Here is a 288,358-nt window from a genome sequence, read left to right as displayed (position 1 = left end):
TCTATAATTCCATCTAAGACAAAGTCTATATTATTACTCAGGAATCCTCCAAGTAGTGAGAACTTTGATTCTCAAGGCCCTTGCTTAAAAAAAAAAAGTTCTTATTTGTGCAACTGTGATTTGTACTTCTTATATAGAGAGAGCCACAGGGCAATAGGTAGAATGTGGATTAGAGCCAAGAAGGCCTGGGATCATCCAGTTTCAAATCTGGTTCTTGGTTTAAAACCCATCACATCATAGCCATTTGACCATAGGTAAGTCACTTAAGCTCTCTAAACCTCAGAGTACCCACTTGTAAAATGGGGAATAATAATACTCGTACTATCCTATTTATATGATTATCCTTAACAAACTGCTATGTAAACAATAAAATGCTATAGAAATACGAGAAGCTATTAATAATTGTAATAATAATGTTTCTATCTCAACTCCATTAAACAGATGAGAAGATAATAATAACTATGTTATTTCTCTCATACTCATCCAAAGAGAAGTCAATAGCATTTCTGCATCACATGGGTGAGAACAGAGTACCCACTCTCTGTGGAGCATAGAAAAGTATAAATCCCTCTATTCCTTACTAACCAGGCCAGTGGACATTAGCTCCAAGAAGATGATCTGGGGTTTTTTGTTTGTTTTGTTTTGTTTTCCCAGACAGACACAAGAGCATCCTTATCCAAAGGTCTGAGAGATAAAATTAAGATCTAATGATACCAGGGAAAGGATAAAACATCCTCACTTGGGAATTGTTCCTAGAACAGGGCAGGCCATGATAGAAGTACCTTAAAGCTGAGAACAATGGGATAGGAATAAGAATGATTGGGAACTCAGGTGCTACAATTCTTAAATTTCACATTATCTGTTTATTTACCAACCAAAAGCAAACATCATGCCTATAGCCTGTTATGAGAGATCTGCAGCCATAAATAAAAAGTTGGGTTTGGCTTTTTAACTTGATTTTCATTTTTTAATAAACAATGGTATGCCATATTAGCATAGTAATATTGTACTCTTTCTCACAAAGGTTAGGACCCATCCATCTCTTCTCAGAATGATTTTTTCTTAATCTATCTTTATTGTCAAAAATCCCCTTAGTCACAAATATTTTGATGGCCTTGTACCATGTCACTTCCCTGATACTAGAAGCCTCTACTCTTAATCTTTATAATAGAGAAAGGGGGGAATAAAGTATTTTCAAACATGTAGCCATGGGTATCTTAAAGAATAACTAGGTAAACCCATAAGTATCAACACTCTAAGGAAAATTTAATATGATGTTCACATACTCCCATGGGGGAGAATGGTAAGAACACATTTTGATTATTATGTTTGTTAAAAAGTTATAATAGATTCCCTGTGATGAGATGGGATGTGTCAAAGAAGCAGTCAGTCACTGCATAGGCACACCTCCATAAATCTGCACAGGCAGCTCTGTTCTCTGCGAAGAACACTAAAGGGAGTTCAGTGGGTATGTTTATTGGGGGCAACTCTCTGCCTTTCTAAGAAAATTAACAGAGACTGAAGAACGTTATTAATTCCCAACAATTATTGCACTAGATTCTCATAGTGACAATTTTTAATTTACAAAAAGAAAAGATACGTGAAAGAAATACAGGTGGCTGAAAAATTAAATATACAAACAGACCAACGTAAGCAGAGATGAGAGGTTGGGACATATTTTTTAATTCTGATTTTATAGTTGTATCAAGGAGCCTTCTTTGGGACCGAACAAGAAATAAAGGTCCTAATTCAAGGAGGAGCACGGCGGTTCCCCCCCCTTCAATCTTAAAAGCACCCGTGATTTTTCTCTAAGATTGAAATTCCAGATTGCTTTTGAAAACCTGAGCCAATGGTCCTCAACAGTGATGGGGGGGAAAAGAAAGAAAGGCAGACAAGTATGAAGAAAAAATTACCAAACAAATATTTTTAGATCTCAAAAATGTATAGGTGGTTCAAAATTTTCTAATATTGCCAAGAGAGAAAACACCTACATTACAAGAACTGAGCTCTAATACAGACCACTAGAGCTGACAAATGATCTAGGGCTGAAATAAAATATTAATTATATCATTGTTATTTACATGAGGCCTATTCCTCAGGAGTTCCAAGTACATGGAAGACGTTCAGGGTGGTGGTGGGAACCAATCTCTGATACTAATACTTTTGAAATTAGGACGCTTTCATAGATAACCAAAGCTACCCCCATGGTTGGTAGGCGGTGTGTCATATGCCTACTGTTTTCAGCTCACCTGATACAGGGTAGAGGTCAAGAGTATCATCACGATGAAAAAATAAAATTTTGAAACACATACCAGCTCTAAGAAACCAACAATATGGCCACACTCCCCAGCTCTCTTTTCATTTTCATTCACATAATAAAGGGGGAAGGATTAGCATTGATTCCAAATTTTCTTAAAACTGATCGCTACTACAAACGCATATTTTTTATTTTAAAATCCATCATTATTTAGAACAAAATAAATTGAACGTCCTCTCAAAAGATTATAATCCCTGCAGAAATTAAAGGTCTGGGGTATCACAAGAAAATGTCATTACCTGAAAAGGTGTTAACTTCGTGCGAATTCCATTTTAAACCCCCGCTGCCATCTGCTAGGCCAAGATCTTCAAAATCGCCCAGAGCTAGGAAACAAAACATTTTTTTAAAAACTTTAAAAAATAAATCAAGAGTCTTTTTATTTCTTTTGGAGACCTAATTTTTATAAGACTCAAACAGAAGCAAAGCCAAAACTCAGTGTGAGGTCGAAGAAAGAATGCCAAAGGGTGAAATGGGAATTTTATTTACCAAAAGAAAAAAAAAATTGTGAACATGCATTATATTATCCGCATGACAGAAAAATAATAGACTCTCCTGAAAATCAACGACTTTCCTTTCTTTTTTTTTTTTCCTGGAATTTCTCCGGCTACCGATGGTCCTTGTAAGCCATCTTGCCAAAGAAAAGATCAATAAGAATTGTGAGGAGCCCAGACTACTCCCAAATCCCAGTGTCTGGATCAAGTCACTTATCGATAGTTACATAAGCAAAATCGTTAAGGCATAATAAATTGGGGAGTCATTACCTGGACGCCGGCGTAGCACCATCCAGCCCCCGCTTTAACTTTTTGACTCTGAAATGATTCAGGAGTCATTATTTCTCTCTGCAGATGGGATTGTTAAAAAGAAGCGAAATCCCGGATGTGTGGATTCATGGAGTCTATACTCCTTCCACCACAGCAGGATTCTTGGCTCCCATTCCAACTTCCTTTCATTGGCCATGTTTTAGACGCCGGTTTTGCCTTTCACTTTATTGTTCCTTTAGTAATGTAAAGGCAAACTAACTGTGCAGCTGCTAGCAAGGGAAAAAAAAAATTATTTGAGTTTTGCCCGACCGTGGACTTGAACGCCAAACACGTTGTGATGTCAGCAGAAAGAGATACCAACAGAAAGATTTCCATTCCCCCCCCCCTTTTTTTTAAGGTGCCGAATCTTGGCATACCTCTTTTATGATAAGGGGAAGGGGACAATTAAACTGGACTTTTTTTTTTTTTTGAGAAAAAGGAACAGAACAACTCAAATTTACATTTGACATCTTCCCTAGTATCACCAAGTAGAGGGAACTACTACTATTTAGTCTCCTTATGACTTTCCAGTTTTCCTGATAGCTATATTCTCTTGCCTTCCACCACCCTCATTTTTTTTTTTTTTTTTTGCGGAAAGATCCAGTCACCTAAACAAAAGAGGTACATCTAAGCATTGCCGCTCCCCAAGAGCAATTCGTCTGTGCCATGTATCACACCGAGCCTATTTTGACGCAATATTGCCGCAAGGAGACCAGACCACAGTGTGGAAGCGTCTATCAAACATGCAACGCAGGGATTGCAGCCACTGGAGTCAGCTAACTTATCGGGAATTAATTCTCCTTTAGGAAGAGAAGACTGACCAGAGAAGAGAGAGGGTGGTAGTGGAGGGGGTGGGGTGGGGAGAGAAGCAATACCATGTCATTCATGTTCCTTTCAGGCAAGAAGAAAATTAGAAATTGGCATTTATGATCTCTCCCTGCTGCCTTCTCTTTTCCTCTCCTCCAAAATAAATATTTTCACATGAAATGAAAAATGCAAGTGTTTGTAGGGCTTTTGGACAATAGTAACATGAAAAACAGCAAAACAGAATAAGAGATGGTCAGAATAAAACATAAGAAAACAGAAAGGGATATCCCTAGATTATTTGGGCATTTTTTACTGGATTGTGTGTTTTTTTAAGCCACTGCTTTGGTTCTTTATGCATATATATATATGTATGTATGTATGCATATATATATATGTATGTATGTATGTATACACACACACACAGATTTGGAGCTAGCACTCACATTAAAAACTGAAGAGTGTAAATTAGAGGCAAATTTATTCAGGCACCAATGATGAAACAAAGGAGAAAATGACTTTACCAGTAGACAAGTTGTTTGTGTGTAGCTGTTAAGGAACCCTACTTTCAGTATTAAAAAGAGCAGATTTGTACAAAATGGACATTTTTCTTCTCTTTTAAATGATAGATAATGATTCTACTCACAGGAGACCCTCTCTAGGATAAGTGTTAATGAAGGAAGAATTTTCTTTTAAAACATACACATAAAAACGAAAAATGGAAAAATGAACTCCTGATCTTAAAATGGAAGCACGAGACGCAAAATTTCAAAATTCAGACGGCTGTGGATTTCTTACATTTAAATGAACCGATAGGGCTGCTAAAATGCTGCTTGGTTGCCAACTCACTTTAACTCTTTCAGTTCAAAGGTCATGTTTGCTCCAAGCATGCCACAATTAAATTTAGAAAGCAAAGGAAGGGGGGGGGGGGAAGAATCAGGGATTGAATCAGCTTGCATGCAGCAAAACAAAAGATCAACAATATGGAAAGAATCGTGTTTTCATTAAAAGATTTACTGTATAACAATGTGATTATTGTTCTTGGAGAGACAACAAAGGCCTGTAACCTCCACAATGATACTTACAGAGAGAATCTACGGACAAATCCACCAGAACTAGTTACAGCAGAGACAGAAGGATCCCTGCCTTATTCCAGGGTAAACATTCACTTACCGAAAATGCCTTAAAATTTCCAACAGGAAACTCTCTATCTGGCATTTCACCCATATGAGAACAGCTTTTCTAAGCTGGGGGGCCCTCAGTAGCTAGTTTCTACCTCCTCTTTAAAAAAAAAGAAAAAAAAGAAAAATGAAAATGACTGCCACCATTAAAATGGAATCCCAGAAAGAAAGAAAAAACAACCTTCCTATTCAGTAACCCCCATTTTTGACCCTCCCCAACAACTTTTTCAAACTCTACTGTTGTTCCCTCTAAGCTTCTGCTTGCTCCAATCTGATGCCTGCTTAACAACAGAATGACAAGCAACATCTGTTTGTAAAAAAGCCAAGATCAAGCCTTCACATTTTTTTTTGGCTTGGTTTCTTTTTTCTCTATGGAAAGCTGAGAGAGAACGAGAGAGAGGGGGAGAGAGATAGAGAGAGAGAGAGAGAGAGAGAGAGAGAGAGAGGGGGGGGGGGGGGAGAGAGAGAAGACTGAGCATGCAGAGCAAGATTTCAAAAGAGCTTAAGCAAGGCAGCAACTATGTTCCCTGGAGTTATTTCAAGGTATAGCATTTGGAGGTAAACCCACTGGAGTGTCTATTCCTTGCTCCTATGGAGTCAGCCCAGTAACACACAAAATCCAACATACCTGATCACTACAAGCCAGTTTCTCCTAAGGGTTTTAGAATCATATTCCAATCACAATGATAGAGCACGTGTGGTTTTTAATGGGGTGGGGGGCAGGGAAGGAGAAAATCGAGGCTCTGCAACTCCCCCCCCCAGCCCCATTTTATAATGCAGAAGCATGCACGTATATGTGCACACACACATACACACACATATATGCTGGAAGGAGTTAGGCAGTGCCAAAGAATTGCACAGCTGTGGCCATCAGAAGCAGGCACTATCATTCCCCATGGTGAGATGTGAGTTTCTGGAAAGCTACCAACTGTCCACAGTCACAATGCAAACGATGGAGACCTAAAAGGGGGCGGGGGTGTTTGGAGGAGGCTGTGTTGGTGAAGAGAAAAGGCGGGGGGGGGGGGGGGGGGGGGCACTCGGGTAGAAAGACAAGCTAAACTAATTGAAACTACAAATTTCTCCCAAGTGAAGGGGAAAGAAGGGACTCTTAGAAACTCAACTCCCATTTTACTCATTCAGGATTTGGAATATACACAGGCACACATACACACACACACACATACACACATACATATATACATACACACACACACACACACACACACACACACACACACAACATTGACAGAAAAAAAGAGACAAGTTGCTAAGGAGACTTGTGTAAACTCCAAGCACAGACATATTTCTTGGCCTTTTCCCCCTACGTTCCATCTCGTATTCTGATCACGCTTCTCTGCGGCATCCTTGCACCAACCTTCCACATTAATCTTGGCCTTAACCGTGCTGACTGGCAAGGCAAACTGTGTGTATATATCATCTTTCAAACTTAACAAGTGAAAGTGTGTGTATGTATGTAGGTGGGGGAAGGTGGGGACCTTAATTCTAAATTTTAAAATGTGGGTGCTGAGCACATTAAGGAGAATTTACAGATCGAGTGTTTGTGGGAGGTGGGGGTAGGGAAGGGAGGGAAATGGTTACAGCTGCAAATCTCCTTCCATCTGGGTACCTCACCCTCTCCCAGTCCCTATCCTGGACTGGTTCCTCTCTCCCACTTCTCCAAACCGAATCCCACGTCCCCTGGCAGATGTTGGAGGTATCTGAATTCCTGCCAACTTTGACAATGTGGGGACCCTGCTGCTGCCAGCAGACACCATGTACCACAAAGTAACTTGTTCCCCTGCCGGGCAGGGTGACACTAGGAGATTAAAACTGCTGGGTTCTCCTTTAAAAAGAATAATATGCCAATTCATAAACTGTAAATTTAGAAGAGGAAGAAAAAAAAAACCTCAAGTGAAAGCAGTTCAGTTTCTAAATCAGCCAGTATTCGGACTGAGAGAATACAGTGCAATGTGCCTTCTCATGAGCCTGAGATCTCTGCTTTTCCATATGACACACCTTCCTCAGCCTCTGTGTGTCAACATTTGATTTTAGGTGAAATTAACATTTTCTTTCAGGATGGAGATGTTTATACTGTAATAGCCAATATTTTCTTTTCTAGATCTCCTGCATCAGAATTTCTAAAATCCTCCTTAGTTGTACGGCAAAAGAGACAACAGCTTTGCTCCTTTCTCAGGGAGCTGGGGAAACCTGTCTATCCCAGAATTGGAATCTCATGGCTAGGTGTGTCCTAGACAAACTGGGATACTTTTGCCTCACTAGTCCCTAGATGGAGGGGGTTGATACTAGACGAGTCTCATGCAGTTACCCTGAGGTCACAAGAAAACCTCCCTAAAGGGTCTGTCTAGCTTGGTTATTCTAGAGTTGCAGTTCACACTGGAGAGTGGGTATAGAGAGGAAAGTTGATAGGAAATGAAGGGAATTTTTCCACTGAAGTCCTAAGGTAAGGGCCAGGTGAGCTAACACCCCTTTCCCCTTACATTTCTTTCTTTTACTGACATTGTACCCCCTGATTTATACGTAATGAGGTTGAAGCAAGCAGTGAAGTATCAAATGAATGACCAGAGTTCTACCCAGGTAGTAAAAAAATCTTCTAGTTAGAAAGATGGAGGATACATTGGTCCCATCCACAGAGAAAGGACCGTTCTGTAGAAATTAACCCTGCCTGACCACGTTTTAGAATGACTCTATGAGTCTGAGTCTTCAGTGGCAACGGAGGGCTGCCTCCCCCCCTCATTCTCTCATATATATGTTTGTGTGTGTATGTATATATACACACACACACTATACAAACATGTTATACACACACAATGAATGTATACATGTATGTGTAAGTGTACATGTATGTGCATACACACGTGCATATGCCTATATGTGTACTTGCATGCTTATGTGTATATATAGTATATGTATATAAACACATATATAATAACCTTTTTTTCTACAAAGTAGGCACCGAGAATATTTCACAAAACTGAGCTGTCACTATTCAAACTATAGAGGAACGTAGGTACCCAAGCAAAGGGAGAATGCCAGATGAGATTGTTCCAAGTAGGCAGTAAAGAAACTGTCCTCTTGAGAGTGGGGGTACCTATATTTTTTGCATATCTCCCAAGATCAGTAATAGCTTGAAACCCTGGGATCGCTATCTCAAGGTTTGGCATTCCTGGGCATTTGTCCAGCTTGCTTCAAAGAAGCTGTCCTGTCCTAGGACAAAAAGATATTTACAGGGGACTTTGAAGAAAAAAAAAAGTGGTATTCTTAAAGATTTGGAAGAATTAGCAAAGGGGAAGGTTCTCAGGCCACCAGAAATAGTAGTGGAAAACATTTGAGGATAAGCAAAATAATTGGGTCAACTCATATGGCATTCCTGAAATGGTGGGAGTTTCTTGATCAAACTGCAAACGGACTTCTTTTAAGGTCTGGGTTTTCTGTTTCCTTAGAATTCCCATCACTGAGGGAGACCAAAAAGCAAATTGGAGACCTTTTAACATATCCCAGAACAAGCAAAGACTCAATTCCTATTGTGTTAGGCTGACTCAAGGGTCAGATTACATCAGATGAGTAGAGATTGAATTTAGATGATTTGGGGATAAAAAATATGGTTGTTAATAGGCTTGGGCAGCAGAGTTGATAAAGGTGTTAGATAAGGAATCTGCAGGTTCAATTCAAATCAGCAAGAACTTATTAAGTGCCTACTATATTAAACATACTGCGCTGGGTGCCTATTGACTGTTCTGCTATTAACCATCTATGTGATCTTAGGTAATTCACTTAACCTCTCTGGGCCTCAGTTGCTTCATCTGTAAAATGAGAGAGTAGGCCTAGATAAACTCAAGGATTCCTTTGAACTAGAATGGCTACATATCAGCAAATATTACATCCTTTTATGAGACAGAAGAGAAAATAGCCATACAAAGTATTTCCTAGCCAAAAAAAATATATATGTATATATATTTAGGCAGATCACAAATCAAACCAATACACTTCCCCATCATGACAAAGGCAAAATATGAAAAACAACACAGGTTCCATTCTCAAAGAGCTTGAAATTGAGGAACTTCCATATACCATTTCTAGTTCTACGTTCCAGGGTCAAATAAAATAGGTAACTCCATGAGCATCCTTCAGAAATTTGACAGTAATCATAATACCCCTGCTACTCATAGTCTTCTTTTCTCCCAGCTAAACATTTCTAGTTCTTTCAACAGATCCCCATAGACATTGGCTCTAAGTCCCCCTTGCCATCCTGGTTCTCCTCTTCTGGTTTGTTAATGTCTTTCCTCAAATATCATACTCCAAACTAACCACAATCCTGTAGCTGTGGCTTGAAAAAAGCAGAATACGGGCAACTAGGTGTCACAGTAGATAGAGCACAGTCCCTGGAGTCAGGAGTACCTGAGTTCAAATCTGGCCGCAGACACTTAACACTTACTAGCTGTGTGATCCTGGGCAAGTCACTTAACCCCAATTGCCTCACCAAAAAAAAAAAAAAATCAGAATACAGTGGGATAATCACCTCCCTTCCTCTGAACACTACAGCTCAGTACATGCAGCCTAAAATCACATTTGACTTTCTCACCACATTTCTGATGTGTAGAGTAATTACTTAATAAAAGATATTTGCTAAATTGAATTGGGCACCTGGGTGTATATATGCTTTTGTATATGCATTTATTTGACATCGTAGAGTAAATTAAAATAATACTTAGTCAAATCAGAGGACCTGACTTCTAGCCCTGGCTCTGCCACAGATTCATTAGATGACTTTGAACAAGTTGCTTACCTTTTCTGGGCCTTCATTCCTCCTCTGCAAATGATTACTAGGGTCCTTGCTATCTCTCACATTTGATCATTCTAAATATGCTGACAGGTATGGTCATTTGACCTTTCTCTGTCAAATTAAACTTCTCTTCAGGTGAAGGACCATTTCTATCTCCCCAAACCTAGAATCAGGTCCTAATATCTGAATGGAGAAAGAGGACTTAGTCAATTTTGTTTGATGGTGCCACTTACAAATCAAATAGATCACTTCCCATTTTTAATTAGCACCTCAGATTTTAATCAATTCTATAATTCTCTCTCCTAGATATAACACTGAGCCAATTGATATTATTCTCCCTAGATACAGGTTCAAATTTTGCCTCAGGTACTTATCAGCTATGTGACTCTGGGCAAGTCATTTAGTATTTGTGATTTTAAAAGATTCGCTTTTATCAGGTATAAAAATAGGTATTATATTAATAGCACCTACCTCATAGAACTGTTGTGAGGATTAAATAAGATTTATAAGCACTTCACAAACCTTAAAATTATAAGTATGTGCTATGCTGTTGGTGATGATAATGGCAATAGTAATCAGCAAATATTTGTTGAATTGGATCCAACTATGAAACTATCAGCAGTTGACTCAGCAAAGTTAGTGAAGTCAGTTGTTTATCTTTCTTCAAGGCTCCCCCCGAAAAAAACAATTAACCCACCTTCCTTAGTTATAACCTTGTGCCTGATAAAGAAATTCAAGCCACTTACTTAGGACTATAAGAAAAAGGAGGTTGAGATGGAAGTTGACTTCTTAGACCCTGCTTTATCAGTCTGTTCCAGAATCTACTGGGCCATGTTTTCTCTTCATTTTAACCTGGTAGTTGCATAAGAGATACGAAGGATCTTGGGCTAAGGAAAACTGTAGGACCTCAATTTCAAAGACCTCTTGGTGGTATATTGAAAGGCAACCCTTAAAATGATTTTGAAGGGGTGCAGGTTGGCAAATAGGAGTTGATAGGTATAAAGAGACTTAGTTCTAACACTATGTGAGATAGAAGCTTTGGATAGAGACTTTTCTTTTGGTGAGTTGGAAGTAAGTTTGTTTTGTTTTGGGTTTTTTTTGTTTGTTTGTTTTTTGGCCAGGCAGTGAGAGTTAAGTGACTTGCCCAGGGTCACACAGTTAGTAAGTGTCAAGTGTCTGAGGCCGGATTTGAACTCAGGTCCTCCTGAATCCAGGGCTGGTGCTTTATCCACTGTACCACCCAGCTGCCCTCTAGTTGGCAGTAAGTTAAAGACAGATTAAATGTTTGCAGGCTTCAGAACTGTTTTCCAAAGAGCTTGGACCCAGGGAGCTTTGACTTTCATTTACTTTCCTATGTGAGTTCACTCTTCCCAGTAATGATATGTGTATTTATAGGCGAGTATGCCCCAAATTTATGGGAGGGGTGCTCTACTGCTATTTTTCTATGTTATTTCATTATATGTTTTTACTTTGAACTAATTACATACTTTGGGCAATTAGGTGGCATAGTGCATAGAGTGCTGGGCCTTGAGTCAGGAAGAACTGAGTTCAAATTTTGCCTCAGACACTTACTAGATGTGTGACCCTGGGCAAGTCACTTAACCCTTTTTGCCTTAGTTTCCTCATATATAAAATGAACTGGAGAAGGAAATGGCAAATCACTCCAGTATCTCTGCCAAGAAAACCCCAAATGGGATCACAAAGCATCGAATAAGTCTGAGATGAGAGTGATAACAACAAAATTATATATTTTGGCTGAATGTTGAAAATAAACACATTAGGGCAGAGGGAGGGAGGAATGAGCTATGGTTTTTGACTGATGAATTAAAAGAATACCTTGAACCCAGGGTACCTTTTTCAGCATGGGTATACTTGTTTGTTGGGAATTCTGTGAGCTACATTTTAAAACTGTACATGCTAGATAAAAAATGCACCCCTGTTTTTCAAGGAGAAATCTCCATTTCTGTGATTTATTGGGTACAACCTGCCAAGATGCTCTCTTGCCAATAGTCAAAAGAGCCCTGAGTTTACCAGCCTAATTCTGCTGAAGAATATGAGGGCGGTATTGTTCTGAAAGGGTTTGTGGACACCCCTGGCAGAACACAATCAGTTTTGTCAACAAGAAGATAAAAAAAAATCCAAGATAGAAAATCAAACTCTTTTAAACAGCTTAGGTACATCACACTCATCAAAAATTTCCTCCGTTCCTTTATAAAAATGGAAGGAGGGTGGAGGATGATTCCTCTTCCTTCATAAATGTCACTTCCTTTTTAATCTAACAAAACATCCAAAACTCCAGAAAGGACTAGACAAATCCAAAGAAAGACACACAAAAAGCTTGCCTGCCCTCACCCCAGTTCTGTCTCAATGTTTCACCTGCTTCCGGGGCAACTGCCTGTGGCTACTTGGTGCCAAACTTGTTCTTACATGGTGGGAAAAAATCCCCAAAGGGATTTTCCTGCCAATGTCTCTCCCATTGCTGACATAAGCCATATATGCTCTAGATGCTTTTATCTTGGTCTCCCTCATGGAAGAAGAGGAAAATCCTAAAGCTGCTTGCATGGAGCTGCTCCCAAAGATTTGTTTCAGTCTCGGTAAAAAAGACATTGAACCTCTCTCTCCTTTGCCCATTGACCAAGGAAGATAAGAAGGTACTGACGCAGTATACCATGATCAGCCCCCTCAAGCCCTACAGATGACTATGACCTGACATGTGCATCATCCATAGTCAGAATCCATAGGCTCCTTTGGCTTATCCTACCTATACCCAGAGTAAGACACAGATCTGACCTTGCCCTAGATTGACTTAATGATAAAAAGGGAGTCCTGTTGGTGTTTTGGGAATACCATTTCCTATAATTTGGGTATTATATACTCTGGACATTCTTAAAGAATAGTCTTGTAGACTATGGATGTTCCATTGAGATAGTCTACATACTGTGCTTTGGTTTAAAAAAACCATTGTTATGATTAATTAATTTATTAAGATTATTAATGACAGACTATTTTTGTTTCTATCATAAATTAATAATTTACTTCTAATATTTAACAAAATAATGAGTAACATAGTACAGTGGATAGAGAGTTGATCTCAGAATCAGGAAGATGTGGGTTTAAGTCCTTCCTCTGACACACACTAACTATGTGTCCCTGGGCAAGTCACTTGTAGAAGCACCTCTCAATGGTACAAAGCAGGTGACAACCTGTATTGGCTGAAGAAGTTTCCTCCCTAGGATTTTCCTATGCCAGTGAAATCATATGTCCAGTTCATTTAATTAAAAACAAGGTATCTACTCTCAAAAAGAACAACATTCTTCCATTTTTTTTGGACAGTATCTTTGGTAGTAGCAGACATGATGAATGCCAAAGGTGAGGGGAAGAGACAGCCTTCAAGTGGGACCACATTTAAGTTATCCCAAGGAGAAAAGAATCCTTCCTCTTTTAAAATTATGATAATAGGAGATGGATTTAACACTTCATTCATTATCTAGCCCCTTTTCTGCAATTAGGTTTGTGAAAGAATAACTCCCTAACATGGGTATATCATAATGTACTTGATTAAATCATTCCATTATTGAGTTCTTTGCCCCTTTTGTAAATTTCTTTTGTTAAATTATAAGCCCATTTCCTCTTTCAAAAAATAAATTGTATTGATAGATTTTATATGTGTGTGTGTGTGTGTATATATATATATATATATATGTATATATATACACACATATATCGCATCTGTATGGGCCAGTGTATATCTTTCCCCCCTTACAGAGCTATACCTTGTAATGAATAAAAAAGGGGTGGGGGAAATAGTTCAGCAAAACTAAACAACACATCAGAGATTAGTAATATTAGTGCATTAATATTAATGTTCCACACCCATAGTCCCCCTCCTCTGCAAGGATGGGAAGTGGGTGCCTTTTCATATCTTTCCTTGAGAGCCAAGCTTAATCATTGTCGTATTGGGTTTCAATTGTTATGTTGTCATTTACATTGTTGTAGTCATAATGAACATGTTGTCCTGGTTCTGCTTACTTCACTTTATATTCGTTCACATTCAGTCTTCCCATGCTTCTCTATATTCATCGAATTCTCCATTTCTTATAATAGTAATATGTTATTATATTCATAGACTATAACTTAATTTAGGCATTCCCCAATCAGTGAACATCTATTTTGTTTCCTGTTCTTAGCCACTACAAAAAGTGCTACTATCCATGTTTGGGGGTATAGAGTACCTTGCTCTTTTTTCCCATCATTGACCTCCTTGAGGGATATGCCTAACGATGGAGTGTCTGGGTCAAAGTGACATTTTGGTCACTTCCTTTGCAAAATTCCACATTGCAGCACTGGACTATCCCTAACTCATGCGTTTCCACAACCTATCCAACATCAACGATTTCCTTCAGAGTTTTGATTTGTATTTTTCTTATTATAAGTGACTTGAAGCATTCTTTTATATGGTTGTTAATAGTCTGTACTCTTGTGAGAAACATTTTTCCATATCTTTTAACTACTTATCTACTGAGGCATGGATTTTGTTCTCTTAAGTTTTTATTTCTGTTAATTGCCTATATAGCCTAGCTTTCATACTCTTAGAAATATTTGATACAAGGACAATATTTTTCTCAGTTGACCACTTCTTTCCTTATCCTAATTTTGTTCATGCAAAAGAGCCCCCTTTTTTTCTTCTTCTGGCCTTTATATACATGAAATGCAGCTAGTATATATCCTTTGTGAGAAAATCTTTCAAAATAAAGTAGTATTATCAACCCACCCTATCTCTGGTCATCTCAGACACTGATGAAGGGAACTGGAGTCAGAGCACCAACATTACTAGTAACAATTCAAAAAAGCCACAATACTATTCCCTGTCCACACTTTCCCAGTCCCTAATCAGTAGAAAAAGCAATACTCTAATACCTTAGTCAGTTATTAAAGTAACAAGTTCAAGGAGGGAAGCAAAAAGGGAGGAGGAGACTCTATAAATCCTGATCCTTCCAATCAAATAGTCCTGAGTCTAGTCTCCTTATGTTATATGTGTTTTATTACAGTCTTTCTTTGGGCACAGGTACTAGCCTGTCTTGATCCCATGGTCCCTCTCAGGGAGACATTCCCCTGGTGAAAGAATAGATGGTTTCTGGTGAAGGGTGAAGGGTAAGAGGAGGGGTTAGGGGCCGTGGTGAGGGCAATGTAATGAGATATGGATTATTTCGTTTTTAGATCTCTTACTTTATCAGTTCACCTTCTGTTTGAAGGTTAGAGAGGACATAAAATCAAGAATCTTGCCCTTCACCCAGGAAATCAGACCACAGAGAGAGGCACCCAGAGCCTCATGGCCCGAGCTGTGAGGAAGCTTCGTCACTGTAAATGATGTCTCACTGTCTCATTGTAAATTCAGCGGCTCACTAATGGATTGCTGCCCCTGCAAGAAGGTAACGGTTCATTCTGTGGGTCCAAGTAATTAAAGTAAAAGCCCCATCACTCTCTCCTTCCAGAAACAGAGGCCTGAGGGAACTACATCAAAGTCTAACTCATTTCTATCGACCTGAATTTTTCTGTTGATATCCATGCTGCATGCTCTCCCCAGAGATAGGGTGGGTTGCCCCACCACCACCCAAGGCGGTAGAGCCTTTTGTTCTGCAATCTTCAGGGTAACCTGCACTTTTTGTACTTTCCTAGGATGAGGTGGTGGGAACAGCAATGGCTTGAGCCCTTGGAAACTCTGCGTAATGTCCTGGCATCATGGGGATTTTCTCAGCTTGTTTAGTTGAGGTCATCAATCCTGCCTTTGTTAATAGAATGCTAGAATTGTGAGGCTGGCAGGGACCCCTGGAGTTCATCTAGTCCATCCCTTTGTAACCAAGGGGGGCTGTATTTCAAACCTCCAACTCCCAAAACTATTTTCAATATATTTTGTAAATGAACCTGAAGTAGCAGAACTGCCAGATGTTTTTCAAGTTACCTGTATGCACATAGTGAGAAACAGCCTCAGCTCAATGATGAGTTTTCCATGTGGGACCAGGACCACTAGCAGAAGTGAAGGACAATAGGATAGCTTAGTGGCAACAATTTTCCAGGAGACTCGGGGGCTGAGTATTTTTAAAAAGTAAGCCTACTTGAGGCTTAGAAATAAAATAAAATACAAATTCCATCCAGAGTAGGTTTATATAGGATCCCTTGTGCAACAGATAATTACAAAAAATTCCATTAGGGAGTTCAGCATCATATTCTCAGCTTGCAGCACATCTGTAAGTCCTATTAGTGCTTATGAGAATGACTTGCCTGTGGATTGAGTGGAAACTGCATTTGTACTGCAGCATTCATGAGCATAGAAGAGTTAAACATCTGGTCTCCTCCACCTCCTACCTAGAAGATGCCCCAGGGGGAACAGGAGCCAGTGGAGAACACGTACAAGGGTAGTCCCACACTTGAAATTGCTAATGCTACAGCAGTACAGGGGTGTGATCATGAGCATTCCTCAAAGCTGCTTCCTTTGCATAGCAAAGGCCTAGGTAGGGAGACAATGGGTGCCCTCTAGAAGCATGCTCAGCTGCTTTTCTCTAGGGACATTACAGCAAAAGCTTCTACTGATCCAAGAACCAAGAAGAGACAGAAAACAGAAAAAGCCCTATGTCTAACCACAGGTCTGTAAGACATTTGGCACAGTGCATTCGGTCACATTGCAACACTATCCTGGTCCGGACCTCCTAGAGGGGTACCCCAAGTTGGCATCACCCCCTCTCTGAAGCCTTCCCTCTAAGAGGGTTTCCTTTCCTGGATTTCCACTCCCCTGCAAACAAAACATTCTGGCATGGCCCTTGCCAGATGTGCTTTTAATCCTACCAATTAGATGGGAAATTAAAAGTTCAAAACAAATCAAATCGTCGTCTGGGTCTTTTTTCACTTTTGTCCCGAAGCTGAGCCGTAGGTTTGTACTACCAGAGACGAAGGTTGCCTTTTTTTAAAAAAGGGTCAATAAGATGGATCACATATGAGCTTCGTGTTTTACGGTTGTTTGTGTTTCTTTCCCGGAACACGACTGCAGTTCAATTCAGTTTTGTTTCATTGCTGACTGTGGCTATTAATACCTCATATTTACAGAACACACACCTCAGAGGAGCTAAAAACATTTACAGACATTAACCAAGGCTTGCAACAGCTCTGTCAAGTGGGCAGAAGTCCGGAATTCATCCTTTCACTCAGCATATGAAGAAACTGAGTCATTAAGAGGGCAAATGTGATGAAATAAAACTATTCCAGTGAATTCATAACAGAGATGGTCATTTTAAGGCTAGAATCAAGGTCATTTTAAGGCTAGAGCCCACCCTGTTCTTCCTTCTATTTTCTGAAAAATCCACACCTTGATCACTCAGATGGACCCTGTTCTTAAAATTATCCAGAGAAGAGATCCCAAGCACTCTCAAGATTTTAATGAACCTCGGGGCAGCTAGGTGGCACAGTGGATAAAGCACTGGCCCTGGATTCAGGAGGACCTGAGTTCAAATTCAGCCTCAGACACTTGACACTAGCTGTGTGACCCTGGGCAAGTCACTTAACCCTCATTGCCCTACCAAAAAAAAAATCTTAATGGACCTCAGGAGAGGGAGTTCTTCCTCTAGTCTAGCCTAAAGGGAGGAAGCAGAGTATTGTAAAAATGACACTGAAATGGAAATAAGGAAATGTGAGCTTTAGTATTCACTCTACTTTATTGTTATCGCTATTGTTGTTCAGTTGGGTCTGACTCTTTGTGATCCTATTTGGGGTTTTCTTGGCAAAGTTCCTGGAGTGGTTTGTCATTTCTCTCTCCAGGTCATTTTACAGATGAGGAAACTGAAGCAGAGTTAAGTGACTTGCCCAGGGTCACACAGCTAGTAACAGTCTGAGGCTGAATTTGAACTCAGGTCTTCCTGACTCCAGGCCAGCCACTGTGTCACCTACGTATCCAACAAGAATAACTTTTCACTATGCTACTAACCAGTTATAGGATCTAGAACAAGTTGTTTCAATTATTTTGGGTTTTAATTTTTTACTTGTCAAAAGGACTAGATAGATCATTCCTAAGGCCCTTTCCAGCTATATATTCCACTTCTATATCCCCTCTGAGACAGCCTAGTGATTAGATCCTCTTCTCTGAGAATATGTGGGACTCAGGTAAAATTGAGGTCTTTTTTTTTTTACCCTCTGCTCTCCATCTAGACCACGTCTTGTTTAGATAGGTCCCTGGTCAATTCATATAAGCATTTACTGGAAGTCTTCAAGTGGTATTCATTCACAAACTGCTCTGCTATTTTCTTCTTCCCCTCCCTCAGATATATTCAAAGTTACTCAATGAGAAAATTCCCTAAATATTATGTTTGAGGGATAAAATAGAGAAAACAGAAAGGACAGAGACTGAGGACATTACTGGAGGGACTTTGGAAGAGATCTTAGGAAAAGTTTATGAAAAAAATGTACCCAAACCTTTACCCTCTCCCCCTGAAGCAATGGTAAAATTTTAAAATATATAGTTAATTTTATCTATGGAAATTAAAACCAAACAAACAAGCAAACAGATTCCTGCGAGGAAGAGGGACATTTTGTCCTGAATGAGGCAGCTAGGTGGCTCAGTGGATAGAGCACTGGGCCAGGAGTCAAGAAGACTTGAATTTAAACAACCCTGTCAAATAGGCAGAAGTTGAGAATTCATCCATTCACCAAGCAGAGGAAGAAACAGTCATTAAAAGGGAAAGTATCAAATCTGGTCTCAGACATCTACTAGTTGTGTGACTCTGGACAAGTCACTTAAACTCAGTTTCCCCAAATGTAAAATGGAAATAATAACAACACCTACCCCACAGTGTCGTTGTGAGTATCAAATGAGATAATATTTGTAAAGTGCTTAGCACAATGCCTTGGCCCACACTAGGCACTATATAAATGCTTATCCTCACCCCATCCCACCTCCTCCACAGATACATCCAACGTAAAATGGTCCAGGAACCAGTAAATCATAGCACTGTCCTACAAATTCCCAAAGACTTTGCAGGAGATAACATAGGAAAGGCACAATAACTCACCCTCTTTGTCTTCAGATAAAAGACATTTACTGAGGGTCATGAGATCATAGCTTTGGAACTGGAAGACCTTAGGGAACACAGAATCTGTTCCCTCCTTTCACAGATGAGGACACTGAGGCACAGAGATGTTAAGTGGCTTTGCTCAGAGACACAGAACAAGGAGCACTTGAGTCAGGATTCAAACGCAAGTCTTCCTGACTCCAACTCCACAGCTCTGTCTACTTTACCATGCTGTGTCTCAAAATCAACTTGGGGACACATTCCCTAAGGCTTGAGAAGGCAGCTCTTTATGAACAATACTAATTCTTTTTCATCTATCACTATAGCAAGTCAGTCTCAGAGGGGTTCAGCTCCTCCTTTCCCCTTCTTATGATCTTCACAGGGTGGAGGTTGAATAATTCAGGACATATGTTATTTCAAAGGCTCACTCCTTGGCAAGTCTTCATGATATCAACTCAGGAGTTACTCTGTTATTGGCTTCTGTATGGTCCCTTTGGACTTACTATCATTTGGTGGTACTATCTGGACATTTAGCCCATATTTTACTGACTTCTGCATTTTTAATATTTATTGTACCCTCCCAAAAGCCTCCCTTCCCTTATCTGCATTCCATCAAAGCCACCATTCTAAGGGCATCCTTATGATTACTCATTTGGTCTGTTAAATAGTCTTCTGACTGGCATCCTTAACCAGCAGTTTCTTGCCCATACAATCTATCCTGCACGCCTAGTACAATAAGGAAAGTGGAGCAACTGGGTTATGGGAACAGGAAGGGAACAGCAGCTCCGGGAAATCCCAATGCTTCCTGCCCATAGTGACCCTGTCATCCGCCAAGACATTCAAATAAGGAGAGGTAGGTCTTTCATTGTCAACATTCAGAAACCAGTCCTCACAGCACTCCCAGAACTAGGAGTGCAAGGGGGACAGGTTAGATCACATCAGATCAAAGCATCATAGTTGTAGGGGTCAGGATTCCTTCCCCATTGTGTCTATTAGATTGTTTCTCTTTTTCTGTGAATGTTTCCACCACCACCAGTAACTCAAACTTCTTACTCTGGGGGATGGGGAGGTGAAGGTCATGGGAGAGAAAGGGTCATGTGCCTGGATATGTTGTTGCAAAGTAGCCTGAGGTCTCTGTGTGCATTGTACTACTGGGGAGTGACCAGTGATGAGTTCATGCTATAGAGTCAGCAAAGTCTTTGTCTCTGATTCATACTTTCTGATATAATTTCCCATTCCAATCCTATACTCTCACTCTACAAAACCCACAGGAGGACTGGAACTTGGATAGGTAGAGCAGTAGTTTCAAACTCAAATAAAAACAGGGTCCAGTAAATCCCATATAAGGATCCCTGATGGCAGCATATTGACAGCGTTTTAAAACATAATGTTGTCTGTGTTTTCATTTATTTTGTTAAATACTTCCCAATCAGATTTTTTTTTGCACAGGGCAATGAGGGTTAAGTAACTTTCCCAAGGTCACATAGCCAGTACATGTCAAGTGTCTGAGGTCAGATTTGAACTCAGGTCCTCCTGAATCCAGGGCTGGTGCTTTATCCACTCCAATTACATCTTAATCCAGTTCAGGCTTTATTTGGGAGTATTATACACAGCCCTGAACCTTGTGTTTGACACCTCTGAGGTAGAGAATAAGCTATTCCACATGCTTCTGTTCAAGTCAATGTTTGCCTGAAGTTGAGGTGAAGGGCAGATAGGATTCAGGGCCTAATAATTTGCTGACATCAGAGAGCATTATATTGCCTGGAATTGAGTAGTAAGAAAGGAATCAACAGTCCAATGGAAGCCTATGACAGAGAAGGTGATGAACAGAATCTGGGAAGTGAGGAGGAAGGTGCTATGTGCCAGAACAGGGCAATGACTGTTTTCTAAGGAATCTATGGAATATGTAATCTAGTCCATCAGTTGTGGAGAAGCAGAAATTTGCCAGTGTGAAATAGACTTTCGCCACATGGGATAGACCCTTGCTAATTCTAAAACTTAAGCAGTAGCTTCGGCTCTGTTTTGTTGGTGGAAATGGAGAGAGAACTTCCTGAACCTTGAATTTGATGAACCAGATCTCTCTCTCAGGGCAACTGGGGAGGAGTGGGGCAAATTACCCACCATGGGAAAAACATTGTGGAAGGTATAAGGAAGGCATAGAAAAAAAGATTTAAAGTTCACTAGGCAACCTACTACATTGGCTGGTTGTGAAAGCACTTTGCAAATATTTTAAGTGCTGCAAGAGAATTATCACTGGGCATAGCAACTAGTTTGGGATTACTTAAGGCTTTTAAACTGGGGACCATGTTTTAGGGCAGCTAGGTAGCACAATGGAGAGTGCTGGGCCTGGAGTCAGGAATATCTAAGTTCAAATCGGGCCTCAGACACTTATTAGTGGTGTGACTTTAGGCAAGTCATTTAACCCTGTTTGCCTCAGTTTCCTCATCTGTAAAATGAGCTGGAGAAGGAAATGGCAAACCACTCTAGTATCTTGGCCAAGAAAACCCCACATGGGGTCACAAAGAGTCAGAAATGATCAAACAACAACATGTTTTAAAGAGAGATGTTGAAGAGTTAGAGAGGGTTGAGAAAACAACTACGTTACAAGAATAATATCTGAAAGAAATCTAAAGGTTTATTTTGTTTTTGGTTTTTTGTGTTATGGTTTTGTGGTGTTTTTTTTTTTGTGTGTGTGTGTGTGTGTTTGTAATCTGAAGGTTTAGACTGGAGAAGAGAAGACTTGGAGGGATATGAATAGTGTCCTCAAATATTTTAAGGGCTATTATATGGAAGAGGGATCAAGTATATTTTACTGGGGCCATGGGACAGAACAAGGCTCAGTGGGTCGAGGTTAGATGGTAGAAGTCTTCTGCTCAATGTAAGGAAGGTCTTCCTAATAATTTTTGCAATCTGAAAGTAGAATGTGCTGCCACATGACAGCCTGAGTTTAGTGTTCCTGAGTGTTCAAACTGAGGCTAGATGATTCCACATCAAGGGGTTTGTTTGGAAAGGGGAGGTACAAAAGTAGAGATCAAGAAAAGTGTAAACCCTTTTCGTGGCTTCCCCTATGCCAAATGAATGCAGGTGAGCCAAGGTTCCAATGATGCATTTTTTTTTTGCAGGGCAATGAGAGTTAAGTGACTTGCCCAGGGTCACACAGCTAATACATGTCAAGTGTCTGAGGCCGGATTTGAACTCAGGTCCTCCTGAATCCAGGACTGGTGCTTTATCCACTGTGCCACCTAGCTGCCCCACCAATGGTGCATTTTTGTCAGTAGAAGATGAGGTGATCTCTGAGGTCATTTTTCAATTCTAGGATTCCATGATCTAATGAAAGCAATGAATATTAAAGATACAGCGGTATTAATTATGACAATATAATTGTCATCACCATCACCACCACCATCACTGCCATCATCTTGATGTGGTCTTTCATCCTCTGGGAGAAAAGCTGGTTTGGCCTCTATATTATCCATAAATGAGAACAGAGGTTGTTTATTCTTTAAAGACCTATAAAGTCTCACCAAGGCTTAACCTGAAATAGGTAACTATTGATAGGGAGGCATGGAAGTGTTGAAATGTAAGATTTTCTCCTCTTCAACATGTCCCTAAAAAGAGTGGGGAGGGGGGTAGTAAGGGGGGGTGAGGGAGAGGGTGTGGGTGTGGGTGTGAGTGCAGGTATTCATGTTTGAAAGAGGGAAGAAGGGAATCCTCATAAGTTGGTTAGGTTTTTTAATTTTTATTTTTAATTGCTCCATAGGAAGCATTAGATAAGGACAAAAAAAAATTTTTAATCCAGAGTAGGTTTATAGAGTATCTTTCTACTGAAGTTCATGCTCATCTGTGCTTAAAAACAAAACAAAACAAAAAACTATAAACTTACACCACGATAAAGCTAAAATCTAAGGATAAAGGTATTATGTAGGTGTGGGGGGCAGAAGGTATAAGAGAAAAGGTAAAGAGTGGCATGATTGAATAGGAAGAACATTTTCTACTCCTCAGTTTCCATTTCCTTTTGTGTGCAGGCCTCCAGTTTATCCTGTGTTCATATGAACTGTATCTTCCTCCACAAGTTAGTTCCCTCCCCCTGTAAAAGTTAATGCCAAACCTCAGGAGAAGGGGACAATGCAGACAATGGCCTGAGGGCTGTGAGATAAGACTGCCACCTGCCTACATTTCAAGGATGTCCCAGTTGGAATCTGGCAGCCGGTGTCCTGCAAAAGTGACCACTCTTCCTCCCCACTTGGTGTGTTGCTCCCTCCCCCTAGGAATAGAGACCTTCGAGGTTCCCTGACACTTCCAGCTACTGGTCCTTATTTTGTTTCAGCCCCTATGACACATGTCACACTGACTTAGCTGGGGATTTCTCTGAAAAAAAGGCAGAATTGGGAGTTGGGATGGCTACAGGGCAAGAACTAAAATGCTGAGAAAGAACATTTGGGCCTCCAAAACAATGCCAACCCCTTTATTTCCCAGGTTCTTTCCAACTTTCCAAATTGTGAAACTCAAGTGACATCTAAGGAAAAGGCAATGTATAGATGCATAAACACATATTTCTTCAAATTAACATATTTTCTAAAATTTCAATTTTTTTCAGAGAAAACAGACTCCAAAGGAACTTTCCAATAAATTTTCAATCACCTTAAAAATTAGACTCAGAAAGACACAGAATGGAGCCTCTTCTCATTTTCCCTATCTAATATAACATAAACATGTACACAGAAATGAACACAAAGAGGCAGCTTTTACATACACTCAAATGATTTACATCAATATAATGCCAAGAGATGCAGAGGATAAGTACACAGATCACCGGGAAATCTGCTTACACCATTTTCCACTGTATCATAGTCATCTTTTATAAAGACCTTGATGAATGTGACATTTCCCACTTCTAGCACGTTCCTCCCTTGGACATTTTCTGCCATCCTTACAAAACTGTCACTGTATGAATATAAAAGATAGATGTGTATGTATATGAGCATATATGGACATATATGTGTGTATATATACATGCATATGAATATGTAAACCTCCTTTCCTTGAAGGGTAATTTTATACTTGCTAAGGAAATAGGGGTTCTAAAAATGGAGTCACAGGACATGTACTGCTAGCTTCTAACACAATGGGGTAAAAAAAGCCCAAAGAATCAAATATACATATAAGGAGAAAGCACGCACAAGCCATATCTCTCTGAATCTCACCTTCCAAGGAAAGTAATTTTTAGCAGTGTTCATTGGAGGCAGAAAGGGGGTTAAGGGTCATTGGTATAAAAATACTGAATACCTCTAGTGTGTAACATCACCTCCCAACTGCTGGCTTAGGTTGGGTTATCATTCTTGTCCTAAGTAGGGTAAGACAGAGGGACAAACAGACCCTGAGTGAAATTTAATGTCTCCTGTCCAAACAAATTAGAAGGCTCCAAAGAGATAGTGCTCATTTTATTTTCTAAGTGAGAAATCAGAAGCTCATCTAAAGGGAGGTTTTTAGGCTTTAAGCTCTGTTCTTTTAAAGGTAAGGTGGGCTACAGAGTAAAAATGTGCTGATTCAAAATAATGATGGGTAAGAGAGTGGGCCTATGACTCATGAATGTGCTGACTCTCAATGGGGAGGGAAGGAGGGGTGTAGAAATGATGGCAGGAAGCACTTGACAATAAGGTAGTGTCGAAATGGCAATCCATCCTTAGGCCTATGAAAATCAGTCTGTATGATGCTGGCCTAGATAAGAGGTAAGGTAGATTCCCACCTTTAAATCTCATGATCTGGGGTAGACATGCCAAAGGTTTCAAACTTCCGTATTCTAAATTCCACCTGAAACTCAGGATGAAATATAGTCTACAAAGAGAGCAAGCTCTATGTCCTTAGAAGCTGTTTGTATCCTCATTACCTACCATGGCACCTGGCACACAGTAGGCAATTAATAAATGCTAGTTGATCGACTGTTTTACTGATTGATTTTTTTTTCATTCTTCCTTAAAAAGACATCTATAGAAGGGAATCCAACATGATAAACAAGATCTTACCCTGGCTGAAGAGGGAGGAAAGAACTTGGCTAAACCCACACTGCATGGACCCAAATGTCTTGCACATATGCACCATGTTAAATAATTCACCCTATCAGAGGTCACTGAAAATCGTACAGAGCCCAAAATGTGGGCAGTCACAGAAAACATAGGTTGAGACAAAGTTCTTATCAGATCCTTCAGTGGGACTGAGTTAGCCAGCTTCCCGGAGAGTAGAAAAGGATAATTCTGAAATGAATGTCAACCCTGTGGGCTGCCCCTGCCCCTTGCATTTGACCTTGGTGCCACCACCCATGGACTTGGCAGCCCCGAGCTGAACAGGCACTTTGCAGACAGCCCACAACCCTGCAGGACCCCTCGCCCTTTCTTCCCCATCCTGACACCACCATCTGCAGCAACACAGCTGAGATTTCTTGAGCCCAAATTTATCACACCAGAGACAATGTTCTTACATAAGAATCACCTGTCGCTGGTACATGACTATAAGCACCAAAAGGGAGGCAAGCAATTGAGATTTCAAAATAAAGGAGACAGCCGAAAAGTCAAACAACTTGGTGGGGCTGTGGTTTGAAATCCTTCCATGTGTCCATATGCACCTGAAAGGAAAGTTTGTCTTTACTCAGCTTCCTGGCCACATCACTCTTCCTTGGAAAAGATGATGTTTTAAGTTCCATAACTGTGAGCAGTCCCTCTCCACTATGCCTGGGTGGCACTCTTAACTGACCTAAGCTTGCTCCGCTTTCTTCCCTTCCTTGTGTGATTTAGCATCACCAGCTGAATAAGTCATAAAGATAAGCACTGGTCCATAGGTCCAGGGCCTAAAAGAAATCACAAGAGGTCAAGTGGAAAACAGAGTGAACAGGAAAAGAAACCAGAAGGACTTGGCCTGGATTTTCCTTTTTAATAATTCCTTCTACTCCATATTTATCTACTCATTTGCCCATTCATCTACCCATTCTTCAACCATATTAGGAAACGTTTACCGCATTAATTAAAAAAATAAGGGGCAGCTAGGTGGCGCAGTGGATAGAGCACCGGCCCTGGAGTCAGGAGTACCTGAGTTCAAATCCGGGCTCAGACACTTAATACTTACTAGCTGTGTGACCCTGGGCAAGTCACTTAACCCCAATTGCCTCACTAAAAAAATAAATAAATAAGCTATACTGTTCTCTCAAACCTGGCTTACATAAAAACTTAGTATAACCTGTGACATATTTTACTTTTCATAACATATATACATATAAATATACATGTATATAGACATTATCTATGTATATGCATATTTATAGCAGCTAGGTTTCTCAATACATAGAAGGCTGGACCTGGAGGCAGGGAGACCTGAGTTCAAATCAGACCTCAGACATTAACTAGATATATGACCCTGGACAAGTTGTTTAACCTCTGTTTGCTTTAATCCATAGGAGAAGGAAATGACAAACCACTCCATTGTTTTTGCCAAGAAAACCCCATATAGGGTCATGAAGAGTTGGACATGACTAAACAATTGAACAAATGTTTACATCCTATGCTTTTAAAGAGATCTTATTATAGTGGTGTAGCCTATAATTATACCAGTGTAGCATTGGGATTCCTATTAAATTGAATTGAATTAATATCTCAGAACTCAGAGCTAGCCATATGAAACCATCCAATCTAACTCTTTTTCACAAATAAGAAAACTGAGGTCTAAAGACCTATAACTTGCCCAAGGTCATACAAATAGTCAATAGCAGAGCTGGATTCAAACTTAGGGCATAGGCTTTAAAATCAGAGGGCCTGAGTTCAAACACAATCTCTGATGTCCATCATCTGTATGACCTTGGACAAATCACTTAGATGTCTCCAACTCATCTGTTCTGGGCACTCTTCTCTTCTCCCTCTATACCACCTTGCTTGGCTATTTCATCAGTTCCTATACGTCTAATGACCATCTCTAAGCAAATGATTCCCAAATTTATATATCCAGCCCTAACCTCTCTCCTGAGCTGCGATCTCTTAACACCAGCTATTTCTTAGACATCTCAAACTAGATATTCTGTAAGCATCTTAAACTCAAGTTATCTGAAATGGAATTCATTACCGAATCCTCTAAACCTTTCCCTCCCACCAACTTCCAAATACTCTAGCGGGGTATTAGGATCCTCCTAATCACCCAGGTTCACAACCCCAGTGTTTTCTTCAACTCCCCACTAGGCACTGACCCTACATATCTAATCGGTCCTCAAGTCTGTTTCTACCTTCACATTTCTAGTGCTCACACTGCCACCACCCTGGTACAAACCCTCTTCACCTCCCACTTGGACTACTGAAGTAGCCTGCGGTGGGTCTGCCTGCCTTAAGTCTCTCCCTACTCCAATCCACCCTCCATTCAGTCCCCAAAGTGATTTTCCTCATGTGTGAATCTGATCCCTCCCTAGTCAATAAATCCCAGTGACTCTCTATGAACTCCAGAATCAAATATGAAATACTCTGTAGCATTTAAGGCCTTTCACAACCTAAACTCTTCCTGCCTTTCCAGTCTTCTTGCACCTTCCTCCCATCCCTGTACTCTACAATCCAGTTCCTTAGTCTTTCTTGCCTGGGACACTCTATTTCTCAATTCCACAAGCCTGGAATACTCTCCCTCCTCACCTCCATTTCTTTGTTTCCTGGGCTTCCTTTAAAACAAAGCTCACATCCAGCCTTCTTCAAGAGGCCACTGTTTATTCCCCCCTCCTTCTCTAAGGTTACCTTTCCATCTACAGTATTTATATCTTGTAAATACCCTGTTATTAGTGTGTTGTCTTCACCATTGGAATGGGAGCTCCTTGAGGGAAGGACTATGCTTTTGCCTTTCATTGTATCCCCCACAATTTTTGCACAGTCCCTGGCCCATGGGAGGTACTTAATAATGCTTATTGACTAAATGAAGTGATATGAAAGATCCCTCCTTTCTAAAGGTTTATTATCTATGGTATAGAAATCTTCCATTTTCTGGGATTCTCCTAGTCTTGTTATAAATGCTGCCTATCATCCCCAACCCCCATCCCTCTCTCTCTGAAATAGGTACTTTACTAACACTTGATAAAAATAGAACAAACCTACAGAGGGGCTAGCGTCACTAGGTACCTTTTCTGGCATGGGGATCTCATTCTTAAGAATGTTCTTAAATCGGTCATGGGGGCCCACATAATTGTCCAACAAAACTGTCCCCTCTCACACTGAACTAGTATCTACACTAGACTCAAGGTGTGACCCTTGACATCTCAACATTCGAGAAACTCAGGAGCTTGTTCTCTCTCTGAGTAGACCCTAAACTCAAATTTTCTTTCCCCTTCTGAAATTGAGATCTCTTCCATTCCGTACTCACTAATTTAAGGGGCCACCTAGAGTCTTATATGTTAGCATAGATTAACCAGTTATTCAGGCTGAATATCGTAGAAGTCTCTTAGTGACTATCTCCTATGGAGAAGCAGAGTGATGTGAGGAGAGCATGCTGGGCCAGGTCAGAAGTTCTGAGTTTGAATTCTCAGTACTTACTAGCTGTGTGACCCAGGGTAAGGCACTTTATCCCTGAGCCACCAGTGTCCTCATCTATAAAACTGGTATAAAAACTATTGCTCCTGCCCTATTTCATGAGGCTCGTTGTGAGAAAGTAAACCTTAAAGAACTATAGAAATGAATGGAAGGCAGTGGGGTGGAGGGGGGCGGTACAGGAATAGGGTCAGGAGAACCTTTCTCTGACACTCACTATCTATGTTACTCAGAGCAAGTCGCTATACTTTTTCCTACAAGTTCATTTTTTTTTATCTATGGTTGCAGTTTATAGAGCGCTACACTTAGAGTCAGGAAGGCCTGAGTTCAAATCCTGACTTAGTCTATGTGACCCTAGGTAAATCCTTACCCTCTCTCAGTCTTAGTTCCCTCATTTGGAAAACAGGAATAATAATATTACCTAGCTCGCAGAGTTTGGGGGAGGCTCAAATGAGGTAACATATGTAAAATGCTTCACAAACCTTAAAGTCTTATGTAAATGCTAGCTTTTAAATAGATGCTTATACCTTTTTCCAGGATTGTTGTGAGAAGAGAGCTTTGTAAACTATAAAACATTGCTAAGATGTAAGTTGCTATTTCCCCCCCACACAAGGAAACATTTACTTAATATTAATAACTGACACAAACTTTACAGTTTCCAAAATACGTGAAACAAATTTCATCTGCTCCTCTCCATGACCCTTTGAGACATTTGCCACGAGGATTATTAACCCATTGGACAGAAGATGAAACTTAAGTTCAGGGAATATGAGTAGCTTAGGATCCCAGGGTCACCGATTCAGAGGTAAAAGGGACATCAGAGGCTACTGAGTCAAAACCCTCTCATTTTAGAAGTGGAGAAATTGAGTCTCAAATAAAGGAAATCACTTGTCAAAGGTTATACAAGTAGAAAAGGGCAAAGCTGGCATTCAAACCCAAGTCCAGCTGATTAAAAAACTTGGACTTTCCACTACACTATAGATTTGCCCATGATCACATAGTAAGTGTCCAAAGGAGGGTTCATATTTAAGTCTCTTCAAATCCAGCCCTTCCTTCCATGACACTACACTGCCTCTCAATTGAAATCTTCTCATAGATCTGAAACATATAACACACTTCACCCAGCAGACAAGCAGTTCTTTCCCCCACCTAGTAAGGAAAGGCCATATATTGAAAATACCTTTAAATTTTGTTTAGCACTTTTAGTTTTCAAAGTATTTTATTCTGTGGAAAAGGTTTGCCTGATACTGTTCTAGGATGAAAATTCAGCATATTGGCTACAGGCAAGGAGATGGACAAAAGGCTGCATAGGGTACAGGGAGAGAGGGTGGCACATATAGCCAAGGGATAATGTAAACATGCAGATCTCCTAGAGTCCTTTGACCTCCTGTATTAAAAAAAGCAATATTTATCCCAACACTGAAAATTTGGGAAGTATAACTAAACTAAACCTGCTCAGGAGATCATAACTTAGCCTATCTCTATAGTAGCATGTATAAAGTATCTATAGTTGATCGGAATTCATCAGATATCTTGTTTCTACAACTCTAGATTATCCAAGGATAATTTCTCTGACTCTTGGATTCTTATGGTATTCCCATTTATGTCTCCCATATTAGGAACATATTTAATGCACGATGAAACCAGAAGACACTACCATCCTCATCTCCCTAAACCCCAAGTTCCTAGTCTTTAAAAGGGTATGAGTATTTTTGTGATGGCAAGGATTGGAAGTTGAGGGGATGCCCCTCAATTGGGGGATGGCTGGACAAATTGTGGTATATGAATACAATGGAATACTATTGTGCTGTAAGAAACGATGAGCAGGAGGAGTTCAGAGAAACCTGGAGGGTCTTGCGTGAGCTGATGATGAGTGAGATGAGCAGAACCAGAAGAACATTGTACACAGTATCATCAACATTGTGTGTTGATCTACTGTGATGGACTATATTCTTCTCACCAATGCAATGGTACAGAAGAGTTCCAGGGGATTTCATGATGGAAGAGGATCTCCAAATCCAGGGAAAAAAAAGAACTGTGGAGTATAGATGCTGATTGAACCATACTATTTCTTTTGTTTTGGTGCTGTTGTTTTTCTATTTTTGAGGTTTTTCCTCATTGCTCTGATTTTTCTCTTATAACATGACTAATGCAGAAATATGTTACTGTGTGTATATATATATACATACATATATATATATATAAAACCTATATCATATTACCTGCTGTCTAGGGAGGGGGGGAGGGAGGGAGGGAGTGGGGAGGGAGGGAGAAAAATCTGAAATTGGAAAGCTCTGTATAAACATGTAACTGGAAAAAATAAAATACTTTATTAAAAAAAAAAGGGCAGGGGGGTATGAGTAGGGGCAGCTAGGTGGCACAGTGGATAGAGCACTGGCCCTGGATTCAGGAGTACCTGAGTTCAAATCCAGCCTCAGACACTTGACACTTACTAGCTGTGTGTACCCTGGGCAACGTCACTTAACCCCAATTTGCCTCACAAAAACAACAACAACAACAACAACAAGGGTATGAGCAACAATACTGTTCTATCATCCATCTAGTTTGGTCTCCTTGTCTGTGCCTCAAATCTTTGTTTTAATTTATTCATTCAATAAGCATTTGAATCACTTATAGTGCTAGATGCTAGTGATATGAAGACTAAAATGAAACTGTCCTTGCCTTCAAGGACCTTGCATCCTATTGGAAACAATATGTACGAAAGCAAATAAACACAAATTAAATAAAAAGCAATGAAAGGGGATGCTGAGTGCATAAGGAGCACTCGTAACAGAAGGAACAGGAAAGGTTTCCCTTAGTTGTGGCATTTGTCTGAGAGGTACTGAATGTGCAAGCAATTACAGGCTTCAATTATTTAAAATGATCACATAGCCAGCAAACATTGACAGGGTATGGGACGTGGTACTCAAGGAGATAACGTATGAAGCTAGAGCTTTATCATTTGGTCCCACTACTTTGTATTGGGGTTTTTTAAAGTATTAATTTCAAGGAAATTCAAGTTTAACAAATATTTACTGAGTTTCTAGTATGTGCATAAGCATGGGGGAATTCATAACAATCTACAGGAACTTGTAAAAGTCAAGTTTTGTAAAGAAATCACTTCTTTCCCCTGGTTATGCAAGAAGGAAAACAAAGACATAGTTAACAAAAATCCAATCAAAATATAAAAGAAGGCAGATGTTCCCAAAGCCAAAGCAAATTATATTGGTTTTAATTACCAACTCTCTTGAATTATCTGTCCTCATGCTACTTCTTCATAAAGTACAAAAAAAAAAAAACAAACCTCCAACAACCAGGGTTAACTGAGCTTGCTTATTCTTACTGTTTCTTCTGCATCATATTATCCTAGGCCACAGAGCTACTTATTTGAAGAGGAAGCCATCTTCACTCAACAGACATTTATTAAACACACATTCTGGAATAGGCATCCATGCTAGGCAATGGGGATTTTTATTTTTATTTTTGCATTTGGTCTGGATCTATAATTGCATCTCCTGGGTGATCTTACAATGTGGAAAATCTCTCTACCAATGAAGATCAGCAATGGATATGTAACTCTGGAGCACTCAAAAGCTAAATCACTTGCCCAGCACCACATAGCTCATTTTGTATCCCTGACTCTAATGCTGGCCTTCCAGCCTGGAGGCCATGCTGCCTCTCTACTGCTAAATATAGGAATGGAAATTAGATGTGTAATTTCACTAGGACAGGGAACTCCTGGCTGGGAAAATTTCCTTGATCGATTCAGCTTGACCTTCTTCTGGTCTCTATTTATCATAGAGGGGCCTAAGCTGACTGTACAAGTGACTGAGACAGGGGCCCCAAAGACAGTATATGTCAGACATGGCTGCTGAACCAAGGATTTTTGGTTTTAAGACCAGTGTTCCACCCACTAAGTGGCACTGCCTCTCAGTGCCTGTGCTTCTTGAAATACAAACACTAAAAGGGGATAGCCCCTGCCCTCCAGTAACTTCTACTCTAAGAGGGGAAGGGAAAGTCCTACCCAAAAGCCCTTGGCATTTACTATATGAGTTTAAAATTTGGCCAATATCACCTCTGTGCTTTTCAATATGGCTTACTATATCTCCAAGATCAGTTTATATTTTGTATATGGGCAAAAAACAAACAAACCCCAAATCCAGATCCTTTTTGGAAAGTTTTCAGAAAGTTCCCAGACAGGATAGTCTACAAGATGAAAAAAAAATCTATTTTTAGCAAGCAGGACTAAGTTTGTAACACTGATTTTAATTATTGATAGAGGACACAACATTCAGTGACATAAGAGCAGGGGTGCCACATTCAATGCAGTTCACAGCTTTCATAATGTATTTCTGAGTTGTTCTTTTTTCCAACTTTGTCAACTCCCCAGCCTCAACTTATTTTTTCTTTTTTAATTCCCCTCAGACCACACCATTCATCCATTACTATAGTGAATATTCTAAAAGTGAAGCCTTTGAGTAAAAGTAGATTATTTGTTTGCACAGTAAAGGTGAAGAGAAATTAACCTTTATTCATTATCTTTGAACATGAGAGGGTAACTCTTCTATGCCAATAGAAGGAGTCCTCACAAGAATCCCAAAGGAGAGCGTGGGAATAGGAATAGATTCACTTATGAGTTTTTCCCCATTCCACACCTTCAGTAGGATGTAAACTCCCTGAGGGCAATGACCATATCATTTTTTGTTTTAGCACACTGCCTGGTACATAGTAGAACCAATACTTCTCAATTTGGCATGTCTTTATATTCCTAGCACCTAGCACAGTGCTTTGCTGAATGTACTGGACACTGGATGCACACATGCATCCAGTCATATAGGTGCATAATACTAAATATAGTACTCTTCAAATTACAACAGAGATTTCAGTAATCCTTAATGAAATAACAACACAAAAATCAATTAAGGCACGGTATTTCCTACCCTAGAAATAGTCCTTTTTGTTTTCCATTGGCTCAAAGTGCTTTTATATTTATTATCTCATTACCCTCACATATCTCTATGAAGATAGAAGCAGAGGATATTATTATTATTATTATTCCCATCCTGTTGATGGGGATCCTGAGTTCTACAGTAATTTTTGTGCTTTGCTCTTGAAGGGTTAGCAACATACAATCATATGGTAGAAAGAGGGATGAATTTCAGATCATGAACCCTGGATTCAAATCTTACTTTCAACACTTACTAGTTAACTGTGGGTAAATAACTGTGGTAAGCAAGGAGAGTTGGGGCATCACTCATGAAATCAGACCCTTTACTTTATGGCCCCAAGCCCATGCTTTATCCACTGTACCCACCTAGCTGCCCCCAAGTTCATCAAATATTTTATTGAATTTCTGGTACCTAAGCAAAAGAGATTCAAAATAATCTACAGGGACTTATAAAAGTCATGTTTTATAAAGAAATATACCCTTCCCCTTACTTATGGGAAAATGAAGACATATTTAACATGAAATATGGAGTCAACATATGTTTAACCTTTAATCACCTCACTGGGCCTCAATTTCATTGTCTGTAAGTTGGGGGAAATAATACTTGCACTACCTCCCGAATTAGGTCCTTGTGAGAAAGAAGGTATTTTGTAAACCTTAAAACACTATGTACATATTAGTTGCTGTTGTTACTGTTATTACTGCCTATTGTCATATGGATAACAAAAGTTCAATTGCCCCAACCACTATGCTCCTTCCAGGTAGGCCATGTGGTTTCCTCTAGATCTCTTTCCCTTTTGGCCAAGGGAAAACTCCCCATGTCTGTTCCTCTCCATGCTCATCTTATTCTTTGGGAAAAAAAACCTTTGGAACTATCTGCCTCTGCTGTATGTGACCTCAAAGAACTACTGCTCTTGCAAAAGTCCAAAGTAGTTACTAGTCCTGACATTCTTTACCTACATCACCCACATGCTGGTTTATCAGGAACCACACCTCTACATTTCAGTTTCAATGCAGTGGAGTGATGTGGGCAGCCAACAGCTTTGACTGACTACCCATTGGACCTCTTGTGTACAAGAGGATGTGCTGAGCTAACATGCCCCTCGCTCCCTGCCACATACACGCTTGTCAAATCATGTCTGAGCTATATGGATACAAACAAGATCATGGTTCCGTTTGATTAAAAAAAATGTCAGGAAAATGACCCAAAGGCCTGCTTTTGAAGAACACATGTTGAAACCCACTAAAATAGCCAGAGTACCCAGAATCAAATCACCCTGAGGTATCAGAAGGGAGGGGGACCCCAGGGGAAGAGTTCAACAAAGAATTACACTATCTTTCCAGGGACTGGCCCAGGGGATGATACATTTCTGTGTCAAATTGTAGTGGATGAAAAGGTATAAAGGAAAATCCTTTGGAGAGAGCCCTTGTTCTAGCTATATCCCACTTAAGTCACAGCATGGTATGGTGGCAAGGACCCTGGAGTAGGAATCCACAGCTTCAGAACTGTGGCTCTGCCACTTGTTATCTCTTTGACTATGACTAAACCACTTCCCTCTCTGGGCCCCATTGTCCTCCTCCATAAAATGAGGGGGTTGGATGAGATGACCTCCAAGGACCCTTCCAGCTCTAACAGTTTAAGAATCAACAAAGTCTCTTGTCTCTTCTTATGCCTCTATTTCTCCTCATGAAAAAGGGAGATCACGAGTTACCAGGGCACTCTGCTATCTGTAAAGTACTACAGAACAATAACTCCATAAGCTAAGCAGACACCAAAATATCAACTTATTCAAATGCCCAAGAAGAGCAAATACCACACAGCTGCTAGAATCCTCAGCACAGAGGGGAATTCGTCTACTTAGAAACTTTGCCATTGAGGGGGAAGGAATAGAGAAAATACCCTAAAATAACCCCAAAGATGAATTTCACAAGTATTGGGAGTATCTCCAGTCTGGCAGACTCTTAGAGAGTGAACGGGTTATAATGTAAAGGTCAAACTAAGCAGTTTTCTCCTTTAAACCTGGGGGAGGTACTCTTGAGTGACACCAGACAGCATAGTAGAAATCAGGATTGTACTCACACGTGAAGAGCAGAAGCCAAGAAGCCCAATTCACCAGTTCTTCTCATTCAGTTCCAAAGATAGATCTGCAGGGAAAAAGAATCACACAGGACGAAAAAAAAAGGAAAAGGAGAGGGAGAGAGAGAGAGAGGAGAGAGAAAGACGAGGTGTTAGCTGAGTTCTGTGAAGCTTTAAGAATGACTCAGAGCTCTCCTAGGAGTGGCTACCATTAAATTAGGTTGTTGAAAGGAACACTAATAAAACTCTGTACTCCCCCAAATTCTCAGAAGATTGCACCACTAGGAAAAAACAGTGAGGCAATGTATTTGGGGCTGTGGTTTGCTAAAGATTGCATTTAGGGCTAAAAATCAACAGTATGAGTCACAGCCCACTTGGATGGTGTGGAGTGAGCCTAGGGAATGCTGGCCTTGAGCCTCTGCCCTAATCCCTCCTCCAACCCCCTTTCTTTCCCTTTCTCATGGGATTTCAGCATTTCCAACCTTAGCCAAAAGCAGCAAGTGAGCCTGCCACCAGGGCAGGAAGAAAATTAGGGAAACAAGTGAACTGAATGAACTTTCTCAAAACTCTGTGCAGTTCAACTCCTCAGCATAAAGTTAAAGAAGGAGGTGACTCATTGAGTCCTAGAGGGTCCTAAGAAGTGACTTGCCCCAGTCTCTTGTTCGAGGCAGGGAGGTCATAGAATTATAGATTTAGGGCTATAAAGGGCCAGCTCCAAGAAGAGGGTGTCCATGCCATTTCTTAAATCTGTTCCTTAAAAATTTCCAGGGCAGCTAGGTGGCGCAGTGGATAAAGCACCGGCCTTGGAGTCAGGAGTAACCTGAGTTCAAATCTAGTCTCAGACACTTGACACTTACTAGCTGTGTGACCCTGGGCAAGTCACTTAGCCCCATCCAGAAGAGGATGTACTATTGCCTCTCAGGAAGAAATGCCTCTCTCTAGTATTAAGATCATAGATTTAGAGGGAGGAGATCTCAGAGGCCATATAATCTAACCCCTTAATTTTTCAAATGAGGAAACTCCAGCCTGGAGGGTAGAAATGATTTGCCCAGGGTCACAGAGGTAGTAAGCATTAGAAGTAGGTTCTGAACTCACTCATGACACCAGTCAATGTTCTCTCCACCATACAATAATCCTTCCTAATTATCCTTTTTGCCAGGAAGTTCTATGCTACATTTGACATCAATTCCTCTTGTTACAACTGGTCTTTTTCAGAGATGGAGAACAAGGGGTGCCACCTTCCCCGGCAGAACAACTAAGCAAAGCTATGCTTGGCAGACTTCCTGCCAGGAAGTGGATTTTTCTCTAAGCTACAAGATCCGAAAATGGGGCAAGGTCTTTATTTGTCTCAGATTTTTTTTTTTCAGCTCTGGCAACAATCATGAATCAGGTATCTACATAGAGGAAAGGAAAATTTGTTTTTCTGTTTGGGGAAGAGAACCAAGATTGGGACTGGGACCTGGATATTTGAATGTAATATTCTTTCATTTGGTTTATAAAAAGACACTTAGCTTGATGGATTTCCCATTCTAGAATTAATCCAGGTTTACAGCATTTTATTTATAAGTTACTCTACGAGCCAAAACATGTTCCCTTTCATTCATAACACGGAGTTCCTCTGTGTTAAACAGCCGATTATCATGAATGAAGTGGGTGTAACTTCCTTAGAATTCTCCAAAAAGCTGTCAAAGCAGACCTACTACAGTTTGGTGTTCCCTTAGAAGCAGACATTTCTAATTGTTTTCCCTTTGTTCTTAAGCAGGTTTTTTTGTTTTGTTTTATTTTGTTGTGTTGTATGTGTATGTGTGTGTGCTCACGATATGTGTGCCTGTTGGTGTATGCGTGTATTTAACAATGAGGTTGCTCAGATTTCCCCCACCCACCCTCTCCTATAAGGAGAGCGGAAAGGGGAATAATTTAGCTTCTCAACAAATGGAAAGATTCTAAAAGTGAAACACAAAACCAAACTTCAAAGCAACAGAAACAGACTCTTTGGGGCTAGAATGGAAACTTTACCTTGGCAAAGGAGGCAGTTGAGGATGGGGAGGACAGAAAGGATGACCCCGTCCTTTGTGTCTGAAAGGGGAGGAGCCTAGGGACCTAGTTATTGTCTGACAAGGAAAAAGCTTTGAGATACTTCTTCAGGAGAGGAAACCAAATACCATGACCAAGTGTATATTAAGTCGGACTCCAGGTAGGCCAGGAACATGCACTTGTTGGGGTTGGGATTAGGTGACAATATCCAGCACAGCACCCTTTCCTTGGATCTACTTACAATACAGAGTGGCTATACCAGGAATGCCAGGTTTGGAATCAGGAGACTTCCTGCTCAAAACATTTACTGATTATACAACCTTGACCAAATCAATTAATCTTTCTGAGCCTCAGTTTCCTGAAAATAGAAATATGACTTTTACAACTTGTCTCAAAATAGCATAAAAAACTCCCTATGTAAACTATAAGGCCTTGAAATAAAATGTGAGGAATGATGTCTGGGGTGTCAGGAGCCCAACAGAGGCCAAGGTTTCTGGCTTGCTTCAAAACACAGTTCAGGGCCACCACCTACACGTCTTTTTCTGGATCCCTCCAATGTTCTCCAATGAAATTACTTTGGTTTTGTTTTTTATGCTTTGTATAAACTTAACTATACATGTGTTACTTCCCCATGCCTTCCCTAACTCTCCAAAAAATGTGAGCACCTCAACGACAGGGACTGTTTTCCAGACACTTTCTAGCTGAATGACCTTAGGCAAGTCACTTAACCTTTGCTTCAATTTCTTCAACCGTAAGGTGAAGTTAAAGAGAAAAAGCATTTCTATAGCACCTACTATGCACCAGCCACTGTGCTAAGTGCTTTATAAATATCTTATTTGATCCTCAAAACAAGCCTGTGAAGTAGGTTCTGTTATTATCCCCATTTCACAGATGAAGACATACCAATTTATTGATTTGCTCAGGGTCACACAATGAGTAAATGTCTGAGGCCATATTTGAACTTGAGTGTTCCTGACTCCAGGCCCAGTGTTCTATCTACTATACCACCTGCTTAATAACAGCACCTACCTCCCCAGGGTAGTTGTAAGGATCAAATGAGATCACATTTGTAAAATGCTTTGTAAACCTTAAAAGATTATATTAATGCAATCTATCATCATCATCATCATTGTGTTTGTCTCCTCAGTGCCCAGCACAGTGCCTGAAACATAGTAGGTATTCAACAATGCTTGTTGAATTATTGGAAGAAATCTAGGCACAGCCCTGACAGATCTGCCCCCCCCCTTCAGGTAATAGGCCACATTGAAGAAGATGAGCCTGGCACATTTAGTCTTTATTTTCAGAACTCCACCAGAGTCCTCCTAAAGGCACTTGCTTACTGCCTTGACATTCCAGTGGCTGATTCACCTTGGATGGCTATGAGAGACATCTCACCAGTTACTATCAAACCACAAGGTCAAAACACTTTTAAGAATATTTAGTCATCGTGATCAAAACCCTTTTTACTTTGTTAAATAGTTTGCCCACCAGGTTTCTATGCCAGTGCTATACAAAATGAATCAAGAGGAGACAGGCCTGCCTTCTAGGGATTTCCAATTTATTTTTGTCTGGCAGCTGGTAAGTATAAATAGGTTTTAAATGAAAAGGAATATGATATGATTCTAGGTCTATTAACTCCTTCTTAATCATAAGACATAAGAACATAGGGGAGAAGGGCTAGGATTGAGATTTCACTGATATTAGAGAACTCCCACATGTGGAAATTCCCTGTACTGATACAAGCTGACCCCTTCCTTGCCACTTCCAATCTTGGCATCCTGAACCATCACCAGTCATCTCGACTTTTGTTTTGCCACTGGACTTCCATGATTCAGGAAGAGAAAGAGTAAGGCTGATGACTTTGTGCAGCTCTGCCTCATTTAAATCCAATTCCCGCATCAGTCAAGCCATCACCCCATGATGTCACTGGTTCTCTTCAAGAACAAAGGATGAACAACAACTTCCAATCTGAGAGTTGCCTCAAGCACTTGACCTTATGCAAGGTCAAAGATCTGTTATACGTCAGAGGGAGGACTTCATTACTGAGGCCAGAACTCTATGCCCTGAGCCACACTGCATATGTGTTTGTGTATGTGTGTATTCTTCTATACTTTGGCAGATCTGTACTGGATGAGGGTGTTACCAGATGGACAGACACATCCAACACCATACAGCATTACAAAAAGAATATGCTTGTTAAAAAAATAAGAGGCTTTTGTCATTGTTTTGTATGACAGGATATAGTCTGAAATTGTCAAAAGTGTCATATGATCCCCTATGTATTATCTGGCCCACTCTTCTCCTCCTTTTCAGTTCTGGACCCAGATCATTGTTGACCTATAGTTCCAGGTCAAGACATACATACTGATAGACCAATTTCATAGGTTTGTCCACTCAGCTGTATCTCATAACCTGGGCAACGGGCATTCTTTATCCACTTGGGTTTCTCTATGTGAGTTGTTAAGTAGCTTTCCTTATTCTACAGAAGACTTTATAGTAAGGCTTCTTAACCCTGGGTCCATGAACTTGTTTGTTTATATATATATATATATATATATATATATATATATATATATATATATATATATATATATATATATATATATATATAATAACTATTTTTCAATAAGTTGAATTCCTTTGTAATTCTATGAAATGTTTTATTTGTATATTTAATATATTAATTCTATTTTAATATTAAATGTTAATATATTTAATTTAATATTTAAATATTAAATATGTTTTATTCATGAGAAGAGATTCTATAGGTTCCACCAGATAGCCAAAGGCATCTGTAATGCAAAAAAAGTTTAAGAACCCCTGCCTTGTATTTTTTGTTTTAATGCAATCAGCATAATGTCATCCACAATAAGAAACGTTTGGAAAACCTCATTTTCTGTAGGAAAGCCTGATTTCATCAATTCAATGCAATTTAGGCCCTTCTATGTGCCAGGTCCTATGACAGATAATGGGTATTTTTTTTCCCTCTACAGGTCTATGATTTCATCAGTGAGAAGGACTCTTGAGATGGAAACTCCTCCTCCTGATACATATCGTCAACTATAACTTCTATTTTTAGAGATTTGCCAGAAAGCAATAAGAAGTTGAGTATCATACCAGGGGTCATATGGCCAGGATGTGTGAGAAGTAGAACATGAACCTAGGTTTTCTTGACTCCAAGGCCATATCACTATCCACTATACTTCCTTTCAGGTACTAAAGAAATCGAGACAAAAAGAAAATAAGTTTACAGTCTTCTCAAGAAGCTTACAATCTAGTGGAAGAGCAAGAAAATTTTGATGTAGGTATAAACCATTGTCATAAAGATTTTCATAAACAGAAGAAAAATGACATATAGCTCAGCTGTTTTTTGGTTTTTGTTTTTTTTTTGTTTTTTTTTGTGGGGCAATGGTGGTTAAGTGACTTGCCTAGGGTCACACAGCTGGTAAGTGTCAAGTGTCTGAGGCCGGATTTAAACTCAGGTACTCCTGAATCCAGGGCCGGTGCTTTATCCACTGCGCCACCTAGCCGCCCCCCCCCCCCAGCTCGGCTGTTTTTGATGTATTCTCAGTTGCTTTTTTTGTTAATGATAATTACATTATTTCCCCCACCCTCATTCTTTTAGTATACTTGATTCTTTGAAACTGATCCCTCAAGGCTTTTAAAATCATGCTACCTCCAGCAAGGATTTCTTCTATATGTTCCTGGTTTGGCTCCAGCCATGCTTCACTTCTCCTCTCATGTCATTTACACTTTTTCATTTAGCCCATACTGAGGTATTTAAGTATAAGCTGCCACTGATGTTGATTTGACAACCACAGAGTGGAAATGTTGGCAAATCGGTTCCATTTGGCTTGTGTAACACAAGATCCCTTCATTGTTCACCTCGTGTTTTTATTCACAAATGCTTCTTGGGATATTCTATTTTAATTGAGTTAATTTTAACAGAAACAGGGTTTCTGTTAGCTCATTTTTTCCCTCTGTTGGCTTTTGTTGTTTTGTGAGGCAATACTACTTATTATCTTCCAACAAGTCTCCTATGATTTTTTGCAAAAGAACTTATACTCTCAAGCAATGCCGCCTTTGGCTATTGTATTTCTTTGCTTGCAAAAGAGATTAAGTATTTATTTGCTGAGGTATTTTCTAGGTTCTTTGGGCATTGCCATGGTGGCAATTATTTTATATGTTAAACTTCTCTATGAAATAGGGATAATCAGAGCCAATGTCTTTACCTTTATCAATTTCCCATTTGTCAGAACCAACAACTTGTTTGAATAGGACAAACTGGAACTGTTGTAATAGCAAATAGAAGGTTTTTTTGCCCTCATATTCAATCATTCTTCAATGTTTTAATTGTATATAAAAGCTGCCACACACATTGGTAAAAATTCATTTACTATAGGCAATTTTGTTTAGTGTGTTAATGCCTGCCTTACACTCACCATATCTAGTGCCTTCTAAATCACCTCCTAAAAGAAGTATTCTTGCTATACAGGTGTGAGGCTTTCATGTGTTTTTACACAGCTTTGGCCTCTTTTCTTAATCTTGAAGCATATCTTCCACCTTTTTTCTCCTGTTTTCATTGAAGTAACCAATATCAAGGGATATGCTAATTAGGGATGAAGAAATGTATCAAGATCTTCATAGAATTCCTCAATTTTTTTCCGGAACATAATGCTATACAAACTACAATTGTCCTCCTAGTAGTCTTTTTTTTTCCTCATCCAGGGGTTGTTAACCTGATATCCACAAACTTTTTCTTAAATTTTTTTTTTGATAATTGGATTTCAATATAATTAGTTTTTAATGTATTTTTATAGATTTAAAATAATTATTCTAGATGGGGACCATAGGTTCCACCAGACTTCCAAAGGAGTCCAGGACCAAAAAGGTTAAGCACCCCTCACTTAAGCTTATCATGAATACTACAAAGTGCAGGATTAATAAATATCTCAGGAAATAATATTTCCTATTGTCATTGGGCACACAACAAAGCCTCCTGTGCCAACTTCTTTATTTTCTTCTCAGGGAGATCCTGTAAGTCATACTTCCATTTACCTACAACTTCATTATACTTCCTGACTTCATTTCTATAAAAACATCTCATTTTTAATGTGGTTCAGGTCTTCTAGTAGCAAATCAGCTCACTGGTCTTTGTACAAAGACCTCACATTTAGAATTCCAAAAATTAGACTGATGTGTACAGATAGTTTTTTAAAAGTGATTCTTGTAACCCTGTTTTTCTTTATTCCACACTAGCCAACTTTTATGAGGAACATTATATGCATATATATACCTATATACATGTATATTTGTAAATATATTTATATTATATATTTGTATTTTATATGTACTATATATTGTATTTATATGTTTGAGTATATTTATATTATATGTATATTTATGAATATATTCATGTCTATATGTGGTATTTATTGGGAAAGAGGGAAAGGAATAAGGATGCCAAACTTGGCATGAAGAAAGAATACTAATTCTTTCTAATTCCTACTTACTATTAGGGAAATTCATTATCAAAAAGCTACAGATGAAGAATTTCAAGTATTTTTTCATGAAAAAGTATCTGTTTCCCACCGTCTAGCCCCATAAGGTCTAAACATGTGGCCCACACAGTCAGTAAGGGAAACATTTTTTTTCTCCTTTACGCAATACTCAAATTTTTCTCTAGAGCTGAGCTGCTATTCTCCAGGAAGAGAATCCTTGACCTGCAAATGAATAGACTATGGTGTTTTCATATCTGAATTTATGTGAGCTGATTATTCATTAAGGCAGTCTTACAAATAACCACCAATTCAGGATTTTTTTTTTACCCAGTTTATGCAATCCCAAGAAGACAAAAGTTAGTGAAGTGAATGAAATAAATGTTATTGCTCATTATTGTGGTAAGGAAAGCACTATATAAACATGAGTTGTTGTTTATAATAATAATATTATCATAATCATCTACTTGCTACCTGTATGAGACCTCTGACAAATCATTTAATCTTTATAAATCTTCCCATCTTTGAAAGGGGAACACTGAACTAGACGACATGTTTAGTCTCTTCAAGTTAACTCTTAATCAATGATTTTATAATCTCATAATCATCATCATGCAATTAAAATAATAATTCAAAGCTGGTGTGTTAAGAACTCTTAAAGCAGGCAGCATTGGAACCCACTATATCACTGGTCCCATTTCATAGCTGAGTATAGTAATTTCCCTTTCTTTCAAGCATCCAACAATGACTTAGCAATCTCCTACCACCTCCCCTCTTGCTCTATCTCTTTGGAAATACTCTTTCTGGGCCTTCTGCCTCAGATTAAAGAGCAAGTAACAGATTGCTCACATATTCCAGTAGCCTAGTTTAGCTGATTTTATAACTCTCAGAGTTTTAGATTCTTCCGGTTAGATTTATGGGCCCGGCTTTAAACAAAGCATTGTCCATTAGAACATCTTCAAATTGACAATTCCATTTAGGCACTAAAAGTGACCACAATGGAAAGTTCATTTAGGGCATGGGAAAAATAGAATTTAAGAGTTACTGGAATTTTTCAGAAAAAAAATAACAACTTCTTTTTTACTGGTACAAAATATTAAGCTGCAAAATGGGGTCACCCAGAGTCACCCCTTCTTGGATTGTCCGTGCAAAAATTATGCATCTAAAACTGTTGCCTTTGTTGAATCCAGTCCTATTTTGCTTCTAAAGGCTAGATACACATACCACCTAATAGCTCTGATGTTCTAGACTTCTCATCCTGTTGTTTTATCTACTTCATTTTAGATAGGCAGGAAATGAATATTATTTTAACCCCATTTTAGAGATGATAAAACAACCTTGGAGAGCTTAGGGGGCTTGCCACAGGCCACAAAGAAAGTTACTGGCAGGGTTAAGAATGGATCTCTGTGTTCCTGGACCTTAAGGAGGGTGGGGGAAGGAGGGAGAAGGGTCAGATCAGGAGTTCATGCTCCTCTGTTTATTTAGGGCCCTACCTTAGCCAAGCTGAGTGGGGAAAGAAATCCAAGACCTAGAGTGGAACAGGGTCCTATTACTGTGGTACTGCTATGTTGGAGTCAGTCAAGTACCAGGCAGAATGAGATTCTTATACTGATCATGAAGCCATGTAAGCTTTTCTTAGCAAGTGATAGCTAATTAATAAGTAATTCACAGTGCCCCATTAACACCCAACAGCCCTCAAAAACAAACTAGAAGGGGCAGCTAAGTGGCACAGTAGATAAAGCACCGGCCCTGGATTCAGGAGGACCTGAGTTCAAATCCGGACTCAGACACTTGACACTTACTAGCTGTGTGACCCTGGGCAAGTCACTTAACCCTCATTGCCCTGCAAAAAAACAAACAAACAAAAAACCAAAAAACTAGAGATATAAGGTAGAACACAAAGGTAATAAAAAGGTAGAGGTGGCAGATTAAAGATATATGGGAAAAAAGAGCAATAAAATAAAGGGGCAGAACCAGATGAGCTCTGCTCCTATGAATGTACCATGTTTTCTGATGATTTTAAAACCTAAACTGATACGGAGACATTTCTAGAAGCATGACATCCAAGAGGCAAAAATGGATCCTCATCTTATTATGGGGGAGGTATGTCCTACCCCACATATTATTAGACTCTGGTTTTATATTTAAGGTTCCACATTCTACAGGGCAGAAGGAAAGTAGATGAAGAAGACTCAGAGGATATTAATGCAAATGATCAAAAGGATGGCATTATAAAGGGGTTGGGACTATTTAAAGAGGAGAACCTAACAACTCTTGTCAAATACTTAAAAAGGTTGTTTTAGGGAAAACTCAGGACAGCTCCCAAGAGGCAGGATGGTACAGTAGAAGAAATAGCACTGTGCTTGAAACGGTAAACTTGTAGTCACAAGACCTAAGTTTAAATCTGGTTCTGCTACTAAACTGTCTGTGTGACCTTGGGCAAGTCACTTCTTTGGGCCTCAGTAATCTTATCTATAAAAAAGGATGAGGTGTTATTAGATGACCTCTGAAGGCCTTTTCTGATCTGGAACTACGATCCAAAGAGGTGAAAGGGAAAAGGAATAGTGGGGCAGCTAGGTGGAGCAGTGGATAGAGCACCAACCCTGGAGTCAGGAGTACCTGAGTTCAAATCCAGCCTCAGAAACTTAATACTTACTAGCTGTGTGACCCTGGGCAAGTCACTTAACCCCAACTGCCTCACTAAAAAAAAAAACAAAAAAACAAGAATAAATGAGAAGGGGCAGCTAGGTGGCGCAGTGGATAGAGCACCAGCCCTGGAGTCAGGAGTACCTGAGTTCAAATCAGGCCTCAGACACTTAACACTTACTAGCTGTGTAACCCTGGGCAAGTCACTTAACCCTCATTGACCCACAAAACAAACAAAAAGAATAAATGAGAGAGGGACAGCTAGGTGGCACAGTGGATAAAGCACCAGCCCTGGATTCAGGAGGACCTGAGTTCAAATCCAGTCTCAGACACTTGACAATTACTAGCTGTGTGACCCTGGGCAAGTCACTTAACCCTCACTATCTTGCAAAAATAAATAAATATATAAATAAAAATAAATGAGAGATGAAGAAACTTCACAGTCAAGGTGATTCAACACCAGAATAGGCTGTTGGGGGAGAATGCAGAATGTCTATACCTGGTGGGTAGATAACTCTTTATCTTTTAAGGTTTTAGATAAGGTCCTGCCTTTAGGCAAGAGAATGAATGGAGTAGATTTTCTCAAGGTCCCTTCTATGAATGGTAACTAGGTGGAATAAGAGCAATCCCTTTCTTTCCTCTCCCTTATTTGGCTGACACTTCAAATGTCAGACTGGGAAACACATAGACATTGCTGTGAAATGTATCAGAGTCAATGACTCACTATGAAAAGGACAAGTGTGTAAATTGACTTCCTTACCAGTGAAGAATCCTTTCCCTTTCTTCTCTACTCTCTCCAGGACAAGGCTCCAGTTCTTCTCTGATTCATATCCTGAGGAAATCAACATGATACAGAATAGCTGAGTAGTCAATAAAAAATGTCTGTGACCCACACTTCAAGAATCTTCGATCTCCTTTTACCATAGAAGTTCAATTTATTATTTCTTCAAGAAACCCCTCCTTTCCGAAAGAGTCAGTGTAATATGATATGATATAGATGAAATGGGATGAATGTGATTCCTGAAATGCTACTTTATATACAGGTATCACTGTAGAGGCAGCTGAGGTGATACAATGGATAGAGCGCCAGCCTGGAGTCAGGAAGACTCATCTTTCTGAGTTCAAATCTGTCCTCAGATACTTAGTAGCTGTGTGACCCTTGGGCAAGTCACTTAACCTTTTTGCCTCAGTTTCCTCATCTGTAAAATGGGCTGGAGAAGGAAATAAATGGCAAACCACTATAGAATCTTTGCCAAGAAAACCCAAATGGGGTCACAAAGAGTCAGACACAACTGAAACAAGTGAACAACAAACTACAGGTATCACTGAAGCCATTTTCAATGTGAGTAAAGGGCAGAATAAAAAAAAAACCAAACAACTAAGCTAGCCTTAGAAGCAAGAGTTTGCCTATCCAATGAATATAAATAATTAGAGTGAGCAAATATTATTGACTATCTGTGAGGCACTGAGTACTATGTGAGATACTATTTGGGAGATATAAAATTCACTCAGTTCAATTAAAAAAATACACAACACAGTTCCCTGTCTTCAGTGAATTCCCAACTTATTTCAAGCAGATAAAATATGCAGTGATTAAATGATCTGAGAATGATTACCAAGCTACATATCAACAGGTGTAAAATACTATAAATTAAATGCCACAATGAAGAAGGGATTGGGGATGGGGGCAGAGAAGAATAATCAGAGTATGGTGGGGTTCATTCAAGAAAGATTCTGGGAGGAGCTAAGTGTATAGCTTATACCAGGAGCATGGTTACAAATATTTTCATTTTATTCCTTTCTTACCTGTGTGTGCAGGGGGGGAAAGGCTGTGATGGGAACTGGGATTTAGGCTTGTAGAGGAAAGATATAATTTTTTTTGCACTCATTTGTACAACTGTATTGAAGAAATGGTCAAAGCTCACTGAGCAAAGGAAGAGATGGAGGAGAAAAGTGATTTTTTCCCCATAACTATAGCTCTATCTACTATTACTCCTTCCTGTCAATTACCATAGGGTCCCATCTAACATGAACTATAATCCTTATAAGCGAAACTAGAGGGCACTTTTAAATAAGAGAGGTAGTGTAGGGAGTGGAGAGAAGAAGCATCAATCTCTACATTTCTCCAGTGTTTTTCAATGAGTTCCATTTTGTCCTATAAAAAAAGGAATATTATCCCTAAATCAGTCTTAGAAATAGCCCTTTGCTAGATGAATAGAACAGAACACTGATTGCTGATTTCCTTCATTTTATTCCCAGTATACTTCCAGGGTATGACAGAGTGGGCTATTTAAGACATCCCATGGGATGGGAAATATGCAGTACTTACTTAAAAGGTTGTACCTAAAATGTATTTGACCTTCTTTCAGACTAGCACATGATCATCAAGAGGATCCTTAGTCAAGGGGCTTTGGAATAAAGAAGTCTATCTAGCAGGACTCATTTAAGCTTTTTAACAGGTAGATGTTCAGGTAAGGAAAGCATCATCAAATCTTCCATAACAAATTCTTTTCTCAATCAAAATGGACCTACAACATCCATACTGTAACATCACAGTCTGATAATATATATATATATATATATGTGTGTGTGTGTGTGTGTGTGTGTGTGTGTGTATGTATATGTGTGTGTGTGTGTGTATATTGGAAGAGCAAGTGGGAAGAAGCGGATGACACCCAGCAAACAGAAAGGAGGTCACCATTCACATCAATACATTTCTTAGGGCTTAAGGATCCAATTCTCAAGATATAGGAAAGTGATGAGGTTAACAAACACCTTGGGGGAAAAAAATCACACACCTTATCATTATCAATAGCAACTGATAGATGATACTTTCATTTCTTGACAAAAAAAATTTAAAAGAATATTCTACACATATCCATCACACCCCTACATAATTGATGAAGGTATAAAAAGGAGATGGGCAGGATTCTATAAATGATATTCTACAGCAGACCTCATCTTTACAGTCATACAGCTGTCTGGAAGGTGTAAAGAATACAAAATCACATGGTGTTTATAATTTGCTAAGTATAAAAAAAATCTTGAATAAGGAGAGCAAATCTCTACCTTAAAGACCCTCTCCTTCAAAGAGTTATCTCCATACAGTTGTTAAAACCATATAATATTGCTTGACAGATACACCTAAAGAGATGTTTGTACAATAACTTTTTCATATCAAATGAAGTGCAAAATTAAGAGATGTCTGATCATGAAAGGTGTTTGCCACTGTCAAAGAGGGTGTCCAGTACAGGGTCCAAATTAAAGATTCTCAGTAGACCAATAGCTGCTCAGGCAGCTGAGTGGATAGAGTGGTAGCCCTGGAGTCAGGTGGACCTGAGTTCAGATGCAGCCTCAGACACCAGCTATGGGACTCTGGGCAAGTTGCTTAACCTTATTTGCCTTAATTCCTGATCTGTAAAATGAACTTTGCTAAGAAAACCCCAAATGGGGTCCGACAAAGAGTCGCACACAACTGAAACAACTGAATAACAAAATAAAGGTATCACTGAAGCCATTTTCATATATATAAATATATACGTGAGTGTATACACACACACACACACACACACACACACGACAGCAGACACTTAAAATGGAAAATGCATCCATCTTTGAATAAGAGGCGATGAGTGAGCCAGATAGCATTTGAGAAATTTTAAATTTACTTTTAATGACCCCAAGTTTCTTCCTGAAACAAACACTATCTTTTAAGAATAACATTCTTCCAACAATGCTGAATGGCTGTGAGAAATAAAATACCACAGACTGTGAAGAATTAAAGTTGATGGTCACCCAAAGGGCAGTGGTAAGGCATATTTGCAAAAGAATTACACAGAAGAAATGACATGAAGGATGACATCAGAAATCTAATACTTGGTATCCACATAATTTTATGAGATCTGGAAAACAGCCACCAACATGTTGGATTGACTGACTCCTGCTATCTATATGGGAGAAAAGGGACAAGAACCAAATGGAATAAAAAGGGGTGACTGAGTTTCAATCAATACTGTTGAAAGCTGATAAGATCATTGATCCAGCTAAAAATTAAAACTTATATGGCTTAAATTCAAGAAGTTAGAGAGGGTACAATGAGGAGGCCATAAACTATCAACATTCTAGTTGAAGTGTTATTGTTTAGTTGTTTTCTGTCATGTCCAATTCTTTGTGACCCCTTTTGGGGTTTTCTTGGCTGAGATACTGGACTGGTTTGCCATTTCCTTCTCTAGATCATTTTACAGATGAAGAAACTGAGGCAAACAGAGTGAAGTGACTTGCCCAGGGTCACACAGCTAAGTGTCTATCTGAGGCCACATTTGAAGTCAGGTCTTGCTGATTACAGGCCTTGCACTCTATCCCCTGTGCTATCCAGCTGCCCCCTCCAGTCACATTCTCACCCTAAACTATTGGGAATTTTTTAAATGCCAAATGGCAACTCTGCTACTAAGTTCCACAAATTTGTGGTTATTCTAAGAACAGAGTGATGGTTCCCTAATGTGTGGTGCAAGTGTGTGTGTGTGTGTGTGTGTGTGTGTGTGTGTGTGTGTGTGTGTGTGTGTGTGTGTGAGAGAGAGAGAGAGAGAGAGAGAGAGAGAGAGAGAGAGAGAGAGAGAGAGAGAGAGAGAGAGAAATATCAGAAACAACATGGAAGAAGTCTGGAGCTGATAGACACATAGGCTACTTGATCTGAAAGAGTGATTCTTCCCTAGAGAAGAATATGGACTTGCATCCAGTGGAGTCAGAGTCAAAATCATAGTCAATAAACATTTATTAAGCCCCTATCATGTTTCAGGAAGAGATCAGAGGTGAGGATACAAAAAAAAAGATAAAAGACTGTCCCTGTCCTCAAGGAGTTCACGATATAATGGGAGAAAGCACACATAAAAAGCTGAAAAGGGACAACATCAAGGGCTATCTGCACCCAGAGTGGGAAGTGATCTGAGGAGGTGTGAGTTACAGAGTTGAATTCATCTCACAGAATCATGAGTTTCTGGAGATCACAAAAATCTATGTGGTCAATGGGGATGGGAAATGCTGAAGTGAATTTCCTAAATGGCAGAGGATAAGGAAGGAGTTTCTCAGTAACCAACCTCCACTCTCTCCAATCAGAGGGATGGAGGGACCCCAGGTCAGAGGGTACTGAGGACCTGTGAGTTTCATAATTGAGTTTATTCCTTCACTGATTTCATCAAGGGCGGAATATGAGAGGGACAAAGGAGTTTCCTTTCCTATATGTGTTCCTTAGAGCTGAGGTGGAAAATCGAACTCCAAAAAAATATAATATATAGACCCCTGGGTATCTAAAGACATAGATTAACTGTAGTATTTTATCCAGAACCCTCTGGTCAGAAGAAGCCATAATCTTTTAGAATGAGATAGCTACTGGATTGACTTCCCCAGCCCTTCTCATACCTGAACACATTCTTAGTCCATTTTAAATGCAAATATGGTACATCGCATTTTCCTTCATATTATGTTAGGAATGTGATTTCAGTACCATGGGGGTCCCCTCCACTGATGCGAATTGCATCCCATGGGCACGTTTTTCATCCTGAGTGATTCTTGCCCATTTCTTTCCATAATTCTTCCACTGAGGTTTGTCCCAATTCTTCTAAGACTTCAGGAATACCAGCATGGCACTCATGTGGTACATCTGTAATCCCGGCCTTTCACTGTGTATCTGGCCCATGCTCTTTTCTAATTGCGAGTGTCTCTGATTATATCTGTTAGTAGCATTCTATAACCTGGCTATGCCTACCATGTATCCTTTTATTGCCTTCTGGAGCACCTGCAAATGGGATTCTGTCCAGAATTGAAATAGGGGACAAAGGTCATGCTGAATCCCATTTGGGGAACAGCATACTGGAAGACCATTGGTTCTAGAGTCAGAGAACATGGGTTCAAATCCTACTTCTGATACTACTGGTGTGACCTTGGGTAAATCACTTATCCTTGCAGAACCTCATTGGTAAATTAAGGTGTTGGACTATATGACGTCTGAGGTCCTGTCAGCTCTAGATCTGTGGCCCTATAGCAAATCCAAGGATGTCAAACTTCTCCCATTGTAGGAGGAATGCAATCTTTTATTTAATATCAGTATTCTCCCAGGAAGAAAAGAAACAAGCATTAATTAAGAACTTAACACATGCCAGACCCTGTGTTAAGAACTACAAATAATGGGGGCAGCTAGGTGGTGCAGTGGGTAAAGTACCAGCCCTGGATTCAGGAGAATTTGAGTTCAAATCCGGCCTCAGACACTTGACACTTACTAGCTGTGTGACCCTGGGCAAGTCATTTAACCCTCATTGCCCTGCAAAAAAACAAACAAAAAAAAAACCCACCACCACCACAACAAAAAGAACTACAAATAATACCTTATTTGATCCTCACAACAACCGGAGGAGGTAGGTCTTTAATTATTCCCATTTTACAGTTGAGAGAACTGAGGCAGACAAAAGCTAAATGACTTACCCAGGGTCACATGGCTAATAAGTGTCTGTGACTAGGTTTGAATTCAAATCTTCCTGACTCTAGGCTCTATACTCTGTACCACTCAGATGCCTCTGTATAATGAAGAATTAAGCCAGTCTCTTGCCTACCTAACTGCTTGTCATAATCTAGTCTATATGCATTCTATATCCACTTTGATTTTTCCTATAAGAATGGCTAGATCATTTTCTCTAGCAGAACCACAATTCTCATTAAGTAGTAAATCCATGGAACCTCTCGGTTGAGAAGGAATCCCTCTTTCCTATTAATAATCCCTTTTAGTCACCAAGTTCTTCACAACACGATACTTTAGCAACACGACCTCAATTTGCAGGTGAGGAAACAGAAGCACTGAGGGAGTTTTTCACTCCACAGAATCCCAAGGGCAGAAGAAATTCCCTGCCTTAATCTCCTCCTCCCTCCTAGATACCCCAAACTACTAATTGTTCTGTTTTTCTCCATGAGTCACTGGATCATCCAAGTGATTTGCCCAGAAGTATGCACCCAATAAGTATTTAAGGCAGGATTCAAACCCAGGTCTTCCTGACTACAAGTCCAGCTGTCTAACCACCACACTTCATTGCCTTGCAGAATTCCCATGCTCCAGGTGGTGGCCCATTTATTTTAAGCAAAATCTGATACCCTGACATTCCAGGACAACAAAGTAATGTGGACATTCCCACCTTGCACTTTGCCATTAATGTCGGTATGGTCTTTAAGTACAGAGGCAGCTGGTGTCTAGAATTTATCATTAGAGGACTGGGACAATGCAAAAGGAAAGGGGAGCAGTGAGCCCAAAGGTTATGGATCAGTAGGTGTAGAAAGATTAGTTGCCTGTCAAAACCACAAAGTACTCAAGTTTCTGAGTTAGCAGGATGCCTTCCTTTGCCTGGCAGTGAGTGTAAAATCGGAACATCTGGCGACCCAATGCCGTCAGTCTCCATGCTAGAATGATATCCATCTACCAGCTGTCAACTCCAGCCAATGAGAGCCAGCGCCATTTGCCCACCCTACTCCCTGACTGTAATACTAAGAAGCACCTCTTTAGCAAAGGGTGCCCCACCTAGTCCAAACACCCTCTTCTGTGCTGTCCCCAGGGGCAAGGTTAACAAAAGATGCTCTGTGATCCCTGGATGGTGAAAAGAGGTAGTAACCTGATATTGAACCCCCAAAGTTTGCCTGGACCCTGGGGCTTTCCACGGATCACACTGAAAAACTCATGAGTCACAAGGCCAGAGAGGAAGGGTGTTTTTTGTGGGTGGCTTATTTCCCCTCCTTGATGAATCACAAGAATAATCACCAGGACCGTATCCTGTCTGTGGAAGCAACCAAAACCCCTATTTCTGGCTCCATTGGCCTTTCTGGTTTCATGAGTAAATGTCACAGGCATGCCATTACACCCTTCTGAGAACCAGCTTTGAGCTCCTTTAGCACCTGGGGTCACAAGAGAGGTGAGATCTTGTGGTCTGAACACCAGACCAAGCATGGGGAGTCTCTCAAATCTCTACTTTGGTTCTGACATGAGAACAAAGAGACAATCAATGCCCCTTGTGTGAGTATTCCTTTGGCCTTCCTTTCTTTCCAAAGGAGTATGGGATTATGAGGATCTCCTGTTTTTTTTTTGTTGTTGTTGTTTTTTGGCAAACGACTCTATTATCAATAGGTGGATTATTTCCCTCTAATCCATCAAAATGTCTCCCTCCCCTGATATATTTTATCCCCAAACACCACCCAGTATCTTTGTTGCCAAACTCCGACTTGCTTGGCATGTGCTCTGGGAACACAAGCTCATTTTAACATTAACCTGAGCCAAACATAATTAGAAAAGGTAAATCTCTTGCTTCTAAGAATAAACTAAAGAAAGAAAAGAGTTCATGTATTTCAAAGACCAGTATACATTCATTTGCTCAATAGCCACTGTTTTGTATTATCACTTTAGTACTGAAAGTTGAAGACTGCCTAACAATCAATAAGCATACATGAAGTATCTATGGCAGGTGTGTCAGGTCCTGCAGTAGCTAGGTGGAGCAGTGGATAGAGTCAGGGAAGTCCTGGGTGCAAATTAACCATGCTGGCTATGTGACTGACTCCTTGCCTCAGTTTCCTCCTCTCTAAAATGGAGATGATAATAGGACCTGCCTCTCAAGCTTGTTATGGGGATCAAATAAAGTAATATTTGTGAAGGTGCTTTGCAAACCTTAACTCACTCTATAAATGTTAGCAATCCTCATTATTTTGTTAGGTGCCTGACATAAAAGATAAGAACGTAATAGTCTCTGTTGTTAGGGAGTTTACATTCTATCTGGGCAGAAATGACGTGCGTGTATAGGAATATATGGACTAAATGCAAAAACATAAGTATAAGGGAGTTAAATGTAGAAGAGTTCACTAAAAGAGGGATTGAGGGGTTTGGGAGGCGTCAAAAAGGACATCCAATCACAGGTGCTGCTTGAGATCTATGAAAAGGAGGCATGAGAGATGGCTAATGAAAAGGCTGGCCTACCACAGTTTACTTTCCTAGCATTGGTACTATCTTGTCATAAAAAATGGAAATGATGCGATCACCTGGGTCAAGGTCAAACAGTAAGTCGGTGGTAAAACAGAAATCAAAATGCAGGCCTTCTGGCTCCCAACATTGAAGTCTCTCCACCACATGACTTCTCTCTGGAGAGTCTGCCAAGAGCTACTTCCAGATCTAAGAGTCAGAGGTCCACAGGTATAGTTTGATAAATAATTTTCATGGTGAAATTCCAATAGGGAGTTAGTGTGGTACAGTTGTTAGAGTGCTAGCCTTACAATTAGGAAGATCTGAGTTTAAAGGCCCCTTCTGACATGTATTTGCTGTGTGACTATATACAAGCTGCTTAACCTCTCTGAGCGTTGGGCAACATCTGCTAAATTGTAGCTGGTTTGAGACTTGTTTCAGCAGATAGAATTCCCACCCACCCAAATCATGTGTTTCTTTATTGGACCTCAAAATATCATTTCTGCATCATTTTCTTCTCTGTTTCTCATCTTCCCTTCACTGATAGAGAGGAATAATAGAGTCAGGTGGGGGAACAGTAAGGATCATCAGAAATCTCCACCAGGCTGGGTGACTGAATGGTTAAAATGGGCTCCCTTAAAATGGGCATTTGAATTCATGACACTTTAAAGGCATTTGGAGAAATCCAAAGTAGTTTTAAAATTACAACATAAAAGTTGTGGATGTGTGTATGGGGCAGGGGCTATTTTTTGTTTTACCAACCAATCAAAGCAAGAATTGCTGGCAAGGAGGGGAAAAGAGACCCCAGTGTCTCCTGTTCCTACACCAACCACTTGACCACACTCCCTTCTGAGAAAAGATGTCTCTGATTATTGTTGGAGAATAGATCAATCATACTTGTGGTAAAAGGTCGCCACATTTTTTAACAAATTGGTCCTTTGAGCAAGATGAATTTTAATGGGTTGGTTTATTAACCTAAAGGTTGAACCAGACTGGGAGTAACTGAATGATTTGTTCATAATTAGTATTATTTATAATTATTTTACTTAGGAAAAAATATCACCTTAAATGTCAGGATGTTTTTAATTGCTTCAGATGAGATTCAAAATAAATGACTTTGTAAATGTATTTTTTAAAAACTCATTTTAAATATATAAGTTGCTGACAGCCTATCTAGAAGATACAAGATATTGATGTTCATTACAAGGAACAGAATAGAAATTGATCTGTGATTTTTTTTTAACCACATGAATTCTATTTGGTGGTCACTTCTGTATAGTTATCCAAAAGAGCTGAAATACTGACACAGAAGCTTCTTCTTTCTTTCTCCCCATTGAATGAACTCTAAATTAACTCTTTTCGGACCTTCTTCTCTTCTACCTCTCACTCTCCCTTTTCAGTTCCCTTTCTCTTTCAGAATGTAGGCTCCTTTGCTTTTATTTGTATTCCCAGTGCTTAGCACATGTTGTTGTTCAGTCGTTTTTCAGTAACGACTGACTCTTTATGTCCCCGTTGAGAAAAACAGAGTTAAGTGATTTGCCCAGAGTCACACAATCAGTAAGTGTCTGAGGCCGGATTTGAATTCAGGTCTTTCTGACTCCAGGCCTGGTGCTCTATCCACTGAGTCACCTAGCCGCCTCTGGTACATAATGTGTGCTTAATAAATCGTCTACCTATCTACCCATCTAGTTACATATTGTGTCATACTGAAACATATTTGTATGAAAGAAGTAGTACATGCTTCAATCAGAGAGACATATGGGCATATAAATGAGAATTACATAAAAGAATTAAGGGACCATGGAAATATGAGCTACTAGGTATTGATGTTTATAAGGAAACTGCCTCTGCAGTTTAAACAAGATATATGTCCAAGACACAGGGTGGTTTAGCATAGTGGATAGAGGAGAGGAAGGGGATAAGCATTTATTAAGTGACAACTGTAAGCCAAACACTTTACAAATACCATCTCATTTGATCTTCACAACACACTGCTGTTATCTCATTTTACATTTGAGAAAACTGAGAGAGATAGAAGCTAAGTGACAGGCCCAAAGTCACACAGCCAATAAGCATCAGAGGCCACATCTGAACTCAGATTTTTATAGACTTCAGGCCCAGTGTTCTATCCACCACACCACCTAGATGCCTCAGTGACAGGTATCTGACACCTGGATCTGGCATAACAGGACTTAGGGGTCAATCTCAGCTCTGACACATTGACGCATAGATCTAGAGGCGTACAGGATTTCAGAGGCCACCTAGTCCAACTTTCCCATTTTATAGATGAGAAAACCGAGTTGAAGGGACTTGCTAGCGTTATAAAGGTCATAAGGACCAGAAAAGACACTTGAAAGTAAGTCTTCTGACCAAGAGAACCCTCACTTGTCCCACTGTGTCATGTGACTAGCTGTGTAACCCCAAACAATAAAAATAATAACAAAACTTTACATTGACATTTACGTGAACTTGGCAGACAGTATCTTCTTCGATTCCCATACCACACCCTTTTGAGCTAAGTGTTAACAGTCCTCCTGTCCAGAAGTCATTCTCTGGGTCTCCGCATCCTCTCAAAAGAGGAGGTTGAAATCAGTGATCTCTTAGGCCCTTTCCGGCCTTAAGTCCTATTAGAGAAGGGCGAGTAGTTGGGTTTATGGTTAAAAATGTGCATTTTCCAGGAATTTCAATTCAGTAGCTTTTGGGGAGAGGGGAGAGAGGGAGGAGGGACAAACAAATTGGGAAATTTTTCCACCACGGACCAAAGGGCGGGTTTGTGTAAATTTGGAATAAAGGTGGATCACAGTATGAAGCACACAAGGGAAGGTGGTATACCTGGAGTCATCGACAAATACAAATATGTCCGTGTATATCCCATTTACTTTCAATCTCATTGAAGGAAACGGAAACGGCCAGTGTTGCATTATCCAACATTCCAGTTGAGACATTTTTTATTTTTTTATTTTTATTTTTTGCGGGGCAATGGGGGTTAAGTGACTTGCCCAGGGTCACACAGCTAGTAAGTGTCAAGTGTCTGAGGCCGGATTTGAACTCAGGAACTCCTGAATTCAGGGCCGGTGCTTTATCCACTGCGCCACCTAGCTGCCCCTTAGTTGAGACATTTTAATAAATAAAATGTGACCCTTGAAAAAGCCATCCCAGGCAAGAACACTAAAGAAATGGCAAACCCTCCCTCATGACTTGTTATTCCAAACATAACCAGGCTTGCCCTATCCTTTGGCTGGGATGTGACGGTTACTTGGACAGTAGAGTCTAGGACAGTCAAATCACCCCCCCTCTCAGGTAGCCAAGCAGACACTATGAGTCATCTGACATGTTTGGGAACTATGAAAACCCAACCAAGACCTGAAAGGTGAATATCTGGAGGTAGCTGAAAGGCCTCTACAAAATCCTAACTTCCCCATCAAACATGAGACCTACCTACACTAAAGCTTCCATAAACAGAAGAGAAGAGACGCCTTTCCTTTAAACAGGAGCTGATCCCAAAGACTATCTACCCAAAGTGGGCCTGATAAACCCTTATTGTGCCAGCTACTAGAGCAGGGATGCTTAACCCTGAGGTCCCTGGACATGTATTTCAAAAATGTTGATAACTGTATTCCTGTAGAATCCTATGCATTTAAGAACATTACAGTGGCAAGAGGTTCGTAGGCTTCACCAAACCTCCCAAAGGGTCCGAGACACAGACAAAGGTTAAGAACCTTTGCACTACAATATAGAGGGGCTTAGTCACTGCTTCTCCAATTTCCCCTGATAAGAAAAAAAAATGAAAACAATACAGACGCCACCCCCTCCACCTCTGAGTCCCCCTAGACTAGAATCACAGTCTATTTTGATTCTCTTTTGTCTGTTGCTATTTACCTAGCTCTGTAGCAAGTGCCCTTATCCCTCAAGGGAGGCTGCCCTTGGATGTCACCAAGTTGAAGAGCATTAGAGATGGCATGAGAGCTCACTGAGACACAAAAAGAACCAGAGAAGAAAGAGGTGGAAGCCGCCAACCCCACCGAACATCTAGAAAAGCTGACTGGTTTCAAGTCAAAAGCCAAGGAGCAGAGCTAAGTGTCCCTAAAAGATTCATGCAACATTCATGGAAAACCTGGTCCATTCTGAACTGTCTGCTTTCTATCGCTCCTTCTCGACTGCTCTGATGTCTTGAGAAGTTTTCCGGGGCAGCTGGAGTTGAAATTGACTCAAGCCAGCTGAAGTCTCTGAGAGGGATTCAGCTCCCCTCCCCCATGCACTGCAGCAAATTTCATTTCTTTCCCTGTGTGCCCCTACCCTGCGCCCACATTTATCTCCCTGCCCTACCTCTTCCCCACCCTTTGATCTGGTTGCTTCTCTACTGACCAATCCCTTTGTCCTCAGAATCTAGTTGTTACTTTGACAAATAGTCAAACCCCTAGGGGTTCAGGGGCTACTTCTTCTTCTCTCCTGGGAACCTACCTGTGCTCTGGAGTCCCCAGTCCCTCTGGGCTTCCCCCTAGGCTGCTGGGTGCAGTCTGGCTCAGGTCGTCCAGCCTCTGACCAGGGACTGCAGCCTGTGGGTGTCTTGCAGACTGAACCCCTTTTTCTCTTTTCCATTCTACTTTACAGGGCTAAGCAAATACAGACAATGGAGTCTAAGACAAGGCTGAGTTTACAGCCTGTAAACCCTCCAAAAGTGTGCCCTCAGCCCCCAACATTGGAGCAAAGAAATCTTACTGTTGGGTCTGCAAAAGCCACTTTAGGGGAAGGGAGAAAAAAAAAAAAAAAACAAAACTTCAATGCTACCAAAATTACTGAGCCCCAGCTGCCCTCCAGGGGCTCCCCCTTGTGGGGGACAGGGGGCATGACAGGGCACAGCCCCAGGTTTGGAGGAATGGGACGGGCATGACTTGGTAGGCGAGTTCCCATGAGAAGACGGCAAAGGAAGGCACAGGCAGGGAGATACAACACACACACACACACACACACACACACACACACACACACACACACGTGTGCCCCTGGGAGGCTGGGGTGCGACTCTAGCAATGAATAACTGCCTGTGTGTGAAGTGGGCTGTCTAGGTGATTAATCAGTGAAAACGATTTTTTGGGGGGAAACAGGAGCTGTGGGCCCGGCAGTCTCTGGTACCCGTGTGAGCACTGCATGAGTAATGAAGTTTGCACAGATTATACTGTGTATGGGAACTGGTGATTGGCATCCATTTGCCCAGGGTTTGGAGTCCAATTCCTTAGTCGACACAAAGTCATCATAATGTCGGGCATTCACATAGTGCAGCTCTGGGGAGACGGGCGTGGCCTCTGCAGTCTGAGAACAGAGCAATGCTTCAAAGGCTCTCTGCAGCACGGATGGACGCTGAGGCCCCTCGATATCACAGGCACCCCCGGTTCCCCTTTGCTCCCCAAACCTCCATAAAGAAGGGGCTGAATCTAAATGTACTGTCTTCTGGTAGCATCTTTCTCCTGGGATATGGCAAAGGATCTCCACATCAGCCTTCCTTAACCAACCATCCTAACAGGTAAACAAGAGGCCAAGCTTATTAGTCCCATTCCACAGACAGATAAATGGGCCTGCAGGAATGGGGTGAATTGGCTGACACTTTGTGTTAAGAAACAGGATTCATGTCTACTGGTTCCCAGTCCAGGGTGGCTAGGATTTGCTGAATGTTTATAGAAAAAAAAAAAAGGGTACTCACTATTTTCCCCTAGGATGCAATAAAGAGACGCACCTTTACACAACTGATTAATTCACCTTTAAATAATATGAATCCCCCAACTGTGATGACAGAGTTGGATGCTATGCAAGTATTCAAAAAGACACAGGTTAAGTCATCGGGTCATTAATTTAGAGCTGAAAGGGACCTTAAAAGTCATCTAGCCCAGCCCACTCATTTTACAGATGAGAAAACTGAGGCCCAAAAATGTGAGGTGACTTCCTTAAGATGACTCTGGTAGTGAGTGAGTCAGTGGCAAAGCTGGGGTTTGAATCAAGGCTTTCTGACTCCAGATCCAGCTTGGTTTTTCCCTGGACCACAGGACTCACCAGTACAGACTAATCATCATGTCCAAAAAACTCTCCAAAGCACATCAACAGGATCAAATAGGAGATTCATTTGTATGCAGACTTAGCAAAATGATTTGCCAGCCCTCAGAAGAGGCTTCAGTATGATTCTCTACAAATCGAGTCCCAGACCAGTTAGTGCCAGCATACAAACTCACTGCAAAGGTTGTGTCCATCTCCATATTCTCTCTGCTACGGAAAATGTCAATATGGACAGTGAAAGAAATGTAAGCATGTAGGTATAGCTCTGCTCTGCTCTGCTCTGGACCCGATAGAGAACATGAGCCAGAAGGTGAGATCTACCATAAGAGGAGCATCTGTTAAAAATCAAGGGTTTGCTATGTTTCCGAGGTGGTGAGGTTATTGTCTAAGTCGAGCGGGATAGTCACAAGGACAAAACAAAAACAAGCAAAAACTACCAAAAGGGAAGGGAGATGGGGAAAGGGGGAGGTAGGACTGGGACAGTTGTAACCAAGTGCCTACCTGTGGTCAGCCTACCTCTTCTTGGAGCTGTGAGGAATACAGAAGAAGCATGCTGCCTTCGAGATACTTACAGTCTTATTAGCAGCTGTCCTGGCTGAAACAAAATACATCCACTCGCCAAACTTTGAAGGGAAATATGAAAAGGCAGGGGGTTTCCTGTTCATGCTGATCAGTTGACTAGTCAACATCTAGTTCAGGCACTTGCAAAATCATAGAATCTCAAGGATTTCAGATGTCTTCGAGCTCTAAGCTTCAAGCTAGGTGAGGCAGTGGATAGGGTGCCAGACCTAGAGTCAGGAAGATCCTGAGTTCAAATCCGACCTCAGAACCTTACTAGCTGTGTGACCCTGGGCAAGTCACTTCAACCTGTTTGCCTCAGTTTCCTCATCTGTAAAGTGAGCTGGAGAAGGAAATGGCAAACCCTCCAGTATTTTTGCCAAGAAAACCCTAAACAGGGTCGCAAAGAATCACATACAACTAAACGGGCTAAACAGCAACAACAACCACCTCTAAAGCTATGATCCTATGACCATACTCGGTGCCCTCCCCCTGGATGTTATACAGCTTGCCAATGTCCGTCCTAAAACGTGGTACCAAAAAGTGAACCCAGCTGACAAAGGCAGAGTATAGAGGGAGTACAGGCAGAGCATCACCTCTGCCTCTCTTAGGATAGAGAAGTAGCTCAGACAGTATTCCTCCAAAACAGATTCCTACTCTTGCGATGGAAAACAGGGCTAAATTCAGGATGGGAAGCTACAGAGGAAGAATAAGCTCCCTGTAGGGGTAAGGAGGAAGGATCAGGGGGCTAAAGGACACCTACTTTTTTTAACAGAAGGAAATACAGTTCTCTGACCCATCTGCACATGACTGCGCCAAGGGATATTTAAAAAAAAAAAAAGTGCTAAAGGGTTGAGGGAAGACTTTGGGTTGGAGAACTTAAAAACGATCTCACCTGGTTTTCCCACCCTGAAAAAAAAAAGAGAGAGAGGATTTTCGAGGACTGCTTAAAGAGAAAGTGAAACTTTTGAATGATTGCAGCTCACGATTTCAAACCTGCCCTTAACTCCCCTGGCTCCCTGCAGGAAACATTTCATCATTCTAGGAAGTAAGAAAAAGGGTCCCTTCACTCCCTTAGTGAAAGCATTAGATGGAAAGGAAACTATATTCCGGATCATCCACCATTTAGAAGGAGATAATAATAATAACAACCACCACCACAACCAATAGTATTTCTATATTTTGAGGTTTGCAAAGAGCTTAACGGATAATTCATTTTATCCTCACAACTCTGCAGGGTAGATGCTGTTATTATCCCTGTTCTACAGATGAAGAAACTGAGGCAGACAAAGGTTAAGTGACTTGCCCAGCTAATCAGTGTTTGAAGCTGGATTTGAACTCAAATTATCCTGACTCCAAATCCAATGGTCTGGCCACTGAACCAGCCAGATCCCTCCAAATCAGGGGGGTATTATCTGGTAAACCACACCATGAGTCCAGGAAAAGCCCAAATCCTCATTGCTATGACTGAAAGTTCTCTCTATCCTTCACACATAGGAAGAAGAGCCTATATAGAGTTTTGGCCCCATGAAGAGCTTCTAACCTCATAAAAAAGGTCTCATGGTCTAACCCCTAAGCTGACCACACTCAGATTCCCATAGCTCCATTTTCTTCTCTTACTTTCCTAGAGAACTATTCATTTTAGGCTTTCCCTTAGGATGAAGCATTAAACACCCACAAAATGGAAAATAGAAAGGAAGGAGATGACAAAATCTTAATCTCTATGAAGGATATCTCTAAGGAAGATGAGGGTGAGGGATGGACAGAACACATGCACAAAGGAGCGTGTCTAAAGAATGATAAACCAGGAAAAGTGAACATGGTATCAACTACAAACACTGTGCTCAGAGATCATGGGCTGGGTTTGAAATAAAGCAGACTGAACGAAAATAAAAAGTTTGCCAAATTTTTAAAATATTTCATTCTTGTGGCCTGTATTTTAGGCCACTATTTCTTACCAGACTTAGGATGACTTTAGTAAATGGGTGAGATTGTTATAGGCTGAGAGACCTTTTTCATCTTGCTCTGAAACTAGGCTCAAGAATATGTGACAATGTGGGAGAAGACAGGGGCAGTGGACAAGAAAGAAGGTGAAGAATTGTCAATAAGAAGAGAATAATAATATGTTGGGGGGCAATGGGGATAACCATGTGGGGTTGCCTGCATGACGTGAGTTTGGGGCAGTGTTATGAAAAGGAATTCAAAGTCAGTGAGGCGGGCAGACCCATTCCAGACAGCTGGGGCAGAGGCAACAAAGAACCCACCTCCAACAGAGGAGGAGAGGAAACAGGGGGCCTGAGACAAGGGCAGAGTTGGCAGTGCAGGGAGATGGAATGGGGCCTGGGGAGGGGGAAGAAGGGGGAGAAATGAGATCAGAGAGAGACAGATGGCCAAAACTGGCAGAGCAAAGGGAAAGGGTGGGGGTAGGGAGAAGAGAGCAGGGCAAGGGGGTATCCCAGGACATCGAGGGCACTGAGGAAGCCAAGAGGGCTGCTCCAGGTTTGTTTAGGAGCCTTTGGGGTGAATATGGGCAAAACACCAACGGGACAAGAAGAAATAGAATATTCAAGATACCGTGGATGCAGAAAAACAGAAACCTGACCTGAACACGGAAGCTACAGCAGTCCCCATGGATGGACATTCAAGCTTCCTACCTCAGTTTACTCATTAGTCTCGTTAACTCACCTGCTTCCCAGGGAAGGACTTTATGAGTCCCTTCATGCTGTATGAGATCCTTGGTTCTCAGGAAAGTCTTAGGCGGCCAAGTCTTGACTTCAGATTTCCCTATGTGCCGTGCTCTGTGCTAGTCCCAGCTAAGAACTAAGATAAGGCCCTGAATGAAAATAGTGCTGGGAATCCTCTGCTAGGAAAGCTAGATGGCTCCTGTCTCCCCAATATAGTATCACCCTAGTGCTATCCACATTTAACAGCAAGGGATGACGAGGGGCCAGCAAGGTGGGAGGCAGCCACTGCATTGAGAAGCTTTCTACTTGTCCAGAGAGGGCTAGGGAAACATCTCCTCTGTTTCTGGAACATTTGGAGAGAGGCTGGGGCCGGGGGGGGGGGGGGGGGGGGGGGGGGAGCCCTGTAGAAACTAGCCTTTCTCTACCCGGAGAAACAATGAGTTTGCCTTAGAGGAGGGAAGTAACCTCCCAAAGAGGCTGGTCGCCCCGTCCCTGCTGTTCGGGAGGCAGCTCAGTCAGAATACCAAGTCTCCTGCTCTGCAATAAGGGTCTCAGTCAGGGGTGCCCTATGCCCATTTCTGAGGCCAAGAGGCAGTCTTTCAGAGCCCCCTCTGCTTCTTTGCTCAAGTCTTCAGGCTCCGACAGGGCCCAGGCTCCGGCTCGTCCACCCCAAGTGCCTCTGTCTCAGGGAAACATTTGCATTTTTCTTGGGGCACAGGTACAGCTGCTGAATTCTTTCAGGCCAGGCCAATTACAACAAGCCCCCAAACTGCTGAGCCAAGTGGGTTTCTTCTGAGATCTGCTTACATTCCCTCTTTGAAAAGAGCAGGGGGGCCCACTCTGTACAGTCTTCTCTGCCACACGGTACGGATTTTTTTTTCTTTTAAGGTGGAAATACACACAGGCTGACTGACAAAGGCGTAGGACGGGGAATGGCCCCTTGTTATTTTACGTTGCTCAACTGGGTTTTCATTCTTCTGGGGGGAGACAAACAAGGGGCTGAGGGTTTGTGTGCCTGCCTGCCTGCTTCTCCTTGGGAGCTCGGCCTGGAGAAAAGACTGCTCAAGCTTTTTTTCTTTTCTTTTCTTTTTTTCTTTTCCTGGAGGTCCTTGGGGACCTGAATTTGGGCAAGAGACTTCATATATGTCGGGGTTGACTTGTCATGTTGAGCTTCCCTGGGTTTCAGAGTTCAGCACTGGGTCTTGCCTTTGCAGCCTTGGTCTGAGCCGTAGGAAAGGATTAGAAGAGAATGCAGATTGGAGCAGAGAGGAGGGAGGGAGTCTCAGGAATATGGTTTAAATTTTGATTAGCCATTCCCTCTTTTGAAGGGAGTTCGGGCATAGATATACAAAACAATAGATAATCCCAAAGCCACTTCTATTTAGCTTTTAAAAAAAAAGAAAGAAAGAAAGAAAAGGAAAGAAAAAAAAACAAAGGCAAATTTGCCCTCTTGATAATGTTTTCTTTATGCTAATTAGAAAATCTAAGTACATGCTAGTTGAGGCAAAAGTGTCAGAAACATGCCGAGGGATGGAGGTGAAACCAGCCTATAACCAAAAATTTAGCCCTAGAGGAATCACAAAGCATATAATCCATGTGCAGACAATCGAGAGTTGACTGCTTCTGACATATGTCTTCAGTGGTACCCAAACACTGGTTTACTTCGTGCACTGCATCCCTGTAACAAGAGAGAATCCTTCAAGTGTCTTGTCTGCATTAGCTTCTTGGCATTTCATTCAGCCCTAATCATCCAGACAGATTCTATCCTTTACATCTGAGCTGCAGTCTCTAAAATTAGGTGGTAGGAACCTTTGAAATGGAAAACTTGAATTTAGCCTTCCAGCCTCACATGACCCATTTGCTTCATTTTGGATGGCAGGTATGGACACCCCTAGAACAAGAGTTCAAAGGAGGCCTTTTCACCATCAGCCAGGGACATCCACATGGACACAATAGTCACAATTTTAAAGGTGAATGTTGCTTTGAACTCAGAGCTCAGGGAGTCAGGCTGGAATCCTGTTTGCAGAGACATATATAAATTCTTTTTAACATGCACAAACTCTCAGGGCAAAGGATTTTGGTCTAGGATCCTTAAGTGTTCCTTATATCTAAGGATCATTTACTTCATGAAAACCATCTTCCACAATGGCAGGCAAAGAGAACTGGAATTCAATAAATCCTTGTGAATTGGTTCAAGTCTAAAGCCTTCAAGACTCTGACCTTGATTTCCCATCTACCTGTGTACCCTAAGAACAGAAAACTCCTCATTACCTATCTACCTCTTCTTTTGTTCCCCCTTTGTTCTTCAAGAGCTTGGATGAGAAGTTCAGATGAATTTTAACTTGTAAATCTCCAATGTTAGATTGTCTAGTTTGCTTGACCATTCCCACACATATGCATCCTATTTCTCTGATTATATGGTAAGCTTCCTGAAGATAAAATCCTCATCTCACCATCCTTTCATATCTCACCTTTGTTTATAGCAGATGACTCTTCAGCCAGTGTAGACAACTTACCTGAACTATGGTATGGAATTGACTTTCTGATCTGACTTCTGGAACTATTTAGTGGATCTGGTTTTTGAGAGTATGTTCCTTAGAGAATATGTATTATCTATATGACCCTGGATGAGTCACTTAAACCTCTGTCTGCCTCAGTTTCCTCATCTGTAAAATGGGGACAATAATAGCATCTACCCCACAGGGCTGTTCTGAAGATCAAATAAGATAGTATTTGGAGACTATAAGAACATGCTTATGTTTCCTTATCATAAAGTTAATTTCTACATGGTTTTTCCAGGTAACACTACCCAATATTGACCTCTCCCCTTATTAAACAAATTTCTTGCACTTGCTGAAGTAATACCCTGTTATTTTGGTATATGTCATCTATTCTACCCCTACAACATCTCTCCCATTTATCCCTTTCTCTGTACCTACACAGCCACAATGAGTGTTCTCGGAGCCTCTCAAACTGGCTGGCCTGCAACTTGCCTCTGTCTTCCCTAATCTGTCTTTCTCATAGCTGCCAAACTGACATTCCTAAAGCACAGCTCTCCCCTATTCAAAAACCTTCAGTGGCTCCCTATTACCTCTAGGATAAAATACAAAATCTGGTTCCAATCTCTCTTCCAATATTTCTTCCAATTTCATTATACACTATCCTTCCTCACACACCAAACTTGCAGCCCCTTGTGTATAACGTTCCATTGCCAGTCCACATGCCTTCTCCCACCCCAATACCTGGAACTCTGTCTTTCCTCACCTCCCCTTTTAGAATCCCTGTCTTACTTAAAGGCTCAGATCCATTGTCATTTCCATCCATATGAGAGATTCTTCCTGATTCCTTCAGTTGTTAGTACCCACCCCCTCCCCAGCATTATCTTGTATTTCTTTTCCATATATTTTGCATTTCCTTCTCTGAGTACACATTTCCACCCAGTACAATGTAAGCATCCTGAAGACAAGAACATTGGTTTTGTCTTTTGCATAGAAAGAGTGCTTAATTGTAATTAACTTAGTATTTTATATCCTATTAACTTGTATTCATCTTATAAAAAGAAGTAATACCTTATAGCTTTACAGAGCTTTGCAGGGCACAAAGCACATTCACATTTCATCTCTTCTGATGAGGCAGGGAGGATAAATATTATTAACCCCACTAAATAAATAAGGAAACAAAGGTTCTGAAAAGTTCTACGGAAGGCAGCATTTTGCAGCAGAAAAAGGCAACAGTCCAGGGACCCAAGAGACCTGAATTCTAAACACAGCCTTGCCACAAAGTACCTGTGAGACCCTGGGGAGGTCATTTTACCACTAGGCACCTCATTTCTCTTACCTGACAAATGAGGGGATTGGATGATATGATCACTAATATCACTTTCAGTTCTAACATGGCAGCCAGTTGGCACACTTGTTAGGGCACAGAGTCTGGAGTCAGGAAGACCTGAATTTGACTTTTCAAACTGTTAACTTTTTTTCTCATGACATTCCTGCATCACTCTCATTTCTCTTTCCATTCTTTCCTCCCTCTCTCTACATCTTCCTTCTATCTCTCCTACTTTCTCTTCAAAGTCCCTTTTGAGAGCGTCCATGGCCTGAGACCAGTTAATATTTTTCTTGGAAGCTTTGGATGTAGGGGCCCTAAGGTTGTTGTCCTCTTCTGAGGGTGGACCTTGATCTTCCTTGTTGCTGAAGAAACTTTCTATAGTTCTGAACTTTCTTTGCTTGCTCATCTTTTACTTGACTTTTAACTCCCCACTGGGGGGACTCTGCTTCTAGGCTACACTACTGTCCCCAGCTTCAGAGGGTCCCAGGTGTTTTGGTTTGAGGGAGGGCAGGTTTTTCTCTTGTCTAGCCTATCCTCTGGTCTGAAGATAACCTCAAGCCTACTTACTAAACAACTAACCAGCAAAGCTTTCTGTGGTGTGGTTCTTAGCTTCAATGAGCCTACACCCCTCCCCCACCTGGGCCTCCTGCCACTCAGGATTTCTTCCTGGTTCCCTGCTGAAGAGGGACAGCCGAATTCCTCCCTAGGTCCACCTGACACCCCTGCACTTTCTCCCCTGGTCAGCCGTTCAGCCCTCTCACATGACCGCAAGCTCAGTTCCAGAAGATGCTGGTGCTGCAGCTGATTCGGAGGCCTGGGGGCTAAGTTCCTCTGATGCAGTGTGCCCAGGGTCTCTGTCGGCACAATCACGGGGTTGGACTTTACCAGTAGCTCAGCACGGCCCCCTTTAATCTGTCTATGGCTGGAAAATAATCTCAGCCCGTATTTTTGTGGGGTTTTCTGCTCCAATGGTTCTTTTATTGCTATTTTTGGAGTAATTGTATCAGGAGCTCTGTGTGTTTAATGTCTTTCCTCTGCCATCTTGGCTCTGCCCTCAATTTCTTTTTCTAGGATTATTTATTATTAAGGTTATTTATTTATTATTAGGGTTATTTAAGTATTTTATTTCCTCTTATGTTAATCTGAGCAGTTTATATTTTTGTAAATATTCATCCACTTTACTTAAATTATCAGTTTTACCAGCATATAACTGGGTGAAATAATGCCTAACAATTGCTTTAATTTAATCTTCATTGGTGTTGGGGGAAAAAAAAACATCCCCCAGACCAGATGGATTCACAAGTGAATTCTACCAAATATTTAAGGAACAATTAATCCCAATAGTATGTAAACTATTTGAAAAATAGGTAAGAAGGAGTCTTACCAAATTCCTTTTATAATACAAATATGGCTTTGATTATGAAACCAAGGAGAGCAAAAACAGAGAAAGAAAACTATAGAACAATTTCCTTAATGAATATCAATGCAAAAATGTTTAATAAAATACTAGCAAGGATATTACGGCAATATAGCACAAAGATCATACACTATGAACGGGTGGGATTTCTATAAGGAATGTAGAACTATCTCAATATTAGGAAAACTATCAACATAATTGACCATATCAAAAATGATAACAAAAATCATAAGATATCAATAGATGCAGAAAAAGCCTTTGATAAAATACAACACCTATTCCTATGAAAAATTCTAGAAAAGGGGCAACTAGGTTGCACAGTGGATAAAGCACCGGCCCTGGAGTCAGGAGTACCTGAGTTCAAATCTGGCCTCAGATACTTCACACTTACTAGCTGTATGACCCTGGGCAAGTCACTTAACCCCAATTGCCTCATCAGAAAAACAAAAACCAAAAAAGAAAATAAAAAGAAAAATTCTAGAAAACTTAGGAATCACTGGACCCTTTCTTAAAATCATAAATAGTATCTATCTGAAACCAAGAGCAAGCATTATCTGTAATGGGAATAAACTTGAAGTCTTCCCAATAAAATCAGGAGTGAAGCAAGAATGTCTATTATCACCACTATTATTCAAAATTGTACTAGCAATGCTAACTATAGTAATAAAACAAGAAAAAGAAACTGAAGAAATAAAAATGGGTAATGAAGAAATGAAAGTATTATTCTTTGCAGATGATATGATGGTATACTTAGAAAATCCTAGAAAATCAACTAAAAACTAGTTGAAACAATTAACAACTTTATCAAAATTGCAGGATATAAAATAAACCTACATCAATCATCAGCAATTCTATATACCACCAACAAAACTCAGTGGGAAGAGATAGAAAGAGAAATTCCATTTAAAACAACTGCAGATGATATAAAATACTTGGGATTTTACCTGCCAAGACAAACCCAGGGATTATATGAATGCAATTACAAAACACTTTTCACACAAATATAGATATAAACAATTGGAGAAATATTCATTGCTCATGGGTAGGCCAAGCCAATACAATAAAAATGACAATTCTACCTAAATTTACTTATTCAGTGCCATACACTGAATTATTTTATAGAGCTAGAAAAAATAGCAATAAAATTCATCTGAAGGAACAAAAGGGAAAGAATATTAAAGGAATCAATAAAAAATATAAAAGAAGGCAACCTAGCAATTCCAGATTTCAAACTATATTACAAAGTGGCAATTATCAAAACAATCTGGTACTGCCTAAGAAATAGAGTAGTGGATCAGTGGAATAGATTAGGTACAAAATACAAGGTAGTAAATGACTGTAGTCATCTAGTATTTGATAAACCCAAAGATCCAAGCTTTTGGGGCAAGAACTCAACATTTGGCAAAAATTACTGGGAAAAACTGGAAAGCAGTTTGGCAGAAACAAGGTATAGACCGACATCTCACAATGTATACCAAGAAAGGTCAAAATGGATAAATGAATTTGACATAAAAGGTAATAGCATAAGTAAAATAAAGGAGCATAGAAAAACATACCCTGTCAGTTCTATGGATTAGGGAGGAGTTTATGACCAAAAAGATAAGATTACAGGAAGTAAAATAGGTGATTTCGATCTGATGAAATTAAAAAGCTTTTGCACAAACAAAGCTAATGGAGCCAAAATTAGAAGGAAAACAGGAAACTGGGGGGAATTTTTACAGCAAGTTTCTCTGATAAAGCCCTCATTGCTCAAATATAAAAATATAAGTAACAATTCTCAAATGTATAAAAATAAGAGCCATTCCCCAGTTGATAAATGGTCAAACGATATAAACAGGCAGTTTTCAGAAGAAATCAAAACTATCAGTAATCATATGAAAAAAATTCTTTAAATCAGTACTAATTAGAGAAATACAAATTAAAACAATTCTGAAATACTACCTCACATCTATCAGACTGGCTAACATGCCAGAAAAAGAAAATAACAAAAGCTGAAGGAAATGTGGAAAAATCAGGACACCATGGACTGCGCTGCTAGGTTTATATTACAAAGATATCCCAAAAAAGGGAAAAGGACCTATTTAAACGAAAATATTTATAGCAGTTCCCTTTTTTGGCAGCAAAGAGTTGGAAATTAAGGGGATGTCCATGAACTGGGGAATGACTGAACAAGTTGTGGCATAAGATTGTAATTGAATACTGTTGTGCTATAAGAAATGATGAGCATGACGGTTTCAGAGAAGCTTGGAGAGACTTGTACAAACTCATACAAAGTGAAGTGAGGAGAACATTGCATACAGTAACAGCAATGTTGTAAGGATGATCAACTGTGAAAGACTTAGCTACTTTGATCAAGACAATGACCCAAGATAATTCCAAAGGACTCATGATGAAAAATGCTACTTACCTCCAGGGAGAGAACTGATGAACTCTGAATTCAGAGTAAAGAATACATTTTTTAAAAAAAACTTTATTTTTATTGTTTCATTTTGTTTGTGTTTTGCAATATAGCTAACATGGAAATGTGTTTGGTACGACATCACATGTATAATTGAAATCAAAGTGCTTGCCCACTCAAAGAATGGGGAAGAATGAGAAGGAGGGAGAAAATCTGGAACTCAAAATTTTTAAAAAGATTGTTAAAAATGTTTTTACATGTAATTTGGAAATAGTTAATGATCCATGAAAGAAAGAAATTTTTTTAAAGTACATAGCTTTCAGCACTATAGAGATGCAAATTCTTATCCTTGTAATTACTTTGTATAGGCTTTATATTTGATCATAATAAATCTAATAAAATTAATTCTTAAAATGCCATATAAATGTTTGCTATTTGACTTTTTCATGTGATATTATATAAGCTTCTTAAGGGCAAGAACTAAAAGTCTTTGTAGGCATTTAATATTTGTTTAATTAATTAATAATATCATTATGAGGATTATCATTGGATCATAAGATCATAGACTGAGATCTGAAAATGAGCCTATATGCCACCTAACCCAACCCTTTCATTTTACAAAGGAAGAAACTGAGGCCCACAGAGGTTAGGTAATTTAAAGAAAATCACAAAAATGAAGTTACAAGCCCGGAGATTGAGCCCAGATCCTCTGATTTCAAATCCATCACTCTTTCCACTGAATCATTCTTGCCTCTGAAAGCATAGACTCTCATACAATAATGAGAAGGAATCTCAGAGAGAGAAACAAAAACACTTCAGAGTAAGGAATAGAAAGGGGGGCTAGTTCAAGAAGGAGTCAAATATCTTGTCTTTAATTAGTGGTACAGCTGGAAATGCCCCAGAATCTACTCATCCCGAGAGGGGTTTTAAAGATCCTCCTCTTGCCCTTGGCCAGGGACCAAGCTAGGTCATGGAAAGAGGAAGCTCCCTATGCCCAGGTATATCTCTAAAGGAAAAGGCTTTGGTTTGCCAGGCTTTGTCTTTAGGGGTGTGTGTGTGTGTGTGTGTGTGTGTGTGTGTGTGTGTGTGTGTGTGTGTGTGTGTGTGTGTTTCCTTATCTTAGCGTCAGCCTAAAGGAATGTGCTGGTTGGTTATCTGAGAAGGCCTGTGGGAGATACTGATGAGGGGGCAGTCCATGGTCCCTTACTGAGAGCTCTGATTTCAAAAGCCATTTTAAGATGCCATCTTCTCTGACCCCCTCCTATTGCAGTGGTCTTCCGCCCCAAGAGCATCTGGGTGGGCATGACAATATGGTACACAGAGCATGCTCCATGCCAAGTCATTAACAGAGGAAATCTGCCACTACAGCCTTGGAGTCAGAGATCGGTTAGAGCTGATTTATTCAAGCTAATGGAGATAGATGCCTGGCATTGATGATAGGTATAACATTATTCACTCTTCTCCCCTGTTCTGAGGATATAATCCAGTAGAAATCCATTTGCCCAATGCAAAGTCATTGCCATGAGTGCCCAGACCATTTGCACCTCTTCATCACCCAAGAGGAAAAAAGTGCAAAATACCCTATTGCCCTCTGGGGCCTCAGTGCCCACATCTGTTTAATGGGAATTAATGCTATTAATCACTCAATGCTGTCAGTCACACTGCTATTTGCCAGGCATTGTTCTGGGTGCTAGAGAGGCAAGATTCAAATAAAATAGTCCCTGCCTTCAAGGAGTTCATATTCTATGGAGGGAGACAATCACATGTACACATTAAAGTGTATAGAAGGCAAATGCATATAAAACACACCCAGGGTAATGATGAGGGGGAAGGCACAAGTAGCTAGAGGGATAAGAAAAGGCCTCAAATAGGGCGTGGCATTTGAACCTGGCTTGGAAGCAATCTAACCATTCAAAGAAGCAACACAGCACCATCTATATAAATGCTCATATCAGAGATGGCAGGTAGTATGTGAGAGGGAGAAAAAGGCAAGTTTGAGTGTGAGGAGGAGAGTAGGATGGAGGCTGGTTGCCAAAAGCATTAAATGACAAACTTAGGAGTTTATATCTGATCTTAGAAGTAATAGGGAGTCACAGATGTTTATTAAACCAGAGAGTGACACAGAGAGAACTGTACTTTAAGAATATCCCTTTGGGGGCAGCTAGGCGGTTCAGTGGATAGAGCACTGGCCCTGGAGTCAGGAGTACCTGAGTTCAAATCCGACCTCAGACACTTAACACTTACCAGCTGTGTGACCCTGGGCAACTCACTTAACCCCAATTGCCTCACTAAAAAAAAAAAAAAAAAAAAAAAAAAAAGAATATCCCTTTGGCAGCTGTGGGGAAGATGGACCTGAAGCAGAGAGATCATTAGGATGCTACTGCCAAAGTCTAAGGAAAAAGGTCCAGCCCATATTCCATCTGTGCCTATATTATCTATCTATCTCCCAAACCGAGAAGAACCGAGATAGGGAAGTAATTAGGAAGAGGCAGAAAAGAATGGTGGATCTGATTCACACAAAAAATCATTCTGTGTTTTCTAGAATATCGGGAAGAATGAGTAAGACAATGAATTTTGAAGCAATGAGATCTCTTTGGAAAAGCCCGTGGAAAGAACTAAATAAGTGAAAAGTCTTATTAACATGGGAGAAACCACTGCGTACTAGGAAGTCTGGAAGGGTACCCAGGGTCCATGAGTCCCTTGGTCCCATGTGACTGAATGTCACCCTCCCATTCAAAGGGACCATTCTAAGGTTAGGGAAGGAGCCCTAGCTAGTATCCTCCCTCCTCTTCCCGCACCCCCTCCACCCCCCCAGCCTCTCCTAGCACAGCCATGACAGCCAGCCATACCTGAGCATCTCTGTTGGTGCAGGGCACAGCTCAGGAAGCTGCATATGGGCACTTGGCAGGTTGCTGTCATTGGGTTGTTTTTAGTGCCACCCACTTTGTGGGCTTCCCCCGTGATGCCATAACCAAGACAGAGAAAGTAGTAAATAATTATAATCTAATTTAGAAGAAAAATAATACTGCAGTTTGTAATGTGCTTTAACTTCAGGAGAGCAAAAAGTTCCTCCTGGTATCTGATCTCATTTCTTCCTGATGTCCCTGAAAATCACTCACCTTCTCTTGCCCCAGTAGAATGAAGAACCACTAAACTCTCCAGTGAAAATCCACTGATAGGCAGAAATTTTGACTTCAATAGTGAACCCCCTTCTCCTAGATCAGGCTAGGGAAATAAGTTCCTCCCAAGAAAGGCACAAAGAAAGATAATATACTGAGTGAAAAGGCCTGAAACTGAAAGCTAAACTAATGGATGTTTATGACTAGTGTTTGCTCAACACCCTGCATCTCAGGACCTTAATCATTTACAAACGGTGATCTTGGTAGCGATGGGCTCAGCTCTGCCTGCAGTACTTATGCTCCCGTTGTTCAATACATATTTATTATTGCATGTCACCGCAATTAGACTAGAATAATCCTATATGAAGAGGAAAATGGAGATGCAGGCATGATCTAGAGGGAGGCATTCAGGCGTTACAGGAAGAGAGAATAACCTATAGAGGGATTCATTGTCTGTTTATTATGTCACTTTAATTGTCTCTGCAATGCAGTTGTTTCTGGGGTAGAATGTAGCAGAGGGAGGGTGGTCACATAGTAACCCTTCACAACAAGAAGCAGAACACAATGTCTCTTGTTGGAACGTGGGCTGTTAGCCCTGAGAAACTATATTGAAGTGGGGGCCTGGAATCAGGAAGACCTGGGTTCAAATCCATCCTCAGACTCTGTGTGACCCTGGGCAAGTCACTTAATCTATGTTTGCCTCAGTTTCCTCATCTGTAAAGTGCAGAAAATAACAGCAACCTACTTCCACTGGTTATCATGAGGATTAAAGAAGATAATAATTATAAAGCACACAGCACTGTCTGGCACATATCAAAACTGTATTTCATTGTTGTTCAGTCATTTTGAGTTGTATCTGACTGTCACTCTACTTAGGATTTTCTTGGCAAAGATAATGGAGTGGTTTCCCATTTCCTTTTCCAACAATACCACATAGATAATGTTAATTTGTGGGTTTCTAAATTAATATGCAGGTCTGCTTCTATTTGAGTTTGACACCAATGGAATAGAAGACCTATCCTGAAGATATCACTGCCTGTCCCTTTCTTTAAAAACAAACAAAAAACCTAGAGGAAGTCACTCCACAATTCAGCTATGTATAGCTAATTGAACTGAGCACATTTCGAGTGTCTCATGGCATCTTGTAGTCAGAGCAACCCCCCTTTTTGTCTACTCTCAATCTTTCCCACTACTATTCAACCGCAGCCTCTACTGGTCCCCGCCTCCATGTACACGGAGCACAGCTACTGAGAGTCAGTTTGCTCATCTAGCTGAAGCGTGATTTAAATGAGGTCAGTGGCTGCCATTTCTGACTCCACATGGCCAACTGGCATCTTTCTGTACCAGTCATTAAGTATACCACCTAAGCTGACTATTAAACCAGTCAAAGTGTGGTTGATTCCCAGGGAGATCAGACCAAGGAACATGGATGGATCAAGAAAAATCCATCATGGCTACCACATCTACTTGAAAAATCCATAGCCCAACACTAGTGCGAATGACAGGGCATTTTAGGGAGTTTACTGAAAAGCTTGAACATTCACAGGAGGTTTACCAGGCTAGTGAGGGACCTCAAGAACATTCAAAGGCCCTGGGAATGTTGAGCCTGGAAGAAAGAAGACTTAAAGGCAACATAATAGCTGCCATGTGGGAGAAAAATTAGATTTGTTCTGCTTGGACCCAGAGGATAGAACTTTAAGAAATGGGTAGATGTTTCCAAGAGGCAGATGCAGGTTTGATATGGGGAAACACTTCCTAACAGTGAGAGTTAGCTCCAAGTAGAATGACCCACTTGGGGAAGTAGCAGGCATTCTCCCTCACCAGGGGCCTTCAAGCAGAGGCTTTAAGGTGACCACTTTCTATGGATGTTACAAAGGATAATTCTGCGTGACAAAAAGCCAAACTCAGTCACTTCTAAGGCCCCTTTCACAGCTGAGATTCAGTGATTCTGAAAAGGCAATTATTAAAGCCCCCTCATTTAGTTTAAATAAAATCTCAGGATCATACAACTGCAAGGGTCCTTAGAGATTATTTGGTCCAAACCCCTCATTTTACAGACAAGGAAATCAAGACCCAGAGAGATTAAATGCCTTGCCCGGGGTCACACACTGGGAGGATGAGGCTAGAATCTAGGTCTCCTGACTCTCATTCCCAGGGCCCTTTCCACATATCAAACTGCCTCATAAACCCTCCTCATTTCCTCCTAGGAACAATTTTCCAAAACTTGGATTATTAAGTTGCTCTCTCAGTTCTTCATTTCTCATGTATGACCTATTCTGCCTTGGAAAATGAAAATGTTTTTCTAGATTTTAAAAAAAATGGAGTGACACAGGGCAGAAGGGCAAAGCAGAGGCTTGGGAAATCTAAATAGGACATGGGGAGCTCCTCATCATTCCAGAATACTGGCCACTGGTCTCCCTCTGGTACCTGGAACTCTGCAAATGCCTTTGGGCATGGGGACTTCTCTGCTTGGGAAAGAGCCAAGCAAACACCATTTGTACTGCTACTCGAGACCAAGAAGGGGGTTTTCCCCTTGTTTTTTTCTTGCTGGAAGGACATGAAATGTGATAAGCCCAAACAATAAAGCAGAGGGTGGACTGGGGTGGTGGGGAAGGAATCCAGGGGAGTCACCAAGGACCTGCTGTCTCCATGGCCCTGCCAATGACCCTGCTGTGCAGGGGTGCAGAAAATATCTCCCAATTCATTTAGCTCCCTAGCTTGTTCCCAGATATGGAATAATGTGGCGGCACAATAAAGGCGTGACTCAGACACAGCAGGCACTGAGCCGAGCTGTGCCTGGTATCCAGAGGAGACGTCTCTGTCGGGCATTTTGCTTAGGGTTCCTTCGAGCCTGTTCTCGGGGAGTGCACAAAGAGCCATTCAGGACAGTTGGCATTCTGAAAGGAAGCAGATGAGCTGGGGAGGAGGGTGGGGGTGGGAAGGGGCACACTGCCTGGCACTGACCCTGCCTAACCCCTCCCAGGCATGTGGGCGTATCAGGTTCAGGTCTGTTAAGACCTCTGGGCTCTATCATTTTTCTAGGAGTCTCTTTCTGATGGTGGTCCATGCCTTCAAAGAAGCCAGCTGGGAAAGGCCTGGATTGGATAACTTCCATACAGTAGGTTGGTAAATTTCCCACAGTCGTCAGCCTAACTCATCCACAGTACACAGGCTCCAACTGATTGGTCATCCCACATCTAAAAAGGCAAGCCGCTGGCCTTTGTAAGAACCCACCCTGGGAGATTCTCTGGCTATAAACCTAAGGTCAATTAGTTTAGCAGGGGTACTAAGCTTGCCTAGTAGATAAGCAAGGTTCTGTACTTCTATCAGCCTCAGTTTCCCCATCTGCACAATGGACCAGTTGGGAGTAATTTAATGATGCATAGACCAGAAGAGCAAGCCCCCCAAAGAGTGTCAGATCAGGTGTGTATGGGAGCAAATACGTACAACTCCATCATCCTCTGAAGATGGGAGCAAGGTGGCTTTACGTGAAGCTAGGAAGTTAGTCAAGATTTATTCAACCTTTCTTACATGCTAAATTTTAGCAATGTGCTAAACCACCACATTCAGCCACAGAGGGAATGTTCATTTAGCCCCTCTATTCTTCCCACATAAACCTACATCAGGTTGCCCTGACCAGGCTTACCCATCTGTACTCTGATAAGCAAGTTAGAGAAATTAAACCTATATCAAGACTCTTTGGGGGGGGGGGGGGGAAGGGAGAGGTCATGTGATCCTTCTCCCTAGAGAAAAGAAGGCTCTACTTAAACTGAACTGAAGAATCACCATCCCCAAAGAACAGAAGCCAGAAGAGCCCAAAGCGTGGTGGCTTGAAACCTTTGCCTTGGCAATCTATCTTCCCAACCTTCAGTCAGGAAGTTCTTCCTTACATCTAATCCAAAGCTCTCCTCTGGCATATAATATTTCCAGCCTTCTGAGAAGTTTAGGAGTAGTGTTTCAGCATCGCCTGAATAACAGCAGGCACAGTGATAATCACTCTCAACTTTTTCTGCTAGCTCTGTGAAGGCTTTAGTATTAACTAGCTTAAACCAGGCAGGACCTGACAGGCTCAGACTGGTACTTACAACCCACTGAGGATCCACATAAGACAGTGCAGAATAAAAGGATGAAGACTGCATTTAGACCTGGGTTCAAAAATCTGTCTATGGTATTTAGTCCATACGTGACCTTCACCCTTGGCCCTCATATTACTTCACCTTGGCCTCAGTTTCCATATTTGCAAAACAAGAGTTATCAGCTACATAATCTCTAAGGTCTCTCCTAGCTCTATACCTGCTTTCACTGATTCCCTTTCAGCCTTTTTGTTCTTCTAAATTAATTCTAATCACTATATCCTTGTCAAAAACTGACATGAGTGAGAAAAAGGTAGATGTGTCCACCCTTAGAGACAAGTCGCAGAAATTCAGTAGACCGGTAGGATGTATGAATTGTTGGAAAACAGTTCAAGGGTTCTGCATTGACAGGCAAGTGTGTATTTACTAAACTTTTAAAATCAAATCTATTTGCATTCCTAATTATGGAAAGAGTCAAGGACGTTAGCCACAACTTTATTGACTGTAAATGCATAGAGCTGACCAGAATATCAAGTCAGAAGGCTCCAGGATCAGCAGATGTGCTGATTTCTAGTCAGGGAGGCCTATGTCTGTGTGACTTCAGGCAAGTCATTTGGGGACATCTGGTCTTCTGGTCTAGAAAGCCAGTGAAGGAAGAACAGATAAGGCTGGGACAGAAATCTGGCAGCCTCCCCAGCATCTGTGCTTGGTTTCAAGGTTCTGGGTGGCAAGGAGAGAAATGGATTGGAGCATGTCTACTCAATGACTGGAGACTGTTCCAGCAGGTGGCGCCAGAGAGCAAAAACCAACCCTCTAAGAGTCCTCAAAGCAGTAAACAGATTTGTTCCCTCGATTCTTGATCCCAGGGCCAAAGGCAGCAGTGGAGACCATGTCCCTGCCTAGGCCCTATGACTCAGGAAAGGCCAGTTGCAAAAAGTCAAATTTAGCTGGTTGAGTTGAATAAGAAAAAGAAGATCATCCTGTGTCTGATGCTGTGTGACCATGGAGCAAGGCACTTAACTCAGCACCCCAGTTAGTTTAGTGAGCCAACTCTCTATAGAAAGACTATAAACAAGTGAATTCCCAATCTGCACTGGTAGAAGAGGCTATTATACAGGAAGTTTCCCACACTGATGAAATCACAGGTCCAGACTCCCCAAAAAAGTTGCAAAGAGAAAAATTTAAATTTCATATAAGGTAATATTTCTGGGCTGTATTAGGAGATAGTGCACTTCTGTCCATGGAAAATCTCCAAAGGAAGGCTGAATGATCATGTGTCAAGTGCCCAGTGCTTAGCATAGTGCCTGGCACATAGTAGGTAATTAATAAATGTTTATGGATTTATTGAAAAGGGGCATTTCTGTTCAAGAATGAATTAAATCATATGGCCTCTGAGTTTTCTTCCAACTCTGAGATTTAGTGGTTTGGTGATCCTGTTTCTGAAAGGAGGACAAAATATAGCCAATCTAGAGGTCAAGGGGAAAGCAAGTTCCCTGGACATATGAAGAACTTGGAATCATCAGAATCAAGAAGCAGACAAATGAGCTTGTCTCTTGTCACTTTTGGAGCAGATGAGTAAAGGAAAAAACTTTTAAAAATTAATTCTAGTATAAGGAGAAACGTTCCCAAACTCGAATGATATAAGATACTCTGAACTGAAAATCAGGAGAAGAAAAGAAAATTGAATCTATCATGTTCTTCCAAGGTATTGACTCAGAAGGCCTGCTGAAGTTGGGAAAGGACAAATAAACAATGGTCCATATGTCTTGACTAAAGCTCAGTCTCTGACCCTCAAGAGGGAAAATGAGAATAATTATGAGAGAAGTAGTATTCAGAAAACACCAGAATTTGAACAATAACTTTAAAACACAGAACACATTATTATTCCATTTCTAGAAACTGTCTAAGACCCAAATGGAGAAGGATGCTTTTTCCGTAATCAAGAAAGAATGTTCTGGGTTAGAGAGGGTTGGAAGATATTTACTTATTTTGCTACCTTGGATTCATTTCATGATATTATTTCTCTCATGGGGAGCTATCACCAAGAACCAATACTCTGATGTCACATAAATCATTTCTTCGCATCCTACTTTAATCTAGCAGAACCTTGCATCATTTGAAAAATTGCAATTGGAGTATGTAGTCTCAGTCATCAACAAATAGTACTTTGTCCACCCCAGAGCACAGCAATTCAGACCAGGACAGAGCATATAATCTATACCTCACTGCCTTGATGTGTCTCCACCATAGATAGTTAGGGGAAAACAGAACTGGTCCTAGGGTTAGACTAGGGTAATGAGGGTAATGAGACCTGTGGGAGAAACCTGCATTTTTTGGACAGGGAGCAAAAGTCAGTGGCCCTGAGTCTCTGGAAATTCTGCCTAGTAGCCTGGCATTATGAGAATTTGCCAGGCTTGCTATGGTGAGGCAGTCTGACCCTGGTGGCTATTCACCTCAAACCACAAACTCACTATCACCCTGCATTCAGTTTGGCTGTCATCATTATAGAGAAAGGATATATTTGACTTATGGGCCCCCATTGGAGGTAGTTAAAGGGGTTCTCTCTGAATGAGGGAGGAAATATGTGGTCTGATGGGGAAGAGCACTGGGCCAGAAATCAGAAGAGCTTCTTTTGCCAGTGACTATGTGGTATCAGGAAAAAAGCCAAATCACATAAACTAGCTATGGAAATAGTTCCCCCCAAAGAGACATTCACCAAACTTTCCACTAGCCCACAATTTACAACAGCTCTTCACATCCTTCTACCACCAAGCCTAGTCAATTACGATGATAATTATAATAATAATAGGTGGTTTACCTCCAGATGTAGCCCATGAAATGGCTAAAATCCAAGAATGGAATCAAAAGGCCCTCCATGGGTAACATCCACATGAACTCAACCAATAACACATTGACAAGGAAATAATGAACAAATGGCTGAGTCATATGGGTTTGTTTTTAGAAATGGAGAGCTTGTGATTACAATTTAGCACTAAGACAATGCTGAAATTACAGATGGGTCACCCTTAAGGAGAACAGTCTTATAGATCAAGGCAGCCTATGTATGGAAATGGGAGAAACTATGTACATACATCACTATATTCTGCAAAAATTTAGTACTTCCTGAATACCTAATAATATACAAAATGATGGCTAGAATTATACACCAAAAGCTTACTATCTTTCATAATCTAACATATGACAAGTCCCTAAACTACAAATGAAGATCTTAGATATTCTTGCAAATTCAACAACAACCAACCAACCACAAAACTATACTGCAACCTGACCAATTATTATCACTCACAATAATATGGTCCACAACCACTCAGACATGACATTGGTCCATAAAAATTTAAGAACATTTAAATAGATTGTTGCCATACCAAATATCCATAATGTTAAAGTGATACAGAAGGAAAAGCTTTCAAAATACAGAACTCTAGAGACTTCTTTCTCCCAGTGTGACTATACCTGTCAACAAATTATTCTCTGAATTGCAACTGAGTTTTCTCTGTATCTTCACACAACTGTTTTTACCCCAGCTGAAAAAAAAATGTCCAGTTATCCTACTATTTTAAGTCCAATGCTCTTTACTCAAACTATAACCACACTTACTCAAAATAGCAAGGTCACTCCCAGAGATTTTACAGAGGAATAATACAACAATCATTGTGATATTTCCTTCTCTAGTCTTCCAAAATATTTTTATTGAACCCCATGAGCTTTAAAATATTTGGGAAGAAAATTGATTGGTTAATTATTTTATTCATTCCACTATCATTATTAGAGCCTATATGATGATATTAGGCATTATAGGTAATACAAGATATGGTCCCTAGTCTCTAAAAAAACCCTTATTATCTAGTAGAAGAAATAAGACATAATAATAATATTTCTGAGTACTTTCAAAGTTGATAATACACCTTCCTCACAACAACCCTTTAAGATAGGTTTATTTTAAATATGAGGAAATTGAGGCTTAAAGAGGCTAACTGCCTTGTTTAGGTTGTCCTTCTGAGGTGTTGTGTATATAAATAATTGAAATAGGTGAGATTGTGACATCTGCCATAGGAAAAGTAAGAACTAAGATCTCTGAAAAAATGGTTCAGAGAAGGTTTCATTTATGGATATTATAGAATTTTAACTGAATTTTGCCAGGTGGATAGGGTTTTTTAAGAAGATAGGAAGACTAGGATACAAGATGTATAGGATAATATGGGCAAAGACTTGGAGATGGAAATAGATGATGTGTTCTGGAAGTAACTCATTATCTTCTATGACCAATGTCACATAAACATACACACACACACACACACACACACACACCTGTGAGACCACTGATTAGAGTTATGGGTGCAGTTTCTTGCTATGGAAAATGTATAGAATTAAAGATTTATAGATTTGAAGCTGGAGAGATTATTTTGTACACACCTCTCCATAATCTGTCAACATATGAACACATTTTGCAGACAAGGAAAGGAAAACCCAAAAGGGCAAAGTATCCTGTCCAAAGTCATCAAGATTCCTTGTAGCAGAGCTAAGTAAGACTAGAACTCAGCTCTCCTGACTCCTGATGCCTTTTCCCACTATACCACATACAACTCCCCTTGTTTTTAATTTTCTAAGTGGGCTAACAACTGAGAATAGTTTGTGGGCAGTAACATTCCTTCTTATGTAAATATCAGCAAATGTAGAACAATCTCACAATGGAAAGTACATTATTAGCATAGCTAAAGAACCAAATCCCTCTGCAATAGGACTACCATTCCAAAAGTCCACAATGTCCCCCTTGGCCAAGAAAAACAAAAGGGAGGGATGGACATGCTCTTGGGCATCCTAAAGGGGTTGAACAATGGAAGCAAAGTTGAAATCCATGCCAAGGCTGCCCTATATTGCTAGTCTTATAGCTGCCCTATATTGCTAGTCTTATAAAACATTCTTCCATATGCCTTAATCTCCAGCCAAACTGGTCGACCTTGTTGTCCTCTGTATGTTTCCTCCTTCCCTTTTTTGTATCTTAGCTCAGGCTATTATTTATGCCTGAAATTCCTTCCCCTTCATAGGCCTATTCCCCCACTCCACAAAATTTCTAATCACTACTTGACACTTATTAGCTATGTGACCCTGTCCAAGTCACTTAACCCTCATTGCCCTGACCCCCCTCCCAAAAGAAAGAAAGAAAGAAAGAAAGGAAGGAAGGAAGGAAGGAAGGAAGGAAGGAAGGAAGGAAGGAAGGAAGGAAGGAAGGAAGGAAGGAAGGAAGGAAGGAAGGAAGAAAGAAAGAAAGAAAGAAAGAAAGAAAGAAAGAAAGAAAGAAAGAAAGAAAGAAAGAAAGAAAGAAAGAAAGAAAGAAAGAAAGAAAGAAAGAAAGAAAGAAAGAAAGAAAGGAAGAAAAGACCTTTGTGGATACAGCACCAGCCCTGGATTAAGGAGGACCTGAGTTCAAATCCAGTCTCAGACACTTGACACTTATTAGCTATGTGACCCTAGGCAAGTCACTTAACCCCACTTAACCTATAATTGCCTCACAAAAAAAAAAAAAAAAAAAAGAATATTTAATTCCAAAGTCACTTCCTTTGGGAAACCTCCTGGATCCCACCAAATTAGTAATGACCTTTATCCCCATCAGAACTCACATAGAGTTTTGTGTCCCCTCTGGTTCATTTATTTTATATTATTTTGTATTGTACTTATTTGTGTATGCATCAGATCCCCCTTATAAGATCATAAATTACATGAAACAGGCCTTATCTAAGATTTGCATCATCCCTGCTCTATGGTACTCAACAAACTATAGGAATGTAATAAACGTTTGCTGACTTGAACGTAAATGAATTGAACTAAGTCTCAACCACTAACCAACTGTTCCTTTTTCTACTTATGTAATGGGGCGCAGAGCACCCCAGAAGTTCTCTGGGGCACATCAAGGAACCTTCTCCTTGAGAAACTAAACCAGAGGACAGATAAGCTGAACCAAATCGGACTGAGCTACCTTCATTCTGGTCTCCCTTACCCTGGGGAGGTAAATTTGGGTGTGGCTTCGGCCTTTGTGTTCTGAAGAGGGATCCAGTAGCCACCCCTCACCCAATTCCTCTAGTCACTACCAGTGGGGATGGTCCTCCACTCCTCACCCAATTCCCCCAGCTACCACCAGTGGGGGATGGTCCTCTCTCACTAAAGGAACTTTTCACAGGCAGATGGTCCACCCCCATCAGGCCTCTATAAAAGTACTTTCCAGTCTCCTGTTCCAGGAGATTTGGTACCTCGGAGACATGTGCTTTATGCCAATCTCCCCATGAAAAGTCCAAGAATTTCTTTCATGGTTTCCCTCCCCCCACCCTTCCCTTCCCTTGCTCCTAAATAAACTACCACCTTATTCTAACTACTTTTGTGTGCAAGAGGGTGTAATTCTTTAAAGAGGAATTCCCAAGAACCCCAACCCGGACCCCACTTCCCCCATATCATTTATCAGTCAGCTATTAGTGCCCCCATTTTTGCTTGATCTCCAAAACTTATAGTTTGGCTCTTGAAAATACCATGGGACTTAGAGCTAAAGAAAACTAGGTACTACAGTCAATAGAACCCTAGACATGGAGTCAGAGAGTCAGAAAGACCTGAGTGCAAATTTAGCTTCAAACATTTACTAGCTATGTGACCCTAGTCAAGCCATTTAATCTCTGCCTCAGTTTCTTCATCTGTAAAATGGGGATAATTATAGCACCTACCATCCAGGGTTATTGTGAGAATGAAACAAGATAATATTAGTTCTATATAAATATTAGCTATTATTATTATCATTGTCATCAGCACCAATAGCAGCATAACTATTAATTACAGGTTTTCTAGTCTAACCCCTCATTTTATAGGTAAGGAAAATGAGGCCCATTCATATCCAAGGAATTACAAATCTGGTATTCTTTACCCTACATCACACTATTTCTATTACTTGCTGTGTAACAATTTAGGCTCCTCCCATCTTCCTTTCTTTCCTTCTTTCTTTAACTAGGGCCAGAAGAAAAGGGATGGTGGCCTTTGAGATACTTAGTAGACATCCTTGATCTTCTATTGAGGTTCTTGTTATATTTGTCATTTCCCTTTTTAAAATTTTTTTTCCAATTACACATACATTTTTTAACATTCATTTTTTAAAAAATTTTGAGTTCCAAGGCATTTCCCTTTTAGACTGTAAGCTCCACAAGAGCAGGAAATGCACCCCACTGAAGCCACAACTGCCCCTTCCCTAATGTCCTGCACTTAGCAGATGGTCAGTAAATGTTTGTTGGAACTGGAGAGTCTGCTGACCCCTGTGCTAGAAGAAGCTGCTAAACATTTAATAAGATGTCATTTGTGCTTCATCTCTCTTCTGCTGTGTATTTATTTACTCCATAGAAATAGTTAAGTATTTAATTTAGTGTATTCACATTTGTTGTCATTTTAAAATACGAGGGATATGATTTACTTTTCATTTAAATGTTGCTTAATTGCCTTGACTACCTTGCTTTGCAATCTGCTAAATCCATATTTAATTTCAGTGTGGTGAGTGGGGATGTGGTGACATTTACCTGTGTTGGTTTCACTTCGGCTCTAGCTTTCCATTCCTTCTCTCCTGGAGGAAACTTAGAATATTCATCTGGTCTGATGGGGACCTGCCAGAAACAAAATTGGTTCCCATTAGCTATTTCAGAAGGGTCACCAAGACAACATACCTTCTTCTTAAAAGTCTGGCAAATGCAACAGGCATTTATGAAGGGCCTACCCGGTGCCCAGCACCATGTTCTGTTTATATCAATATCTTGACAACTTTAACTTTAAAAACAATGAAAACATTATTCTCCCCACTGAGCTTAGAGTCACTCCTAGTTTTCCAAAGGGCAAAGGTGTTAGTGAGTGATTTGTCCTTCAACAATTAAGTGTCTGCAATGCACCAAACAGGATCTTAGATGCAAATGAGCCCTTACACTGAGGGAGCTTGCATTCTAGTGAGGAAATGACAGAGATAACTCTAATGGACAATATTACATGAAGTTACATTAGAGAAGTGCAAAACAAAGTACTCTGTGAGGGATGATGGACAGAGGCATACCTAGGGTTGGGTAATGAGGCTTTGCCACAGGATGCTAATATTTATGGGATGCAAATTTTAAACCAAGTGACCTGTTTTTACTCATTCTACCTTGGTCCTCCTTTCTCCCCACCTGGCCACAGTCTGAAAAGTCCTAGAGTCTATACCTGTGGAGTGACGTCTGGGAACTTCCTCTATACTCACACATTGATTTGAAGGGACATTTAATACTATCATAGGCAATGATTAGTACTTAAAGGCTTAGGTGCCAAAATTGTTAGCTATTGCTCTGCAAAGAGGAAAGTTGTTATCAACTAGGGGGTTGTAAAGGCCTCATCCTATATCAGAGTTGGAAGGAATTTCACCAGCCATCTAATCTTATTGTGCCTCAAAAACCTCTAGACCATCTCCCAGATGTGGGCATCCAGTCTTTACTTATAGTCCTTCAGTGAGGGACTTTAAAAGCAGGCTATTATACTTTTAGCTCTAATGACTAGCAAGCTTTCCCTTACACCCATCCTGAATGTCTTTTTCCAACATTCATCTACTGTTCTTTGTAGTTCTTGGAAGAGGTATTCCTGGGCTTTAAAGGCTGGCTAGGAGGTGAGCAGACAAAAAAGGAGAGAGAGGATATACTAGGCATAGGGAAGGGTATGAGGAAAAGCATGAAGGGAGAAAAGAAAACACAGGGTAAGATCAGGGGACAGAAAGTGACCCACTTTAACTGAAGTGTGAGGTGCATAGAAGGGAGTACTGTGAAATAAAATTTGAAAGACAGCATGATCAGATGGTGGAAAGTCTTAAATGCCAGGCAAAGAAATTGAAGTTCTACTTAATAGACAATAGGGAGCTACTGGAGATTTTTGAGAAGAGGAGCAACATGAAAAAAATCTATGAATAGGGAAGATCGATTTAATAGTGGTATGAAGATGGATCTGAGGACAGAGAATGAAGGCAGGAAGGCTGTTTAGGAGGCTGCTGCAGGAGTTCAGATAGGCAAGAATAAAGGTCTATGGAGCAGCTAGGTGGCACAGTGGATAGAACATTGACCCTGGATTCAGGAGGACCTGAGTTCAAATCCGGCCTCAGACACTTGACACTTACTAGCTGTGTAACCCTGTGCAAGTCACTTAACCCTCATTGCCCTGCCAAAAAAAAAAAAGAATAAAGGTCTATATTTAATTATCACATCTAATTTTGTATTCTGAGCCATGCTTATTGATAGAAACCATAGAATGTTTTTCTTTCCCAGGGGGCTCTTAACAAAAAGATAGATATAATCTTTTTTTTTTGAGGGGGTAAGGGAGTGGGGGTCAAGATTGACTTTGCAAAGGATATCTGGGAGGCAAGAGATTGACTAAGTGACCTTTTTCAGGAACCATTTCTATTTACTGACTATGACTACATGATTCCAAGATTCCATGATTCTCTCCTCCCAAAATGATGTGATGTAAACATTGTCTATTAAATGCTAATTTATAGATTATTCTGCAGACCTTCTCAGAATGATCCTCTTTACCACAAACCTGCCTTAAATTGGCCTCTTGAGGGTATTTGCTCTCCAATTGAAAGTGCTTCTATTTTTAATCTTCCCAATTCTCATCTAGTACAGATGGTTATAGAGCTTGGGGAGAGGAGTATAACGCCACCAATTACCATTGGTGGGGGTGGGGGGGAGATATTCCTACATGCCTAGAATGTAAAACTGGGTAGCCTGATGGAAAATGAACCCAACAGTTTTCATGGGAAAAGTGGTCTCTTTGCTCATCACACTTCCTGAGCCTCAGCAGGGATTCTGCGAACAGATGAGTTTGAAATTACAAGCCAAGCCTGCGCCTCACACAAGCCTCTGGTTCCAACCTCAGAAGGATCATATTCTTGAGCCACAGTTGCTTTCTTGATTTCGTCATGGATAGCACACCCACTAGGAGGTCCCCATCTGAGCCCCGGCAAAAAAAAATTTTCCAATGTGCATAAATTAGCACCAAATGTCTGTGTGATGGAAAAATGCCAGAACTACTCCACCACACCCCGCCCCCCCCCCTTGAAGGCATAGGGATGGTAACTGACCACTCCCCAGTACTGCATACACCCCTGACAAAATACTAAGGTAGTAATAAAATAGACTTGTAGGCAGTACCGGGGAGGGATGGGAGACCAGTGTTGAAACTCATGTTCCACTTCTCTCTTTCTCTTTACTCACTACTCTCTGCCTTCCACAATCCACGCCCAACACACACCATCCAAATAAAATAGGTTTTGTACTTTTAGGAAAACCTCTGACCTTCAGTTAACTCTCTCTTTAGGGTATGATTAATAGGGACAACTAAGGGGCACAGTGGATAGTGTTCCGGGCCTGGAGTCAGGAAGACTCATCTTCCGGAGTTCAAAATGTGGCCCTGGACAAGTTACTTAACCCTGTTTGCCTCAGTTTCCTCATCTGTAAAATGAGTTGGAGAAGGAAATGGCAAACCACTCTGGTATCTTTGCCAAGAAAACCCCAAATGCGGTCACAAAGAGTCGGACACAACTGAAAAACAACTGAACAAATAACAATTTCTCAAATCTAAACTTGGCCTAACTTTCTAAATGTTTTAGCACATCTCCCCTCACTCCCACTTCTGTCACTTTTCAGCATCACTCCACTTTTCACAAAATTACAAGGCTGGAAGGCATACTGGGAAATGGGCTGCACTGGAAGCCCTTCAAAGAATCAGAGTGGTGGAACTAAGTGGGAACTTAGAGATTCTCTGCTGAGGTGCTGGTTGGGTAAAATAACCTCTGAGGTCCCATCTAACTCCAAAAGTCTGTGAAAATATTCCCTGTGAAAATGAGGCAGGGTAGTTTCCTCTCCTTTTTAATGATAATAAAAACCTAATAGTAGAAGTGTTTATTGTTCAAGCATATTTCAGATTTGATGACCTTCCTTCTAACTCAAATTCTCTATTGGTAAAGCTCTATCATTTTGTAATTTTTTTTTGGGGGGGGGGCAGGGCAATGAGGGTTAAGTGACTTGCCCAGCTAGTAAGTGTCAAGTGTCTGAGGCCGAATTTGAACTCAGGTCCTCCTGAATCCAGGGCCGATGTTTTATCCACTGCACTACCCAGCTGCCCCCCAAGCTCTATTATTTTGTAAATGAGAAACCTGAGGCTTACTTCAGCTGGATTCACTTGGAGGGCCTTGAGTCCATACTATATAAGAATCCACTAAAAGAACTGTGGGTACTTAGACTGGAGAAGAGGAAGTTCAGTGAAGATGCTCGCTGTCACCAAATACTTGAAAGGCTGTCCTGTGGGAGAGGGGTTATTAGGCTTTTTTCTACATGGCTCTGCTTGGCAGCACTTGGAACAGTAGATAGAAGTGGCAAACAGTCAAATTTAGGCTTGATTTCAGAAATTTCTTCCTAACAATTAGAGCTACTCCTAAAGTAGAATCGATTGCTTTGAAAGACAGTGGTTTCATCCTTTTGGAGGGATAGGTGAGGGATAGGTAGATAGGTAGGTAAAAAGAGATGATAGAAATGATAGGCAGATACATACATTCAGATAAATAGATATAAAAAGAAAGCTAAGTAGATAGATAAATAGGTACAGAAAGAAAATGATAGACAAGGAAGGAGGGAGATAGATGGATGGATAGATAGAAACACACATACATACATACATGCATATGATGAAGATTATGATAGGTAGATATATGCATTCATATAAGTAGATTTGAAAAGAAAGATAAGTAGATAAATAGATATAGAAAGAAAATGGTAAGTAGATAGATAGGTAGATAGATAAAGATATAGAAAGAAAAACAAGTGGGTGGGTAGATACAGATAAATGATAGAGCATTTATTAAACACTTACTACATGCAAGGTAGTGTTCTGAGCACTGGGGATACAAAAAAAAAAAAAAGGCAAACAAACTAGTCCTTAACCTCACAGAGCCTGCATTCTAATACGGGAGATAAAACAGAAAGGGGAGCTAGAAGAGAAGAACAGGTGCCCACCAAAGAGAAAGGATGCTCATAGGGAAACAGACAGGTTGCTTCCCCTTAGAACTGGAGGTTTCTTCCAGCTATCAAATGATGTGCTTCTATGATCCATCAAGCATTTACTAAGCTTGCATTATGAGCAAAGCATGGTGCTAATTGCTGGAAGACCATGATCTGTTTGCACACCTGGTTTCTTCACTCAGACCAGTCTGATTTCTGAGCCATCTCTTGAAAACAACCATCTTTTCCTGGACAGCACTGGAAGGTAAAAAACGTCTTAATCACCTAAATGGGCCAGTACCAGGCAATAAGGAAACAGTCATCCTCACCTTTCACCAGCAGTGACTAATGCTCCACCTCTTGCAATGTGAAGTGAATGAAGTCCCCTTTTATCCCCTCAAGCTTCATAACCTTGGCTCAGTTGTCAAATGCAAAGGTGACAGATGTTTGAGGAAGATGGTACTTATGTGAACAAAGTCACCATCAAAGTTAAGTAGATAAGACTTGGCCTCTAATAGGCAATATTATTTCTGCCCAAGATGCAGGTGAAAATGGAGAGCTTCCCTCCTCCTGAGACACTTTTACCTATACCCTCCACTGTCCCAGAGCTAGCAGACACAGGCCTTTGGTTGAACCCAAGGCTGCCAATTTGCATTTCTAATCATTCAAGAGTTTAATTAGTATCATGGCCTTAATCAGGTGCATTGCAAATAAAGCTGATGTCATCAGAGCTTAATTAGTTTGAAGGAGCAAAAAAGTTTTGCACAATCTGAAAATGTCTCCACTGGTGTAAAGGTGAAGGGCCTTGAGGGTTTGTGGATAAGGACTGATGCCAAGCTGAGATTTTGGATTCTGTGATTAAAGATTTTTTTTTTCCCATTGCCTGGGAAAGATTGACAAAGTCATGGCAGGCTGTAGTGGAAAGTTATTTCAACTTGCAGTCAGGAAAAAAAACTGCTTTTCTTCCCAGCTGTTCCATCACTTAGGAGTTGTACGGATTTGGGCAAACCATTTTTAACCTCTCTGAGCCTCAGTTTGCTTATTTGTAAAAAGGCCATAACAATTATTTTCAGTCACTTCCTTAGAGGACTGTGTTGAGGTTTAGAAGAGATAATGTCTGAATTTATAAAGCCCTGCTGGAAAGTCAGGGAGCAGTGCTAAAATAAAAACATGGATAGGCAGCCAACAATGTTGGACAGAATTTGCTTTGACCACTTTAGGTGTTAGGCATGTGACATGAACCTCTTCAGCTTTGGCTCTCTGACTTTTGAACTCTGGCACTGTGTTATGAAGGAGAACTAGTTATTGCTTAGTTTGTTAATGTTCCTTCAACCAAAGCATATTTTTTTTAAAAAAAGGGGAAATTAAAAGGAATTAAAGAGAATAGATGCACCAAGGAAATAATAGGATTTAGAATTAGAAGAGGCCACATCACCCTCTCATTTTACATTGGTGAAAACTGAAGCCCAGACAGGGGAAGTCACTTGGGACAAGGTTAGTGGCAGTAATGTTGTTCAGTCGTGTCCAACTCTCCATGACCCCATTTGGGATTTACTTGGCAAAGATATTGGAGTGGTTTTCCATTTCCTTCTCCAGCTCATTTTATAGATGAAGAAACTGAGGAAAACAGGGTTAAGTAATTTGCCTAGTCACATAGCTAGTAAATGTCTGAGGTCAGATTTGAACTCAAGAAAAGTAATCTTCCCAACTCCAGGCCAGGGCTAAGATTACCAACAAGTATAAGAGTTAGGGCTCAAATCTAATTCCTCTGATTCCAAATTTACCAATCTTTCTACTTGCATATACCAAAATGGCTTTTCAAATAAATGAGGTTGAAATCAGATCAGTGAGTTGGAGAAGGTATCACCTTCACAGTGCAATATCTCATACCTTGACTTTTCAGGAAATCCAATAACTACCAAGACTACTTCCTTAAACCTTACCAAAAATAAATAGCCATTTTCCCACAGTCACACCCCCCCAAATTACCATAAAATGACAAAGAAAGACAGCGATTTATCTTGTTCTACTTGTTACCTAACCTGTTGGGGTAAGCTGGAAAAAAATTTATGGGCTTGGGCAGTTTTCTGTTTCTGTTATCAAAGTTGAATTGAGCCTGTGTTCAAATGGTAAGAGTTCATATAACCAGAGATTTTGAAAATTAGAAGGGACTCCAATTTGTCTGGTTCAACCTATATACAAAAATTGTCTTTATTATAACTTCCTTTAAGTGGTCACCCAACCTCTGCTTGAAGACCTCCAAAGACAGGAGATCTGCCTGGTTCACATTTGTTTTGTTTTGGCCAGGAAATGAGGGTTAAGTGACTTGCCCAGGGTCACAAAGCTAGTAAAAGCAAGGGTCTGAGGCCGGATTTGAACTCAGGTCCTCCTGAATCCAGGGCCAGTGCTTTATCCACTATACCACCTAGCTGCCCCTATCATATTTCTTTTAAAGAAAATATACCCACCTAGAGCCATGTCACAGATTTCTTCCTGTCAAGTCTCAGTGATACCAATAACATCAAATCCCAATGATTTCATTTCGATGTGTAATCTTCAGGAGTCACTAAGCAATCATTAGCATAGCTAGACACATACTAAAGACATGACCAGATGATTCCTGCTTCACTAAGTAGCATGTCTGGTTTGAGAGGTAAATTCTGGCTACACCCAAAGCACACTCAACTTGATGAATCTATCCTGGAGATCTTTTCTGCATCATTTGTTTGTTAAGATAAACTTGAATGAAGGAAGGACTCCATAGTCCAGGTCCAAGGGAGTCCAAAGGGAAACTAGATGCCAGGACCATTCCAGAGAATCAAGAAGATTCAAAGATGACTGTATAATCAATGAACAAACATTGTAATTTAACAGTCATGAAGGTATCTTTTACTCTGCTCCTTCAAAGTCTTTAAAAATAATCCAGGGCAGCTAGGTAGAGCAGTGGATAAAGCACTGGCCCTGGATTCAGGAGTACCTGAGTTCAAATGCAGTCTCAGACACTTGACACTTACTAGCTGTGTGGCCCTGGGCAAGTCACTTAACCCTCATTGCCCCACAAAAAAAAAAATTAAAAATTAAAAAAAAAATCCAAGAATATCAGAAATAATAAACTTCACTGTAACAGAAGCCTATTTAACTTTGAGATTAGAATTATGACATCTCCACCTTCCTTATCCCACCCCCACCTAAAATGCTCTTACCCTTGTTATGTGTGGAAAAGTTTCATCCTGCATAGTTATTTATTTGTCCAATATTTTAATTGTATGTTTGGTATATTCTTTTAAAAAATATTCAGCCAAAACAGTATGGCAGAAACTAGGTATAGACCAACATCTAACACCATATACTAAAATAAGGTCAAAATAAGTACATGATTTACACATAAAGGATGATACCATAAGCAAATTAAGAGAGCATGGAATCGTTTATATGTCAGATTTATGGGCAGAGGAAGAATTTTGGACCAACAAAGATATAGAGAGTAAAATAAAATATAAAATAGATCATTTTGATTTTATGAAATTAAAAAGCTTTTGCACAAACAAAACTAAGGTAATCAAGATTACAAGGGAAGTAGAAAACTGGGAAAGAATTTTTGAAACAAATATCTCTGATAAAGGTCTCATTTCTCAAATATATAGAGAACTGAGTCAAATTTATAAAAATACAAGTCATTCCCCAATTGATAAATGGTCAAAGAATATGAACAGGCAGTTTTCAGACAAAAAAATCACAGATTATATAGATATAGATATAGATAGATATATAATCATATGAAAAATGATCACTATTAATCAGAAAAATGCAAATTAAAAGAACTCTGAGGTATCACCTTCACACCTATCAGAGTGACAAATATAACAAAAATGGAAAATATTGGATGTTGGAGGGGATGTGGAAAGGCTGGGATGCTTTGATGGAGTACTGTGAAAAGATCTGACCATTCTAGAGAACAATATGGAACCATATTGCGCAAAGGGCAATAGAACTGTGCATACCTTTTGATTCAGCAATACCACTGCTAGGTTTATATCCCAAAGACATTCCCCAAGAGAGAAAATGACCTATTTATGCAAAAATATTTATAGCAGCTCTTTTTGTGGAGGCTAAGAAGTGGAAATCATAGGAATGCCCACCAATTGGGGAATGGCTAAACAATCTGTGGTATATGATGGTGATGGACTATTATTGTGCTATAAGAAATGACAAGCAGGATGACTTCAGAAAGGCCTGAAAAGACACATATGAAATAATGTATAGTGAAGTGAGCAGAACCAAGGGAACATTGTGCATAGAGACAGCAATATTGTGTGATGAAGAACTGTGAATGACTTGACTATTCTCAAAAATACAATGATCCAAGGCAATCCCAAAGGACTATGGATGAAATATACTATCCACCTCCAAAGAAAGAACTGATATTGATGAAACACAAGCTGAAACATTCTATTTTCCACTTTCTTTAATTTTTTTCTTTTAATCAAGTTTTCTTGTACAAAATGACAAATATGGTCATGCTTTACATAACCATACATGTATAACCCTATCTGATTGCTGCCTCAGAGAGTCAGGAGGGGAGAGAGGGAAAGAGGGATAAAAATGGGAAACCAAAACTTTAAATAAAAATGTTTATTACAAAAAAATATTCAGCCACCTCTCTGTTGTCTTTTTATCTTTATCTCTGAGGTTACCTTGGGTGTCATGGACCCTGCATTCTAATCCTGGATCTGCCCCTCAGTACCTGTGGACCCACTCACTTTACTTTTCTGGGCCTTGGTGTCTTTATAAAATTAGAGGGTTAGACAAGATGGCCTCTGAGGTTCCTCCCAACTCTAGATTTATGATCCTAATTTAGACTGTAATAACTATAGAGCAGAGATCAAGTCTGTCTAAATGACTCCATAGAAAGGTCTAGGCTACCTTGTTTGTTGTTGTTGTTTGTCCTTCATTCTCAAAGAGGACCATGACACCAGGGTGATGTCATAATTTGCAGTGAATTGGATTTAAGAGAGGGCTGTGCAAGGTCACCAGCCTCACTCCTCCAGAGTCCTCTGGGTCCACTGGCAAGACATACATCAGAATGACTGGAGATGGCCTCAGATGTTTTATGGCAATTGGGGTTAAGTGACTTGCCCAAGGTCAAACAGCTAGTAAGTGTCAGGTGAGATATGAATTCAGGTCCTTCCAACCAGTGCTCTATCCATTGCACTACCTACCTGCCCCATAGGCTACATAGGTGTTCAATGAATGTTCAGGGATGACATTGTTGTTGTTGTTGATGATGATGATAGCTAATATTTATTTAGCTCTTACCATGTGCCAGGCATTGTGCTGACTCCTTTAAAACTATTGTCTCTGATGCTGAGTGAAGTGAGCAGAACTAGAACATTGTACACAGTAACAGCAATATTGTGTGATGATCAACTGGGATAGACTTAGCTCTTCTCAGCAATGCAATGATCCAAGACTATTCCAAAGGACTCAGGATGGAAAATGTTCTCCACATCCAGAAAAAAGAACTGTGGATTCTGAATGCAGATTGAACCATACTGTTTCTACTTTTTTTGGTTATTATTTTTCTTTTTTGAGGTTTTTCTTTTTTGTTCTGATTCTTCTTTCACAACATGCAGAAATATGTTTAAAGTGATTGTACATATATAACCTATAACAATTTGCTTTCTGCCTTGGGGAGGGGGGAGAGAAGGAAGGGAGGGAGAAATATTTGGAACTCAAAATCTTATGAAAACAAATGTTGAAAACTATCTTTACATGTAACTGGAAAATAATAAAAATACCTTTATGATTAAAAAATTTTTAAATCTATTGTCTCATTTGATCCTCAAAACAGTCCTGGGAAGTAGATACTATTACTATCCCCATTTTATAGCTGAGGAAACTGAGGTAAGCAAAGGTTGAGTGACTTGTCCAAGGTCACATGGCTAGTATGTATCTGAGGCCATATTTGAACTCCATTCTTTCTAATTCCAGGTCTAGCTCTCCATCCAATACACCCTGTAACTGCCTCACTTAGCCGACACTAAGGTTGAGAGTAGATGTTTATTTAGTACTTGCCTGTTGAAGTATATCCCAAGCCTATAATTTGAAGATCATGCAACCTAAACAGAGTAGGAATTGTGCTGTACATGTTCCATGAGGCACCAAAAACATGCATTAAATTATTCATTGAAATAATATTTAATAATGATTAATTGGTCATTTGATTATTAATTAAAATAAATTGTTATAATCACGTTGCCCCCCCCCCCCCCCGTTAAAGTCCTCTTCTGATTCCTCATTGTGGCCCAGAGGCTATTCTGGGTGGGTTATGTCCATAGAATTCAAGCCCTGGCAGGTCCTACCCAGGGCTGGATAGGCTTTAAGAATTGGCCCGCATCTGTTATCCAAGGACCAGCCAAAATTAGTTCAGAGAGGCCCATCAGCAGAAGACTGCCTACCAGGTGCTGATGGTTTCTTGGCTATTGCAGCTCATGATGACTGCCTGCTAAGGCATGGCAGGGCTCTTCCCTCCCTCAGAAGAGAGGTCTCAAACCAATGAAGTCATGGATTCTTTTAAGTATTCAGGTATGGAACCATGTTGGAGCAGAAACCACAGATGTCCGAGCTGGAAGAGAACTGAGACATTTTTAGGTCCACCATTAAGTCCCTCATTTTTACAGATGTAGAAAGCAGCACTCAGAGGTGAATGATTGTCAATCCGTTGTGACAGAACAAAGACTAGAAACCAAGTCTCCTGATTCCTCGCTCTCCCAACTAAACTAGTAACATGGTTCAGGTACATCCTTTGCATATCCTGTGGGTCAAATCATATCTTGCTAAATAACTATATATCTGGTGACTAAAACTTGATTCTTTCATAGTTGACATAGAACCAGGTAAGGTAGTTGAAGGCAGCAGGATACAGTCCAGAGAGCTTTGGTCCTTGGGTCAAAAGACATAGCTTTGAAGCCTTGCCCTATGACTTGTGTTACCCATGTGACCACAAGCATATTGCTCTCTGAACCTCAATCTCTTTATCTATAACATGGGTTGTTATAGGGTGTTACTTACTTCCAAATACTGTATAAATGTCAGCTATTCTAATGTGACCAAATGAGTCTATAACCTGCTGGTTTTTTTCCTGTCCCCCAACATTAGCATCATGGAGGGATTTCATTCAATATTTATGCTATGCAACCAAAGAGGTAAGTTTAAGGCAGTAAGTAAAAAAGAGTTGGTGATCCAGAAGAACTGGTTTCAAATCCTGCCTCATATCCTTAGTAGGGTAAGTGACTCTGAACAAAGTCACTTAACTTTCCTCAGTTTTCTCATCTATAAATTGTGAATGATACTAATAGCTACTATGTGACAGGATGGCTGCGATGATCAAATGAGTTAATGTATGCAAAGGTTTTTTTTTTTTTTTTTTGCAAAACCTTAAAGCCAATGTAGAAATGTTTACTGACTGAATATTTTTAAAGCAATATTTTGCCTTATGTATTTAAGTGAATTGAACTGAATTGAATTGAATTTATGCCACTCCTCTCAGATCTCTCCCCTTCTCTCCATTTACTCAGTCACTATTCTTTAGAACCTCATTATTTCTTACCCAGACTACTATAATAGTCTCCTAATTTTTCTTCCCACAAAGCTGCCAAATGAATATTCTTAACATACAACTTACTCCCTTGCTCAAAAAATCTTCAGTGGCCCCCTATGGACTCTAAGATAAAACACAAACTCCTCAGCCTAGCTGGTGAGTAAAGTCCTCCACAATTTGGTTCTCACCTACCTTTTCAGACATTTTACATTACTTCACTTTGTGCAATCCAACCAATATGGCTTATGAACTGTTCCCAAATTCAAAAATGACATCCTCCATCTCTGGGTCTTTACACTATGCACTTCAAATCTTGAGCATCTTTGAAGGTTTAGCTCAAGAACAACAAGCCTTTCTTCAGACCTCTGGCTATTAGTACTCTCTCCCTCCCTAACAATTTCTATTGATTTATCTGTGAATGTAGGGAATCTATCCATTAGAATGTAAGCTCCTTGAAGGCAGGCACAGTTTCAATTTTGTCTTTGGATTCCAGGCACCTACAGCAGTGTCTTGCACATAGTAGGCATGTAAGAAAGGGTTGTTGAACTGAATAGAATTCCCCATGGCTTCTACATGCAAAAAGTCTTACACCTATTTGTAGAGAGAAAATATACTTACCCTGGTACTGAATGTGGGAAAGGGTTTGGATAGGCAGAAAAAAGAGATTATGGGTAAACTAACAGAATAAGGGAGTGCAAGAGACACTGTACTATTTTTAATTAAGAAGGGATGACAGCTGACTAAATTCCCTGACTCTGCTGCTACAGGCTTCCAAACCTAGACCTTATTAGACCTACTCCTAAGACCAATGTCTATTAGTTCCCGATGGTAGTTCTGTTATTGCCCCTCTGTCCTGACAGGTAAAGACTTTACCAAATCTGTGTCTATTCTCAGCATGCAAATGGGGAGATAAAAGTAAGAATACTTATGAGCTGTATCATAGTCCACAGAGACAAAGGAAGGCTAGATCAGATGATACCAAGGGTCATTCTCTAGAAGCCTCCAAATAGCCCCAGGTTAATTGTATTGAATACCTTGTCATTCCTAAACAGACCTACTTATTTGATTTACTTGTCTAATGATTATTTTTTTATAAATCATCTGTTCTTATTACAACATACATTTCCTAAGCATATTCTTCTTGGGATATGCATGTTGGGGGCATCATATTTGATACTACTGAATTTCCAGAAAAGATTAGTATTCCATTAATTTGAAATTAAAATCACCTACTATATGCCAAGCACTTTGCTAGGACACTCCCCTCCCTGCCATCCCCAGACACAAAAACAAAATAATTCCTGCCCTCAAGGAGTTTACATTCTACTGAGGAAGGAATAAAGTTATTATTATTATTATTGTATATTTGTATAATTGTATATAACAATTATTCATGATAATAACAAGCATTTGCATAGCATTTTGAGGTTGGCAAAGCACTTTACAAGTATTATCTCATTTTATCCTCACAATAATCCTGAAAGGTAGGTGCTAATATTATCCCCATTTTACAGATAAGGCAAAGATTCAGTGACTTGTCCAAGTCATACAATTAATAAGTGTCTCGGGCTAGCTTTGAACTTGGGTTCCTATCTCCAGGTCCTGAGTCCTAGCCACTATGCTTCCTAGTATTGAGTACAACATAGACACAGCAAACTCTAATAAAAGGTAAGCATGAATGAATACAAAGGAAAGATCAGGATAAGATATTCTAGGAAAATTTGAGGAGGCAGATCTCACACTCAGCTGGTTAGGGGGTTGAAAAGTGAGGATTGCAGAGGGAAGGAAACCAGGAAAGGAAGGTGGTAGCTGAGTTGAAGATAAGGTACTTAATGAAGATATTTGAAGGAGTACATTCCTGGAACAGGGAAATCCTGTGTCAATGAACCAAGACAGGAGATAGAATGTTAGGCAATAAGGCTGGGAGGCTGGCTTTTGCATTTTATTTTCCACTCAGCTACCAAAGTGATCTTTTTAAATATGTCACCCCACTATTCAAAAATTGCCAGTAGCTCCTTATCATCTCCAGTATCAAATATAAAATCTTCTATTTGGTTTATAAAGCCCTTAATAACTTGGCCCCTTTCCAATCTTCTCATACCTTACCCCTCCATGTACTCTACAATCCAGGGCCACTGGCCTCATTGCTGTTCCTTGCAAAACATTTATCTCCCTACTCCATATGCATTTCCTCTGGCTGCTGCCATGACTTGGAATGCCATGGGACCATAGTAAGTGACTCATTTAACCTAAGTCTCTATTTTCCTAGCTATGAAATGAAGTTGGACTCAATAACTATTCAGTTTCCTTCCAGCTCTAAATATATGATACTATGGGTTTCCTCGTCTTATACATCTTCAGGCAAAGGCTGGATGACCAGTTGTCCAATATGTTATAATGAGAAAACAGAGGACTCTTTTCAGATATGAATTGGACCAGATGGCTGCCAAGGTCCCTTCGGGCCCTAAATCCAGTTATCCTATGATAGCAAGAACCAGGGAGGTCTAGACACTTACCCAGAATCACACAATTAGCTAAGGACAAAGATAGAACTCAAAAGCAGTTGTCCTAACTCCCTGGCTAGTCCTATCTCCACTGAATAATCCCATCTCCATTTGTACTCCATTGTTTCTCTTTTCTAACTCATGCAGCATTTATCATCTGCCTCACAAAATTAAGTCTTCTGTCTTATTCCCTATTTTTCCTTTGTTTCCAGTTTGGTTTGGTTTGTCTCCAGTTACTGAGACTAAAAATTTCTTATGGACAAAGACAATATCTCATCCATCTTTTGTCACTTCCATAATACCTAGTCTGATGGTAGGTATCTAACTTAGTGCTTAGTAAATATTATTTGATCACTTATAGATAGATAATGTGATAGATGCTGATAGATCACTTATAGATAAATAATAATAGATAATTTGATCACAGATAGATAAAACCCACAGTCTTCTATTAAAGGGATGAGGAGGACAAGAGAATCTTTTTTTTTTTTTTTTGGTGAGGCAATTGGGGTTAAGTGACTTGCCCAGGGTCACACAGCTAGTAAGCCTCAAGCATCTCAAATCTGAGGCCAGATTTGAACTCAGGTACTCCTGACTCCAGGGCCAGTGCTCTATCCACTGCGCCACCTAGCTGCCCCCCGACAAGAGAATCTTAAGGTCTGAGGGCATCTGTGATTTTTTTCTGTCCCCTTGTAGCCACAGAAGAATATACCTAAAACAAAACTCCAATAGATGAGTGCTTTTAAAAATTACTTTAAATCCCTAAGAAAAGATATTTCACATTCTTACCTGATGGTCCAGTATGTAACCCAAGACATGGAAAGTTCTTCCTTGAATCTAATTTAAATCCTTCTTATTGCAGACTATTCCCCCTCATTCTGACATCAGGAAATATGGAAAACAATGAGTGTGTCTAACAATTTCCTAGGTAATAGCCTTTTGTGGACCAAAAGATTCCTACAACATCATCACTCTGCCTTCCCTTCTCTAGGTTAAGGAATAGCCCTGTGTTCCTCAGGATAAGGATTACTTCAGTTTAATGGTTTCCCCAGCCAGCTAAAGGAAGTCATGACATTATCACGGCTATCTGAAGAATGTTAGAGAAACCTAATAGCAATGTTTGGTATTCTTGGCTACCTGGGAATAGAATGGTAGTCAAGATAAAATACCTGCTTAAAGGGCGAAAGCAATGACCAATCTGATCATGGGAGCCAAGCTGAGCCCAAATCTACCTCTATTCGCCAGGGTCCCTGCTCAGGAAACATTAAAACCCCAGAGGAAGCCAGAGGAAGGGAACCTTTCAAATGAAAGTACTCTGATACTGGCAACACTTGTGTCCAAGAAAGCAATGCCAAATGTCACGCTGAAAACAGGAAATCAGCTAGGGGACTGTATTTGAAGGCTATGTAACAATGTGAGGGAACAACAGGAGAAAAACAACAGTCATACTGAAGTCTGCTCAAGCTTGGGGAGATCCCAGCTGCAGTCCTCTCTCTGGAAGCAGAAGAAACAGCTAGATTCTCCTGCCCTCTCCCCACCCCCTCCTCCAGATCTTCTACAGGTTGGGTCAGCAAGGTCAACAACATGACTCACCCCTCCAGTTTTGGAACCAGCATCCTGTGAACAAAGCTGGGGCCATTTACCTGGAGACCAAAGTCTATTTCTTTAATAAGTTAGGTGTTATGAAGGGGCTAAGGAGGTGGGAGCTGGGAAGGGGAGTTTTTGCCCCTTCCCGACATTAAAAAAGACATTAGGGGCTAATTGAATAGGTAAGTAGTATGATCTGTTAACAGAGACTGGTCCTTTGGAAAGTTGTCTTTGTCAAAAAACAAAGGCATTAAGAGACATAAGCAGCAACTTTTCGTTGGCAGCTGGATGCTGAACATGGAATAGGAAGTGTGTGTGTGTGTGTGTGTGTGTGTGTGTGTGTGTGTGTGTGTGTGTGTTCATGAGGACGTTCTCTGCTGTTGCTAAGACAGCTTCCCCTGCACCCCCTCCTCCCCACTTGCCTCTCACCCAATCAAAAGGTGGCATCTCCCCATTGGTTGCCTGGTCTTATCGAATGACCGTGACAAGCTGGCGCTGAGCCCACCCCATTGGTTCATTCCTTACGGCCCACTGTCAGGGGAGAGCAAATCAGACACCTAATCAATATTTTGTGAAGCAGCACGAGCCTCCTGGCTGAATTTACATTAAGTATCTTGCTGTCTGTTCCTCTGCGCCCAGATAAGCATCACATTAATTTCAGGGGTGGGGAGAGAGATGGGCAGACTAAAGCTGTCGCCCTTCAGCCATCTTGGCTGTTCTCGAGTCCAGGTTAAAAGCTCACAATGTAAAAACTGCATCAGGTTAACTTAAACTGGAGATATAAACCTGATGAATGGAAACAGGTATAGACCAGCATAGCTTAAAGGTGACCCTGCTGGGAATAGAACTGGGATTTTTTTTCTTTCTTTCTGGGCTACTGCACAGTGAGGGAGAGTTAAGGAGCCCACAACTCATTGGATTTAATGTAAACCAAACCAAAAGAAAAAAAGGCCATTGTCATCAGTGAGTTCAGAAAGAGACTTGAGCTCCCTAGCTATTCAGCTAGGCTGCATTCAGAGACAGGAACAGACATAGCCACTAGGTCAAAGGGTGCTATGGTGCTTGGAGAAGACCAAGAATTCCTCTGAGATGGGTGGGAATTCTAGGAAAGAGTTGGGATTGGGGCCTAAATTAATCCCAGTGGCTCCCTTTCCCCAGGTAATTGTTCCACCCTTAACCATATTTATGGACTAATTATACAGGCTCCTTCAGTCTTAGACCTTAGCAGGCAAAGGTGAATGGAATGATTATCTGAATGACTGGAAACCAAAAACAAACCTAACCCTCCCTTACTAAAGAAGATCCAAAGTAATCTAGACAGGCTGTCTATACAAAATCAGAAGCACCATATTATTGCTTCACTTCTCTTTGCCTGTGTGAACAATGCTCAAAAAGCTCAGAGAGATCCTGAAAAATAATTAACACCATCATAATGTGACTCGTGCCATGGTGTGGGTGGAAAATATGAGTGAAATCAGCTATTAAAATGAACATCAGGCCAAGCAGTTACTCATATCATTCTTTCCTGGACTGCATTTACATCAGCTTTGAAGACAAGTTCCAAACAATTGGCCTACAAAATGTTGGGAGAGTTTTCCAAGCCCTTTCCCGGCTCATCCATGTCCTAATACAGAGAGCGATCAAATGCCAAGAATCCAAGAAAATGAAAACTGGGAAACACATTTTCCATTTTTGTTTAGTTCTTATTGACCACTGGCCAGTAGGCTAGTAAGAATTTGCATGGTGGTTTAAAGGAAATATAAGCCTTTAGTTCTAAGATCAACTCTTGGGAAAAGAAAAAAAAAAATCAGCAGCAGCTGGGTAGCTCAGTTGGATAGATAATGGGTTGTTGTTTTTTTAATCAAAGCCAAGGTTACAGGATAAATCCTCGAATGGCTTAATTCTCTTCACTCTATTTTGTGTCTGACCATTTTACAAATGCACATCACATGATTCACTGTGAGAGAGTATTCTTATTGATTGCCTTTCTTATTCTCCATAGTGACAATTCCAAACCTTTCCCTAGTTCTTCCAGCCCCCAAATTCAACTATCACCCTCACATTTGGGGCAGATGACTTAGTCTCTTATTTCAATAAGGTCATTCGATGTGTATTGTGTCTATGCCTCTTGTCTCCTCTTCAAAATTTCTCAACATCCTCATTCATTCTTTTTTATTCTTTTTCTCAGATGAGGTATCCATATTCCTTACTAACGCTAACCAACCTTTCACTGTGCCTTTGATCCCATTTCCTACCAGACCTCACTCCCTTCTCTTTCATGTGCTTAGTTTCTCCCCCCTCTAATGGCTCTTTCTCATCTCACCACAAATATGCTCAGGTCAAACTTCTTGAAAAATTTGTCTAGAGCTAAGAGATCTTAACCTGGACCCCTTTGGCACTCTGGTGAAGTGCATATGGATTCATTCTCAGAATGTTTTTAAAAGCATAAAGTGAAATATTCAAGAAATCAATTACATTAAAATATAGGTGTCAAAAAAAATTTTAAGAGCCACTGACCACAGGGGGCAGCTAGGTGGCATAGTGGATAAAGCACTGGCCCTGGATTCAGGAGGACCTGAGTTCAAATCCAGCCTCAGACACTTGACACTTACTAGCTGTGTGACCTTGTGCAAGTCACGTAACTTTCATTGCCCTGCAAAAAAAAAAAAAAAAAAGAGTCACTGACTCCAGGTGAAGTATCTCTGTATCTCTGATATGGACCCAATGCCTCCACTTCCACACTACCCACTTTCTCTTCCACCTTTTTCTTCTATTCATACTACTACTAGACTGAAATGGTTCTCTTATAATCCTCAAACCCAATAGCTTTCTTTAAGTCCTTATCCTCCTCAAACTCTATAGCACTAACAAATATCCCTCCTTGTCTTCTTCCTGACATTGAAGGTGGTTATTGTCCAAGGTTCTGTCCTTGGCTCTCTTCCATACTTTCTCTCCCTCGGCAATCTCATCAACATTGCTTTAGCTGTCACTTCAGTGTAGCTAAGTCTCAAATCCATCCCTGACCTCTTCCCAAAGTTCCAGACCCACATCTCTGGCTGACTACAGGGTACCTCTACTGTGATGTATCACTGGTACATCAAATTTTGCATGTTTGCTTATTGTCTTTTTTTATTATTTATTTCGGGGCAATGAGGGTTAAGTGACTTGCCCAGGGTCACACAGCTAGTAATTGTTAAGTGTCTGAGGCCGAATTTGAACTCAGGTCCTCCTGAATCCAGGGCCGGTGCTCTATCCACTGCACCACCTAGCTGCCCCCCCCATTGTCTTTTAACAAAACCTTTTCCTCTTTCTGATGACTATTTTTGTCAGTAACACCCATCCAGTTTGCAATGGTGTTATCTTTAACTTTTCTCTCCTCCCCCCACTCCCCCAACTGACATATCCACTCAATCACTACTGAAGCATGATTCTAACTCCACAATTTCATTCACATCTGTACTTTCTTCTCCATGTTCAACACCATTACTCAGTACAGGATCTCATTATTTCAAGGCTCATAATTTTCAAGGCTACTAAAAAATCTAAGGGCAGTTGGGTGGTGCAGTGGATAGGGCACTAGTTCTGGAGTCAGGAAGACTACTCTTCCAGAGTTCAAATCTGACCTCAGACACTTACTAGCTGTGTGATCCTGCACAAAGTCACTTCATCCTATTTGCCTCAGTTTCCCCTGGGCTGGATAAGGAAATGGCAAACCACTCCAGTATCTCTGCCAAGAAGCTCCCAAATGGGGACTCGAAGAGTCGGACATGACTGAACAATGACAAATCTAAGAGACTGCCTAAATGGGAGTTGATATTCAAGATAAACAAAGACAGTAAGAAAATGCCTAGTTGCCCACGATGAGTTCAACTCACCAGGTCCAGATGAACAATATCCCAGGGTACTGAAAGAACTAGCAGGTGTGTTTGCTGAGTCACAGACAGGAATCTTTAAAAAATTGTGCAAAATAGAAGAGGTACCATAGGACTGGGAAAGGGCAAACATTGTCCAGAATGGACTATGCAAACTATAGGCTAGTGAGCTTCTAGTCCTGGTAAAATTCTAGAACATGTAATGAGGGACTGACTACTGAACGCACTCCTTATGAGTATGTACAGTGATGCTGATGCAATTCCCCATGTTAGAAGGAAGGGAAGCAATAAGCATTTATGGAGCCCCTGCTACATGTCAGGCATTGTGCTAAGTGCTTTATAAAAATCATCTCCTTTGATATGAAAGACATTGAAGTACCTGCTTCTGAGAGAGTCATGATGATATATAATGAAAGGATTTCAAAAAGACTTTGGAGCATGTATAGAAATTCTGTAAGGAGTTTCTGTCTACCAGTCAGTGGTGAGGGCAGCTAGGTGGTATAGTGGATAGAGTGCTGGGCCTGAAGTCAGGAAGATTCATCTTCCTGAATTCAAATCTGGCCTCAAACACTTACTAGCTGTGTGACCCTGAGCAAGTCACTTAACCCTATTTGCCTCAATTTCCTCCTTTGCAAAATGAGCAGAAGGAAATGGCAAACCACTCCAGTATCTTTGGCAAGAAAACCCCAAACAGGGTCACAAAGAGTAGGACATGACTGAAATGATTGAACAACCACCACCAGTGGTGAAGAAGAGCTTTCTTAAGTGGCTGGGGAGGTCTTTAAAAGGCATTAGCTGGGGCAGCTAGGTGGTGCAGTGGATAGAGCACTGGCCCTGGAGTCAGGAGTACCTGAGTTCAAATCCAGCCTCAGACACTTGACACTTACTAGCTGTGTGACCCTGGGCAAGTCACTTAACCCCAATTACCTCACTAAAAATAAAAAATAAAAAGTTAGGGGGCATGTACAAAAATATTAAAGAAAAAAAAAAGGTACTAGCCAAGCAGAGTCTCAGTCTTTCTTCTACCAGTGTGAATTCTTCACTATGGCTGACTTTTTCCTGCTAGACAGCATCTGGTGAGAGACAGTGCTACAAGGGCAGAAATTTTTAACCCACTTCCTATCTTAATATGGAGTACTGTAACCTCGTATTATAACCTTGTGAATTTTGAAAGGCCAGGAGAGTGAGCCACCCCAAGGTTCAGGCATCTGGAAGTCAAGGCCTTCTCATGTGTCAAAGCCAGCTCAAAACCGTTGCCCTGATTTTTTTCTTGGGGGGGTGGGGGAGGAGTTGAGGAGCCACATTTGGAACACAACAGCAGCAGTAGCTGAGATAAGATCTCACCTGGCAGTGAAGAAGCACTGGAACATGAAGTTGATGTGACCAGTATATCAGGGAAAACGTGTCCCTGAGAGGTTGAGGGAAATGAGCTTCTACTCTTGCTATATCATCAAAGAAAAATAGCCTTTTGTAAAAACAAATTAGGGGCAGCTAGGTGTCACAGTGGATAAAGCACTGGCCCTGGATTCAGGAGGACCTGAGTTCAAAGCCAGCCTCAGACACTTAATACTTACTAGCTGTGTGACCCTGGGCAAGTCACTTAACCCTCATTGCCCACCCAAAAGAAAGAAAGAAAGAAAGAAAGAAAGAAAGAAAGAAAGAAAGAAAGAAAGAAAGAAAGAAAGAAAGAAAGAAAGAAAGAAAGAAAGTGAGCCCAGAGAAAATCACTACAAACATATTGTTAAAAAGAAACGTCTAGGAAAGGAAGCAATAACAACAAAGCATTATCTTGGTTTTACTGAGAACATATCATGTCAGACTAACTATATTTCCATGTTTTTAAAGGGTTCCTTGATTTGTAGATAAAAGTAATGTTGTGGATATAGTTTACATAAATGCTATTGTAACTAGGGAACTGGCTAATGAAGAAATGACTGTGTTTGCCCTTCTTGATGGGTTACATTGAGCACGTGCAGATATTCCCTGACTGATTTCAATCCAATACATGGAACACTGGAAACTTCTTTTGGCCGTAGGTGATGATGAAACTCGCTCTAATTGGCTTCTCAGCTGTAAGGAGTCATTCAGGAAAGAATTAAGACAAAACTGAGTGTGCATATAAAACACTGCAGTGTGCAGTCTCTCATACTCTTCCACTGTAGCTTCTGAGTGATGGGGACTACTGTGGGTCACTAGGTTGAGGAGGGAAGCTGGCTTTTCTGTCCTTCACTGTCCTTGACTACATGCAACCTATGCAATGTGGTCCAGCACAGTGGTCAAGGAGAATTTAGTTTTGTTTTAAGTATTTATTGTTTCCTGATCTTAAGTGAAAAATTATCCTGAGACAGGAGTGCCCGGGTAACTGTGTGAAATGAAGAGATCTATCAAAGTCATCAGAATTTTCACTGACAACCTGATTCAATAACTGAGTCCACTGGAGTGGTAGTAGCCATTGATAAAGGAGGCCCCTGAAGATGGAAGTACAAAGGCATACCCCCAAAGAAAGTGGTAGCTTAAGTACTATGATATGTAATGATGGGAAGAAATGCTGGCAGATGCTACCAAGTTACTGTTTCTTAGAATCTAGCAAACTGGAGCCCCAGACCAGTGCGCCTGGGGGCATAAAAACCTCAAATGACAATTAATTCTTTACAGGTTTAACTCACAGCTAGATTCTGTAGAAACTCAGACACCCACCTGCCAATAGGGGTGAAAGCTGGGAATGTGAGCCCAGAGAGAGGGTGGTACATAAAGTATTTGACAAAGTCCTTCAAACTATTCTTATCAACAAGACAGGAAGGTATGGGCTGGACATACCAGGAGAGATGTATTCCAGATTGATTGCCTGGCCATACCCAAAGAGTAGTCAGTCAATAGTTCAATGACAATTTAGGAAGAAACTTTTAGTAGCATGATCCAAAGATCTGTACTTAACCCTATACCATTGAACATTTGTTGTTCAGCAAGTTCAGTCACGTCTGATTCTTTTTGACCCCATTTGGGGTTTTCTTGGCAAAGATATTGAAGTAGTTTGCCATTTCCTTCTCCAGCTCATTTTACAGATGAGGAAACTGAGGCAAAGAGAGGACAGATTTGAACTTAAGAAGATGAATATTCCTGACTCCAGGCCCAGTGCTCCATCCACTGTGACACCTACTGCCACTGAATATTTACCAATGACTTAAAAGATATAAATGTCACCTTTATGAAACGTGTAAATGACACAAAACCAGCTAACACTTTAAATATCAGAGGCAAGATCTAAAAGATCTTGACTGAGTAGAACATTAATATGAATCTAATGGAATGAAATATAACAGGAATAAATGTAAAAACAGGTTGGGTTCAAAAAATCAATTTCACAGCTACATGATGGGGTGGACAGGACTAGAAAATCATCTGAAAAAAAAAGATTTGGGAATGTTGGTGGAGTGCAAGTGTATGTCAGCAGTAGTTTAATAAAGCAGCCCAAAATCAAACAAAAAAAGAAAGAAAACTAACATTATCTTAACGCCCATTACAAGAAGGATCGCATAGAATAGGGGGGTATTGTCCATGGTGTACATTGCCCCAGGGCTGACTGCATCTAGGATATTGTGCCCAATTCTAAATACTTCATTTTAGAAATGACATTGATTAAACTGATAAGTGTCTCCAAGAGTGCAACCAGGATGGAAAAGACCCTCAGTCCATACCATCTTATCAAAGGTTGACTAGAGTGATGCTTGGCCTGGACAAGGTAAGACTTGGAGAGAATATGTGATAATCATCTTCAACTAGGTGAAAACCTATCATGTGGATGAGAGATTAGACAGAGGACAGAACTAGGAATGATAGCAAAGAAGTAGATTTTAGGTGGAGGTTAGGGAAAGTTTCTTCCAACAATTCTTCTTTTAATAAATTATGGTGATACCAAGTAAAATGTGCTTCTTAGGAGGTAGAGGCAGCTGGGTGACTCAGTGGGCAGAGAACTGCAACTGGAGTCAGGAAATCCTGAATTCAATTCAGGCCTCAGACACTACGTAGCTGTGTGATCCTGGGCAAGTCATTTAACCTGCTTGCCTCAGTTTCCTCATCCGCCTACATCGCAGGCTTGCTGTCAGGATCAAATGAGAGAATACACATATAGTATTTAACACAGTGCTCGGAGCATGGAAGGTGCTCCATAAATGCTTATTTCCTTCCTCATCACTGTAAGTCTTCAAGAAAAAGGTGAATGACTAATTGTTGATTATGCTGTAAATCTTGTGCAGGTAAGGGTTGGCCCCTAAATGGCCTCTGAAATCTCTTCCAACTCAGAGACTCTTCTACCTCTTCTAGGGAAACACCCAAGTTCAAATTCTGCCTCAGATACATACTAGCTGTATGGCTCTAGGCAAGTCACTTAACCTTTCTCAGCCTGCTTCCTCATCCCTAAAATGAGGGTAATAAAAATCAGCACTTTAAGATTTGCAAAGCACTTTACAAATAAACTCAACAAGTCCAATATGGGTAAAATGGGCTGCGGGCAGCTAGATGGCACAATGGATAAAGCACCGGCCCTGGATTCAGGAGAACCTGAGTTCAAATCCAGCATCAAACACTTGACACTAGCTATGTGACCCTGGGCAAGTCACTTAACCTTCATTGCCCCACCCAAAAAAATTAAAATGGAACTTATTATCTTTCCCCTTAAACCTTTCCCCTCTCCTGCTTTCCTTACTACTATGCAGGGCAACACCATCTTTCTCAGTCCCTCTGGCTTACAACCTAGGTGTCAGTCCTTGACTTCTCACTATCTCTCACCACCAATATCCAATCTATTGCCAAGACCTGTCAATTTCATCTTTGCAGCATCTCTTTAGCACTACCCCCTTCTCTCCTCTCACACTTCCACTACTGGTGCACACCTGAACTATTGCAATAGCTGCTGATGGATGTACCTGCCTCAAGCCTCCCCCCTAACTCCAATCCATCCTCCATTCAGAAACCAAAGTTATTTTTCTTAAGCCTAGGTCCAACCATGTCACCCCTCCAGTAAATAAATTCCAGTGCCTTCCTATAGCCCACATGATCAAATGCAAAATCCTGTCTGATGTTCAATTTAGCAGCCCCTCCTACATTCCCAGTCTTCTTACACTTTAATCCCTTCCACATACTTTCAGTCCAGTAACACTAACATCCTCATGAACAAAACACTCTCTCTCTCTCTCTCTCATGTCTGGGCATTTTCCCTGGCTGTCCTCCATGCCTGGGATACTCTCCTCATCTCTACCTGGTGGTTTCCCTGTCTTCTTCTGAGTCCCAACTAAAATCCATTCTTCTACAGGAAGCCTTTCCCAGATCTCCTAAATTCTAGTACCTTCCCTCTTCTAATTCTTTCCTATTTATTTTGTATATAGCTTCTCTGTACACATTTGTTTGCTTGGTTTTCTTTTTACCCATTAAATTGTAAGCTCTTTGAGGAGTTCTTTTTGTATCCCCATCCATTAGCAAAATGTCTGAAAAATAGTAGATGCTTAACAAATGTTTAACGACTCATTTTTTGTTCACAACAATCTTGGGAAGTAGACGCTATTATCCACATTTTCCAGATAAGGAAACTGAGGCAGACTTTAAGGGACCTGCCCAGCATCACATAGCTAGTAAGTAATTGAGACTGAATTTGAACTTAGGTCTTCTGACTCCTCCTGGTCCAGTTCTCTATCCAAATGCATGACCCAGCTACAGCATATGATAATAACCCCTAACCTCATAGGGATAATGAGATAACACATGAAAGTATTTTATAAGAGTCAATACAAATGCTAGCTTACGTTGTTGTTGTTGTTGTTGCCAGATTAAGTTTCTTTATACTCCTGGTCATATCATGTTTCTGCTCAAAACCCTAAACTGGTCCCCTATAACCTAGCAAGCAAAGTTCAAGTGTCTTGTCTTAGCATTCAAGGCTTTTCATAATCTGGTGCCATCCTGCTTTTTCTAGCCTTCTCTCTCAAAAAACTCCTTCAAATCCTTTACTGCCTACCTTTTTCCCTGTTGTCTTTGACACTATTCTTTATGCCTAGAATTTCCTTCCTTACTTCTAATTATCAGAATTCATAGCCATCCTTTAAAATGCATCCTCCATTATGAAGTTTTCCCTGAACCCCCAGATTGATCATAATTTTTCTTCCCTGGGACCTCATATCACATTTTCTTTTCACATCACTTACATACATATCAAGCAATATTGTGTGTTGCAGTTATCTTATCTTTGTGGCCCTAAAGGACAATAAGTTCCCTGAGGGCATAGACATCTTATCTAAATACACTTTATCTCCTACAGTGAGCCTAGCACAGTGCTCTGCCCATGTTCCTATGGTTGTTCAGTCATATTTCAGTTGTGTCTGGTTTTTCATGACCCTATTTGGGGTTTTCTGGAAAAGATATGGGAGTGGTTTGCCATTTCGTTCTCCAACTTGTTTTACAAATGAGGAAACAATCAAACAGGGTTAAGTGACTTATTTAGGGTCACATAGCTAGCATGTGTCTGAGACCAGATTTAAACTCACGAAGATGAGTCTTTCTCACTCCAGAACTGGTGCTCTATCCACTGTGCCACCCAGCTGCCCCTAACTGCCCATATTTGGCAGTTACTAAATGTTTCTTAAACTCCAGAAAATCCATCAGTACTAGAAAAACTAAGATGATGAATGTCTACTGAATCAAAAATGGCGATAGAATTGGAAGTTGAATTCAGATCGGCTGATTACCATCCTTAGACCATTTCCATTAGTTAGACTATGTTATCTTTCTACATCTTCCATTTTTCTTACCTGGGTGACTGAGTTTGGCCATGATCCCCTTTGGGTTCTGCTACAGAAGACTTTCCTAGATTCCCTGTGAACAGGAGACGGAAGAGAAAATGATAAGGAGCTTGTACCTACATAACCATTGCCTTCCAACAATTTAAACTCAATTGAATAATCAAACACCTATTATATGCAAAAAACTCAAAGGCTGGGGAAACCAAGTCTTATGATCAAAGTGAGGGGGCTTGGTTTAAATTTAATGAAACAAGAGTTTATTAAGTACTTGTTATGTTCAAGTCTCTACAATAGGATGTGGCCATACAACTAAAAAAATGAACCAGTTTCGAGACTTGGGGAGGATGGGGTATGAAGGGAGGGCTGTCCAGGAAGGGGAGACATACAGTTAAACAAATACAAACTATATTCCAAATAAACACAGAGTAATTTCAAGGGTCTCAGGTAAGGAAAACACAAGCAACTCAAGGGATAAGGACATTAAGACCTCTGCCAGTTCTAAGTTAATGATTTCATGAATTCTAGTACGTACGTAGATCCATGATTTCATCAATTTAAGTAAATTCCTTGTGTGGGAACTCTTTCTACCAATGCTGATAGAAATTCAGTATAAATGAGTGTGTAAGTCCTAGGGAGTTGCTTGAGATATTCATAAGCTAGGTGACTTGTCATGGGTCACTTGGCTCATTTCAAAAGCAAGATTGGAACTTAGGTCTTCCTCACTCCAACAGGCCCAATACATTAATCTAACTATCATGCTATGGTACCTCTATAATGAAGATGGTGAAGATGAGCATGATAGAGTTATATAACAATAGTTAGCATTTATCTACCACCTATTAGGTGCTAGACACTGTGCTAAGCACTTTACAGTTATAATTTCATTTGTTCATCACAACAACCCTGAGAGATTGGTGCTATTATTATCTCTATTTTCCAGTTGAGGAAACTGAGACAAACAAAGTAACTTGCCTGGGGTCACACAACTAGTAGTGTCTGAGACTAGATTTGAACTCAGGTCTTCCTGACTCTGGGCCCAGCACTCTATCCACTGAGCCACCCAGTTGCTGCCATCTAGGAATGATGATGTAATTTAGAGAATAGTTCATTGCTCAGGAAAGGCCAAATACGAGTGGCCTGAAAGATTCAAAGAGGGAAGGATTCAGGTAAGGAGGCAGGTGAGGAAGAGGGAGGAATCACGGAAGGCCTCACATAAGAGGTATTAACTGAGCTAAGGCCTTGAAGAGGAAGAAGGATGTCAACAAGGAGAGATGGAAGTAGAAGTTAGGAGAGGATTCTTGTTCTGGAGTCCAGTTCCAGAGGAAGTCAAATGGCATAGTAGATAGGGTATTGGGCCTGGAGTCAGAAAGACTTGAGTTCAAAGATGGCCTTAGACACTTAGTAGATGTGTGACCCTGAGACATTCACTTAACCTCTATTTGCTTCAGTTTCCAAGACTATAAAATGGAGATAATAATAAAACCTACACCTTGTAGTAATATTTGTAAAGGCACTTTATACAGTAGGCACTTAATAAATGCCCATTCCATTCCCTTCCCTTCTAAGCAAAATCACAGTGGTAAATGAGGGTTGGACAAGATGGAAGAACAGTTTGGCTGGAGCATCAAGGGCCCAAAGAAGAATATTCTTGCCTGATCTTTAACAATCCCTCCCAACCAACTTATTTTCTCCCTTTTCCTCATTTTAGAAGTAACCTCAAATTAGGATTATGGATACAAAATTATTGAGGTAGGAATATTATAATAAAAAGCTTTGGCCCTGGGGTCAGAGGACCTGTGTTCAAATCCTACCTCTGATACCTACCACCTATGTGACCTTAGACAAATCACTTAATATTGCTGGGTCTCAGTTTCTTCATCAGTAAAATGAAGAGGCTTGGAGTAGATGACCTCTGAAATCCCTTTCAGCTCTAGAGCTATGTCCCTATGATTTTATTTTCCTTGGCTTAGGAAAGTACAAGTTCCCTCACAGACACATCTCTGACCAACTAACTCTTCTACTCTTCTACCACTCACTCCCCTCAACCACATCAAGGGTCTGGGAATCAGGAGATACCTGTTCAATCAGGAATGTTAGGACAAATTGGCATGTCTACTATGGTTAGATGGGAAGCTGAGCTGGCACAAAATGATAAGAAATATTAGAAACAAGAAAGTTTAAAAGATATTTTAGCCCATTGACAAGATATGACTTGGGATGGATTGGGTGGGTATGAATGAATGGAGGTGATTATAAATTCAGAAATGTCACTCATGTCTAACCATATGCAAAACCCAACCTATAGCTGTCTATTCTCCCTCCCCATCAGGATATAGGGTCTTTCACAACATTCAAGAAAAATCAACATCAGGGAATTTAGCCATCGTGAACCACAGAGTAGGCTATTTGCAGGATATGATGGGTGGGAAATCCTTGTGTGGGGGAAAACTTGCCTTAAACTTCTGGTTATAGCCAGCAATGGGATCTATTGTGTTACCCTCTACTTTGGAGAAAGGTTGCCCTGAAGGTTGGAGCACCCGGGCCAAATGTTCAGTGCAAGGCGGTTCTAATTTATTCACTTTTCCAGGTCAAATTTTAATTAAGTATTTGTGAGTTACAGAGAAGGAAATCGTTATTTTGAATATTAATTTGTGACAGGGAAAAAAATTCAGGCCAAGTCCACTACATGGACATATAAAAATGCCTTCAATCTGATGTGAACCAATAATAAGAAGAAAATTGAACTAACCCCATTGTCGTGAAAATCCCCAGATCTCACAGTATTCTTGGAAACTAGAAATCTGTTGAACTAGTTCAAATTAATGCATGACACACCAATGTCCCCACATATTGGAATGGTTCTGTAAGAGCCTCTAATCACAGGTTTAGCACCTATCACAATACCCTATCAGGCACCATGGCATGAGGGCCAAGGTGCCTAATCCTATTTGACAGCAAACAGCTCCATAAACATGGTAGCCTGTAACTCCTGCATGGAGTAGACCACATCTCTGAACCCAAATATAGTGACTTTATGAGCTGAGTAAGTCTGCTGAGAGCTGACATCTTTCCTCACCAACAGAATTCCCTCATTTCCATTCTCAAACAAAGAAAACTATGACCCCCTCTCCCCACCATACACACAATAAAGTTTCCTTTACTTTTCTTTCTTTTTTCTTTCTTTCTTTTTTTTTTTTTGCGGGGCAATGGGGGTTAAGTGACTTGCCCAGGGTCACACAGCTGGTAAGTGTCAAGTGTCTGAGGCTGGATTTGAACTCAGGTACTCCTGAATCCAGGGCCAGTGCTTTATCCACTGCGCCACCTAGCTGCCCCTTCCTTTACTTTTCAATAGTGCCATAACCATAGAATTAAATTCACTTGATTGATATATATTGATACAAATAACAAATAGCTAGCAATTATATAGTGCTTTAAGGTTTGTAAGGCATTATATACATATATAATTATATCCATACATATCATATATGGGCAGCTAGGTGGCACAGTGAATAGAACACTGGACTTGGAATCAGAAAGACTCATCTCATGAGTTCAAATCCATCCAACTTCGGACACTAACTGTGTGACCCTGGGTAAGTCACTTAACCCTGTTTACTTCAGTTTCCTCATCTGTAAAATGAGCTGAAGAAGGAAATGGCAAAGCACTCCAGTATCTTTTGTAAGAACCCCTCAAATGGGGTCACTAAGAGTTGGACATGACTGCAAAAGGACTGACAACAACAATACAGCATATATATGATTCAATCCTCACAATCACCCTATGAGGTGGGTGCTGTTATTCATCCCCATTTGACTGAAGGGGAAATAGTGACTAAGAAATGTTAAACAGCTTGCCTAAGGCCACATACCTAATATGTTACTGAGTCAAGATTTGAACTAACTGTCCTCTTGAGTCCAAGTCCAACATGATTTCCACACTGTGGGTTGGCACCTCTGCGACTTTAAATTATCAATCCCAAGAGGGAATGAAACTTCCTAAGTACTCAACTCTTCCTTTGCTGCATATTTTCTCAGCGTGGACATACAAGTAGACCCCCCCCCCCGCCCCAGGCAGACTAGACAAAGCACATCTTGATCTTCACAACATTACAGACTTGGAGTTAGAAGAGACAGTAGAGACCATCCAAACCAACCTTTCATTTCTCCTAGGAGAATATGGAAGGGCAGCCAGAGAGCTGGGAAAAGGACCCTGCACCTTCTACTTCACCCTGTCTCTTTATGGCCCGTGCAGTATTGTTGGGCAAGTCTCATCACCTCGATGGACCCAGTTTTCTTCTCAGTAAAATGAGAGCATTGGACTACATGGATTTCAAGGTGCCAGCTCTAAGACCTATATACCTATGAAAATTACTTGCGTGGAAAGGCATACCTCATGCAATAGTGGAATTTGGTAAGGATCTTTCTAAGATTTCTCAAAATAAGGAATTTAGAAAGAACTGCTGAACACACACACAAACACATCAATAGTGAATCGGCAGACAATTAATAGGTGTCACACAGGACAGTTCCCATTATAAAGAATAGCTGGGCTTAAGCAGGGAATAGGGAGGAAGGAAGAAAATTTGGAACACAGTTTTAAATATCATTGTTACAATTTGTTTTTACATGTAAGGTGGGGAAAATTCTAAATAAATAAATGAATGAATAAATAAATAGATGAGTAGATAAATAAGTAAATTAATAAAGAAAGAGTAGCTCGGAGCAGCTAGGTGGCACAGTGGATAAAGCACTGGACCTGGTTCAAATCTAGCCTTAGACACTTGACACTTATTAGCTGTGGGCAAGTCACTTAACCCTCATTGCCCTGAAAAAAAAAAAGTATGAAAAAAAATTTTTTAATTAGAAATTAAAATAAAGAATAGTTAAAATCATGGACAGAAGTTGAAAAGGATAGTTTACCTTGTGATAAAGACAAAGCCAGAGCTTGAATTTAAAGGGCAAGACAACTCATAGACTACATCTTCCTTCTTCCCAGATTGAGGGACCCAAGGGAAAGCACCCTATCATACCTTATAACATTAATAATAGCTACCATTTATAAAGCACCTACTATATGCCAGGCCCTGTGCTAAATGCTTTACAAATATCTCATTTCATCCTCACAACAACCCTGGGAGGTAGGTCTTATTATTATCCCCATTTTACAGAGAGAGAAACTGAGGCAAACAGGAGTCAAGTGACTTACACAGCTAGTAAATACGTGAGGCTGCATTTGAACTCAGGTTCTGGGCCCCAGAGCTCTATCCCTGCACCACCTAGCTGCTCCTATGACTTATTGTACCTTAGTTTTTGTTTTGAGGTGACCCTGCGTTCTTGAAGGCTTTGCCAACAAAGCACAAGTTGGCAAGTTGTTGTTGTTTGTTGTTGTTTGTCCTTTGTTCTTGAAGAGGACAATGACAGATGTCATGACTTACACTGAATTGGATTTAAGTGAAACAGGGCTGTGCAAAGTCACCAGCCTTAACTTTCTCCTCCAGAGCTACCTGGGTCCAGTGGCAAGATGTAGATCAGGATGTTTTAAGGCAATTGGAGTTAGTGTCTGAGATGAAATTTGAACTCACGTCCTACCAACTTCAGGGCAGGTGCTCTTTCCACTTCGCCAGCTAGCTGCCCTCTGGTAGGTTATAGACAGTAAGGAAGATTTCAAGTACTGTCCCAGTGACTGTCTGAGCCTGCTTCTTGGGGTCTCTGGTTGAATGAGAGGCTCATCACCAGCAGTTTCACCACTAGGTGGTGAATTCCTTGGCCATGGTGATGATGAGTAAGTGGCCTGCTGGTTGTTCCTCACATGACATTCCTTCTCCCACCTCCATTTGCACAAACTGTCCCTCAAATCTGGAAGGCACTAATTCCTCACCTCTGCCCCTGCAAATCCCTGGTTTCTGTGAATTTTTTCCTGATCCCCCTAGTTATTTGTGCCTCACTCCCAAAATTGTGTTATATTTATTTCAAATATATCATGCATGTATTTATATATGTATATATGTCTTGTATATGTTATATACTTATATATGTGGAGACATCTATAATATATGTGTGTGTGTGTGTGTGTGTGTGTGTGTGTGTGTGTGTGTGTGGAGAGAGAGAGAGAACATATAATGTAAGCTCCTTGAGGGTATAGACATTTTTTTCTTTGTATTTCCACATTAGCACAGTACCCAGAATACAGTAAGTGCTTAATAAATGCTTGTTATTGACTGACTGATTGATTGTTGCTATCTACAGTGATGGAAGAATGACCACATCGCTGAGAGATCACAAACCCAGTGGCATTTTGGAGTATATTACCATGCATCTCTTAAATATTTTATTATAAAAGGATTGCTGCATATCTGAGGGAGAGTTTTATTACCTCGTGTAAAAACCCTTTGCCTGAGTTCTACTTCTGTAGCTCTGCCTGCCCTTTAATTATCTCTACTTGGATATCCTGGGGCACCACAAACTCAACATGTCCAAAATTGAACACTATTCCTACCATGCACATTTTTGTTGATGGCAGCACCATCCTCCCAGTTCATCCAGGTTTGAAACCTCCAAGTCTTCTTTGACTCTTCTCTCTCCTGAACCTCTGACACTCAATTCATTCTTTTTTTTTTTTTTTTGTGAGGCAATTGGGGTTAAGTGACTTGCCCAGGGTTACACAGTTAGTAAGTGTCAAGTGTCTGAGGCCAAATTTGAATTCAGGTCCTCCTGAATCCAGGGCCGGTGCTTTATCCACTGCACTACCTAGCTGCCCCTACTCAATTCATTCTTGAATTTTGTCATTTCTATTTCCATAATATGCCACATTTGTCCCATCCTTTCCACTTCCACTCCTACCACTATAAGTCAGGCTCCTAACACCTCTCTCCAGGACTACTATACACAGCCTCTGACTTGGTTTCCATGCCTCCAATCATTCCCCTCTTTAATCCATCCTTCACACTGCTAACAGGAATTCTCATCACTCCTCTATCAATAGCCTTCTGTGGGTCCTCATTTCTCAACAAATAAAATAGAAACTCCTTAGCCTGAAATTCACACCACAGACTCTGCCTTTCAAAGTTACCACAGCTACCTTTCTCCATACATGTTATCTTCCAGTCCAAATTGACCACATGCTATTTCCTGAATTTATCCTTCCCTTCATCATTTCTGGGCTTTTCATTATCCCTCTATCCTTCAACTTACACACACACACACACACACACACACACACACACACACACACACACACCCCTCCAAACCTTTATGACTCTTGAAATCCTTCTCTTCCTTTAAGACCCAATTCATGTGCTCTCTCTTGCATCAAGTCTTCCCTAGTTACCTCAGATACAAATGGTTTCTCCCTTCTTAAATCTCTCACACTGCTCTGTTTGGATCTTTCCTATGCATTTCCCTGAATATAACCTGTATTGTGATTAATTGGTCATTTGTATTATTCCCCTCATAGATGACAAGTTTCTGGAAGATAGGAGCTGAGTTATATCATCTCTGTTACGTTCTCAAATATGTGATATAATACAAAGAGCATGGGACTTGGAATCAGGAGACCAAGGCCTATATTTTCACTCCAACTCTTAATTCCTTTGTGATTATGAATGTCATTTAAACTCCCCAAAACTCAATTCACTCATCTGTAGAATGGACTAAGTAACACTTCCCCTACCTCCCTCAAAAGGTTGTTGTGAGAAGAGTGCTTTGTCAGCCCTAAAGCACTACAGAAAAGTAAGATATTGTTATTATTGTTATTAGTGTTGCTGAATATACTAGACACTTAAATGCTTATTGAGTGGAATGAAGTGGATTTCGGGGAATGTGTATAAATTTTATAGTGGAACTTAATGGAAAACCATGATTTGACTTACTGGAATTTGCCTTGCAGCCTACTTTTTAGGGATTCAATGAATATTTATTAAACATCTGCTATATACAGAGGGCTATGCTTGGTTCTAGGGGAAAGACAAAGATTAAATAAGGCATGGACATGGTCCCTTCCCTCGTGGAGTTCACAAACTTGTAAGAGAAAAGATATAACACATTTACAAATAACTTGAGCATAAAAGAATACATGCCAGATTCATAAGAAAGATGTGATCTAAGTGCTATTTGGGGTCAGAGTCATAAAGGATCATCACTGCCAAAGGAGATCTGGACAAGATTTTTGGAGGGAGTGGCATCTGCACTGAAATGTTAAGGAGAGGTAGGAATTCAAAAGGCAGGGGGAGAAAAATAGAAGGATATTCCTGGCATACAGAATGGCCAAACCATGGAAAGGAGAAGGGACAGCATGGGGTGCATATAGGGAAGGACAAGCTGGTGTGGCTGGAGTAGAGCATATAATAGAAATAGTGTGAGATGAGGCAGGAGAGTTACAGATTTCTGAGGGCTTTGAGCACAGAGGAGAGGATCACAGAGTTGGAAGGGACTTAAGAGAACATCTCGGGGGGCCGCTAGGTGGCGCAGTGGATAGAACACCAGCCCTGGAGTCAGGAGGACCTGAGTTCAAATTTGGCCTCAGACACTTAACACTTACTAGCTGTGTGACCCTAGGCAAGTCACTTGACCCCATTTGCCTCACCAAAAAAAAAAAAAGAGAGAGAGAGAGAGAGAGAGAGAGAGAGAGAGAACATCTATTCCGATTCCCTCATTCCAGAGCTGAGGAAACTAAGGCCCAGAAATATTAAGTGATTCACCCAAGGTCACGCAGGCGACAGAACCAGAATTCAATCCCAAATTATCTGATTCCAAACTCGGTGTTCTTCCCACTGCCCCACACTACCTTTCAAGGTTAGGCTAAAGAGTTTGAACTTTATTTGCTGTTTAGCAAGGGAGTCATTGAGGGGTTTTGAGCAAGAATATGAAGGACCTTGACAACTGCCTGGGGCTTACATCTAAGCACCTCCAGCACTTGGTTACAACGTCTCTTTCCAGCTTTATTGTCTTGTAATTTCCCTTCAAATAGTGTACATTCCAGCCAGAGTCAAACTGGACAAGTCTCTATTCTCCATCTCTTCCTGTCTTCATCATCATGCTTTAAATAATCTCCTACCCACCCCCGCAGTGGAGGACGGCACCTCAATGCAGGTCAAATCTGCTACCTGCAAAGAGTATCCAGATAATTCCAAACAGACTCTGAGCTCTGCAGGTCCCCTTCCAGGCTTCACTCTCCCACCAGGAAAGGCTGACCACAGCACCTGGACCCCTTGCAATTATATCTTCATAATTACAGTATTGACATTTATAAATAAACTAGAACTCAAGAACTGTATGGTCAAGGAAACGAAGCCAAACTTGATGAATGCTAACTCTTCACATAAGGAGGCATGTGCTAACAACTTCCAGGCTCATTTGTATCATGTGGTCAATTTGCCAACATTGCAATTGCTACAAACAGCTTTTTATAACATATAAGACCAAATAAACCCCAGTCCCAGCCACCCGGGAAGGTTCAACAATAATTACTCTATGCTCAGTTTGGCTGGGTGGGAATACCTGTGGGTCAGTGGGTTGAAATTATTTTTGCATTTGCGTAAATGCTTGATTGGTTCAGTAAGATACATTGGAAGCACTGGAGCCAGGAAAATTAACTTTGGGTCTCTTTGTGGAAAACCAAAGCAACCTTGTAGTCTCAGAGAAAATGACTTGACTGAATTTCTGCTCAAGAGGATGGTTTGTTGATGCCTCTTTAAAAAGGAAATAAATTTCTCAATGTGCATTTGTATTTGTGTGTATGTATGTGTTATGTAGATATTTCTCTGTGTCAGATGCCATTCCATAGATAGCCCATCCAAACATGTAGGGAGACTTAATTCCGCAACAATACACATCACAAGGCCTATACTATTTTATTCAACTGACAAAATCCAGTTGCAGTTTCTTGGTTACATTCAAAATTAATTCTCCCATGAAAAAAATGAGAGTCTAGAGAACAGGATATTGATACTCAATGCATCACTGAACAAAATTATCTTCATGGATGCATATCTCATAGATTCATATCCATTTTGATACATGCATTTAAGACACCTTGTTGAAGTAGAGCCTTTAGGGCCATATTTTCGTCAACTGAATCACATTTGTTTATTTGTTTTTCCCAAAATATCAATAAATAATAGACAGTAGGGTATTATATTCTCTGAATCTCTTAATTCTGTTAAAGTGAAGATGCAGAAAATTTTCCTCTCTATATAAAAGTATGAACAAAAATCTACCTATTCCCTTCTCATGTTTCCATCAAGGATACCCTCTTGTTTTCATTAAGGATAGTCCTTAATGCATAGAAATTTTTACAAATATTTCATAGACATGATCTGGTAAGTATATGAGTTATTAGTTACTAATGTCTTCTGTTAAAGGCTAAAATTCTAGCTAAACTGTCTAAAATATCTAATGAGTGGTCGCCAATAAATTATAAGCTTTAGCAAGAGTTAGGCTTTTAAGCATTTATTAAGAATAAGAATTTGGTAAAGAGAGAGAGAAAGGCCTACATTCATCTATCTATTAAAGGGAGAGAGCATTCCTAGCTCCACTCTCCACCAGAGTCCTCAGGAAAGAGAGTGAGCCAGCACAACGGCCTCCCCCTTCTTCCTCCCACAAGCAAACGTCACTTCCTGACACCAAAGAAAAGACTCATGGTCTTGCCCTCAGAGACCTTCACTTCATGGCGGAGCTTTTCTATAGTAAGTCTCCAGCAGGTGACGTCATTCCAATCATTACAGTCCCCGCTTTGTTTCTTCAAGAAACAGGGTGTTTCCTTGATGAAATAGTCAAAAATAACAGAATATAATATCCTATGCTAATTAACAATATGTTAATAACAATATAGAAAAGGGAGAGAGGAAAGTTTTGTCCAGAGGGGCAATTTTTTTGTCCTCATGAACTGGCACTTTGACATTGGTCTTGCAAAGGGAGGGCCTCTGCAGAGAGTACATGTAACAGATGGTGTATATTATAACGGAAAGAGAAAAAGAAAAAAAAAAAGACAAAACTGTTCATTTAAAGTCTCTGAAAGTCTTTTCTCAGATGTCCTCTAGGTGTAGTCGTGGCTTCCTCCCACAAGCAAACATCACTTCCTGACACCAAAGAAAAGACTCATGGTCTTGCCCTCAGAGACCTTCACTTCATGGCGGAGCTTTTCTACAGTAAGCCTCCAGTAGGTGGCGTCATTCCATCGTTACACTTCTTAATCACCTTTTTCAGTAAAAGTATGAGTCTTGATCATTTCCATTCTTCTGAAATCTTTCCATCTTAGATAACTTGAAAAATGAATACCCAAATGCCTTTTAAAATGTGCTACCTCAGGGGCAGCTAGGTGGTGCAGTGGATAGAGCAACGGCCCTGGATTCAGGAGGACCTGAGTTCAAATCCAACCTCAGACACTTGACACTTACTAACTGTGTGACCCTGGGCAAGTCACTTAACCCTCATTGCCCCACAAAAAAAAAAAAAGTGCTACCTCCAAAACAGTCTTCTTCTATATGTACTTGGTCAGATTCAGGTATTCTTCTTGACTTCATCCTCTTCAGTACCATTAAAAATTCTAAAGGACTATGTAAATGTGAGTTATTATTTATATTATTAGCAGTGCTATCATTATTAGTAAATGCTTTCAGGATGATTTGGCTCATGCCAACCTCTCAGCAGGCTCACTTTGCTCTCAACAACTCTTCACTGCTTTGTGAAATAAGACTACCTGTAATCTTCTATCATTCTTTTCTGTAATAGTCTAAAAATGAGATTATACTATAAACCAGTGTGGTCTATTGGCTACTCATCTCTCCACTTGGAAAAAAGGATGGGGTGTTTGCTGTCTGAGCCGGTTTTTGAACTCTTTCTTCTGCCTCTTCACTGTGGCAAATTGTATTAGTTAAATTCTAAGAAATAATGATAGAGTCAGTATATTTACTTTTGTCCATTTCTTCCCTCCCCCCACTCTTTTTTTTGGCAATAGTTTAAACAGGTCGTGTTAATGCTGTTATAAGCACACATAATGACCTCATTTTTATCCTCTTTTCTAATATGGTATTGGTTTTATCCCTTCTAACTAGTCAATGATTTGAATACATACAGAAAAGTTCTTTCCTGGAGCTGAAATGGCATGGAGCTGAGGGAAGAAGACATGCCAGTGTTGTCCCCATCATTAGAAAAGAGGACCTCCTAATGAGAGAGTAGTTGTGGGACAGCAACACACAAAGGTAATTTGGGGTGCATCAAGAAACAGCCAAGATGCTGTTATAAGTGGTCTTAAGGAGTTGGAAATTGATCTGAATGATGAGAGAGCAGAAAGGCCGTAATTGTAGTATATATTTCAGGTGTGTGGTGCAGGTGGTGCATTCAGAGTGAAAGTAGGTGAGCATAGAACTTATATGTGAGAAGGTACACTTGAGTGGCCTGGGAGACACAGGCAGTGTAGGAAAACAGAAAGACTAAGGGCTTGAGCCAGAGGTTTGCTAGTAAGTATTTAATAATCAGATCTCCAAAAATCTCATGATATACTTTTAAATTTAATCTACATTATTAACATTTTCTTTCTTACTCTCTTAAGTCTAGACAATCAACAGAGCAACACATCAATCTTTGATTTGCAGTGCTTACCAATTTCTGAGGTATGAATGCTCATACTGAAAATTTAACAATTGGCTCTCAAGAAACCATTAGAGGTTAACACTATGCTACTGGCTTGAGTTCAGAAGCTGAAAAGTCCCAGTATGATTGGAGCTGTGGAAGAGCTTCTTTTCTATTCATGGGCATCACTGCATGTGCCTGGGGGTATGGTTCATGATCTGGTCCCTAGCCTCCCCTCATATGCCAAAAACAGAATGACCTAAGTTAAAGACACGATTTCATTCTGGACAAGTTATCTGAATCAAATGCAGCTGAGTTCACCTCTAGGCTTTTGTTCTAAAGGAAGATTGCTTGAGTGGACAAGGTGACCCAACAGGGTAGCTACATCAGGAGCCAGATACAATCAATCTCATCTTTTGTGATGTTGTTCAGTGCCTGTCACATCAAGCATCCTCTGAAAGACTGAAAGTATTCACGAGGTACACACATGAAACTTCAGTCACCTGTAAGCATTTTTAGTGCTCCTACTCTGAACACTATATTCTAACATATTTTTCCTTGTCTTCTTTCATTGAAGTCATTGGATATTGGGGATATATAGTGCCTCCCTTTAGCATGAAATTCCTCATTTGATTGATCTGTTTTTATTCATTCTCTGTATAGATATTATTGCATAAACTAAAATTATATTTCTCATTTTTTTTCTTACCCAAGAAAAGATGAGATGACCAAGTGTCCCTCCGAAGCAATGCTTCTTGTTGATTTTGAACAAACGTATTTTCCAACTTATTTTCCATACTTCTTCTAGGAGAACCAGCAGGCCATTTTTCTTTGCAGTAACTTCTGGTTTGATTTATTTGTGTAAATGCTTATTTAAAGACAGAGTTTCCTTTAACTCATATAGGCTGAAAGTGTAGCAGCCAATTATACTGGCCAATCCCATTACTGATCAGCACAGAAGCTTCAGCCTGCTCTGTTTCCAAATGGGTCAATTCAACCCTCCATAGGCAACCTGATGTCACTAACCACTTCAAGAGACTCAACAAAATGGGGCATGTCGCTGGCACAGTGGATAGAGCACTGAGCCTGGAATAAGGAAGATCTGAGTTCAAATCCAACCTCGTATTCTTACTAGCTGTGTAACCCTGGGCAAGTCTCTAAACCTGTTTGCCTGAATTTCCTTATCTGTAAAATGGAAATATTAATAGCACCTAAGTCCCAGAGTTGTTGTGAGAAAAAGATGAGATAGTATTTATAAGGCTTTTAGCACACATTAGGTACCATATAAATGCTACTCATCATCATTGTAATCATCATTATACTTAGTGAGAATAACTGTCTGAAATAGCATACTCTAGCTTGGAACTCCCAAGCTCAAGGGATTCATCAACCTCAGGCTCCCCAGATGTGTTCCTGTGGATTCTGGTTTCACTTAAAGTGAGAATGTTTTTTTTGTTTTTTTGTTTTGTTTTTTGGGTTTTTTTGGGGGGTTTTTTTTGAGGGGCAATTGGGGTTAAGTGACTTGCCCAGGGTCACATAGCTAGTAAGTGTTAAGTGTCTGAGTCCAGATTTGAACTCAGGTCCTCCTGAATCCAGGGCCGGTGCTTTACCACTGCGCCATCTAGCTGCCCCACTTAAAGTGAGAATGTTGATATGGTTATGGTCCAGTTCCTTTAACAATATGCTAACATTCTGGTCAATATACTAAGCTGTCCATTTAGAGTGTTAAATATTAAATTTATATTTGCAAGTAGTAAAAAAGAAAACAAAACCGTGATTATTTGCAGCTTCTCCTCCTTTTTCTACTACACTTCCATTTCCACTATAGAAGCAGAAGGATGTCACCCAGGTTTTGTATATCTATCCACTGCATGGGTCATCATGGCCTAAGGAATTTGTTGGCTAGTGGCTCGCCAACCTCCTGCTCCATTCTTAGCTAGGCTGGTACTTGGCCAATGAACAGTTTGTCATTGTAATCATACTGAAAACTTTTCAGGTTTGGGGTCACCTTCCAAGGAGGTTGCATGAGCTAACAATTTCAATAGCATAACACCTGAGAATTCAGTCACCTCTAATCATGATGAGGAATCACATTGATTTAAAATGTTATCTTTCTCAGATTTATCCTGTTTGTTCTTGCCTGTTCAATTGGGGGGCAGGGAGGGGAGGAAGGATCCCTACTATGATGTAACCCATCAGATTTATGGTGTCTGAAAATTTGATAAACATGGTACCCTATCCCTTCATCCAAGATAATTGATAAAAATATTGTCTAGAATAGGGGCAGAGCCAGTACCCCGCTACATGCCATTAGAGAAACAATAACAATACTCTTTGTATAGTCATTTAAATAATTTCAAATTAAACTGTACAATCATTGAGCCTAAATCACTCTATTTTGTCCACAAGAATGGTGTGAATGTCTTTTTTAACTGCTTTGCTCAAATTGTAATATTACAGAATCGTTATTTTTTATATTCAAAGCTACATTGTGTCTCCAACATACCGCAACCTGTCATTTTAGCAACCTTGTCAACAACAGAAATTATTTTGATTAGATATGATTTGATCTTGATGAACCCAAGGTTATAATCTATACTTCTTCCATTTCTAAATGTTGACAAGGCATCCCTTGTAATATGTGTTCTATTATTTTTCCAAGAATGAAAACTAACTCACTGGCCTAAAGTTCTAAGGATTTACCATCTTCCCTTCTTTGAAAAGTGGGACAACTTTTGTCTGTCTAGTCTTGAAGCATCTCTCTTGTTCTCTATGATTTTTCAAAGATCACCAGAAGCATCTTGGCAATCAAATCTGTCAATTCTTTTAATGCCCTGGAATGGAGTTCATCTGGGCCTAGTAACATAAACATATCAGGGAGAGCTGGGTGCATTGTTGTTATAATTGTTCTAGACTTCTCACTTTGACCATCATTCCGTGTGTACAGAGAATGAGAACTAAATAAGAGCTAGATGGTTACATCTCCTCTCCTTTATAGCATCATTTCAGCTCCTCCAAGCAGTTCTGTCTCTTTGATCTTTCTTTTGTTCCTAACATAACTTTAAAAAGCCCTTTTTGTGGTCTTTTGCTTCCACTACAAGTCTCCAGTCTTTCTAGGCTTTAATGTTCCTGTTATCATTATTACAACTCATGCATTATTATTATCATTATCACCATTATCACCACTACCATCATCATTCTGCCTCTACAACTTGCCTTTAATTAATCTTCTACATGTGATTTTCAAAAAGCCAAAATTGGTCAATTCAATTCAAATCAAATCAACAAAAATTAAGCACCAAATACATTCAAGGCCTTGCACTAGAGGGTAGAGATAGAAAGACTCTGTCTGCTGTTCCAGGTGGAGTGAACTGAACTATATGATGCATATGCAGATATATACTATGTATAGCTCATTTGTACATAGTTGGCTTCATGTTGCCTCCCCATTAAATGCAAGCTCCTTGTGGGAGGGTTTGTCTTTTGCCTCTCCTTGTATCCCACACTAAGCAAAGTGCCTGGTACACAGTAGGCACTAATAAATGTTTACTGACTGACTAAATATAATGCTATGCGACCCCATGGGTTACTTTAGATAGTACCCCCTTTTCTTCCTCACTAAAATAATTTGTGCTGATGTCATCAGAACTTCATTCCTGAAAGCCCCCTTCTCTTGGTCTATGGAATCACCCTGTCCTTCCTCTAAACTCTTTGAAGGTCACTCTCCCAGAGTATAGAATAAATATCCAACTGTGGTTAGTATATCTCTTCTTATCTATGACAAACTCTATGATACAGCAGTTGTTTCCTCTCAAAATTTCTACTTTTTCCTAGTTCCTCCTTTGTTGGTCAGAATGAGATTAGAATGAGAAGAGCAGTTACCCCCTTGTTGTTTTCCATCTTCTTTCTGACAGATAAATTGTCATTATTAAATCAGGAATTCCTTCACTGTCCTGCTTTTAGCAGAGAGAGATCTCAGACAGAAGTCCAGAGAGCTGATAGTATATCGTGCTTTGGTGCCAGGTTTGTGATCTGTTTCTGGAATTCATCAACCTATTCCTCCCTGTGGCCAGAGAGTCAGCAGTATGCTCCCACCACAGGATTTCTCTGTTTCTCTTTCCACTGAGCCCCATCTAAATTCTCCCCAATCTCTGGATTGTCGATTTCCACACAGGGGTACATCTTCTTGATATACAATGCTATTCTACCCCTTCCCCCATAGCATATGGTGGTGTCCTTTAGAATAAAGCACCCTCTTTCATTGCCTTATTCTAATTGTGCTCAGTGGTACCCAGGATGTTATCTTTAGCTCCCTGCATTTAGACCTCTAGTTCTTTTTTTTTTTTATTAATCATACTTTACATAATTTCTAATATGGCTGTCATGAGTATTATTATTGTGCCTCCTCTGCAGCATTGTCTCCTGTGATTTACTGAGCATCTCTATTGCTTTTCTTCTTCCTATGTCATACTTACTCCTAATTCTCTGTGGTATCTAGTGGAGAGATTGCATGTGGCAGTTTTCCTCCTTCTCCTTCTATTTTCAGCTAAAACCCTCTTGATTTGATCCAGAAGCCTCTAGGCAAGCATATTCATCTTGGTCCTTATTAAATATACTCCATCCCTGATCTGGTGTAGAAATCCAAATTCCATTCTCGGGCAGCATTTTTTAAACTAACTTGTTCTCTTTTCTTGTTCATCTTTCTATTCTAAAGCCCCTATCTTTGATTAGTAGAAATGATGACACCACCTATGCCCCTACAGTCTGTTTTCTCCCCAGGATGTCAGCATCACCACCCACTCTCCCATTCATTTGTTCCATGTAACATTTATCGGGCCCTTCTAAGTATTCAGCACAATGCTGCATGCGGAAGGAGATACAAACTTAGATAAGATATGGTACCTGTCCTCATGAAGCTTACTGTAATAGAAGGGGAACGGAGGGAAGAGAATAAGCCTTAATATAGTGCCCAATCTGGGCCAGGCATTTTCTTTTTCAAATAGTATCTTATTTGGTCCTCACATCAATCCTGGGAGATAGGCATTATTGTTTACCTATTTTATACTTGAGGAAACTGAGACAGAGCCCAGAGTTGTATGGCTAGTAAATTTCTAAGGCCATATTTGAACTCGGGTCTTCCTGACTCAAGGTCCAGTGCTTTATCCACTACACCACTTAGTACCAATAATTGATATTACATGATAATACATTATTATAGAGAGGCCAAACCAAAGTTCCATGTGAATTTTGCAAAGGCGGGGAATACTGTTTTATAAAACACATGGCATTTGAGTTGAGCTCTGAAGGATGGGTATGAATCTAAAAGGTTAGAAGGATGAGGTAGGGCATTTCAGATATAGGAACCAAGTAAGCAAAAGTACTAGGGTAAGGGAAAGGGTCTGAGGCCAAAGAGAAGGCCAGTTAGACTGCAGCCCAGTGTGCATGAAGATGCTATGAAATGAAGTTGGGAAGGCCAGCTGTTACCAGATTGTAGAAGGCCTAGAATGCCAAATCGAGGAGACATTACCTCATTTAAGCAATAAAGCCGATCAAGGGAAGTAAGAACCTGATGCTGCTGCCTAGGGCATGAGAAGAGCTACTCATTTTCCTGGCCCAGAATTCTGAGCTAGAACTAATCACCAAACACACATTAAAGCTAAAGCTACGACTCGGGAGGGAAGATGGCTTCCTTCTGAGCACCATCTCCGTCATCTGGGCATCTCTGTCCAGCACTCCACCTACCTTCATTATTGTAGTGAATGCCTCCTAAGGTGCCTCCCTGGCTACAATCACTCCTCTCTCCAATCCATCCTAGATGTCATTGTGAGTCCATGTCATGCTATCCCCATGCTGAAACTCCTTCGATGACTCCCCTTTATGTACACAATCATGCCAGAACAGGGCAGTTTAACCCCAACCTACCTTCCCAGGTTTATCTTCCATGTCTCCCCTTCATGTACACTACGTATCAGCAGTCAAACTGGACTATCCATTGTCCCCCAAATATTCGCTATGCTGTTTTACCTCCATGCCTTTGTCTTCTGGGAATATCTTCTCCCCCCATGCCCCCAGTTTTTCTGGCCTAACTTCTACCCAGCTGTCAAGATCCGACCTCAATGCCAACTCCTCCATGGAGCTTCCTCTGATTCCCTATCCCACACCCGTCCCCCAGAAGTCATCTTCTCTTTCCTCTGAGTCCTCAGAGTACGTTGTACTGTTCTCATCATCCCCTCACATTCTACCTTCTATTAAAGTCCTTTCTGTACATCATTTAGCTCCCCTGCTAGACTGCTCTGTGAAGGAATAATCTTTCTGGTAATTACTGTAGTCTCTAAAATCACTCCTCCAGCTAGAGCACTACCATTACTGGAAGCAGAGTTAAAAATGAGGAAACTTGTAAGAGAAACCCTACTGGGCAGCACCAAGGCTCCTGGAAGGAAGGGAGTCAGTTGGGCCTGAATCCAGCAGAGCAGTCATATGCAAGTTTCCCCCAAAGATGACAGCCATACCAGGTACCAAGGGGTTCTCCTCCCAGAAAGAGTCTGGCTATGGTTTTACTTACTTCAGAGGCTGATAACAATCATTTAAGTGTCTGTTTTCATCGGGGTTAGGGAATAGAGGGCAGTCTCATATAGGATCTATGCCTTTGGATCCTTTCTGTATGCTCTGGTAATTATAGATTTACCCAGTGGATAGAACACTGGGCCTATAGTGGGGAAGATTCATCTTTCTGAGTTCAAATATGGCCTCAGACTCTTACTAGCTGTGTGGCCCTGGGCAAGTCACTTAATCCTGTTTGCCTTAGTTTCCTCAACTATAAAATGAACTGGAGAAGGAAATGGCAAATCACTTCCATATCTTTGCCAAGAAAATACAAATGGGGTCAGACACAACTAAAAATGACTGAACAACAACACCACCATACACTTCCCTAATAGTAAGTAAATTATTGCTTTAAAAAACATTTATGATGTTAAAAATTATTTTTACATGTACTTTAGGGGAAAATTATTTAAAAACGTATGGTTTAGCTTTAGTTAAAGGAAGGGGATTATAGGGATGACAAGGTCAACTCAAAATGTCAGTAATAGTTATAGATAGAAAAAAATCAAACTCCCAAAGATAGAATGGTACGGGAGGAAATTACTGAGATAAGAATGTACTAGAGGCAAAACAAATGAACAGACTGACCATAATCCAGGAAGGGACAAGACCAATCACTTTATTTCCCTAAGACTCTTTCCTTTCCTTGAAAAAATGAGAGGATTGGATGAAATAATCTCTCAGTTCCTTCTTGGAGGATTTAATAACCATAGATCCAGAGCTAGAAAGGACCCCATAGGCCAAGTGATTGAATCTTCTAATGTTATAGAGGATTGAATGACTTTCCCAAGGCTGCAGAGGTGCATCAAAGGCGGGATTTGAATTCAGGTCATCTGATGCCAGAGCCAATACTTTTTCCCACTGTACCACATCAACTGGGAATGGCAGCATGGTGTAATGTAAAGCCCTAGGTTCAAAATCTGCCTCAGATACTCATTAACTGTATAACTTTATACAAATCAATTAACCTCTGTCTGATTCAGGTTCCTCATCTTTAGAATGAGGGGGTTGGACTCAATGACCTCTAAGATCCCCCTAGTTCTACATTTAAGGTCTTATGATCCTATGATTTCTTTCTCCTCTAACACCCTCTATTCTGCAGATCAGCCAAAATAACACCAACTGGTGGAATCTGGAAAATAGGTAAAGTTAGGGTCCCAAATGTGAAATGAATTGTGAAGTACTTAAACTGACAGGGATCTCACAGCACTAGAATATCTCTATGTCTCTGAACAGAGACAGATCATTAAAAGGAATAAGGCAATGGCTTGTGGAGGCTTAATTAAGGAAGTTAATTTCAGGGCCCATCATGGACCCATTAACCTTTCTCCATTCCTAAAATATCTTATGTAATGTCAAAAAGAAGCAAAGATTGAAAAAGGAGCAGAGTAATTAAACCTACTTAACCTTAAAATGGAAACATGTCAGAAATTTGAAATAAAATGGTACAAGGCTCCTAACCTGCATTGATGACCTAAATAGCAGGACCTCATCTCTACAGGGTTTCATTCTGCCAGAGGAGCATTTTCCACACCTCCCTACCCAGTGGTTCACAAGGCAGCCTAGCTCATTTGCCTTGTCCTACCTGTACAATTTGAAGCCAGATACAAACCCACTGGGCACTCAGCAGTCTCTAGATACAAGGCAAGTAAGCTACCTAGTCCAATGCCAGCCACCTAGTGCATCAATGACAACCATTCTGATATGAGCATAAGCAGGAAACCCTCAATTATCCACATGTGGAGGATCTGCTTTGAAGATCTCTATGGTCAATTTTCAGTCTCAAGCTACCTCCTCATTGTTTCCCCTACCTCCTTTTACCCTAATGTATTAGACTGTAAACTCCTATAAGAACAACCTCTTGGACAGCATGGAACCAAGCAACAGGAATGTGTCTCTGCTCTGTGGTTGCCATTAGTGGCTGTAGGGATAGGCTGTGTAAATGCACAAAGTTCTCCCTCTCTCCCCCACCACTGTCTGCTCTTAAATTTCTGGCTTATGATCTCCCACATATTAGATCTCTTATGATCTCCCACATATTAAAGCCTTTAAAACTGACCCCTTTATTTACAGGCCCTGCACATGTCTATCAATTCATCCAAACATTAAGATCTAAAAAAAATGTCCTAAGAAAATGTACCTCAAACAAGGGGCCAATATTAATATTCTACAAAAGCAGATGCAGGGGCAGCTAGGTGGTGCAGTGGATAGAGCATTAGCCCTGGATTCAGGAGAACCTGAGTTCAAATCCGGCCTCGGACACTTAACAATTACTAGCTGTGTGACCCTGGGCAAGTCACTTAACCCCAATTGCCTCACCAAAAAACAAACAAAAAGCAAACAAACAAACAAACAAACAAAAGCAGATGCAATCACAGTGCCAGTGATATATCATATTGATCAGAGGACCCTAGAGATAAAGAGAAAGTAGAGAAACAGAAGTAGAAAAACAAACAGGAAGAAAAGACAGAGAGATAAGATAGAGATTGATATAAATATATATGTATATACTTACACATACATATATGTGTATATATGTACATATTTGCAAAATGTATACACCATTGTGATGGAGGAGATCTAGTGCAAAATCTAGGTTGAAGAAGGATTGCCTATATAAGAAGGGTCCTTCAGATATTCCTGTACTGATTATGTCAAGCACCAGGGTACTGTGGAACCTCTTGAAAGAGATATATAATCCCACAAAGGAATCTGGCTTGTCCATCCACACAGGGAAGACCAAGGGGATGAAGAAGCATTTGGATGGACATTGTCCATCAGTATGTCATTCTGGAACAACAAAAAGATAAGTTGGCCTGTGGGTTTATTATGTACTTATTTGTCTGGTTTTTTATGGATGAGTAAATTAAGGTGACACAAGAGGTACATATAGGAAGTGATATTTGAACCAAGTTCCTGAACTTTCCAGGCCAGTGCTCTTTCCACTATACTACACTAAGCTGAAATACTGCCTCTTAGAATTACAGCTTCGTGACACTGGGCAAGTCTCCTAGCCTCAGGCTCTTCATCTATAAAATGGGGATAAAGATTGCACAACTTCAGAGAGTTTTCCTGGGATCCAAATGAGAGGGATGTATGTAAAGCAGTTTATGACCCTTAAAGCACTGTATAAAAATACCAGCTATTAACATATGAATCCCCTCATTTTCCTGGCAGCCAGTTTCACAGAAGGAAATAATTTGAGTACTATCTTATAAAACAAAATCCTAAACTTTACAACAGTATATACTTTACATACTCATGGAAATATCTGCAATCTAGAATTTTTTGGATGTGAATGCATACCCACTTGAAAATTCAGATCCCATTATATGCATCTTTAAATGATGAGTCCAAATATTTCGTACTCCAAGGTTACAAGTGTAGGCATCAGGCAATTTATCCAGATTCCTGCCTCCCAAAAGCCAGATGATATATGCCATATAGACACAGGGAGAAACAGAATGGAAATAAGCACTCCATGAGAGCTGCCCCCTGGCTTTGCTGAGTCAAAGGAAGTTTCCCAGAATATATGACAAAATCCATTCTATTGAAGAAAGTATATCTAAACCTTAATATGCCAGTTTAGCTGTGTGTCAAATCACCATTCATATTGTTCAACCTCATACTTCAGAAGCCTGTTTTAACAGAGTTTTAGAGGTTTTATGCCTATCCCTGGTCTTCTAGTCTGGGCCTCCAATTCAACCTCTGTAAACTGGAGATACCAAGTTTTCCCCATAAAAATCTTAGGTGGAAATCAAAATAAAGCAGAGATACAAAACAGAAGCAGTGACTGTTGAAGGATCTGTGGGAAGACAGGCATATTAATATATTCCATTCTGGAAAACAATTTGGAATTTTGAGAGACAAGTCACTAACCTGCTGATAGCCTCTGTCCCAGAGATCCCAAGCTGGGAGTATCCCCAAAGAAAGAAAATTCTTATATGACAGCAAAATGTTTTGGCAACACTCTTTGTGGTAACAGAGAACTGGAAACAGAATGGTTCTCAATTGTTTGAAAAATGACTGGACAAATTGTGGCGTATGAACACAACAGAATATGTGCCTTCAGAAATGACAAACATGAAGAATAATATGATATTTTAAGACTAAGCCAAATATGTGGCCCCCAGGGATCCTTAAGTAAGGACTGGTACCTCTTCCTTTCTATTTGAGTTTGATGCCTCTGTATTATATCATGCTGTCCTTCCTAATGTAAATGATAGGAACACTATAAGTTAGTCAAACTCACATATTATAATGAACAGTCTTGGTCTTGGAGAATTGATAAGAAAATATCTTATCAACTGGGAGGGAGGGACCCTAGATATGGAATGTAATTAACAGTCAGATATGTTAAGGAAAGCCAACCACTGGGTTGCTTGATTTTGCCTTTTTCCTTTGTAACATACAAGTAAGAGTTTAATGAGGTATGGGAAAGGGGTGAGTGGGTTTAAGAGCAATATGGAATTTTTTAAAAGGCACCAATAAAATTTTTAAATGGTTCAAATCCAGCCTCAGAAACTTGACACTTACTAACTGTATGACCCTGGGTAAGTCACTTAACCCTCATTGCCCCACCAAAAAACCCCCCAAAAACCCAACTTTAAATTAACTATACTAACAATAATAGTATTAATAATAATAATAAAGCAGGGAGACATTCTGAAGATTGAGAGGGTCTAGAGGAATGTGAGGTTCCAAAATATGTCAGGCGTGATCCTTTGCAAAATCCTGCTCTCTGCCTCCATTCCCTTCCTTCCCATTTTTCTCTTCCCCTCCCCTCCACCCTCACCCCCAGTCATCAGACTGTAAGTGTAGAGTCCAGATGGCTTCTGTTGGTTTGCTTAATTAGTCTGGTACAGAGTAACATTACAATGTTGCTGGTGTTACATTTCATTGTATTCAAATACCAGGAGCTGAAGTCACAGCTCATGACAGCCACAGGGAAGCCAGCCTTGAACTAAACTAGGAGATAATTAAAGCTGGCAGGAATGAAGACTGTTGCTATTGGCCTGTCCCTGCACTCCCACCCAACCAGCCTCCTTTTGTGTCCCATCTTTCTTCCTTTGTCTTATTCATTTTCTCTCTACCAAGGGTCACTCTGAAGTGAGCACCTAACAGGGATGACAATGTTATGGGCAAAGGAGGAAAATCAGGAAAAAGAAAAAACAGGGAGCAATTATTGTGGGAAATTGCCTACCTTGGCATTGCAATCAAGGCAAAATAAAGTCCTAAGAAGCTGGAGCATCTGCTGCCTTCTGCCTCTTGGGCTCACCAACCCTGTAAACTATAATATTAGACCTCTTTGGGGGTGACTCCAACTGCCTATCCATTCAGTTCCACAAGCATTTATTAAGTGTGTCTTATGTACCATGGACATAAGGGAATGAGACTGAAAAGAAAAAGAAATCCCTGTCCTCAGGGAGCTTACATTCTGCTAGGTAGGGGTAGAGGAACTTTATATATATTCCAATCAATAAATATGTTGGGGGTGGGAAGGGATGAACAATTAGGGCATCAAGGGAGGCCACAGGTAGAAGGTGAGATCTCAGCTGGGTCTTTAGGGGAATTACACATCCTAAGAAGATATGGTAAGGAAGGAAAATATTTTAGCCATGAGGAAAGACACATGAAAAGAAAGAGGTTGGAAATGGGATACTGTGTAGGGAGAAGAGCCAGTTTCTACCACCATAAGATTTGCATCCCATTTAGAACTGAAAGAGACCTTTTTTTTTTCTTTTTTTGGGAGGAGGGAGGGGGTGGGGCAGTGAGGGTTAAGTGACTTGCTCAGGGTCACACAGCTAGTAAGTGTCAAGTGTCTGAGACCAGATTTGAACTCAGGTCCTCCTGAATCCAGGACCCGTGCTTTATCTACTGTGCTACCTAGCTGCCCCCAATTATCCTTATCTTTCAAATGTGCCCATCCTACTAAGAACCTGAAAGGACATAGATATTGACACTATAATTCTGTAAACTACTACTACTTTTTGTTGATTTAAAATTAATAACTGTAGTGAAAGGACCCAGCAAAGCAGTATAGCCACCTCTGAGTCACAGTATGTTCCAGTACTGGGATAGAGTGAGACTTTTATCTGATTCAGGAACCCACCAGCTTTGCTTATGCAGCTGAGTGCCCTATTACTACCAGAGCCAGGACTTTGTAGTACTTGGGAATACACAAATGTCTTCAAATGCATTGGTGTAAATTAAGCCAAAACCTATGCACCAATGAATGTGGCGATCTTAGGCCAGCCAGATAGATCCAGATGCATGCCTAGGCTGCCCCAATTCTTCTGGCATCTGGACATTGTGCTGGTAATATCAGAAATTCTATCCAAATAAATATCTCTCAGTAAGGAGGAAGGGCCAAATCTGACTTCCCACTACCCTGCAGCAAAAAGGTTGGACAAAATGACTGTCAAAGGTCTCCACCAACTCTACATTCCCATATATTTTTATAAGAAACACAATTCTGCAGAACATCTAGCTTAATCTTAACTGACAAATGACGAAATGGTTTATTTAAGGTCACATGGGTGATATCAGAGCTGGTATCTGAATTTGGGTCCTCTTTTTCTGGAGGTAGCACTCTTGCCATTACACCATGATGAGGAAGTCAAAGGAAGGTCAACTTTCAATTTTCCGTGGTAATGGAGGAAACCAAAGACCACATATGGTTAAGCATAGAGTAGTGAAAAGAGTGCTAGAGACCTGGGTTCTAATTTTGGCTCTGCTATGAATTTGCTATGTGATTCCAAGCAAGTCTCTTGATCTAACTAAGAAGTGGACTCAATTTCCTCACACGTAAAATGGGTGAACTGGATTTGATGATCTCTAAGGTCCTTTCATATTTAATATTCCATGAGGCTATCGGAGCAATTGCTGAGGGGCTTAGCCCCATAAAAAGGGATTGCAGCCTGACAGCTGGGTGCCTGAGCAGTCTTTGCAAACCACTCAGGTCTCCTCCATCACCAACCATGGAGATCAGAGCCAGAAGCAATGAGCTCAAACTGCAATAGACAGGATTTAGAGGACACATAAGGGAGAAGCTTATGACGGGGAATTGCTCAATCCTATCAAAGGCGTGTTTGTCAAATTCCGTTTTCTGTGCATTGCTAAAAACAGGAGAGCGTCACATCTGTTTGAGATCATTGTTTTGGGTTTTTTTTTTCTCTTGGCTTTGCCAAGCCAACTCCAACCACCTACAAAAGGACAAGGACTCGCTCAAACCAAAAAGAAAAGCAGGATTTCTCTGAATCTCTCCTGAGAACTGTGGGCTTCAGCACATGCCCTGAAAGTGTGCATCAATAGGTCGAGCTATAAGGCAGAGCCAAACAAATGTTACTACAGGATTTAGACAGAGGAAAATGCATTTTCTTACTTTTTTTTTCCCCTCCATCAGGTTGTCTGTGCCAGCTTTCAAACAGGTCCCTTCCTTTGCTTCTACAGTTTAAAACCAAATCCATCTGTGAAGGGAAAAAAAATTAATTACATTCCAGTTTGATGACTCTAATACCATCACATTAATAATTAGGTCAACTTTCCTTTTTTTCTCTACCAACCACATAACTTTTCAAAATCTTATCTTACTTCATTTATTTTGGATGAGGCATATGTTGAAGAGGAAAGAATACTAGATTTGTAACCTGACGGCCTTCACTGGAATCCTGGCCCTATCACTTATCTGTGTGACCTTGGGCAAATCACTTACCTCACCAAGAGCCAGTTTCCTCATTTGTAAAAAAGACAGGGGGGGGGGGGGGGGACCTTCCAGCTCTTAATGATATCAGAATGGCATGATTGTGCTATCCCTGCCACCCAAAGGGTGACCAGACCTACACTCAACTGATGAGGGAACTCATTGGATATGCACAAGATGATTGATTCTATTTCAAAAACATAAAACATAAGGAAATGGCATTTGTAATCATAGCAACGAGCCATCATAGTGTGCCTCCACTCCCTTGTTGTAAGGGAAAACAGAGATAACGAGATATAATTCCGTGAAGATAGGTCTAGAAATGCAGTTACAACCATAACTATAGCCACATCCTAATAAGAGAAGTCATCATTACTCACAGAGGGAAACAGGAAGTCACTTGATATATGAAGGATCAGTGATTTTTTTTTTCCAGTGCAGGGAACTCCCTGAGTAGAAACTCTGTCCATAGACTCAGATCAGAACCCATCTGTGACTTCCTAAGTAAGTGCTAGGATTTGTCTGAGGCATAAAAAAGGTGAGGGACTTACTAAGGGTCATTCAACTAGCAAGTTGTCAGAGGCAGAACTTGAACTCAGGGCTTCCTGATTCCACAGAAACCCAGAATTCTCTTCACCCTGAAAACACAAGAGATACCAACAGAACTGGCATTAGGACTCAGGCATCCTATACCCCTAGTTTTTCTTTTCTTTTTGCTGAACCATTTAAGAGACATTATAAGGAAGGATTAAACAGACACACCAGATGATTCTCATGTTCCAACATGATTTCCTATCGACCATTCAAGTGTACTATGATTATTTTTCTTTCCCAAACAACAGTGATTAAGTTCTATCAGAGAAGGCTGACAGAAGATTCCTAGAGTGGGCTAAGACTCCGCTGTTGAGGCCCCAGAATTACATTTCGCTATTATTATCTTGTGGAATGCTTGTCCCTGGGGTACTCCATTGAGTTCAACTAAAATGACAGTTTAATGCTTAGTAAATGAGTGCTAATTAAAATGCTGGGGGAAAGACTGTCATAATTGAATAATGAGAATAATGCAGTGTATACTTGTTTAAAGGATCCCTTCCCCAGAAGGTGAATTTAGGGACCAAAAATGCCCCCCACCCCCCAAGCTCATGTGCTAATTTAACTCTCAGAAAGGGGGCTTAGCCATCCCTTTCACAGCAAACAGATTAAAATGCCACTCACTGCTTCCTATGGCAGCATTACTTTTACCGACCCCTTACAAGGTTTCTGGGTCTTATTTTTCTATTTATCTCTAGAGATATTTATGTGAAACCAATTCTTGCAACTCAGGAGCACTGGGGAAATAATTGTCAGCTGTCACAGTTGTTACAAGGGCTCAAATTCAGATGGCCTTGTTTGTATTTGTCTCTCCTTCCCCACGCTCCCCACCACCATCACCACCTACCCACCCAATGGCTTATTTTTAGGCAAGGAGCTGTTACTCCCTCAAGATCCTAATTTGTAAAGTAGAATACTTCTCATGTGAACAAATCTTTCTGATTCCTCAGATATAACAGCAGTGTCTAAGAATCCTGGAGCTGGCGATAGGAACAGCATGTTGAAGCACTACTGAGTTTGGAGTCAGAACTGGATTCAAATCTGATACCAGACTCAGATACCAGACTAGATGAACATTAGGTCATAGGATCATTGATACGAATCTGGGAAGAACCTCAGAGCCTACATAGGCCAATCCCTTCTTTTTACAGTTGAGGAAAAGGAGGAATAGAGACATTCAGTGACTCGCCCAAGGTCACTTGAATAGTAAGCAGCAGAGATAGAATTTAGTCTCTTCCAACTCTTTATCTATGATCCTTCTTATAAATCACTTGAAAACCTCAGTTTCTTTCTTCACCTGTAAAAGAGAGTATAACTTCCACTTCCTATCTCACAGGGAGTTGTGAAGAAAATACTTTGCAAACTTCCAAGCGCCATAGCCATATAAATATGTTAATACTGCTACGAGAAAACAATGTTGTCTGATGGCACTGTGATAGGAACCAAGATGATGGGCTCCTAATTTTACTTTAGCCAAATGATTGTAGACAATAACATCAACAAAAAGTCCATTTTAAGTCCAAATCTTCACAGACTTTTGGAATGATGCCACTTAAGATTTTGTTGTTGGGGACAGCTAGGTGGCACGGTGGATAAAGCACCAGCCCTGGAGTCAGGAGGACCTGAGTTCAAATCCAGCCTCAGATACTTGACACTTACTAGCTGTGTGACTCTGGGCAAGTCACTTAACCCCAATTGCCTCACCAAAAAAAAAAAATACACACACACACACACACACACACACACAAAAGATTTTGTTGTTCAGTTGTGTCTGACTCTCTGTGACCCTATTTGGGATTTTCTTGGCAAAGATCCTGGAGTGGTTTGCCATTCCCTTCCCCAGCTCATTTTTACAGATGAGAAAACTGAGGCAAACAGGGTGAAGTGACTTGTCTAGGATCACATAGCCATGTTCATGTTTGAACTCAGGTCCTCTGAACTCCAGGGTGGGCGCTCTATCCACTGTGCCACCTAGCTGCTCCATTTAAGATTTACAAAGTGGTTTTCTCACATCAATGCTATAAGGAAGAGAGTGCAAGTCTTCTCATCTCAATCTGGGATTTGGAGAAATTGAGGCTCAGAGGTTTAAGTTACTTGCCCATGGGCACACGGCTATGATGTGACAGAGCTGGGACTCAAACCTGAGTCTAAATCTAGTATTCTTTCCACTTACACTAAGTTCATCATTTGACCCATAAAGACCTCTATTTCCTTACATGTAAATATCCACCTGCCAGAAATGTAAGAATAAAAATCAATAATAGATGTTAAAGTACTTTGAAAAACAAAAACCAGGATTCAAATGAGAGGCAACCATTTTAAAGACTGAGAAGAATCTTACTTGTACATGAATAATTTGATCTCCTTATTCTTTGTTTTGTTTTTGTAATTCAGATGAATTTGGTATAAAGTCAAGTATACTGGACCAGACCCTTTACTGGCCAAGCCCTGTACAATATAATCTATTGTTGGGATAAAAATCTCCTGGCAATAGGACCAGTGGGCCTAGAAAGTACTACCCTCTGAACTGTCAACAAAGCAAGATCAGCCCTTGGGCCTATAAAATGTTCTTCTTAGAAGCAGTGCAGCAAAACCACCCCCAGGGTTGAGATAAAACTTCCACATTCCTCAACTTCCCCGTTTCTTTTAGTTCCTATGCTGGAGTGCTATGCACATTCCAAGGTCTCCCAGGGGGACTGCATTTAATCCAACCCATTCAGTGAATTTCCATCCTGTTCTTCTACTTGTGCTGGAAAATAGATTCTACAAACTCCCTCTTCCCCCTGACCAACTTTACAGTAGGGAAGTTCTGCCCAATCTGAATTCCTTATTTGTGAAACAATTTCCCCAGGGCCACCCATGCATTTACTAATCCAACACCACCCAGCTTAGCTGAAAAGGGCTGACAGCTACAGTGGGACGGCTTAAACATTCCCTCCTTATGAATATGCAAAGCCAATCTTTCACTTACAAAAGAAACTGATATAGCCATTATGGCCTATGGTTAATCAAACCTCCATTCACTTCCTACAGCTTTGGGAACTGTCATCAAGGAAGAATGCTGCTAAGCAAAGAAGGACTCAGCCTGTAGAAAGGATCACAACCCTGCCGCCCCAGGCCAGCTTTCTCAGAAGTAGGGACCTCACCTTTTTTGAAGCTTCTAATTTGATTTCCAATCCAAACCCTGGTTCATCATTCATCTCAAAAGCAGATCTGAAAATTCCGTATCCCTCCCCGCCCTTTCTCTCTCCTCCCTCCCTTCTTCTTTCTCTTTGCCTCCCTCCTTCTTTTTCTCTTTTCTCCCTCCCTCTTCTGCTATATCTCTGTCTCTATCCCTCTGCCTCTCTTCTTTCTCCCCCTCTTCTCCCTTTCTCCCTCTCCTCTCCCTCCTCCTCTCTCCTTCTCCTTCCTCTTTCCCTCTCTCTCCTCTCTCTCCTTCCCTCCTTCTTTTCTCCCTCCTTTTCCCTTTTCTGTCTCCCTCCCTTCCTCTATCCCCCTCTTCCCTCTGTTCCTCTCCTTCTGTACCTCTCCTTTTTCTCTCTCCCCCTCTTCATATCACCTTCTCTTTCCCTCCTTCCCTTTCTCCTTCCCTCCCTCCCTCCATCTCTCCCCTCTGTCTCTTTCTTCTTCTCCTCTCCCTCTCTTCCTCTGGCCCTCTCTCCTCTTCTTCCTCTCCCTTTTTCTTCTCTCTCTCTCTTTCCCTCCCTCTTCTCTCTCTCTCTCTCTCTCTCTCTCTCTCTCTCTCTCTCTCTCTCTCCCCCCCCCCCTCTTCTCCCCAACCTCCCACCCCATTCTCCCATTCTTTTCACTTGCCCCTGTCACTGCCTGACTTCTTGGAAAGTATCCAAGCATAGGCCAAGGAAAGGCATGATAAAGAAGCTGCTGACTTTTCAAGCATCTGGCGAGTTCAGAACTTTTATTGAGCCTTACATAATGCGTCATCAATATTCATTCTTTCATAGACATCTATCTTAGTCAGGCCCATCTCCCCCAGGAAGCATCAGCAAGAGAGAGCATAAAGGACAAGACATTGTATGCTCCACTGGATAGTACATTGGGGTGGAAATTGGAAGTTCACATCCTGGTGAACTTGCCATGTGACCTCAGTAGAATTATTTCATCTCTTTGTGCCTTCAATGCTCCTACAAATTGAGAGGATATTACTTGCCCTCTCTGACCCTAATAAAGAGGCTGCAAATCTACCTACATGAATAATCTGTAGCTTTCATAAAACTACCTGGGTTTTTGGCTCCAACTGCAAGATCACATACAACCATTTGTCTTGTCTTATTTTATGTGTTTACTTGGTTTCTGACAGGGACTGGACTAGATGGCTTGAAGAAGACTAAATTATTCCCCATTGCTCTAAAATGTGATGCCACTTCAGGATTCTTGTAATTTTTTATTTGAGTTGAGAGCCCAAAGGATTTGATTGGTACCTATGGATTTGCAATGGGTTATGTAAGGCACAGGTAAACAAATGGACTGGCCTCTGGAGCCACCAAAATACTTTTTTTAGTCAAGTACTATCCCAGGCTGTGCTTGTAGAGTATGGATTTTGGTATGACATTTAAGTGTCATGTCCCAAATAGCACTACTATCATCTCCTTCCCTCTCCCTAAACTTATCTCATTGTGCTAAGTAATAAACCTTGGCCAGTGAAAGACCTAGCTAGTCACATTCCAACTTGTTCTGATATTGAGTGTTATTTGATAATGAGTGAGAGGTAACAGAAAAAGTCTGTCTTTATAGAGTGTAGGGGGGATAGAAAGGAGTGACAAGAGCCATAAGGTCTTTGTTTCAAAAGCATATTTCCTTGGCTTCAGTTGAGTTGTTCCATTAGTCTGCTACAGATTGTAGGTATTCTCATAAAAGACCAATGCTGGTCCAAAGGCACAATGTCTATTACCTGATTAAAGGAACCATATTTTTAGTCTACCAAAGAACCTAACTGCTTTTTCTTCTGTAAGGTACTTGATCTAGTCCTAAATCCATCTCAGTTCTCCAGTGCATAGGAAACTAAATCAGCCTGCCATCTCATTAAGGTTCTAGATCAATTAGTCAAAGCATTCCACCTCAGTTGTTCTTTGGTCTGCCATTGAGACTCAACTTTCTTATTTTCTTCTTTTTATGTTTTCTTCTAGCCAATGTTCAGTTTGTAAATAAAAAAGGTATGTGGCTCATAATTACTGCTTCAATCGACTCTCAACAATTACACCATCTTTATTTTCAGAACATGTTGATAAGGCATTCCTTGCCATGACAACCTCTTCTGAGAAAGGACATCCATTTGGAGAGGAGGGAGAGAAGGGAGGGTAGGAGAAAAATTTGGAACTAAAAATCCTATGAAAACAAATGTTGAAAACTATCCTTACATGTAACTGGAAAATAATAAAATATTTTTATTAAAAAAGAAAGAAAGGGGGCAACTAGGTGGCACAGTAGATGGAACACCAGCCCTGGAATCAGGAGTACCTGAGTTCAAATCCGACCTCAGACTTAACACTTACTAGCTGTGTGACCCTGGAAAAGTCACTTAACCCCAATTGCCTCACTAAAAAAAATTAAAAAGAAAAAAAAGAAAAAAGGAAGGAAGGAAGGAAGGAAAGAAGGAAGGAAGGAAAGATGGAAGGACAGACATCCATGAACAGTTTCTGACTTTTTTTTTTGAAGTGGGTACAAATCAATGAGAATTTGAGGAAATGTTAAAGAAGACTGAGAGCTAAATTTTTGAGGTTTTACACTTTTACAACATTATGGAGTATATTGAGAAAAAGGTCTTCAATTTCTAATACTGTAATTCCTCTCTGTGCTTTTGATCCCAACCCTCCTACCACCTCCAAAACCTTGATCCATCAATCATGTGTCTCTGTGATGTATCTTCAGTCTTTCCACTGGCTCCTCTCCATATGCCTACAAATGTACTCGGGTCTCCCTAATTCTATTTAGAGAGAAAAAAAAAAGCCTTCACTCAAATCTTCTGTCTCATTAAGTTACCCTTTCATTTCCCTAATTCTTTAAATCCTGATTCTGAAATTCTAAGTCTGAGATTCTGATTCTATAATTTTATCTTTGGTTACAAGTGCTTATAAATTAATACACATCATTTGCTTTCCAAAAAGTCACAATTAAAATCCAAGAAAAGATGCTGATCTTTGTGCAAAGGACAATGCCTATCTGCCTTGTTTCAGTGGTCTTCTTTTTGCTGCAGACTGAGCATTGTAAATAAGATGTAGCCAGGAGTCACCACAAAAAGATTGAGGAAACCCCCTTTGGGTACCTAGTAACTTTGCTAACCAGATCAAAGAAGACAAATAGGGTGTCTGACCAATTCTGCCCAGAGGAACCAATAAACCCAAATGGGAGGATCAGGACAACCTTTCTTGATATTCATTTGAGATTTCTCCAGGGTATAAAAAAATCCAATAAGTACTTACTATTCACCTATTAGGCAAGGCACTATGCTAGGTGTTGGAGAGACAAAAGTTTAATCCCTGGCTGGGAAGAACTTAAAATTTACTCGGGTGGTAGGGTAGATACAGAAATATACAAAGAAGGATAATACAAAACAGAAGAAAGATGATAAAAACCAGAGAATGACCAGACAAAATGCTCAAAGAAAATTTTATCCCTTCCACCAGGGGAAATAAGGGAAGGAGGAGGCCCCTAAGCCCAACATTGAAGTAAGGGAAGCATTTCAAAAGGATTTGAAGGGAGCTTGTTTCAACCATGAGAGACAGACTGGGCAAACATAGGAAAGACCAAGTCCCAAGTCCCTGGGCTTTTCTTTGCTTTCTGGTATTTGGAATGCTATTGGATCAGATACAAAGAAATGGGTGTATTTAGAAGCCTAGGAAAAGCAATTCAAGATCAATTATGATCGTGAGAAGATTTCATATTCTAGGTAAGAACACTGTTGTTCAATCATTTCAGTCATATCTGAGTCTTCATGACCTCATTTGGGGTTTTCTAGGCAAAGTACCAGAGTGGTTTGCCATTTCCTTCTCCAGCTCATTTTCCATGTGAGGAAACAGGCAAACAGGGCTAAGTGACTTGCCCAGGGTCACACAGCTAGTAAGGGTCTGAGGTCAGATTTAGACTCATATCTTCCTAACCACAGGCCCAGCACTCTATCCACTGTACCAACCTAGCTGTCAGAGGAAAATATAGGATTAAACATTTGGGACCACATTGGGGGAATAAAAAGTAAGTTACAAGTCAAATCAAGAAGACAACCAATATTCCTTAATACCCTCTGTGTAAGTCTCCTCATTAATACTAATACTGTCCCTGTGAAACAGGGATAGTGTCAATAGAGTAAGACAAAGGTGTCATTGCAGGGTAAAAGAGAATGTTAGTTAATAATTGTAGGAACTTCCTCTGGAAAGCTACTGCTGAAAAGCAGTCAGTTCATGATTATTTATCAAATGTTTAATGTGTCAAGCCCTTTGCTAAGAGCTGGCGATACAAAGAAAGGCAAAAACACAGTTTCTATCCTCAAAGAACTCACAGTCTAAGCAGGGAGACAACAAACAAACAACTATGAATGTACAAACTATATAAAGGATAAATGGAAGGCCATCTCAGAAGGAAGGCACTAACAGGGCGTTGCGGGTAGTGAGGGGGGAAGAGATTAACAAAGGCCTTTTGCAGAAAAAGGTGTTTGAAAAGTTGGATGGGAGGGGGCAGCTAGGTCGCACAGTGGATAAAGCACGGGCCCTGGATTCAGAAGGATCTGAGTTCAAGTCTGGTCTCAGATACTTGACACTTACTAGCTGTGTGACCCTGGGTAAGTCACTTAACCCTCATTGCCCCACCAAAAAGAAAAAAAAGAAAAGAAAGAAAGAAAAGAAAAGCTGGATGGGAATGTGGGGCAGGCACATCATTTCAGACATGAAGGACAGGGTGTGCAAAGATGGAGAGGCTTCCTGTGTGTGCCACCCCTCCCTTTACCCTTTCCTGCACTCACTGGAGAGTCAGCACTACAGACAACCCAACAGAACCACAAAGCAGAAGGGAACAGGTAGAACTGCTTTAGAAGTAATGGTCACAACAATTTCATCTTTTAGAGGCATAGGTTCCTAGGGTGCATAAGGGAAAAGGTAGGTGATTTCTCTTGCTGCTGAATATAAAACTGGATGTAACCTTGTTGTCTGTGGACCAATTTGGGTCACCAATGAGAAAGTGAAGCCTTTGGCAAATAGAGGTGCAGGTAAAGTGGAATTACAGGATCTTAAAGTTGGAAGAAATGAGTCATTTAGTAGAGCTTCAGAAATCCCTTCTCAAACATTCCCATCTACCCTTGCCATGAAGATCTCTTGTGATGCAGCATGCAAGGTACCCTATTACACTTTTGAATAGAGTTAATTTTGAAGAAGGGTTTTTTTTTGTTTGGTTGGTTTTGGTTTTTTAGTGAGGCAATTGGGGTTAAGTGACTTGCCCAGGGTCACACAGCTAGTAAGTGTTAAGTGTCTGAGGCTACACTTGAACTCAGGTCCTCCTGAATCCAGGGCCAGTGCTCTATCCACTGTGCCACCTAGCTGCCTCAGAAGTTTTTCTTTAAATAAAGCTTAAATCGGCTTCCTGATGCTTTGGCCTCTTGCTCCTAGTTCCAACCCCTGTAACCAAGGGTCTTAGCTACCTTTCAAGTGATAGCCCTCCAAACAAGTCTTCACTTCTCCATTTCATTCAACTGAATCTCACATGGAAGTCTCTAGCCCTCCCACCATTCTGGTTGCCCTCCTCTAAATATTCTTTAGCTTGTCAATGTCCATCCAAAAAAAAGGTGCCTAGAACTCCATGATACTCCAGATGTGATCTGATCAGGGCAAAGTACAGTGAGACTATCAGCTCCCTCACTCTGAAGCCCACAGCACTATCAATTCTTTCCTTTCTATGGGCACTATCTGGTCTTCTCCAGGATACTAATCTGCCAATATGTCAGCCAACAAGATAACTGTATTGTGTCTGGGTCTCTGGCCTCGGATTTTTCATTAAAATGGCTATGTTTGGGGGCATCTAGATGGCGCAGTGGATAGAGCACCAACCCTGGATTCAGGAGTACCTGAGTTCAAATCCAACCTCAGACACTTAACACTTACTAGCTGTGTGACCCTGGGCAAGTCACTTAACCCCAATTGCCTCACCAAAAACAAACAAATAAAAAAACAAAAAAAAGAACATTAAAAAAATAAATAAATAAAATAAAATGGCTATGTTTGGTGCCATTCTCCTTGATTTAAAGGAGAAATGTGAGGGGCATCAACATTAAGATTCAGTCTTAGCTGAATCTCAAATAAAATATGATGGAACTTTGTCCTATTCCTAGAGTGGTGGTCTCTAAACTTTTTTGATCATTGTAAGGGGTTGAATTCTAGCGTTATTCCAATTGTTACATCATGCATCCTTATCAGTAAAAGCTTTTTGATCCTGTACCCCAAATATATGTACATTTATTTATAAATAATTTGCATATACTTGTTACTGTGCAATTCACTGTAATCTCACCTACCAAATAAAGGAGAGAGTCACATCTCTTAATCACCAATAGTCACTGCCCCTCTCACACTGAGCCAACCCTCTGAGGGGTATCTGCCACAGCTAAGAGGTGATCTGTAGAGCTAAGGAATGGATATGCGAGGGGTTGAAGATGGGGCAGAATTCCTCAATGACTTCTGCATAGCAGCTACTCTGGGTATCAAGGAAGGAATCTTGACCTGCGGATGAATAGTGCAGAAGTGGGTGGGGGGTTTGCACAAAAGTCAGAAGGGGGAATAGGGAAGTGTTGGAAGATGTTGGTCAGTATGATTGTGTTGGAGACAAGCCCCATGATTGGCTATGGTAAGGAAAGTGAGTTGAGCTATCTTTCTACTCCTACTCCCCCCCCCCAACCCCCCACAAAAGATTCATTATATTCTTTTAAGGGTCATGCCATAGTCACTTTGCTGTCATGCCATTGTCCTCCCTGGAGACCCCAGTCCCTATTTGGAAACAATGATAAAGTCAAATACTAGGAATTAAAATGACAGAATCTTAAGGATGGAGAGGACCATATCCATTTGGTGCATGGAAATAAAAGGAAAAACAATGACAATATGAACACAGTAAAGTCATATTTATCTGGAGGCAAGACTTAAAACCCTATAAAACCCAGTCCCAAACCAGAAGTAAGCAAAAAGGGCACCTACATTTCAAAGTAGTTATCACTGTAGGTAAGATTCCCCATTTCTATGTACATACACACACACACACACACACACACACACACACCCTGTGGGAACTGCACTAGTACCTAGAGCTGGAAAGGACCTTAAATGTCATCAATTCCAGAAACCCCATTTTACACATGGGAAAAATTAGGTGTGGTACAGGGAAATGACTTCATGTATCATAGACATCTTAAACTCAGCATGTCCTGAAACTGAACTCATTATCTTTTCCATAAAACCCTTCCCCTCTTCCTAATTTCTCTATTATTGCTGGGTTTTGTTTGGTTGTTTTTTGGTTGTTGTTGTTGTTGTTTTATTTTTTTGGGGGGGAGTTTGCAAGGCAATGAGGGTTAAGTGACCTGCCCAGGGTCACACAGCTAGTAAATGTCAAGTGTCTGAAGCAGGATTTGAACTCAGGTCCTCCTGAATCGAGGGCCGGTGCTTTATCCACTGTGCCATCTGGTTATCCCCAATTTCCTTATTATTGTTGAGGGCGGCACCAACCCCAAGTCACCCAAGCTCACAGCCTAGATGTTATCCTTGACTCCTCCATCTCTCCTACCCACCCCTCCCCATATTCAATGTGTGGCCAAGGCCCATTATCTTCAGAACGTCTGTCCCCTATGCCACCCTTCTTTCTTCTGTCACTGTCAGAACCCTAGTGCCCTAGTGCAGCCCCCTCCTCAACACATGTCCAGCCTATGGCAATAATCCAATACCTCGAGTCTCTCCCAACTCCATCTCCACTTGCCTGTCAAAGTGATCTTCCTAAATCGAGTCAATTTAATAAATTCCAGAGGCTCTCTGTGCCCCCCCTCCAACCTTTCCAGCTTTTTTTTTTTTTTTGGTGAGGCAATTGTGGTTAAATGACTTGCCCAGGGTCACACAGCTAGTAAGTGTCAAGTGTCTGAGGCCGGATTTGAACTCAGGTACTCCTGAATCCAGGGCCGGTGCTCTATTCACTGCACCACCTAGCTGCCCCCTTTCCAGCTTTCTTATCCCTTAGTGCCCTCCATGTGCTCTGTGGGCCAGTGACGCTGGCCCCTTTGCTTTTCCTCAGACAAGATCCTCCAATTCCCAGCTCTAGGTATTTTTCCTGGCCGATCCCATGCTCAGAGTGTTCTCCCTCCTCGTATCTTTCTCCTGGCTTCTCTGGCTTCCTTCAAATCTGCACTGACTCCCCTCCTCCTCTTCCACAGGAAGCCTTCCCAATCCCTCTTAATTCTAGTGTCTTCCCTCAGTGAATTACTTCCAATTTCTCTTGTATATGGTTTCTTTGTAGATACATTGTTTTCATGTCTCCCCCATTAGCCTGTGAGCTCCTTAATAACAGCCAGTGTTTTTGCTTCCCTTTGTATCCTCGGGGCTTTGTACAGTGCTTGGCAAATAGTAAGTGCTTAATAAATGTTTATTGACTGGTCGATCAAAATCAGAGAGAGACAGAGAAAGACAGAGACAGAGACACAGAGAGAGACAAAGACACAGAGAGAGAGAAAGAGAAAGAGACAGAGAAAGACACACAGAGACACAGAGAGATACAGAGACACAGAGAGAGAGAAAGAGGAGAAAGAAAGAGGACAGAGAGAGAGAGAGAGGAAGGAAAGAGAAGAGAGAAATAGAGAGTGAGTGAGTGCACAAGCAGGTCAAGAACCCAGGTGTCCTGACTCTAAGCCAAGTTTCTATTTATCATACTATGTTTTCTCCAACCATAGTCTTCAGGGATACAGCAAAACTGTGTTTCCTAAAGAAGCCAAACTAGGTAGGGGAAAAAAATAATTCTAATAGGTAGAATTCGTACAATAAAAGATATCAGTTACATAGCGTTTTAAGGCTTACAAAGTGCTTTAGACCCAGTATCTCATTGGATTCTTATGACAACCCAAGTGGAAGGCAAGTATTACAGGTAATATTCCTCCCACTTTACAAATGAGGAAACTAAAGCTCAAGGAAGTAAATGGCTTGCTTGTGGTCACACAAGCACCAAAGTGTCCGGATACAAAGCTAGATGTCTCCTAACTCCAAATAGAATACCTTTTGTACCACATCACAATTGCCTCTCAGAAACAATAAGCCAGCTGCTCACCACCGATGATCGCCGTGGACTCTATCTGAGATTCCCATACCAGGTCAGTGCTACTAGACTGAATAACTAGGAACTCTCAAATGCTTTTCTTTTAGTAGAATTTTGTTTGCATTAAACATGGGAGAAAATAAGGAGGTTACTGGCTAAGGCTGGAAAATCTTTGTCATAGGGAGTTTTAGTTGGCATTTCTGGTGATGGCATTTGACCATGGTATAACAGACAGAGGCACTGCCATGACTGTACCACATCTTTTTTACCGAAAAGCCTCTCTTCACTCCATTACTTACAAGATAAATTTTAAATTCCAGAAGCTGGGATTAAAGGCCCTCATCAATTCTATTCCAGCCTTCAGCACTTTCTCAATATGACCTCTATTCTACTTTCCAGCCAAACTGGACAACTCTGTCTCCATACCTTTGTTCAACCTATCCTGGCCCCCAAACACACACACGCGCCATGTTTGGAATAAATTCCCCATCTTCCCTCCTTTCCAATTAACTTGATGCCACCATCCCTATCAATCCTTCATTAACACTCCCCACCTTCTACTTCTCCAATTTTTTCCTAGCACTTTGCCAAACTCTTCCTTATCCCTGCCACAGTCTACCCTGTAGCTTATTTCCTTGTACATACTCTTCCCCTGCCTGTTGACTGTAAGCTCTTTGAGGGCAAGGATTTTTACTCCCAGAACCTTGTTTTACATATGCTTAAAAAATGTTTGTTGAATTGACTGTTTATTATCAAAGGCAGACCGGGGCCCAAATGTCAAATACAATTCCTATAACTACCAGGAGGCGCAGGACCCAAAAGACAATGGGCAGCTTTGTAGCAGGCGCATTAATCAGTCTCAGTTGCAAGTCTTGGATGCTTCTTTCTCCCTCTCTCCTTGGACAACTCTAACTCTTGCTCATCTTCATTGATCTATTTCTTGGCTTTGTGAACCATGATCTCCTGTCCCATTCCTCATAGCTTTATCACCCCAGATTTTTGAGAAATTCCTTGGCTCTCTGAACTCACATGATCTCAGCCTTGTACTGGAATCAAATAATAATACCCTGACTGTAATGAAAAACAAGTTCAAGTTCTTTCCCCTTTTAGACTGGCTCCACTAGCAGCTCTCTCCTGCCCCTGACTGGATTCTGGCTGCCATAGCCTCTCTCAAGCAATATCCTATGGAACCACTTGTCCTCAAAGCCACCTTGGAATAGGAGCCACACGAACCTCTCTGTCAAACTCTACAGCTATACAAGAATGGGAAAAGTGAGACAGATGATAGAGGGGAATAAGCAAGGAAGGTGGCAAAGTATATGGGGCGGGGGGGGGGGGAAGGGCGGGAAGGGAGTCAGAAGTCCTAGATTCAAATCCTGCTTCCATCAGGTGCTTTGTGACATTGAATGTGCTCTCTGGGCCTTTTCTCCTTTTGTAAAATTAGAATAATATTTGCACTACCTACCTGTTGTGAGGCTCAAGTAAATCATTTCAAGCTCTTTGAAATAATAAGGTTCAGGGGGCAGCTAGGTGGCACAGTAGATAAAGCACTGGCCCTAGATTCAGGAGGACCTGAGTTCAAATCTGGCCTCAGACATTTGACACTTACTAGCTGTGTGACCCTGGGCAAGTCACTTAACCCTCATTGCCCTACAAAAAAAAGAAATAAATAATAAGGTGCCATACGAATTTAAGCTATTTTAGACCAGACCTGTGATTTCACTGGCCAAAGGGCTCCTATCTATGCCTTGGCTTTCTCAGTTCTGAGTCCCCATCATTTTGACTCATCACCATAGGCACCATTCAAAGTTATTTGACTTTTAACTTTTCAAAATAGCTTATTTCCGAAAATAGGATAGTCTGAAGGAAACTAATCTTTGAGGTTTCAGGTGATCTGTATGATAATTTTTTAAAAAACATAATAACCCTACAAATAGACTCCCAAATAATATTAATAATAGTTTATTGGTTTTGTCTAGTCATTTTTCAGTTGTGTCTGACTGTTCATAACCCCATTTGTGGTTTTCTTGGCAAGGATTCAAGTGGTTTAACCATTTCCTTTTCCAGCTCATTTTATAGATGAGGAAACTGAGGTCAACAAGGTTAAGTGACTTGCACAGAGTCACACAGCTAGTAAGTATCCGAGGCTAGATTTGAACTCAGGAAGATGAATCTTCCTTATTCTAGGTCTGGCACTCTATCCACTGTAAAGAAGGAGGAGGAAGAAGAAGAAGAAGAAGAAGAAGAAGAAGAAGAAGAAGAAGAAGAAGAAGAAGAAGAAGAAGAAGAAGAAGAAGAAGAAGAAGAAAACAGTATTTATATAGCATCTATTATGTTCCAGACACTTTACAAATATCATTTCATTCAAGTCAAATGAAATAAAAGGCCTTAATATGATATTTTGGCAAGTAATATCATCAATGGCCATGTCAAGGTAAAAACATTGAGAATTGCCAGGCTGTATGAGATCCATGGTATAGGTAGCTTAGTATTCTGTCCCTGACAAAGATATAAAATAATAGAAGTATAGAATCTTCTTAGGATGTCATGTGGATCTATACTGACTCTTGCTTAATAAGTTTAATTACCAGGTTTCTGAAACCAGGCTAGATTATAATCTACCAAATGGAAGTAGGGGATGCGGGGGAGGGGAGGGAGTAAACTGGGGTTTTTTTTGTTTTTTTTTAAGGAGGCACGATGACAGTAGAAGAAGAAACAGCTAACAACTAAGAAGGACAAAGAAAAACTAAACAGGAGACATAGAACTATTCACCATTTTTTATGATAATCGGTGTTCATAACGATGAGCCTGAGGAACCAAGAAAAAGTGAAACCAGAGTCATTATTCTCTATTTATAAAGGCAGAAAATGGAAGACTATATATAATGTCAGATTTCTTTAATGTACTGATTAATTTTGCTGATTTTTTTATCTTCTTCCTCTTTTTTTTTTGTTTTGTTTTAGTGAGGCAATTGGGGTTAAGTGACTTGCCTAGGGTCACACAGCTACTAAGTGTAAAGTGTCTGAGGTCGGATTTGAACTCAGGTCCTCCTGAATTCAGGGACAATGTTCTATCTACTATGCCACCTAGCTGCCCCTTCTTCTTCCACTTTTAAAAAAATCTGGAATAAGAGAAGCCTGGGAAGGGTAATAGAGGAAATTTAAGCTTTATAAAAACAAAAACACCCCCCAACAAAATATATTTAAAATAAAAGCAGAGAAGTGGATAATATATTTTAGAAAGACTGAAATTCAAAAATTGTGAAAACCAAATAAATTTTGGTACACAAAGAAATAAATTTTAGTTACCTAAAAAATTCACTTAGCAAGACTTTATGCCACAATAATGCTGAATAAATAAGGTGCCAGTATCTCACACTCATATAACACTTTGAAAATTCTGAACTGTAACTTATAACATTTGGTCTTCATAACAACACTGTGAATGACACAGGGCAGGTATTTTTATTCCCATTTGGAAGATGGAAAAACTGACATACAGAATAGATTAAATTGTTTCCCTAGGTCCCAAGTAAATCAAAACTCCCTGTCTGTGACTTTCTTTCTCTCAAAAGCTACCATCCCTCCATCTCTCTCCCTATCCCACTTTTCTGCCCCAAACCTCAACTTTTTCTACCAGTTATGACAGCATGGAAGCTGAGATTCAGATTTAAAGGCTCACATATTAAAAGGGAAGGTAGCAATCTGCCCCATTCTTTAAAACAAGTCTGACTTGACCATTGTCAAGATACCACATAGACCTCATCTTCTTAAGCTGAGCAGAGACAACTGTTTTTCTGTCAGGTGTAATCTATCTTCCCACCTCCAGGTAGCATTGTACCTAAACAAATCCCTAGGAAGAGGCTATCTATCTTGTGCTGAATAACTTTCAAGAAGGCTGAATCTACAACCCCAATCAGTCCCCTATATGAAAAGAAGCCAGCTTTTATGTTTATCAGCCTCATCCTTGGGGTCTAACCTAAATCCACTCTGCCGCAATATAAAACCATATACATGTCTACATTTTTCACTTCATTTTTCCAATCAAGGTTGTCCCATTCATTTGATAACATACAAAACATATCTGGAAGCACACTGGTGCTCTGGACCTGGAATCAGAGAAAGCTGTGTTCAAATCTGACCTCAGATACTTGCTAGTTGAGTTACCCTGGGCAAGTCACTTAACCTATATTTGCCTCTGTTTTTTCAACTGTTAGATGGGGATGATGCTAGCACTTACCTTGCAGGTTGTTGTGAAGATCAAACAAGATATGGTCCTAGCACAGTGCTTGGAACAGAAACGGACCTATATAAATGCTTATAACCTCCCCTTTCCTCTCCTCCACCCATGACCTCCTTTCCTTAATTTCAGCCTCTTCCCCAAAACATCATTATTACCTTTTCATCAAGTAGGAAATGTGGTATTCATTTCTCATGCATTCATTTCTCAATGTCCCCTCTAAGCTGAATATCTTTTAAAGAAGGGACTAAAAATTTAAGAGTCCGTCCCCCCTCCTCCCCGCCCAGAAGGGAGAAAGGGATAGCACTAGATCTAGTCTTGGAATGCCACATACAAAAAGAAAAGACAGGGAGTATGGAAGAAGATGGCAGAACCTAGGGCCAAGCTGATGGTCCAGGAAAGATGAAAGGTGTGTGTGAAGGAGATAAAATAGAAATACCAAAGAAATGTGAAGAGGTGATTCTGGAGGAAAACCAGAAGTTTAAAGAGAGAGGAGAGTAAAGGCCATGAGACACAAAGGGAAAGATAAACTCCTGCTCTCCCCACCAATGACTTAGCAAGCATGTTTGCCAGAAGCAAGCCTTAAAGAAGCCCTGTTGTCATTTTCGCAAAAATTTTAAAAAGAAAGAACGAAAGACGAAAAGAAAAAAAAAACCTCTTTGTTACGGCTAAGGCAGTAAGTAGAAGATGGGAATCTATAAAGGCATCATTGCAATTCAGCATAGCTTCTAATTTCAAGAAAATCTTTTCAAACGGGGACTTTTTTCCCCCTGAATATCAATTATTAATTGAACACTGACAGCACAGTCGGCGGTGAACTAGACATAAAGGACAAGTTGTTTCCCACACAGAGGGAATGACAATCAGTGAAGGAAACAAACCATCCAGAACTCCCAAGCAGGGAATCAGTGCTGAAATCAATCCATGTTTCTTGGATCTGTTAAGCAGCCTGGGAGGATGACCTGATTGAGAATTCAAATCCAAAAAGGAGTTGCCTTAATCGCTGGGAAATGGCGATCAACTGCCTCATTCATTACGTTTAGAGGCCAGTGCTACAATGCTTAGGAGACAATTCGACATATCTTACTTAGCATTTTTATACCTTCATCCACTCACTCCATTCATTCATCTATTCGACATTTATTGACTATCTCATAGGTGCAAGCAAGACATATACTGGGGGCTGGGGATTCAAAGAATTCTAAGGAAGCCTCAAGGCACAATGAGAAGGGTACTAGCTTTGAAATCAGGAGACCTAGCATCAAGTCCCTCTTCTGACACATACCACTTGTGTGACCATGAACAAATTACTTAAACCTCCCTTGGCCTCAATTTCTTCATCTGTAAAATGAGGAGTTATATGGCATTAGAGGCGTTAGATGGCCTCTTCTAGCTCCCTCCCCTCACAAAGCTTAATCACATTATCATTGGGGGAATAGGGTTATATAAACATAAAACTATAAACAATACAGTGTGTGCTAAATGGATCAAGTAAGTAATGACCAGCTATTCTTCCTATCCAGTGAGGACAGAAAGAGAGGATAACTATAATAGGAAAATGGATAATAAAACAACAGATGGATCTAGGCTAAAGATAACAAACAATTACAGTATAGTGTAAGGTAAGAAGCATAGATATGAGTTACTTGGATAAATGGTGGGATTCTTCTAGAAATCCTTTGCAAGAGAAAAATATTTACTTTATATAGGATGATTTAACACCAGCCTGTCTGAAAGCAGAGTATAGATAAGGGCCCTTTGAGCCCTAGAATTCCATCTTCAGTATTCATCTACTTGGCAAAGGGGATTCTTGATATATTGGAGGTAGAAAGGTTTAGTAAGAAATTCTGGATAAATCGACCATTTTGTACAATTTCTTCTTACTTTGCCCTTTAAAGACAATGAATAAACCACCACTGTCCTTGAAATGCCTTTCTGACTTTTGTTTTTTCAAGTGCTGGAACTTGAACATGCTCCAAATTCCAAGACTATTTGGTTGAGATTGAGTTGGGAGGTCAGGGGAAAGCATTAACCAAGCAAACCAACCTCAGATGTCAGCAAATGCAGCCATCAGAATAAAGCATACATTTGGATAATTCAATTAAAAAAATAATAAGAAGAACAGCATTGGCTGTGAGAGTACAGAATCATCAAATATGATGTTTTTAAGCAAAGTAGAGAAATAGCTCTAAGTTATTAGCCTAGAGAATTAGAATTAAGTGTTTTCTATCTTGGATTTCCCTTACCAATGGTTAAAGTCTTAGTGGAACATTTGGTAACGGAAGCTTCCTACAAGGAAAATAGGAAAGATTAGTTTCATAATCTCAACACATTTCACTTCAGTGAAGCTAGTCTCCTCACAGTTATGTACACTTGTTTCTCTCTCTCTCTCTCTCTCTCTGTCTCTGTCTCTGTCTCTCCCTCCCTCTCTCCCTCCCTCTCCATCTCTTTCTTTCCATTTCTGTCTCTCTGTCTCTCCCTTCCTCTCTGTCTCTGCTTCCTTCTCCATCTCTCTGTCTCTCTCTCTGTCTTGGTCCCTCTGTCTCTGTTTCAGTCTCTCTGTCCCACTCTCTATGTCTCTCTCCCTCTCTGTCTTTCTGTGTCTCTCTGTGTGTACGTCTCTCTCTGTCACTATCTTTGTCTCTGCACCCCCCAAACCCTCCCCCGGCTCTGTCACTGTCTGTCTGTCTGTCACTCTCACACACATCCTCCTGAAATATTTTCATTCCTATTTCTAGGGCTCCAAAGCTGATAGGGCTAAGGTCATGAATGCCCTTGTTTACACCAAACATTCTCCAACCATTTCAACTCACATTGCTTCCAGAAGAATCACAAAATCATAAAATTGGACAACCCCCCCCCAAAAAAAAACCAAACAAAAATAACCCCCAAATCTCATAGGCCATCTATTCCAACCCATACCTGAACAGAAATTGACTCCACCAATCCCTAACACTGTCACCCAGCCTTTACATGGAGACTTCCAAGGAGAAGGACCAATGACTTCCTGAGGTAGCCTGTCCCACCTTAAAATAGATCTATCTAGAGGACAGGAAGTTATTCCTTACATCAAGCTAAAATCTGTTCTCATAACTCCCACCATTTGCACCACCACTGTCCCTTGCTGATTCTGGTCCCTGGGGGTCAAAAGAAAAAGCAAACCCTTTTCCTAAGATCTTAAATAAGCCCTCTTCACCATAACAACCCCTCGGATACTTGAAAATGGTTATTGTGTTCCTCCTAAGTCTTTTTTTTCCAGGCTAACTATCCCCCATTTACTGACTATTCTTTTAGGCAATGACATCCATCTCCTCCCCATCCTTGCCTCCTTGCCCTACATTTTCCCTTGCTTGTTAATGTTGTACCTACAAACGGGACACCAAGAATTGAATGTGATGCTTCAGATGTAGTCTCACCAGAGCAGAGGGACAGCCGGACTCTCAGCACCTTTGCTCCAGACTCTAGGCCATTCTTAATAGAGTTTAAAATGCTCCCTCCTTTGGCTGCTGCATGTCACCCTACTGACTCATATTGAACTTGAAACTACACTAAAATCCTCAGATCCCTTTCACATGGCACTGTCTCATCCTGTACTTGGGTATTTGATTTTTTTTGGACCTCTGTTCGGGATTGTACATTTATTCCCTGTTAAATCTACCTCATTAGGCCACAGTTGTGCCCTCTGCAGTGGAGTTTGAACCTGAATGGCAAATGTATGTTTGCCTAAAAGATGATTTGATGGAGAGGTAAGCCCTCACATCTAGGGAGAAGAAGGGGTACAAGGACACTCTCAAGGTCTCTCTGAAGAACTCTAGAATAGCTTGCATGTCATGGGAGACACTGGCACAGGGCTGCCCAGCACAGCATACCTACATCAAAGAAGGCACTGTGCTCTATGAGCAAAGCAGAGCTGCAGTAGTTCAAAGGAAACAGGAGATGTGAAAATGCAGAGATATTTACACCCCAAATGTTCTGACTATTGGTGCCCAACCTGAGGCAGAGCCTTCCCAGCTCTCGTTGGACCGATTAGCCACAGCTATACGCAGCATTGTATGTTGACTGCAACATCATGATGCATTGGTCCTCTGTGAGAAAAGGGGGAACAACCACATCTCATTAGATTACAGGCAGCTGGGTGGCACAGTGGACAGAGCAGGTCTGGCCTCAGGAGGATATGAATTCAAATATGGCCTTAGATACTTCCTAGCTTTGTGACCCTGGGTAAGTCACTTAACCCTGTTTGCCTCAGTTTCTTCCTCTGTTAAGTGAGCTGGAGAAGGAAATGGCAAACCACTACAAGAAAACCAAGAAAACCCCAAATGGGGTCATGAAGATTGGGTTCACTACTGAACAACAACGAAAGCTCTAACACGATTCAGTTCTATTGAGAGGTAACATAGTATACTGTAGAAAAGTCAAACACCAGGAGTCTGCAGCCAACAACACTCCATGCCTCTTGAATCAGATTAAAATGTAATTAGGGATGTTTAACAAAAATAAATTAAAATACAATTTTGTTGTTGTTGATTAGTCATGTCTGACTCTTCGTGACCTCATTTGGGTTTTTCTTGGCAAAGATACTGGAGTGGTTTGCCATTTCCTTCTCTAGCTCATTTTACAGATGAGGAAACTGAAGCAAACAGGGACAAGTGACTTGCCCAGGGTCACACAGCTAGTAAGTGTCTGAGGCTGAATTTGACCTCAGGTCCTACCTACTCCAGGCCCAGACCTCTATCCACTATGCCACTCAGCTGCCCTAATCATACAATAAAACATAGATAATGTTATTACATGGTTTTCAAAGTCAGTATGTGACTACAGGGAGCAGTATGTAGAGATTGGTGGCCTGGATTTCTATTTGAGTTTGAAATCACTAGACTGCAAAAGATAGATAGGCTTTGCAAAAGTTAGGCTTTGGAGTCTAGAAGAAGACCTGAATACAAGGCCAGACATGGACACATACAAGCTGTGTGATATTAAGTTAAGTCATTTAACTTCCTCGTGTCCCAGGCAACTCTTTGAAGAAAGACCAATATTTCAGAATACCTCAAAAGACCAATTCATTGTTTTAATCCATAAGGCAAAGAAAATAGAGATCATTGAATGAAAATGTTTATTTCAAAGTAAAATTAGGGAAGCTAGATGACAGAATGGATAAAGTCCTGGACCTGAAGTCAGAAAGATGAGTTCAAATCTGGCTTCATATTAACACTTACTGGTGTTAATCTCAACTAACTCTCATTCAGATAATTCAGATACTACTTACTACCTGTGTGACCCTGGGCAAGTCACTTAACACTATTTGCCTCAGTTTCATCATCTGCAAAATGAGCTGGAGATGGAAGTGGCAAACTAGTGTCTTTGCCAAGAAAACCCCCATTCGGATCATGAAGAGTCAAACGAAACTGAACAACAACAAAATTGGGATATCTGTTTATAATTATGTGTACTTAAAGCACATTTGGCATAGATAGGAGAAATTATAATCAATTATTGTAAAATTACTTTTAAAATTTGCTTCAATGGGGGGCAGCTAAGTAATGCAGTGGATAAAGCACCGGCCCTGGATTCAGGAGGACCTGAGTTCAAATCCAGCCTCAGACACTTGACACTTACTAGCTGTGTGACCCTGGACAAGTCACTTAACCCTCATTGCCCTGCCCCCCCCCAAAAAAAAATTTACATCAATGGACATACTTTCCCCTTTGGGAGGGGAAAGTCCTCCCCAGGACCTCCCCAGCCTGATGAAATCACAGGTATGATTTTAAAAAGATTCCATTAGCAATTCAATTCAATTCCACAAATATTTATCAAGCATCTACTATGATCAGAACATTGTGCCATAAATACAAAGCAATCAAAATGTCATCATTTAGGGGTAGTACACAGTCATGATTTAACACTAACCTGATATCCATCAGCAAGGAGAAAAGCAAGGACCTCTGCACCTGACTAGAATCACAGTTTACAGCTAATGAGAGGCAGTTGTGGACAGAAGGCCAGTCTTAGAGCCAGAAAGACCAAGTTCAAGACTTTCCCCAGACACTTAGTAACTATGTGATCATGGGCTAGTCACTTGACCTCTCCCTGACCCCAGGCAACAAAGAATATAAATAACAGAAGAGTTGCTGATGCAGCTTAACACAGTGCCTAGCACATAACAACAAACATTAAATGTTTAATAAATGCTCGTTGACTTGATAAATGCTTATCAATATGATCTGCATTGGAGGAGGGAGTTTCCACACTGGGACTTACAGGAATAAAACTGCCTGTCTACACCAGGGGTCAGCAAATTTCCGCCTACGGCCTAAAACTAGCCCTCTGCCTGTTTTTGTATGATCCCTTAAGCTAAGAGTGGCTTTTACATTTTAAAATAAAATTGCATTATAAAATGCAAAAAACCAAAACAAAAAAACCCCCAAAATTCTTAGCTTGAAGGCTATACAAAAACTAGTGGCTGGTTAGATTTAGTCATAGCTTGCCAACCCCTGATCTAGACCAATAATACCAGGGTATGTTCTGTAAATATTTATTGGTTAAATTCTTACCTGGTGACCTATACTCAGATACAAACTGGTTTGCCCATCTCACACAGGGTCATTTTGATCTGGAAAGGATCTTGGGGGTTATACAATCTAATCTCCTCATTTTACAAGTAAGAAAAGCGAAACCCAGAGAGGTCATGTGACTTTCCCCACATGGCCCAGATTGTAAGTAGCAGAACTATGAATCCGAATCTTGTGTTATTTATCCAGAAACTCGGTTCCCCCATACTGGTGATCTCTGGAGAGTTTGAAGCACACTGAACTGTTTTCTCAGACGATCATGAGGAAGGATGGCCCCCAATATGTCACGTCCCTCTCTGCTGGGGGTTTACTGTGCTGCTAGGTAGGGGCCAATCTCCCTTTAGGCTATGAGGCGTGGGCAAACAAATAATCCCCTCCTTCAGCTTTGCTAGGTAGCCTGTGTGAGAAGAACCATTGAATCCACATTCTAGGGTTTGGTGTGCTCCTATAGATCCTTGTCTGCAATAATCCCTCTTCTGGAAATTCAGAGACCTGGCCTAGAGGTCTTCTCATACATCCCTCCTCTTCTTTCAGGAAGGACCAGATAGAAAAAAGTCAGCTATCCATAGCAAATTTCACAACTCCCTCCTTTTTCCCATTGCTTACTCTATTATCAAACAACCCTCATACTGTTGTTGTTCAGTCGTGTCTGACTCTTTGACTCTATTTGGGGTTTTCTTGGCAAAGATACTGGAATGGTTTGCCATTTCTTTCTCCAGCTTATTTTACAGATGAGGAAACTGAGGCAAACAAGGCTAAGTTACCCAGAGTTACACAGCTATTAAAGTGTCTGAGGGGGCAGCTAGGTGGCAAAGTGGATAGAGCACCAACCCAGGATTCAGGAGGAGCTGAATTCAAGTCTGAACTCAGACACTTGACATTGACCCTGGTGTGACCCTGGGCAAGTCACTTAACCCTCACTGCCCCACAAAAAATACAAAAATAAATAAAATAAAGTGTCTGAGGCCAGATTTGAACTCAGGAAGCTGAGTCTTCCCAACTCCAGGCTTGACACTGTACCACGTGGCCACCCAACCTCATAGTAGGGAGAATGTTACTTACATCCTGACCTAAGTCCCTCACATGGCATCTTCAGCCTACATTCTTCCTACTTTGTTTGAGGAAAGAGAGTGAACACTTAGTCACCCTCCTTCATTCTGAGCTCTTCCAATACCTGCTGTCAGTAAGCCCTCCTTCACCTTTCTCCAAATGGACTATCAGGCTGGTTCAAACACATATGGGGATTTACCCATCTCTGGCCAACTCCGCCAGGGGGAGCAAAAACACCAGCTGATTTAAAAAAAAAATAGCAATTGCCCTCTTTCTATTTTTTCCACTAGTATTCAGAGGCTAGACCTGAGCAGCATTTTTTTAAAAAATGGCAGGTGTTATAGATCAGACACAGAAACATTACTAAAGCCCGTGGGAGCAAAGGAAAATGGAGGGAGGGAGAAACGGGAGAAATTCTGTGGTTGCTATGACTACAAGGCATGTTACCTGGACAGGGGTTTTGGAAATCTTTAGTGGAAAAAAAAATGAGCCAGAAATGTTTTAATCTATTGAGGAAGCACATAGAAAAATGGCAGGCGGGCGCAACCCCACTCCCTAGCCAATGATACACAGATATGTTCATCTGCTGCAGGGTTAGCCAGTTATCATGGAATATACTCAGTAAGGATGGGGGGAGGGGGGGAGGAGGGTGTGCCAGGAATGGGTATTGCAGGATAAACACAAATATCAATTGCAAATTTTGGATTCCAAATGTCTCTTCTTACTGCAGAAACATCATTCATTTTTAAATTACCCAGTTACTGGTTGAGGATCCCTAAACTGCTGCTATCCAGTTCTTTTTTGGGGGGGTAGGGGGACGGGAGTGAATCCTTAAATAACAACAGTTTAATTTATTATTAGCAGTGGTAATAAATAGGAAATGGAAGAAACCCTCCAAAATATCAGGGAGGGTGGGGAGGTGCAAAGGGGAGGGGAAGCAGGGTGGAAGTAAGGCTTGCTATAAGGTAGAGTTCTGAGTATGCAAAGGAATGGATGGCATGTGGTAGAAAACCAGTCTCTCTTCCTGCCTTCTCATGTCCTATGTACTGAGCATTTGTGTGTGCTTGGTTGGTTTTTTGAATTTGTTTTGTTGTGTGTGAGTGTGTGTGTGTGTGAGTGTGTGTGTGTGTGTGTGTGTGTGTGTGTGTTTCCCTTAAGCAATCTGAACAGTTTACACTTAACACAATAATCTAGCACCTCTCTCTCAATTTTCAATTAATCGATAGTATTTTTAAAAAGAAACAAATAGGGGGCATTTGTAATAGTATTTCCCTTAATTGCATATTTTTCAAACATAAGACTATTAGAGCAGCAAGCCTATGAAAGAGGCCATTCAATTCTCCTCTAAGGTCCCCCTTCATGCTGAAAGGGCCTCTCTCATCAGACTCAATAGCATCTCTTAGCTGCCTGAGAAAAAGCACTGGAAAAAAGAAAAAAAAGAAAAAGAAAAGGAACCTATTTTCCAGATCAAAGTAATCCCTACTCCATTGCCATGACTCCAGACGTCTCTTTCTTCTTTTCATTGACCAGACAAGGTTCTTCTCGGCTCCCTGCTTCAAAATTTTTTTTTTTTTGCTTGAATTTGTTTCCTCGTTGGGAAAAGTGGTCATTAAAGTATTAGTTTAGGTTGATTGGTTCTTCAGGGACGGAGGAGGCTTCTGGCGCTTTGTTATCTCTGACATGATCTCCAAACAGAGGCCTGTGACATTATACAATATTGAAATAATAACTTGAGGCTGCGGCTTCCCCTTTGAAATCCAAGCAGGGTGCTGAGGATATGATCTCGCCTGGCCTGCTGGGGCACTTCTTATCATTCCTGTATGAGCCTCAGGGTCTCTGGTCAAATCCCCAGGCACTGAGTGGGGTCTTACCCACTTGGCGCGACCAGCCTACCCCTGACTCAAACCTGAATTTCCCCAAGCCTTGGAGGCTGATGGAGCCCCTCCCTCCATTTAGACCAGCCATTGGCGCATTCAGGGGTAAGGATCATCCAGGGAGGGGGCTAGCTTTGATGTTTCCAAGGCAGGAAATCACTTGGGTGTCTCTCCCAGGGCCCACTTGGCAGCAGGTAAAGGTTGTGACAGCTGGTGGGAGGGTCGCTGGGGATGTAGTCACTCACCCATAACAAGGGAACTAGTCCATGGGACTTGTGCCATCCTTTCAAGCTGAGTTTAGCTCTAGAGTTTGATAGGAGAAGGTGGAGAAGAGGGGGAGGGAGGTCAGAAGGGATGGGATGTGGCTCCTAAAAAGAGGAGAATTCAAAGTCCTTAGGCCATATGAAGAGTAATTCACTTGGAGAAAGGTTATTCAGGGAAGCTTTCTTGGGGAAACTGAATATGGTAGGAAATATTGGCTTTGGGTGGGAATAATTGATAAAATCATTTGGAATCAGGAATATGGTAGGTGATAACAATAGCATGTAACTCTCCAGGTTGTTGTAAGGATAAAATGAGATATCTACAAATTAATTTGCAAAATTTAAAGTGTTAAAGAATTGCTAGCTAGTTGGCTAGGAGTAGGAGTAGGAGTAGTAGGAGGAGTAGTAGCAGCAGCAGCAGCAGGAAGAGTAAAAAGGACATAAGAAGGCCTTCATTCATTCACTCAACAAGTCACATTCGTACAGCACTTTAAGGTTTATAAGCAAAAACACTTTCTTCACAATATCCCTATTTGGTAAGTAGTACAGATATGACTACCCTCATTTAACAGATGAGGAAACTGAGCTCACAGAGATACAGTGACTTGGCCAGAGTGATGCGGTTTATAAAAGTCAGAGGTAGTATTCAAATCTTTTAAGACGAGTTCTTTCCACAATCCAATATACTGTATATTGATTGAATGTCTAATATTGGGTTTTTAGGTCTTGTATATACAAAAATTAAGATGATATGATCTTGGATTTCAAGGAGCTGCAAGCCAGTTCAAAATAAAAAGTATACTTACTAACATCTCTGTATATGTAAATAACTACCAACCAAGGCAGAATATGGTAGATTCCGGACAAAAGTACAATCACTGTGCTTTCAGGAGAGAAAGATAACTTCTGTTGAGGTAGCAGAGGGAAGAAAGAAAGATAAAAGAAAGTTTTGTAGAATTATTGACTCAAAGCAGGCAGCTTTGAGAATGGGTATGAACTCAAAAAGTAGAAACTTTGAGGAGGTCATTCGAGATGGAGGGAATAACATGGGCAAAAGTATAGAAAGTATAATTCTAGTTTGGTGAATGGTAAATAGTTCAGTTTGACTGGATCATAAATGATATGTAGGGTATTAATAAGGCATAACAATTCATTAAAGTAGTTCACATGTTTTTATATTCACATAGAGTTTTATAGTTACAAAGTACTTTAAACACATTATATGATTTGACTCTCACAATATCTCTGTGACATACATTAGGGAGTATAAAAATTAGATAAAATTAGATGCTAGAACAGCATTTTGGGGGGCTAGATTATAAAGAGCTTTGAATGCTAGGATAAGAAATTTGAACTTTACTTGGTAATATCATTAAAGGCTTTCCCAACAGGCAAGTGGAATGAGATCAGAACAACTATTATAAGTCACATTACAAATTCTTGCAATATAGCCATTTCATGTTATAGGAAGATTAATATGACAGCATTTGTAGGATGAATTAGAATGAAGAGACTGGAGGCAAAGCAGACCAATGGGGAGAATTTGCAATAGTCCATATGAGAAGCAATGAAGGCCTAAAATAGGGTATCCACGGCAGGAATGAAAACAGACACGACTAAGGAAAATACAGAGAGAATAAGGGTTTATTAAGCAACCACCATGTGCTAGGCACTGCGCTCAACACTTTAAAAATATTATTTCATTTCATCCTTATGACAACCCTATGAGGTACGTTCCATTATCATTCCCATTTTACAGCTGAGGAAACTGAGACAAACAGTGGTTAAGTGATTTGCCCAGGATCACACAGCTAGCAAGTGTATAATACAGAATTGGAACTCAAGCCTTCCCAACTCCAGGCCCAGGGCTCTATCCACTATGCCACATAGCCACTTCAATAGGATTGTTTTGATAGTAGAAAATGAGGTAAGTCAGAGGTTGTGTTGAGTACCTTTTTAAAAAATTCTAGATCTATGATTTCATTAATGGGGATAATTTCTCATGAAGTAATCTTCTTTACCAATGCAAATTAGTAATGCATCTGCAACTTATGGTCTAAGAGAAGTGCCTGGGTAGTTGAGAGGTCAAGTAACTTGCCCATGGTTACACAGTTAATATGTATCTAATATGTATGCACTGAGGCCCTTTGGACACTAAGGCCAATCCTCTAGCCACTATATGGTACTGCTTTATCTGGGTGACCAGAATAATGTAAATAGCAAATAAGAAGATTAGGTGGTGGTGGTGGTGGTGGTTGTTTGTTCTTCATTTTTGAAGACCATTGACCTCATGATAGGTGATGTCTTGACTCACATATGAGTTGGATTTAAATAAGGCAGAGTTACACAATGTTGTCAGTCTCACCCTCTCTTCCAGAAGCATCCAAGTCCAGGGGCAAGACAAAAAAAAGTCCAAAAAAGTCAAGGGAAATTGGGTATAATTGTGAGAAAAGATGGTGAGCCTAGTGGAGATGCTCAGCTATTACTTGGAATTGCTGTCCTGGAAAATCATGAGAGAAGCTATGGCTGGAGCCAAATATTGGAGTCAGCCATTCATAGGTTATAGCTGAAGCCATAGGACTAGATGAGGACACTAAGAGGAAACGTGTAGGAGAAAAAGAAAGATAGCTAAGAAAAGGAGCTTGGGCAATGCCTACATGTAGGAGCAAAGAAAAAGGATGATGATTCAACGAAGGAGATAAAGGATTGGTAGAAAGGTAAGACAAGAATCAGGAAAATACAATGTCCCAGTGGCCAAAAGAGGAGAGTTTCAAGAAGATAGAGATGATGGAATGATCAAGGATAAGGTCTAAAAAGAAGCCATTTCTTTTATCCACTAGGAGGTCATTGATGACCATAGAAATAGCCATTTCAGTAGATTAGTGGGACTTGAAGGTAGATTTACAAAGCTCAGGGGGTGGGGGATAGTGGTGGTAGTGGTTAATAAACTATTTTTTAAAAAGAAATTTGGTGGGGCAGCTAGATGGCGCAGGGGCAGCTAGATGGTGCAGTGGATAGAGCACCGGCCCTGGAGTCAGGAGTACCTGAGTTCAAATCCGGCCTCAGACACTTAACACGTACTAGCTGTGTGACCCTGGGCAAGTCACTTAACCCCAATTGCCTCACCAAAAAAAAAAAAAAAAGAAAGAAATTTGGTGGGAAAAGGAGATAAGAAAAAGCTTGTGACCACATAGAGAGTACTGGGCAATGAGTCAGAAGACATGAGACTGCCTCAGATATTCCCATCCAGATATTCCCATCCCTAGCAAGGTTATCTGCCCTACCACTATGCCTTCCCCGTGGCCCTTTCCAACTTCTTGATCTAGTCATAACAATCAAATCAATGATACCACTACTTCTGAAAAGAATATATCAATCAACTGCTCTGTAGATCAACTCATCATCCCCATGACTCTACAGACCAAATATCCTTTCCCCGGACATCACTCTCCTATATGTATTGTTTCTCCCTAGTAGAATGTGAGTTTCTTGAGGGCAGGCACTGTCTCACATTTTCTGTTTGTATCTCTAGGGTATAACATAATGTCTGGCACATTGTAAGTGCTTATAAATGCTTTTTCATTCATTTATACATCCTGACTAGATGGAGAACCATAGCTAGCAGTATAACCTCTCAGAGCCTCAGTTTCCTCATCTGTAAAAAAAGAAGGGGGGATAACATCTGCACTATCTGTATCACAGAGTTGTGAGGAAAATACTTTGCAGACTTTAAAGTGCTATATAAGTATGAGTGATAATTTAAAGGGCATATCATGGTGTACTCTATAAAGGAAAAATCTTTGTATAGTAACAGAAATCTGAGCACACTTGTAGGCAGTGGGGAAAGATCCAGTGACAAGAGAGGTTAGAAATGCAAATGAAAGGGCCTAACTTAGGGTGCAAAATCCCAGAAAAGGCTGGTTGACACCAGACCAGCAGGCATACAGATGGAGGGACTATTTATTCTAGGGCAGGGCTTCTTAAACTTTATCTATTCATGACCCCTTTTCACCTGAGAAATTTTTACATGACCCTGGGTATATAAATATATACAATACGTGCATATAACCTTTTGCTGTTGCCCAATTTTTTGCAACCCCTACATTCAGTTACGCAGTTTAAGAAGTTTTGCTCTAGGGAAAGAGATGGGAGAAGAGGGTGGCCAAAGAAGCCATTCTGAGATCAAGAAGGGAAAAATACACGTGAGTTTATATTAGATGATCCCTAATAGATCAGATATTTATCTCCTCAAAAGTTGAGCGTGGTAAGTGGGAGTGGGGATGGGGTTTGAGCAGGTCAAAGAAGGTTTGGAAATGCTACTGTGAGAAATGCAATAAGAACTCTGCAAGGGGTAAACACAATGACCAGACAGCAGCAGCAAGGAATGAGCTGAGACTGGAGCACATCATTTTAGGACTGGCATCCTAGAACCCTCTGTTCTTATGAGATCAAAATACAGTGGGCTCCTGGGCAAGTCTCCTCACCACGCTGGATCTTTTATCCCCTCGTCTTAAAAAGAAACAAAAACAAACAAACAAAAAACAAACTATGGGGGCCACAAGCCAAGAGGCTGTGAGTTTTCATTAGCGTATGCCAGCAAAGGGCTTTTTAGGCAGCAAAGCAGATAATTACAGAAGATGCCCATGAGGAGAAAGGATGACAAAAACACGCCTGACAGACAACAGCAGAGCTTCCTGCCAGCATTTCTACATTTCTCTGTTTTTCCAACAGAAGCTCAATCTCCCTATCAGTCTCAAAGGACCTGGCACTGTAAGACTCCAAGGTTATATCTTCACCAGGGTCACAGACTGATGTGCAAGGATATTTGCTAGAAAGCACAGAAGTCCTGCTGTCTGACACCTCCCAGTTCAGGTCTATGAAGCCACCTGTGCCACTTTAGGGTTTTCAAACATTCTCTCAGTTTCTTCGCTTCTGATTTCCACCTTTGCAGGATAACAATGACCAGCTCAAATGTGCTTGACCTTTTGGGAACATACTTGAGTTCCGAAGAACCGCAGTGATCTTTAATCACAACTATTACACAGAGCATTAGCTAGATAAAGAGGGCTGCACAAGCCTTGAAAGCAACCACCTGCCCATTTGCACAGGAGGGGAGTAGTGGTTTAGGCCAGGTGAGTAATAAGGACTGGTGATTTCGTTTATTTTACTACCTGAGGTACCAGAGCTTGTTAAAAAGAATGCCCCCTCGCTGGCATGTGTTTATACGTATTTCTAAGGTCATGGACACAGGCAATAAGCCACATGTATCAGCTAGAGAGGCAGCATGTTGTGGATTGAAAGCCAGCCTAGGAACCAGTGAGATTTTGGTTCAAGTACTGCCTGCATGACCCTAGACCCCGGGCCAGTCACATAATCTCTTAGAGTCCCAGAAAACTCTCTTAGACTATGAATTATGTAGCAAATGCCAATCTGCATTGGTAGAGGCAGTCTCCTAATCTGGATGTTCCCTCTATCAATGAAACAACACATCCTGTCCCTCCCTCTATCTCATGTAAATAGGCAGAGAAAATTCTCAATTATCTGTGCTGACAGAGAAGAATAGAATTATGGATAATCCCCTAAATGCTGATCATTCCAAAACATTTGACTTTGGAATTTATGGGGCAAGGGATGAGGATGGCTGTCTCCTAATTATGTTTTCTTTGAGGTGATTTCAAAATTTGGTTCATATTATCCATTCCCCTTCCTCCACCCTCACTAGATGGGAAGCCATACTGGAATTTTAAAATGATACAAATAATATACAATTATGAGAAAGTTCTTGGTGGAGGTCTCAGTTTTCTCATCTGTAAAATGAGGTAATAGGTAGGAATAAATGACCTGTAAAGTCCTCCATCTAGCTCTAGCATTCTATGGTTCTACGAATTTTTGATAGAGTATGATTGTGATGAGAATGGGTAGAATGTGGAAAGGAGAGAACATGTATAAAGGGAGGAGTGAGGAAAGAGATACAGCTGAGGATTGTAGAAAGAATAGGAAATAACCCCACTCTGTAGCCATTGATTAGCCGCTATCAGTCACTTTAGCCTCTCTCCATTTGCCTTCTATTTGTAGTCCACTGTTTTTTCTTATATCAACTCTCAGGAACATCCCAAGATAGGCCTAGTAAATCTAGTGAGATTTTATAGGATTTAAAGTAAAACTGTAAAGTCCTACAATATTAGTCACTAAAAGGTGTTATCAATGCTGAAGTTTTCCACTCACTCATTGTTCATTGAGCAACCCATGCCATCCAAAGTATTTTGAATGGTACACAGACAGACATGACATTCTGGCCTGGTTGTTGGCCACATGGATGCATTATTCTATTTCTATTCTCTCCCTAGCTCATCATTCCACAGAATAAGCAACCTATAATGGGATGTTATCTGGAGAGGGAACATGGCAAAGTGGGTTAGAATGCCAGACTTGGAATTGGGAAGAACTGGTTTCTAATTGAACCATGGGCAAATCATTTAATTTGCCTGAGCCTCAGTTTATTCAATACAACAGAGTCAATAACTGTCACAGGCTGTTTCTAAAATAAGAGGAGATGAAGGCAGCTAGGTGGTGCAATGGATAGAGCACCAGCTTTGGAGTCAGGAGGACCCGAGTTCAAATCCAGTCTCAGACACTTGACACTTACTAGCTGTGTGACCTTGGGCAAGTCACTTACCCTCATTGCCCAACCAAAAAACAAAAAACAAATAAAATAAGAGGAGATAATGTAGGTGAAGTATTTTGTAAACCTTAAAAAAATGCCACCTATTATTACTATTTGCAACTAGATGGTGCGGTGGATAGAGTGCCAGTCCTGGAGTCAGGAAGAATCATTTTCTTGAGTTCAAATCTGGCCTCAGACACTTACCAGCTGTGTGACCCTGGGCAAGTCATTTAACACTGTTTGCCTCAGTTTTCTCATCTGTAAAATGAGCTGGAGAAGGAAATGGTGAACCACTCCAGAATCTTTTCCAAGAAAACCCCAAAATGGGGTCATGAAGAGTTGGACACGACTGAAAAATACTGAACAACAACAAAAACTATTACTATTATGATCAGTATTGACTCAGTCTAGACAGGTTCAAATTTAATTAAATTTAACTCAATTCAATAAACATTTATTAAGCAAAATCATAAAATTCTTGAATAATTATTGAATACCTGACCTCAAATCTGGCCTCAGAAACTTACTAGCTGTGTAACCCTGGGAAAGTCACTTCACCCTGTTTGCCTCCATTTCCTCTTCTGTAAAATGAGCTGGAGAAGGAAATGGAAAATCACCCCAGTATCCTTGCCAAGAAAACCCCAAACAGGGTCACAAAGAGTTGGACGTGACTGAAATGTCTAAATAAGGTATACTGTGCTGCTACAACTCCCCAAAGATAATAAACAATACATTTCAAGATTTTTCAGTCCTATTGGTAGGTTCAACTTAGGAGAAGTTAAAAGTTAAAAGATTTTATCCCAAACCAAAAATTCATATAAAACAAGACTGATGGGAAGGGAGAGAATGGTAAAATGAAGCAAACTCATCAGGCAACAAGTTCTGGAGAGAGAATGTGAATTCTATTTCTTTGGGCATTTATGAGTAGGAGATTATTATCTACCTATTGTAGCTAATTGAAGGTATAGAACTGCCAGACTAATCTTTTTTATATATTAATCTAGGCACTTCGCTCTTCTGCTCAAAAATCTTCAGGGGTTCTCTATTGTCTACCAAGTAAAGGTCAAATTTTGTAGTCTGACATTTGAGGGGGCAAGGAAGAGAAGAAGGGAGAGAGGGAGGATGGAAGGGGACAGGGGAGGAAAGAAAGAAGGAGGGAGGGAAAAGGTAAGAGAGGGAGAAAGGGAAAAAGGGAGGAAGAGAGCAAGAAAAGGAGGGAGAGAGGATGGGGAAAAGGGAGGGAGGGAGGAAAGAAGGGAGGAAAGGAGAGAGGAAGGAAGGAAAGACAGGAAAAGGAAAAAGAAAAGGAAAAGGGGAGGGAAGCAACTAAATGATCTCAGGATTCATGACAGGACCAGTGTCTACACTGATGAAATAAAGGTCTGAGACAACTATCCAGAAAGTCGTCTTTATCAAGCAATCAGTGTGGTTCAATGGGGAAAAAAAGAATACTGAGTCTAGTCCCAGCTCTGCCACAAATTACCTATGTAGCCTTGGGAAAGTCTCTTAATTTTCCTGCCTCAGATTCATAATTGGTGTAATAAAGAGACTCACACATCTCATGTGATTGTTGTGACAATAAGATAAGAGATGTGAAAGTAACTGAAAATTTTAAAGTACCATCTCTGCTTACTCCACTAAAGTCAGGCCTTCGGTGATGTACCTGGCATGTAGGTGACTGTGGGCTGTCAAAGGCCCTGCCTCCAGAGCTCTGTTAGGTCCTGCCAACTTGGACAGACTTCTCGTAGGGGCCCAGTGAGAGCCTCTGTCTGTTGTCTAAGGATTTGGTTAAGCTTAGGGACTCCCAGGTGATGGCTTTCTTAAACTCTTCCTCCTGAAGACTTAGAAAGAGGCAGCTTAGTGAGTGTAGTGTATAGAAAGCTAACCTTGGAGCCAGGAAGAAGTGTTCAGATCCTGCCTCTGACATCTACAGGCTGTATGACTGTGCACAAGGCACAGAACCTTTAGTACCTCGTCCCCCACCCCCACCCCCATTCCTGATGACTCCATAAATTACAGAGAAGGTCTCAGTCTGCAGTGGAAGTAGCTATTCCTCCCTGGGAAGTTTTGGTATCATAGATCCAAAGCTGGAAAGGACCTCAGAGACCAACAAGACCAACCCCCCTCATTTTACAGATGAGAAAACTGAGGCCCAGGGAAGTTCAGTGACAAGATCATATGAATGGCAAGTGGCAAAAGTGGATTGGAGCCTAGATTTTCTGGCTCCAGGGTCAGTACTTAACATCAACACTCATGAGTGAGGCCTGAACCAGATCAAAATGTAATTGGGAATATTTATAAAATAAAGAAAAATAGAACAGAACATAATTAATGTTCACATATGGTTTTCTAAGTCAATTTGTGGCCCATAAAGATCTTTATGTAAGTTTTAGTGGTTCCTTGACACTATTGCTCTACGCCAATAAAATTGTCTAACTTTTTTTAAGGAATAGAGAGATTATAATGTGTATCCCTGAAGAGATAACCACCAGTGACAAAATCACATATCCTTAAGAGTATTGAAGTTTAGTTAAAACTAACCTTTCCCCTTACATATGTGTACAGATTATTACTTTTCAAAACATTTTTATATCTACAGTCTTATTTTAATCATTCTTACCTTACTTTTCACAGGTAGATCCTGAAGCATATTTCAACCATACATTTATCAACTGTAATACCATTGTTGTTGTTCAGTCATTTCAGTCATGTATGACTCTATGACCCCATTTGGGGTTTTCTTGGCAAAGATACTGAAGTGGTTGCCATTTTCTTCTCCAGCTCACTTTACAGATGAGGAAACTGAGGCAAACAGGGTTAAGCGACTTGCTCAGCATGACACCATCTAAGTGTCTAAGGTCAGATTTGAATTCAGGAAGAGGAGTCTTTCTGACTCCATGCCCAGAGCTCTATCCACTACCCCTTAATAAAAGTAATTTATTATGCCAAGTTCCCTTCAGCAAGCTGATAACCACTTTTTTTTTTAACCTTCTCTTGCCAACTCATCTCCACTTTGGCTTACCCCTCCCCATTGTCATGCTTCTTTTGCTACAAAGTCCATCATGCTGGATTAAGGATGGATGTGTTACCTACCATGTCAAAGTGGATTGGAAAAAAAATCCCAACAGTGAAAGTGAAGGGTCTCCTTGGGGTCCTTCACTGACCTGAAATGCAATGAATCTATAGTGGTTGTATAATGGATTCCACTCCTACTAACACATCTTCTTCATACCCCTTTCATGAGAGGAAATATTCATTGTCAACTAGCTCACATGACAGCAATTAAAAAGAACTGGAGATACTTGTTGGGGTGTGCTGGAGCCAGCTCGAACCAGCTTGTGTTGGCAATGTCTGCAAATCAGAGCTTGATTTATTGTTTCATCACTTGTATAGACTTAGGACAGTGTTAGTAATGCAGATTAAAATTAAAAGTGTGTGTGTGTGTGTGTGTGTGTGTGTGTGTGTGTGTGTGTGTCCAGAAAGAGACCTGATAGAGTCTGAATGCAGACTGATATATACCCATTTTCACTTTCTTTCTTTTTCGTGTTTTTTTTTCCTTTTGGTCTATGTCTTCTTTCACAACATGACTAATATAGAAATACATTTTACATGATTGCACATCTATAACCTGCTTGAAATTCTTACTTTTTATGGAGAGGGGAGAGAAGGGAGAGGAGAAAATTTGGCACTCAAAATATTTTTAAATGAATGTAAAAAATGTATCTTTACATGTAATTGGAAAAAATAAAATGATGTTTTTAAAAAGAAACAAAGAGTATGTGTGTACAGTTTGTTTCTCCCTCCCTTCCCCTAAAACCTAATCGTTAAACATTCACTAGCACACCCCTGTTTTGAGTTCAGCAAGAAGGCAATAGAACACTCAGGGAATAAAGTCATCATTAAACTAGACAACTAGAGACTGGATTAATAATAATAATAATAATAACCAAAATTTATATAGTGTTTTAAGATCTAGAAAAAGCTTTATATCCATTATCTCATCTGAACCCCACAACAATCCCCCCAAGCTGGAAAGTCTCAAGATCCCCAATTTGTGATAAGTAATTGGGGAGGAGGGGAATTGCAGGCAAGTGGGCATTATAAGTGTTATCAGAGACTTCTGCAGCTGACAGGTTAATTAGCTCACTTTCTCTTGTCCCCACCTTTCTACCTGTAAGCAAGAATACATTTACAACATCCTCTCTCATGCTTTTTGTCACTGAAAAATTGGAGAAAAGGGAAATCTTAATCATCTAGTCTCAACTAATCCCTCTGTTCCAATTTTACAAATAAAGAAAACAAGGCTTAAGTAAAATGTGACTTGTCTGCAACATATTTAGCGAGAAGGTCAGGATTTAGGTGACACAGTGGATAGAATGACAGACCTGGAGTCAGGAAGACTCATTTTCCCGAGTTCAAATCTGGCTTCAGACACTTACTAGCTGTGTGACCCTGGGCAAGTCACTTAACCTTGTTTACTTCAGTTTCCTCCTCCATAAAGTGAGCTGGAGAAGGAAATGGCAGACCACTCTAGCATTTGCAAAGAAAACCCCAAATGGGATCACAGAGTCAGACACAAGTGAAAAATAAACAACAATATTTGAACCCACATCCTCTAATCTTCTAGACCTGTGTGCTTTCAATTACACAACACTAGATTTCCCAGGCTGAAGGCAAGATTATCCTAGCCAACAACTGGGCTTTTGCCCTGGGGCTAGGCAAAGAGGGTGATGCTAATTGCCTCTAGCCCTGAAAACTGCCTAGTGGCTTGGCATCATGGGGCTTTACACATCATGTTTTATAGAAACGAGCTAAACCTGTATAGCTTCTTTTTAGTGGTGGGTTTACTTCTTTGAATTTTCAGGTAAATATTGAATTGTCTCTGCTTTGTGGAGAATGTGAAGGTTGTCATGGCAACAGGTTAGCAAGTTTAACCAATAGAATTTATCCCATATGCCAACAGTACTCACATCACACACTCTACAATCTACACCCAGGTCTGAGGGAGTAGTCTGTTCACCGAAAAATTCAGACGGGAGCTTTCTGTCCCTTAAGAGTTCTAATCTTGAACATTTAAATCAGGTGGCAATTTCGGTGATCTGGTCAGCGCCCAAAGAAGTCAAACTTTACAGCAATGAATAGATCCCTGGTGAAATGCAATGTCTATTTCAAGAAACAAACATAGGCTGTGTCTATACAGGAAAAATTAAACCAGTTAGCCAATTAATTTTCCAGAGCAGAGGGTTTTACCCAGATTACCTAGATTGTTGCTCTCCATTGTCACTTTTCCCATATAAACAGAACCTTCATGTATTGTACCTCTATCTACCTCCTTCCCTTGCAATATATTTCTGGATTGTCAGAAATCAGCAAGAGGCTATATGGCATAGTGGAGAGAGGGTCAGCTGTTGAGTCAGAAAAGACCTAGGTTCAAGTCCTGCTTCTGGCATATACTGGCTGTGAGGACCATGGGAAAATTACCTAACCTCTCAGTGCCTCAAGCAGCACTCTAAGACCAGGTAAATTACAGAAGAGTTGGTCATCTCCATCAGAGAATGGGGTTTTTACACAGGGCGCTTTCCACAAGGGTGAAATCAAGATGTGGACTGAAAAAAAAAGATAATTTATCACAATTCTCTTCATTAAATTAAATGTTTCAAGAAGTAGGGGTATCTTAACTTCTTTTGTGACATTGTCCTTCCTTCTGATTACTCTCACCATGAGGAAGTGCTTAGGAGTACCGTGCTCCAGGGATCACAGGGAATGGGCAGCAGGACACCTGGGCTCTTGTGCAGGTTCCAGGATCAAAGAGTGAAAAGGATTTAAATCAATCAGATGTGGTGAGCTGGGAAGGGTGTCGTCATGGAAATCTAGGGGCGATAGGGGGCAAGGAACAGCTAGTTAGTTACCTTCGGTGGATACTTTGGTGGGGGGTCAAGAATAAAGGACAAGGAAATGAACCCTTTTTTTCTAATCAAAGTTTTAGAAGATAATGCAGGAGGAACTTTGAACTCTGAAGGGGGAAAAAGATACTACAGAAATATGTGCTATTCCTATTTTTAGACGAGAAATCTCTTTTCATCTTCATTTCCTCCTAACATTCCTATTTATATTCACTGTTGGTTTTTTAAAGTCCCTTTCCCACATCTCCTTGTTTCATTCAGGAATTGCACCAATAGACTTTTCAGAGAAGGAAATTCAGCCCTGGAAGCCTTTTCTATAGGTGGGATAGCGCGAATTCTATGGGTAAGATATTCTGACCCTGAGGGGAACCGCTACTGTATTGAAGAGCAAGAGACAAAAGGATGCAGCCTATGGACACCACCTGCACCAGGGCAAACCATTTCACAGCAGAACAAAAAGGCATATGGGGGGGGGGGGGGAAATGCACTGAATCCACCCATCACAATGCCAGACAGTCTCAGGCGGCCCCTTGGTTTTTCCTGGTGCAAGCTGGGGTCAAAGGCACCTAATGTGCCCCACTAGGCAAGAGGGATCAATAATGCTAAAGAGTTAGCGTCTGCAATAAGAAACAAATCATTGCCAATTTAGATAAAATGGTCTCCGTGCTCTGGGCACCCTGGGCTCCCGACTGAAATCCGTCATCCGTCCCATTGACATTGACACTCTGACACTCCCTCCGTGGGGGGAGGAGAGTGGGAGGAAATGAGAGTTTCTCAAGATTTTTTTTTTCTTTTGCTCCAGATGGGAAACCCCAAGATGGGGCAACCAGCCATCTGGTCTGCCAAAGAGACAAAGCTGAGACCCTGACAACCTTTGTGGCCTGGGAAGTGAGCACATGCTCCGGATCTGAACGAAATCATGGAGACTAAAGGAAGTAAGGCAGCGAAATGAACACAACAAATGCTCAGGAAAAGGAGTTAGATGGGTTTCCCAGAATAAACGCAAGACTGAGGGTCAGGAGTCAGGCCTTGGGCAAAGTCTTTGTGCTTTCTCTGCCTCTCTTTCTCCCAGCATTCACAATGGGGTAATCGTCATCTACATTAAACCTTGCTAGAATGCTTTGAAGAAGAAGAAGAATATTAGGAATGCAGCTGAGCTGGTTAGGAGTGTGAGCGTGTGTGCGTGTGTGTGTGTGTGTGTGTGTGTGTGTGTGCGTGTGTGTGTGTGTGTGTGTGTGTGAGACTGCCCACATACACGTTGTGCACCAACATATCTGTATTTGTGTGCATAGGCATGTGTGTTAGAAGTAGTAGGAAGGTGAGATAGAAGATTATGAAAAAATGAAGAGTAAAAAGATTTTAAAGTGGCATAGGTGTACTTCATCATACATTTTAACTGTTTTTTAGAAACATGATATTAAATGGAATTACATTATAAGTCACTGCAATTTCCAAAGGAATACTTCAAGAAATCACATTTTCATGGGAGCAGACTCTCCCTCCACAGATGTAGGATGCAACCCCTCTATACTTAAGTAGTTTGTTGTAGAAAAAAAAAATTATCACCTAATGGCCAAATCTGGTGGTGGACCTGAATTCACAAAGAGCCAAGTTTCAATCTTTCTTTAGAAACTTACTAACTGTATGACCCTACCCTAGTCACTTTTACCTCTGTAAGCCTCAGTTTTCATGACGTCTCAATTAGTCATATGTGATTTACTCAGAGGGAACATTATCTTCCAGTTTGGCTCACAACATCAAATAAAAAGTCATTAAGTGCCTAATATGTTGCAAGAAATTGCAGTTGCTAGGGAAAATATACAATTTAGATAGCTGCAAGAACAACTGGCATTTATTCAGTGGTTGGGCTATAAACAAACAAAAAACAAACCAAAAAAAAATCATGTTACAGATGAGAAAACTAAAACCTAGAGAGGTTACAGTGACTAGTTTTTAGTCATAAAGGTAGTAAATATCAAAGCTGGGATCTGAACCTAGGTCCTGGGGCTCCAGAGGTATGTGCTAGTAAATGTTTAACAACCAGTTCTCTGAAAACACATGACACACGTTTAAGTTTCATCTGAATTTTTAACATTTTTAACAAAACAATAAATTAAACCCTCATTTATAGTGTTTGCTGATCTCCAAGGTATAAATGATCATGATGAAAATTTAACAACCAGCTTTCCCAAGCTGCCTCTAGTGTACTCCTGGGTGAATCCAAATCAGAGTTCTTCCCAATACATGACCCTGCCTTTCATAGTGGAAAGATAGGACATGATTCCCAACATGGAGTCTGTCATCTAGTAAGAGGGATTGGGGACAAAAACTCTAACTATAATATCATATAGTCCAAATTGAAAAACAAAGTGCTATGTGAAGTCCAAAGAGTAAAAGTACCTTATGAACCTCTCTTGCATGGCAGACTAGACAGAGCCTTCAACTAAGAGGTCTTGATTTGGAACCTACTGAGCCATTGAAACTCTCTGGACCTCACTCTCTTCATTGGTAAAATGAGGGGGCTGATTGCTAAAATCATTCAATAATGTTGATGATGATTATCAGTGTTATTGTTGTAACTAGAATTTATATAGTGGGTTTTGTTTTTGTTTTTGTTTTTTACTGAGGCAATTCGGGTTAAGTGACTTGCCCAGGGTCACGCAGCTAGTAAGTGTTAAGTGTCTGAGGCTGGATTTGAACTCAGGTACTCCTGACTCCAGGGCTGGTGCTCTATCCACTGCACCACCTAGCTGCCCCTATATAGTGTTTTAAGGTGTATAGTGCACCAAAAAAATGGGATCTCACTTGAGCTTCACAACAACTCTGTGAGGTAGGTGCTACTATTCTGATCTCTCACTGAAGCTGAGAGAGTTAAGTGGCATGTCTAAGGCCATATAGTTAGCAAGTATCAAAGGCAGGAATTCAACCCAAGTCTTATTGACTCCCAAGTCCAACACTATCCCTTAAGTTACCTAGATCTTTTCCTGCCCTAAATCTTAAGATCCAGTGACAAGACTTGATAGGGCCCTAGCATGAGTAGTAGGAAGGAGCTAGGTGGTTCAGTAGATAGAGCACTGGGCCTGGAGTCACGAAGACCTGAGTTAAAATCTGACCTCAGATATTTACTGGTTGTGTGATCCTGGGCAAGTCACTTAACCTCTATTTGCCTTCATGTACTGGAGAAGGAAATGGCAAATCATTCTAGTATCTTTGCCAAGAAAACCCCATGGACAGTATGGTCTATGGTCAAGAAGAGTCAGACACAACTGAACACCACCACCACCGCATGAGTAGTAGTGAAGGAGGTGCAAACATCAAAATCAATCTCAAAGTTTCGAATGCAAGACAAAATTTATGTTGGTGCCACAGGCAGAAATGTTGGTGCTAGAAGTCAGAAGGAGAAATACATTTAGAGAAAAGTACAATTTTGGACATGTTGAGTTTGGTTATCAGTGAGCCACACAGGATAGCTGGTACCTTAAGGCATTTGGAGATGGAAGTGTGAGGTCTTCAGAAGAGATGCCAGGCATAGACATCTATTCAGAAATCATTGGCATAGAAATGGTAAAAAGCAAAAGGGATGGCCAAGTCAATAAGCATAGGGAGAGGTTAAAAGGGAAGCAGTGACAGATCTTTGAAGAATCCCTGCATTCGGGAGCCACTGCAAAAGACAGAAAAGAAGTGTTTAGAGGTTTAGGAGAACCAGGAAAGTGGCATCTCAGGAGTGAAACCAAGAGACAATATGAAGCAGGATCAAGTGGTTAAGAATATCTAATGCTGTAGAGGTCAAGGAAGACAAGGAGTGAAAAAAGCCATTGGTGCTGGTCATTAGAGAGGTCACTGCTAACTGATCTGGAAGAGAGATGTTAATAGAATAGGAAAAGAAGAAGATCAATTTCGAGGGTTTGAGCAGAAAGTGAGTAACAAGAAAATGGAGACATCAGGAATAGACTTTCCCAAGAAATTTGGCAATAAAATGAAGGTCTCTCCTTTAAGAACTGGGAGAATTAAGTATATTTCATTCTTTTTATTTATATCTCTTGCACCTAGTGGTAAACAATAAGTGTTTCACCTCTAACTTTCTGTCTATTCTGTGTGTCTCTTGTATATATCTTTTTCTTTAGATGCTTTATCCCTAATTAGAATGTAAGCTGCTTGAGGGCTTACCACAGTATAGAGCACATAATAAATACTTGTTGATTGATTGATGGATTGATTTGTGGGCACATGGGAAGGAGCCAGTGGAGGGAAAGAGATTAGACATACATGAGAGAGAGGGGATGCTAGAACAATCTCTGGGAGGAGGAAGGAAAGAGTACAACTAACATTTAATCCAGCAAAACTTTGTTAAAAATACACTGTGTGAGGGGCAGCTAGGTGGTGCAGTGGATAAAGCACTGGCCCTGGAGTCAGGAGGACCTGAGTTCAAATCCGGCCTCAGACACTTGACACTTCCTAGCTGTGTGACCCTGGGCAAGTCACTTAACCCCAATTGCCTCACCAAAAAAAAAAAAAATACACTGTGTGGAAGGCACCATTGTAGGTGCTGTAGAGATTAAGGTTGCAGGTAGAAGGATTAGATTTAGTTAAGAGTAAGGATTCTACTTAGTCTGTCACCAAAGAGAAGGCGGAGTGGCTGGGTAACGATGCTGAAAAGCTTGGAGGAATGGTGGGGAGGTGGGACTGACTGAAGGAGTTTATGCCAGATGCCTCAATGTTCTCTAAATAAGTCATATGCTTTTTAGATGTGTATGTGGGGAGGTGAAGATAAGGTTGGGGTTTTTTCCATCATCCAAACATTCTCATCTCATCACATTTAGGGAATAGAAATTAAATTTGGGGGGCAGCTAAGTGGCACAGTGGATAAAGCATGAGCCCTGGATTCAGGAGGACCCGATTTCAAATCTGAACTCAGACACTTGGCACTTACTAGCTGTGTGACCCTAGGCAAGTCACTTAACCCTCATTGCCCCACAAAAAAAATAAAAAAAATAAATTTAACATTAGTCTAAAATAAAATTTAATGAGGCAAGTCTGCTTCCTGTACAATTCAATTCAACATATTCAAGGCACTGTCCTAAGCTCTATATATACATGGATGAAAACAAAACAGTTCCCTGACCTCAAAGAATTTAGAATCAACCGGACTTAATTTCTAGATGTAACACTCATTTACTGCCTCAAGCCTGTGAGAAAATTATTAATAATAGGGGTTTGGGGACTCCCAGAGGCCCCTGCTGAGAGAGCCTGATCTGACCTTTCTTAAGGACAGCCCAGAGTCAGGAAGTTACCTCACTCAAAACCACACCCACCCGAAGGCCTTGTTCCTGTCAGAGGATCTGTTCTCTGGGCTCTGATAGCCCGACTGCACTGGACCACCCTCAAATCCAGTGAACCAATAGATTTAAATGATGCTAGCCAATTAGCTTTAAGCAGTGTGTAAGAGGGCCATCTCTCTTGCTTCCCTCAGAGAGCTTAAGCTCACTGATCGCTCTCTTTGGCCCAGGAACTTGGTGAGAACAGACATACCCCACTAGGGTTCCCCATTTTCTCTTTTCTCTCTCTTTTCTTTCCTAACTAGGCTTTTGTATCTTTCAGAGCCATGGCGGCTCTCTTTACTAACATTTAATATGCTTTAATACATGCTTAATGCCCCCAAACTGGTGCAGTAGCCTCTAATTTCTAAGTAACAAATATATTATAAATCCCAGCTAAATTCCCTAACTATAGGGCGACTACATAAGTTTTTTATTCGCCACAACCCTAACCAAGTTGCATTCCTATATGAACTCAAATATATGTATTAAGTCTCAACGGAGCTTTAATCATAGAAGAAAATTTTTTTTTATTAATTATAGGATCATAGAAGTCAGTTAGAAGCCAGTTTAGAAATCATCTGGGCAAACCCTGTCATATTACAGATGAAAAACAGAACTCCAGAGAAGACTGCCTTTATAATCATATCCTTCAGAGCTACAAGACATCCTACAGTTCATCTAATCCAACAGTCTTATTTTACAGAGGAGAAAATGGAGTCCCAGAGAATCAGTCAATATTTATATATTATTAAGCTCCTCAGTGTGTTAGGCACTGTGCTCAGTACTGATGTTAAGAAAGTTACCTGACTTGCCAACAGTCAGTCACACAGATAATTAGCGGTGGAGCCAGGACAAAGAGAGAGAGAGAGAGAGAGAGATCTGAATAGCAACCCAATCTTTTCACTACACTAAGGTGCTTTTTCTTTATTCCAGAGGACTCTAAGGTGGAGTCTCCATTGCTGGTCAGGGGGAGAATCCACCTCAGAAGAAAGGTGACCAGGATGATGAAGGTCTAGAAGACTATGCCATTTGAAAATCAGCTGAAAGAAACCAGGGAGGTTAAGCCAGGAGAAAAGAAAGACTGAAGTGGAACTGCAAGCATTTGAAAGGCTGTTGTGTGGAAAAATAATAAGGTCTGTTCTGCTTGGCCCCAAGGGGCAGAATTAGGAAGGATGAGTGAAAGTTGTTGTTGTTGTCATTGTTATTGTTGTTTAGCCATTTTCAATGTTTGACTCCTCATGACTCCACTTGGGTTTTTCTTGGCAAAGATACTGGAGTGGTTTGCCATTTCCTTCTCCAGTTCATTTTACAAATGAGGAAACTGAGGCAAAGAGGGTTAAGTGACTTGCCCAGGGTCACACAGCTAGTAAGTATCTGAGGTCAGATTTGAACTCATGGAGAGGAATCTTCCTGATTCCAGCCTTGGCATGCTATCTACTACCTGACTTAGCTGCCCAGGTGAAATGTGCAAAGAATCAAATTTAAGCCTCATGTCAGGAAAAACTTCCTAAAAATTAGAGCAGTTCAAAATTAGAATGGGCCGCCTCTGTGGAGAGCAGGTTCCGCACTCAGAGCTCTTCAGGCAGAGACTAGATCATCAATTGTCACATTATGTTGAAGGGAGATAATTAGGTATAGGCTAGATAGGATGGTCTTCTGATTCTGATGCTCTGTGACCCTGCGAGCTTTGAAAACACAAGACAAACAATAACAATGGGAGGAGAAAAGGGCAATAGAGAAGAATTGTTCTCTAGAAGTAGACTTTGTCCAATCTCTGCCATTATGATACTAATTTAGTGACTTTTTAGAAGTCACTTCCATGTTCTTCATCATTTCTAATAAAACAATCCAGGTAGCATACTAGTCATAATAATAATAGTGAGAATAATAATGATGATAATAATAATAATAACAAATGAGAGGGTTAGATCAATGTCTCTTCTTGATCTAATAGTCTATTCTAAATATATACTATCATCATTTCTCAAAAAATTAGGTTGGGGTCATTGTCATTGGGGAATGCCCACCTGAAAAAAGAAGTCAATCAAGGCAGAACTTCCCCTGATGCTTGGCATAGGGTCAGGTCACCTCAGTCTTCCAAGCCCACCCCCACTCCCAGCCACTCGCTGTATGTTCAAGGAATGCAAATTAATTATAACATTAATCTAAGAGAAATATAATTAGGAACATAAATGAGCTTCAGGAAATAATCATATCCTGCATCCCAAAGCTAAATATTAATGACTTTTGGATTATCTGGCATTTTTTATTATTTGTGGTGCTGCTACATCTCAGTACAGTTAATGAAAAGCCAACTGCACATTTTTAGGGGGTCTACAAGCAAACACCCATTTCAGATTCAGATAAATCATTAAACAATGAGGGAGCACCTGCTATTGGTCTATGTCACTATTATCAAGAGACTGACCAGTTCAGATCAGTTTAGACCCATTAGTATATAGCTAGGTGATGGTAAATAGAACTTTGGACCTGGAGTCAGAAAGACCAGAGTTCAAATTTCACCTAAGACACTTCCCAGTTGTGTGACCCTGGGCAAGTCACTCTAACCTCTGTCTGTCTTGGTTTCTTTTCTGTAAAATGGGGAAAATAATACTATTTACCTCTCACTGTTGTTCTAAGGACATGAGACAATACTTGTAAAGTGCTCTACAAATTTTAATGTTTTATATAAATGATAGCTATTATTGTTTTTATTAGCCACGAGTTTCAACTAAAATTCTCATTGTAAAGGAAGAACTAGGCAGTCAGCAGGAGAAGAAAAAAGAGCACTTGCCCCATTCTAGGAGGGACAGGGTCTTGACCTCTCTCCAAAGAAAATATTAAATCTGGACCCAGGTGCTGCTGAGAGAGGGGTCTGGCAGCAAAGCAGCCGATAAAAGACCTTTCTCAAAGACCTTTGGCCCCAGCCATCCCATGGGAAGTGACTGAGGAGACTGTAGGTTGACAGACAAGCAGGTGTGCACTGAAGGAGCCCAGAGATTAGCTGGAGCTTAGCCAGACCTCCCCAGGATGCAAATCATTCCCGGCTCTCTCAGGAGACTTCCAAGGTCATGGATTTAGATCTGGGGAAGACCTTGGAGGTGATCCAATCCAACCCCCTCATTTTACATATGAGGAGACTGAGGACCAGGGAGCTTATAGGATTTGCTCATGGTCGCACTAGAGGTTAAGTGCCAGGGCCAGGATTTAAACACAGGCCTTCTAGTTTCAGAAGCAGTGTTCCTTCCACTTGGAACAGACCATATTCTATGAATCCAGGACTAACAGAGAGCCTCTGGGTATCTCTCTGGGTATCTCTCTCTCTCTGTCTCTCTGTGTCTCTCTGTGTCTCTCTGTCTCTCTCTCTCTCTCTGTCTCTCTCTCTCTCTGTCTCTCTATCTGTGTCTCTCTCTCTGTCTCTCTGTCTTCTCCGTCTCTCTCTGTCTCTCTGTCTTCTCTGTCTCTCTCTCTCTCTGCCTCTGTCTCTGTATCTCTTTCTCTCTCTCTCACTCTGTCTGTTTCTCTCCCTCTCCCTTTCTCTTTCTCTTCTTCTCTCTTCCCTTCACCTTCCCCTTTTTCCTCCCTCTTTCCCTTACCCTCTTTCCCTCTATATATGTATAAATATATTAATTTATCATATATAATCTGTACATATATAAAGATATTTATATTTAAATTTATAGGTGTATACATATATGTATACTTGTATGTGTGCATATATAATATATATTTATATATGGGTGTGTACATGCATGCATATATGTAAGTATATATTCATATATGGGTATGTGTACATATATATAGATACTTATATATGTGTAGATATGGTAACACCCTAAATATTGGCTTTGATATGCAAACTGGGCTAGGTTTCTTGTCTCTCTAATAGCTTACCAGGAAATATAACTTCTGTGGAAACAACTGACATCAGCATAGTTGACTCATTCATTCAAAAGTCTGTAATTATAATTAATGGTCATATCATTCAGCCTACTATGTGTGAGACCCCATTCTAGATAAATGAAGGGAGATAGAAAGATGAATGAGACACAAGTCCTTGTTCTCAAGGAGTCTAGAGATGCCGTGGACACAGAGCTAGAAGATGTGGCAAATCTGCAGCATCATGAGTGGTCCAAACCAAAACGAGCACTATGAGGAAGCAAAGGAACAAGCGCATTTCTGAGCAGGCTGGCTCAGAGACCGGAATGGTGGAAGTGACATTTGAGGTCCGTACCTTCAAAGTCAAGGAGATTTCAGATGGGAGGCAGAAGGTGGAGGATTGCTTCTCCAGTGAATTGTAGAGAAGCCTTCTTGATTCAGTATAGCTCTGAGGTTCCTTCCAGTTCTGATATTCTGTGACCCTGTGAATTTACAAAGCATGGGAAAATCAGTAACAAATGGTGCAGAATGGAGAGCAGTGGGAACAGGAAAATATAATTATTCCTTGCAGCAGAGCTCTGAGATCTGGGTCCTAGGTTCTGATCCTATCTTTGACAGTGACCTTGGGCAAGTCACATCCCCAATTTGGGCCTTTATTTTCTCAGCTATGAAATAAGAAGCTCAGACCCAGGTCCCTTCTGGGTCTGACATTTATTCTAAAAAAACTAAAACAAAAAACACAACACTTCTTTTTTATTTGTTTGTCTATTTTTGCAGGGCAATGAGGGTTAAGTGACATGCCCAGTGTCACACAGCTAGTAAGCATCAAATGTCTGAGGCTGGAACTCAGGTTCTCCTGAATCCAGGGCCGGTACTTTATCCACTGAGCCACCTAGATGCTCCTGACATTTATTCTAAATATATTACCATCATCAATTCTGGATTAATAGGAGGGCACAACAGACACAAGAAATGACATGAGCAACAAACAGTATGGAGGCAAAACTGAGTAGGTCCATCTGGCTGGAGTGCACGGTATAACATGTAGGAGATGACATTGGGAAAGTAGCTCAAAGTGCAAATGTAGAGGACATTAAATGTCAAGCTAAGGAGTTTGGACTTTATCTGGTAAGCAATGGAGAGCCCTTGAAGATTTGTTAGGAGGAGAAGTAACATAACCCAAATGGTCCTACAGAAACATTAACCAGTTAGTACTAATCAGAACAGAAACAGGGGAAGAGGAGAGACAAAGAGACCCATTAGGAAGCTATTGCAAGAGTTCAAAGGAAGATACTGATGTGGGGCTGTGGCAATGGGAGAGGAAAAGAAGAGACAGATGGGAGAGGTACAGCGAAGGAAAAAGCTGGGCTTGGTGACTAGCTGGTTGTGGGGGTGAAAGAGAGGGCTGACTGAAATGAAGAAATGAGGAGGAAAAGTTGGCAAGGGAGGGAAGAAAAAAGCATTCAGTTTTAGATATGTATATTTTGAGGTGATATAAAGAAACCTTGAAGGAGGTGTCCATCTAGCAGACAGAAAATTTGGGACTAGCCTATTAAAGATATAGGTTTGAGAAGAAGCACTTGGAAGTGATAGTTGAAACTGTGGGAGCTAAGGAGAAAACCAAAAGAAAAAGTGCAGGGAGTGTAGGGAAGGAAGAAAGGAGGGCTAAGCAAAGGTATGGGAAGAATGGCCATTGGTAGGGAGCCGGAAGAGCAAGAGGATCCAGCAAAAGAGGCAGAGAAGAGACACTCAGAGAGGAAAGAGGTCAAGAAGGAAAGGGTAGGGTCAGAGAAATCAAGGGGAACAAGGAAAGGATAGTCCACAATGCCAAATGTCAGTCAGTCAGCTAGTATTTATTAAGCATTTACTGTATTCCACAAGGAACTGGGAATTCAATGTCAGAGAGGACAATAATCAGTAAATCAGAGAAAGCCAGAGCAAAGGGGGAAAGACATAAGACACGGCACTTAGTAGTCAGAAGTGGCCCTTGAAATGGCAGTCTGAGTAGTACAGGGCTGAAAGTCATATTGGAAAGGGACTGAATAACGTGTTGGTGGAAAGGAAACAGAGGCAATGAGTTTAAACTCAAAGAGACCATGGGGGTTCAAGGATGTAGGCCTCCCTTCCATGGGTACCTTCATAGGTATGAGTTAGAGGCTTGAGAGACATGTATGGGAAGTGGGGGACACAAGGCTGGGTACCTTGAATCTAGCATAAGATCACAGAGACATGACTGCTAAGACGGGGGTCTGCAGTGTCATATGGTCCATTTAGAATAATAACAGTCTTGAGGGTATTTAAGTGATACAGTCACAGCTGATGGTAAAACTGGAATAAGCACCTGGGCTCTTCTGACAATCACACGGGTTCTGTTTGCTATTACTAGACTGTTGCCTTGGTCACTCATGGCATCCTCATGAATGCTGTTACTGAGTCTAGTAACCTAAGTCTTTATTCAGACCCTGCAGAAAGAGATAATCCTGATGGTGGTAAGAGACTACTGGTTCCTCCCAGGATATGAACATATTGCAGACATTCTCCCACTCAACTGAGGAACTGCTTCTGTGAGCCTATGCTTGGCAGACATGCTGTTCAACATTCATTTTCAGCCTAGCCATAGCTGAAACTCATCCAGAAACACACACACACACACACACACACACACACACACACACACACATCAAAAATCCTGGATGTATGCAGGAGAAAATGAATATAGCATACAATGAATCTATAACCAAAGATGTATTTTTTTAAGTCAGTCATCCTGTACACATTACTACCCAAAAGGCAGTGGGATCTAGAGGGATTGCAAATGTGGGCAAGATGTACTGCATTCAAAAATAATAATAACAACAACAATAATTTTATTTGTAAACATCCTCAGGGACATTGGGTAAAAGCAGGATTTTGGACTTTGGTAACGTTCCAAGTTGGGTAATTGCTTTCTGTCTACCTAACACCCTTCCCCACTCCCCCATTCCTGTAATTCCCTGTGATTGGCTTTTTTCCTGGTGGCTAGACTATAGCAAATAAAGGCTGTGCTTCACCCCAGACAGGGCTTCATTTCCTTTGCTGAGTTAGAGAATCATTGGATTTTGGAGCTGGAAGAGACCTTTGAGATCACCCAATTATTTTATAGATAAGGAAACACGCCCGGGGGGGAGGGGGGAACTTTCCCAGGGTCACACACCTAGTTAGTAGCAGAGCTGGGAATTCGAACTCAGGTGTCCCTAAGTCCTATTCCAGTGTTTATTCTGCTGTCCCAGCTCCTCCAGGGCTGCAGGATTCCATCTGAATGGATGAGACAGTCCCAATGCACAGCCATTATCATTATGACAAAGCAAACTGTGTGAAGAGCCCATTATAAAGGCAATCAGGGTTGACAGATGCAATTAAAACACAATGATAATAAAGAATTTTCCAAAACATCATTAAATGTATACTGCAAAAAATCAAACACAATTTCCAAGAGTTACTGAAAGCTGCATTCTAGTTTTAACTCTGGGACTGTTTTACAGGGCCCTTAGGCAACCACAACGAAACATTCCAAACTTTGCTATGTTCCTTCCACATTCCACAAAAAAGGAGTTGTTGGAAGAGGAAAGGTGATAATTTCTCTTTTTTTTTTTTTAATGAGAAAAAATGTAGTTATATTCATTATTTATTATTATTATTTTTTGATTTGTGGAATAAAACAAGCTTTTCCATAATGGTAGCCATCTTGAGGGTTTCTAGGAGTTTTCATCTTGATGTTGGCATCATCCAGCTGGATATGTCCAGTACATAAAACAGAGAAATCAACAAAGGAAACATAGAAGAAGCAGTCAGGAAGGTAGGAGGAGAACTGTGGGTGGGACATGGGAGATGAGGCGTTCAGTTTTAGATGTCTTGACTTTGAATTTTGGGGATTTAGACACTTATATTTGACCTTTGAGGCACTATTGAATAGGTACTATTCAACAATAGAAGTAGCCTGGGCTTGCAGTAAGAAAGACCTAGGTTCAAATACTACCCCGACACTATATTTGTGGTGGCCCTGGGCAAGCCACTTTATCTCAGTCAATTCACTAGTACTCATCTCCAGAGTCATAGCCAGTTGCCATCTACCTCAGGTCGGGGGAATTCTCATACCATGAGTTTGTAAGGATTGGAATGATGCCACCTGCTGGAGAGTTACTGTAGGAAAGCTCCGCCATGAGGAGAAGGCATCTGAGGGCAAGCTATGCGGTTTTCCTTGGTGTCAGGAAGTGACATTTGCTCATGGGTACTGTATATCAAAGCTACCAGCCAATTAGCTTGGAGCTGTGGGGGGGGAGGGGGGAAGTGTTCCCAGTTTCACAGGAGACTTCTGGGAGGAAGGAGGAAGCGTTGGGTGCTTTTTGTTCCTGACCTTGCCATGGTGGGTCGGATGATGGGGTCTCTTATAAATAGTTAGATTTTTACCTTTCTCTCTGATCCTAATGTTCTTCAATAAATACTTAAACACTTAAATACTCTTGCTAAAGCTTATAATTTATTGGCGACCACTCATTAGATTTTAGATAGTATAGCTAGAATTTTAGCTCCTTACAGATGGCAACCACTCATTAGATTTTAGATACTATAGCTAGAATTTTAGCTCCTTACAAGTTCCTTATAATGGAACTCCAAGTTCCGTTGGTTCCAAGTCCCAATCAACACTCTATGGCTTGTGCACTCTTGAGTAGGACATCAAAAAAAAAAAAAAAAGGATAAAGACTGGAGTTTCATGCCTTTGGAGGAACAGATGTCCATGTCATGATTCAAGGTATAATGAGGTTTAGAGAGGTCCTGACGGGACATGCCATTAAAGGTGTCTCCTGGGCCATTGGAAGTAAGTTATTAGAACCTGGCAAAGAGGCTGAGATGTGAAAAATTTCAGAACTCTTCTGTATTAAACTGACAATTGAAGTAGTGGATTGTATGAGTAAAGTTTCTATACCACAGGCATTTCTCAAGTTCTCCTTTCAGACCATAGCCTCAATAACATTCTCCTTGATTAACTCAGTCTTGTTGAACAGTGCCAATTACCTTCAAGGGTCAACTTCCTTACCATGGACCAAGTGCTATAGGGAATATGTATATCACAATCACTTTCTAAGGCAAATTAAGATGAAAAGGTCATATATATTACCTCTTTGCCTTTAGATGATAGGTGGTACTGCTTCACTTCTTAGAGAATGGGGGTTTGTTTCATAAGGTGAATTTTGGCGTTGTTAGCTACCTCCCGTGATCTAGATGACAGATCTGTTTCAGGAGGTTGCTATTTGCATTTCATCCAGGGAAGTATTCTATGTCTAACTCTCATGGAATCAGAAAAGACTTCTTGAAGGCATCAGGCTGTCCAGTAGGCTTTGAAGGATGGATGGAGCATTCCAGAATCTTTACTGTTAGTGAAGACAAGACAAATTCATAACTTGAGTTGAATGGAATTGATTTTCCCCAACACTTCACCCATCTAAACTGGTATCTCATCCACCTCTCTAATTAATGACAATGGAATAACCATATCATAGATTTAAAGCTATGACTTTAGAATTCATAGTCCAAGTTCCAACATTCTATGGATAAGGAACCTCAGCTGAGAAAGATTAAATGATAAGCTCAAGATGATAAGTAAGTAGCAAATACTAAGTGGCAAAGTCAGCATACAAATCCAAGTGCATTGCTTCCAAAGCTTTCCACCACCTGAATTAGTACCTTGAATATAGTCAATTCCAAACAAACATCCAGTATTTATCATGTATTTCATTCCAAAAACAATGTGAATACTTTCAGCATAGAGTTAGGGAAACTGAAGGAAAAAATAGTTAAGAGACTTTGCTAAAAACATACAGTGAGTATAGGACCCTTCTATTCCAACTCATAGAGTCTCTCTCATTAGGACTACCCAGACTCTGTCTGAACATAGTTGTTCAGAGTATAAAACTATCCCCATATAAGCCAGTTGGCTTCCAAAGAGAAAAAACATCGTCCCTTTGGCACAGACTGGCAGATGTGTTGCTAAGCCACTGTCACTGACATTGGAAAGATTGCCAGACTGGAGAAGAGAAAATACTGATCAAATACTTTTCAAGAAAGGGAGAAGAATTGCATCCTCAAACTATAGGTCAATAAATTTGCTTTCATTCACAGAAAAATTCTAGAAATGTTACTATGTAGTTAATGAACATCTGGAAAAGAAAGTGGTTATCATGAACAACTATGTGACCCACCGTCATGGATTCAGATTTATTAAGAGTAGAGAATGCCAGACTCATTTATTTTTCTCAATTGGGTTACAAAACTGGTATATCGAGGGAATGATACTCTATTATCAACATAAATAAAAGTACTCCCATACTATTCTTGTGGAAAAGGTGGAGAGAAATGGACTAGAAGAATAATTAAATTATTTCAAAACTGGCTAATGGCTAGACTCAGAGATTAGTCATTAATGGCTCAATGTCAATAGCGGAGTGCTTCAGGGATCTTGGGAAGAGAAGCAGGTAGGTGATACGGTGGACAGCACACTGGACTTGGAGTCAGGAAGATGTGACATGAGTTCAAATCCAGTCTTAAATATTTACTTTCTGTGTAACTTAACCTCAGTTCCTCCACCTGTAAAATGCCTCTACTTCCCAAGGTTGTTGTGAGGATAAAATGAGATCATACTTACAAAGAATTTTTCAAAGCTTAAAGCATTGTATAAATGCTAGCTATCTATGTTTGACTCTGTCCAAATACTAAAGACTTGCATATAAGCATATCTGGCATGTTTATCAAATTTGCAGATGATACAAATCTTGGAAGGATAACATGCACTGGAGGACTGAACTAGTATCCCAAAAAGACCTTGACAGGATAGAATATTAGGCCAAATCTAATGATCTGAAACTTAATTAGGATAAAACCTAACATATTCAATTTGTCTTCGTAAATGAACTTCAATATAAGATGGGGAAAGCATGGTTAGATGAAATTTTTTCCTGAAAAATATATGGACATTTTCATATACTACAAATTTAATATGAATGAATAGCATGATATGATATCTAAAAGGGGGAAGGAGGATGAATCTTGAGCTTCACTAAGAGAGGCATGGCTTCCAGGAATAGGGAAATGATAGTCCCATTATAGTTTGCTCTGGTCAGAAGATATCTGGAATACCATATTCAGTTCTAAGCAACAGTTTAGGAAAGACTTTGATCAGCCAAGATGGTAAAAGGTGTCAAGTCCAACCCCTATAAGAGAATTTAGAGCTAGAAGGGACATTAGAGGTTACCAAGCCAAATTCCCTCAAATGACAGAAGAGGAAACTGAGGCCCAGAGATATGAAGTAACTTCAAAAAATTATAGAATATTACAGTTTAAACAGTCCAATTCATACCCCCTCAAAATAATTAAATCAATTGAAGGAATGGGCAATATTTAGTCTAGGGAAGAGAAGAATTAGGGCTACAGGGATAATGCTATTTCTTTTCAGTTGAAGGGTTGTCAAGGGGAAGAGTGTTCGATTATTTTGTATGGCCCCAGGGGATAGACATGGGTGAAAGTTGCAAAGAAGCAAATTTAGGTTTCATGTCAGAAAAATTTTTGCTAACAATTAAAGTTACTGGAAAATAGAACGGACTGCTGCTAGAGTTAGTGAATTCTCCTTAATGGAAAGAGGCGGAAACAAAATGACCACTTTTTAGGCATACTTGAGTAGGATTATTTCTGAGGTATGGATTGAACTAGATGGCTGCTGTGATCATGTTCTACTCTTAAATTCTATGTGATCCTATGATCCTCATTTTGTAGTTGAGGAAACTGAGACTCAGAAAACTTGAGTAATTTGCCTATGATCACATGGCCAGAAAACATCAGAATCCTTAAGTCTTCTGACTCCAAGTCCAAGAACTCGTTTCCTTATAGGACATCACCTCTGTTCACTAAGTAAGACGTTGTATATAGCACTATGGGGGATGTGAAGATGAATAAGAAATAGTCTCTGCCCTCAAGTAGCTTATAGTCTAATAGAAGATATAATACAGAGACAATTACATCCTCTCCCTTCATCCACTGTCTTAGAGCACCCTGTTTCCTTTGCTTCCTTTACACTCTATGCTTTATCATACTTAACTGTGTGCATGTCTCATCATAAGGGCCAGACGCTGACATCTTTTATCCTTATATTCTCAGGGCCTTGAAGCATTTCTTGAATTGTACTGAATCTCTAAATAGATTGGAAGGAAAACCTATGGAAAGAGCACTCATTTAGAAGTCAGGAAACCTTGGTATTGGTCTCAGCCCTGTCACTAAGGCACTGATTGTTTTTGGAAAAGTCCCTTCCCTCTCCAAGCCTCAGTTTTCCCATATGGAAAATAAGGGGATCTCCAAGCTCTCTTCCAGCTCAAATATTCTATATATCTAGGAATCCAAAAAAGTACTATGAGAGCCACAAGGGATGATTATTTCCATCTGGGATAGGGACATTCTCTAATCTACAAGGAAGCCCAGTAAAAAGATCTGCCAGGGGCGGCTAGGTGGTGCAGTGGATAAAGCACCGGCCCTGGATTCAGGAGTTCCTGAGTTCAAATCTGGCCTCAGACACTTGACACTTACTAGCTGTGTGACCTTGGGCAAGTCACTTAACCCCCACTGCCCCGCCAAAAAAAAAAAAAAAAAAGATCTGCCAGCTTGGAGTCAAGAGACTTGGGCTCAAGTTCCTGGATCTGACATTCACTAGCTACATGACCACAAACAAATCAATTAACGTCTCTAAACTTAGGTTTCTTCATAAGTAAAAGGATAATGATACAATGCACAGGATTTTGAGGTAAATGTTCTGTAATCCAGAAAATGCTACATGTATATCTAATGTAGTAGCGATCACTGAACAGTCTCAAGCTTCTGAGCAAATGCATGCCCATAAATGGTATAAAAATATGCATTTTTGAAATTTCCATTTGGCACCACTACAGTAACTGATAACCTAGGATGAACACTGCCTTTCAAGGACAGGCTTCATTCCGCTCTGCCACTAGCTGGCTGTGTGGCCCTGAGGCCATGCCATACGAGGTCTGGGTGAAGGAAGTGAGAGAGGATAATTATCTTAGAAAGAGAAGGGTCAGAGGGGACGGGCCAGCTGTTTTCAAGGACCTAAAGTACTGTCCTGTGGAAGAGGGATTAGGCCTGTTCTGTTTGGCCCCAGAGAGTGGAAACCAAAAGCAACAGGTAAAAGTTGTGAAGGTGGAAATTTAGGCTGGATGTCAAGAAAACTTTCCTATATTTTTAAGGAGCGGAATGAAGCCTGTCCTGTATTGGGCTGTCTTGGGAGGTTGCGGGCTCCCTGTGACTGTGGGCCTTTGAGCAGGCAAGATGACCACTTGTCAAAAATGTGGGAGGGGGAGATTCTCAGGAGGGGTATGGATTGAACAAGAGAACCTCTCAAGTCTGTTTAAATTCTAATCTCTAATTTTGTGAAGTTACTTCATCTTTCTAGGCCTCAGTTTCCTCTTCTGTCACTTGAGGGAATTTGGCTAGATAACCTGTAAGGTATCTTCTAGCTCTGAATTCTATGATTCTGTGACATCCTCATCAAGTTCATATTTATAAGTCATAAAGATAAGAAGAGAATCTGAGCTTGTGATGTAATTGGTTTAGGGAACTTCAGATGAGGAACTCCCTTAACCAATGAGATTCATCACCTTGTCTGCAATTTATAATCTTAGAGAGTTTCCTAGAACACAAGAAAGGCTAAATGACTGGCCCAGGTTCACACAACTAATTGGTGTCTGAGAGAGGATTTGAACTCAGGTCTTACTGATTGCAAGTCTTATTCTTTATCTGTTATGCCACCTAGCTGTCCATCTTCATAGGTATTCATAAAAAATAATAACGATAGCGAGCATCAAAGTAATGTTTTACATGTTACCTCATTTACATACGTTACAAAGTACTTTATACATGTTACTTCCTTTGGACTTCAAAAGGACTCCTGTTAAGTAGATGCTATTATTATCCCCGTTTTTACAGATGAGGAAAGTAAGGCTAAGATTGTCAAATGACATGCTCAAGGTCATACAACTAAATGTCTGAGGCAGGATTTGAACTCAATTTTGAACTTCCTGACTGTAAATGCCAGACTCTAACCTTTGCATTATCTAGCCACCACTATCTTTAAAGAGATGCATATTCTTTAGAGGACAGATTTCCAAACATGGCTCACTAAATTAATGTGGTACACACAGAAAAAGGCTATTATCATTTCATAAGGCTCCATCTGCCTTCTTGAATGGAACTTTTTAAAGCAGTGAGAGTCAGATTCCCCCAACCCCCTGATCACTTAACCAATGTTTCAGTAACTTGTACAGGGAATCTCAGTCAGGCCAGCTTTGGCAATAGCTAAGAAGACAAGAACAACATTGGATCTGTCTTCCAGGACCTATACCAAGGCACCACACACAATAGGCACTTAATAAATGTTGTTGAATGTAATGAAAAACATTCTAGCCCTTAATTCATTATAGAGTGTCAGGGCTGAAGGGAACCTCGGAGGTCAGCTAAGTCTAAATCTGAGCTGTCTGCCTTACAGTCCCAGCTGACTCAGAAAGAAGGATTATGGATACAGCCCATGATGATGCCCTGACATGGGGGCTAAAGACAAGAGTGAGAACACACTTCTATAATAAAAGGCAAAGCTTTGGTGCATCCTGATCCCTTACTGACCTGCCCAGCCTGGGATCTCTACTCCCGCATGTAGCTATGTGCTTCCTTCTCATACTTGGAGTACAGTACTCCAGAGAAACTTGAGCTCCCTGCCTAGCCTAGCCCAAGCTTGGTTCTTTGATCACTAAGTTCTCAAGTCAAATGGCAACCTTCCTTCTTCAGCCTGTTCAAATGCTCTACTCACCCATAAGCTTCCACCCACAATAAAAGTTCAACTTACACCTCAATAGGAATTTGCAAATCTACATTCTTCCCAACAATCACAACATCCCAGCTCCTGCTTACAGATCTCTCTCATGGAGACATTCACCAGCTCCTGAGGCAACACATCCCCTAAGACTCTTTTAAGGCAATCTGCCAGTAAAAACTATTTTCATAAAAATGCTAAGATGTTTTACTTTTTAATTTCATAAATAGCAATGGATACGACCTAAATAAACAAAAACACATTGAGGTCCTCAATAATTCTTAAGAGTGTAAAGGGGTCTTGAGGTCAAAATCATACAGTTGGTTAGTGGCAGAGTCTGGACAAGAACCCACATCTTGAATTGCCTCCTGCTTCCTACATGATATACTTTTTTGTTTTAGGTAATCTTAACAGGTGGAGGAAGGTGGGTGAGCAGGCAAGCTGGCCAATTCAAGAAGTAGCTCAATTTAGAAGACAAGAGAAACGAAAAACACAAAATGTCTCGCTTGTTTTCTTTAAACCAACATATGTCATAAATGTTTACATTATAGATAGGGAATTGCTTAATCTCCTCTTCATTCTTCTGTTCATGTTGTCCATCCCTCCCAGCCAAGACCTCTCTCAACTTCAAGGCTGTTCCTCCTTTCTTTCCCTATCATTCATTCAAAGCCTACCCACATGTTAAGCTTCTGCTCAACCATAGCTTCAAACGCAAAACCATCCTTGTCTTCTCTGATCCACACTGCCCTCCCCCAGCACACAGGAACCTAGGGTCCACAGTTGTTTTTTTTTAATATTCCAATAACTATTTAAACTTATTTCCTTTGTAATCCTATGTATTTTATTTAGTGCTTTTAAGAACATTATTTTGAGGAGAGAAACATTGGCCCACCTCACCAGACTGCCAAATGGGTCCAGGACACAAAACAGGTTAAGAACCCCTAGTTAGGGGCAGCTAGGTGGTACAGTGGATAAAGCACCAGCCCTGGATTCAGGAGGACCTGAGTTCAAATCTAGCCTCAGACACTTGACACTTACTACCTATATGACCCAGGGCAAGTCACTTAAGCCTCATTGCCCCACAAAAAAAATTTTTTTTAATTTTTTCTTAAAAAGAACCCCTGGTTAGTAGAACAAATGCTTGACTTGGATACAGAAGACCTGGGTTCTTATCCCAAATAAAAGTTAGGATATTTTTATTTGCTATATTTGTGTAGTACACTTTTCTAATGGTTTTTTTTCTGTGGGACAATGAGAGTTAAGTGACTTGCCCAGAGTCACACAGCTAGTAAGTGTCAAGTGTCTGAAGTCAGATTTGAACTCAGGTCCTCTTGCATCCAGGGCTGGTGCTTTATCCACTGTGCCATCTAGCTGCCCCTGTAGTATACTTTTATTTACTAGTAACCTTGGTGACAAGGGTGACCTTGGGTAATTCACTTAACCTACTGAGCTTTACCTTCCACAAATATAAAATGGGGAAAACAAAATACACCACCATCTACCTCACCTCAAAGTTTTACAATGAGGAAAGATGTACTATATATTTAAATAGAATGGAAACCACAAAATTCCATTTAAATTTGTTGTTGTAATTATTTGTTATTACAAAGTAGATAATAATATAAGGTTTATATTTTAATATTAACTATCTTATATGAATATCTTCTCTTCCCATTTCAGATTGCAATAGCCTGCTGGTTGTTCCCCTTGCCTCAAGTCTCTTCCCACTCAAATCCATCAATTTGACTCATACAATTTAATCCAGTTGACTCAACTGTCCAACTGATCTTCCTAAAATGCTGGTCTGACTCTTTACACACACACACACACACACACACACACACACATTTAATAAATTCCACTTATTTCCTTTCACTTCCAGAATCAAATTTAAAATCCTCCTTTTAGATTAGAAAGCCCTTTATAAGCTGGTCTCTCCCTACCATTCCAATCTTCTTACTCTCCTACAGAAACTCCATGATCCAGTGATACTGGCCTCCTTGCTCTTCCTCCCACATTACAATCTTCTTACTCTCCTACAGAAACTCCATGATCCAGTGATACTGGCCTCCTTGCTCTTCCTCCCACAATACACTCTATACTCCAACTCTAAGAACATTCACAGATCATCCGCTGGTCCTGGGATGTTCTCCTTCTCCTCATCTCTGTCTCCTGACTTCCTTCAAGTCTCATCCCCAGTTTATCCTGTACATAGCTTGTTTGTACACAATTGTTTGTGTGTTGTCTCCTGTGTTAGACTGTGAGCTCCTTAATAGCAGGGATTGTTTTGGGCTTTTCTTTTTTATTATATCCCCAGTACGATGCCTGGCCTATACCAAGAACTTCATCGATGCTGGTTGACTGACCAACTATAAGCTTTTCAAGGGCAAGGACAAGGGCTGTATCAGAAGGATTCTGGTACCCATAGCTGCAAACACTGCACCCTAGGCTTCTCTTGGAAACAAAGGCCCATCATTGTAATACTAATATTGTTTTGGAGAAGCTATATGGCTTTGAATTATGGAATACTCCAGTCTCCAAAGAATTAAAGTAAAGGGTCACCCAAAGGGCAATGGAGAGACAGTAAATGATGTAAATAGGCTGTGGCATTATTATCCAATGAAGAATTATACACCAGAACAGCAGTAAGGCTATCTTCAAAGAGATTTATGACTGGAAAGGAGGTAGGCCAGCCATGTATCAAGGGTGAGGGGTACCAGATGGACAGCCTGTGGATTACAATCCATGCAACGTTAAATAACCTAAATCAAGGGTTCTTAACCTTTCTTTGTGTCATGAATCCATTTTGGATGTCTGGTAAAGCCTATGGACTCCTCAGAATTATATATTTAAAAGCATTAATAAAACACATAGGATTTCAAAGGAAACCAATAATGTTGAAATAGTTATCAAATTTTAAAGTACATAAATACCAAGTGAAGAACCCTTAATATAAAGGGAGGTCAAGAATGTTGGGTAGACCCCCTGTGAAGAATTTAAGGGAAGACATGCAATAGAGTTATACAGAATAAGAAGGTATGGATGTGTTGTGATCTCTACCACTGGAGGGAGTACTACCCACATGGACAAACAGAAAATAAACCCATCAAAGAATCAAAGTCCAGGTCACTGTGAACTCTGTGATGTTGTATCCCATATACATGCCATATATTTAACACCTTGATGGTAGCCCATCATAGAAATCAGAGAATCAAAGAATCTTGGAGTTGTGAAGAACCTCAGTGACCATCTGGGACAACCCTCATAGGTACAATACCTTACAAGAGTCCCCACAACAATCTCTGGTTGAAGTGATGATGCAGCTTCTATTTGTAAATCTCCTATAAGAGGAAATCCATTGTACGTTTGGATAGCTCGGTGAGACAATCTGATTCCTCATCAGTTATCATGACCCTTCTCTATTTCCAACCATCCCATGTGCAATCTAAGTGACAGCAACAAATATTTATTCCAGACATACAATGTATAAAACCCTGTGCCAAGTGCTAAGGAAAATTCAGAAAGCATCTCTGCCCTCACAAAGCTTAGGATGTAGCAGGAAGATTTCATATGGACACAAGTATACTATAATCTCACCTATACATCATCCTTCACTTTACACCCCAGCCATAACTACACAATAAATGAACCCTACCCAGAGATGGAAAAACTGACCTTCATTACACAGACAGTGTGAACTGGGGACTTAAACAATTGTTCAGTGGTCATATAGACAATATGTATAATTCAGTCTCCCTAATCTACTTTATCCCCATATGAAGGTTTGGGGGTTTTGATTTTTAACTATTTTATTGTTTGGAGTGGGTTTTTTTATATATCATTGCCAGATCCCACTGATTATCTCCAACTCCACCCCTAATAGATGCCTGCCTTATAGTAAATAAATACAGTTAAGCAAAATAAATCAACACATTGATCATGTTTGAATTGTATGTTTTAAATACTTTAATTATTTAGATAATTATGTCTATATAGACAGTCTCATGTTATTACCAAAATAAGAGGTAGGGAAGACATATGGGCTCTAATTTTAAACAAACAAAAAATTCTCCACACTGAGTGATGGGGAAATGCATTTCCCCCAGTACTTGGGAAAATAATTGTGCAAGGTTTGGAACTTTGTAACTTCTTTGGCTTCTTGAAAGGACAGGCGTGAACCCCAAGCTGAATGCTATGGGGAAAATCATTCACTTAGCCACAGAACTGCCATAGTCAACTTAGCTGAAACAGGGATGTTTCTCTCAAAGTTTTGTAAGTACACTAACTACAGATAGACAAAGTGTCCAGGGTCCATATCTATGGTCTCTAGAGAGTGTGGGATACACAGACTGCCAACACAAGACATCACCCTGGTGTACTCATCAGAATATTTTAGAATCTTATCCAGATATGTGAAATTACTTAGAGGCAAAAAAAGTAATAACTGCTGTCCCTCCCTAAGGTAAAATACTTAAGCTACTGAAGGCATTCCTCCTGGTCTTACTTAAGTTCCTGGAATAACAATTATATGAAAAAAGATAGGCTTGTTTTTCCTCTAAAATTTTATGATTTATTAGTGTTTTTCCCTTCTGTACCAGGATCATTTATGTGATGAGTAGCAAGCTATTTTTACTTGAATAAATGGTGTGCTTATCAGATTCATAGCTGAAAAGGATTGTTAACACATTGGATTAGAAAAGCAAGGATCCAAAAAGATTTTGAAAGGCTAAAACATTGAATTTATATTACTAAGATATAATTGAAGAGAGATAAATGTAAAGACCTGTACTTGAATTCAAAAACTAAATTTCCTAAGTCCAAGATGGGAAAGTTGTGTGTGACTAGACAACAATTCATCTGAAAGAGACCTATGGATGTTAGTATACTGGATGCTCAGTAGGCAAGATTCACTGGAGTCCAAAAATTGAATGTAATCTTAGATTGCATTAAGAGGCACTGTGTCCAGAAGGAAAGACATTATGTTTCCTCTGTACTCATGCCAGCAAGACTACTGAGGTCAGTTTTGTAGCCTACATTATGGGAAGGACATTGACAAGCTGTCAATGTCCAGAGGAGGGCAATAAGAACAATAAAAAGCATCAAGATCATGCCATCCAAAAAAATTTTTAAAAGATCATGCCATCCCAGGGACAGTTGAAGGAACTAATCATAGAGAAGACCAAACATACAAGTGACATCATAGTTTTCCTCAAGTATCTGACCCCAGAGAAGAAAAAAAAGTCATTTAAGCTCAGTTTAGATACAATCTTCCTAATAATTAAAATTTTTCAAAGTAGGATATGTTGCCTGTGGGAGCAGTGAGTTCCCCCTGACTTGAGATTTTTAGGCAAAGGCTCAAAAACTTATCAGGGATGCTGTAGGGGATCTCCTCTATCATTTAGGGATGAGCTGGGTGGACTCTGAGGTCCCTTGCAACTCTGAAATCTCATAATTCCATGATTCCAAACTTTGATTAAGATCAATAACATGAAGTAAAGAGTGGCAGTTGTGATGTGATTCTTTTAAACTGGTAAACACTTGGTAATGTGGAAAGAGATTGTTGTGGGCTCAGTCCATCTAGAGCTGTGGTGTCAAACTGAAATAGAAACAGGAATCACTAAAACATACATAAGAATCCTTGTAGCCACATATTGATTTAGAGAACCACATATTAATATTATTTATGTTTTATTTTATTTTTATTTATTTTGTTAAATATTCCCCAATTACAGTCTAACTTGTTTGGACTGCACTGGGGAATGCTGCATTTGTGACCAACAGCATTTGATCCCTCTGATCTAGAATAGAATCTATCTACCTTTAGAATACTTTCAAAGACCTATGATTTCATTAGCCATTTCCTCCACCCCCCATGAATTCCTTTCTCTCCATGTGGTAGCAGATAATTTCATGAGTTGTTATAGTTAAAAAAAAAAAAGTCACCACTTGGTGGACAACTTCTAGTGACAAATTTCTCTGAACTTAGACTAGTCCTAAAGACAACAGGCACACAATTCATCATTAGGATAGTACTCAAGGCTTTCCAAACCTATTCTTCTGGACTTCCCTATGGCTGTCAAAGGTACCATCATTATTCTAATCACCAGTTTACAACATTAGTGTTCTCTTCCATGCCTCGCTCCATATATCCAATCAGTTGCTAAATCCTATCACTAGTTTTCTGCCCTTAAGTTAAATCATTCAAACTCTCTAAGCCTCCATTTCTCCAAAAGTAAAATTCAGAATATATCAAAAGTCAAAATAATCATAACCCTCTGGGGCAGCTAGGTGGCACAGTGGATAATGCACCAGCCCTGGATTCAGGAGGACCTGAGTTCAAATTTGGCCTCAGACACTTGACACTTTCTAGCTGCATGACCCTGGGCAAATCACTTAACCCTCATTGCCCCACAAAAATAAATAAACAGATAGATAGATAGATAAATTAATAAATAGATGACCCCCTTAAGCTTGGGTTGTGCTTTTATAGCTTTCCATTTCCACATCTATTCTCTCACTTATTATTGAGAACAATTCTGCAAATTAGGTAGGTCAGGTACCATTATCTCTACTTTAAAGAAGAGAAATTTGAAACCCCCAGGAAATTGTGACTTGCCCCAAGTCACGTACTTAGCAAGTATCAGAACCAAAACTTCAATCTAGATTTTCTGAGTCTTGGTTGAGCACTGTTTTCCTATGCCTTCTTCTCACTATGTCTAGAATTCCTTGGGGAAAGTTTCCATCAATACAATTCAGTAATTTTTACCAAGAATTATAATCAATATGACTAAATTACTCTTTTCTCCAACAGATTTATCTATAAATGTGGACTAGCCCTATTCAAAGGTAGTAAAGGATAAGGGTGGGTTTATGTTGTTCTTTTTTTCCTTAAGTTTAATCTGTATTAGTAACATTTATTTTCTCTACCACTTTCTTAGGCCTAGAAATCAACAAAACAATAAATTAAGCCCTGATTTGTAGCATTTGCCCATTTTCAAGATGTAAATGCTCACACTAAAAATTCAATCAGCCCCTGTAAGATCTGGCTTCAGCACACCCATTTTATACCAACCTCCAGGCCTACCCTAAAACCTCCCAGAATCACAGAGTTGGAAGAAACCTGAGTTCATCCAATCCAACCAATGCTTGTATAGGAATAAGCTCTACAATATCCCTAACAGTCACCCAATCTTTGCTTGAAGACATCCAAAGATGATGCATTCAAGGCAGCCCAGTTTGCTTTGATAGAACTTCAATTGTTAGGAAGCTTTTCCTTCCATTCCAGATAGTCCAGATTTGAGTTTGCATTGTTCTTAAGGATTTGTAGAAAATAGTAAAGAGAAGAATATATTCCTGCCAACTTTGGACAAGAGGGTAGGGAAGTGGAAAGGAAGTTAGAGATGACTAAATCCTTCCAATTTGTTTGTTTTTAGCAGTCCACGGGTTGGGACTTTGAACAGATTCTATATCTTTTTCTTTCTTTTGTTTCCAAAACTATGCCAAGGAAAGGATGAGTAGAAAAACCACTTTAGCTAAGACCATTTCTATTCCATTCTTCGTGGTGCCCCCACTAAAAGTGATGAAAACAGTAAACTTGCCCTGAATTGTTACACTACATTTTTCAGACCATAAAGGGACAATTTTCAAAGTTGCAAGAGACCACAAGAGACAGTATAGGTTTTCCCCTCTGTTTTCATATAGATACAATATTATTCCCATTTGACAGATAAGGTTACTGAGACTCTGAGAGGTTTATTTACTGGCCCAAGGACACACAGCTTGTTAAGTGGCAAAGGAAGTACCTGGATCTCACCAAGAATCACCTGCTTTCTAGTGAGTGCACTGTTTCGATTCTGGCTACCCAAGAGTCGACTAGCAAGAGAAAAATGGACAAATAATAGTTATTTTTTCTGGAGGAACCCCAAACATCTGGCTTTAGCTGAGCCTTCTCCATGCATACATGGATACAGTTATATGTCAGAGTGAGAAAACAGAACTCTGTCTAAAAGCTTTCTCTGTGGTGGGATCTTGAGCTCTCATCTTTGCTCATTTTTAAACCCAATTTCTTAAACACTGTATAACACAATATCCAAATTCTACCCTTCTGCTAATTTAACAAACCATTAAGAATTTTCTGTTTGCTTCCCAAAATATCACAAGAACATTGTGTGGCGCTGGTTGATTAACACAGTAGAAAGTCTTCATTTTGCTAATATGTTTCACGCTTCCTATGGGTCCTGACAATTTCACACTGCAACAGAAATTAAATGAGTGTTATATATTGGGAGGTCTTCTAGTGTTAGACGAGAGCAGGCACCATTCATCTGAAAAGAGGCCTGGGCTGATGAAGTCCAGACTGCTGGAGGAAAGAGAAGAGAGAGAACCATGAAAACTTCTGAGACTGAGACCTCTAGAAGGTATGAGAGTTACTAGCCTCTATGGGTTCCCAAAGGTTTAGGCATCAGTAAGAGAATCTTTCCAACCAATCAAGATGAGCAATGTGCTTTACTTTCTCAGGTACAACTGCCATTCTGGAGATGACCTGTTTTAAGAGCAATGAGCCTAGAGTCAGAAGAGGTAAATTGAGTAAAGACTAACCAACTCACACTTTCATAACACTTTGCAGTTTACAAAGGAAGGAATCATAACATTGTTAGATGAATAGAACCTAGTTATTATTGTCTGCCTTTTCCAATAAGGGAAACTAAGACTTAGAGGAGTGAAATAACATACTCAGAGTCATGTAACTAGTATGTGGGTGAGCCAGGACCCAAACCCACATCATCTGACTCCATATCCAGTATTTCTTCCCTTTTTCCTAATCTTTCCTTTTAATTGTTTCTTTGTGACACACCTTGTGTGGGTATTCAAGTCCCGTTCTTTTAAAATGCTGAGGTAGGGGCAGCTAGGTAGCGAAGTGGATAGAGCACCGGCCCTGGATTCAGGAGGACCTGAGTTCAAATCCGGCCTCAGGCATTTGACACTTACTAGCTGTGTGACCCTGGGCAAGTCATTTAACCCCAGTTGCCTCACAAAAAAAATGCTGAGGTAGCAAACTGAGTGGATTTTTTTAAAAAACAACAAAAAAACAAAAAACCTTTCCATAGTTCAGATTTGGGTGATGGATTGGATTATGAGTACAATACTATTCACAGGATTTACAATAGACTGAGTATTTTGTCCACTTACATGATCTACAGGCAAGATCTTGGGAGCTGGTGGAAGGAAGAGAGTCCAGTTTCAGGAGACTCTTAGAACAGGTCTTCTAATGTTTAAGGCGTATATCCTTTGGATCGACTTCAGACATTTGTCTGAAATATTCAGGGCAAGAACTGAGTTTGAATCCGGTTTTGCAAAGCTCCTGGGATTCTCTCATCACTTAACCTTAATGATATCTACAGAAAGACCTAAGCCAAATATTCTCTGTTAAGTTCTTCCAAATGTCTTACTAAAAGGCCAGGCATCTGCAAGAGACTCCAGCTACCAGAAGGTGTGTGTGTGTGTGTGTGTGTGTGTGTGTGTGTTAAAACAAGTCTGTCCCAGTGGGTGAGTTACCCAAACTGTTTCCAACTTCTGTGAGAACTAATAACTTCTCCACCCACTTTGAAGTTTTCAAGACCAGTAAGCATCTAATCTGGGCCTCTTCACCAGACTGAGGCCCTGAGCTTTCCTGGGGTCTCTCACTTTGAAGTCGAAATTCCTCGCATCACCTTGTGACTCTTCACCCTTTGACCACCAACCTTTGCAAAAGCAGAAGGTTGGAATCTCTGCTGCTCCCTATATCTACGGTTCCCCAAAAGTTACCTACAGCAGATAACTGTTTTTCAAATTTAACCAGTGAAAGACCCAAGAAGTTGTGCTCTTTGTAGAGAAAGGCATGTAACTATCCCTGATAAATTTCCCCTGCTCCCAGCTTCTGGCCTGGGATTGCTGTGAGGATAATGCAGATGTGTCCTGGAAATTAAACAGTATGCAACGAGGGTGGCCTGGACTGAATTCAAGCTTGCATTCAGGCTGTGGCTCACTCAGCATTTATTCAAGAAATTCCCTTTCTAAAGAAATCTCAAACCATCCCAAGGCTAACCCTCCCACTCCTCACAAAAGAACGAGGCCCACTAACTGTACTTGGGTAGGTCCCCAAATCAGAATAATGACAATAAAAAGGGAAAGAAAGCGTGTGTATTTGTAACATGCGCTAAAATAAGTCATTTATTTATATGTCCAGAAATAGAGGACTTCTTCGGGGTGGTTTGCTCACAGAACCCAAAAGTTACACTATCCCCACATTTATAGCCAAATAATTTACAAGAACCATTTATAGCCAAATAATTTACAAGAACCATTTATTATTTGAAAGGGAAAGAAACTGTGAGTTCATATTAGTCAAAATTCAAACAAACCAGCAGGAGTTACAACATGAAGGGTTCTCTTGAAAAAATTTTTTCTCCTGCTTTGAGATACAGCCTATCTTGACTTGCAAACACATTTCAGAACTGGAATGCTGAATGTCTGCTATTTTTAGAATTTGCCAAAGAGTACTACATTCACCCTTGCTAGAAGTCAGAGAGCTCAAGAAAAGGGGGGAAAACCTCTGTGGCTAATTTGAAATCCCCCCCCATAATTAGCAATAGTAAAATAACTGGGAAAGAAGAAAATAAAAAGATCTTTTTTCTAGGGTGAACTTAAATTTACAACACTTATAAAATTGTTCGACTTGTTTTTTTTAATTATTATTTAAACACCCAAGAGCAAATTTAATGTGAAATTCTGACTTCTACCTGGGTGCAATTGTGACCACTTTTACCCAAACTTCCTAGGTGGATTTTCTCTAGTTTTGTATGGTTAGTGCAAAATGCCCATATGAAATAGTTTCTGAAACCTCGACTTTGAGTGCATGACTTGGTAACATTCCCAAACTTCAGGGGTTAGCAGAGAAGCCGGCCTGTTCCCAGAACTCAGACACAGCAATATCACTCTGAAGACGAGCTCATTTCAAGGCAGCAGAATCACAGCATTTCAGTTGGGCTGACTGTGCCCGAACCATCACAGAGTGATCCAGTTTGAGCTTATTAAACAAGCTGAAACAAAACCTCCAATTCCGGCTGAGCCGCCTGCAACAACCCACCAAATCGCAAACAGAAGCTCTGGCCTTCCTTAAAATTTCCAACCTCGTTCACTGCTCAACGGGAGTAGAAATGAATGCAGGGATGAACTGATGAATACAGCATTCCTCATGATTTTTTAAAAGATGAAAATGCACCAGAAGCCAAAGAGCACCGACAAAAGTCCGTCCTAACAAACCTTCCTTTGGCATCAAGACAGCAACAAACATCTATCTCCATCCAGGCTCCTTCCCCGCCCCTCACCCCAACCTTGTACTCTTGCTATAATTCCTAATTTCGTGAAATGCATTGCTGGACTGTTTATCATAACAGTGTGTTAAAAAAAAAAAAAAGATTCTTCTAACTCTTGCAATTTTCTCCCTCCTCCTCCCTTTTGGCAGGGGCCACTGGTAGGAAAAGCCTCAAAAAAAAAAAAAAAAGCAGAGCACTGAAAACAGAGAAACAATAGGCAACCGTGGCTTTGACAATGCTCCCCCTGAACCTCCTTTCTGCACCTGCTGCGACACTTGCATTCAAGAGCCAGGGCGGCTGCCATCGGAAGCATGGACAATGGCGTGAGGGACACAAGGCAGGGGGTGGGGGGCGGGTGGGGGGAGAGGAAATCAGAGGAATTCAGAACTAAGATGGCAGGGCTCTCACCTTTTCCGGTTTTTTGCGAATAGTCTGGATGGAGGCGTCCCGCAGAGAAGAAATAAAAAGGGTGTTCTGAACTGTTGGATGGTTCTGAAGGCTTCTGCATTTGCAAACGCATTTTAGAAGTATTTGTAGGGGCATATTTACTGCATGCCATCTCTCTCTCTCTCTCTCTCTCTCTCTCTCTCTCTCTCTCTCTCTCTCTCTCTCTCTCTCTCAGTCTGTGTGTGTCTCTGTGTGTGTCTCTCTCTCTTCTTCTGTTTTATGTCCTGCTATCTCCATCACACCTCTATTAGTCTGAAGACTTTCTGCCTGTGTAAGTGAGAGTGCATTCCTTAATGTTTGAATCAAGACACACGTCTGCATGCATTTCTAATCTAAGGAGCCTGTAGCCGTTACTATAACTATCAATTAGTCAGCAATAGCTTGAGACCCTCACGCCTCTGAAGGAACAAAGGTGGAAAGACATGCAAATACTCCAGCACCTGGATCAGGCAACTTGCTAGCAACAAATAACGGCAGCTCTTTCTGTCTGTCTTTTAGGTGTCGGATCCTCTTTTTGATGCAGGTTATTAATGTGACCAGCTGCATAATTAGGCACGGATTGTATATAGGCAGAGAGATATAGATATATATATTTTCCCCTTTGGCATCACTAGGAATAAAGTGAATTAAGCCACTAAAAGGAAATGCTTTAATGGCCAGGGAAACTGTAGAACAGACCGGCTCTGAACTCCATTTTAATCAACTGCTATTAAAAACCAAAGGTTTTTAACTGCTATTAAAAACCAAAGGTAATACCATGTGTATTCCTTTGTCCAGTTCAACTACACTTCTGAAATAAAACCAAAGGCAGCCAGGCTGGAAGCGATAGAAGGAAATAGGCATCCATGCCAACATTGGGAAGAGTAGTTCTCCTAGCTGGTGGACGAAACAAATGGTTTTGTTTTAGATTCAATTCTCTGGCTTTCGCTTGGATGTTTGTGGTATGTATGTGAGTGTGTGTGTGTGTGTGTGTGTGTGTGTGTGTGTGTGTGTGTATACACATGCTTTAAGTTGTACATGTTGGAGAAGCCTGTTTACATTTAATGTGTCTGTGCTAACCAACTGAGAAAATGCTGAACCTTTTATTCTAGTTTCTACTAATCTTCACAAATAAATCCATCCCCTTGAAAAGCAATATTATGCCTCTCAGTTCTCAAGGACACCAAAAAACAGCCAACTTGAATCCACAATAAGAGGCAGGTATGAGTAACAGTTGGTCTTTACTGACTATTGAACATAGAAGATTTCAAATGAAATGCATGTATTTTGTGTCTAATATTATTTGTGGAGATTTTTTTCTCCTTAAAAAAATCAAGTCTCCCTGTAATTTCAAGTCAATTCAGTTCCACAAACATGTAGGTAGCATGTATTCTGTGCAAGGTATTTTTCATGCTCAAGAATGGCAGTATTTTTTTCTCCTCCACAGTTAAAATTAAAGTAGTTTTGAGGTAGGAGATGAAGCAGTTCAATCATGAAGGTTAATGGGCTTTCTCTCACTCTGCAACCTGGTCAGAGAGTTCCACAAGAAGATATATTTTATTAGCTTCTAAGTAACATCTACATAACTGACTCTCTTTATCTTTCTGTATTATAATATTCCATTCTTTGTCCACCAACTCCAAACTAGATTTTTTTTTTCTTTTTCTTCCTCGTGAACAAAATCACCCACAAGGTCATTTTATTGTTTTACCTAACGGGTATTGGGAAAGGCCAAGAAACACAGGAAAAGCTCCTCAAAGAGAAATTCCCAACAATAGAAACTAAAACTGAGTCGCTAGCAGACCACTGGAGAGAGTCTAGCAGGCGTTCATAATGAGGAGAGGTGTTAGAAGTCAGAATAAAGTAGGCCCTTATCTAAGATCAACTGGAAGCAGAGGAAAGGATGATTAAACCCCAAGCAAACTTTAAGGGGGGAAAAATAAAGTCATAATGAGCTTTGGGGAAATGGATGCTAAGCACCTGACAAAGGTCACCCACCGTCCAGTTTGCTCCTTCGCTCTGTCGGAGAGGAACAAGCAGCCCGAGCAGTGACAACAGAATTCTAATGTGCCCGGCACAACCCAAGGCTCTCTGCCTTGTCCAAAAGAAAGAAAGTCACGCCTCAAATGGAAGAGAACTGGAAATAACAGACTCTTATCATCGAGCAACCCCACCAGAACAGACAGAGCAATGAAAGCCATTGACTGAGGATCCTCCTCAAAAGTCACTGAGAAGCAAAGACAATGGCAGGTCAGAAGCTGGGAAAATCATACTAAATAATATAATTCTTTGCTCTAGAATTTAGATCTGTGGTATAAGAAATGCTTACTCTTTAGTCACACCATGATAATGCAGATGCCAGTGTCTCTGTGTATAGTATTTTTAGACTGGTGAGGCCGCCTGTGTAATTATCAACAGCATTTGTTTCCTAATATTTGTGGTCCCCCCCCCAAAAAATGAGTTTGTTTGGTTCTCACCCCTCATAGTAGTTGGCTGTTGGAGAAGAAAGTCTACGGTTCTAAGTACGAGGTCCCTTGTGCTTAGAAAGGCCCCCAAAATGATAACCTATTATCTCCTTTCTCAAAAAGCCTTAAATACATTTTCCAGATCTGAACTTGGAACAAGGTCATACAGTTCAGTAATTTGCTCACTTCCTATCTTTTCAACTTACGACATTTTTCATCAGCCCACAATATGATTGTTGGAGCAGAAAGCATCTCATCAGAAAGAAAGCTAGATACACGGGAAGGCTAAGGACAAAGGGTGTTTGACAAACGAAATAATTACATTTCTTACACCTTAGGAGCCAGCAGTGTTTATAAAAAGGGCAAGAGGGGGCTTTGTGAACAATGTTAGACTTGGAAAGGGTGAGGATTGAGGCATTCCTCCCATTAACTATTATCCTGAAATATTGCAAATAATAAACCCAACAGAAAAATAATACATTAATTACCAGTTTGAAAACTAGAAGAAAGGAGGGTGATGAGCTCATCCTTTTAAAGTAGACAGACATAATTTAAAATGCTACTTGCCGATTATTGTCTACTCCCCACCCCTATCCATTCACACACAGACGTGTGTGTACATAAAACTAAAACATTTTAACAAATTCTTTGTTTAAAGTGTAGTATTTAACTATACACACAGGTATGAATGTTTTATATCTATATATGTACAAGTCTCTAGCTAACTTAGAATGACAAGAATAAAAAAAAAAAAACCTATGGATTTACAAAGCAATCAGGTCAGAAAGAAAATGACCAACAATTCTCGATCATTCTCTAACCACTAGAAAGTCACGAAACCACTGGAATGAGACATGATGGAGATGCTGAAGACTAAAAAATTATTTCGTGACCACAATATGGCAAATGAAATTATTTAAAATAAAGAGAGATATGCCCACCTCCTAGTTTGTGAGAAGAGATTTAATTTAGAAGAACCATTTTAATATGTTATATATACATTTATATATATTAAATATGGAGGGAGGAGAAGAGGAAAGACAGAGAGAGGAGAAAGAGGAAGGGAGACAGAGAGGGAGGAGGTGAGGGAGAGGGAGAGGGAGAGGGGGAGAGAGAGAGAGAGAGAGAGAGAGAGAGAGAGAGAGAGAGAGAGAGAGAGAGAGAAGAAACAAGATGTTATTCCCAACCTCACAGATAAGCATTTTGAGTTTTGATTTTACTTTAAGAATAGACATAGTTTACGATTCCATATTGTAAATCCCACTAGGTCTGAATGCTATTCCAAGGTTTGACAATGAAAGAATAATTCATGTCAGACCAAAAGGCTTCCTTCAATCAGTTTCAAGCAGCTTTCCTCCTACAGGGCTGGGCCCAAATGAACGCAGAATCCTGAGCTAAGCTATCCATCACATTTCCCCAGTCTTTCAATTAATGGCACTGCAATCAGATCGATAGAATGTAATAAGAAAAGAGCTTTGCATTTCTATACCTATTAATTCGCTGAGTAACTCCAGAGGTAAAACGTGACTTGAAAGGAAAAAGACTCAAAGAAAATGCATTCTCCGAGTATACATGAGTGCTATATCCCCCATTCACAAAATGAATACCAGTATTTCTTCCTTTGACCTGGACTATTAGAATCAAAAGATCAACCAGATTTTGCCAATGATGGGATTATTCTTCTCCAATACAATTCTCAGGATAGAATTACCCTGTCTCCTAGATAGATAGACACATATGTCCTAGAACATGAAGGGGATCCATTGTTATCCAGCACCAAAATCGGTCTTTCTGTATTGTATTCAGAGTTTGCCAGAAATGTCCTCAAATGCAAATCAGGGTCTGGGGAAGGCCAGGCTTTGCTCTCCTCTTCCTAGGTACTAATGAGCCACCAAATTCCTGATCACGATTTGCTACAGTATCTCTGAAGTACTTAACCATCTGGAGGACAGGGTTTGGGGGAGAAAGGGAAAAGAGGAATAGAAAGACCAGAGATAGTGGGAATAGAATTTGAATGACTTCAACTCACAACCAAAATCATCAAGTTGATACAGGGCTACCCGAAAAATGACAGATACAACACAGTTTCTATATACCCCATACTTATCATCATGAGCTGAGGCCTGAGAAATGACAGAACAGCTCATTGTGGAGAGGAGGAGGGCTGGCCCAAGGACTTTTCAGAATCATTACATTTAATGTCAACTTCAATCATAAGAAGTAAAATCTTTGTCCCTGAAGGTCAAACTGGTTCAAATTCAGCAAGTGAAATGACCACAAGTCACTGGCACTCAGCAAAATATCATCAGATGAATCCACTGATCCCAATCCCTACTAGCCAGTAGTCCACACTGGCACTAATTGACAGGCACCCTTTGGGGAGTGGGGAGAAGATGCAAGAAGAAAGATGTAAAAGGTTCATGATTGATTTACTAGAAAAGACCTGACAATTAAAGACCAACACAACTCAGAACTGTCTCTCGTTAAATATATAAAATAAATATATCTCTCTCATTAAATAAATACAAATACATAACTGTCTCTCATTAAATATAATCTAATTAGGCAATTAATAAAAAAAATTTTCCAGAAGCAGAGGGAAATTTTAAAAGGAGACAGAAACCTTAATCTCAAAGATATTATACATATGTATACATATACCCACATATGTATATATATATATACATATGTGTATAATATATAGATTATAGATTATAGTTTAGTTGGAAATTAAAACATAAACTCATAAAGTACTATACTACATTTGGAGTTGAGGGACTCAAATGCAAATTCTGGCCCTGCTATTTATTACTTGTATGACCTTGAGTACCTCACAACTTCTCTGGGCCTCAGTTTCCTTACTTATAAAATGATAAATTGTGATTAGATGACCTATAAGGTCCTTTTCTCAACTCTAAAGCTAAGAATTATAGATGACCAATATGAGGGTGATTCTCTGGGTCATGCAACACAATTCCCATAATACATTTGGCTTACTATTATTTATTATTGCTCCTCACTGAAATATTTTCAAATGACCCATTTTTAATGATTCTGCATAACTGGTACAACATTAGACAGAGTAAGATAATGGAAGAGCTTTGGAAAGGTTTTAAAAAGTGTTTTACAAATGTAAAGTACATTGTATTAACTATAATAGTATACTACTATATTATTAATTATTATTAATAAGTTATCAGGAGCTAGATTTTGGTTTAATATAAGGAAGAAACATCAATTCCAATAGTGGAATAGATTGCCTCATAAGATAGTAAGGTTCTGTCCCTAGAGGTCTTGGGGCAGAGCCTGGCAAACCACTTGTAAAGGGTATTATAAAAGGAACTTATGTCTTAGCTAATGGTTGAACTTGATAGCCTCTGAATTTCCTTCCAATATACCCCAAATACATGATTCCATCCATAGTCTGATTAGACCACATTGGGAGACAAATTCACGTAGAAGGAAGAAGAGCCAGGAAAATTAATATACAAGAGAAGTAATTAACTGTAGAGAATGACTGCCACCTACTTCATGATAGAATCAATTTACCTAGACTCAAAGGTTCTAAAAATCTAGTCTAATTCTCTAATATGGATGTGGAAAATGAGGCCATAAGAGATTAAATGACTTGTCCAACATCATAGAGCCAAAATTTGAACCCATGTCCTCTAACTCCACATCTATAGAGTTCTTTCTATTTCATTATGTCACTTTCTCACCATTTTAAGATGTCAATAGAATATTTGTCAAGACAAGTTTCTTGATGAAAATGAACTAGGAGAAATCCAGGGTCTCACAGCTTGACACTAAATGTCAAGACTGTGAACCTGCTCCCCTTTCCATCATCTCTTCCCTAGCCTGATTTACAAGTAGCAAATAACTTCATCTGATTCCCAGCTGAGTTAGAATCTTTCGCTGCAGGTTCAACATACCCTTCTCAGCTCAGCTTAGACCCAGAGGTTCCTGTTAGTGTAGCCCATGGATTCAATCTCAGAAACATTTGGATCACTTTCTGACTAAAAGGACTCTAAATTAATTGTATACCAGTGCTGCTGTGTGTTATTCTTACTAGATGTAAAAAAATCTGGAGAATATTGTTTTACATCTGAAAATAACCACATGACGCCATATTGACTAAGTTGCAGAAACAACACTAACATTTCCCCTCAAGAGATGTTGCTAGTCCTCAATGTTATAAATAAAGATGAACCCTTAAAATGAATACTCCTTTCTCATCTTTGCCAATAGTATTGTTATAGTTGTACATTTTTCTCTCATAGAAGGACAGATAGGGGGAGAGTAAGATCTTCAGGTATAATGGGGGGAGGTGGGGTAATACACACACATTTATATATGTGTGTTTATAGGTATACATGTGTATATGTATTTATATACATACACACATCAATGTATTTATATATGTGTGTGTATATATACATACATACACACACACACATATATATATACACAGGTATACATACATATATACATATATACTGGAATGACGCCACCTGCTGGAGACTTACTGTAGGAAAGCTCCAACATGAGGAGAGGGCCTCTGAGGGCAGGACCATGTGTCTTTTCTTTGGCGTCAGGAAGTGACGTTTGCTTGTGGGAGGAAGAAGGGGGAGGCTGGTGTGCTGGCTCACTCTCTTTCCTGAGGACTCTGGCGGAGAGCGGAGCTAGGAATGCTCTCTCCCTTTAATAGATAGATGAATCTAGGCCTTTCTTTCTCTCTTTACCAAATTCTTATTCTCCTTAATAAATGTTTAAAAGTCTAACTCTTGCTAAAGCTTATAATTTATTGGCAACCACTCATTAGATGTTTTAGACAGTATAGCTAGAATTTTAGCCCTTACAATACACATATGCATAGAGTCCTGAAAAAATCTGGTAGCTCACAATTTGGGGCTTCTATGATTTGATCTAATTTAAGAAGCATTTATTAAGTACCTACAGTGTACAAGACATTGTACAAAATCAAAATAAAAAACACTTCCTAACCTCATGGAACTGACATTCTATCAGGGAGATAAAAAATGTATTCACTAAATAAATGGGAATAAAGTGAAAGAAATATATACAAGTAAGTAAATACAAATAGACACAAAGTACTACATAATAATTTAAAGGGGGCTCCTGCTAATAGCTGGGAGTAGGGGGAGGGGGTCAGGAAAAGCCTCTGGGTAGAAGCCTGCCTCAAAGGGAGGTGAGGATTCATTAAATGAGCTGAGAGGACAGGAGACATTCTGCCCCTGGGAGTTCTCTTATGTAAAAATTTGAGATGGATACTAGAAACAACCAGCAGACCAATTCAACTATATGAAGGGCAGTAATATGGAATAAGAATAGAAAAGTAGGTGGGGATGAAGACTGTAGAATGCCTTCAATGCCAGGCTGAGAATTTTTGTAATTCCCCCTCCCTCGATTCATCGGGCATCTGTTAAGTACCTACTGTATACCAAGTCCTGTTTTAGATGCTAGGGATCTTTTACAAAGACAAAAGTGGAATAGACTTTGATTTCAAGGAGTAGATTCTATCCTGTATCTAGATAGAAGTAAATACATTAAAAATAACTACACTAGGGGCAGCTAGGTGGCGCAGTGGATAGAGCACCGGCCCTGGAGTCAGGAGTACCTGAGTTCAAATCCAGCCTCAGACACTTAACACTTACTAGCTGTGTGACACTGGGCAAGTCACTTAACCCCAACTGCCTCACTAAAAAAATATAAATAAATACACTGTAATTTTGTTCAGGAATGCAATAACTGGGGGGTGGGAATGAGAAAAGACCTTTTTGGTAGAACTTGAATTGACCCTTGAAGGAGACTAAGGATTTCAGGGGGCAAAGATGATGGAGGGAGAGTATTCCAAATATTGGGAAACAGCCTAGGCAAAAACATGGAGGTAAGAAATGGAATTTTGTATATAGGAAACACTATGTAATTAGTTTGGCCATAATATAGTGTAAATGAAAGGAAGGAATATTTAATCAGGTTAGAGCCAGACTGGTAGAAGCTTTAGGTGCCTAATAATAGAGTTTGAATGTTCTTTCCTTGAGGCAGTAGGGAGCCATGGAAGCTTCGAACATGGGGCAATACAGTCAGACCTTTGCTTTAGGAATATCATTTGACCTCTGTGTAGAGAATGGATCAGATTAAAGAGAGGCTGGAGGCAGGGAGACCAATGAGGAGGCTAATATAACAGTCCAAGCAAGAAGTAATGAGAGTCTGAACCAGGATGGTATTGGTGAGAGTGGGACGATGAATATGCTAGAGGTATCGTAGAGGAAGATGGACAAGACTTGGCAATTGATTCAATATAGAGAATGAGGAATAATGAAGAGCTAAGGCTGGCTCTGAAGTCGCATTTGAAGATTTTTGTGTGGGGAGAATGATGTGGTCAGGTCTGTGATTTGCTTAGCTGAAGATAAACACAGGTGATAGTCTCTTAAAAGTAAGGCTTTCATAAAATAGCTTCATTCATTCCCTGACCACTTAGTATATACCAGCCAAGCTGACTGATGAGGTAAGCAAAAATATAGTGAGTTAAATGAATACACAGTGAATCTGCCAGCACAGTACAGGGGAAGGAGCACAGGACACCTTGGGTGTCAAGACACTGCTTGGAAACTTCTTTCCGGGCCTTTGTTTCCTTATTTATAAAATACCGAGACTGTTCAACTAGACCATCTCTAAGGCTTTAATTCAAACCCCCTGTTGATGCTTTTTTCAGGAGAAAATCTGTATTTTTAACCACAAGTCCATGGACAACTGCCTTGACAAGTTGTAATGGAAAGAGAAGGGATTTGGATTCAGGGAACATTGGTGTGAATCCCAGCTCTGCTACTAAGCTACCTGTGTAACTTTGGGAAAGTGATCTAACCTCCCTAGGTCTCAGTTTCCTCATCTGTAAAATGAGTAGGGTGAACTAGATGATCACTAACGTCCCTTCCAACTCTAAATCTAGGCTCCTAGGATTCTGATTGGTTCATCATTTCACGTTGTGAGCCTAGGATCTAGTTGGAAGGAGTGAAAAAAACTTGTGTCAGCATGGAAAATGCCCTTTCCCCTATATTCCAGAGACTAAGCTTATTTGAAAAAATATGGTTATATGGAGGGAAGACAGACAGACAGATAGATATACAGATGCATAGAGAGACAGAGACACACACACAGTAGATGGCTGACTGGATAGGTAAGTAGAGATAGATTAATACATACATACATACTATAGATAGATGCTTAAATGAATGGATAGGCAGGTAGGACAGTAGATATAGATACATGGGATAGGTAAGTAGGTTGGTAGGTAGGAAGAGACAGAGAAAAGTAGATAAATAAATAGGATGGATGAATAGGTAGGTTGGAAGGGAGAGAGAGCGAGAGAGCAAGAGAGAGAGAGAGAGCGAGAGAGCAAGAGAGAGAGCGAGAGCGAGAGCGAGAGAGAGAGAGAGAGAGAGAGAGAGATGATAGATAAATAGATGAATGGATAGGTCAGTAGGTAAATGTAGATAGATACATAGATAGACAAACAGATAGCTCTTTCCTTCTTTCCATAGTCTAAGAACTAGTTCCATAATTATAGGAAGATCCTGAGACACTGATAAGAGAGAATCTTATCTATGAGCACAGCACTGTTGTGAAGATTCTCTGGGCCATATCTGAGAATTAGCAGGGCTTATACCTGCGCTATGGTTATGCAATGTAGCCATCAGGGCACAGGGTCCCTTCTAAACTCTCTGCTAAAATCTCCAAAGAAAGATACCAAAAAAGAAAAAGGGGATTTAAAACATTGAATGTGGGGGCTGGAGCCAGGTATTGGTCCTGTGGTTTTATCAGTATAAGGAGCTTCCCATGAGGAAATCTTTCTACCAAGACAAATCGGCACTGGCTTTGAAACGTACAGCCTTAAAATGGTACCTGGAGGTACCCAGAGATTGTGACTTGACCAGGTTACACAGCCATTATGTGTCAGAAACAGGATAGGTTTTACCATCCTTTATGAAAAAGCCATGTTGTGTTTCCATAAATGACTAAGCTAATGCTACAGGTGTCTTGCACGGGATCACCAGCAGGCAGGGCTACTGAGATGGCTGCGACGACAGTTCCCAGTGCCTGCTGCATTCATTCAGTGGGATAAGGGAGTGTTTTCTGCTGATTATAAAATATTCTCTCTTAAACTTTTACTACTATTCTAGTAGATGGTTTCAGCTGATATAAACCGAACTAACTTTCTCTGGCTATAACCAGAATGCCAGGAAGAAAACGTCAGCATCCTCAGGATTCTTTATAATAACGATAATGACAGCAACATTTATATAGTGTTTACTACATGCCAAACACTGGCACATTACATTTTACACGTTATATTTTTCAAATGATATATTTGATCAATGTGCATATTGATATATACTTTACATATGTCATTTGATCCTCAACACCCTGGGAGCTAGGTACTATTATTATCCCCACTTTACAGATGAGGAAACTAAAGCAGAGGTTAAATGTCTTTCCCAGCTAATATCTAAGGATAGATTTTAATTCAGTTCTTCCTGATTCCAGGCTCAGAATTCTATCCACTTCCCCACCTAGCTGAACCTGGCAGAAGTTCTAAAGAACAGTGGGCTAAGAGGCTGGAAACGTGGGTTCTAGTCTCAACTATGCTACTCACTAGCCAAATAAACTTTGAGAAATCACTTCACTTCTCTTTCCCGATCTGTAAAATAAAGGGGCTAGAACTGGATTAAGTAAACCCTTATATATACACCCATAGGTAGCCAGTTTCCTCTCTATACCCTACACCAATCAAATTACTGGTATTCCCACCACCCTACTTGCCCCTTCCCTCAAAAAGTACAAGGCACTTGTACTTTATATATAAAGAAAATTGTCTTTTTCTAGGGGAAAGGTACTGGGGACATAAATTAAAAAGTGAAATAATTGCTGCTGCCAATGGGTTTATGTCATCTATGTGGGGATAGACAACATAAGATCTTAGCTCTAGAAGGGACCTCAGAGACCCTCTGCTTTGATCCCCTCATTTTGCTATTAAAGAAATTTTGTGGGGTGGAAGTTAGGTGGCACAGTGGATAAAGCACTAGTCCTGGATTCAGGAGGACCCAATTTCAAATCTAAACTCAGACACTTGACACTTACTGGCTGTGTGACCCTGGACAAGTTGCTTAACCCTCATTGCCCTGCAAAAAAGAAGAAGAAGAAGAAGAAGCAGCAGCAGCAGCAGCAGCTGCTTGGGACCAGTGAGCATAAGTGACTTGTCTGAGGTCACACAGTAAGTGTCAGAGTTGGGACTTTAAATCATATCTTGTGGTTACAGAGATAACCTAGCTGCCTCAAAGAAAGACCTGGCTTCACATCCTACCTGTGACTCCATACTAGCTATGTTACCATGGACAAGTAATTTAATATCTCAGTGCCCCCAACAACTCCTTTAGACTATAAGTTACAAAAGGATTTGTTGATCTGTGGTTTAGTGGGTTAGAGGACCCTGGACATGGGAACAAAGAAAAGTTAAAAAAAAAAAACAATGCCTGGGGGCACCTAGGTGGCACAGTAGATAAAGCACTGGTCCTGGATTCAGGAAGACCCAATTTCAAATCTAAACTCAGACACTTGACACTTACTAGCTGTGTGAGCTTGGGCAAGTCACTTAACCTCATTGCCCCGCAAAAAAAAAAACAACAACAAAAAACCAATGCCTAACCCCAGTTATTGTCTTCCCTCCTCTTTTTCTCCTGCTCCCCCAAACTGGACAACATGAGTCACTGATTCTTGAAACACTGAATTTAAACAATAAGTATACTTGGGACAAATACCTTACAACAGGGAGGTGGACTTTTTGAAGTATTTTCCGATTCAGATTGTGATGCTATAAGTTCTGACTGAATACAAATCTGAACAAGTGATTGCTCATCCTTAGAAAAGTTCGTCCTAGGAGTTTCATACTAAAAAAAGGACCTAAGAGTTACCTTGTCCAGCCCCTTTCTTTTTACAGATATTACAGATATTTACAGGATTAAATGAAAATACAAATGTGCAAAAACATCATTTGTCCCAGAAAAGTCTCATTGAGAATTGCTGGTCCTTATATTGCTGGTCCTTGGAATTGCCCTAGGAATTTAGTGCTAAAAAGGACCAAAGAGAAATGAGTTCCTTAAGATCACACAGGTACTAGGATTCAAATCCAGGTCCTATTATTCAAATTCAGTGTTCATTCTAATACAACCTTCCCCTACATTACCCAGCTTACCAACTGCCCTGAAAACAGGCACCTTTCTCAATCCAGAATGAAACTAACAAGAAAGAATATTATTCACAGTCAGCATTTCTACTAATGCTGGGCTTTGACTGAAGGAGTCAGAAAAAGAAGGTTGTTGCCCCAAACTATTTGTTAAAAAAAAAAAAAACAGTAAAGCTCAGCCAGAGTGAATTGCTATTTTATTCCCTTAACATAAACTACAGGCACTACACACCTACTCACTAAATTATATCAATACGAGGTACTGTATGAGGTAATCTGCTTGGGAAAGTTACAGAATACCAAAAAGTAAAGAAGTTTTACTAAATGTTTCTTTCTTCTTATACTTTTTTGTTAGAAGAGCTGGCTCTTCTCTCAATTGAGATTAAGAGGTCTCTTTATATTGACTGGTAACAAACTTTAATAAGAAACATAGGAACATAAAGCTTGCCTAACAGAGAACTCCAACAGCCCGTCAAATCTAATGTCATTGCTTCAGAGGAAGAAAAAACAAAATGCCAAAATGACCAAAGCTAATTTTACACACCAGTACATCTGAAAGATGGTAGATGAAGCCTGCCTGCTCCTGCCCTTCCTTAGAACATCTGATCATCATATACAAATAATGCAGTGTTCACTCTCTAGGTTCATAATACCCTTATTCTCCCACTGGGCAGCACTGTACATGTTTATCAGACACATCGTCACCCTCTTTGAGCCCATGACTTCTCAGGATGAGAAATTCATTTCCTTTTATTTTTTCAAAATGCTTATTCACCTATCACGAAGTGCTGAAACCCCTTCCATTCCCCCTACACACACACACACACACACACACACACACACACACACACACACAAAATGCTGCTTTTAATGGGTTTTCCTGTGTGGCAGGAAATCAAACAGGCTTAATGCTTTTAAGTCTTGAGAAGCCATTCCTTGCCTCCAAGCTATCTTTCTACCTTTAGGCAGTAAACTCTACCAGACCTAAAACCTTCCCATAAATAGACCAAACACTAGATGCCCCAGACAGAGTTGTCTAGCCCACCCAGTTTGGAGTTCACAAGCTTCCTTCAGCATCTCACTAGTCTTTTAGCCTCTTCTTCCCTTTCTCAGCTTCTCCCATCCTGCCCCCAGTCAGAGTTCAATGAAATCAATTCACCAATGATAGAGGCATGTATTTAGAGAGACAGATTTCCCCACACAAGAGCAACTGCAACATAAATCACAGGAAACTATATGAAGAGGCTGTGAAAAGCCCAGTGAGCTTCTTAGCCCATTACACATTCAGTCTGGAATAATGACCCCTAATTTATTTTAGCTCCAGTGGTCTTTGGTGGTGACATTCTTAATCTCGCTCTGAAGATTTCAGGACACTTTTTATTGTTGTTGTCTTGAACTAGGAAATCTGACTCATTCTCTATCTGCTGAGTAGTTAATCTGTTCAAATGCTTCCCCCCAAAATAACCATCTGTCCTACCTTACATTCCTTTCCTCTTCACACTATCTCAGCCTCAGTCTGCCCTGCTGGCTCATTCAGGGATCTGTAATTTCTCCTCTGCCTTTATGTCTGCTTGCTTATGGTTTAGAGTAGACAATAGAGGTGATATAGGCCATTATTCATGAGGAGCTCAGAGGGTAATGTGAGAAATGCCTCATCTCCTGACCCCTCTTAGCATAAGAATTGCTGATAAAATTCTCAACTGAATGGGGAAGAGATTCTGCTGAGAAAAATATCAGCAAGATGCTTACTCTGGAGCAGTGTTCTGGAGGAAGAACCAAAGAAAAAATAGTTCACTTTTCTGAAATGAAAATTTGTAAAACATGCACAAAGGAGTTTTGACAATAATCAGGACAGTCAATTTCCCACAACCCATGCCAACAGAAGACAGGAAGCATGGCTAAGACAAATCCACAGATAACGCCAAACCCTCACATTAGGCAATAGTTCTGGTCCACTTTCTAATTCATTCTTGCATTTAGTAACCCATTCAGCAATCACTGTTAATACCTATTACTGTCTGGAGTCTTATAAATCTGATAAAGAGAGCTTTAAACTGAAAAATTTAAGGGGTAGGGAGTGGGGAGGAGGGTACAACTGTTCATATAGATCTGCCAAGGCTGATACCATAGAAAATAGCAGGTACAACACAGGAAGAAGACAGGCAGACAAAAGGCTTAATAATTAACAGGAGACAATATCCAAGAAAAAAAATTAGCATTAAAGCCTATAACCTGAGATATCAACATACAAATGCATAAAGTGTGGATAATAAATAGGGTGCCTTAGAGATTCTAATTCAAAGATGCAAATTTGAGCTCATAGCTATAGCTGAGGCATGTAGAAATGAAAATAATAACTGGAATATAGTTCAGGAATGGTACCTTTTTGAAAAGGAAAAGAATCAGTAAAAGAGGCAATGGATAGTGTTATATGTGAGGAAATCCAGGGCATTTGGCCACAGATTAATGGAGGGGAAAATGATACTGTCATGGGATTATACTATAGACAGCCTAGACAGAAGGAGGAATTAAATAAGGAATTCTAGAAATATCACCAACCTGGCACAGAGCCGAATATTGTTGTGTTGGAAGGCTTCATCTCTGAATCTCTGCTGAAGCTCTTGACCTCTGAACCAGAAACAGAATAGCTAATAAATTTGTGACATTTTATAATGATAATTTCATCCTACAAAAGATAGAAGAGGCAAGAAGGAGAACTGACCTGATTCTTAACATCAAGAGGAACTAGTTACTGGAAGAGAAACTCTGGACATGAGGGTGTGTGCTTGCAATCCCTACTGGAATATGGCTAAAGTCCACACTAAGTCCAGCCCCAAAATGCAGAGCCCCTGGGAGTGATGGGAACACCAGGCTGTCTAAGGAGGGGTGAATCAGCGGAGGTCAGAAGGTCAGAAACAGAGAAGGTTAAAGCTTCCGTGGTGATCAGTCATGGGAATGAGTCTATCAATGCCCACTGCACTTCCAGCCTGGGTAAGATAGGGAGGAAAGAAAGAAAGGGGGGGTAGGGAGGAAGGGAGGGAGGGAGGAAGGAAGGAAGGAAGGAAGGAAGGAAGGAAGGAAGGAAGGAAGGAAGGAAGGAAGGAAGGAGAGAAGAAAAGAAAGGAGGAAAGAAAAAGGGAGGAAGGAAGAGAAAATGAAGAAGGAATGAACAAAAGAAGGAGGGAAGGAAAGAAAGGTGGAAAGAAAAAGGAAGGAAGAGAAAGAGAGGAAGGGAGGGAGGGAGGAAGGGAGGAAGGAACAAATGAAGGAAAGAAGGAAGGAAAGAAAGGTGAAAAGAAAAAGGAACGAAGGGAGGAAGAAACAGAGGGAAGGAGGAAGGAACTGAAGGAGGGAGGAAGGAAGGAAATGAAGACAAAGAAAAATTCTGAGAAGCTCAGGGACTAGTAAGCAGCTTGGGGACAAGTAGGTATGCCATCATAGAATCAGTGATATGATGATAAAGAAAGAGGAGAGCAGGGGGATCGTCTAATGTGCATATTAGATGTAGATAAAAGCACATTCCTGAGGGTTCAGTTAAAGGATGAGTAGGATGTGATGACTTAATAGTCTGCAGCATAAGTCAACCCAAAAAGGATAAAATGCTCTCAAAAATGAAATTCTGAAAACATAAGCAAAAATAATTCAGATGAAGAGGGAAAGGGAGCCTTTTAAAAAACCCTGTTCCACCTGCATAAGGAACTCATCAACCATCTCATATTGTTTAAGACATGTTTGTTCATTAATCCTTCATTTTTAAAGAGAACCAGTGATATCATGGGATGATGTCTTGACTTCTGCCTAAATTAGATTTAAGTGAGGCAGAGTTGCATGTATAGGGATGGAGTGGATATAAAGGATAACATAGTCCCATAAAAATAGTCGGGGCAGTTAGGTGACACAGTAGATAGAGCATCAAGCATATTGTCAAGAGATTCATCTTTGTGAGTTCAAATCTGGCCTCAGACAGTTACTAGTTGTGTAGCCTTGGGCAAGTCACTTAACCCTGTTTGCTTCAGTTTCCTCATCTGTAAAATAAGCTGGAGAAAGAAATGGTAAACTACTCCAGTATATTTGCCAAGGAAAGCTCAAATGGGGTCACTAAGAGCCAGACACAACTGAAAAATGATTCAACAACAACAAAATTAAGAACAGTGTCAAGGATACTAAAATTATCACAAGCTGAGGTTGGTTGGTAATGAATACAAAATGTTTTTTAGCTGTTGCAGGCAAAAAGGAGATCAAAGAAGGGATAGTACCACTGCATAAAGTGAATGGGATATGGATAATTGATGAATGCGTTGAGAATATTCTTCATTTGCTTATGTTTTTCTCTTTCAAGAAGAATGATTTTTTTGGACTGGGAATAAAAAAGAGGGGAGGAGTTAGAGAGTTTAAATTGAAGTTATAGGGGCAAATCCCTATCCTTGATGAGTTTAAGTTCCCAGGCTTTCAGAGTCCTGAAACAATGGTAAATGAGACAGTCGGTAATGGTTGGAAGATGATAGAAAATAGGTGAGTTCAAATTTGGCCCCTGATACTTACTAGCTGTGTGACACTGGAAAAAAATCATTCAACCTCTCTCAGACTTAGTTTTCTCATCTGTAAAATGGAACTAATAATGGCATCTGCCTCATAGAGTTGTTGTGAAGGCCAAATGAGATTAACATGTAATGCACTTTGCAAATGTTAAGGTGCTATATAGTGCTAGTTATCACTATTATAATAAATATAATTATAAGTGCATAAGATAAATATGAAATATCATAAAATCAGATGAAGCAGCTTTTACTCCTTTAGCTTTTACTAGGATTACTTAGGAGGCTGACAAATCAATGTCACATCTTCCTTTTGTTTCTGCCTCTGATTCAAGTATATAGATGAACAGCATATGGCAAAAGGTAGGTAGTAGGAATTGAGAGGGGCAAAATGTCCTAGTTATCATCATCCCTGACTGCAATCCAACTACTCATCCCTGAATATTTAAAAGCTTTCACTAACAAAACTGTCCAATCGTAACAGAATATTTTTGCTTTGACATTCTCAGAAGTATTCAGCTCCAACACATATAATTCAAGGGCTGCTGCCATTGAGTGAACAATTTGTGGAGTAGTTATGGTATGATATGGATAAAGTCATACAAGAAGGGAGGGAATTGATGGATTGTGATCTATATCTTTTGAAGAAATGTTCACATAAATGAAATCATATAACTATCAATTAATATTCATGCCATAAGAGCCCTTTTATGCCTGCTTTAACAGTCAAGACAAAGTCAATAAGTAGTAATATCCCATCCAGCACATACAGAACCAGTTGTACAATTGAAAGGACCTGACATTCATTGTCAGGATAACTGGATAACTTTTTCTCTTTCTTGTGACTACCTGGATCATAGTTTTCTTAACCATTCAGCCACTCTTTCATTTTATTGGATTATTTAATCCATTCACAATTAAGGTTATGATTATTAAACTTATGTTTAGCTCCATTCATTTCTTTTGTACTGATTTGTATTCCCTTCCTCTTTTTAGTCAGCATTTTGTTCTTGTAATTAGTTTTTCTTATACTCCTTTGACTTTAGTCTATTCCCACAAACTCTCCCACTTGTATCCACTTACTCAACTTAATATCCTTGATATACCTAAAATCTTAATTTCACTTTATATCTTTTTATTTATTTGTTACCACCACCACCACCCCACTGGTCTTTTCAGTTCTCTTTCCTCACCTACCACGTGGTTTAGAATCTTTTCTTACCCTTCTCCCTCCAACATATTAGTATAAATAACAAAGTAACATTATTTTGGAGTACTCTTTTCAAATTTTTAAATTTTTGTCCTTGTCTTCCTTCATAATCAATTTTGAGTTTTATTTTCTAATCCATTGCCTATAGCCTTACTTGATTCTTCTTTTTATGTTCCTCATGAGTTTAGATTATCTAGGATAGCAAGTTTGGATTCTCTCTTCTATCTCATTCCATGTTACTCCATATTTTTACTCTACCTTATTCTCCATTTGTTCTACTCTGCCTCTCTCTCTCTCTCTCTCTCTCTCTCTCTCTCTCTCTCTCTCTCTCTCTCTCTTTGGTGAGGCAATTGGGGTTAAGTGACTTGCCCAGGGTCACACAGCTAGTGTGAAGTGTCTGAGGCTGAATTTGAACTCAGGTACTCCTGAATCCAGGGCTGGTGCTCTATCCACTGCGCCACCTAGCTGCCCCTCTGCCTCACTCTTAAAAGTATCTGTTTATGAAAAAAGTAATGTAGAGGGACTTCTAGGTCACAAAAACAACTAGATGGAAGGCTAGACATTTTATCCAATTCTGACAACCTCTCAAAGCTCTCCAAAATAGAAATTATGCACCAGTTTTTAAGGGTGGAGACTACAGCAAGACACGACAGCAAGAACCCAAAGAAGATAATAACTCCATAAACTAACACCTAATTGGCACTCAGTCAGTGGGCTTCCACCCCCATCTCCTAATCACATTTCTGGCAAAAAACAAACAAACAAACAAAAACTGCACTAGCTAACCTGACCCACAGGCTTGCAGTAGAGTACATTCCTATACCCTGATCTTCTTACCTGTTTCCACTACCTTGGCTATCCAAACTCCAAATGACAGAAATTTGCTCAGGCTACAATAGACATATAGTAATGTTCTGTGCTGTAACACATCTCAGTCAAAAAAAGGGAATCAAGAAAACGGAGTAGGATATGTCCAGGTTTATAATAAATGTCAATTCTACACCTTGACCCCTCCAATGCTGTGGAGATGCAAACTCCAAATGCCTGAAATCCATGTGTGTTTTGATAGTAGTATGGAATGTTTTCTGCACTGGGATGGAGAACTGAGGAACAAAGAGAACGAAGCAGAACACTTTTGTGGGGAGGCTATCTAGGTGCTCCATTAAGCCTAAGGAAAAAAGAGCCTAGCATCTGACTGGAACCATTTCTCTACCCCTTGAGACCTAGATTGGAGAATTCACTTGAGGTGGAGACCTAGATTGGAGAATTGTAAATTACCCAATTTGGGAGAAGGCTGAGAGATGTTTTTAGATCCAATCCCCAGGGAAACGGTCATCAAAGGAGACAGAGTCTGAAATGAACAATAAAAGAAAAAGGTGGGGGAGAGACCAAAATCACTACAGATCTCAAGAAGGAGAAAACTCAAAGACTTTGAGGATTAGCAAACAAACCAATGAGGAAGACATCAACAGCAGAAGGAAATATGACCTCCAGATCTAGTAAATGAGTTCAAGCACCTATGAATAATTGCTGTAAAACAAAGGAAAATGATTCAACACCTGATGAGTTAGAGGACCCTGCGGATTTTAAGAAGAGGAAGGAACCATAGCCTGCTGCTTCCGAATATTTTAAAAAGAGAAATAAGAATTGTGAGAGCAGAATTTATGGCCTGCAGAGCAGAAATAATTGGTAAAATAGGAAAATTTGAATCTGCTACAACATCTTCCTAAAGAAACAAAAGAGGATAACTGATTGGAAAGGCAGACACCCAGAAGTGAAGGACAATCTGGAAGAAGAGAAGCACAGAGCAATAATATTAGAAGAAAGCATGTTCTCACCATATGAGCAAAACCTTATGATTTAAAGACAGAATACTTCTAGACATCTTAAAGATTATAGGTCTCCCAGAAGTACACATCAAGTCAAAAAAATCTAAATACTATAATGCAAGAAACAAATCAAAACTGCCCAGAAGGGATAATAATCCCAGATCTTCTGAACACAGAAAACAAAGTGCCAACTAAAAGAATTCACAGATCACCTACAGGAAGTAATGTGGAATGGAACCACTGTCATGTGGTGAGAGTCACTCTGTGTTCCAAGTCATGAAGCCTGATCTTAAATCTTACCCTTACCATAATCAGTCTCCACCCTTAAAAACTGAGTATTCTAACTCTGGCTATATAACACCTCCCTAAAACTCTGGATGATGGCTGACCTTGGAGACACAAAAATTCTTTCTTCTGGAGTAGGAGGAATTCATGAGAGATACAAGCCTTTCTCAGACAAGAAGGTCTCCTAATGTGTAAATTCTGACTCCTCATAGAGATGAAACCAATTATAAGACACCTTTCTCTTATCATAGACATGCGCCACACCACAGGAAAATTTTTCAGTGGCACCCTTTAAATTCATCCTCTGGGTTGAAAACCATCTACTCTTTTCCATTTCAATCACTGCCATCCATTATTTTTATCCCGTTCTCTCACAGCTTATTGTCTTGCTGAGAGAGTAAAGAAATTATTATTCCTTCTCCCCTTATTCCTAGACAGAGTAGAGATACATTTCTAATAACTCTCTCCCTGCATGAAACTTCCCATTGTACTGTCCCTTTTACAAAAACATACTGATTTACTTTTAGAGAATCATGGGAGTTCATCTATGGAGAATTAATTCAGTTCACTCTTCCTCCCTCTTGATTAAATTCCCCTTAAATTTTTAGACCTGATAGGTTTCTTGTGTGTTTTGATGATCCCTCTTTGCTCTCTCTTTTATCTTTTGGTTCAATTTCTTTTCCTTTTTTAAAATATAGCCTAAAACATTGGAGGATTTATTTAATTACTATTTTTCTGATAGATTTTATTTATTTGCCTTTCTTGCATTTCTCTTGTTTGGAGAATTTTCAAATAGAATGTATGGCTCATTTCCAGTATTTTTTCCTTTTAGGGGAGGGGTAATTAATTCTTGTTTTTGCAGGAATGGTTAAATGTCTCTCTTTTATCTGACATTCTCTATTCTATGATTAGATCAGTTTTGCAGAAAATGTTATTCTTGATAGTAGCTTGAAGATTTTTTTTATTCCATTCTTTTCTTCATTTTCTTATTACTACAAAGTAATACTGGGTTATCCAAATTGGCATTCTTTTATATCTGAAGGTCATTCTTCTTCCCTCTTAAAAATATTATTTGCTATTGAAATTGTTGAATTTAACTACCACATACCATGGTGTTTCAAGTATACTTGCTTTTTTCCCCCTATTTTTATGGCAGTGATTTTTGTATTTGACTAATCAGTGCTTTGTTGTCCTAATTTAAAGGTTATGGACCATTTTCTAGTGACATTTCTTACAATGTGGCAGTTAAATTTGTTTTATAATTTAGCATGTTCTTGGAATCTTGATCATTAAAATATCTCTATGTTTCTTATCTTCCAGGTTACTTGTTTGGTTTAGACAGATTCACATGTTCATTTCATTTTTTTCTTTTGCTTCTTTTCTGTGAAATTTTTCTTATAATCCTGAATTTATGTGTTCCAAATATAACATTTTCTCTTCCAGAGAATATATGTCTTTGGATGGATTTGCCATCACATTTTCTATTTTTTTTTCATGCTGTTGTTCATTTTCTTTAATTCCACACTGAGAGCTCTAATTTCTGACCTAATTTCATTGCTAATATTTTCTTTTGAAAGTGTTATTTCTCTTTTGAACCATTCTGGAGCTTCTTGTTGTTGTTCCATGGCTTTTGGAGAGTTTGCAGAAATCTTTTTTTTTTTTTTACACATCAGGTAGTTTTTAAAAATCTAGTTTTCTTTCATAGTACAAAAACTATTAATTATGTCATATTTTCTTTGAATTTTTACTAATTTTACTTCTTCCTGAGTTTCTCTGCTGGTACATCTGTCTATGTACTAGTTTTATACCCAGTTTTCTCTGTTTGACTTTTGGTCTTTCTGTGCTTTTTTTCTTATATTTCCAGTATCTTGTCTATTTTTCTTCTCATTCTTTGACCTCTCCCACTTCCACTGTTGCATGTATGCCAAGATTGAGAATCCTTACCCTCCTTATGTTAGAAGCTTTGAGATGCTAAATGTGGTCCCTGCTCAGAGTACACTCTGCAAGGGAGAGGACTGACTCCATCTGAGTTTATAATTCCCTTTCACTTGGGTATGGAAGCTCTTTATTCTCTAGCCAGCTCTGTGCCTTGCTTCTTCAACCCCACCACCTTTAGTTGCTCTCCCATTCCTTTGTGTGGCTGGACAGAGTTAAATGGTTACTGACACATGATGCATGTGGAATGGCTGCTAAGCCACTACCATGGAGGGATCTGTCAAGGACCTCCTACAGTCATATGGTGGATGAAAGATGAAATGACTGAAGAAACAAAGGTTCAAGCTTCCAAGCGTATTGATTTATTAAGCAATGAATGTCAATTGCATAATAAATCAGGACAAGGCCTTCCTCAGCTTTGGCACCAGATCCTGAATATAGGGAGCAACAGATTTTTATGCATTAAAGACAATCAAATAAGACCAATTAATTAAAAGAAAACAATTAACAGGGTACAAACCAGGATACAAGATTAGGTAATCAGATTTCTAATTAGAGGAAACATTAGGGACTTTCCAAGATGGGAAGGGGAAAGCAAACAGGTGTAATTCCCTGAAATCAGAAAAAGAAGTATCCCACTCCCCCCAATTATCTTTATTCAATCAAAGGAACATAGAAACAATAACTGATTGACCAGTATGGGACCAGTTTTCAAATAAGACATATGGGTTGCTTGAGATACATAATCATGAGAAAATTCCCTGCATCAATCTTCAGGTCTGAGTGGTTTTCTGGTCAGTAAAACCTAGATCCTTAATTAAGGGTCTCCAAGCAGTAGGTAGAGGTGGTTCAGCTTCCCAGACACACAAGGCTAGGTTCAAACAATGTAATAAAGTTTTCTGATAATTCCCACAATTGAGTAAAGTTTTCTCACAAGACAGAAATTGGACTAGATCCATAAATGAAGAGAAAGAGAACCGAGCTAGCTCCAGAATTGAGTCACAAGATGGAGTCAGTGTGGTTCACTCAATTCCCACTAGCACTTGCTGTTTTAATTCCCTCAATACTTTGTCCACACTTGGCTCATGGTATGGATTGAGGGTAGGAACACTAAGTGGTAGCTCTAAATATTATAGTTGTACAATGTTATTTCATGAGATTTTACCTCATGAAGTGTTTTTGCCTTTATATTTTGTGGGTTTAGCTTTAAAGTTACTCTAAATATTATATACTCTGGTATATAATTCCTTTTTCTGAGGTTTTCTGATTGGAGAGATTTGTGGAAAATAACTACCCTACCATCTTTATAATCACATGACCCAGGAAGGGACCCTAGAAATCATCTAGTCCAAGATCTTCATACTATAATTTCTTGAAAACCCAATTTTTCCATGTTCACTAGGAAAGCAGCATTTTTTAAGTGCCTACTGCTTGCCAGGCACTATATCAGGTGCTTTACAAATATCTCATTTGATTCTCACAATAACCCTGGGAGGTAGGTGCTATTATTCTTCTCATTTTATAATTGAGGAAACTAAGGCAGACAAAGATTAAGTGACATGCCCAGGGTCACATAGCTAGTTAATGTCTGGTTTGAACTCTTTTTTTTTTAATTCCTGGCCCAGCATTCTATCCTCTGTGCCACCCAGCTGCCTCTTGAAGTAGCTATTGAGGGCACGAATTATTTAATTATCTACATGTATTGTATTTGCAAGATTATAAGGCGATGTCTACTTAAATCACTCTATTCTCTGTTAGCATAAGCCTAACTATAAGAAAGCACTTACTGGACACATTTTTGTGACACTGCTATTACTATGACATTGATGTAATGCTGATAATAGTAAGAATGAGGACCTTATAGGACAAACTGTCATCCTTTTGCCATACTCTTGGCACCAAGCTTCAGGGAAAGCTAACACTACCTTTCAGACACATAATATTTTACAACTGATTTATTTTTACTATACCCATATTTTAAAACCAAATGGATTAGTTTTAACCTGTCTCAGATATTCCACCAGGGTCAAAACCTTAAAAAGCTCTCACTCTAAGTGCCTGGTCTCCAACTCTTTTAAGAATACTTAGGATATATCGCTGGCCATTCATTATGACAACTTATTCATTTGCATAACAAAGTCCAAAATATCCTCTAACCTTTGAAGTGGTTTCCATTACAGTAAGTGTTTTAGATGGTAGTTGTTAATAAAAAGCTAAGCACCAAAATCCTAAAACTTCTTGTCTCTTCTCACCAACCCTAGCTGTCTAGGTGATAAGAACCTGAGTAAAGATTGTGGAAATTGAAAGATCTTGACACACGTGGATAGACTTCTAACCAATGTAGTATGATGCACAGAGAGCTGTCTAACCTCTCTGGCCACAGTACAGAATAGAATTATGGTCCATTTTAGTGTGGACAAGACAATCCTTGTTTAGGTCCCATAATGCACCATTCATTGTGGGCAAGAAGCCCAGTGGCCTCATCCAAGTACAACCACAGAAGCCTAACTGGTGCCAAGAGGTAGGTGTTCTACTGGTTTCTTCCTACTACCCAATGCAAATGAACAGAAAGGGAATGGGGGTAATTTTCCTAAACATATTTCTAAAGAACATCATGTCTTATTTAAACCCATATATTCTTCTCATGGAGCATCTATGTTTTCTTCCATTTCTGACTGAAAATCTTAGCAACTGTTTTATGAGAATTTGCCCATGCCAGCAACAAACAAATAGTCACCCATCCTACACAAATCCTTCCACAGAGGTTAACCAATTTCTATGCATCTATTCCTTCATTTGTAAGTAATTATTGAGTGCCTATTGTGGTCCAGGTACAAAAGATATAAAATTAATAATGCATGATTCCTGCCTTCCAGAAACTTAAGATATATTAGGGACTTCTTCATTCGGATATTGTAGATTAAAGAAACAAATTAATCCAGTCTACGCATTTTTTAGAAAAGAAACCAGAAATATAGTGAGGCTAAGTGACTTGCCCAAAGTCACACACCTTGTTAGTGAAATTAGTACTAGAATTTTGGGTGAGTGAGAGATGGAGAGACAGAGAGGCAGAGATAGACTGACAGAGACAGAGAAAAGAGAAAGAGAAATGAAGAGAGAATTATTTTCAATATGAAACAATCAATGGGTGTGTCAAATGACTGATATAAACCAAGTGGTCTAGCAATGGAAAGAAGACTTCTTTCAAGATGTGGGGAGCATAATCAGGGAAAATTCTGCAGAGGAAGTGACATTTAAGCTGGTCCTTGAAAAGTGAAGCTGTTGTACATGAGGGGAATAGTAGGATCCCAGGACTCACCTGGTGGAGGAGATTGAAAGCCAGGAAGAAGAATTTGCACTTGATCTGGTACGCAATTTGGAGCCATTGAAAGGTTTTGAGTAGGAGAATGGCATTAACCTAGTCTTCCTTCAGAAAATTTATTTGACAGTGGTGTGCAGCTTAAATTGTCATTAAGGGAACTAGAAGCAGAGAGACCAGTCAGGAAGGTACTATTCTAATCTAGTCACAAGATGATAAGAGACTGGGGGCAGCTAGGTGGCGCAGTGGATAGAGCACTGGCCCTGGAGTCAGGAGTACCTGAGTTCAAATCCAGCCTCAGACACTTAACACTTACTAGCTGTGTGACCCTGGGCAAGTCACTTAACCCCAATTGCCTCACTAAAAAAAAAAAAAGATGATAAGAGACTGAACAAAGATAGTGGAAACTGGAAGATCTTGAAACAAATGGTTAGGCTTCTAAGCAGCATAGTGCATTTCGTAGTGTGTTAAATTTAGAGCGAAGAGGACTTGAATTCAAATCCTCCCTTTAATACACTAGCTGTATGACCCTGTGCAATTTACTTAACCTCTGCAGCCTTCAGTTTCCTGATCCCCAAACTGGGTCTTATAGGGGATTGGTAAGTATGCAGAGTATATTCATTTGACTGATCCAGTACCCACATGGCTGAGGATTCTGCTTCTGGGAAAGGTTTGATGCTATGTAACAGACGGTCCTTGCTCCCAAATTCTGAGTATGTGTAGACATTTTGTAAATGATACCAGTCTGATAACCACGTCATGAAGCAATATACTAGTGATTGGCTATGGAGCCAGAATTGGAGTGCATTTAAAAAGGGACTAGCCAGGGTGGCAGCTAGGTGGCGCAGTGGATAGAGCACAGGCCCTTGATTCAGAAGGACCTAAATTCAAATCCGACCTCAGACACTTGACACTAGCTGTGCAACCCTGGGCAAGTCACTTAACCCTCATTGCCCTGCCCTCCCCCCCCCAAAAAAAATATGTATGTGTATGTATGTATATATACACACACACACACACACACACACACACATATATATATATATATATATATATATATATAAAGAGACTAGCCACCCAAAGTGAGTCTCTTGCCTTAGCAATAGCTCTTTCCTAATGGCTGCTATCTGAGTAAGAGAAACATGCTGAAAGACTCTGGACAGGGAGAGAGGTCTCTGCCTCTTTCACTCCAAGACTGACATGTGTCTCATGAATACAGACCTCTATTCTTTGCCTCCTTATGCTTGTCCTTTCCTGCTTTAGGTGAAGAAGTATTGGAGACAGCTACAACATTGTGAGCCACAAGAGGTCTAGGAGCTTAAGTCTATGTTGGGTTTTATGACTAGCCAGGCCAGCAATGAGGCCCTGGGGAATGACTGAAGGGACCCAGCTCAGTGATAGCTGAGACAAGGACTCATCCAATAGCTATGCAACTTTTGGAAGATAAACCTAGTCAGAACAATGCTAGGTAGAAACTTCTCTAAGTTTGAGCTCAGGTTCCCCAGGGACTGAGGTGCTATAGGGGAGACTGTATCCCAATGTGTTAAGGGGGACATTCATACTTTTGCTCCTGCCAAATCTTTACAGTAAATATTACACATTCGCAGTAAATATTTCTTTCCAAAAACTCATTTATGTTAATTTGTTAAATGGAACTGGGACTATAATCACTTAACAGTGAGGGAAACATCATTATGAGGGCTCAAGTTGATAGCATTAGAGACACCCCAAACTCTTCAGGATTACCTCTAAAACCCTTAGAGGAAAAAAAATAAATAAACAAACAAATAAAAGAAGGAATGAATAAATAAATAAATAATAAATTATGAAAACAAAACCCTTAGAGGAAGATGTAGCTAGCCACACTCTGGGAACCCGACCTTCCATAAAGGGAATGGGGGTGGGAAGCTGGGGGTTGGAAGGGAAGTATAACCAAGGTCATGCTACATGGAGATAATAGCACCTATTTGACAGGGTTTGTTGTGAGGATAAAATGAGATAAAGTATATAAAGAACTTTATAAACCTTCAAGTACTACATAAATGTTAGCTATTATTATTATTCCAGGTTTATGAACTTGTAGCTGTGTATTTTAGTAATCTGAAAAGTACATCAGGTGCTTTCCAAAGTACTACAATAACTCAGTGACTCCAAGTTCTGTTCATCCTCTTCAGTGACATAGCACACCATCTGCCAGAATAGGATCATTATTGATTCTCCCTGTTCTGATCTTCTTAACTCTTCTGGAGCATGTACATTTCATTTCCCTCTTCCTCTTCCGCCCCCCTCCTCCCCCTCTTCCTCCTCCCTTTCCTCCTCCTCCCTCTCCTCCACCTCCTCTTCCTCCTCCCCCTTCTCCATCTCCTCCTTCTCCTTCTCCTTCTCTGCCTCTCCCCTTCACTTACCTCCACAATCCTCTCTGCCTCCCCTCAATATTTTCTCCATGCATTTTCTCCTACCACTCACTGAACTCTACCCAAACTTTTCATTCCCATGTGGAAAGTCCTCTGCACACCACCAGTTCTGGATGGTTCCTACACCTTTTCCCCCTGGGGGACAGAAGTAAAGGAGAGTCATGGGGAAGGTTAATGGTTTCTAGCATTAAGATCATGGAATCTTAGAGCAAGAAAGATATTAAAGAAGTCTGTTGAAGGGAATTTTGCTGAAGAATGAAAGAGAATCATGGGACTTAGAGCTGGAAGATACTTGAAGATCATCTAGACATGAAGTTCTCTCACTTTTTTAGTTTGAGGATTTCTTTACACTCTTTTTTTGTTTGTTTGTTTGTTTTGGTTTGGTTTGGTTTTGCGGGGCAATGGGGGTTAAGTGACTTGCCCAGGGTCACACAGCTAGTAAATGTCAAGTGTCTGAGGCCGGATTTGAACTCAGGTACTCCTGAATCCAGGGCCGGTGCTTTATCCACTTCGCCACCTAGCCACCCCTCTTTACACTCTTGTTTTTGTTTTTGTTTTTTTTTTTAGGCAATGGGGGTTAAGTGACTTGCCCATGGTCACACAGCTAGTAAGTGTCAAGTGTCTGAGGCCGGATTTGAACTCAGGTACTCCTGAGTCCAGGGTCGGTGCTTTAACCACTGCGCCATCTAGCTGCCCCCTCCCTCTTTACACTCTTAAAAAAAATAGAGTGGTAGATCAATGGAATAGGCTAGGCTCAGGAAATGCAGTAGTAAATGACACTAGTAATGTAGTGTTTGATAAACCCAAAGACTCCAGCTTCTGGGATAGGAACTCAGTATTTGACAAAAACTGCTGGGAAAACTGGAAGATAGTATGGCAGAAATTAGGCATAGACCAACATCTGACACCTTATACTAAAATAAGGTCAAAATGGATACACGATTTAGACATAAGAGGTGATACCATAGGTAAATTAGGAGAGAAAGAAATAGTCTACCTATCAGACCTTTGGAAAGGAAAACAGTTTTTGACCAAACAAGAGATAGAGTATATTATAAAATGCAAAGTGGATGATTTTGATTACATTAAATTAAAAAATTTTTGTACAAACAGAAGCAATGCATCCAAAATTAGAAGGGAGGCAGAAAGCTGGGAAACAATTTTTGAGGCCAGTACTTCTGATAAAGGCCTCATCTCTAAAATATATAGGGAACTAAATCAAATTTATAAGTACCCAAGTCATTCCCCAATTGAGAAATGGTCAAAGGATATGAACAGGCAGTTTTCTGATGAAGAAACCAAAGCTATCTATTCCCATATGAAAAAATGCTCTAAATCTCTAATGATTAGAGAGATGCAAATAAAAACAACTCTGAGGTACCACCTGATACCTATCAGATTGGCTAAAATGACAAAAAAGGAAAATAATAAATGTTGGAGAAGCTGTGGGAAAATGGAACACTAATTCATTGTTGGTGGAGCTGTGAACTGATCCAACCATTCTGGAGAACAATTTGGAATTATGCCCAAAGGGCGATAAAGCTGTGCATATCCTTTGACCCAGCAATACTACTTTTGGGTCTTTTCCCCAAAGAGATCATGGAAGGGGGAAAGGGACCCACATGTACAAAAATATTTATAGCTGCTCTTTACGTGGTGGCAAAGAATTGGAAGTTGAGGGGGTGCCCATCAATTGGGGAATGGCTGGACAAGTTGTGGTATATGAATACAATGGAATGCTATTGTGCTATAAGAAACGATGAGCAGGAGGAGTTCAGAGAAACCTGGAGGGTATTGCGTGGGCTGATGATGAGTGAGATGAGCAGAACTAGAAGAACATTGTACACAGTAACATCAACATTGAGTGTTGATCTACTGTGATGGACTATATTCTTCTCACCAATGCAATGGCACAGAAGAGTTCCAGGGAACTCGTGATGGAAGAGGATCTCCAAATCCAGGAAAAAAAAAAAAAAGAACTGCGGAGTATAGATGCTAAATGAACCATACTATTTCTTTTGTTTTTGATGCTATTGGTTTTTTTTCTATTTTGAGGTTTTCCATCATTGCTCTGATTTTTTTTCTCTTATAACATGACTAATGCAGAAATAGGATTAATGTTATTATGTGTGTGTATATATATATATATAACCTATATCAGATTACCTGCTGTCTAGGGGAGGGGGGAGCGAGGGGAGGGAGGGAGAAAAATCTGAAATTGTAAAGCTTGTATAATAAACAAAGGTTGAGAACTATCTTTACATGTAACGGAAAAAAAGTACTTTATTAATCAAAAAAAAATTATTGAGGATCTTATAGAGCCTGTTTATGTGGTTTATAGCTATCAATACTTAACCATATTAAAAATTAAAACTTCTTAGTATTGTTATGAAAAGTTCTGCTGTCATAGAACCCCTGTAAAGGTCTCGGGGACCTCTAGGCCACTGTGAGAATTAGCCTATTGCCAGGCCTTCATGGACAGAAGTGACTCCATGTCTGACCTACCTATGGAGAAGTTCCAATGTATCCAATAACTGGTTTATTCAACTTCATTTAGGCAAGGAATTCAAGTCTCATCCTAATCAGTTTAGCAAATGTCATCTAATTTAGGTATTTGAAATTAGCAAACTTTCCTAATTACAATGCCTTTGATAAAGGGGGAGCCCCCCAATCTGGTCACACTTCATGATACTTGCTTATTGACTGTCCCTAAGGTTTCCCTCCTATCTGAGGGTACAGAACTAGAGCTCTGTGCTCTCAACCAGAGCACGCATCACGCTATTTGTCCACACAATCTGCCTGCGTGAAGCACTGGAGAACCTTATGCTTATGCCTATAGGTAACAAACTGTCTGACTCATGATCTTTTGAAAGCTGATGTTCCTTCTCAGCATCTCATCCACAATCTCTTCACATCCGTGCTTTGAGAACCTCTGATATAAACTAGCCCCTTCATTTTGCAGCTAAGAACACTGAGGGCCAGAGAAGGGAACCGGCTTTCTTAGGATCACCTGGGAAGTTGGTAGTTAAACTAAAACTGGAACCTAAGTCTCCTGTTTCCCAATTCAGTGGTCTTTCCATTACAATACAGTAAGTGAACACATGGACGATGTTCTAGAAACTATTCAAATGGCCTCAAAAATGTCTTTGTTCTTTTTTCTGATTAAGCCATTTCTACAGGCTATGGGCCCACTTTTCCATTTAAAGTCAGCCATTCCCAGGACCCCAAATACCACAAATTGCTTATATCAGTACTTTTTATGGTAGCAAAGAGCCAGAAACAAAATGGATATCCATCAATTAGGAAATGGCTTAACAAATTGTGGCATATGAATGTAATGGAATATTACTACACTGTAAGAAATGATAACTATTACAAATAGCAGTCATTGGAAGACTTACATGAACTGATACAAAACAAAGTAAGCAAAATCAGGAAAGCAATGGATACAGTGACAATAATGTAAATAGACAGAACAAAAAAGCAATCAAGATTAAATTCTGTGAAATTATAATGGCTAAACTTGGACCTAAATAAGAGATATGAGAGGATATTTTCCCCTCCCCCTCTCTCTTTGCAGAGGTAGAGGATCATGGGTATGGAAAACCGCATATAAAGTCTGACTTTTTAAATGTTACTTAGCTTTGTTGAACTTTATTTTTCTTTTAAAATTCTTTATTATAGGGGATAGTTCTCTGGGAGGGGAAGGATACATTGGGAAATGTAGGTGATGTAGAAATAAAAGATACTGATTAAATTTTATTTTTTTTAATATTTTTTCAAGTCAGCCCTTCTCCCAAAGTTGGGTAATTCTGTTTCAGTTTGTATGTGTAGTGCCACACAGAGTATGATCAGCTATTATGTGAATAGAAGGGTATGACACGGGGTGTTTCCATTTGGAACCTACCACCAAATTGGACCTCTTGGATGGATGTTTCTAAGTGAATATTTCCCATGCAGTGTCCTAACAAATTATCTCAAGATGTGCTCCTGGATATTTCCTGAGTTCAAAGGATTGTAGATTTCAAGTTAGAAAGAATATTGGAGTTCATCTAATTTAACCTACTAACTTTCCAGATGAGGAAACTGACTTGCCCAAGGTGACATAGTTTGTAAATGGCCAATTTGGGATTTGAACTCAGGTCTCTGACTCTGCGTCTAGTATCTTTTCCATTGTTGAAAGGCATAGTCAAATTTTTTAAAGAACTGAATGGCTATTTGAACAAATGACTCCAATATTTTTTCTTTGAGATTTTATACATGGGCAGTGAAATTAGAGATGGGGTTGAGAGGGTCAGAGATCCAGACTCAGCAAAATAATGGTCAAAGACATCCTCAGGCCTGCTGAGAGGCTGCCTAAAAGCCTTTTTCCCTTCCATCCCTTTTACCTAGAGCAAAGATTCTTAATCTGGTATCCATGAACTTCAAAATATTTTTATAATTGTATTTCAATGAAATTGGTTTCTTTTGTAATCCTATGTATTTGTTTTATGCATTTAAAAATATTACCAAGTAAAGAGATCCATTGACTTCATCTGACCTCCAGAGGAATACACAGCATGTACAGTAGGGATTTCTGCTACACACATACACACACAGACACACACACACACACACACACACACAGAGTTAAGGACACCTGAGCTAGAGTGCACTGACAAGAAAACACCTTCCCACCAGCCACCATGGGTCCTCAGGCTGGAAGGGGCTCTTAGAGATAAGCTCATCATCCATTCTCCTGCCTCTGAGTAGCCTCTCACCTAAATCAATGGAAATGATCATTTACCTTGTTTCCCAATACCTCTAGAGAAGAAAATCATACAACTCCTCCTTCCAACTCAGCCTGGAGTTTAACAGTTCTGACCATAAAGGAATTCTTTAAGCGGCTTCTTTCTTAAGTCCACATCCTCTTATTTTGTTCTCATTGGAGACAAAGAGTAGCTGTTCATTTGTTCTGACAATCCTTCACATCCTGAAAGATTATTGTTAGCCTTCAGACTTTTACTTTCTAGCCTTGTCTTATGGGTCTTCTTCTCAATCATCATCTCTCTCACAAGAGATTATGACAGCCTTCTAACAAGTATGTTCACAGAAATAGAGGCCTACTACTTCATTTATATTTAGAAGGGACCTTAGAGGTTAATTTGCACAACTCCTCCATTTACCAGATATGCAAACTGAAGATTAGAAAGATTAAGTGACTTGTCCAAGGACATATAACAGTTGTATGACCCAAGAACAGAATTAAGATTTTTATTCATGATTTCAAATCTAGGGTCCTTTGTAGAGAAAACATTTTGTAGGAAGGACACTTAATCTAAGATGCCATTAGAGGCCCAGGAGGGAATCCAACATTAAGAACACCAATATGGCACTAGATTCTAGAACCCAGTAGAATTCAAATTACTCTCCCTCTCATGAGGAATTCAGTACCAGGCTCACAATCTTTCTCTTTGACCTCATTCTTTGCAACTTCAATATTCAATTTACATGTAAATCCCATAAAAATAATCTCTCAGGAGGTGGTTCAGTGGATAAAGCACTGGCCCTGGATTCAGGAGTACCTGAGTTCAAATCTGGCCTCAGACACTTGACACTTACTAGCTGTGTGACCTTGGGCAAGTCACTTAATCCCCATTGCCCCGCCAAAAAAAAAAAATCTCTCAGTTCATCAATCTCCATTTCTTATGACCTGTGTCTTCATACTACATCCAAGGGAATGTTTATATCCAAGATTTCACCATTAACCAAAACTGTTCCATCTTCCTGATCTTGAATTCTAAAATCCACCTCTCTGTTTAGACTCTTCTATACCATCTCCCCCACTCCCTCACTCTTCCTAAACTTGATTCATATTTTCACCATGGCCTCTAGTTACTGCATCACTCTCTATTCTCTGCATCCATCGCCCTTGTTCTGTTCTAATGTCCCTGACTTCACAGACTTGATATTATAACTAATTCAAGAAGGGACTATTGTCTATTTTTGAATCCCATGTTCCCTTGTCTTTCCATTGTTCATACTCTGCCATCTTCAATCTTGTATCACCCCCACAACTCCTCCTACTCCTGAGCTGCTCAAGGTTGCTGGATCGACTATAAACTCCTGTCATCTAACTTTAACTGAAACCACATGAAAGTCCTCCTTATTCGTCTCCAATTGACTCTTATTCTCCCCAGAATGGCTCTTCCAAGTCTTATTCTTCTTCAACCCCCTAACCTACCCCACCCTCCTTTCGTTGGCCTTCAGTGTTCTCTCTGCCTCTGAGTCTTTTTGTCTCTATCTCTCTCTCTTGCCCACTCTTGCACTCATTTTTGGTTCCTTCTTTACTGAGAAAACCAAGGCCATCTGTTAAGAATTCTCTCATCTTTCCTTACTCCACACTTCAAAACATCTCTATATCTTCCCCTATCTTAGCTTCCTTTGAGGGTGATTCAAATCTTCTCCCTCCCTGAGGCCACAGGAGTTAGGTAGTTTGTATTAATCACCTGACCTTTGTTACTTTCACACTGAAGTAAGAACCAAGAGTCTCACTCTTTGGAGGATGGGGAAAACTGAGATGGTTGCCATTTCTCAAATATATGCATCTACTGCTAACATTTTATTACCCTTTTAATTAATCCAATTAAATTGTTTACTAGGATAATGATGCTTTGCCTAGAGGCTTTTGATTGACAAATGTGAAAGAAAGGAGGAAATTACCAGTGAGGGGATATGTAACCTAAGTGATTTGATTGGTGTATACACAAACAACCCTTGACCTATGTGAGAGCTCAGGTTAGCCAACCACAAGAAATGGAAACAATAGGTGAATGATGGCAACCATCTACCACGCAGATCCTAATATACAAACAAAGAAAACTTGACTGGTACCTATACTGTCCCTGATTGTGGTCAGATACATAAGGAATGTTATTCTGACAAACATACATATGAAGGATCAATTGGAAGAGGAAAAGAATGAAGATGGAAAAGAACTGGTTGTCTTGAAAGCCTGTATCATGATGTTGACAAGGGGAACAAAGAAGAGGAGACAGATACAAAAGACAGAGGTATCTAGGTGGTACAGTAGATAAACCAATGTGCCTGAAATTAGGAAGACCTGAGTTCCAATGTGGTTTCTGAAACCTCCTGGATGTGTGATCCTGGGCAAATCACTTAACCTCTGCTTGCCTCAGTTTCCTCAGATGTAAAATGAGAGTGTAAGCAAGGTGGTTCAGTGGATAGAATGCAGCGCTTGGAATCAGGAAGACTAATCTTCATGAGTTCAAATCTAGTCTCTGACACTTACCAGATATGTGACCCTGGGCAAGTGATTTAAGCCTGTTTGCCTCCGTTTCCTCATCTATCAAATGAGCTGGAGAAGGAAATGACAAACTACTCCAGTGCCTTTTTTTCTTTCTTTTTTTTCTTTTTGCGGGGCAATAAGGGTTAAGTGACTTGCCCAGGGTCACACAGCTAGTAAGTGTCAAATATCTGAGGCCGAATTTGAACTCAGGTCTTCCTGAATCCAGGGCCTGTGCTCTGTCCACTGCACTACCTAGCTGCTCCCTACTCCAGTACCTTTGCCAAGAAAACCCCAAATAGGGTCATCAAGAGTCAGACACTACTGAACATGAGGTTAATAATAATAAAATGAGGATAATAATAGCACCTACCTCTCAGGGTTGTTGTAAGGATCCAATGAGATAATATTTATAAAGCATTTAGCACAGTTCCTGGCACATAGTAGCCATTTACTAAATATTTTTTTTTCCTTCCTCCCCACTATGACAGTAAAATCCACAGGACTCGATAACTTGATAGATATAGAAGGTGGAGGAGGAGGCAACAAAGATAACCCATATGGTTCCAACCCATCTTTTCAAGTTAATTATATACTACTCTCCCTCATGTACTTTACATTCCAGCCAGATTGGTCAATTTGCTGTTTCCCATATACAACATCTCCTGACTCTGCTCCTTTGCATCAACTGTCTCCGAAGCCTAGAATGTTCTGCCTTCGCCCCTCTGCTTCTTGTGCCTTCTCACTCCTTTCAAGGCCCAAATGAAGGACCTGCTACTGGAAAGAGGACTTCCTTGTGTTAGTGCTCTCCACTCCCCAAATTATTGTTTCTTTATTTAATATAAATTTTGTATTCCCTTTACAGTGTGGATGTGGGGGGCAGCTAGGTAGCGCAGTGGATAGAGCACCAGCCCTGGATTCAGGAGGACCTGAGTTCAAATCCGGCCTCAGACACTTAACACTTACTAGCTATGTGACCCTGAGCAAGTCACTTAACCCCAATTGCCTCACCAAAAAAAAAAAAAAAAAAAAGAATATTACAGTGTGGACTTGGTCCCCCCCCCCACCTCCCACGGAAGTAAAAGATTACAATAAGTGAATGAATGAATGAAGTGACCATTGATCTGAATATAGACCAGATAAATGGTGATGCCAGAGGAAAAAACTAGTGATGCCAAGAGGAACAGGTTTAGGGAGATATAGAATGAGCTCACTTGGTGTCTCTAGGTACAAGAGATAACTCCCCTTTTCTCTCTGAGTATCTATATCAGTCCCCTTATTCCAAATCAAGATCAAAATTCATCTTCTCTCTGAAGTTTTCCTTAACTGACTTTATCCCCCTTTAATTGCTGCTTCCCTCCAAGAGCATTTCCCTCAGCCTTTATGTACAATATTCTATGTACAATAGTCTAGATTAATCTCTACCTCTCATTCACTTTCATACTCAACTTTGAATTATATCTATCTGAATATGCATTTCTTCTCTCCTTGCCTCCCCCTAAACTGTAAGCTTCTGTCTATACTCATCTTTGCACCTCTTTCAGTGAGCACAATGTCATGAACATATTAGGTTCTCCATAATTATGATGGGTTTTAGTTCTTCGGGTTGAATTTACTTGTTGCTTTGTAATTATTCTAAAGTCCTTTATTTGTATGCAGTATGCTGTGTATCCCCCCACAAACTGTAAGCTCGCTGAGGAAAGAAATGTATTACATAAGCAGCAACCTAAATCTTCAGCATGCTGGAGTGGGAACCCAGCAAATCTGGGTTCAAATTTCACCCCTGACACTGGCTAGTTATGAGACTGTGAACAAGTCACTTAACCTAAGCCTCAGTTTCCTCATTTATATATGAGGGGGAATAGGCTAGATGGCCTCTGAGGTCCCCATCCAGGGATAACTCTATGCTCCTGTATATGTCATCTTCCTATATGTCTTCAGTGTCCTTTTTCAAGTTACCATTCCCCATAGGGGCTATTAGAGTACTCAGCATCTAGTGTGCACTCAATCAAAATGGCAGCCTGGTTTTTAATCATCTTCATCTTTTGCTCTGAGCTCTTTTTATAGGATTCGATTGACACCAGTACCCAAGCAGCTTTCTGCTGGCATCTCCAATGCAAACAATATCAGATCCAAATGAACTTAGCAGCTGGGTCAGTTCTGCTTTCTCTTCATTCTGAAGTTAGTAATTTTCCAGAAATGGAGCGGCATTTGAGGTCTGATTCTATAAAGGAGGTATAGACAAGTTTAAGGGGAAAAAACAGGGGCTACTTAGAGTGTTCTCTGTGCAATCCAAAGCTCCCCTCAGCTGCTATACATTTGGCTCAGCCAACAAAGATCAGTTTCAGTCTTAGGATGGTGATCTCAATCAGTTGCAGCAGGTTACAGCCTTTTAAGCTAATGAGATCCTTCTTGATCAGATTTTCCATTTCTCATAGGACCACAAAATGAAAGCTTTTAAGGGAGCCCTGGCAACTGGGTTGGATTTTGTCTAATTTGTTTGGGGGTTGAGAAATCACAGAATGTCAGGATTGGAAGGTGACCTTGGAGGTCATCTAATCTACAAGAGACATTGGAACTCATCTAGGGAACAGGAATCTCACAGAAAGGCAACGAGAACTTAAATAATAATAATAGTCTCTTGAATTTGTAGATTTCTCTTCCAGTAGAATGTGACTAACTTCAGGGTAAAGAGTATTTAATTTGTCTTTGTAGCTCCAATATCTAGCATTGTGTTGTTGTGCAGTCATTTCATTCATGCCCAACTCTTTGCAATCCCATTTGGGGTTCTCTTGGCAAAGAATGGTTTGTCATTTCCTTCCCTAGCTCATTTTACAGATGAGAAAACTGAGGCAAACGGGGTTAAGTGACTTGCCCAGGGTCACACAGCTAGTAATTGTCTGAGGCTGGATTTGAACTCAGGTCTTCCTGACTCTAGGCCTGGTACTCTATCCACTGTGCCACCTAGCTGCCCATATAGCAGAGTTGATGGCACATAATGGTCAATCAGTCAGCCAACAAGCATTTATTAAGCACCTACAAAGCACCAAACACACTAAGTACTAAGGATACCAAAAAAAAAAAAAAAAAGAGGCAAAAACAGTCTCTGCCTTCAAAGAGCTCAAAGTCTAATGCGGGGTAGGAGACACACAAGTAATGACATACAAACAAGGGGTGTGTGTGTGTGTGTGTGTGTGTGTGTGTGTGTGTGTGTGTGTGTGTGTGAAAATGGAAGTTCTCAGAAGAAAGGGACTAGTAAGAAGAGTAAAGAGGAAAATCTTCTTGCAGAAGTTGGGATTTTAGCTGACACTTGGAGGAGGCCAGGATGCAGAAAATATTCCATGCCTTAGGGATAGCCATTGAATGTGCCCAGAGGCAGGAAATGGAATGTCTATGTGAGAATGCGGGGGTTTAAGCTATTAAAGCATAAAATTGAATTCATTTAATAACTTTAACCTACACTAAAACTTTTGGGACACCCTGAACATGCTTAATAATGATAATGGAAATAATAGCAACCATCAAAATGTATATGATGTTTTAAGGTTTTACAATTGTTTTGCATCATTCTCTTATTTGACCCTTACAAACCCTTTGGAGAACCCTTCCCGTTTTACAGATGAGAAAAATAAGTTTCAGAAAGTGAGAGTAATTTGCCCACGGTCACAGAGCTAGTAATTCCCACATTCTTTCCATTACATCAAGTTGCCAGGTAGTAAAGGTTTGCCAACCACCCACTTAATAAGTGTTGAATAAACAAAGGAATGAATGAATGAAGAGGTCCCTATATGTTTTAAAGAAATCAAACAATTTTCAGGGCACTGTGACTCCACATACAAATTGCTAACCCATGAATCATAATACTCTATCAGCCTGAAAGGCTTTCAAAGAAAATTCTTTTTTCCTAAAGAGTATCTTGTCCATTAGAAGAATCTGGCTCAGGATTTAATAAAGGTCTACAGTATCTTACATAGGGTCATCACACCAACAAAAAAAAAATGCAAGTAGGAATCTAATATTTTAGGTTAGAATGAAGATCCATGTATTTGTGCATGTTCTTCTATATGCTATACTTTTTCAGCTGTGGTTTTCCTTCTAACAATGAATATAATCAAATATCTAGTTTACAGTAGACACAGACCAAAGGGTAAGAGAGAAGGTGTATAACTCCATAAGACAAGGCCACTACAAAGAGGAAACAAGATGAATGCTTTTTTGCTCAGTCATTTCAGTCATGTCTGACTCTTCATGACCCCATTTGTGGTTTTCTTGGCAAGGATACTGGAATGATTTGCCATTTCCTTCTCCAGTTTATTTGACAGATGAGGAACTGAGACCAACAGGGTTAAGTGACTTGCCCAGGGTCACATAGCTAGTATGTATCTAAGACCAGATTTGAACTCATGAAAATGAGTCTTCCTGACTTCAGGCCCAGCACTCTATCTACTGCACCACCTAGCTGCTAGAGAATACAAGAGAAAAGAAATGAGATTCTCTGTGCTTTCAGGCTCCAGGAGAACTGGGTGGGATATAAACTATATTTCCTTGACTATTTCAGTAAAAATCTCCAAACTATGCCAGCAACTTTAAAACTATAGTTGAATAGAAGGCATCAGCCTGGGGCAGCTAAGTGGCACAGTGGATAGAGCACCAGCCCTGGAGTCAGGAGTACCTGAGTTCAAATCCGGCCTCAGACACTTAGCACTTACTAGCTGTGTGACCCTGGGCAAGTCACTTAACCCCAATTGCCTCACTAAAAACAAAAACGAACATAAAAAAATCTAGCAGAACAAGAAGTAGGAAGATTGTAGTCACAGGAGTGCATTGCTGAATACTTGGTTTTACCCAATTTCAATCTGCTTCCCCAAGCACCATTTTTCACAAACACAAGCTTAGGAGCCAAATAGTACGTGTGGGGCACGTCCTCTGAAAGCTCAGGATATCTCCATGTTCCATCCCCAAGCCAAAGAAAATGCAGACAGGGAAACTGATAGTCTCTGAGGGCCTGCTTTCAATCATCTACAGTTCAGATCAGGAAGAAACGTGCATTTACAAATCCCCAAGCATCCAAGAAGGGACACAGGCTGTACATTGAGAGCTTTCCCAGCAGGATCTGGAGAGAGTTAATCTGATTCTGTGAGGCCACAAGTTGGCTTCCAACCTAGGTAGTGAGATCTGAGAGTTCCTGGCACTCTCTTGAATCTTGTGGTTCAAAAGGATTGGCACAGGCATAGGAAAGTTTGAAGGCTTTCTATACTTCCGCTGGCCCCGATTCTCCATTAGCTCAAACTCAACGATGACATCCAAAGGAAGACCATTCAAAGAACAGGATGGAGAATTTCACACACCTTTGCTTTCTAAATCGGGAAATCAGTGACATTAAGATCAAAGCATTGTAAAACCATATTTTTCTGGGGGCCGGGAAAGACTTTAAGATAGTGCCATTGCCCTGCATCGGACAAAACAAAACCTACACAATCTTTAACGGGTGTGTGTCCATCAAACTTTAAAAGGCCTATAAGAATCCAGTGTAACCGGGGTCATTGAGGGAACTCCCCCTTTACTCCCAATCTGCTGGACTATGGCTGTGGAGTGTATCCTATGGAACATGCATTTGGATGGGCCTGCATCCTGGTGCCTCTTGGGGAACTCCTTGCATGTGCTTAAACACAGACTCTTGGTTGGTGCCCATTGTCCCCATCACCAGGAACTGTGTTGCAGATGATTGGCAACCAAGCAAGAGTCTGTCCATTCAGTAGGCCTAAAGGAGAAACAACTTTTGTTCTCACTCTCTTCCCCTGGAATTAAAGAGGGGAAGACAGAGCAAAAGCAGATGTTATTTCTCCTTTCAAGCCTACTGAGTAGGCAGGCAGTCTGCTTCCTGCTCAGTCACAAGGACCACCACCACCGCCACCACCCAAGGGACAGGGTACAGATTCATCTTTATGCATGGTGCATGAGAAAAGGACCCATTTTGGCAGAAAGAAGTACTCCCCTGATTCTCCCCTCTTCCCCATTACATAAGATTGAGGAAAATTCACTTTGTCTATTGCCCAAGATAAAACTGCAATTCTCCAGGCTCCTAAAAACACTACTTTGAGCTTAGCTTTATGTGTGGGGTTTTTTGTTTGTTTGTTTTGCAGGGCAATGAGGGTTAAGTGACTTGCCCAGGGTCATACAGCTAGTAAATGTCAATTGTCTGAGGCTGGATTTGAACTCAGGTCCTCCTGAATCCAGGGCTGATGCTTTATCCACTGCACCACCTAGCTGCCCCTTGAGCTTAGCTTTAAAAAGTTCCCCAAACTAAGAATTTCTATCTTTTGCCTTTCTGGTGGGGGGTGGGGGGAATTAAATGGAAGTACTTCACAAATGTACTGAATTGGATGAGGAGAGAGAGAAGGGGAAATCAGACAGACAGAGACAAGAGAGAGGAGAGAGAAAGGAAGAGGAAGGAATAGGAAAGAGGAAAGAGGAAAGGAGAGGGGAAAGGAGATAGAAAGTGAAGAAAAGAGGGAAGAAGAGAGAGAAAAGAAGAGAAGGGGAGAGAAGGGAAAGGGAGAGGAGAGGAAGAGGAGAAAGAAAAGGAAGAGGAATAAAGGGAGAAGAGGAAAGAGAAAGAAGGAGAGAGAGAGGAAGAGGGAGAGAGAAAGGAAGAGGGAGAAGAGAGTAAGTGGAGAGGCTTATATAGCCTATGGAGTGGGAGACTCTTCCTGAGTCAGTTGCCCATCATCTTTGATAAATTCCCCCTGAACACCCTCTCCCCTTATAAGAAGGGCCAAAAGACCAAGCAAAAGTCACTAGTCACCAGTATTAGTGTGACTTTGCACAAGGCCAGATCACCAAAGATGGAGGCACCCATGTGGGAAGTATTAGGGTCCATTGCTAAGAGAATATATTTCCCTACCACATGACTGGGAGAAGCCACTATTCTATTGACTGGCTGTGGAGCCAAAGTAGGCTGCACTTTTAACACTACCAGACTGGGATAGTCTCAATCTCTCAATCTCTCTCAATCTCTCTCTCTCAATCTCTCTCTCTCTCTCTCTCTCTCTCTCTCTCTCTCTCTCTCTCTCTCTCTCTCTCTCTCTCTCTCAGGGCAATGAGGGTTAAGTGACTTGCCCAGGGTCACACAGATAGCAAGTGTCAACTGTTTGCAGCCAGATTTGAACTCAGGTCCTCCTGAATCCAGGGCCAGTGCTTTATCCACCATGCCACCCAGCTGCCCCTCAATTTCTCTTTTGACTTCTAGATATGTGAAGTTCCTATTTACCCAAAGCATGGTCCCCATGTGCTGATCTAGGTGAACTAGGTGGTTAAGAACCACCTTCCCCCTAACTTTTAGATTCCAGGTAATGGGTATGAGGTAGTTAACTTGTTCCTTTCAGTTCTAAGATGAGGCAATAGTGTTCCTTCCTTGGAGGCTCAAGCCATGGATACCTTAGAGCCAGAATTTCAAGCCAGATATTGCTTCCAGACCATTAGGGAAGGCCTGAGAAATCATGGTGCCGGTCCACAAGCACAAGGGGACTTGGAACTTGGAACTCGATGGGGCTGGTGCTATATAGGAATTGAATTAAGCTGTGTGCCTAAATCCCTCCCCAGATCCTGAGGGAGTACTGTGCCTCCAGATGTTGTGGGAAAAGAAGGTTGTATGTTTAGTCTTGCTTTACCATTTAAATAGCCATTTCTTTGAAAAAGCTAATCTGGCTGTTAAGTGCTTAAATAGAACTGGGGGTACAGGGAACCCCTAAAATTGGAGGAATATAAGTGGAGAGGACTTGAGCCAGTGACAGAGAGACTAAATATTCCCACTTATCCTTTAAGGGTATTGGAGATTCCTGGGGAAGTGGGAGAAAGTAATAAACTTTGCCTCTAGGCAGTAGGGAGCTTGGCTAGTCTCTATTACATTAAGAAGGGATCAGAGCTCCTGTCTACCTCCTTAAGAAGTGTTCCAATTCAATCGCCTACCCCCGCCCCCAAACCTTGATAGCAGTCTGAGAGACTAATCGGTTCTCAATCTTTTTGGTCTCAGAAGCCTTTTACACTGTTAAAAATTACTGAAGACCTCCCAATGAGCTTGCGTTTGTATGAGTTATATCTATCGGTGTTTACCGTATTAGAAATTAAAATGCTTTAATATTATTATGAAAATAATTTTGACTTCACAAACCCCCTGGGGGTCCTCAGATCACATGTGGAGAACCACTTGTTTAATTGATATTCTTTCAAAATAAATTTTACAGCTTTTCTCAGTTTCATCCTATTAGTTCCACTTACCCTAAAATTTTCCTAAATATTTGTTTCTTCTAGTATTTCTGCTTTAATTTCATTCTTTCCTTCTTTCCTTCTTTCTTTCTTGTGAGGCAATTGGGGTTAAGGGATTTGCCCAGGGTCACACAGCTAGTGTCAAGTGTCTCAGGCTGGATTTGAACTCAGGTCCTCCTGAATCCAGGGCCGGCACTCTATCCATTGTACCACCTAGCTGCCCCAGTATTTCTGCTTTTCCAGATACTAGGAAGACATTTAAAATAATCCAATGCGGGATAGTTGTTTTACAATTGGACATGCATGGGAAGACCTAAGAAAGCTGCCTGTCATTGGATCACTAACATTCTGGGGCTATCTCCGGGAAAACAGTTGGAAAGACCAGAGTTTAAAACCAGCTAAAGACAATTGTCTTTTGTTTCAGGGAGTCAATTTAATGAAAAACTGCTAGTCAACGGTCTTATTTCAAATTTGGCAATTTGATTTTGATAATGATCCTCAAAATAACACCTCCTTTATGGATACCTAGACAGGCTAAAATATTCAAAATAGAATTTAAGTGAAACTTCATCAATTTGGATCACACCAGCTCTGAATTCACAATAATTCAAACCAGACAACTGGAGTTAATGTTTATGTGCCCCTTAGAAAAAAAGACAAGGGGTGGGGCAAGCAAATTCAAAGTGTGAACAAGAATGGGAGAGGGGGAGGGGCATCATTTAAACTCCATAAAAGCAAGTTGCTTTAATGTATTTTATAATCCGAAAATGCTTATGAGGCATTTCTAGTTTCCTTGAGACCTTACAGAGTAAATATGGCTGGTACAAAGGGCTATCTTGACAAAAGTATTGGACTTCCTTCTTTTTTTGGGGGGGGGCAGGGCAATGAAGGTTAAGTGACTTGCCCAGGGTCACACAGCTAGTAAGTGTCAAGTGTCTGAGGCCAGATTTGAACTCAGGTCCTCCTGAATCCAGGGCTGGTTCCTGATCCACTGTGCCACCTAGCTGCCCGACTTCCTTCTTAAAGTCACTCCTAGGCTCTAGAAATCTATGGTTCTGTAATATTTTTTGTCCTCAATATCAGTGATAACCTTTCTTCAGGTCACAAATAGGTTTGAAATTCTTCAGTCTTTTCTGTAAATGGTCTGTCTCTTGAAACTAATCTTAGTATATGAATTAATGAATTGTTTCCCTCGTAACAACCTTGTGAAGTAAAAAGTCTAAATATGCTAACACATGCTCATTTTTATAGGTGGGCATAAAAGTTAGGTGACTTGTACAAGGTCACACAGCTAGGAAGTGACAGATGAGAGGATGACAACAATAATGACAAGGAGGCTCTACCTCTAAGATCTCTATTCTTTAATGATGGGCATTAAGCATTTTGTGGGTATTAGGCAGGGCAACCACTGGTTAATTCTTAGTTCAAGATTAGTATAAGTACATGGTTTTGAGGCAATAAAAATGTATTTCTTTTTTTAAAAAATGTCTTTAATTTTCTTTGTCTCATTTAGATTGACCTCCCCAATTAACCTAAATGGGTGAAATTATATTGTACCTTGCTTTCAAAGCCAAAAATGAAGCAACTGAGTTGCTAATGGGTCTGGCTGGAAAAATCCTGCTCTCAACCTCACTCTGAAGATATGTGGTCCTACATACAAAATAGGGCTCCCTGACATTAACTCATCCTTCCAACTTATTCATCACAGTGGCAACATCACCTTTTGGGAAAGATCTGAAACAAAGAGCAATAGAACTATACAGTCCCTGGAAGTTTGATGTTTGCCCACTTGAGAAGCCCAAGCTGGCTTTTCTGAACTAAACTCCCTTGTGGTTTAAATCTAAGAAATCTCTAACCATCCTTGGAAAGATTAAGACCCCTCCATCCCAAGGGCCCAAATTTCAAAACCAGACGTTCCCCCCTCTTTCCTCTCTCTCTCTCTCTCTCTCTCTCTCTCTCTCTCTCTCTCTCTCTCTCTCTCTCTCTCTCTCTGACACACACACACACACACACACACACACACGCATACACACACACATCTCTTAGTTGAATTCTCTGGTGGAATCTATGAAATAAGGATCCAACTTTGGTTTCCAGAAGTATTTCATGGAGGAAAAGGAAAGGGGCCTTAATAAAGTTTGCTACCTGGCTGCCCTTCTCTGCCATTTTCCGCTTATTCCTGGCTCTAATGAGTTTTGCCAAGGGTTTATATCATTTTCCTAACCTTGTACCACGGATCCTCAGTAGTTGTCATTCCTCCTCTAGTACTGTGAGCAAGATTGGGTAGGGAGTGATGAGGAGGGAAGCACTGGACTTCTTTGCCAAGTTAAGCCCCAGGCCTCCATAGTAAGCCTGTTATCTAATCTAGCCATAAACATTGCAATTATTAAAAGTCTAACTCAAATAAGATCATACGATCAGGTATCCCATTATGCCATAGGTTCATTTTTACTGCAGGTTAAAGAATACTTGCTTATAGATCACAGCTTTAGAATAAATTCTAGACAAAAAGCACTGTGGCATATAGTGAAAAGTACTGGGTTTGGAGTCAGATACCCTGAATTCAAATCTGCCACCTTAGGTAAGTTATTGCCTCTCTCTGGGTCTCAGTTTCTTCATCTGTAAAATGAAGGATTAGGACTGTGATCTCTCAGATCCTTTCTGTCTCTTAAATCCCATAATTTAATTCATATATATAGAGAGAGACACACACATATATAATATATATACACATACATACACATATACATATGTATATGTGTATTGCATAATATATGTGTATGTGCATAATATATACACACATGTATATATGTTAATATTTGGTGTCTCTTTTACTATAACAAGGAAAAACTTGATAATGTAAATGATATTCTTAACTCTCCTATGTAAGACACACACACACACACACACACACACACACACAGATACACTCACCATTCATTCAAGGGAAATACTTTGTAGAGCTCCTAAAGGTCAAGAAAATCTAAAAATATTGTCCTGCACCTATGATAGGTGGAGAAAAGCCCCCAATGTCCTTTGCGGGGGGCAATGGGGGTTAAGTGACTTGCCCAGGGTCACACAGCTAGTGAGTGTCAAGTGTCTGAGGCCGGATTTGAACTCAGGTACTCCTGAATCCAGGGCCAGTGCTTTATCCACTGCGCCACCTAGCTGCCCTCAATGTCTTTTAAAACACTGGGCAAGTCACAACCTGTGTTTGTCTTAGTTTCCTCATCTGTAATATGCCTCCCAGAGTTGTTGCAAATATCAAAGATAATAGAGTGTTTAGCTCAGCACAGTGCCTGGTACATACTAAATGGTTGTGGTGGTTGTGTTGGTTGTGGGGTGGTGGGCTGGTGGTCTTTTTGTTGTTGTTTTGTTGTTATTGAATTCCAAAGAGATTCGTGCTCACTGAACACTTTCTCTCCATTATGACCAGAAGAATGGCAAGGGAGGGCAAAGAAAAAAGAAGTTATGTCAAGAAAGTAGGGCTGTGCGTCTTCAGACCTGGCCTCTTGGGTAGGTTTAACAATGCAAGACTGACTATCACAATGGTTCCCCATATCAGTAGCATTGTTAGTTTCCAATGACTTGAAAGAATCATTTTATTTCTTATTAGTCTTGTTCAGCTTGGCCCTAGAGGGCAGAACTAGAAATCATGAGGTGGCAGTTGCAAAAGAGAAGTCAGGCTTGATTTCAGGAAAAACTTTCTAACCATTGGAGCAATAATAAACTGGGAAAGAGGAAATTGGGGGTTGGTAAATTCATCCTCACTCAAGGTCTTCAAGCAAAAGCTGAACACCCTCTTGTTGGGGATGCTCTAGAGCAGATTCTTGTCCAGTGATGGGCTGGACTAAATGATAACAGAGGTCCCTTCTGTAAAGAATTAATTGTTATTTGAGGTTCTTATGACCCCATCTTTTGGCTAGAATTTGAAAGAAAAACCTTATTGGGCACTGGCCTGGGGCTCCACAATCCGCAGGGTGCTCCACCCACTGGTTGTAGCCATTGCCATGGCACTGGCACCTCACGCCTACATGGGCCTGGCAAAATTATAATGATTGGAAGCCTAGTGAGGGCAGTCATGTGACTGTCAGAGCGGCCAGCCAATTGGCTGGGAATTGTGTGGGGGTGTGGGGAGAAGGGAGTTGGTTTTTTTTTTCTGGCATTCTAACTGGAAGCTGGAAGGCTCTGGAAGAGGCTGTGGTGTACTCTCAGTTGATTCCTGGGAGGTGGTGTTTTGTCAGGTTGTATAATTTCCCTTTCCCCATTTTATTTCCATTCCCTTGATCCTACTGTTCCTGTGTGTGTGTGTGTGTGTGTGTGTGTGTGTGTGTGTGGTTTTTTTTAAGTTTGTTCTTGTTAAAATAAATCCTGTTCTGTTTTGAGGAGGCTGCCGGTCTCCTTCCTTGCCTCAATATTGTGGTGAGACGTTTAGCTAACACTCCCCAATTAAAAATTGGTCCCCACACTTCCAAATTTGGGATTTTGCAGTCATTTCACTCACTGATTCATGGTGTTCTACTATATTGATTTTCTTCTTCTACTGCTTCTAAGAAAAACTCAAGATATGTCACTCACTAAGACCGTTCTTTGGGAAAGAATATAAGAAAATATGTCAATCACAACATGAATGGATGTTCTCATGCCACCTGTAGTTGTGGGACTCTTTGTGACCTACTTGAGGTTCTCTGGTGTGGTTTGCCATTTCTTTCTCCAACTCAGTTTACAGATGAGGAAATTGAGGCACAGAGTTAAGTGACTTGCCCAGGATCACATAGCTAGTAAATGTCTGAGGCCCCATTTGAACTCAAGACTTCCTGATTCCAGGTCCAGAGTTCTAACTGTAACGATTGGAATGACGCCACCTGCTGGAGACTTACTGTAGAAGAGTTCCGCCCATGAAGCGAAGGTCTTTGAGGACAAGACCAGGAGTCTTTTCTTTGGCATCAGGAAGTGACATTGGGTAGTGGGAGGAAGAAGGAAGAGACTAGCGCTCTGTCTGGGGCTTTCCTTCGGACTCTGGTGGAGAGCGGAGCTAGAAATGTGCTCTCCCTTTAATAGATAGGAATCTAGGCCTCTCTCTCTCTTTACCAAATTCTTATTCTCCTTAATAAACGCTTAAAAGTCTAACTCTTGCTAAAGCTTATAATTTATTGGCGACCACTCATTGGATATTTTAGACAGACTAGCTAGAATTTTAGCCCTTAACATAGCCAATGCATATCTCACTGCTCACTCATGCTAACTACTTAAATGTGGTTCGAAGGACAACACTGAGAGCTAAGAATCCCATTTTGGGGCAACATGAAAGAAGGGTTCTCTTGGTATAGACTAATTGTATGTTCAGCTCAACCCTGTTCCAGTAACTGAGTCCAAGTGATTAGCATCATCATAACAATAGCTAGCATTTATGTAATGATTTAAGGTTTGCAAAGCACTTTTACAACATGTTTTAAAGGAGAAGTCTAAACCTAAGCTGAAAAACATAGAATAATGCAGCCTGTGAAGTGTTCAAAATTATGTCACTTCTAGCACCTTCTTATTAAGTACTTATTGAACACATACAACATATTAAGCACCAAAGCAATAACTGGTGGTTTTTGCCTGTGGGACAAGTCATGAGGCAGTGAGCAGGGAGGGGAGCTAGGTGTACTCACCTGGGATGGGGCTGTAAGGGGCTGAGGGAGAAAGCACACCCGGCCAAAGACACCACAGGGCTTCTAAGCAACTGAAGGAGAAAGTGCTATTCCAGGTGAAGCTGCCATCTGCCACACTGGAAGCAGGGCTGGGCAGGGGAGGAAACCTGCTCTAGCACAGTCCTGTTAGTGCCCTCTAAATTTTCCACTCTGATGCAAAGCCCCGATGACCTTATCCTAACCACAGTTCTGACTCAAGGTATTTCTGGGGAGAGGGTGGAGCTATGGTTGCTTCAAAAGGTTCAAAAAAAATCCCACTAAATCCTCAGCACCCCAGTTCCTCTTCTTCAGCTTTGACAACCATGCATATAATTCAAGGGAAATATAATCCTTTATGTTCCTCATTCTTTTGTTCTTAAGTCACTAAAACGTTGGTTTGAAAGAGCTATTTGATATCCAGGAAACAATTCGCACCATTTAATGAGCTTTATGAAAGCCCCCTTTTTCCCCTAAACATGGAAGTCACATTTTACAAGAAAGACCTAAATGGCAAAGGTTTCCATCGGAAGCTCCAAATTTATGCATTTCTGAAACAATTCTCATTTTGGCCCAGTGTCTTTGTTCTCCTGTCCCTAATCTCTACCTCTGGGAAATTCCTGGGGCTGCACTAGATGGAGGAAGGTGACACTACAAACTCCACCCCACCCCCCCCAGTCAGATGTGAACATCTGCATTCTGTTTTCAGCAAATCATCAAAGTATACCCTTTTTAAAATTTATTTATTTATTTATTTATTTTTGCCTTCTGCTTCAGGAGTTGTTAAATAGAAAAAGAAAGTTATTTTGGCCACTCCATGCAGCTAACACCCAAAGCCAGCCCTTTCTTGACAGCCTTATAAATATCTGTTAACTTCAGAAGGACTACCAGAATGGAAAAAGGAGACTTTAAAACAAGGCTGTTTATTAGACAATAAACCATTATCCTTGAGGACTTAGCAAATTGGCTATCAGCCAGCCTTTTACTGATACAACCCAGTAGGATGAAATATGACAGTTAATTGGTTTATGTGAGAAGCATAAAGCATCTTGAGTAAAAAGTTTGATCAAATTCTGTGGAGACTATATCTTCACAAGAAATAAGGGAAAGTAAATATAAACACAATAAATAGTCTGCAAATTAGGTGAAGGGGATATTATGGTAATGATGCTACAATAATAATGATTCCTATTTACATAATGTCTTATGGTTTCCAAAGCATTTTGCTCACAGTAGGCCTATGAGGTAGACAGTATAAATATTATTCATAGGATCAAAGTGATAGAGCTATAAGAGCTCTACTCATCTATCCAAAATATTCTCATTTTACAGTCACGGAAATCAGAGTTTAGTGACTTGCACAAGGTCACACATCTAGTCAACGGGAGACCTGAGATTTGCCCCTAGGCAAGGCTCCAGACACAGAGTCAGGTTCCCTTTCCATTCTTTTGTACTACTTCTCAATCATATCCCTTTCCTTTACTTTAATTCATAACCATGTTTTATGTTCTTACAAATTAAGCCAGTTTTACAGATTCACACCCCAAAAGCCCTAGGTCCAATGTACCATAAATCTGACCTAGTATTAGAATAATTCTTATGTTGTACAATAAAGTCTGGGGGCGGCTAGGTGGCGCAGTGGATAAAGCACTGGCTCTGGATTCAGGAGTACCTGAGTTCAAATCCGGCCTCAGACACTTGACACTTACTAGCTATGTGACCCTGGGCAAGTCACTTAACCCCCATTGCCCCCCACACACACAAAAAAATAAAGTCCGTATGTATGTTCTAACATAATGTCAGGTTGGTGTGCCTTATAGAAACCGTAGAACTTCAGAATTAAAAAAAACCTCAAGGATTACCTAGTCCAGTGGTTCTCAAAGTATGGCCCAGAGACCCCATAGGCTCCCAAGACCCTTTTCAAGGGGATCCTTAAGGTCAAAATTTTCATAATAATACTAAGGAGTTCTAATGTCTAACATGGCAAATATCAATCGCTATAATCCAAAGAAAAGCTCTGGAGGAGGAGGGGTAGAAAGAGGGAAGCAGTCCTCAAAAATGTTTAAGTATAAAAGGGTCCTGAGACCAAAAATTTTGAGAAGCATTGATCTAATCCAAATCTTTTATTTTACCCATAAATGAAGGGCCAGAGAAACTGGATAACTTGTCTAAGAATGTTGTTGTTGTTGTTTAGACATGTGTGACTCTTCATGACCCCATGTGGGGTTTTCTTGGCAAAGTGGTTTGCCATTTCCATCCCAGCTCATTTGACAGATGAGGAAACTGAGGCAAACAGGGTGAAGTGACTTGCCCAAGGTCATTCAGCTGATAAGCTTCTGAGGCTGTATTTGAACCCATGTCTTCCTGACTCCAGGCAAGGATAATATTTCTTATGCATAGATCTGGGTCCCAGTGAAAATGAGTGGCTTGTTCAAAGTTACATAACTATAACTAGGATCATTAGTCCTACCTGTCTGACTGTTCCTTCTCTGTTTCCTTTGCTGGACTTTCATCCAAATCATGCCCCCTAATAGTAAGAGTCCCCCCACAACTCTGTCCCAAGCCCTCTTCTCTTCTCCCTCTCTACTATTTCTTTCACTTGTGATCTCATCAGTTCTGATAGCTTCAGTTATCATTACTATGCAGATGATTCTTAGATCTACATGTTGAACCTGACCTCTCTTAGCTCTCCAGTCTCACATCTCTAGCTTCTTATTGAACATTTCAGATTAGATTTCTCATATACATATTAAGCTCAACATGTCTAAAACTGAACTTATCCTTTCCCCAAAACTGTCCCAACTTCCTAACTTTCCTAATACTGTCGAAGGAAACACCATTCTCTCAGCTCCTCAGGGTCCCACCTAGGTGTCATCCTTGAATCCTCACCCCTTTGACCTCCCAAATCCAATCAGTGGTCAAGTCCTGTTGTCTTTTCCTTCACAACATCTCTCCCCTGATACTGAAAGCACCCTGGTGAAGGTCCTCATCACCTCCCCCCCCATCTATTACAATGTCCTGTTAATTGGTCTCCCTCCTCTAACCATCCTCCACTCAGCTGTCAGATTGACCTTCCTAAAATTTGAGTGTGACCATATCACCACCCTATTCAATTAACTCTAGTGACTCCAGTAGATGAAATATAAAATCCTCTGTTTAACTTTCAAAGTGTCACAAATTGAAATTCTGAGAGACAAAGTTCCAAGCATGATCAATCAATTTTATTAGTTAGGCTAGCAATAACCAATGAATTGGGTCACTGGCCTCTCTCAACGACCAAAGACCTGGAGTTAGAGCCTTTTAAATCTACATAAGCCTTCCTACTGCTTGGCCTGATCCACACATCATTGTGACCTCCCCTGGCAAAGGCAATGCCTTCCCAGTTTTAGACATTTTAATGAGGAGTTGGCTTAAGAGTTCTCAGTTCCTGACACTCACCAACTGTGTGACCCTGGGCAAGTCACTTAACCCTCATTGCCCTGAAAAAAAAAAAAGTTCTCAGTTGATACTATTTCAACATTATCCCTCACCTCCCCTTCTCACTAATTCTCAGGTGATAGGATTGGTCTGCAGCTGGGGAAAGTGGCCTGGCCTTCAGAGGTGGTGATTACACTCCTTTCTGCCACTTAAGGCTAGTTGCTTCAAGAGACCCAGCAGTCTTGGCTAAAAAACAAATGCCATCTCAGTCAGGCCCTTTCCCCTTTAGTCTCCCCCATGTAGAACTAGTCACCTCTAACTTTGATTAGAAAGCAAAGGCAGGAGACTTTTCCCTTGGGGAGGGCCTAGCTTAAGCTACAAGGTAATCCCAAGAAAGGGACCCATTTGGGAGGGGTCTAGTCCAAACTGATTAAAGAGCAGATGCCTTGAAGGCTGAAAGTGATCGCTTTGCTCAACAATCACACCCTTCAGAAACTTCTAGCATTTCAGAAGTGGGGTCTGACAAAATGAGGATAAGAACGGGTCACAGATTAATATTTGTTTTAAATAATACAGCAAAATGTTAATTATCCTCAAAAGCCTGGCCCCTTCCTACCTTTCTAGTGATGTGGGATGGAATTTGGGGTCAAATTCCATCCCACATCACTAATATTCATATACCTTATCTCCCTCCACACCCTATGCCAGGATCCTTGACTTCCCTAACTCCCCTGACTTTCTTCAAGTCTCAGTCCAAAGCCTAGAGTGTTTAAAAGGCTTTTACAAGTTCTCCTTAATCTTGGTGCCTATCCTCCGACGTTACCCCCCAATTTATCCTACATATATCTCGTTTGAACATAGTTGGTTTTATGTTGTCTCCATTAGACTGTGAGCTCTTTGAGGACAGGAACTGACTTTTGTTGTCACTTCCTCTCTTTGTATCCACATCACTTAGCAAAATGTCTGGCACAGAGTAGTGGGTGTTTTATAAATGCTACATCAGGGGCTGACTGATTAATCCTCTGGTCTCTGAGTTCTCCCTCTCATCCCATGATCATGCAGCTTTGCCCAGTTCTGGTTTAGAGGCAAAATGCTTAGCAACAAAGCTCACACAAGCTGCCTCTTGGCAAGGATCTTCTGCCACTGTTGGAGGTAAATGTGTTGAACCCCCATAGCTACTAACAGCTCAAATGCCTCGGGACCGAATGACAGGAAGGAGTCCATCCAGGCTGCCGATGCCTGAAGAACTCTCCATTTGGGGAGTGTGTAAGGCACTTCTTAGCCCATCTGTCACTGCTAATCCCCTGGTTATACATAAGACCATCACACAACCCATGGAAACATATCGAAGGTATTACTGTCAGAGACATCTCTCATATTTCGATTCAAAAGTTCCCAGTGACTAATAAATCTCATCTCCAAATGAGATACATTTCAATGGGATAGATGATGCCTGAGACTTTAAAAAATCCTCCAAGAAAAGGGTGCTGTCATTTAAGTTAGAGAACTCACCCAAAATGCTCTTGAGGGAGAGATGCGCTCCTTCATTACTCTGGGACCTGCACATTGATAAGCCTCACTTCCATCAAGTGATCTCATTATGACTTCTTTTTTTTTCTTTAAAGTGAGGCAATTGGGGTTAAGTGACTTGCCCAGGGTCACACAGCTAGTAAGTGTTAAGTGTCTGAGGCTGGATTTGAACTCGGGTACTCGGGACTCCAGGGCCTGTTCTCTATCCACTGTGCCACCTAGCTGCCCCTCACTATGACTTCTTGACTAACAGAGATCAGAGAAAAAAGCTAGGGAGGAGTGACTCAAGGGAGGGATTCCCTGGGAAGAGAAGAATCAATCTACAAATTTTGATTTCCAGAATATTAGCTTGGTTTGGATATGGAGGCCAGAGTGCTTTGAATAACTGAATCTTTGAGCTGGAAAAGACCATCCTTACCTCAAATACCTACAGCGATGATGAATGAGCTCATGGTTTTATGAGCCATCCCATTTTATTGTTGTACAATGATAATTATTAAGAATTTCTAATAAATTGCTTTTATATTTTCCTATGTGCAAGAAGGGAGAGGGGGCAACTAGATGGCGCAGTGGATAAAGCACTGGCCCTGGAGTCAGGAGGACCTGAGTTCAAATCCGACCTCAGACACTTAACACTTACTAGCTGTGCGACCCTGGGCAAGTCACTTAACCCCAACTGCCTCACTAAAAAAAAAAAAAAGATAAAAAGAAGGGAGAAGGATTTCCTGAACTCAACTCTCATAATGCTGCTGTGAAGATAAAAGAAGAAAAAACATGATATATAAAAATATAAATGCCTTCTGAAATCTGCCTACACCCATCATTTCCTCTCATTTGTAGTATTTCTACCCTATGGGCCCACATTTTTAAAAAATGTATAATCCCACTTCTTCCATATAATAGCTTTTTAAGTAGTTAAAAACAACAATCAAGTCTCCCCACAATCTTCCTTTCTCCAGGTGGGTACTTATCTAAACTAGACTCCTGGCTCCACCCTCAATTTCCTGAGAGATAGAGGGTGGGGATGTATTAGCAGCCCGGAAATAAATCTCAAAGAAGCCTGTTCCTTTAAATGTAGTAAGGGTTTCAAAAGGTGCTTTGTTACTTTAAGGAAGGCCTTCCCAAGTACAAGGCCTCTACTCTTGATCAAATAACCCAGGTCTGCTTGTTATATACTCTTTGTGTGAGGTGGTTAAGAATGCCAGATTTCAGGGATGGCAGGATAATCCCTCCAGAACTAGAACTCTAGGCCCTTACCCTAACTCCAAGTAATTTATATGATTGTCACTCAGAAGTCTTTAAAAATCTTGAGGGGGCACAACTAGATGGCACAGTGGATAAAGCACCGGCCCTAGATTCAGGAGGACCCGAGTTCAAATTCGGCTTCAGACACTTTACACTTACTAGCTGTGTGACCCTGGGCAAATCATTTAACTCTCAATGCCCCGAAAAGGGGTGGGGGGGTGGGGGGAGATTTGTTGTTCTAGGTAACCGAGACTATAAATTAAAGAAAAGGGGCTGGACTGCATCAGTAGAGAGTGTTTCCTCATCCCAGAGTTCCCAGTGCCAATGAAATCACATGTCCTATTCCTATGCCTATCCTTATGCATGTGTACACACATAGAATATTAGATAAGTAAGTTCCTTGAGGAAAGAGACTTTCATTTTCATCTTTGTATCCTCAGAACCTAGCCCAGTGCTGGTCACATGGTTGGTATACTTGCTTGATTCAAACATTTAGCCACATAGCTAGAGCAAAAGCTGAGTCTCTACTGAAAAGGAATTACAAAGTGAAATGAATTGGGGTGAGTGGGTAATCTGCTATCTGGAGTTTACTCAGAGAAGCCCTAACCTGGGAATCTGAGGACTTGGCATCCTGCCCTTGCTCTTCCACTGATATCTTTCAACTTCTCAGGGTCTCAGTTTTCCTGTCTAGAAAATGGGAAAAGTAATCCCTGAACTCAACTCACAGGAATACCTTGAGTTTTAAAAAATATGAATGCACTTTGAAAAGCAATGGGCTAGGGGTATTCCTGGCATCTTGCTTTGCAATACCATGAACTATAGTTCCTCTGCCCCCCATTAAAGACCTTATTTTCTCCTAAAAAAAAAGATCAGTGGGCTACAAGAAACCCAAGGGATCACAGGCATGCATGTGGACACCATATTATGCAGTACTATGATTGGCCTTGTGACTGCTTCTGGGGAAACTTTGGATTACAGAAGATGAATTAGATGGCTTTGGGGGAACCCTCTGAATTGGGAGACTGGAGCCAAAAAACCTGGGCTCAAAACCTGGCTTGGCTATTTCCCACCACTGGGACCTTGGTCATGTGGTTTAACCACTGGGACCTTGGTCATGTGGTTTAACCAGTGGGGTCTCAGTTTCCCCATCTATAAAATGAGTAAGGTAGACTGGGTAACTCTGAAAGTACCTTCCAGCTCAAGACCTATGACCCCTCTGATCCTGTGGGCCTACAAGCTTCCAACTCTACAATTCTGAAAGTCTATGAAACATGACTGCCATACTATTTACTTCATTATTCTCTGCTTTCTAAGTTATTCCTCTCATAAAGTGAGTTCTAAAAGTATCCAGAGTGGGTTCACAGCATTGGTTTAAGGCCCCATAAAACTTGTCCTAAGTTTACCTTCTGCTGTAGACTTTGTATGCTTCAACACATTGCTTGGCTGTAGGGCGTCTCCTTTTGTCCCCTCTCCATGTATTTTGCTGACTTGCAGTACACGTGGGGAGGTCAACAGGACCTAACTTTCCTGTGCTTCCCCTTGCAAGCATTCCAGCTGTTATTTCTGGGCAAATAATCAGTACCCTATAGAAGCCAAGCTTCACTGTTCTCTCCATTTTATGGCGGGGTCAGTAATCCTTTCAATTCACACCTGAGTTCAATAAGCCAGTTCTTCATTATTACCACCCTATTAAATAACAACCCCATTTCACACTGAAACAAAACTATTCTTCATTAACGCTGTCACTGCCTTCAGTCTCACTGCAAGCCTGAAAGGTCAGGATTATTAGTCTTCCTATTTACCCATGGGGAAATTGAGACAGAATAGAATGCCTCACTTAAAAACACTGTGGAAACTCACCATTTCTCTTCTTCTACCTCTTTTTGTATCCCGAGGGATTAGCATGGTTCCTGGCACATAGTAGGGCTACACTTAATAAATGCTGATTGTTCGACTGATAGCCAGATCAGGCCTCACACTAGACTTCAAACACAATAACAGGTGATTGCTTGAGTCTTTCTGACCACTCTTAGCACTATCTATTCTCTCCAAAAAGCCAAAAAAAAAATCTTTTTATGTCTCTCTACCTCCTCCCATTCCCTATATCCTAGGCAAAATGTTTCTCCAAAGACTAGAAACTCCTCTTTCTTCCTTCACAAACTCATCACTTCCAGGAAGGCTTTTCTAATGAGAAGAAATAAGGTGTTAATTCCAACAACCCCAGAGAGAAAACCAAAGCCAAAACATCTCAATGAAAATGTTTTCCTACCACTTCTTTAGACAGAGGGAAAGAAATATGGTGGGGACTTGGGGGAGGAATTAAAAAATAAAACCCTAGATTGGGGAATGAAGAGATTGTAGCATCCAGCTCTAACTCCATAATTAACTAGCTGTGTGGTTCTAAGCAACTCACTTGACTTTTTATTTGATTTTTCCCCAATTACATATGAAAACGATTTTTTTTTTGGTGAGGCAATTGGGGTTAAGTGACTTGCCCAGGGTCACACAGCTAGTAAGTGTCAAGTGTCTGAGGTCATATTTGAACTCAGGTCCTCCTGACTCCAGGGCCAGTGCTCTATCCACTGTGCCACCTAGCTGCCCCAAAAACGTTTTTTAACATTCTTTTTTTGTTTGTTTGTTTGTTTTTGTTTTTTTTTAGTGAGGCAATTGGGGTTAAGTGACTTGCCCAGGGTCACACAGCTAGTAAGTGTTAAGTGTCTGAGGTCAGATTTGAACTCAGGTACTCCTGACTCCAGGGCTGGTGCTCTATCCACTGTGCCACCTAGCTGCCCCTGTTTGTTTTTTAAAGATTGACTTTTCTACACCTCCCTACCCTTATAGGTGAATTTCGAATTGGATTAGATGGTCTCTAAGGTCCTCTGAAGAGCTAGGTGGATAGACGTCAGGGCTGGAGTCAAGAAGACTCGTCTCGGGGGCAACTAGGTGGCACAGTGGATAAAGCACTGGCTCTGGATTCAGGAGGACCTGAGTTCAAATCCGATTCAGACACTTGACACTTACTAGCTGTGTCACTTAACCCCCCTTGCCCCGAAAAACAAAAATAAAAACAAGAAGACTCATCTTCCACAGTTCAAATCTGGCCTCAGACACTAGCTGCGTGATCCTGGGCAAGTCACTTAACCCTGTTTGCCTCAGCTTCCTCATCTGTAAAATGAGCTGGAGAAGGAAATGGCAAACTCCTCCAGTATCTTTGCCAAGAAAACCCCAAATGGGTCACAAAGAGTTGGACACAACTGAACAACAAGGTCCCTTCCTAGCTCTAACAGCCTATGATTTTACTGAAATTTCCTGGAGGGCAAATACAATTTCTCATATTTATAGAGTATTATATTCTGTACAGAATCTCACATGTGTGGAGGGGTTCATTACAATATATATTAATTGAGGAATGGGAAATCAAATGGCATGCCGCAAAGGAATATGGTGTTAAGAATTATGAACAGACACCCCTTCCTTCCTTTCTCTCCTCCCCACCCCCAACCTCTTGCCTTTACTCTAATCAGCAGATACTTTTGCAGCTGGGCTACAAAGCAGACTGTAGTCTCAATTATGTGACATATTCCAATAAGAACTCCAAGCAGTAATCTTCAGCACCTCCTTAGACTCCCTGGAGATATTTCACACTCTTCTCCTCCCACCTGGAAGTCTCACCCCTGGTCAGCCAGCCACTTGGAGCAATGGGAGAAAAAAAGGGGTCTTTTCATGTTCCTTAACAGAACCTTTGATGCAGTGTTATAATCAGACCTCAGATGCATGGAATCCTCTCTCAGGGGTGCCTCAGGTCATCTAATCTTTCCTAAAAAACTCTCCCTCCCCCATCCTGCTACCCCTAGAAAAAATGAAAATCAAAAATAATACTTTTAAGTCTTTTGTCCTTTTTCTTGTCCTAACACAGGACTGACTATAGCTTTGTGTTTGTGAGGGAAAGCGAGCAATATCCCCATTTTTTTCTTCAATAATCACTCCTAGCAATGATTGTTAGGAAGTTCTTCTCTTTATCTTGCCTACATCTTACAAGCTGTAGTGTAATCCCAATTTCTCTTTAGTGGAAAGCAAATCTCCATGTTCTTCAGATACCTGAACCCATTTGCAAGGATTTTGAAGGATTCAGAGAGTTTGAAAAGCAACTTCTTATTAAAAGAGGGAAAATTAATAAAACAAACTCTGTACTATCCTATGTGGTTGGGGAATAGTTTTTTCTGGATAATCAAATACTCTATTTAATAGCTTATATGTATCTATGTGAAAATAATATATTTATGTGTATATATAATGTTCAAAGAACTAAAATAAAATAAAAATGTTTATTGGTTGTGTGTCTCTGGACAAATCACTTAAATTCTCTGGACTTCATTCTCTTCACAAAATATGAATGGGCTAGAATAGATGACCTCCAAGGCCTCTTCCAATTCTAAATCCTGGAATCATATAATTAACACTAAATTTATTTATTTTGATGATTTAAAAAGTACATGACAGTCTTTTAGTGTCTCAGGGACATCATAATCAACACCATTATGATTATGCTATAAATGTGCAGAAGTGCCAGGGAATTGAATTTCATTTGTTAGTTAACAAGCATTCATGGTACCAGGCACTGTGCTAAGCTTTGGGGATACAAAGAGAGGCCAACAAACCAACCAACCAACCAAAAAATGGTCCCTGCCTTCAAGAAGCATATGTTCTTAGGGAAACATATAAATAAGTAGGTTTATACAGGATATCTGCTGAGTAGATGGGAAGTCATATGAAAGGGAAATGCATTAGCAGCTGGGGGAACCAGGAAAGTTCTTAAAATAAAATGGAATAATAAATAAAAATAAATAAAACAAAACAAAACAAAACAAAAAACAAAATGGGCTTTAAGCTAAGCCTTGAAGGAAACCAGGATCATTTAAAAGGCAAAGGCAATGGGGCAGACATTATAAACACCTGCTATGTGTAAGAATGTGCTAGGGACACAGACAAAACTGAACTAGCCCCTGATTTCCAGTAGTTTACCATCTATTGGTGGTAGTTTTGATAGAAACAAACCTTCCCTCATCCTCATTTGAGCCCTCATTATATCCTAGTCTCCTAAATAGTCTTCCAACCTTCATTCTCTCCTCTAAGACATCCTTCTCTGCTGATTAATTAATCTTCCTGAAACAGAGCCTAAGAATGCCTAGAGTGTAGACTATGTATGCTGGCCTATAGGCTCCGTATGCTGGCCTATAGGCTCCATGCACATCTTGGCCTTAATCATGTTACTTACCTGCTTGCTTAGATTCAGTGCTCCTGACATTGCTTACCAAGAAGAGCTTAAATTCCATGGCCTAGAATTCTGCTTTTCTGGCTTTCTCTCACTCTTCTCTCCCTTGAGTACACTACATTCCAGCCAAACTGGACCACTCAGCAAACTAGTGCCATCCTACCCCTTTCCTACCTCTTTGCCTGCTCATGATACTTTTCCCATCTTTGCTTCCTATAATCTTTTTTGTTCATTAAGGTTCCACCCAGGTGCCATTTCTTCTGAGAATCCTTCTCTCAATCCAGGGAAAGTAACTTCTCCTAAGTATATATCTCTCCTATGCACTAATTCCATTATAATTTGTTCTAGAATTATTTGTGTTCTTATTTCCCCAGCTAGATTATAAATTCCTTAAGAACTATTGTTTAGTCCTTCAGTCAGGTCCAACTCTTCATGACCCTGTAGAACTTAATGTCCATAGGGTTTTCTTGGCAAAGATACTGAAGTGGCTTGGCATTTCCTTCTCCAGTGGGTTAAGGCAAACAGAGGTTAAGTGACTTACCCAGGGCCACACAGCTTGTAAGTATCTGAGGCTAGATTTGACCTCAGGTCTTCTGACTCCAGGCCCAGCTAATTGTTCTATCCAATAAGCCATCTAGCTGCCTCCTATCCCTAAGGATCCCATTTTCCTCATCTTTGGATTTCTCCTAGTCTCACAGTAAACACGTGCTAAATATTGAAATGAATTCTCAACCTGTGGAGAAACCCAATTTGACAACAAAGGAAGGGAAAAGTTACTTTGTATGATTTTCTTCTTCAATGCTAAATCCTCTAGCGGGTTCATTTTTAGCCTTTGATTCATTCTAAAGGACCAATCCATTCCAAAAGAGTCAGAACAGGGAGGGCTAAATTTCCACTTAAGGATTCACATTCCCTGGGCTTTGAATCAAACGCAAAAATTAAGCAGGAAAACTACCTATTTAGTTCATTGGGATATAGCACTTGGTTTGATGATCACATGAGTTAATGTATGTAAAGTGCTTGTTATATAGTAACACCCTAGAAATGTCAGTTATTGTTATTATTAATAATGATATGCAAACACAAATTTCAATTAACAAGGATCACCAAGGTTTTCTAATGATAAACGAGGGCCTTCAAGTACATCAAAGGTTAAACCTTTCTGTTTGACCTTTTCTTCTTCTACAGTAAGGTCCCAGGCATCAAAGTCACTGTAAAGTACAGTTGCAAATAAATGACAGATAATCCATGTACCCTCTTTCTTTTCTTCGGGCAGGGGAATTAAGAATCACAAAGGAGAGAAAGCTAGGATACTCAAATGGGATCCACAGCCTTGACATGTATTTGGTGAAGGCCTCCCCAAGAAGACAGAAGTCCACCTGTCAGCGATACTCATTTCAAGTAGGTAGGCTGGTCGCTTGGATGCGTGACATTCAGAAAATGAATTGTGCTATCTCTCTTTTCCCTTTCCTTGCTAAACTTTTTGAGAAAGCCTTCTACACTGGGTGCCTCCACTTCCTCTCCTCTCCCTCTCTTCTAGACTCTCAGCAATCTGGCTTCTGACCTCATCATTCCACTGAAATTGCTCTCTCCAAAAGTACCAGTGGAAACTTCCCGAGTTGCAGAGAGTAGTTCCCATGAGGGATCTGGATTTCCCTGTGAACAGTCTTCACGCAGAGAGGCAGCCTCAGAATTGAGAAGACCTGTGTTCAAATTCTATCTCTTGGGGCAGCTAGATGGCACAGTGGATAGAGCACCGGCCCTGGAGTCAGGAGTACCTGAGTTCAAATCCGGCCTCAGACACTTAACACTTACTAGCTGTGTGACCCTGGGCAAGTCACTTAACCCCAATTGCCTCACTAAAAAAACAAACAAACAAACAAAAAAACCAAATTCTATCTCTTACACAGTGGGGCTGTGAACCTGGGCTAGTTACTTAATTGTTCGATGTCCCAGGCAATTTCCTAAAACTGAATTGCAGAGCAGCTCTTGATCCACAATAGTATGAGGAGTTAACCCATCCCAATGAAACAAAACAAAACAAAACAAAAAATTCCATATGCTGGTAATTAATATAATTTTTCAAACACTTGAAAAAAAGTTATAAAGTTGCCAAGTCTCTATTTTCCTTTCCTCTTTTCAGTGCTTGATGGAAAAGATTAGCCATGCATGACCAATGTATATAGCAGGGCAGATGCCTTCCAGCAACCTTGTGGTGCCAAATACAGCTGACCTGAGCCATCAAAGGCAGGGTCCAGGCACATGCCTGAGCTAATGCTTGTCACACTACCCAACATGGAGGAAGACATCTGGCAGTGATCTCAGGGTGCCCTCAAATCCAAGTCACAAGGAAGTCCTGAAGGGTCAGAAACCAGAGCATGGTGGCACTGACCCCTATCCATGGCATTTTGCTTCTTCTCAACAGAAACTGAAATAAATAGAGGGCAACTGGTGAAAATATGCTGATAAATATGTACTGGGTCAGGGAGCAGAAAGAGGATCATTTGTATCACCACTGCCAAGCCAAGGAATGTTGATCCTTTATGAAGAATACACAATGCCTTCAAGACTGTATCTCAATAGGATCAAAAGATTTAGAACTAAAAGGGAAATTCAAGGTCACCTCATCCAACCCCCTCATATTACAGATGAGGGAATTGAGGCCTGAGAAACAAAAACAGGAATTGAAAAGGTTAACTATGATCCCTAGAAAATGAAATACTGGGTTTGGAAGCCACTACCTAGCACTGGTCTTCACCCCCTGAAGATTTGGAGACAAAGCTTTCTGAGGGCTGTCTGGACTGTATCTGCCCTTTTGGCCTTCACCTCAGGAGACATCTAGCCCTCCCAAAGACAAGGTTACAAGTTGACAAAGGAAGCTTTTTCCTTTAATAAGAACAGTACAACGTCCATGTGAACACTCAGTTGGCTCTTTTTGGATAATGTTGCTGCTACAAAGATCGAGCTGCTCCTTCCAAATGCAAACTCCTATAGGGATGGGAGTTCCGATCCCAGGAGGTCAACTAAAGCAGAATTTGATTTTGGAGTATTCCCTTTGCCTCTGCCTGGGTCTGTGAACCTAACTCAGAAAAAGAAAAAGAGAGGGAGACTCGTTCCCTCCTCCTCCAGTCCCTCCTCACAGAGCCCCATAATTCATTCCAGCTGAACCTCCCTCTCCATAGGCCTCTTCTCTCCCTCACCCAGCCCCCCTTCACTGGCTGGAAAACTCAGTCAATTCCAGACTAAGGGTAACCACCTGTGTGAGCTTTGGATTGGGGGAAGGGGGAGAGGGTAGAGAAAGAAAGAAAGACAGAAAAAGGGGGAGAGAGACAGAGACAGGCAGACACAGACGGAGAGACAGAAAGATGAGACAAAGAGACACAGAGAGAGAGAGAGAACCCTATCTCCATCAACAAGCTAAAAAGCTATCCAGACTCCAGTGACTAACTAACACAGAACTCTACCTACAAGAACATTTTGAAGACATCCTCTCCAAATTTAAAAATCCTTGCTGAAGAAAAAAATCATTGACTTAGTTTGAGGAAAAAATTATGGTAGTTACGAAATTAATAATCTTACATTGTGAGAGTACTACCACTAAAACTCAAAACACTTTCAATCATAATATTAAATTGTCGTTCAGGTGTTTCAGCAGTGGCTGATTCTTCATGAACCCATTTGGAATTGTCTTGGCAAAGATGTTGAAGTGGTTTGCCATTTCCTTCTCCAGCCCATTTTACAGATGAGAAAACTGAGGCAAGCTGGGTTAAGTGACTTGCCCAGGGTCACACAGCTAGTAAGTGTCTGAGGCTGGATTTGAACTCAGGTCCTCCTGACTCCAGGGCCAGTGCTCTATCTGCTGTGCCATCTGGCTACCCTTACCATATGAAGTAGGACCCTTCAATTCATGCTAGTTCTGATGCTGTCCAGTACCCCTCAGTGGATCCTAACTGCTTACCCAATAAGATTCATACTTTTTAGCCTGTCATTCAAGACCTTCCACAATCAAGCGCCACATTTATTTCTCTCTGCGCCTACGACTTGCCATTCTCTATATACTATACATTCCCTCATTTTCCCAGCTACTATACCTCTGGGTATACAATTCCCCTAACCCCAAGCTGTTGAGATCCTAAGCACCCTTTGAAGACCTATTCAAATGCTACCCCATCCATGAAGGCCTGCCTCATCCCTATAGTCTATGAATCCTGTCTCTTACAAAAACCTTGGTTGCACCTCTCTCTATGAATTTATTTATCATTGTTCATTAGAGCTATTTTTGTATGTTTCATGTTCCCACCCCAACTAGCCAGTAAACTAACTACATGAGATCAAAGACTACATCTTATTCAATCTTTGCATCTCCTTCAAAGTTTTATATTCAACTCTGTACCTAACATAAAAAGGAGGCATCAAGAACAAGTGGAAAGGGCCTTGGACATGGAATCAGTCATGGGTTGTAATGCTGCCTCTGACACTTAATAGCCAGGTGCCCCTAGTCACAATACAATGCCTGTGACTCAGTCTCCCCCTCTATAAAACTGGGGTAATAATACTCCCCTATCTATTTCACAGCGATGTTCTGAGCAGTCTACCAACTCTTCCGAAGTTCTACAATTCTGTGAATGTATACAAAGCACTATGTAAGCCTGAATGAACTATATAAATGCCAGCCACTTTTACTGCTAAATGTCTGTTGAAATTGAAACCATCTCCCCTGTTAGTAGTTCGTTTTGCTTAACTGTTTTCCCCCTCTTCTTTTGTATTCTTTGTTGCAAGGGTTAGCTTTCTGGCTAGGGGAGGAGGAAGGGAAGTCAGGAAGATGTAAAATTGAAATAGCAATTAAAAATTTTAAATGAATTGAAACCATCTCCAACAAAACAGGAGCTTTCAACTCTCTGGGCTTCCCTTTCCTCAGTGAAGGAGGTGGACAAGATGATCTCCAAGTCCCCCTCCCCCCCAATTCTGACATACAGGATACTAAGAAGATACGGTTCAGAAACTGGTGATGGGATAGAGTCTTCCCCCCTTTCATTTTGCTGGAGCTGGGTAGTTACTAATGGTTATTAACATGAGATGGGGGTTTTCTGGTTCCCTTTGTGGAATGACTTGGTGGTCTTCAGTCATTCCTAATGGGCAAATGTAATTTATTTCCTATGTTTCCATTAGAAACACAAGAGGGGAAGGCCAGAGGGGAATATTCCTTACCAAATGGTAAAGTATTTCTTCTCCCCCTTCCCCAACTTCCTAGAGGGGAGGAAAATTCATTGATTAGTATTAATTAGCTAATGATGGAGGAGCACTTTGAAGATGAAAAGACCTCTGGAATGCACAGCATTAGCTGATTACAGAGAAGGGTGGATAAAGAGAGAAAGAGCCATGTAAAACGCCCTGGCCTAGCCTGAACTCCTCACATGCCTTTGTCCCTCCCTCCCTGCACTTAGAGAGCTTGTCTCCACCACCATAGCCAAGAACACATTCTTAGCTGGGTTACATAAACCTCTAAAAATAGCAATTTATCATGGGCATAGTAAGTGACCCTTGACTACAGTCTTTTGATGGGCTATTAGGTTATTGCAGTCTCTGCTTTCTGTTGCATGTTGGATCTGAAGATAAAAATCATTTTAAGTGCCTTTCCAACTTTAGAAGTATATCAGTTTCGTACTTTGGACATTTATTCATCTTGAGAACCACTGAAAAAGGTTTCCAGTGGTCAAGTAGGTTTTACCACAGATAGAGATTTGAATTCTTCTCTCATTCTTGTGGTCTGGAAAAAAAAAGGGGGGGGGGGACTTGAACAGAATGTAGTCAGCCTGCCTGCCCGGGCATGATAAATGAATGCAGATTAAGCATATCTGAGAAAAATCAGTATTTCTATTTTTCACATTCTATTCTATAAACATTTGCTGAGTACCTACTATGTATAAGACAGTTTTTAAAAAAACCCTCAAAGAGCATGGAATCTATTGGGAGACAGGGGGCAGATGTTCCATAGATTCAGATAAGAATAATACTTGTCTGAGTACCTACTGAATCACTGCTACCCTTTCCCCAAATATCACATGGATCCCTTTGGATTAGGCAGCTAAATGGTATAGAAAACAGAGCAGTTCAGGCCTCAGTTCAGCCTTAGACACTTACCAACTGTAACTCCTCAGCACATCACTTAATCTCTCTTGGCCTCAGTTTCTTCATCTGTAAAATGGGGATAATAATAACATCTACCTCCTAGGATCACAAGGATCAAATGAAATAACATATGTTAAGTACTTTGCAACCTTTAAAATGCTATGGAAATGGGGGCAGCTAGGTGGCACAGTGGATAAAGCACCGGCCCTGGATTCCAGAGTACCTGAGTTCAAATCTGGCCTCAGACACTTGACACTTACTAGCTGTGTGATCCTGGGCAAGTCACTTAACACCCATTGCCCCGCAAAAAAAAAAAAAATGCTATGGAAATGCTAGCTATTATTTCAAGGCAAAAACTGTTTCACTCTTTCTTTTTACCCCACCCACCCACACCGCACCTAGCTTTGCATCTAGCATATATTATAGTAGTCATTTCATAAATGTTTGCAGAACTGAAGTGCGATGGTGTTTAAGAAGCAAAGTAAAGATCCAGAAAAAGTGATCCTTGGATAACTGGAGAAGTCAGATATTTTCACAGGGTGGGAGATTAAGAAAAACTTGATGGAGAGGGAGGTACCTGAGCCTTGAAGGAAGAGAAGGATTTCAACAGGGAAGGATGAGGAAGAATAGCATTCTAGGCATGGGGGCAGGGGAGGATCAGGGAGTAGATAGTGGTCTAGTCATCCTATAACCACTTGTGAGGAGACTATTTTTATGATATACTATGCTAGGTACTGGAGGAACTATAAAGAAAAAGGGACAATGCCTACCCTTGAGGACTGAACCATTGGTAGCTGTGCTGATTTATAAAGATTCTCCAATATATCTGTGATTTCATCAGTGTGGTCAGTCTCAGATCAATCCCAACTGTGAAACTGATCCATGTTCTTCCTTGAGGCCACCACAGAAATTCCACACCACATGCAGGGGTCCTTCTTCTCAGTCCCTTGATATAAATTGCATGGACACCAATAGTGCACTCAGGTTATCCATTGCTCATGCCTCATCCTAGTTATATAACCAGAGCATCCCTTTTCAGGTCATTCATTTCTTTAATGACAAACTGTACACCATTTATCTGGTATAATTCGTGTAGCAGTCTTCTCCTGCCCACCATGTGCCTCTCCATTCTTCTCTGGGTTATATAAATTTTCAACAAATTAGAGTATGGAAATTGAATTAGGAGCATAAAGTGCTTTGTGATCAGAAGAAAGAAAGAGAAAAATCATTTATACCAGGAGGAATCAAAGAGGACTTCCTAGAGGAGATGGCATTTTAACTGGACCTTGGAGGATCAGATGATGTCAGGCAGAGATTGAGGAGAGAATATTCCAAATGTAGAGAACAGCTTGAACAAAAGGATGGACACAAGAAAGGTAGGAGCATGTTAAAGGAACTATTGCAATTCCATTCAAGGAAAAGTAATGTGAGTTAAAGTTCAAAATGGAGAGTAGAACCAGATTTTGAAAGGCCTTGAATGCCAAGCTGAGGAGTCTTAACTTTTTGTTTGTTTGTTGTTTTTTGGTTTTGGGGTGGGGGGTTGAGTCTTAACTTTAACGAAGAGATGATGGAAAACCATTGAAGTGAACTGTGAAGTGACAGTGGTCAGATTTAAAGATATATGTAACAGCAGAATTGTCAGTTGTAGAGCCTGGAGGTGGTAATAGCTATTAAAATATTTTGGGGGCTGCTAGGTGGCGCAGTGGATAAAGCACTGGCCCTGGATTCAGGAAGACCTAAGTTCAAATCCAGTCTTAGACACTTGACACTTACTAGCTGTGTAACCTTGGGCAAGTCTCTTAACCCTCACTGAACTCAAAAGAGGAAAAAATATTGCAACAGGCCAGATGAAAGGTAATGAGGGCTTACATTTAGAAGCTAAGAGTGAAAAGAATAAAGAGGGAAGACATGAGAGAAATATTCAAAAAGACTTGGTTACTGATTGAATGGTGTCTGAAACTTGGAAAACATTTTACATGGAACAATGTGGGTGGAAAAAACAGGAGTTAGGTTCCTAGGCTAGCCCACAATAGTTGATTTCATCCCTAAGAGAGCTGAACTACACAAGCACTATTTTTGGGGGGGTGGGGCAATGGGGGTTAAGTGACTTGCCCAGGGTCACACGGTAAGTGTCAAGTGTCTGAGGCCGAATTTGAACTCAGGTACTCCTGAATCCAGGACTGGTGCTTTATCCACTGCGCCACCTAGCTGCCCCTACAAGCACTATTAATGTAGAACCTAGCCTCCCTTTATAACATTGTTTCCATAGGAAAATTCATTTCAAACTCCAACTTGGGATGCCAGATAGACTTCTCTCTAGAAGTAGAGTAAATTCTCCTCAGCTTTAATGATAGCATATACTACTACAGTGATTTTAAAAAAAATAGAAGAGATGCTAGAAAGGATGGAGAAGAACATTAGGTAGAAGAGTGGAAGACTCAGGTTATAAGGCAGGAGCTTCTGACATAGTGGTTCTGACAGTAAATCAGCAGCTCTAGAGAAGGGGCTAAGAGGCAGAGTGGGAGCAGCACCAGCAGTTGGCATATGTCAGTGTCATTCGTAAGTTAGGTGTGTATACATTAGGGGATACCTGCAGTGAATTGCAAAGTCAGAGAGAACTTTAACTTCTATTTTGAATTATCTACTGATTTTATCATCCATCTCATTTTTGCTTTACTCTGAAAACTGACTGCAAATCAATTTTAACTCCTCAAATGTGTGACCTATTAGAAAGAACAATGAATTCGGAGTCAAAAAGATGTGAATTCAGATAGCTCTCACCATATATTCATTTATTCAGCAATTAATTGTGCATTAATGCTGCCTATATTTCTAGCTGTTGTCTCCCCCATTAGAAAATAGATGCTCCTTATGAGTAAGGATTGTTGTGTACCTTGTCCTTGTGTCCGCAGTGCCTGGCACATAGTAGGCACTTAATAAATTCTTGTTCATTGAGGATTAATGAAGTACTGTGTTAGATGCTAGGTGTCCTGCCCTCATGGAGTGCACCATCAATCAGGAGACATAACAGAGACATAAATATGAGTAACTAATAATGCCTACAAGCAGAATAGAAATTGACCTTAGGGTAAGAGAACAAAAGAGCTATGTAAATTCTAAGGAGGGTAATATCATTTTCAATCTATAACATTTTGGAGCATTTGAGAGAAAATGCTTTCTTGGATCCAAACAGCCGACTTCTGGAAAGTTCAGGCTTTGTATCTATTTTTTTGCGGGCATAAAAATCTACCTTGTCCTGATTACTGGGAAAACTTTCTCTCTTCTGCAACTCTCCTGCCCTCTGGTGGCGGGTGGGCTTGTAGGATGATGCTGCCTAGACCTATCATGTATTAGAAAGTTTTGAATTACGGCTTAAATTATTTTAAATTGTAGTACTTTACAAGTAAAAAAAAATTCACATATATTATTTGATCCTCATAACACTGTGAGATAAGTAAGGAGATATGTGAAATGTTTCACCTTCTAATCTGTTTGTAGGTATTGTTAGTTAAATATATAACAATTATTATCTCCATTTTACAGGTGAGGAAACTGAGGCTAATAAAGGAGATATGCTTTGACCCCAATCACATTTTTTTCTAAGTGATTGAGCTTTGACTTGATAGCAGCTCTTCTTTCTACTTACACATCTTTTACTTTTGTCACTACCATGCTGTCTATGTGTAAGATTCTTGTAAACTCAAGAGTTAACAGTACTTTCTAAAGAGACTTTAAATTCCTTTCACTGTATATACACAGGCAAAACAAACTGGATACTTGAACCACTATGCAGTGAATTTAGTGCGTAGAAATGGTTCAATTGATTCATTGGAGGACACTGGAAATCTACATGAAAAGAGGTTCAATTCTGTATCACATATGTCATTCATTGTGAGCACAAATCTTCCCGGGGACTAACAAGCAGATGTACTATTGCTGGAAATTCCACATAACTACTTAGAAAATGAACAATGGAATATGTCTTCCCAAATCACCCTCTCTGGCCCTAAAAGGAGAGTTTTCGATCATTTTTTTATGAATGTTATATTCTGTTCAACGTAGTGACTATAATTTTTTTTTAAGGTAATTTTTAAAACCGAGTTCGTTCCCTGTTCAGTCTCTGAATGTTTGAAGATCCCTGGTCTTAATCGTGCTCTGATTCCTGGCCTTCTGAAAGCCCTACAGCTGAGACTTCCATCTTGCTGAGCAGATTTTCAAACAAAGTCCCCTCCCTGGCTGTGTTCAGGGAGCTGCCCTCCAGAGCCGCCTGCATGTCCGCCAGGGGCTCCAATGCCTGGATTTATTTCCCACATCTTAAACGCATCCCTCCTCTACCCCCTCTCCGCTCCTCCCCCCCCCTCCCCATTCCTAAATCCTACAGCCATGACAGAAATAAATTAGCTAGAGGTACAGGTCACACCTTGGAGAGCAGGGAGCGTTCTGTGGGAAATCAATAGAGAAGATGGGATTCTCAAACAGTCGAAGCAGAAGGAATTATGCATTGACGGCCATACACGAGCCAAACAAAGGAGCCTGGGAACAGCGGTCCACCAGTGCACACAGAGTTCATGTATTCAGCCACCTGAACCCAAGACCGCCTCGCCCTGCACAAACAGCTCCCCCTAAACACCTGTTTGGAGGGGGAAGGGAAGCTTTTCTGAGAGGCAGCTAAAGGCTCCAGTTATCAAAAAAAAAAAAAAGTGTTTTGTTTTTGTTTCAATCGCTGGAGCAGGCTCTTGGGGGAATTTTGAGGGGGTGTCTGGAGTGTCAGCTCCCTGGCAACAGGAGCTAAGGCTGGAGCAGTTTTGCCTGAATCTCTCATTTAGTTCGATTCAACAACCATTTATTAAGCACCTATGAAGTGCAAGGCACTGTTCGGGGCTGAGACTATAGAGAAAGAAAAAAAAAGGTTCCTTCCCTCAGGGTGCTTACAGTCATTTTGTATCAAGTAAATATTGTATCAATACACATTGTATCAATGAGTAAGTATAAGAAACAGAAAGCATGATGGAGGCAAAAGAAAGAAGCAGATAAAATACTCTAAGAAAATTGTAAGGAGGGAGAAAACACTTTTAGCTTGAGTCTTTGTTTAAAGCCCAAAGTAGCCCCTGCGTTGATTCGTTGTCTTCATGAGCTATTATATAGTTTTCCTGCCTGAACCCACCACTGGGTTATTCTAAAAAAAAAAAAAATCCCCCAGAGATTTAATTCACTAAACCTTTCGGAATGGTTTCAGGGAAATTCTATTTCTTTACCCTTTCTGCTGCACAGTTTCCTATCTGCAAAAAGGGAAGACTGAACTAGATCCCTCGGGTCCCTTCCAGTTCTAACATTCTACAATTCCAAAATTCTTGTTCATTCTTGCAAGGTAAAAGAATTATGGACTTGGAGTTTCGAAGATTCACAACTCAGCGGCTTACTGGCCAAAGTGAATGATGGGACTGGGGCTGGGGCTGGGGGTGGTAGGAGTTCCCTCAACCTCTCTGAGCCTCAGTCTCATTAGTTAAAAATGTATTTTCATTGATAATAAATAATACTTGTAATATTTCTCTCACAGGGTTGTTTTGAGTAAAGTGCTCCATAAACCTTTAAAAGGCTATAGGAATATGAGCTAGTTACCTTTACCAAAAAACTGTTTCTTCCCTTTGCTTTTTACCTTGTGAAGAGTATCACATGTGGTCACAGAAATAAGTTGGAAAGGATGTCAAAAACTCACCGTGCCCAACCCCCTTCTGCCAGACAGGTCTGTGCCTGTCGGGTTCTTTGTACTCATTTCAAAGATCTTCAAGAATGGAGATTCGACAAACTGCCCTGATAACCTCTTCCACTGTTTATTTCTACCAACAGTCAGAAACTCCTTCCTTTTGCCTAACCCCAATATACATTTCCCCTGCCTTCTTGTCATCTCCCTAACTGTACGTCATCTAAAAGCTCAGGAAATGATCTTAAGGCTGACAGGGCACTGAGAGCTTTGGGTGCTGTGCTGGAAAGAAAGGCTTCACAGCATGGTGCCCTATGGTATTTAAGTTAGAGGACCCGAATTCAGGTTTTGGTTCTGCTGTTCACTCACCACCTGTGTGGGTGACGCAAGGCAAGTCACTTCACGTCTCTGAGACAGTGTTCTCCCTAAGATGAGGTAAATGGACTGGCTTTAAATTTATAGTCCTATGATAAGATTAAACCAGCTCAGTTAGCAACTTGGCACTATATCCCAGTTGGTAAAGGAGAATATTTTTAAGGCAGAAAATGCTGAATTCCAGCCACCTGCCAATAAACACCAACAGATAACATCCAGAGGCATAATGCCTATTGAGGCAGCGAGGCTTAGTAGAAAGAGTTCTAGACCTGAAAGCAAGAGAGAACAGAGTTCAAATCTCTAACACATACTATGTGACTATGGGAAATCACTTAAATTTTCTAAGCCCAGGTAGAAAGTAAAAAGAATATAAAGTAAAAAGAATAATGTCTACTGATTCAGGGTTGTTCTGAGGATCAAAGGAGCTGATAGTTTCAGGTAGCTTGGTGGTACAGTAGATAGAGTGCCAGGCCTGGGGTCAGGAAGACTCATCTTCCTGAGTTCAAATCTGACCTAAGATGCTTTCCAGCTCTGTGACCCTGGGCAAGTCACTTAACCCAGTTTGCCTCAGTTTCCTCATCTATAAAATGATCTGGAAAAAGAAATGGCAAACTATTCCAGTATCTTTGCCAAGAAAACCCCAAATGGGGTCACAAAGAGTCGGAAATGACTGAACTGAATATTAATATCAGTTGTGAAAATTAACCTCCACTTTACAAAGAAGGAACAATTCTCAGCAAGACAGCACATGTGATGTTGTATCTTGACTTACCTAACTTTGAACAACAAATGTTGATGGATCCAGCAGTTGGGTAAGATATAATTATCTTCCATAAGGTGACAGAAGAGATCATATCATCTTAGATCCTATGACAGATAGACAGATAGACATATAGACATGTGTGTGTCTGTGTGTGTAAGGGGATGCTGTGATATCTATATAAGGAAGGGAATGCTGTGGGATGTTCCCTAAACATTATTTTTTTAAAAACACACATTTTATTTTTAAGTTTGGAGAAATTATAGGCATAAGCCCATGGACAGAAAATCTAAAAGGAAAGATGAATGGGAGACTCTCCAAAACAAAATTCTTGCAGCAAATTATGAATGCCAATGAGGAAGGAAAAAAGAAAGGCATTCAAAGAGATAATGTGGCTGCAAAGGGAGCCCTTAAATAAGTTAAGATTTTTTAAAGCCTTCATAAGATAAATAAATAAATATAGACATACATAAATAAATGAAACAGAGACCCAACTAAATGAATATAATAATATAATAAATGAATATAAGAGCATAAATCTTGTAAAAATAATATTACTAAGGTTAAAAACCAGAATGAATTTGAAAAAAAAACAATTTAAAGGACCACAAAAAGGATTTATTTTATGTAAACTCAAAGCAAAAAGAACAAAGAAGACACAAGCCTACTTCTTGGGAGGATAATATAATGTTAATAGAGAGACAAAATGCAAAATTAAATCAAGTCCTATTCTTCTTGTCCTCTTGATCAAGGGGAATTTTTCTTCAAATTGAAAAAAGTAGAACAAACATGGTTAAGAGGAAATTGAATCTCCTTAGATATATGAGTAGATTGTCTGATAACTTCTAGCCTTTATAAAAGATTTCAAGGTTACTGGTCCAAACAAATTATCTACCCCCACAGAATAGTGATATAATTTCTACTACATCTCTCACAGGATCACTATTTTTAAAAATCACTTTGTAAACCTTAAAAGCATATAGAAATATAGGTTGTTGTTGCTGTTGTTATTACTATTATCATACCAAGAACCTGTTTCATTTCTCCTCTTCTCCCACCTTGTGGAGAGGGAATAAGCTAGAAATCAGGACCTCAAAAGCTCACCTGGTCCACTCCCCTTCCTCTGTGAAGGTCAGTGCCTGCCAGGCTCTTCCAAATGGTCCTTTGTATTTATTTCAAAGCTCTTCAAAAATGGAGATTCCACAACCTGCCCTGGCGACCTATTCCACTGTTTATGGAACTTGTAGAATAAATTGCTGAACCACTTGTTCATTATCTTCAAAGAATCATGGAAAATGGGATACTTGCCAACATAGGTATGTGGTGCACATTTCATTAGGCTATACAACCGCATAATTTTATGTTTTAGTTTTCTAATAAACAGTGAATAAATACTCTATCATAAAGGACATTCTTTTATTCAAAAAATTAAAGAACCTTTAAAAATTAACAAGGATGCTTTAATTTTAAAATACAATTTTTTGAAATGAGACACTGAATACATTTTTTTTTACTACATTAAAGTATACCCGGACACACCCTGTATGTAAATCTATGGGTGCCAGCAAACTAGAGTCCCGCAAATGCTTTCCTATTTAGAAAAAAGGGAGGAGATGGAGGCGACAAACCAGTGAGTTTGACATAAATACCTGGAAAAATTCTAGAATGGATTTTCAAATGAATACTTAGAAAAGAAAGTGATCACTAGGAGTCAGCATGGATTGACTAGAAGAATAAATCATTCAAGTATCTTATTTCCATTTTTGATGAGGCTTCTGGACTGAAGTCCTTCTCCAGTATCTCACTGCCACATTCTCAAGGGCTTTGCTAACAAAGGACAAGCTCTGGCAGGCCCTGCCCAGCTGGAGAGGATTTTATGTGGCAAATGACCATATGCCTGTTGTCTGAGAACCAATCTACCTCAATTCCAAGAGACTCATCACCCAAAGGCTGACCACTGGATGAGTTTTTTTTAAAGCCACAACAGGTTAGAACAGGACTTCTTAAACTTTTCCCACTTGCAACCCCTTTTCACCATAGAAATTTTTACATAACCCCAGGTACATATGTATATAAAACAGCAAATCCATAACCTCTTACTATTTCCAAATTTTTCACAACTCCCACATTCAGTTACATGACCCCATATGGGGTCACAACCCACAATTTAAGAAGCTAGGGGGTAGAAAGAGGATCTATTTAGGCTAAACAAGTATGAGCTTTGTTGTTGGAGAAATTACCATACCAACAAAATCCCAGATCATGTAATCACTCAAGATTGGACTGGTAGCTCAGAGAAATGCCATAATTACAGTATATATGATTTTCAACATAGATTTTAACAAGAGTTTCTCAGGACAGTTCATTAACTTCACTCACCCTCAGTTTCTCCAAGCGTATAATTGGAAGAACAATACTTGCAATAGATAACTGATCTAGAATCTACTGTGTGTATAGGAATTAGTCTGATGAAGAGCTGGTTGAATAATCAATCCCAAAGGGTATTGATTAATGAATTAATATCAACATAGAGGGTGGTATATAGTGACATACTCTAGGGTTCAGTCCTCCACCCTGTACTGTTCAACATTTTAAACTAATGACTCAGTTGATAAAATAGTATGTGTCTCAAATTTTCCAACAACAAAGAGCTAACATAGCAAATGACAGAACCAGAATCCAAAAATTTGGGACAAATAGAAAAATGGGCCGGATCTAAAGAGATAATGTTTAAATGAAAAGTCTTGTACTTGGGTTCAAAACAATCAAGAGAACAAGGGTAAGATGAGAAAGAAAGATGTGGCTAAATGGCAATTCATGTGAAAAAGAATTGTGTTTTAATTGATGAGCCATCAATGTGCTACAGCTGCCCAAAAGACTAATGCAACCTGAATTAATAGAAGTATAATACCACACCTCACTCTGTAAAGTCAGACCATTCCTGAAATATTGGGTTTGGTCCTGGGCACCACACTTTAAGAGAGACAGTAAGGTGGAGGGGTTTAGAAGGGGCATCCAAAAGGTAGTGACTACCATGATTGAAGGGACACAAAACCACATTCTCTGAATAGTGTTTGAAG

General features: G+C 40.4%; 1 long non-coding RNA gene across 1 annotated transcript; it reads right to left on the bottom strand.

Annotated features, from left to right (window-relative positions):
* Nucleotides 1-65,527: 65,527 nt before the first annotated feature.
* On the bottom strand, nucleotides 65,528-194,046 carry LOC122751712. Its single transcript, XR_006355802.1, has 6 exons — nucleotides 193,850-194,046; nucleotides 189,050-189,176; nucleotides 139,747-139,831; nucleotides 113,202-113,265; nucleotides 86,360-86,443; nucleotides 65,528-65,637 (listed from the first exon to the last, which is right to left on the bottom strand). It is a non-coding gene; the product is annotated as an uncharacterized LOC122751712 (long non-coding RNA).
* Nucleotides 194,047-288,358: the final 94,312 nt, after the last annotated feature.

The sequence above is a fragment of the Dromiciops gliroides genome, chromosome 3 (assembly GCF_019393635.1).
Source record: "Dromiciops gliroides isolate mDroGli1 chromosome 3, mDroGli1.pri, whole genome shotgun sequence".
NCBI lineage: Eukaryota > Metazoa > Chordata > Mammalia > Microbiotheria > Microbiotheriidae > Dromiciops > Dromiciops gliroides.
This window is presented reverse-complemented; position numbering and strand designations above follow the sequence as displayed.